Source organism: Platalea leucorodia (assembly GCF_965183815.1).
Source record: "Platalea leucorodia genome assembly, chromosome: 17".
Lineage (NCBI taxonomy): Eukaryota > Metazoa > Chordata > Aves > Pelecaniformes > Threskiornithidae > Platalea > Platalea leucorodia.
Genome location: NC_138839.1, coordinates 4,534,031 through 4,808,776, shown reverse-complemented (window position 1 = coordinate 4,808,776; position 274,746 = coordinate 4,534,031). Strand labels below are relative to the sequence as shown.

General features: G+C 41.0%; 1 protein-coding gene across 3 annotated transcripts; it reads left to right on the top strand.

The window, feature by feature from the left end:
- Positions 1-92,496: 92,496 nt before the first annotated feature.
- On the top strand, positions 92,497-273,933 carry RERE (arginine-glutamic acid dipeptide repeats). Of its 3 annotated transcripts, none has more exons than XM_082328890.1 (21): positions 92,497-92,877; positions 113,420-113,490; positions 145,909-146,014; positions 147,522-147,618; positions 151,208-151,312; positions 169,191-169,239; positions 172,954-173,078; positions 173,977-174,076; positions 189,812-189,910; positions 216,543-216,623; positions 254,634-254,796; positions 256,985-257,077; positions 257,854-258,053; positions 259,325-259,486; positions 260,965-261,078; positions 262,018-263,402; positions 263,827-264,049; positions 265,288-266,008; positions 269,238-269,384; positions 269,615-269,795; positions 270,868-273,933. In XM_082328890.1, exons 1-21 carry the CDS (start codon positions 92,553-92,555, stop codon positions 270,899-270,901), a joined length of 4,581 nt encoding a protein of 1,526 aa, XP_082185016.1. In that variant the 5' UTR covers positions 92,497-92,552; the 3' UTR covers positions 270,902-273,933. The 3 variants fall into 3 exon arrangements, with proteins under 3 accessions (XP_082185016.1, XP_082185015.1, XP_082185017.1); XM_082328889.1 differs by having other exon boundaries at positions 265,285-266,008; XM_082328891.1 differs by lacking the exons at positions 92,497-92,877; positions 113,420-113,490; positions 145,909-146,014; positions 147,522-147,618; positions 151,208-151,312 and adding an exon at positions 158,006-158,024 and having other exon boundaries at positions 265,285-266,008.
- Positions 273,934-274,746: the final 813 nt, after the last annotated feature.

Here is a 274,746-nt window from a genome sequence, read left to right as displayed (position 1 = left end):
CTGATCAATGATTTTTAACTAAAAGACTCATCTGTTGTTGGTGTTTCTGAAATACTTTGTCTTGGATAAAGCTGCAACACCAAGAACGCTCAACACCGCTGGCGTGAGAAAGGAGGAGTTTTTGGCATCTTCACTATAACTGAAAGAGGTTTTGGCTTCTTCACTGTAACTGGAACCACGGAGGGAGGAAAATGCTGGTTCTTGTACAATGCCGTGTTTCCTGATGCCAGTAGCCCCCCCCGTGCAAAAGGCTGGAGCTCCTCTCGAGGCAATGTGGCCCGCAGGCCTGTGAGCTCGCTCCCGTTCCAAGTAGGAGGAACGCTGAACTCCTGTCGCCCGGGCTGTGGGTTTGCTTGGGTCCAGCTCTGTTTTGCAGCATCCGAATGAGCTCGGACCAGCAGCCGCTGGGCGGACGGTGAATGCAGGCCCCAGCCACGGCCTGGGTTTCCCCGGCCCCGCAGCCCCTTCAGCAGACGGAGTCTGGAAGCGAGCGCAGGCGTGGCTGGCTACTGAAACAAACCTCCTTGCAAAGGCAGTAACCGGGGCAAGGAAAACATCCTGTTGTTGGGCAGTTGGCAACTGTTTCTCCTTATGGGATTTATCTCCTCTATCAAGCCCTTCTTAAGAAGAGCTTTGCTATAAATACCAAATTTACCAGCCCAAGCTCAGCACATGGTAAATGCCTCCTCTCTCACGTATTTGTCCTTTCATGAGGCCTTGCTCTAAGCTGGTTGCACTCCATGCAGATTTGAAACCTGGTGCACTTTTCACACATAGCTGATCTCTGAATTAGACCTGTTAAATGAATAAACCAGCTAATTACGCATAAATCCTATCAAGGGATTTTTTCTTCTCCTGTCAAAGAGGCAAGCTTGTAATCTACGCAAAATGGTTTAGAAAGCTTTTTAGCAGAACCATGTTGGGAAGCAATAGCATGGCTGTTTCTCACCTGGCACTTCAGAAAGTGAAGTCCAAATTCTCAACCTTACCTGGGCCTCTGTATTTCCAGCTGGTGATTTTCTTTTAATAAGCATCAGAAAGCAAAAAGAGCTGGGAAATCAGGTCACCGGTTGCCATAAATCAACACAACCCTAAACGGCAGGACAGCCGTGGTGGAATGGCTGACGTGAGTAGCGGCTGGCACCTGGGCTGTTGTACTTGTGTGCAGCTACGTACACCTGGGGGAAAGCGTAAGCTGGTGCTGTGAGCTGGACTCCTCTGTTCAGCTGAGTAGTTTGGTCCCAGCTCTGACAAAAGAGCCTTCTACTTCTGCTGGTTACCAGCACTGCAAATGAAGCCCAGGTATTAATTCATCATCGTTCGCACCTTGTCAGTGCAAGGTGGAGAAGTGGTACAGGTACAATTGCCAGATGTGTCATGTCTTAAAATCAGCAAAGTGCATGCAGAATGGCAGGGTTATAAGAACAGCGCTGGGGCTGTGAAGTCAGAAGCTGTGGAACCGTATGCTCCTTCTTACACCGGGAAATCAGTCCCACAATGTCAGATGCTGTGCTCGCCTGTCCCATCAAACCAGAGCTATGTAAAGCTTTCAAGTGAAATCTCAGAGTATTTGGGCCAGATCAGCAAGGTGCTGCCAGCTGCAGCGGATTCAGGCTCTACCTAATGAGGCTAGAGCACTGAAAGGAGTGACTTACAAAGGAAGAAAAGAGACCAGAATGGGTAAGTGCTGAAACGCGGGGCTGTGGTTTGTAGATAAGAATTTAAAGTGTGTCAGAGAAAAGTGAATGATTGGTAACTCTGCGTGTGTGTTTGGAGTGCGGGGAATGTGTGAATAGGGAACAAGATTTGATGGCTGGAAATCAAGACCTAAACCTGCAGTGCTGGAGAGGGGGAGAGACGTGTCTGCTCCTTAATCAGGGCTTGAATTCCGCTGCACAGCTCCTCACCTTTCTGTACGGTCCCCACGGAGCTCCTGCTCGAAAGGCTGTGCTTTATAACAGAGTGCAAATGTAGCACAGCCAGTGTCTTTATTACTGTAATAATTTGCAGGGATGGCACTCTTTGGAGCAGAAGGAGGCATCAGCTTAGCAAACACAAACTGGGAGGCTATTCTGAGAATAGCAGCAGCTTTAGAAGCGGATCTGAAGCAAGGAGCAGGCAGAAGAGAGGAGTGGTGAGCAGGGAGGAGAGGCAGGCGGCACTTTCGGGAGCTATTCAGGTAACAGGATATATAATGGAGTGATGCAAAGGACTGGAGTGGGAAAGATCTCCCATTACCCGTGGCTCCATCTCTAGGTTTGTAGAGGCAGCTTTTCTGCTTTGTAGCCCAGCCTGCTCTTGGTATTAATTTCCTAATATCTCGGCTTCTAGGTCTTGTACAGGCCCTGTCTCCAGGAGTTTGTTCTGGACAGAAGGGAATGTTGCTACCCCTCTATAATCAGTGAGAAACCAAATGATTCAACATCTGGCTGTCTCGCTCGACATTAGCCCCTGGTAGGGAGTAAGCACATCGTTCATAACTTTCACGCGCAGAAGCCGAAGCTGGCAGCGCAGGGCATGTTTTCTAGTCCTGGGGTTATTTGGAACCACCCATAGAGCCTGCTCGCTCATTTTCTACTATTGTGGGCATCAAAACCGGACCCTATCTTCCAGCAGCGCCAACGGTGTCAAACCCAGCCGTACTGTAACATTCCCAGCTCAGCCTGGTCCTGTCGGGAGCTCGCTGCCAGACCTCCCGCCTGGGGGGGCAGCGCTGTCCCTGGAGCAGAGACCTGCCTTCGCGCGCGGCCACAACGCGATGCTGGCTGGGGCGATGATCTGGATGGCTCAGTGTCCGTGTTTCATCCTGTTCACCTTTCTTCCCCGAGTTGTGTGTCATTCAAAAATGTTAGAAATGATATTTTTTTTTTCTTAGATCATTGATTTTTAAAAAGAAACAAAACTGCAATTGAACAGTGGATCGACCCTGTTCCTTGCAGGAACCGCTCAGCTTGGTGAAATCTTGAGACTTGCCAGGTAGGAGATTTTACTGCCTCTAACATGGGTAAGAACAATTTTACCCCTAATGCTTTTTTCCCCTCCCGCTTGCTTATCCCGAGCACAAAAAAGTCACCGCCTCGTTGTGTGCAGCCAGCCCGATCCTGCCGGCGGAGCCCGTGGCATGCGCTGCTGGGCCCTCTGATGCCCCCGGGAAGGGACCTCGGCAAGCCAGGCCGCCTTCCCTGTCTCTGGCGAGGCAGAAACGGTGGGAGTGAGCCGTCTTTCTTTGAAGGAAATTCATTGACTGCGGTGCTTCGTCAACACCCACTCGCTCCTTCGCAGACAGAAGGATTTGTGTAAGCAGCCTCGCACGCTGCTGGGGGCTCGGCAGCCGGCGGCGGAGGGGAAAAGCCCCACAGCAGCGCAAAGGACCCCTAAGAGCAGATGAAGGGAGCGCAGCTGCTGTGTTTTCCCCACTGGAAAGGGGATATTTGGCTTTGCTGCTGCTGTGTAGGCTGCAAGGAGACATGAGGGTGGATGCAGGGAGAGAGGATCTCTGCCGGGCAGCCAGCCAGCCCTGCCTGCCCTGCAGCAGCATCTCAGGCTACGGCCTCATGCTCCCTTTCCCAGCAGGACTGAAAGAACTGTGCCAGGCACCAGCTTAGTCCCACCACTCCCTTAGAAAGCTTTTATTACTGTTCTCTTTGTATTGCTGGGTGAAATGATTTCCTTGTAGATATGAGCTGTGGGTGGGCGTGAGAATAAAACGCAAGAACCCTGCTCCTCTCTGAGCCCATGGGAACATAGCCTCTCCCTGCGTCTGGCTCCTGGAGTCACCCCGACAGGGCTCAAGCTGTCGCGGTTTGGTTATTTCTAAAGTGAGAGAGACCCATTTGCGTTCCCTCGTTCGGTCCCCAAGAGGGACTGAAGTGCTAGCAGATCCGATGCACTCTACGTGCACTTTGTGCTGCGTGGACAGACACAGTCGCAGAGACTGGAAGTGCAGGGGGTGGAGGAGGGTAAGAGAAGGAATAAAGCCATACCAGCTGCAGGACTCAATTCTGCCAAGAAAGCTGAAGGTAAAAAAGGAAGGGGGGGGGACAAAAAAACAAACCAAAACAACCACACCAAAACAAAAAAAACCAACCACACAAGGAAGAGAACTGAGGCAGGGAGGAAGAAAAAGGGTTGAGTGAAGAACCTAGATGATACAAATAAGAGATATGCAAACAAAACAAACTATAAGGAAGAAAATAACCCCAAGGCCTGGATCACCTCCTTGTGCCACACTTGAAGTTTGCACGTGGTGAAATCTTGTGTCTATAACACAACGCACAGGCTTAGCTCTGTCTAGAAACACATACGTTGAATCATTCAGGGTAGCAGTTACAGGCTTAAGTTACAGGAGAGAAAAGAAATACAAAGTAGTTCTGCAAAGTAAAAACCTCGGACAAAGCCCAGGCAAAATGACAGCTTGCTGACGATGGGGGCTGCAGCGGAGGCATCCCCGGGCCGCCCGCTCGTGCCTGTAGCGCGGCTGAGCCTCCTGCTCCTTGCTGTGCTCGCAGCCCCGCTGAGTTCAGCTCTGGTTCAGCACCTCCCCTTGCTGATGCTGGCTGTCAGCAGCCAGCAATTTCACCAGCGTAGCAAGGTGTAGGAGGTTAACCCAGTCGTCCAAAGAGTAATTTGAGAATGAGGGAGTCCTGCGAGGGCAGGGAGTGTAGTGTTCCCTCTGAAAACGAGCTGGGAAAGCACCTGGATTGCTGCATTTCAGAAGAGGAATATGTGGTCTTCCTTGGTTTCTTTGCAAGGACCAGAGCTGTCCCAAGCAAGCACCGTCCTGTGCTGTTCAGAAAGGGTTTTTTCAGAAGCAGCGGCTCCTTCTCTGCCAGATGCTTCGCTTGAGACAGATCAAACTCCTGCTAGCAGTGAGGAGTGGCAAAGATGACTTCTGCCCACCTGGAACTGTTTACAAACTTGGCAAATTGATTGGAGCTCAAAATATTATTTGCATGATGGTGTGTTTTGTTTTAGCATTTTGAGAACAAACCACTTTCACTAACATAGTTTGTTTTGAAGGGATGTTTCTTTTGAAAACTCCTGAAGGAAGCTTTTAAAACAAGCTAACAAGGGAAGGGAAGGCCTCCTGCCAGGCCCAACGTTTTCTTTGCTGATGTTCCGCGTTGCTGAGCGTCTTGGTTTCAGGGTGACCTAACGCAGCTCGCGTGTGGACGGGGAAACAGCAACTGGGATTTTTGTGTGCGTTTAACTTGCAGCACATGAGTTGCCGGAGCCCCTCACCCCACAAACCCCACATACTTTTATTGTTGAGTCGCTGTTTAATAGCAAGCATGTTTTAATCGGAGAAGTCATCCAAAACCACCAGCTGACTCTTGCTTACAAAATGCTTGCAAACAGTGTCAGTCACGAAGGCGCCCGTGTCCTATAGCAGCTGCGTTACTCAAAGCAGAGGACGCAGAGAGAACTTCCTACATCAAGATGCCAATATGCCTCAGTTGGTTGCTGTGGGCTTTATCCATGTCTCATTTTAAATGCTTGTTCTCACCCCCTGGAATTTTGCAGAAGGGTCTTGAATAATATATATTGCATTAAACAGGCACTCAGTACTGAAAAACAAGAGGACTGATTCTGTTAATTCAACTACCTATGCAGGTGTTAAAACCAAAATGGAAGTGAAGATGTTTTCCAGGCGGAGTCCCAGCGGTGAAGGCCCGGGGGCTGAGCGCAGAGAGCAGAGCAGCTCAGCCCCGCTGCCGGCCGTGGGGCGAGCGTGGCCTTGGGGGAGGGCACGGGGAAGATGCCTCCGCTGCCGTTTGCGATCCGCTTCTGAAAGCGCTTCAGCAAAGCGCGCGGACCTCGGGTTTGGTGGCTTCTGATGACCTGATTCTCTCTTGCTTATTTAGAGTGACAGGATGAACGTCCATCGAGCTGAGCCAGTAAATGTCAGACTGCTGCTGATCAGAGCCTTCCAGTATCAGCCCAGGTGATCAGTGTTCACAGATTTCAAGGGCAGAAAGCACCACTACAACCTGACTGGATTAAATTGGTTTAACTTCACCGCTGTCCCAAACAAAGACAGCCCCCGAAGCCACGCAACTGCGCTGAATCTGAGGCTGCTTTCTCCCCCAACGCTGCTTACACCGAGAATGAAAGAGGGGTGGGATTTTGCAGGGGAGAACAGATGTTTGTGCTGTCCTTTTGCTTCCTTCTCACCGTGACCAGAGTCCTCGTAGTTTTTAGGAGTCTGAAGCGTTGCTATGTGGCTGTGCAGAACGGAGTCCTGCCTAGAAAAACGCCCTGCCGACGGCCCAGCCATGCCAGTGCTCCGGAGGCACCAGCTGGTGGTGAATATTAGCATAGGTTGGGCTTGGGGATTTTTGCATCAGAACCCTAATGCCAACCACGGCTCATTTGCGCTATTGTGAGTACATGCAAAATCAAAAAAATGCTGAAAAAAGCAGTGTACGCTGAAGCTCCGAAGCCAGTACTTTGGAGGTAGGTGACAAATCCCTGGAACAGTCCTGCTTGCTAATCGGAGTGGAGCTGCAGGGCTTCTGTGAAGGCAGGTTCCAGGACCTGCTCCTACCTCCACACTATTTTATTTTTGATTTGTCTCCTCATTGAAGCAGGTCTGCAAACAAAAGCTGGGGAAGAAAAGCTCACAGGCTGCTGCACTGCTCTCCCGTTGCAAAGCCGACTGATCCGTGTTACTGCACTACTTTAAGTCAGTCCTGACCCGTGGTTTTTATGCTCTGTAGTACTCAGGTTCTTCTCTCATCTCCTGCAATAACCAATGATTGAGAGATGCATATCGTGGCTTCTATGTAGGCTATAAAATCACTGACGGTGGGAATAGCTGAATCCAGAGCCTAAAAGTCCACTGTCCCATCAGAATCCAGAGAGCAGGTGTTTCGAGGCATATACAGCCTGAACCTGTCTCCAGTCTCTGAACAGGAGAGGTATATGTCTTTAGGAAGGCAGATCGATTTCTCTATTACTCAACAAAACCGAAACCCCCCTTGCCCAGCTGCTCGGGATGAAGACTGCTAAGAACAGGCCTCTCCAGCGGAGAGCCCTGAGCTCGCCGCAGCCCCGGACCTTTTCTGAGACCTCGGACGTGTTGCTGTCGCTCCCCCGTCTCACCGGTCCCGTGGGGCGGCCGACGCTTCAGTAAGGTGGGGAGAATTCATCAGTCGATTTTGTACAGCGCTTTGAAGATAACAAGTGCTGAGGGGAAAAAAGAGATGGTGCTTGAAATGGAGATTTTCCCATTTCTGTCACTATGTTTTCTCTCCTTTTAAAAAAGTACATTCAAATGTACCATCAAAGGGAGCAGTGGTGCAACACCAGGGAAAGAGCAGCTACAATGGGGAGGTGGGAGCCAGAAACCTCCTCCTGGAGGAGCAGATCTGCAGTGGGAAGGACAAAAATGCAAATCTGAAATCAACCCTTCTCTCTCTCCCTTGAACGCTTTGGCCATTTATAACAGTTTAAAGTGAAGTCACTCGCTGAGGACAAGAAGAGAAGCTTGTAAATCCATTTACTACTTTCTGCACTAAAGGAGAAGCAGTGAATTTATAGTGGAAATGCAGTAAGTGCACAGATGAGGTGTTCCACATCAGCAATAGAGGATGGCTCAAAAATATCAGAGCAAACCTTTGAACAAACAGACAGCACGCAGGCCGGGGGAGCCAGACGTATCGGCAGCTTTGTGGACTCATCTTCCCTCCGCTGCCCTGGCTCTGAGCTTTCATCAAAGGCGCTGAGGTGTCTGCGCCACATCTCCTTTCGAGTCCCCTTTGTGGTCCCGTTGTGCTGGCAGCTCAAGCCTGCTTGTCGCTCCCCCTGAAACCTTCCCTGCCGCCGCGGGGATGGACTGCTGCGCCGAAAAAACGGGGATCCTTCCCAGAGTGGTGGAGTTCGGCCTCCCCAGGAGCAGGCGAATCTGCTTACAGCTCAGCGGACTTAACAGCAGGCATTGCGAACATCCGAATTCCCTCCCATCACCCCTGTTCTGCACGTGGAAGCCACTTTCTGCCTGGTTTAGCAAGACTCCGTGCCTTACCAGACCGATGCTGTGATTCCAGAGCTCCCTTTCCGGCAAGGCCAGCGAGCCTCTACCAAAACCATCATGCCTTCGCTGTGTTGGAGGCAGCCAGCTTTCCAGTCTGTAATTTCAGATTCAGCTGGTTTTTACATACTATTATGAGCAATCCATTGATGTTGACCATAAGAAACATAGAAATGAGCCAACTCCGTGCGTGTGCCAGCATGTGCCAAACTTATCACTGACAGTGAAGCCCCTTTACAAAAGTCCAAGAGTTTAGATGAAATGGGAAGTACGCCCACCTCTGAGCTGTGTTAGGCCACCGCTGCGGCTTAGGCAAGGCAGCGCGTCCGTCTGCATCTGCAGGATATGGCCTTATGCAAACCTGGCGCTTTTCTCTGGGAAAGGAGCAGCTTGATACGCCGCTGGCTTCTCGGCGTGTGGCTATAGACGGAGATCTAAACACGGCATCCGTGTGTGTGGCTGTGCACGTACTCAGTTATTACTTGATGTCCAGTGGCTGCTACTTCTCAGACACAAGGCTGTGATACCTGAGAGTCCAAAGGCACCATAATGCACAACAAAAACACACACAAAACCCCCGGGGCTTAGGATCCTTCTTACAGCATTCTGCTTAAAAGAACTACTTTCAGTTCGTGATGTTATTACTATCCAAAAGCTGTTTTGCGTTGAAAGTAAGTTTGTTATATTTTCTTTACTTACCAGATTTTATCTGGTACGTACATCACAGAATGAATTACCTTGTAACTCTCCCCAGGTATAAACAGGAGACAGAAATAAGCATCAAGGGTGATGCAATTAATCCCGCTCATGAGGAAAGGCTGCCATTAGTCATTGCAGCTTCAGCACTGGTGACTTTCAAGGTGTACAAATCTCTCGTTAGAAACATTTCATGTTCTGCAGATGGCCATTTTGTCTTCTCGCTGCATGCACTGGAACATGCCCAAGTATACAAAAATGAGAGGAATGATTGTTAGGGCTGAAATTTTTTGTTCATTTTCAATGGGATTTTTTTTTTTCTTTGCATGGCGCACATCCTGGGCTTTGATGAATGAGTCTCACTAGACACTGTGGTAAGCCAACCTCTGCTAATATTCATTATGCAGAACCCACTAGGAAATGGTCTGAGTCAGGGAAATGGAAAACCTTTCAAAGATAAAAAGAATTTTTTTTTTTTTTTAATGAGGAAACTAATTTATAATACTTTACATTTCTGGGATGCTTTCGAATATTAAAACCAGAAATTTCAGGGTTGTATGTGCTATTCAAAACTTCATAGCAAAGATATAACGATTGAGCCATGTGCAAAGCTACAGACAAGACGCTTTTTTAGATCACAGAAAATGTATTCAAAGGTGGCTTAGGAGCCTGTCCTGGTTTCGGCGGGGACAGAGCCTGATGTTGAAGGACCTGCAAGAAGCCACCAAGGTGGAAGCCGGGTGTGAAGACGCTGTGTGCCACTGACGCCATCATCTCCGCAGTGGGCAAGTTTTCAGCCCCTGATACATAACCGGCCGCTTCGTCCAGTGGCCCTGCAGGACACCGAGCGCCTCTGCACCGTAGTCACCACGGGGCAGCTGGTTCCCAGTAACCTGTCACTTTGCCCTATCTTGTTGGTAACTCGTTTCTCCAGCTTCTGAAAACTTGCATCAGATTAACGAATAACGTGATTCTTTTTAACAGATTCTGTTGAGCCACTGTAATTTTGTGTGCACTTGAACGCGTGTGAATATGCTCAAATCGATTTAAATTTCATTTACGCTACTTTTGCTTTCATTGCAGCCCATAAAGCCAGTTTTAAATAGAGACAACTGTGTCTAGGAGATCACAACCATCCAGTGCCTTGTCCTTCATGCGGTGTGAGCCTTCCAAAAAGTTCTCTAGTAATATGTGTGAAAATGAGATTTTAAATTCCTGAGATCTCTACAGTAAACAAAACAAAGAAAAAACCCCGGAGCAAACAGTTTGCAGTTAAAGGGCTGCTATTCAGATATTGCAAAGGGAAAGAAAGAATATAATCCTTTCTTGTGAGTGGAGCTAGGTCATCTGTAAAAGCCTCTCAGAATATTATCTTCCAAGCTAATCGCTGTATTGACATTTGCCTGTTTCATTAGAGCTGAGTTTTTACTACGTTGCTGAGGTTAGAACCTGACTCATCTGTCACGGTCAAGGACTGGTTTGTAATTTCATGACGGTAGAATGATAAAAAAAAAAATCTCTCCCTTATTTTAACTAGTTGGGTTGAAATGGTGTTCACCGAATTCTCAGTATTGGTGGTTTTTTTACTTCATCATTCTTAGTTACATTTTTTCTCATAGATTTTTGTTTCATTCAGTTGCCAAAGTGACAATTATTAAAAAAGAGCCCTGTTAAAACCCATTTGTAAAGAGATAATTTTAAAAAGTTAAGTATACCACATACATACACTAATATATAGATGTCAGATATAACAGATGCAAGTGCTAACAAAGGGAGAAAGAAAGAAATATTATCTAAAACTACAAAGAAAAAACAACTCAAGCCAGAACTAAGTCAGTTCTCCATGTAATAAACCTCCATGGCTACTGACCGAACAGGTAAGTTCATGGTCTCTCTAATACACCGACAGTAAACTCTGCAGCGAAAGGGAAGCGTCAGAGAAGTTTTATGCACACGCGGGAAAGAGATCAGCATCTGAAAGGAGTCAAAAGTTGTCTGCAGAATCCTCCTTTACCCAGGGCAAGAATTCTTCTTGCATCACACTAATAAATCCAGAAATGCTTCGCATCGTTATTATGCAAATGTATTTATTCCCTTCCTGAGTGTTTCTAAGGTTTGCTGGATGCCCTGCAGATCTTCTCTACCCACGTGAGTGTTATCTGGATTTGGCAGCAAAGTTGTCGTGAACCATTTTAACTCTTCACTCATTGATGACCGATTTTGTCTGAAAGTGATTTTCCTTTTGCATCAGTGCCTGCTTTCTGTCCATTCATTAAGTGGTATTTTGCCACTGTTTGGTTTGTTTGCTTGTTTGGGTTTTTTTTGTAATGAAAAAGATTGAATGGCAACAAGACAAAGCACAGTATGATTTTCCCGTAGCATAAGAATAATACTACTAAGCATGTGAAGTTTCTGTTGTGTCTTTTGCCTCAGTGGATGCCGGGTGCCTGACCAGCAGAACAGAACTCTGTAGCTGAGGGGCCCCACAGGGAGCTGGCAGAACAACTTGGGACAGGAGGTCCGCGAGAGCGTGGAAGATGGAAAAGCAGCAGATGAGGCAGGAGCAACACCGCGTGTTTTCTGCTAACCTGAAAGGCAGATCGCAGCCTTCAGCAAAGCTCCTGGAGCACCTAAGAGCATGCTCTTGGCTACATGAGCTCTGTGATAGACACCTACGCGTGCAGCGGGGACCGGCAGCCCCGCCAGCGGGTTTGGGAATACTGACGGGACTCTGGTGTGACCCTGCCTGCGGTCAAGGCAGAGGCGTTTCCAGCTGACAGCAGAAGCCGTGTTTCAGATCCAGAATACTTAGATAGCAGAAATGTTGCTGCATCAGATCTTTAGACATATCCAGGGGTAAGGAACAGGATTTTGAGGATTAACATTTTGTGTGTAGATACCTTATGTGGCATGTTGGAATTTAAGTCTCTTTGTGGATTTGGCCAATTAGCCTTTCTCTGCATCAGCAATTTCATACCTCCCAGGAGTGCTGGGGGATAGACGCACGAAACAGTGCAAAGATGTCAGAAACTGCCTTGTTAGAGACCTGCTAGTATCTCATATAGACAATCTATAGGTACATAAAATATTTTACATGTAGAACATGCCCAGACATTTCACCATCAATCTCTCTCCGCTGGGATGTGAACCATGAAAATCTGCAGTCACCAGACAGAGGAGCAATGCTCGCTCTCTGCAGCATTTGGGTCTTCCTTCTGTTAACTAAACCTTGCACTGCTTTAGCTGGTGGAAGATTACGGGACAAGCTCTGTGGCTTTGTTCATTATTGTCCACAGGGAGGGCTGCATCTTTGCCAAAAAAAAAAAAAAAAAAAAAAAGGCAGTGGCCTCAAGTGCTGTTCCTGCAACAATCTTCTGGTTAGGAAGCAAATTTATAATTGGATCACTTGTGCGTGGTATGAGGATGTGGGTATGCCTGCTCTAACTGGCTGTGAATAATCACCTACTTCTGCAGTTCAACTTGTATAATTTCAGGGGGTACACAGGTGTCAGTTATACAACATAAGAGGAAATTCCCCCCAAACATGCTTATTTTTGTTTAACAACAAAATACGACATCAAAATGTTGTGAGTAAATACTTCTAATCCTTGTGTGGTGACGTGATCACCAGGAGGCTAGTGGAAGAAGAAAGAAGGAGAGAAAAAGAGAGTGAGAGAGGCTGCTGTGGAGAATTTTCTCATCACAGAGGTGGTGACTGGAGAAAGCTGAGGGCAAGCCCGCAGTTGTGACAATTCGTACAGCTTTTAATGCATACGTCCAGAGACCAAGGAACATGAAATTGTAATTAGCGGAAAAAATAGAAGAGAGGGAATCAGACTCCATCAAGGACAGCTTAAGCGTAGCCTCCAAAATGGCTGTGTCGGACATTTAACTGATGTGCATTTTTAGACGCTTATCTAAATTAGTTATTAGAACACAATCAACTCGGTGTCTCAGCCTCTGGTGGTAATGTCCCTGAAGTTAGGCTAGGGATAAATTTGTCCTGTATGTTCAGGGCAAAGAACTAAATTCCTCTGACGTACAGACCTCAAATCTCCTTGTGTGTGCCTTTCTCTTCAGTGAAAACAGTTCCCACTTCCCTCTGCTAAAGGCAATAATGTTAACAGCCTCCAACTTATCTCCTGTGATACTACTAGAATCAGCCGTGAAGACAGTTTACAGAGACAGCAAACAGTTGGGGTTACACAAGTGTAATTGAGGGCAAACTCTGTCCTGACATATCCTAGTGCTTTTTCAAAAAGAAGATATAATTCCACATGAAATTTCTCAGATCCCCAGGAAGAACGTGTGACTTTCTTTACAGCCATGTGATTTATTTTGCTGGCCCGTGTTCTCCAGATGAAAGGTGAGGTTAATGTTAAATAACAAGTTTGCTCTATTTTCGGCACTGGTACCTTCATGCTCTCTTTTCTAACTATGTGATAGCTCAGAGACGAAGCAGCTTAAAAATCTCCTAAGTGACCAAGTATTTTATTAATTGCTACTCAGTCATATGGACCTCTGCTGTTGTGACAACTTCCTCACTGCACAGAGCAATAAGAAACAGCATCAGCTTTTTATCTAGCAACGCACTTATGCATAATCTTAACTTTCTGCGCAAGACCAGTAACAGTGGCTTCACGTGACTAATATGGAGCGTGGACCTAAAAGGTCTGATGGACCGGAGCCACAGCCCAGCCAAAAGCTTCCGACAGAGCCATAAAATTTTGTACCTTGTCTCCCATTGAAGACACTTCAAACACATTTACTCGTAACGCTGGTAACTGTTTATTTATTCATGAGAACAAGACAACTCGGAAGAAACGCTTGCATGCCAAACGCACGTCGAACACGTACTACGCAGAGCGGCGGTGGAGGGGTACGGCGCCGGGTACCACCGAAGCGGGGCCACGCCAGGGCGGCTCCGCCTTGGCACCAGGCCTCGTCCAGCTCCCGGGCGGCCCGGTCCGGGCCACATGGCCCATGCTCGCCCGTCTGCTCGGGCCAGCGGGGCCAGGGCCGGGGCCAGGCCGCGGGGCTCCCGCTCCCCATTATCTTCCCTTGCCGAGCGTGCCACCGCAGCGGGGGATGAAGGCCACCTAAAAACACCCCCCCCCCCCCCCCGATGATTTTGAGGTTTAGTTGTTAAACCAACCCGCGGAACAATTAAGGGGTGTGCGCGTCTGCCTGTGGCTGTGATCTCGCCCCACGCACGCTGCTGCTGGCGGGCGGCGCTGTGCGGGCAGGCCCGGCCCCGCGGGCCCCCGCCCGGGCACGGGGCCACCGTCCCCGGGGTGCGCCCAGCCCCTCGGGGCGAGCGGGCGGGCGGGAGCCGGCCGCCTTTGTGCCAGCGGGCCCAGCGCCCCTCCGCCGGCGGCAGCCGCCCGGCCCGCGCCCCCCCGCCGCCTTCCCCCTATTCTTTTAAATCACTTCCATCCACTTTGCCGATTGGTTCCGGCCTCCTGCCGGGTCACGGGGTGCCCCTCCTCCTCCAATGGGGAGGCCGGATACTGGCATGCGGCTCCGGCCTGGCTGCGTTGCTGGGTGCCCGTTCGGTGCGTGCGTGCGTGAGGGAAGGCAGGCGGAGGCAGCGCTCGGCTGCCTGGACCCCAGCCCGCCGCCGCCGCCGCCCCTCCTCCTTCTCCTCTTCCTCCTCCTCCTCCTTCCCCCCACCCACCCACCCACCCCGCGGCCCCCCGCCCCGGCCCGGTCGCCGCCCCGCTCCTCGTCTCCCCGTTAAAATGCCCCTGGGCTGCCGCCGCTGAGGCACCGCGCGGGGACCCTGCCGCTCGCCGCCGCCGCCGCCCGGGCAAGAGGGGAGCTGCTCCCCGCCGCCGCCGCCCCCCGCTCCCGCCCAGCGGCCCCCGCCGCCGCCGCCGCTTTGTCCCGGCAGCGAGACGGAGCCGCCGTTGATGGTGTAGCCCAGCGCCGAGGTAGGTGGGCGCCGAGCGGGGTAACTTGCCGGGGTTTTGTTGTAGCCGCGAGTCGGGGGGGGGTGAGGCCCTTCCCTCCCTCCCTCCCTCCTCGCGTGTGCGGTGTGGGTCTATTTATTTGTTTGTCGGCGTTGGTGAGTGCGGGAGACAAGAAGGGGGAGCGCTGGGCGAGGGCTCTCCGGGCGGAGCGCCCGGGGCCGGGCGCGGGAAAGGCGCGGAGGGGGCTGCGGCCGCGGGCGGGCGGGCGGCTGAGGTAAAGTCGCTCGCCAGACTTCTCGTTGCTCCCGCCCGCCTTTGCCTGGGGAGGGTGCGCACACGGGGGTGCTGGGCTCGTTTCTCTGTGTCTGTCTGGTTTTGTTTGGGTTTTTTCCTTTTTTTTTTTTTTTTTTGGTAGAGAATGTCGTGTCTGTTTAATGCTCAGTAGAGGAAGGGTTCTCAGAGAAAGGTTTAACTTGTTAACCTTTTAAATAAACGTGAGATTGGGAAATGTGTAACTTAAATGGACACACAGGGGAACTCGACTCGGGTGTTTCAAAGATGCACTTATTTTCATGCGTGGTAGGTATGGAATTGTGAAATGAAGATTTTATGCAAATGAATTTAATCATAACATTTTCAGTAGCATAGGAAGGGGTGGGGTTTTTTTTTCATTTTTTTATCCACTTCTCTTCCTAAAGTGTGAAGAGAAGATGACCAGAATCAGAAAAGTAGTAGGAGGTAGACAACATTAGAGGCTTCATTGCTGAAACTGGCCGCTCAAGAAATTGCGGGGAAGAAAACAATATGATTAATTGTTGAAGTGTCTTTTCCCTTAGATTTATTTTTACACACTGGTTGCAGTTATTTTGATTTACTGGCTTCTTATGCTGAGTTTTTCCTCGAAGCAGTAATGTTCTTGGAGATTAGAAGCTCAGAGCGTTTTTATGCAGTCAGCAGGCCGCTGTCTGATGTCTGTTTACTCCTGAGTTACATTGACCAATCATTGAAATCAAAGATACTATTTTGCTTGTGCACCAATGTAACTGAAACGAGGAGCCTCAGCCACTAGTTCTTACTGTTACAATTTAGTAAAAATGCTTTCTCAGAACAAAGCTGAAGTGACATAATTCAAATAGTATGCCCATTCTTAAATATGGAATTTAACCAGATAAAAATGAATGCTGTGTCAAAGGAAGTAGTTGGTTGTAAAAGGCGTGTGTCAAATTTCTCATTAATGTGCGATGTATAATTTTTTTTTATAGTTCTAATATTACCGGGTAAACATTTTGGTTTTTTTGTACACTGCTCCCTTAGAATTGAGAAATCCATGGTGGTTACGAGGGGTGGAAGCATTTCTATAATAATAAAAGCACTTCTGGTAAATACATCTTATTTTGGTTTTACTCCTTGAGTTTGTACCATAAGCTATGAACAGGGGTTGAGTTCAGTGACCTGGTTTGGATGAATGGCGATTTTAGAGGTTTGTCGTGTTGGCGGATGAGGTCTGGAGGGAAGAGGAGGTAGATGCACACAATGCCCAGGCTTGGGAGCTCATTGTTCTTTGCCGTACGCTCCGCTGTGTTTGGGACCGTGTTCTCGCTCAAACGCAGTATCTTTGTCTTTTGAGAAGTGAAAGATAGAGAATGGGAAATATTTTCTCCCTCTTTCCTCCTTCCCCAGAATGGCCTTTTGGTAACTTTGCAAAAAAGCAAAATAGTAAATTAGAAGGTAAAGGGCGCCAAAACATTCTGTATGTTCTTTCCTCCTCCCCTCCCAGTGCTGGCTCTGCTTCTTTCTCTGTCTGTAAGTGAATATATAAAGAGAGAGGGAGCACATGAGGTGAGACTCGGAAGTACACTCTTTTGAACCCCTCTCAACTTTCTTTCATGTTCTACCTTCTCCCCCCAAATGAAAACCTCAGCTGGCATGAAATAAAAATTAATCCACTTCAGATTTGTGTATGAACTTTGAGATGTTTGGTCTGGAGGCACACGTGCAGGGAAAACTACTTCCAAGGGAGAATACTTCAGATAAATGCATTGGGATAACAAAAGTAAAAGGAAGTGTGCAGAGGTTAGAAGTTGAGTTCAGTGTATACATGGTTTCCTTCCTTGATGATTGTTTAATGTTTCTCTTTTTACAGCAGCACCTGTAAAAAAACCAAACAAATAAAAAACCCCCCAAAAAACCAAACCCCACAAAACCACCCCCATCCCCCCTCAAATCCTCCCACGAAACAAAACCACAGTGGTAGAATCATGGCATATCTCAAGTTGGAAGGGACCCGTAAGGCTTATCGAGTCCAATTCCCTGCTCCACACAGGACTACTACTATAGTGTGTGCTGAGGCTGTGAGAGCCACTGCTGCGTGAGGGCTGGAGCGGCTTCGTAGCTTGGGTTACTGAGGTAGGGTAAAATCTCAGTTAACTGGCTGATGATATTGAGGTATGCAGAGGGGGGTAAAAAAATAACATGTGGGTGTTGAGGAAAAGATGCCAGTATGCTAGATCCTTTGGAAAGCAGGCAGCAGTGACTGTCATAGTTTAATCGTTAGGCCTCTAAGTTTTGTTTTTGACTCTTTAGCTGACTTCAGTGTATAATTGGGATAAACGACTTCAGTTTCCTTACCTGAATAAAATGTGGTGATTGCCTCTGGATTGAGGACACTTTTTCTTGGTATTTTTCTACCACTTCCATAGCTTTGATGTGACTAGCGATAACTTTAACATTGTAGGCTGTTGTCTGCATGAATGCTATGATTTGAGTTCACAGAGAGGCACAGTGAAGTACTTATGCTGCTTCTCTGTGGCTTTGAGTCTTATGGCACGTGAATTTGTACTACAGAGTGACTGAGAGAAGGATAACTCTCCATCTGGACATAGCTCTTGATATCCCTATGCAAAATGGGAAGCATTTCTCAGGCAGAAAAGGTAAGAGGAGCTAGGAGAGACCTGCCTTAAACAGTAATTACGTAGCTGGATTAACAAATAGTGATTTATTTGCATCCAGGGGTTTGTTTTATCTTAGTGGGGGTTTTGTATGCATGCAGAAGTCCATCCTGTGGAGTTGTGGGTATAGATTCAGTGCTGCCACAGCAAAAGGCTAATAATCAACAACATTCATGAATGTGAAGAGATAATGCTGTGTGTAATTCTTAATGCTGATTACAGCTTAGGTGAGAAAAATGGCATTCTGATGTTGCAGTTTAATAATTGACTATTTTTAATAATACACTATTTGTAAATTTACTATCATAGCTACAAAATGCATCTCTCTGTTCTAGCCATACTGGGTAGCTGTTTTGCCCATAAAGAAGTTATTTCACTTTTGGGAGCGGCCCTAAAAAAGTGTGCTATGAGCATATAGAATTTTGCAAGTATGTGTTACTGGCTGTGTAATAGCACAGCAGAACCTGTGTTATCCTCTCAGCAGAGCTGTTCGTACATTAAGATTGCCTGAGGGTAGCTTTGATTTCATTACGTGCCATATTTAAGGACACCGTAAGCTTCAGTAACATGTTACGTTCTGTTGTTGGCATATGAATACAGTACTCAAATTGTAATTAATTTCTAGTTTAAAAAATAATCATAATTGGAAAACAATTAGTTATTATGTGATCCTGAAATAAGATGAGTGAGCAACTACATAAATTTAAATGGGATGGTTGGGGTTGGAGTTTACCATTAAAAAAACCCAGCCAACTCTCTAACTTTCTAATGTACAGGTTTTTGGTGGTTGTGTGGTGGTTTTTTTTTTTTTTTTTCCTAGGGTGGTATCCTGGTTAGACTAACTATTTTTAAGGTTCAGCTATTTTTCGCTCTGGTTTTGCTATGGAAATATATTGCAGTTGTTTCAGTTGCATGAAGTCTAAACAAATCATCCTGCTTGACTTAAAGGGATGCATAGTATCTGACTTTAGCTCAGAGCTTAAATTTAACTCAACTGGCTTAAAATATGGCATATTTTTAAAAACGGCCGATCTTGGAACCAAAACAGAACAAACCCGCTATTGATTGGAGACCTGTTTATTTAGTGTGCTTTTTTTAAAGCTGCTTGAAATGAAGCTTGTGCTCTACTGATGTTAAGTTTGTTTATTGCAATAGGGAAATTAGAAGGTATGCGAGATTGGCATAGGTGGCGTGGAAGGTATCAGAAGGAGGTGAGTGTGATTAGTTGCAGTTTGGATTTGGCGTTTCCAGCAAGTTGCTAGGAAGAAAACCTAGCCACTTCTTGGAGTGATAGGAGGTGTTAGGGAGCAGGATCTACAACGCAGTATTGTGCTCTTTATGTTGGTTTGCCAGCAGCATTTTACACAAGCTTTTATAATGTTGGTAGCTGTGCCCAACTGCTCTTTTCAGAGAGGCTGATGTATGAACAAAGGAGCAAACAAGATATGAATACAACGCTGGCTCCTTTTGATTTATAAGTCTACTGGGGCAAGGAATTGCTGTAAGTGACTGAAAAAAACCAAACAGATCGAAATATTAGCTGACTATTCTCGCCTCAGTAGGTGGTGTTTGTTTTGGGGTTTTTTGTTGTTTTTTTAATACAAATGTCTGCTTAGTTCACTGAGCATCCAGAATAGTACATTGACCTAGAGAAAAGTGAAACTAGCTTGGATACAAACATCAATTTTCCCTCTATGCCTAATGGGGATAATGATGGCCTTTTTTGTGAAATTCTTAGAAATGTGTGCGTGAAATGCACTGTATCAGAGCTGATGGTGTTTCTCTGAATTCTAGGCATAAAGGATTGCATTTGTATTTGGCATCTTAATTCTGTTAAAAGTCCATCTCTGAAAATGTAGATCAGCTTAGGTATTGCATAAATTGGATAGATTAAAAGTAGATTTTTATGATTGAGTTATCGAAAAACGGGTAATTCTTTGAACATGTAGGTTGTCTTTTGTTCTTCCTACAGAGCATGAGAGGCTAGTTCACTGTTTTAAGATTCAGGTAAGTGGAAGAAAATGAGTGCTCGTTAATTTTGAGGTCTCAGTTAATCTATGTATTTACTCTACTTGTCTATATTTAAAAAAATGTTATCATGGTATTATCAATCCCTGATACTGAGAGTCAATTTTGGCCTGTTTCAAATATGTAACAGGATTTCTGTTGTAGAATGATGGATGTTATGTGGTCTTCTCTAGCGCATGCAGTGAAGGTTGTCGTGTAAATTTATTTTCATGACCAGCAGTACTAATGAAGCTTATGTTCCAGTAGTTCTTCTGCGGAGACAAGAGCTTATAAGTCCTGAAGTTTGGCCCCTCCATCCCTGTTGCCAGTTGCCTCCTCTTTTTCCCCTGTCCTTCATAACACTTGAATGGGCAAGTGGCCTGGATGTGCCTACGGACTAGCTGGCTGCCAAGCAAAACTGAAAATACTGGTTTCTGTCTGGCCGTGCCTTAGTAGGGATGTAATTAATTAGAGAGTTTTTTCCTATCCATCTGCTGCCTTGCACAAAACTTTCAGGAATGTTGGTTATTGAGATGACTGAGATGACTGTCGTGGCAGGCTTGTTTGAAATTCATTACGCGCGAGAAGTTACTGGCATGAAATGAGAGGACAAGGGAGTTAGGGAGGGAGGGAGGGAAGTGAGGTGAATTAGGAAAGTTTATTTTCTATAAGAAGCCGGGTTAAAGAGAAAGGAAGTTCTGTCATCAAGTGCTAATAGATATTTCTGTCTGTGTGATGAGCGGTTTCTCCTTTATGTTTGTCTACGGCTCTTGGTGTGTATGTGTGTGTTTATACCAATTCTCCAGCAAATGAGTCCTTACTTAGAGTAAGCTGAATTCATTTTAGGGGACTAAAAAATTATAGATCTTATTTGATCTTGGATATCTTGCAAGTGGTATATATTAAATTCTTAGGCAGATGTTGTATATTAAACTCTTGATCCTACAGCCAGATTTCCGTACATGGAATCATGGTAGTCTGAATGTGTGTAGGGGAACGGATGGGGTAATCCGCTTGGGGGGGGATTGTTGATCATGCACATCATGACGCATGGAACATATATATATTTTTTTTTTTTTTGGGGGGGGGGGACACATTAATGAGTTAGTGAAGGATAAGTTGCTATGTAACTTACTGAATGTTAGATACACAGCAAGTGTTCGCTTTCAATGACAGCATATGGGAGAGATGCTGATTTTCTTTCCCTGAAGGACAGGTAAATTCAAGCAGCCTTGTTTACTTCTGTCCTTTAGGAAATGGCTCTGGGCGCTTAACACAGAGCAGCTGTAACTCATGGGACCTCATCTGTGCATTTATACCTTGAGTCAGCAGTCTGTGCAGAACTACTCATTCCATAACCACCCATGTATTAGATAAACTGACAAATCGTCTTGTTCTAGCTCATATCTTAAAAATTTTAACAAAAGATATTTGTAATGTTGGCAAGAGAAGCTCTAGTGAAGAGAGGTTTTAAGTTTCCTTTAAGTGAGAAACAGTTCAAAGCATGTATACACTGTGGGAGAGCTAGAATGTGTAGCGAATAGTAGACTTTGAGTTGCAGGTAAAGGCATTGAGTAAGACTTTTGATGCCAGAGATAGGTCTTTTCTATACGGCTACTGAAATCACTGTGGTCTAGAGGCAGCTGGTAAAGACTGTACTTCGTTTTAAACCTGAGCACTTAGGATAATTACATGGTTGCTTTGCTACGTAAAGCAGGATGATCTAGACTTGAGTGTGTTCGTGTGGTGGAATAGAGAATTAAAAACAGAATATGATGGTTTCTGTCAAAGCCTACTATTTTGGCAACCAGTTCAAAGAAAAATGGCAAGTTCAGTTAGTAATTAACTATGTATTATAGGATGCTAGGAGATCAGAAGCTTTGCGTTAAATATCAAAGTTATTAAATATGTGTTTAAGGATTATGAATCTTCTTAAACAAGTGTGCATATGACATTAGCCTGCTGATACCAACAGCCACAAGGGACTAGAATACACGGTGCTGATGCTAAAATGCCTCTTTATCTTGACTTAGGAGTCTTCATCCATTCATGCATGTTAACATGAAAAGTGTCATGAATATGAAAGAAGAAAGTGATGGTACATCATAGAATTCTAAGTGCTTTAAGGGTTGTATTTCTCCAAGAAATTATACCCAGTAAAAAATCATGGTGCCCAGGCAATCGGGACGTTCAGATTTGCTTTGAGTTAAGAAAGAGCACTTGGCATGTAGGAAGGTTCTTCATGGTGATAGGGTGGACACAGAGATCAAATGCTTTTTCCTACACCTGTAACTGAAGAGTGGCCCTGAGCTTGGAAGACTTTGAGTTGAAGGGAGCTGCTTTTCTCTTAAACTTCTGTCTTCTACTGTGTGTGTGGTTGGTTTGTTTGATTTTGTGGTTTGGTGTGGTTTGTTTTTTTTTTTTTTTAATAGTGGTGCTCATCTGTACTTTGGAATTTTTTTCTCTCCCACAAAACCAACTTAACCTGTCTCTTGGAATTCTACCTGTGTTCCTTTATAGTAGTTCTTCAACTTGTTTTCCCATCCCCTCTGTCTGCAATAGCTTTAATGCAGGTAGTTCACCACTTGTTCAGGTGCATCAGCTTCACTGTGATCATATTTCAGCATGATCTAGAACTGAATTATGAACTTGGAAGTATGAAAGAAACTTCCAAGTATGGAAGTAGAAGTGTGAACTTAAATTGGTGAAATTGCTTAAAATTTACCTGGTTAAGGCCCAGTATCTGACAAGATTCTGCAAAGAAAGTTTTTTGCCTTGCTCCTTGTTCTTAGTAAGTTTAAAAATGGAAAAGGCCACAGGTTCTTTAGGTGAACAAAACACACACAATTTAACAATAGTTGTGTGTTTTTCTGGTACCTGATACCTCTGTGCCAGGATGGTACATCTTGTGTAAAAAGGACTGCAATGTCTGTATTAGAGATCTTCTAATGAGGTCAGCGCAGGAGACTTAAACACTTAATCCTCATTTTTACAAACTGGGAGTGAGATGCAGGAAATCTAATTTATGTCTCCAAGGTCATTCATTTTCACGAAACTTAATAGACCTGCCTCTGACTGCTCCTTAAACCACTGAATTATGCTACTTGCCTTCTAACGTGAACCCTTAAGATGAGAAACCTTATCCGATGGTAGAAGGAACTTAAAGGTATCTATACATTTAAAGATTTCTGAGAGTCAAATGCCCAGCTAGTAAGAGCCATGAGGAAATAAACTGGCTTACCTTACGACTGGTTTGAGCTGTGTGTTTAATTTCTCATCTATTTGTAAGGCTTAAACTGTAGGTTTATTATTATTACACACAGTATATTTGGTGTTACTGGGAACAAAATGGAAACAGGCATGTTTTTAGTGAAGTAAACCCCGTTTTATTTTTTTTGAGAACTTGCTGTGATTTGCCCCTTGTATCTGTGCTTAATCAGGGATACCTCTTCCCCCTTCCTTGTTCACCATGTTTTCTGCGACTCGGTTTCCATGGTAAATTTTATATTCCTGCTGCTTAATTCAGCTGAACTCAGGGCAGAACCTATGGAAGGCTTTCAGGTGATGACAGTAGAAAAACTGTTTAAGGCTGCTCTTGTGTTGGCTGGCCAAAGCTGGAATAGGGTATTGTTTCAGAGGTTAAGCTTTAAATCAAAGGAGTTGGGTGAAAAGGGGCAAACGTGGATAACTCGATGAAGGTGAATGTTTGTGAAGAAACATGGATGGAGTACGGTAATGCAAATACTCCCAAGGCAGAGATGCAAATAAAACAGCGTAATGTCCGAATAAAGGGAAAATGGATTTAGGGCTTTTCTGTTTATAGGCAGTCTCTTGGCGTTGGGAGAGGTTGCAATACATGCTTCTGGATGAAAGTCTGAATAATATTTGGATTAGAAAAGGGCCAAGTTGGCTGTTACTATATGCTCTTGAAAGAAAACTTAGGGAGAATCCAAGTGTTCTTCTGACCTGCTGAAACAGTCCTGATTGCTGTTTGAAAGTCTTCGTCAAAGTTTTGAGATATTGTAGGAGTGCGGTAGGTGAAAAGATAGTGGTGCACGTAGTCTAGTAGTCTTAAGATTTTTTTTTTTTTTATTGTACTAATTTGTAGGGAGGTGATAGAATCATCAATGACATCTTGCTACATGTCAAATGTCCTTTAGCAGGTCAGTAGAAACATATGTGGCTTGTAACATTTATTTTTTTACTTCTGCTTATATTTTGTTCATAATTTTGCCAATTTCCCTACTGGAGACTTTGGGATTCTACCTGCTGTTATTCTTTTTTGGTGATTAATGTGAGCATTTGAGGATATGTTTCTTTTTTCCATGAGTCTCAGTCACTATCACAGCTTACCTTCCATGGCTGGCTTTGTTAAACACAGTTCTGTGAACAGTGTATCTGCTCATTCTTCTGGTTGGAAAAAATCATTTGATTCTTATTTCCTGCTTCTCTTCATGGTGAATAGACTTAGTCTTTTATTGTTGAATTTTATTGTCTAACTGCATGCTTCTCTTTCCATGTCTGTAATATATGAAAAATGAAACTGGCTCCACTTGTATTCTCATTGTATGTCACTTCTCTCCGTGCAGGCTTGCTTCAATTAATGAGAGCCCTGTTCTCTTCCCTACACTAATTATTCATCAAATAACTACTTCCATAGCTTTTGTCCCAAAGTACAAGTTTAGTAAGATGTGGAAAGTAATTACTTTTGTGTATGTTTAGTGAAGTCTTCTGAGTCCTGCTAAGTTATATTCACACTTTTGCTTGCTGGGACTTTTCTGAGGCCCTAATGCATGTTAGATATTCTTGAATAGAAACAAAGGCTGGGAGGGATTATTAATGAATGAGGCCTCTTGTTTATAACATCGTTTGAAATTAAACATGTTTCCTGTATTAAATCCCAAAGATATTTTAATTAGGTCATATATTTAGTTCCTGAAGATAATAAAGGGTCATACTACAAGTAGGCAACAAGAGAGATTGGAAAGATTGCATGTTGTTAATTCATAACAAGAAGTTAGATGTCGTTCGTATCACAATATTTGGATTGTGCTGCAGGCAGTTTAAAAAAAACAAAACAAACCCCCAAAACAACAAAACCCCACAACTTGTTGCATGACCTTGAGCTGAAGAACTCATTGCAATTGTGTTTTTCTGCTTATGAAATAGGTGTGATGATACTTTGTCATTGTTATCAGGAAGTTTTGTAGATGTTAAGCAATATGAAAATGGTAATTTTTGTTATCTGTTTACTTTGCTAATCTGAAAACATGTGTTAGCTTAGTTATACATTACATGTTTCCTCTTTGCAATCATCATGAAATAGCTAGTTAATGCTTTAAAAACAACACACAAAATCCTCCCAAACCTAGCAGCTTGGCCACCCCCTGACACAGAGAGAACTTGACTTGATCTCTCAGAATCATGAAAATCTGTGCTGTGGTAAACTTTTAGTTTTCTTTCTATGGTATGTTATTGTTTGGTATAGAGGACCAGCGAGCTATGAAATAATGCTGAAATATGTGGGGGGTTTAAAATTTTTTTAATGGCAGTTTGTGCTCAACAGTGGGTTACAGGAATGATAGGTAAACTCTCAGGAACCTGTTGTTCTACTGGTTAAGAAATGACTACATGTCAAAAATAGAATTTAAACATCTCTTTTCAGTTTATTGTGGTTACTTGCCCCCCCCTCAGTGAAGAATGAAGCTCTTTTCGTATTTTACCATGTTACTATTTTTTTTTTTCCTGGTGGAACATAACAGGGAGGTAAGGTGTGCTTTAAAAGTATGGATGTTTTGGTAGTGTTTTTTTTTCCTGTATTGATGTCTGGAGATTGATATATATATATAATTGATTATATATATATATATATCAATCAATATACACATACATATATATATACATATATCAATATACACATATATATATATCAATATACACATATATTAGGTAGTATATTTGCATCAAGGCACCAGTGAGCTCTGTTCTATGTGGCTATAGATCATCACTTTCTCACTGTATCTTTTAATTTAAGACGTGGTTGCTCTTCTTTCACTTCAAAGTCTAACTCTGATGGCAACTTTCTGTTGTATCTTTGCATTTGTTATTTTGTGTCTTGATGTATCATCGATATCTATTTGGTATTACTTGTTCATATCAAAGCAGTCAAGGGTCATCTGGTAACAGCAGCTGTATATCTAGCTCTTCAGTATTGCATGGAAATTATTCTTATTGTTTTTTAAATGCTTGTTCTGTTAGCTGCCAAATTTGAGTTATATTAAATTTTCTTTTTAAAGTTTTAGAATCAATTCTTAGCTTGCTATTTTCCATGGTTCTCAGAACTGTTTTATGCTACAATTCTTGTCCTGAAACAAGTTTGCCTTCAAAATAAGCTTTGTAGGAATTACTGTAACTTCTTAGTCCCTGTTTTACTTATTTGTGCTTTTAGCAGAAAATATATGCCTTTATGCTTTGTAATGGCAGGATGTCTCTAGCTATTACTAATGGAGAGCTCCTATACTTAGTCTCCCTCTTGTTACTAATTGACTATTTGCTCATTCAGAGAACAGTTCTGCATCAATACTGGAAATCCTTTCTGAGTGACATGCTCTCTACCTCCTTAAAGTGAATGAAATTAGGATTTTGCTTTCAGGTGTACAAAGGTGAAGACATAAATGTTGAATGAGCCTTCCAAGATGGAAAGAGGTGGTGTCACCCATCAGTAAGCTAAGGAAAGCCAGAAGACTATTTCCTATGTACATGTTTGCTTTTAATAAAAATATGTTCTTTAGAATCCAGTTCAGTAGGAATATAATTTGAACCTCATTTAAATGTGGTTCTTTAAAATCAGTCTGTGGTTCAGTGGGTGTGTGAAGAATAAAATTTGTGTTCTCTCTAGCTTGCTTCCCCCGCCCCTGCCCCCAGGTGAGAGGAAGGAAGGGCTCCAGAGAAGAAAATGAGGCAGAAGAGATTAATACTTGCAGTGCAGAAAATAGACAGATCCTTCTGTGATCTGAAGTTTCTGTTTGAAGTCCAACCAGGTCTATTCTCTCTGCAGCTGGATGTGTTTTTGAGCTGGTATAGCCTTTTGTCTCGTCTGTGATTAGGAGAAGAGGTGGTGGCTGTAGTGAACTGGTGTTAAAAGTAAAACCAAAATATTCTTTAGACTTTAAAATAAAACTTGACATTATACAAACAATTATTGGGGAGCATGTCTGGGGGGAAGAGGGTTTCTTCTCTTTCTTCTTTTCTGAAAGTACTTAGGCATGTGTAGGAGTATGCATGAGTTCATGAATGTGATTTAGTTTTTTCTCCTGCTAGTTTGTTTATTTTTTTTTGAGAAAATGAAGACAGTGTCCACTGTGTTCATTTTCCACATTATGACAATACAGAAAGATACTGGACTTAAAAGGTACCTTAAAAGTACTGCTTTACTCTAGCAGCAGAGCCCTTTGTTTCAGTGTTTAAGACAAATGCCTTAGTGATAAGAAGTATTTTAAATTTTGAAAGTACTGGATTTTTATGTGGGAAGAACCTATTTGGGTAGCATCACTTAAACATCCCTTTGAGATTGTTGCCTGCTTAGTTCCTTGATGTTAACAGTTCTCAGGTCATCGGTTCCTACTTGCAGAAATAGGACTTCAGGGGCCAGTCATCCATAGCACAGTCTGACTTCTGTAGCTGCGGAAAAATGTCTTATGTTTCAAAAGACTGCAGATGTTAAGTGTTTGTCAGAAAGAACTTGCAGAGCGTGGTACGTGGCTGATATGCTTGCTCTCGTGACTTGATTAGCTATGAATTTGGACTCTAGATAAATTGACTGTCAGGGTGGGCTGTAAATGTTGTCTCTATAGCACAGTACAATTTTTTTTTTTTTAAACCACTGGTATCAAAACAAACCTCTACTACTATGGGGATTGAACACTGCAGAAGCTTCAATTGGAAGTTTTCACATTAGTGAGAAACTGCTTAGAGATAAAGGGTGTGCAGAAGGTCCGACATTTGGGGGTAGCCCTGGGTAATAAAGTGCATCAAATCATTTAAGCGGAGGGAGCTGATATATGCTATTACAGTGCAACATCTAAAGGAGTTGGTTTCAAAATGTGAAAGAACGTGCTATGAGCAATAGCACCCCTCCCTGATCCCTTTAGGAGCTGGATATCCATCTGAATTACATTCGTCCGTTATGACTAGTTGAATATATTCCTGAAAAGACAAAGGTTTTGTATAGTCTTGCTTTTTTGATGATCCTGAGCTTGAGGAAACCCACATTTCTCTGTAGTGGTAACTCATTCAGTTGTGTCTAAAATTTGATGCTGTCTTGTAGGAGGCAAAAATGTTTGCTATGCATTTAGTTTTCAGTGAAGTGTCATAGCTGAAACATGTTTAAAGAAATCTGCATTAGATTACAAGGTTTAATTTTGCTTGCTTTTGCACTTTTTTTTTTTTCCCTCCAACATGGGATTTCTTGCTATTTTCTCAGTGTGAAAGGAGCCCACACAGTGCCTTTCATTATGGCATAGTCTAATCCAAAAGGAGATTATATGAAAAACTTACTGGTTTGGGGAATGTGCTTCTCAACAAGACGAATGTCACAGCTCACCTACACATCACTTCATTCTGTGTGTGTCAGGGCAGTTCAATATAGATATATTTACTTTTGTATGCTAAAGAGAATTCCTTTTGTGACTTTGAATAACTATAAAGCTCAGAATTACCCAGCTGAAGTCTTTGAGGTGAGAAATTGGATTCAGGTTTGGGATACAATTAGATGCCACTTCTGTGTTGGTGACAGGTTTGATTGTTAGCACCACACAAAATGGTAGAGTAACACTTTGGGCTTCATTATTCTTGGTCAGAGTAGCAAAGAGATGGCTGCGCGCATGGCCTGTTGAGCGTCCATTGTGTGGTCGGTGCTGGCCTGACCGGACTACTTATTGCTTGCCACAGGTATGAGGCAGTGGCTGTGGTGAAGGTAAGCAGGAAAAGCTTTCTGAAGGCTTTCAGGCAGTTTGAGATATTTCTGACTGGGTTTAGAAGAAGGTGAAAGAGCTGTGGAGACGATTACTAGGGGAGCTTGGGAGTGCAAAATGTATTTATGGAAATAAGCCAACACTTAAACAGAACTGTGAAGACCTGTCTTCTGATCAGCTTTTTAATGTGAAAAGAGCTCCCTGGTTTGAATTACAGGGCTCTGGTTAAATGATTACATGAGGTATGTTTAAAAACAGCAAATGTGTTTTATGTCCAGTCAAATAAGGTTCTTGGCATTCAGAACTCAAATGAAATCTATGTTGACTTGCATCTGACAGCCAAGTGGCTCAAATGCTATGTTTCTTGAGGGGAAAATTGCTTTTTTTTATTTTAGATTATTTGTTGTTACAGGCTACAATGGAATTAATCTTGTGCTGGATTTTCTTTAAAAGAGTAGGATCCATAACTCTGTAAGCATGCTTCCGTTCAGCTATTTAAAATAGTTTTTTAATGCTTATGCTAAGGCAAGTTATAATTTGTGAAAACTATTTTTTCAGTATGAAATGGTCTGTTGAATGCTTCTTTAGCTTATTTCTATGCACTTCAGTTTGCCAGATTAACAGAGCTATTAATAATAGCCACTCTTGCTTTTTCAGCATGAAAGAGTTGGTAAGCATGGAGCTATATGTAGTTTGTATTTTTAATTAAACTTGTACTGGGATTATCTTGTATTACCAGTTGCCTTCTAGAAGATTATGTTCATAAAAGGTTCATGAGTTGTTAAGTGGCAGAGATTAAAGTGATTGTTGGTGTGTTAGTAGAATTATTTGTTGCCTACGCAGCATTTGTTCATAGCTTTCATTTGCCAGTAATGGCAGACAAGTAAAATGCAAGCATCTGAATTTTAAAATCCACGCTAGCTGACAAAACCAAGCTGTATTTTGGAGTGATTGTTCCTTTCATTATTGTTTTTCAACGTGCTGTTCAGTTGTTTAGAAATATTGAGTGGAAGAATAGCTTTTTTCCCAGTGTTTCTCTACTGTTACTTTGTGATGACACTCTTAATGGCATGACCAGAAAAGTATTTTAATAAAAGAATGGAAAACCACTTAAAGCATGGAGGGCACAAATGAGCATAAAGAACTGATGAGCAGATTCTGGAGAAGATGGCTTCCATTATAGTGGACTTGTAAATCCTTGCTGTATTGGTCAGTTAGTCAGTATAGGAAAGGCATTGAAGGAATCCTGCACTTAGATAAATAATATGTTGAAATACAGTGTTTAGTATGATTGTAAGCATCTAGATCTGTTTAGAATTAACTGTGAAATACGTTGCAGCAGTAATGAAGAATACAGTGGGTGTCTCTCTGTTATCAAAATCCATTAGCAAGTTTTGCTCTGCTTGAATGCCTTTCATTGTTATGCTTTCTGATTCATCCTAGAGCAGTATAAGTAAATGGCATCCATTCTGTGCTGATATAAACAGTTCCTATATGCTTTACAAACAATGATGTTACAGTTTGAGTAAACATCTGTTTAGCTTTTAATAATGGATACCAGGCAGGTTGCAGAACTTTTACCTACAGTTGCATGTATTACTACAACAAGGAAAAACAAACATGAGAGATGTTATGGCAAACTTTTACATTGTCTGATTATGCACAGATATACTGCGGAAACGTGACGTGTTATTTTGAAAGGTAATCTGTGGGATGAATTTTTGTGTGTAGAGTAACTTGTTAATGGACATAGTAAAACCAGTTTCCAGTGCATTCTGTGGTGCTACAGAAATGTATTGCACTATTCTGCTCTGTATGTCTTCTAAAAAAAAAAAAAACAAAAACAAACAAACAAACAAAAAAAAAAACAAAAAAAAAACAACAAAAAAACCCATTTTCCCCTCCCATGTTTAACAAGAACTTCCCTTGTAGTTCTTTGAATTTGTGTGGGCTGGGGGAAAAGGAGATCTATCTGTACATGACTAGATTTGAGTCAGTGCATCATAGCAGAATTGCGCCAACATTGTGCAATATTAATGCTAAGCCCGCTGTTTCAAACTGATGATGACTGTGAAACTTGACATTACCACTAACTCTTCCACATGCTAATACACTTATCGCAAATTTGGAGATGTTAGAGATGATTAAGAATTCTAATCTTAATTGCTCTTTGGCTGCCGAATGTGTATTCTATTAACAATATGTCCAATTTATCTTCATCCAGCTTTTCTTCTGTCCTGTAATGATAGTTGCATTATGTTGTCAGTGTAAACATGTGCTCAGCTTACTGAATTTACAGAAAGACTTAGTGTGTGTGTTACCTGACTGTATTTAGAGGTCATGTATTGAGCAAGATGTGAGTTTAATTTGAAAACTTATAAAGCAGTGCCCATTCCTAGTGTTCTGCTCTGAACTGTGAAAACACAATTCCTGTCTGTAGCAACTGGCAAAACCATGTTTTCATTGCAGAACTTTGGCTGAATGCATCGCTATGTTTTGAAACATAACTTCTTGGGGTTTTTTATGTTCTTACAGATAGGTGATATAGGCACGATAGCTGGTCACCACGTGGTGGCAGTTTTCTCAGTAAAGGAATTTGTGTGGATAGACTGAACTTTCTTTGCTCAAACATGAAGAATGCAAGCATGCTTTCAGTTAGGCATATTAGTGCCATTGATCACTGTTTTCCAGATGTAGCGAGTTTGAGAAGGGGTATATAGCAGAAGGGACTATCAAGAAATTAGCATTAGCTCTGTCTTTGAATTAGTATTTCTTGCACGTCTAGCCTATAAAATGTGAAATGCAATTTTTTCAATTATAAAGGCTTAGCAAAGCTTAGAGATTATTTTCTGATATTCTAAACTATATACTATTTAATACATAATGCAAAAGGAAAATCTGGTTTCTTAATGTAAGAACATGAAGAACCAGCTGCAACATTATGCCACCCTGATGCAGCTTTGATGCTACATTTTTAGCAGTAGATTAAATATTGATACCTCTCTCCCCCCTCACCTTCCAGTACACTCTTAAAGCTTTTGCAGTTGTTTTTAATTTTTTATAGATGAACTGGTCAAGCTTCTGTAATTTTTTCTTCTAGATTTTTTTTGAAGTATTAATAGTTTGTTTGTAGTTTAGGGGAAAAAACTGTATGAGCACTTTTCTTCTACGCATAGGTGAATCTGTGAATGAAACTGCAGAACTTTGTAAGCTGAAGTTAAACAACTTCATGTCAATAAGGAGGAGCATGGTGTCCTTCGGCTGCAGCAAAATCATACCCAAGATCAAGTAAACAGTATATGAAATTAAACTAGTAAAATGGAAAATAAATGTGTAATTATATCACAAATGAAAGACAGATGTTAGGAACCCAGGGATTACGAGGGTTGGTATGAAAACCATGCAACAATCTGATCCTTGTTTGAACCATATGTTAGGTCTCGAGAGTGAGTTGTATACCATTGAAACTGTTCAGGATACTGGAAAAAAGTTCTTATACTTCTGAGGATTAGGAAAGTAGAGAGGTTAAGAGGAGACTTATAAGGCTATCAGAATATTCTGCTAGGACTGGAAACATTTGAAATCAGTAAGACAATGAGCTGCCTACTGCAGAAAATCATTTGGGTCTGATGGCAGGGTGTACAGGTAGTCTGTCCCGCGGTAGAAGCAAGGTAATGAAGAGTTCTTTTGTCTTCTGAGACTAAGCAGCTTCATGTAGCTCTTGGAATTAGCTTAGCCCTTCCCCAGTTATCTCTCACCTAGAAGCCAACTTGTGGTTTTGAAGTGGATTCACTAAATGCTCTTTCCTTACTATCAAAGAAGCTGAAATTTCACAATACTAAACTGAATCTCGTTTTAGTGAGCTAAAGGTGGCACAGTGCAGCATTATAACTAAAGCAGAGTTGGAGGATCACTGAAAATGCTTCTAGGTCCAACTGTAAGCTCTGTAAAATACGTAGTCTGCTAAATTCCGGTGTCTCTATTTAGTCCTTATTGTGGTAGAAATCAAATCAGTGGGAAGTGTTTCAGGACTGGTCCATACAGACCCAAATATTAGCAATTTTTTTTTTAATTTCTGTCAGTTGTAATGCCTTGCTTTTTATTTTTTATTAAAAAAAAATTTAAATTTTTTTTAGAAAATACTGTAGCGAACTGACTACTCAAGTTGTCAACCCTAGGCTGAACAAAGACATGCTAAGGTGACATGACTGAAAGTGCAGTGCTTTCTCTTCTGATACGTTGTTTGTCTCTCTTGTATGTATGTGTATGTGTGTTTTTGCAGCTTTATCTCTAAGTGGATACTCAAAGGTTCAAGATTTCTAAGATGCACAGAAAATCACTCATTCTGTGTGTGTTTTAGCTTATTGTAACTCGATGACAGCATTGAACTGAGTGCTATGAGAAATTGGTTCTGTTGTGACAATTTTTCCCCTTTGTACTTCTCCTTGTGGTGTTCTGCTCACCTCATATCTTGCAATGGGGAAAGCAGATATCGGAGAGAACTTAAAACTTAACTAAAGTTCGGGTTCGCTCAAGTTGCCTTTAAGCTTCATTGGATAGTTAGTCCTTTAAAGGCCAAATTAAGATCAAAAATGTTCTTTTTTTGTTTTGTAGTGGTTTATCTACCTGGCTAGACTGTACCAGTGAGGTGGGATGCAGATTTAAACATCTGTAGTGATACCCTGTGTTTTCCTATAAACCCATAGTTCCAAAAACTTGCTTGATTTTTGTAGAAACTAGTAATAGTTCTTGCTCTTCAGTGTCAAGCTCTGAAAAGCCCACTCAGCTGGGAGATCTCTTCTGAATTGTGGCTGTTGATCTTTCTGCTTAGTTTGTTTGCTCTTCTGCAAGCAGTTTGTACAAAACATACCTATCATGTAGCTTTCTTTAGGTATTAATTTGATGCAGGCTTCCCTGTCTGTCTCGCTGCAATTTCTCTGTCCTAGTTTTTTGTTAGTTTGTAATGTAGAAAGACGAGTAAATACTTCTGGGTGGGAATCCATCAAGAATAGAAACTGAGTGTCCAATGTAATGTTTCACATTAAGAAAAAATATATATAATCTCTTCTTGGTAAGGAAGAAAGCAAAGTACTTCAAATATTGGCAGAAATCAAAGGGGGAAGGATAGCAATTAATTTGGAAATTCAGCATCTGTGGTGAATGTGAGTCCATCAAGAAATGATAGAGCAATAAAATTTAAACCAGTGGTGGTGTTTGAAGTATTTGGGGAGATGTGGAATCCAAAAACATAAATCCTCTTGTTCTTAGAGAGTAATCACATTACTTCTTTTTTTTTTTTTTTTTTTTTAAATTCTGGGTGGAGAGAGAATTAACTGCTGAGTGCACTTTTTAATCTTGTTAGTAGTTTGGTTTTCTGCAGTAGCAGGTGTATCTGATTGCTTAGCTTGTCTTCATGTGTCTTGATAACTGGGCCAACTAGTTATGTTTGAGAGGTATGAAGGAGAGAGCATAACATTTGAATAATGGTGAGCTTGTTTCTAGAAGCTCGAGATCTCATCTGTTTGTTTTTTTTTTTTTTTTTTTCTGTTGAGCATAGCTTGTTTGTTTTTTAGAGCATTTTAGGGAAAAAAGGAGTGTGGGGCATCACACAGGTATCTGGAGGTGAAAGGAAGGACTTGGTTGTAATCTGGCCTAGAAACAACCTCCTCTAATAAGACTCAAAAGTCTATTAAAGGTGCTTGGTTTTGTTGCTCACAGAACTACTTTTTTTTTCTTTTGGATGTTGTGGCTTGCTTCCTGGGAAACAACATCCCTGAATGATTTGCAGGGACCAGACAGTCCCAATCTTTGGTGTATACTGGGGGTTGAGTAGAGGACACCTTTAGTTACATCCAGTTGTAATAAGTAGTACTGGCTTTCCTAAACAGCTGTTCTTAAGCTTCTGTAACCATGACATGAATTCATCAGCTGACTGCATGTTGTGGATGGAGTGAGAGAGAAGCCGAAGTATACTTTATTGGTACAAACCAGTGAGTTAATGGTTCAGTGGTAAATGCGACGGTGTTTTAACACGATTCAATGGCAAGGTACACTTGATTGTTTACTGCATAGAGGACGGGGTCAGGCAAAAATGGTCAGGGAGACTCTCCCATTGAGTCATGAGGTTCAGAGAGGACCCCCTTGCTTTCTAAACTCCTTCCTCAGGGAGGAGTCTAGGTGCGGCTGGATCCAATCCTAGTTCCAGACTTGGTCAACAGTCTACATCAATAGGATTATATATGTGCAATCAATCCTCGATATCACTTAACTAAGATTTCAAAGTTTAGCATGCTATTCGTCGCTTACTGAGGATCTGTTGCAGCAAGGAATCTCTCAGCCTCAAGGAGTGACCTTAAGAGGCGTTCCTACTCAAGGGGAGATCCTGGCGTGCAGCCTGCTGCTGTGCAGGAGAGCTCAAAGGGCTCTTGGGCTGCTCACTAATTATGGGGGTAAGATGATTGACTCATAGTCACATTTGCCTACTGACCACAGATCTTAGTTTCTTCGCTGTGATTAGGTGAGCGCATTGCACAATAGTCCTTGGCTATTGTGTTATCTGTCTCCTGAACCCACTTTGAGGCAGATGCAGTCATCATGACCAGATGCAGCCCTTACGACCGGTCACTGGTGATTATCGCTTGAGCAGGGTTACAGGAGATAAAGATCAGGGTCGGGGAGGATGAACGGGGGGACAGGGGACACACACGACATGGGATGGGGGCACAACACACCAACGGGGACACAACACACTGTCACACTGCATCACTGGAAGTGGAAATTGTGTTTGACTTAATTTGAAGGATGAGATCATTGACAATCAAGGGACAGAATGCAGTCGATATTCCCTAATTCTAATAAAACGTGGCAGCTTTACAGGGACAGCCAAGCATCATGCCTGCAGACTTTCACGTTTACAGAATTGCCAGTAATAATTCTTCTGACCTTGTTTTTTTCTAAAGAACCATAAGCATTTGTGTGATGCAGTGGGTGGTTTGTATGAGACTGGTAGTTCATCTCCAGCTGGCTCCTAGACTCTTGGATGTTCTTGCTGGGTAGTGTGAAACAGCATGTATGGTAGGGAAGAGTTTTGGTATTCCCCCCGGTTTGGATATGAATGCCTGCAGATTAAAGCCTACCCGTTGTTGCTTTTTTTGCATTAATTCTCCTGTGTATTAGTGTTTGTGCAGTGGACTTCCCTGCATCTTGACTGCTGAAAGCTGTCTGGTGGGGTGTGAGAAACCACTGCTACAAAGCTTCTGTAAGCAAACAGGAAAGGAAATAAATGTATAGCTCCATGACAGAATGCTCTGTTCTGAAGCAGCATGAAGAGAAAATAGTCCTATTCTGTGACAGCAGAATCAATAGGCCTCTGTTGAAATGAATGAGAATTTTTATCTCTTGAGGCTATTGTTGAGGGCAGACTGAGGCAAATGTTTAATGGGTTCATGCTTTTGAAATAATTCTATAACTGTAAGGGAGAGGAACATGCTTTTAAAAATTGAGTGAGCAATTATGAAAAGGAGGTTAGTTGCCACTTCTGTAAATGGTTCCTTTTGTCAGAGTTGAGTATTCAGTATTTGAACAAGCATCGGGGAGTCAGTCATGGCAATCACTGAATTTCTGTTTATGTATTTATTTTGTAACTTCAGACTTGGTGTGTGGTGATTTGCATGTCTGTAAAATGTGGATGTCTGTCCTGAAGAAAGCTTAACATATGTACAGAGGTAGCACTTCTGGTTTCAAAGGGAATACTTTTGCAAAATATAACTTCAGACAAATATGATTATGTACCAGCATCTTTTTCATTCTTGAATGTTGGCATTTAGATTGTCCCACAGGATGACTCTGAAAAGTATGCAGTTCTCAAAAGTGGTGATTGACACTGCAGACATAGTAACTAGACCTCTGCAATCTAGAGCCTGTTACTGACTGCAAAGGTGTTCATAAATATTTAGGAACAGTAATGGTAACATGGATTACTTGGTAAGAACACAGTGGTACATGGGAGTAGTGAGAAATGGGCTATTCTAAGTCTTTCAAATGCAGTACCTGTTTTTCCTGGTGCAAAACAGATGAGAGTAACAAATGATTAAAGAGTGTAATATTCACATGCATAAAGTGTTATCCTAAACTGTACTTGAATACTGGAAAACTGAGATACTTCTGGCAACTCATGAAGGTTTTTTTTTTTTGTACAAAAACTTGAAATGTGTGGATGCTCTGTTTTCGCTTTTGACAAAATAGTTCTGGATAATATGCTGTTTTGGCTAGGCACGCAGCTCACTTAAACTTTGGAGGGAAGAGTGAGAAATTCCAGCTTGAATTTCTTGTTTATAAAACACATGAGTGCTCATACTCTTGCTCTTGTCTCCTTCATATATGTCTATATATGCATATATATATGTAGCTATGGTATTTATTACGCAAACAAGGGAAAATGAGTACTCACTGGATTGCTAGGGATGTTCGTGCTTGAGCAATTTATTCTAACCTCCTAATTTTGTGTAAGATGGAAAGTGTTTACATAGGTCACTTGCCAAGTTTGATACTTTTTTGTTTTGTTTTTAAAATGCTTGGAGTACCAAAAGCCTTTGTTACATCCTCACTTCAATTACTGTAGTAGGAATCAGGAAAGAAAAATGCCTTTTTTTTTTTTTTAAATAGCTTGAGTTTCAGAAATACTAAGCTGAAGTGATTTTTTTTTTTCCCCTTTACCTTGTCAAATTAACATGATTGCATGTTTCACTTTTTATGCTAAAGAGTTTCTGATCTTCAAAGGCAACTTTCAAAAAGACATGCTGGTTCAGCCAAGGAGACTAATATTTTAGAAGGAATATTACCAGTAATAAAAAAGACAGAGTTATGATAGTTTGCATTAATTTTAATAACTTCTTGTACAGCTCTTGAGTCAAGATGTGCGAAATTAAAGGGAAAGACGGTTCTTGGTTCAACTGCAGTGTATTTATACCTGATGTATAGCATTATCTCAGACAGACGTAAAAAGGCTGCACGAAGCATTGTTGTGTGGCTTGCTATAGTAGTGCTGTAATAGAGGTTTGCGTTCATTTTCTAATCTCTTGTTTAGGAGTTGCATGACCCCGCATCTGTATTGCCCCTACTTGTGATCTCTGCCCTTCAAATGGGGCAAAATGCTATGAAAATTATCTTGAATTTCAGTAGCATTGGGTTTAGTAGAGGGTAAAAAAAGTAATGTGGTCTGTGGTGCTTAAATTCTTATCCTTTCCGTCAGAGGCTGGGAAAGAAGATAGCCCTTGTTTTTTCAGACTTTTTCATGGCTACATTAATATTAATTTGCCAGTTTTGGTATATCTGCTTCATGCTGTAAAGTAACATGGCTGATGTAAAACGTTTTCCATTTAATTTTCCTAGGTTGGACCAGCAGCTCAATATTAGTAATCCACTGTGCAAGTTGATTCCTTTTCAGTATGGGGGCTAGGAATATCAGCTCTGTTTCTTCTGGTAGTCCAGTGTAGTAATTGATCGTATTTTGCTTCTATTAAGATCAAGTGGAGATTGATATGAAAACTTGGGAGTCTTGATTCCTTCCTTCCCCTCCTGCCCCTTCAGATTAAGACAATAACAGGTAAACATGCTGGGCTCAGAGTACTTCTGGGACTCTAGTTTGTCTCAGAATAATTTAAGAGATAGTGAATGTAATGAACCTAATCAAATGCATGCAAATAGAACAGTGAATATTCATGCAAAAATAATAAAAAAATTAAACTTAACTGCATTGTTAGAAACAACATTATATGCCTGACTGGGAAATTTATCTAGTGATAGTGGTAAACAGTATTCTTGAATTAAACTTGAGTAAAAGCTTGGTTTTTGTTTCTGTCTTGGTAACTTAACTTAGAGGTTTTCCATAATACTGCAAATGGAAAGTAAGGAAAAGAGGTGACTACTTCAATAACTTCGGGGGGGGGGGGGGGGGGGAAGATGCAATGATTAGATTTTATTTTTTTTCCCCTGAAAAGCCTGTTACCTGGTGGCATGAGTGAGAGAAAAATTGTGAAATGGGATGAGAGAAAATAAGAAATAGGTCTGTCTTGTCAGAAAGTCCGAACTCTTATGGAGGAGATTAGATGATGCAATGCTAAGGTACCTTCCTCTGCCTTCCAGTGATACCAATGTCCTGGCTTGTAGCTGGTGTGTAAGCCAGAGAAAAAGAAACTACAAGTTGCCTTCTGTGCCCTCCCCCCGTATAAAAGATGCAAGTATTTCTTTTATGTGCTCTAAATATTGTTTAGGAATGAGAGCTCCTAATACATGCGCCTGCCTTTTCATGAAGTCTGTTAGCCACACAATGCATGTTTTCCAAAAAGATGTAAAATCAGAAACAAATGTAGGTCTTCCACTTGGTAAGTGTGGGGTATGAGTAGGATATCTAATGAGTTCCTGTGAAATGTCAAATTTCATTTATTATGATAACCATCAGCAATGCACCAGATGTTTTGACTGCATTTAGTTTTGTATTAAATTAAACATAGGCAGGGGTGCATGAAGTTCATCTTTAATGCTGCCAAAGCTGGTGCTGTTGACAACTACTTTTTGTGTTCTGTGGTTTGGGGTTTTTTTTTTGGTGTTGCTTGTAACTGTGTGTATGTGTTTGTAGGTGTCTTGCTTATAGTAAAGAATTGCTCTAAAATTAGTTGGCTTCATTCAGATAAGCTTATACTCTTAAGTTAATACTGCTTTGAACAATTTTTTTCTTCCATCCTGTCAATCAATTCTTACATTATTAGTTAGTAAGTAATTACATTCCCTATTTGCATTTTACTTACTGAAATGGAGGCAAGGTTATAAATGGTAATAATTATATGTAATACTTCTGTCGTAAGGTAAACAGAAAACTTAAAATGGGCTGTGTCTTGTACTTAATAATACCTTTGTCTAAAATGCAATCCCCAGTGATTTGTTAGTGTGTAATACAAAGCCTCTGTAAATGCTAACTAATGCATTTAGAATTTTTACTGCTAAGAGTTGATACACTTCTCTCCCCAACAGCCAGTGTACAGTAGGTACCTGCAATGTGGTTCTTAGCAACGTGTGGAAGCAGGAGGGTAATTAAGATGGCAAACCTTGGAGATCTAACGTCCCCTCCCTCTTTCCTTAGAAAATCAGCTACATCATTGAAATAAGACTTGAAAGCATGCTCTGAAGCCAGAACAAACACCCTGAAATTTTTATCATAATGTTGCTTTTAAAAGTCCTAAATGTCCTCTATTTAAAATGAAATTCTTTTGTATTAACCTGCTTTCATATGCTAGCTTTCACCAGACTGCAGAATTGCCTGATTTGACTTTCTAATGTAACTGTAATGAATCTTCTGGGAAATGGAGCGATTGAATGCATATACTGTGCAACTCCATTGTAAAATATTCTGTCAGATCTGCTATATTTCTGATTTTATTTTTTAGGGGAGGGGTGTCCCTGTCAGGTATTAAAGCCTAAACCAAATGTGTTCTCTAGGGAACTTCAGGAGCTCAGACACTACAGTGTGTAATATTGCCTTGATTAAATATATTTTCAGTGTCACATACATAAATACGCTGGGTGATGGTAGTACAGTTATATTAAATTCAAAGGCATGTATTTGGAGAGAAAAGAATAAAGATGAAAATTATTGGCAGATAGTCTTGTAATGGGCACAAACAGAACTGCTGTGTGTTATGCATGTGTAGGTAGCAGGGTGAAATATCTGGTAGCCAGATAAAGGCCGTACACGTCTGTATGTAATAGCGCATAAGGACACTTCTTCTATAGATATTGTTATAATGTAAGCATTATATTCTGTGCTTTAATGTAGCAGCTGGTGAGCTTTTGAAAAGGGATTTCTGTGGTACAAGTTTTTTGTAACTGGTATATCCACAGTGTTTGTAATTGCTATAATATAATGCTGTTTTATTTGTGTGAAGGAAATTGAACACTGGAGTTTAATAATTAAGAATTTATTAGTTAAAACCTCATGTTATAATTAGCCAGATGCTGCTATTTTGAAAGAGTTAGCTGCAATTAGTGTTTTTAAATAGAAGGGTCTTGCATTTAATGCTGTATAGGTTTGCCTTTGAAGATTTCAATCTTTAGAACCTATTGAAGTCCAATGTTGAAGGTAAATTTTCTTTTTATTCTAACGAAAAGCAGTAATTATACTGAAATTTTAGGCTAGGTAAGTGAATTCAAACAATTTGAGATTTCCCCGCCCCCCCCCCCCGAACATGACATTGAGGGTGGAATGTGGTGGTAGTTTTTGTTTGTTGTGTTGTGTTTTGTTTTTTTTTTCTTTTAAGTAAAAGATTGTTTCTCTAATGCAGTGTGTGTGTGTGTATGGACTTCTTTATTGTGGTGGGTTTTTCTGTTTGTTTGGGTTTTTCGAAGATGGTAAAAGGAAAACCGTGGCTGGATTGATTGTTCCATTTTAGGTATAGATAATCCAACCAAATAGGCAACCATCTAATAATACCCATGCAGGAGATCTATAGGTATCTGAGATTAAGAATGTATGGGACAGGATTTTTTAGAGAATGTGTTAGTTTTTTGTCATGGGCAAGTATTTTTTAAGAATACCAGCTTGAGTGGTGTGATGAAGCATCCGATCGGCCCTCCTGAGAGAGGATGATTATACTGGAGAAATATCAAACTATGAATCATTTACACTAACCTCTTGTGAAGCGCAGCTTGCATTTTTAATGAAGGATGATTGCATTTCATAAACAGACCTTTAAAAATTAAAATAATATTGATCCTCTTTCATTTAGCTCTATTAAAACAGTAAGCTATATATCTCCTTCTAATAGCTACAGGACGGATTCTTTTTAAAAAGATACCAAAGTGTGCACAAAACTCTAAATAGAGGGTATATCTTTGTGTTAAAGTGCCTTCTTATTCTGCAGCTGTACTCGCACAGTGTCTGACTTGTGAACAAAAAGACCATTTGAAAAATATTGCCTATACCATATGTGAAAGGGAGGGGGGAATCCAAGTATCTAATACTCAGCTGGGCACCTAACAGCCATTCCTTTCATACTTCTGTTTCGGGTTTGAAATGCCTATTATTTGCACTCTTTACTGTCTACTGCCAGGGAAGGCCATACTCAGATTCTCTTGTGTATTGTCTGTGTTGATACCTTTTAAGGTGGTATATGGAGTCTCGCTTTTTTTGGTTCCTCTATCTTTGGGCTTCCTATGTCTTCAAGATAGCTGTTGCAACAGGTAGAGAGGGCTGATGTGGTTCTTGAGCTGTGTTCAACTTCTGCATGCTGCAGCGTGCAACACTCTCTTGAAGCTGTCGCCTGTCCTCACTGTGGTGGTGGTGTTACCGTAGCTTCTGGGTAGCCCAATTCCCCAGTGGCAGGAGGAAGCAAGCAAGCAGGTACAGAGAGAAAGATGTTACCAGGCTATCCTTAAATTCTGTTGCTTGCTTAGCCTCATCCTGCAGTGGAGCTGTAGGATGCCTAGCATACCATTATAGTCTGCTGTGCGTGGAGTTTTCAGGCCCCTCAGCTTTCTGTGTTCTGTGCCTTTTGATTCATCAAGGTATACAGGTTAGCCAGCTTTTTAGTAAACTCTTCCTTGTAAATTAAGTTGAAAATAATGCTTGCATAATATTGGCAGTATTGTGAAACAATCTAAGTCAGAAGTTCAGGTTCTGTCTGTTTCTAGAGAGTAAGTGTCATTGGATCCTGGTGATGAGCAGGTTTAATATATTTGCAGTGTTTGTGAGATGGGAGCCTTTTGCATGATAAATAGTCTCTTGAATTTCCTTTAATTATGCACATGTGTGGGCCAAAGTTATTTTAAGGCCCCGGGTTGAGCTGTTATACTTCAAAACTGAAGAGTAAACAGAAGCAGCAGCCAGTATTGTGGTAGGTCTTCAGAGCAGTAGATCAGATTATTAGATTATTCTAAGCAATTTTCAACATTGAAACATAAGAAATAGAGATATTTTCCCCACTGTTATGATTATTGCATTATTATTATTTAAATATTACATTATGTATATTGCTGTTTCTCCATAGATTTCAAAGTACTTTACAAAACAGTGGAGTATCACTCCGTTGAGATCTGGTACTTGAAAAGGCCATACTTAAGAAAAAAATTCTATAGACCACTAGATTGTTGGTTGTTTCAAAGGTGACTTATGGAAATCACGTTTTCAGAGCAGCGGTGGGTGTAGTCACCAAATCTCCTTCACATCTGCGCATATATGTGTGGTGTCTTTGGGGAGGGGGTCACGATCCATCCTTTAACAGAGATGACAGGAAATGTTGGCAGTTGGAACTTAAGGCAGCAAAATAATTGAATTATCTAGAAGTGCCACCTTCCATCTTGGTGGCCGATACAACTTCTCCTGGGAGGTCAATTCTATTTAAAGAAGGGTTTCTTCAAGAGCATATTCACCCGACAAGGCTCCAGCTGATCTGTTCCTTCAGAACAGTTTTGTACAATGCCCTCGTCTTGGAAGTAGTGAGTTGAAAATTGCCATGAATAAAACTAGGTATAGTTTATATACCTGTGGGAAGACAAATCAGTATTTTATTTGGTATCTGATGTTGAGTCCCATGGCCAAAGGGCAGATTTAAACTTAAATCTGTTTATCTTTAAAATGCAGGTAGTATATTGTAAGTTGAAGACAGATAAGTACAAAGCAGGTTCTCAAGCCTTCGAGGATGTTATAATTTCTATATTTTTCCTGTAGATAACCTTTTTCTTTTGTCAGTGGAGTTTGGCAATTGAAATAAAGGCTGGTGTTGCACAGAAAAGATGTTCTGTGGACTTATCTCCATATCGCTCCCCTCTTTTTTCCTTCTCTGGTTTCCTTCCATATAAAATTTAATTCCTCAAATCCATTGTAGTAGATTGACTTGCATCTTTCTGTCTCTAAAACAAGTTATATACAAATCAGCCTTTTGTCAGGGTATTTGAAAAAAGCAGTCTACATGTGGAGTCAAAGGCTTTAAAACCTGTGTGTGTCACTGTTTCAGCATCGAGAATTTATTTTACATGTTCCTATGTGGCAAGCGTACGTGCCGTGTTTATCTAGAAATGAAATTTTTCTACCAGTTGTTGCCATTTTGCATTCTGTTTTTGTAATCATCTTTTATAAAATGGCTTTATTGTTCACTGATCAGGTGTATCCTGACATAAATAAAACATTGGCAGTAATTGGCTGTGACAGATTTTCAGCACTCCCTCCTCTCCAGCGTGCACAGCCTCTGACAGTTACAGAAGGCATCTATAGAACCCAGTCCTCGCACAGGAAAGTCCCTGGGGTAATTGGCTTTGACGGCTACTGGTTGCTGCAATAATACTGATCCATGAGCTTGTGTGAGCTGCATAATGCCTCAAGGATTTTGTACCCATCAATATGTCCTCAGCTTGAATCATTTTTTTTCATACTTTTTCTGTGGCAGTTTATTAAAAGAAACGCTTGCTACATTTGCTGTGTATTTGGTATCTACACAGCCTCAGCTGTCACGGTAGATGAAAACACTATCCTGCAATTCTGTGCAAAACACTACTGTGTGTCTGCAGCTGATGCAAAGATGTCTCCTGCAGTTGGTGGAAGACACGTGCAGTTCAGGTCTCTTACTTATGTAGGTACATTGACGTTTTAAAATTATCCATGATAATCTGTTGGCAAGAGCACAAATGCCTTTGCTTGCAAAACTTAGTAAGCTGTGAGACAAACCCGAAAATATGAAAAGGCAGAGATGCACATGGTGAGTGAGGACCAACAGTTTGTTAGTTTTAACCACAGCTGAAGGCATGCTGGCTTGTTTGCTACCTCAAGTAGCAACTCAGATTTCTTCTGCGGTGTCTGGTGGGAAAAAAAAATCTCATAGTTGGTGGTATTGATCACACTTGATCTTATTGGGACATTCTGAGAAATGTAAATCACAGCAAATCCACCTTGGTTGGATCCTAATCAACTGAAAGACCAAAGTTATTGGGTTCTCAACCAAAATTGGCACATAGAGTGGAAATGCATTAAAACTAGTTCTTAAAACAGGATTACTTTTTCTCAGCTAGAATTACTGCTTGATCATCACTTCAAGCAGGATTTTTGTGGATTTAGTGTTGGCCAGAGTAATTTACTATCTCAACAGTAATTGTGATTGTTTCGGGGAAGGAAGTTTGTATAAATATCCCTGTATAACTTTGTTATCTGCCAATTTTAAGGTGCTCTGTTTAGGGAATCTGTTCTAAAGGGTTCCAGGAGTAGTTCAGGAAACACCATACAGTAGACCAAGGCTACAATGGCTGAGGAGTACCTGCTCTTGAAATGGATACTACTGCTTGCTTAAAATAAAATCCTTTTAGCATAGATCAGACCAACCTGCACCTGTAGTGGAGTCTGGATGAGTAATGCGTCTTTACGAATGGCAGTGACTCAGGGAAAGGTCAGGGATTTCTGGTTGTTTCAGTGCCAGACTCTGCTAACTCACTAGAAATATTTTTTTAACTTAACTGTGATAATTCTAATGTGGTTTATGGGTTTGTAGTCATGCAGTACCAGGGTGTTGATGACTCTTCTGGGGAAATATCAGATAACTCGTAGTGGGATATTCTGCATCTTTATTTTTAGAAGCAAAACACTTCCCAGAGAAACAAACCCTCTGGTTTAGTTGTCATTATGGGGAGGTCTGGCAAAATTAAGTTCCTTGTTTCATGGACTCAGCTCTATCTTGATACTGAAAATAACAGTTATCTGTTTAATTGCATGCTACAGAGAGGAAGTTTATGATCAATGCCTGGCTGGCTGTTTGCTTTTGGGTTCCAGTTTTCTCTGACAAAAAAAAAAGTTTCCTACTTAGCTCATATATTATGAGTTTATTTTATAACTGTTTGTGTCTTGAATCTCTAGGCAAAATCCTGAAGCAAGATATTCCTCCTTGTGGAGTCTTTCTATTGGTGTTTTGAAAGAAAAGATACTGAAATATCTTTCCACTAGGTGAACACAAAGTGCAAATAAAATTTTAAAAATGGCATTTCCTTTGTTTTTTGGTAGATTATCTGCCCTGGAATCAGTAATCGTTTGGGAAGAAACCTTTCAGAGGCAGAAAGAACAGTTTAAGCAGCTCACTTCTCTGCCTTCAGAAGTACTTTTATACCAGAATGTTGCAGTGTAATATTTTTATCCTTTTTCTCTTCCAAGTTGTTCACACAGCAACCAGTCATATATGGATTCTGTCCCATTATGACAGATAGAACATTGTACATTGAAGATCATGTTCTGTTTTGTAGGTAAACCTTAATTTGAACGCATAATGATATTTGAAACCATTCAGCCTCTTTTGTAGTGTGGTATCGATATTCCCCCCACCCCAAGAACCAAAATCAGGGAATATCAGTTTTTCAAATATGCCCAGCAAAGTCTTAGGAATCAAAACTAGCAAAATGCAATTACAGGCTAATTGATTAATGTAATTACATGTATATTTGACTAAAACTGGATTCTGCAACATTAGCGATTTAATTACAAAATGCATTATGATTGTAAACGTAGCAAAAAATATTTTGCTGATAGATGTAGCTGCTATTTCACATCCTGTTTTCTACATAAACTAGTTTTACTAGCTAGTGTATGAGCAAGTGAAATATTCTAATATGCATCAGAATGAAGCTTGCTCTGGAAACTTAAGCACACTGCAAAATTGCTTACAAAACTTAAGAAAAGTAACTTTAATTCTTACGGCTTTAGACTCTTGCATGCAAATTACATTTTAAACATCTTGTCATGTGTCAGCTAGTGAGTTCTCTTTCGTGGATGTCATTTGGGAATGTTGAACCTATTTAGGAGGAAGCATTTTTGCTTACTATGTGTTGTCTTACTCTTTGTCCTTCCACTTCTGGTTTAGGTCTTGTTCTTTCACTACTGTAGTAGTATGAGTTTCAGTGCATGTTGGTTCAGCAGCTGACCCTGCCTAGGTAATTTTTTAAAAGCTATTTCTAAGCTAATCTTTATTGGCTTAACCAAAACTCTTGACTTGCAAATTAAATTTTAACAAGAGCGGCAACTGCATATTGGCATGACTGAAGACCTTTGTATATGAGAAGAAAAGGACCGCGTGCAGTGGATATAGAATAGTTACTAGGCTATACTAGTTCTATCTTATGGTATTTTGTGTGTGTGTGTTTTTCTTTTTTTTATTTGGGGAGTGGGTAGTGGACTTCAAAAGTGCAAATACTTCCCAGCACTTGCCTAAAGATACCTATTTGAGAAAGGGGTTGGTTTGGCTTCTAGATTTTGGGAAGAGTCTTGGATGCAGTTCCACGGACAAAGGCTGGCAGTGGTCAAGGTGTGCTGCTTTTGTCCTTTGGGCTGCTGAGGAGTCAGACTATAGGGTGACTTTCCTTCCCTCTTTCTTCTCCTCCCCTCCTCAAGTGGTGAAGAATTGCATCCCAGGAAAAGAGCTCTAGTGACATCAACTGAAGTGTGGATTTAGATTGCAATATTATTCTGTGTAGATGTGTATTCTTCATGAAGGGTGCTTCTTGTACTGTTAAACCCATTCATTTGGGAATAGATTAAGGTAACTGATACTGTTAGTTGCCTTTAAAAAAAAAAAATATCCCGTACTATTCCATCGTTACTCCAAACAATTTGTCCACATAGATAAGCCGAATGTTTAATCTGTTTCAGCTCCATTCCTTCCTCTGCTTCTCTAAATGAGAAAATTGTCATGCCACATTCTGCTAGTTGCAATGCCATCTAGGTGTGTTTCTAACTTTCAAAAGCTCTTCAAAGTTATTGAAGGTAATGGCTTGTCTCCTGTGTCTTTTTATATGTGAAGGCTGACAAGGCTGAGCCATATTTCCTGATGTCTAAGTTCTTTCGGATTTGTATGTCCTGTGTACTTTGCACTCTGTATGTAAGTACAGGGTTTTTTATTCCTGTTTTATTCTCGCATGTATATGTTTGGGGTTTTTTAGCTCTGAGTTGAAGGAAGGTAATGCATTCCTTCTAATGCTGGTACCAGCCACCCAGTGTTAATTCAACACTAATGAATTTTTCGCTAAAGGGAGTTTTCTCCACTAACTGTTTGTGTGTATTTGAAGAGAAGTGATATAATCAGAAATGGTTATGCTAAGAATGGCAGAAGTCCCTATCAGTGGTTTGAAAAGGCGTAGTGAAGACCTTGTTTGTGCTGTCCTCTAAATGAGGTATGACACAATAAAGATGGCTAACGTAAGGGTTTTTCTGGTAAAGCCTGCTTTTTGTGTAGTTTGCTGCTGTTGCACAAGCAATATCAATAATTGCTGGGCCTGTTCCATGTACTTTTGATGCAAGCAAGAAACACGCAGTGACAGGCGGTGGAAGCTAATCCGGGTGCTATCTGTACGGGGAGCATAAATGTGGAAGCTTGTTGCACTGGCCGTCTCTAGCATTAATATTAGTTAGACTAACTGTCAGTAAAGGTCACAGTCTTGCTGATCCAATGTGAAAGCTACACAATCTTGTTAGCAGATACTGTACCACACGAAAGAGGATTACAGAGCAATAATGTTCATAGAATATCTTTTTATTGCTCTCGAAGGCGATTGATTTATTTTCAGGTGTATGAATGACGAAATACAAAACTCGAGTTAACTTATTTTCTTAATAAAATGTACTTTTCATGTAATACTTCAGATGTGCTCTTCTAAATAACCTCGTAATGATCCACAAGCTTGCCCTGACTTAAGAAGATTAAAGAATTAATGCCAAATCACAGACATAACTGCAAATAGTATTTAGTCCGTTCGGCATGCAGGAGAGGTAGACAGTTGACAAACATTAAATGTATTTTTAAGATTCTTTTTTGTTCTTAAAGGAAGAATCACAACTGTTACAATAATTAATGTTAGTATGTAGTGAGTGTGTCTGAGGAAAAGATGGCATTGGCCAGTGACAGCGTCGTTCTGTTTTGTGAGGGTTTGGCTAAGGATGCAGGCAGATCTGCTCGGTAGCTGAAGGTGTCAGGTTAGTCCTACATCAGAGAGTTTCTTGTATGTCAGCAAAGTCTAGAAAGATAAGTTTTACAGTCAAAGTGTACGTGTGTAGCGGGTTAGTTTTGGTGTGAGGTAATGATAAAATGCCTAAGAAGATTGTCTGTGTTACATAATAGTAATGTAATGGAATTACGGTTGGATAACCACACTTCAGGGAGGGAGAAAATGCAGCCTTTAGCTATGGGAGGCATAAACGTTGCTGCTGAAAGCCATGGCATAATTTGTGAATATGTCTTTAAATTCAGTGTAGCTAGTTAAAAATAACACGTAATAAGTTTTAGTTTTCCTAGCTGTAAATGGCTTACCTTAATCTTTCTATTTTGGTCAAGTGAAAGGGAAATGAGGTTTGAGGAAATGCTCTTTAGCAAAGGACGGGAAAGCTACCAAGATTACTTATCTGTCAGCTGAATTGCAGGTAATATTTTATGTGCACAGCAGTTTGCTCATTTTCAGAATCGGAGCAGTAGTGGTTCTACAGAATGTGTTATGCTGAAACAGTGGCCAGACTATTGATCCTGTTTGAAAAAGGAATCTGTATTGAGAGATGTAGTAAAGATTTGTAGTTATCAAAGGCTCTAGATTTGTCTTTCAATAGATGCTATTTTTAACTACTGTTCTCAATTATTTGTTGATTTTGATGTTCAAAGGTAAATAAACATGTATGAAGGAATGAGCTTAAAACTCCAGTTTGCTTCTTGCACTGTTATAAAACTGCAAACTCTCTCTGTGTAGAAGTATAGAACTGTGAACAGGAGGTCTGGTCGATACGTTAGCTGTGTATGACACTTAATTTAGACCTTAAAAGCTGTGATTTTACAGCTTTTGTGGCTCAAAACCCAGTATCTTGCAAATGATATTTTTAATCCAGCAATGTTTTAGATAGTTTGGCACTTTTTTCTATCAGGATATTGCTAAAGATTACATTCAGAATGATTATACTTAAGGCTTGGGAACCTAATGTTAACCAGTGCACAGAAACTGCTCTTATTGTATGTCATGGTCACCCACACAGATGTATGTTTCTGTTCGTAAAAAGGCGTACAGGTAGTTGCTATTTTGATACATTGGTGAAAACCAAGAAGAAAAATCACATGTAGAGTTTTCAAGGAAGACACGGCTTAATCTTTAAGTTACCCTAAACGTGCTAGGATTTCTGAGTGATGTTTTTTTGCAGTCCAAGTAGCCTAGCCTGTTTTTTTTTTAGCCATGAAATAGCTGTTGTGGCTGTGAAGTTGAGTTTTTTGACTTGTTAGGCAATTGCAAGAGCAGCTGTTATTTTGAACATTTCTCTTGCAACAGGTATCTCTGTGGAAGATAATTTGCAATGGAAGCTGCTTATATCCTTTCTGTAGACTAGTGTTTCTGCCTGGTCATATTGCAAAAAACTCTTCTGACTTTTTTTTTCCCCAAATCTTTATTTTCCTGGCAATGACTTAGTGTGTTGGAGAGACAGTTTTCTTCTGCCTCTTTGGCTTTATGTTGAGCTTGTTTAAAAATAAAAACCACTTTGTTTTAACTCCTTATTTCTCCTATGATTTACTTTAAAGGAAATGGGTGTTTGAAGATAGCCCTGAATTCTTATGGCCCTTAGAGTTCTTGCAGTTACTGCCTGTGTCCAAAAGCAGGGTCCTCAAGAGATCTTTCTGAATCCCCTTAGATGAAGGATGAATATCCTCTTCAAGAAAGATTAGAAGGATAATCATAGATTTTCTGAAACAGAAGATAGGTCTCCAGTATGGGATATGCGAGTGAAGCTCAAGAGCATGACCTTGTATGTTTTCTTGCTTTTCTGTACTAAAATGTGGCCCTCAGACTGGAGAATGGAGGTGGGGTGGTGGTGGGAGTGAAGGAAACACCTTCCTCCTGCTTGGTTAGGAGCTTACATTGCCGTCACAGCTCATTAGAAATTGCTTGCATCGTATAACTTGTCACTATTCTCGGTTATCAGTTGCAAGTCTGCTTAATCTGGAGGATTAAAACAAAACCACATAACTAAATTTTTCAGTGTGTTTTTTTTCCCTCCCAAAGGCTCAGATTTGGATGAAATGAATCACTAATAATTGAATTGATTAATAGTTACTTATTAGATGCTCTCTGCGTAGCTCCTGTCTTGTGTCAGTGTTATCTTTTGCATGTACCTGCTTTAAGCAAAAAGTTTATAATCTCAATGAGCAAGAATTTAATGATGTCTTTCCACATGGCAGTAACATACCCTCATTTAAGGTTGAAATAGGTCTTTTTATAGTAGTTTGATAACTAAGTGGACTTTTAATTACTGGAAATCCTGTGCCTTAAAATCTTTCAGTTACAAATAATAATTTAAAACTCCAGTTCTTATGACTGTGAGGTAATCTTACAGACATGACTGCTGTTAAAACAGATCAAGGACGGCTCCTGCAATCCATACTCGGCCTGATATAAAAAAATCTGAAAAATAGCAGCTTCCTTATTCACTTCAGTAGGAAGCTGCACGTGAAGTCTTTGAGAACAAAAGACCTATACCGAAAGGTATACCTATTCAGCTTTCATGTCTGAAGAAAGAACCATTTTGACATGGACACATGCATTACTTGGTAAAATCGAAGGAGGTAATGCTGCTTAGGTCTTTTAAGAGTATGCAGGAGTCACCTGATATCCAGAGGAAAAAACATTTAGGAGTTTATGCAGAGACTGTTCATGCATACCATCTGTCAAAAGTGTTCATACATAAGGAAAAAGAGATCAAGATGCTCATCTCATGTTAGATGGTGTAGTCTTCTGTTATTCTTTAGTGCTTTTGGAGATCAAAATTAGTAACTTATGATCCCCTTTAAGGCTGATAAGGGTGGAAGGACCTGCATCTTTAAGGGATGAAAAGTAAGTCCCAAAACCAGTTGCATTGTCTAGGATTGGCTTATACCTAATGTAATTCCAAGAGTTAAACCACTTCAAATTGTTAAGTTATTGAAATTTGTGCAGAAAGGGGCATGTGTTAGGCTGTGTTCCTTTGTAAAACACTGATTTTAAAAAAAAAATAATTCTTTTGTGCCTGTCAGTAAAAAGGATGATGGGTCTCTCTGCCCAACAGGAACAATTTTTTTTTAGATAAGCTCTAGAAATGCAGATAATTAACAGGCATATGACATAAAAAGCTTGAGCTTTTTAGCTAAGCACGTTGGTATTTTTTCTCAGCTGACTACGTAACTTATTCTGAGCTGTGGATATGGGAGACATTTCTGTTCTGAAAAACTTTGGTGTTCCCACAAAACGGGGACAGGAAATAAAAAGAAGAGCGGTGCTAACTCCAACAGAAGAAAAATTAAGCTTTTCCTGCTTTGTGACAGGTTCTTGATGACAAAATAGCCTTGGCGACTACAATGCAGTTCTATTCTTAGCTTTGCCATTATTTCCCACCCTCTACTAAATTTTCATGGGTAGGAAAGTTTGTCAGAAGTGAAACTAGTTGCAAGTCTTCTGGTCTATGAAGGAAGGTATCTTTAGGAGATAAACTGGGAAGAATGTTGCAACATCGTGGTCTCACTGAAGCCAAGCAGTTCAGAATGGAAGTTTGTGAGAGGAATTTGAAAATGAGACTTTTCAGCCTGGGTGATTTTGGTGATTTTGAAGTTTGGTTACTACTAAAATGCTTTTTTACACTGTTGTCTTTTTTTTTTTTTTTTTTTTTTATACAGCCCTATTCAATAACTTCCTCTGGACATCGGTATTTCAGAGAAAAAAAAAAAGCACCTTTTTTTCTTTCAGGGAGGTGGGGGGGGAAGCTTATCCAAACCCTAGTAATACGTGGAGGAAAAGGTGCAAGTGCATGTGCGTACCAAATAAGAAGCTTTGCTGCATGGTGTCTCTTGTTGTTTAGCAATGTTTAAAAGACCAGGAACTTTTTTGACCACTTGTTACAGGAAAACTGTAAAATTTTACAGGTGTAGCATTGTTCCTGTGGACATTGTACTCTTAGAAAAGCTGCCCTGTGTGTAGTAAAGCAATGCCCCTTCATAAAGTAAACTCAGAGAAAGTTCAGTTGTGTACTGTCACACAATTATCAACAACCTGCTTAAATATGTTGATAGTTGTTCAAAACTATATACATATACACACACACAGAGTATGTAAATTTAGAAAAGAATACATTTCTCCCCTGATGAAAAAATACTATTGTGTTTACCAGTATATAATGGGTCTGTTATCAGCTTTTGTGTAAAATACCACCGGTTTTTATAAACCTGCAGATACTGCTGGTATGAATTTTTGAAATGAATGAGGACATTGGTGTTTGATGTCATTAATAAGGAGCTGACTCTAGAGGGTGCTCTAAATCAAGAGAGCGTTCTCCTTCCCGGTCTTGAATGTGCAAAGATGATGTTTTGCTGAGGAAAAGCAATAAAAGTTGCTATGCATTCCTTCTGTCTTTCTCACCGACCACATGGCCTCTCAGTATATTGGAAGCATGAACATTGGTTTGGCCTGGAGAGTTACTCTGGAAGATGCATTTTAATTATTTAGCTCTGGGGGTTTCCTTCATGAGGCTTCCAAAACACTGTGAGCTCTAACATCCTACCTGTCGTTTTCATGCTGACTTAAAGAATTTGGATGTTTGAAGTATCTTTTCAGGCCTTTATAGAGCACAAATAAAAGGATGAATGGTTCAAACTTGATGGCATGTTCTTCCTTTCTTGGACAAGAGGTAAATACTGCATTTTTGCCTCAATATATTCAAAGAGAAAGAAGCAGTGTCTTGACCTGCTGTGATTTTTTTTTTTTAATATTCCTTTCTAGTAGCTAATAATAACTGGTAGTAAAACACATAATAATGTACAAATTCCACACTGAGATTTCACGTAGGGATTTTTTTTCTGTTTATAACTGTCCCTGTAACACTTTTTTCTTACATTTACATACAGTCTTGCGATCCTTTCCTAAGCAACTAACCAACTGTCCTTGGGTGGGCATTTCCTAGCCAGAGATTGTAAAGCCTCAAGTGCAATGGTTCTTCATTGCTTAGTGTTGGACTGCAGTGTAGGGCAGTAGATTCCGTGTCAAATTCCTTTCGGTTTTGGCAGTTGCGGTAGGATGTATATCCATGGACCAGCTGTATGTGACCAAGGCAGAGCATTAGAAGTGCCAGCAGCATTTTAGGGAGAGTCTAGGTATTGCTGTTCTCAGTCATGGCTCTTGCTGTTAGAGTAACTTCCTAAATTAAAAGTTAAACTCCTTTTAACAAGTATTTTAAAACCTGAAAACACAGCATTGGCAATAATTGCATAGATCTAGGATGGACTTCCAGGTCACTTACTTCTGGTAGCTTTTCAATAGATTTTCCCCTGAGCATAAGAACTGTTTCCCTAATGACTAAAAAAAAAAATCTCCCAGTTGTTTAATGTCTTATCTCAAGCTGTAGCTCAAGTTCTTGGTTGGAGAATGTTTACATCTGCAAATGTAGTGTCTGTTCAGATTTCTCTTCTCTTTGCTGCTCTGTGGGAAGAATGATGTGTTTCTTTTACAGCTTAAAAGAAAGTTTTATCTTGACTGCTTGGAGTGCATGGCCATTCTGGTACATGCAAAATTAGGGAGTATGATTGTTTGGGCTCCCCTCTTTTGTACTGAATATGCTTTGCCTTCTTCCTCTGGAGAAGTGTAACAGTTTCCCCCTGAATATACAATCAGGTAATACAAAACTTGTAATTTTTACCTCTGACTTGAGTGGTTATGAGGATAGTAATTGTTTCAGCCTGATGGAGATTAAAACTTGTCTCCCATGTCAGTTATTAAATGTGGGAATAGCTGCAGGCTGTGGAATAAAATATTTGATTTACAGTGCAACTCAGTGAAAGGCTATAATGCAAGGACTGTATGGATTTGTTTGGTATAAAAGCTTCATTTAAGAGGAGAAGCAGCAGCAGCCTACTAGACCATTTCTGGTTGTGATTTCTATTTTAGCAGGCTGAAGCCCAATGTGGTGATTTGTGTGGCATAATGATGGTAATTCAGAGCTGGAAGATGAGTTGTCTGTAATTTTGAGCCTTTCTCAGTGTTACAGCTTCTTATCAGTGGAGTTAACAGGAGCTGAACTGTCTGTAATACATGGAGTTTTCCTCCTTTCTCAAGTTAAAGGTTAAAGTTGTTACAACCATGTCTGTTAGCTTTTGTTGGCATTGAAGAGTGCTTTGGACACTTGCACATTATTGCTGTGGACATATTTTTCTACTTAACGTGCTGAGCAGTTGTTTAATTGGAAAAGCTGTTACTTCTCTTGATCCTGACCGTAGTAAAAATCAATGTCTTCTCTGCAGTCTGAACTAATAGGAATCAAACTCATTGAAGGATGAAAATGGATTAATCAACAGAGAGCCATCTTAAAGGTTATTTACAAAAACCCAAGCCCACAAACAAACCAAACACCCCCACCCAAGCTCTGAAACTAATGAGCAAAACATGGTGCTTCCTACCTTAAGTTGGACTAATGGAGGGAAGGTGGTAGAAGTTTTAATCTGAAATGGCTATAGTGATATTCTTGGAAGCTATTTGATTTCAAAGTCTTTCCTTTTAAACACCGCCTTCCATATATATCTTCAGTCTTTGGATGAACTGACAAAAATGAGGTCTAATTATGGGTTTCTTTGTAGTGGAGGCCATGAAAAGCATGCTGTCTATTCATTCCAAGAACTGAATCAAACAGGATTGTCAGGCTTGTTCTTGACCCTCGTTTGTCCAGTGAGGTCCACTTAGTTAAAATATATCTGTTGCATATCTGGTTATTGGTATCCCAAAGTGTAGATTTCATTGAGAAAGAAGTAGCAAGGGGAATGACAACAGCATATTTAGTTTCCTCCTCCTTTGGAAAAATGTAGGTGGTGGTGGGGTTGGAATTGATGTCTTGTAACCCTTTAAATTGGGTAATGGAGTAAGCAATCATTGCGTACATGCCTGTAAAGGGAGGCTACGGAGTATACTTCATGTTGCTTTCTTGAAATTGCATTCACTGTTAATATTTAACCACTGTTAACTCCTTACAATTCCCTGCTTAATATATCTTACAGCGATGACTTGTGCTACACACCGGCATCCACATGGATGTTAGAGGTGTGCAGTGTGAGCTTTTTGTCTGCTCTTTAGGGGGAGGGCACTGGTTCTTCTTGCTATCTGTGTATGGTTACATGATTGTGACGTTAGGTGTGCTATTGTAGACACGTGATTGGAACAGTTTCATTCTGAAACTTGATGACTGGAGGTTATAAACAGGAAAGAAATGGATCACCTAGGGTGTGTTCTGTGACTGCTTAATGATGACTATGTTAGGGAAATTGAAACAAAGTGTAGCTTTTAAATCATGTTTTCACCTCTTGATATGCCACCCTCGCCATGTTCAGATCCTAAAAAGCAAAGGAACGGATTTTATTCCAGGAGGAAGTTGCCTGCCAAGCTTTGATACAAGTCTCATTAATGGATTATTAATAAACTTGTGATGTATACTTTTTTCTGATAAAACACTGGCATGAAAATTCAGCAGTTCCTGTCAGTCACCTCATCACAGCCTAGACATTGTGTTCAGAAGAGAATGAAATAATAGCTCATAGAGCAAACGGAGAACACCTTTGAGGTTCTGTGTATCACGGGTCAGAAGACCTGCCCGTGCGCCTCCTGGATTTTTGTGCACTTTGCACGCTGTTTTTGTTGTTCTTCAGTTCATGCCTTGCTTAGTGAATGGAATTGTTGGCTGCAGTGGGGACCAAACATATTAAAGAACTTCCTGTGATGTTGCTTAACTTTGTGCATTACACCTTTTTTTCTTAATGCTTTCGTTGGGCTGTCGTCAGTACTTAAGGGGAAAACTGAAGACTTAAAATTTGCAATTGGAAAGTCAAGTGTCTGCGTGGCCTTTGTGGCTTACTTGAATTTACAGGGTTTTCTTTTAGGAGTCTGACACTAGGTGGCATACTGCAGCTTGACCATGTCACCTGATTAAAAAATGGTCACTGATTACTTTTGAGGCCTTTTTGCTGAAAGAGGTTTATGTTTTTATGCAGTGGCTTTAAAGCTGTTTTTTTATGTTACATTGGAAACTTGCCTCACCTCATCTGAAACTCATGCATTCCTTTTGTCCAGAAATGTTTGCTTTTCATGTAAATTTAAGGTAGAACATGTAAATATTTTCTTAAATGGATGTTTGTTTTGTGAAATTGTCCCTTGTGCATGTGTTTCAGTTAGGTCTTGATTTGCAATCTGCAGGCAGTTGATTTCATCGAAGATGCGATGTCAGGAGCACAGTTCAGAATGGGAGGGAATGGTACTCTAATGTTTTAGTTTTCTGCAAGTACTTTGAAGAAATGATGTAGATAGCTCTCACGTATCCTTATTACTATATTGCCTTGAAATTATTTGGTTGCCCACTTCTGATAGGGAGTATATATTTTAAGTTTTTCTGTCTTAGTTTGTGTGGATGGCTGTGTTTTCTCTCCATATTGCAAGAAGAGACAACTAAATAGGAGACCTGGGATGCCTTTTCATTGAATTACTTTTCTGATAGGCCATTGAAGGAACAGTGTCAGGGAAAAACTGGCACGTTACCAGCCTTCCTAAAAATGCTAAATTAATTTGTGTGTTTCTGTAGTAGCTGCATTACATATGAAACCAAGGTGAACGTAGCTAAGACTAGTGTGTTTTTATCTGTCAGAATTACAGTCACGTGAATGGGATTTTTAAGCCCTTAGTGTGATTTTATGTTAAATGCTGATAGGGAACATGCATTGTTTTGACAAGTAGCACAGAACTGATTTATGTTAAAATATACAGCAGGATCCATTTTTTTTGAGAGAGTGTTTGATAAGTTAGTGTAAACCATGCTTAACTACTGCCACCTCTTCATCTACAGTGTGAGAAATATTGTGAAACTGATTTTGAAAGGCCTTTTTGACCGTTAATTGGTTGATACTAGCTATCAAAAATCTGCCGCTTCCTTTTAGTTCACTTAAAGCTTCTGTGTAGGTGGTTGAAGACTGCTGTGTGAAAGACATAAAACCCTGTCTGTTTGAAAAACAAATCAAACTAAGTTGAGCCCAGCAAACCGCATGCGTAATTTGTGTGATTTAAGGAAGGTCATGTTCACTCTCAGTAGTATAGTTTTGAATTTCTCTCTTTATCGAGTCTTCCAAAGTGTAAAGAGACCTTTTTTGGAAGGATAAAAAGTCTAGTTACTTAAGTATAGTAGGCTGTAGCATGGCCAAGACAAAAACATTCCTAACACTTGGTTGCAATTCTTACCCAAGCATATTGTTTTTAAGGCTCTTAAGAAATGGGTGCACGTGCATGTGGGAAAGTATCGATTTTTGACATAAACCACTACTTCCTATCAGATGAAAGCTGTCTTGTTTGCTTACTCTTTTGAATTTGTGGAAGGAAAGGGAGAAAAGGAATAAACTAAGAACCTTCACAGCGTTCCATGTTTTGGGGGATTCCGGAGGGGTGTGGTGGAGCAATGCCTGAATGACTTTCATACCCTAGGTATCTTCTCCCATAGTTTTGGGAAATCAAGGGTTTCTTCCCCATGTAACTGAACTGGAGTCATGTGGTTTCAGACTGTTAACATTTTTTGAAGATTATAGTAGAAACTTCCTGTTTTTAGAGCTTATCTCTGCGTCTGGAGGGAAAGATTATTATAGGTATGGTCACATCCTGTGGTTATTGTCACTTGAAAAAAAAAAAGTCTGTTGAATTTTCTGAAGCCTTTGAATGTGAAAGTGATTACTACACTAAAAAACTGTGAGCTATAGTCACATTTCCTATCTCCACTGTGATTTCAATAAAAGACTGTAAATCCATTGCAGATTTTACATATCTGTTAGTTCAATTTCTGCTATACTTGGTGTGTTGAGAAAATCTCTTGGTAAAGAATCTATCTTGTTCTGGAAGGAAGGTTGTAAAGGAAGCATTTGGCAGTCATTTCCTTTAGCTTGTGAGTATGAGCATGCTTTATATTATAATAGTTTAAACACACCACAAGCTGTTGATAGAGGTATCAAATTTTCCATTCCCAAAGTTACTTTTAGTTGAAACTGGAGGGAAGTAAAGGCAAACTTCCATTGTTTTACAATTGCTTTGATAGAGTTGAAAAAGATGCATTTACTTCTTCCCTCCTGTTCTTTAGCTTTGCCCTCCCCTCCTCCCTCACACATCTAACTATTGACAGTTTTGTTTTGTTTGCTTTTTTATATACTGCTGAGAACAAATGGTTTTTCGTGTTTTTTGGTTTTTTTTAAAATCCATTTATTAAATTTTCAAGTATGTAAAATTTTCCTTTTAAAAAATGACTTTTTTTTCTTGACAAATATTTGGATTTTTTCTCATTTTGTTTAAGATAATGCCTTCTAAAATAAATTGCATATGTCACTTTGTAGTTAAATTCAAGAAGCTGGTGAACAGGTTGATGTCTTGCCGTAAGTACCACAAAATCTGGCAGACACAACTGGATTTTGTTTTAGTATTCTTGGCTTACAATGTACCATTCTGTAACTTGGAGTTTCCCAGGGCAGGGATTTTCTACAAAAACATTTTTGAATGTAAGTATTGGTCCTTACAGAGAAAAGGAAACAAACCAGAGGAGAAATATTGAAAAAAATGATTTGTGATTAGCAGATATGAACTTTTTTGCTTAAATTTTGTCTTGCCTGGTTTGTTTTGATTTCCGGATATGAAAGCTGTAGCGGGGTTTCAAGTTACTTGTCTCACTACTTGTTCCCTAGTAGCTTGGTCACAATATCCCAACTGAGTTTATTACACTTCATACTTACATACTTACCTATGCACATAAAAAAAGCTTTTATTTTAAATGTCTTGCCAAGTTGCTGCATTCCTCAGCTTGTTCATCTTTTAGTGTTGTGTCATGTCCCCCTCCCCGAAAGCATACAGTCCTTCTGGCTGAATTTTGTCCTTTTTGAGGTGCAGCCCTTCTAGAGCATTGTCCTTGAGTTAAAATTTAACTGTAAATAGAAAATGCTGTCTTCCTTTCTCTGCCTCATGTTTGTTTTTTCTTGGGCTTTTTGTTAGGCGCACTGAAGTTTGGTTTCAAGGGCTTCTGTAGCTGGCAGAATTGAGTCGCCAGCATTCAGAGGGGGGAGAATAGGGAGCAGGGTATGGGCTGACACTAGTGTGAACATTCCCTTAATTGTATGGGGACTTGAGACCGAACTCCTAGTGGGCTGGGCCATGTCTGTTTGGTTTGGGGGTTTTTTGTTGGTGGTTTTGGTTTGGTTTTTTTGTCTTTTTCCCCCAACACTTACTAAGCTAGGCCTTCCTGTAAAATCCTGAGATTTCACATGCTAGCATGTGAATTGCCTTAGTCTTCACAGCTCCCTCGGGGAGCAACTTTTGTTTTTTCTTTCCTACTGTGACAGAAAAGCTGTGTGCATCCAAGATGCTGTATAAAAATAACCTACCAGATTTCTTCCAAAGACATGTATAATGGAATTATGCAGGACTTGTCCTTGAAGTCTCTATCCCCGTTCTTCAGCTGAGCGATGCACTGACTGTACCAACAGTTATTTTTCGACTGTGTCACAGGTTCTGGATAGGCTGAGAAGGAATCTGAGGCAATTTGTCGTTTTTTTACCTAATATCGAGCAATTGTATTAACAAGCAGTTAGTACTGTCAGTGCACAGGTCTTGGCACTTTTTTTTTCTTTGGAGGATTTTTGTGCTTTTGCATGGCTCTTGAGACTTGTGCCTCTCTTTTCAGGTGGCGTTTGGCCCAAAGGTGTTACCTTACAGGGGTGGCAAAGGAGTTGTTGGTGGCAGTTGGTGACAGTTACAGCAACGGCGGTGCCTGGAATTCTTGGGCCTAAGAGTGGTTAAAATGAGGTGGATGTTCCTCATACTTTTCTGTACTTGATAGGGTCCTCCTTTCCCAGAATACTGATGTGGTGTCAGATTTTTAATAGCCACTTGTAAGGACTTACAGCTTGACTGGAGGTTGTCTGAAACATAAACCTGAACACCACGTAAGTACAGAAAAAGGAGTCACAGTTCTTGAGCCATAAAATGCATGATAGTGTTAGTAGTTCAGTTTAGCAGGTTCTAGGTTTAGATGCTGTGTAACTAGAGGCTTGGGGGGGGGAAAACCCTCACCCCAAACAAAAACAAATAACCAAAGCAATAAAATCCACTCCACCAAAACCAAAGAAACAAAATCCAACCCAACAAAGCCAAACCTCTGAAGGTTCATGGTCTGTAAAGAGTACAGGTTCCATTTGAGGATTTGAGAGAGGCAAGGAAATGGTTGATCCAAATGGCAGCAGTTATATGCTAAATTAGAATAACTCTTCATGTGCTGCTTTTTAAGAACTGCTGCTGCTGTATATGTAAACGTGGTGGAGTGGAAGTGGACAAGACTGTGTTTAACTGTGTGCAGAGTTTACAGTCTCCTTAGGCAGGCTTGGATTACAGAATGAAATGGCCTTTTGATTATGCTGAAGCAATAATAATATTGCACTGAATTTCCTCTTAAGAGATCGTGTTTTAGTAGTGTGGAAAAGCACTGTCATATAATTGTGGAGCAAGCTGTAGCTGAATTAGTGCTGTGGCAAGAGGCTGCTTAAAACTCAGTGCATGTTTCCTGTTGTATATTCACTTGTGCTCACAGATCTACAAGTGTAGACAAGATTTTTCCTGGTTCAAGCTGGTCTGAAGAAATTTGTGCGTAGACAATACTGTCTTAAGAGCTGAGGATCATTTATTCTCAGCTGTGTTTATCCTAATAAAACAGTGCATTATTTGCAAAGGAAGAAAACATCACCTCTAACCTGACCAAAGGTTTTGTTTTTAGAATAGGTAGAGCCTAGACACTTTGAATTGAAAACAAACAAAACTGGGTAACAAATATCCAGTGCTCCTGTTCCGAGCAGTTAAGAGGTGACCTTTCATGCCAGTAGCCCAGCCTGCTTTTCCTCTCCTCTGCTAAGGAATCTCCAGTTGACCGTTTGCCTTGGGAATTCTCTAGCAAACTTTCAGCTTAAACTGCCTCTACTTCAGGCTTCTTGTTTTGCTGGAGGTATCATTGTTATTTTGGCTGGGAATAGATGCACTGGCAGTGAAAGGGAAACTTCTGGTGAGGACTGGAATTAAGTGACACACCAGAAAAACAGTGCTGTGACAATAATATTAAGCTGTTAGCTTGTTCTTCTTGAACCTACTCCCTTCCTTTTCCCCCCTACCCAATGCCAAATCCAAAGGGAGAGCTTGATTTACGTGGAACTCTGAAGACAGTGTTAAGTCCCCTTTTAAAAATAGGTTCAGCTTAGCAGGGGTTTAATGTGTTGCATGTGTTGCTTGCCTAAGCTGGGAAGTAGCGTTATATTAGCTTTTAGAAAACACTTGTCATGATCACATCTCCATGTGTTCTTAAAAGCGAGTTTAAGGCTTCTTTTTGTACAATTAGTGCAGGCCAGACAGTGTACTTGAACCTGCTTTTAAAAAAAGTTAACTGGGTGAGTTAAGTGCATGACTTTGGAGTGAGCTGCTTTTAAGTGTTTGTGGAACTTCTTTGTCTGGGATGTCTCTTAAAAAAATTTAATTTACCCATTTAATCTGTGTAATCTCATTAAGCCTGTTACGGTTAGTTTGTGTTTCAAGTGTATACATATCTGGTAGACCTGAAGTTGCTCCTTTTGGAACAGTTTTTCTAGTGGGTGAAATGTTTGTGTACTTGATGGCTAATTCTGTTGGAAGAAGTGGAGAATGCTACTGATCGATAGATCTTGTGGCTTGGAGGGAGTATGTCTGTATTTAATATTCTTCAAATTTGTATGTCTGTATTTAATATTCTTCAAATGTAGTAGGACTCTTGTGCGAAGTTATGAATTATTCGTGTTTGTTATGAGTAGTATGTCTAGAAAGCAGCACATTTTACAGCCCTTTGAAGATGCACTGTCTGTCACTTCCCAGTGCTCGATCTTTCATGAGCTGAAGTGCGTAGGTACAGTACACAAAGTGTTACAGTATTCACAGAAAGCGCTGAAAACCAAAAACTGCAAGTTAAGGGCTGCTTTCCAGTCCTTAGCTGTAAGGAGAGAAGGTGAACCTGGGTGTATGCGTACGTGCCTTTAAGCAATGCCAGGAATTACTGACAGCAACTCAAAGCCTTATTTTTTCAGATTTCCAGTTTCTGTTTATTGTCACGACCTTAATGTTTCTTCAAGTAGGTGTTCTATTTAATTATAATGTTTATAATAGTCAGGTATCAGCTCCCTTGGCTGCGTGCTTAGGCCTGTAGCATGCGGAGTGCTTCGCTTGTAACTGCATCCCTTGTCTCAGTTCATTATCTGTTAATGGTACTCAACATGACAGGGTGGTTTTGATAAATGGAGGCTGCCAGGAAAACTGGGCTGGATTTTGCATGCGGTGGAATTGAGCTTTATTTCATTGTGTAACACCAGATAACTAATGCACACTGGACCAAACACAACAACGTGTTGTGCCAGGTCTGTTAGCAATTGTTCCACAGCCGGCATTCGGTGAATCTCCGCTCAAGCCTGCTCTAGGTCTCATTCTCTACAGTATTTTTGCCTAACCCTTGTGGAGGTAGTTTTTGCTTGAGTAGTCTTGATGGGCTTTGTGTATGTATAACTTAAGTATTTTTTTGCCTTTTCAGGCATGCGTTCTTTTAGTGTTAGAAGAAATGTTGTTGTAAGTTTATAATGCTGTGACTAGCAAAGGTGTATTTCATGACTAAGAAAAGATTTTTGTCTTTTATAATCCATTTCCAAAAGACAAGATAAAAAGTCCCTATTGCAAAATGGAGCTTGAGGCTGTATTCTGCGCATGGTTTTTTATTTTAGTCTATGAAATGGGGGCAAATCTCCATATCTCATAGGAAAGCCAATTAGTGAAAGTTCAGTTGTTTCTGATGTCAACGATTGAATGCTGTAGCTGTTCTGTTCATTCAAGAATCTCCAATATGCTGTATAAAAACAGATGGGGCTTCAGACGATTTCACTGCCGTCTACCACATTGCTGAATTCTGAAGTTGGTTTGCCTTGGATTTGCAAGACGGTGTCTGAGATTCAAGAGTACTCTCCAGTTCTGTTGCTGTGTTCAAACTGCTGGATGCTGTACTCTGCACTGTTTGAACAACTTTCATCCTAATGGGATACAAAAAATTCTACAGATATACCTTTTTTTTTTTAATTTGAGTGCATTTTTCCAATATATACTGACTTTTAGGATTTGTGGTCCAAGCTGGCTGGGTCATCTGTCCTAAAGGGACAAAGTGTTTTTTAACAAATACCATCAAACAGGGTATTTTTCAAGTAAGTGGAACTTGGCCTGAATGAACTTACTGCTGGAAAGCTCTTTTGGAAGTCATTAGAAGTAAACACTCATTTAAATTACACACTGGAGCAGTAAGTTCCTTTCTAAGATTTGCCAGGTGTCAGGCCACATTTGACTAGAAAATTGAAGTGGGGATAAATGCAATGTGGTTGCTTTGTATTGACTTCAGGATTGAATTTCAGCTCTGGCAGGTTTGGAGCTATCACACGGCTACTTGGTTACAAAGCTTATTTTGAACCAGTTCTTTCGCAGATAGGCTCCAGTTCAGAAGCTGTTGTACAATGAATATTGCGGGAGCGAAGCTTGTGCTGCACACCGTCCTCAATTTGTATTGATCATAGCAATCTTGCAGTGTGGCAAGGGCATTAGAATTAATCAGCTGCTTCAGCTGTGTTAGTGGTTTTAGGTGGCTATTTCTAGAAAGCACAGAATAAATTTTGAAGTTGGACCTTTGTCTCCTGAAGGACTCCTGTGCTGTCGTACAAAACATGGTAGAAATACCTATGGGTAAATAGAGGGAAAATACACAACTACAAATGATTAACAGCATCTGGAAGGAATAAGCTGGCAGACAGTACTCGAGGGTGTTGCTCTAATTAACTGGGTCTGTGAACCTTGATGATTATTATTATGATTTTTTAATTTTTATTTTTAACCCGGCTTTGTAAAACCAGCTGTAAAACCAGAAGGTGTACCCCCTTACTTATAGGTAAAATACTGCTGCGTGGCTAGGAAATGGATTTGCTTGGCAGGGAAAAAGTGTACGTTGCCCTCGGGTAATGGGTTACATAGATGACTTGTTTTGCATGTTATTCTGCAAGGGAAACAGCAAAGCTTTGCTCTAAAATTAAGTTGGGACTAGCAGCTGAAAGGTCACGGTTGTGGTGGTGAACAGCACAAGACATTGTGAGATTCAGACAAGTTACAGGTTTGCATGAAGACACATGGCAAGAGATAAATATTCATTATTTTTTAAAATTGCCAATTAAGTACAATTAAAAGGAACATGTTTTGCTGAGCAGATGAATTTCTGTTTCTAAGGGGGGGAGGGAAGACGCCGCAGAAACGATTTTAAACAAAATGGCTCACTAATTGAATACACTGCAACAAAATCCTTGTGTAGAAGCGTCTTTTAATGTGACACCGGACAGGCATCTCTTTCTTATCCATCTTAGGAATGAATGCTGCGTGTGGATGTATTCCCTCCACCCCTCTATTTTATCTGCATTTTCCCCACCCCCTGTGTGTTTTGATCAGCGTTTGTAGAGGCGAGGAGGGCTGGTAGCATTAATATTCTTGGCTGCAGCTCTGGGATGTGAGCCGCCGATCACTCCCGGGGACGCTTTGCCTCCTTAGTATCTTGCTTGCAGATGCATTTTCTAGCTGACCACGCTATTAAAGAGCTGCCATCAATCACGGGGCTCCCGGGTTCCGGCTCGGCTGAGCGGGGAGGAGGCAGAGGCGGGCCGCCGCCGGGGGAAGGAGCGTGTGGCTCCGTCGGCCTGCCTGCGCCCCGCCGGGCGGACCGGGGAAGCCGGGCCGGTGCGTGAGAGCCGGGCGGGGCGCGGCGGGGCGCGGGGAGCGGCGGGGGCCGGGCGGCGGGCGGCTTCCGCGCCGGGTTTTCCCCCGCGCCGCCTCCCGCTGCCGGGCGGGGGCCGGGGCCGCGGCGTGTGGCGGGGCCCGGGGCCGCGCCGCTGAGGGGGGGGGGGGGGGGCGGCGGGCGGCGGACCCGGGCGACGCCGCTGTCTCCGCCGCCTGCTCCGCGCCCCGGCCCAGCTGCTCGGCGGCGAGGCGGAGGGGCCTCCTTTTGTTCGCCAACTGCGCCTTCGCGTCGCCCCCGTTTCCTCTGCCCTCCCCTGCGCCCTCCTCGTCTTGGCGCCGCGGCCGCCCCCCCCTCCCCGCTCCGGAGGAGAAACAGGGGTTTGCTGGGGTCAGGCTGAAGGAGCCGCTGGGATCGCAGGCGAGTTGTGTTCGCCCGGCACCTCCGAGAGCTGCGGCGCCTAAGCCCGAGGCTGGCGGGTGAGTGCACCCCTCGGTGCCGGGGGGCAGGCCCTTCGCCTTGGAGCTGGCGGAGGCCCCGGAGCGGCAGGGTCGCAGAGGGGGGACCTCTCTGTAAAATGACAGATGGGGGTCGGTGGAGCGGGTCTCCAGGCCAGATTGATCGGGTAACTTCGGTGCCTGTGCATACACGTTGTATTTCCAAGGGGAAAATTGTTCAGGTTGCTTTTAAAGTTGACTGTTACTTAGCCAGGGACAACACAGAAAACACCTGGATGGAGAAATAGCTTCACTTAATTCTCTTTTCCCCTTTTGGCTACTCCAGTTTTTTTCGGAAAAAGTTGGATCGACTTGGTCGGTGAGGCAATAGTTTTTATTGGCCTAAGAAATTCAGAATGCTTTAAGACTGCAGGGTTTTCCTTCCATAACAAATGCTTTACCTCTGTGTTCTAAATATAAACAGTTAAGGTAAACGGAGTGCTGTGTTTAATTCTGGGGTTTTTTTTTAAGCAAATGAGATAAGGATTGCATTTCCCTTATCCTGAAAGAAAGTACTTTTTCACTGCACTTGATAGAATGGAATGCCTTTGAAGTACTAATTGGTACGGTGTGTGGTGCAACTTTTTTTAGCGATGTTTAATCGTGTTTTAAGATAGCGACAGGAGACCTGCTTGGCCACTTTGTTTCCTGAGGAAGAAACCAGCTCTGCTTTGTTTTGCAATTGGTTTTAAGCTCCTCCTGAGTACATGTGGCTTTGCGCTGCATGGGGCATTGTGTGGCTGGATGGCCTCCTTACAGCCATATGGGGCTGCTTTAATTGTATGGGAATGAAAATGGCAGTTGAGAGGCGACTTAATTTGTGTGGGTGTCTTTGGTTTTTTTTTTTTTTTTTTAAACTTAACATGAATGTTAGGCATGAAGTAGAGGAAAGTTGAGAATAGAAATTTAGTGAAGTGTAGTTTCAGATGCTCCACCAATATGTTTCTTCTGGGAACTCAGTTTAAAGTAAACTGGATTTAAAACCCTGCAGACGACGACTATTCCAATGTAAAGCCGTTAATCTTGCAGGCAATTAGTTCCAGACGTGCAACCAACTCTGCATTTTTGTCAGCTTTTGTTCTTACAGGCAATCACATTTTTGAATATTTATGCCTTGTGCATATCACAAGACAGGCGTTTTAGATGCTTAACAGCAAGCTGAGGAGTGTGTAGGAGCAGCATTTTAAACCTTTTATTTGTTTTTCCAGCCCTGTAGTTTAGTAGTGTTTAAACTATTTTATAAAGATCTCTGGGACCCGTGAAAGGTGGTTTTGAGTCCAGAGCACTGGAGTGAGTGCTTATTGTGCTCTGGCAGGCCGGGTGCTTGGCAGGCACTTCTTGAAATGTGATTTGATCTGGCTGCAGGATGGGATTGACCAGGATTACACCATTCCCCCCCCCCCCCCCCCCCCCGTGGCTGTTTGAAAGTGATGCATCAGCGAGTGCTGCTCAATGGCGTATTTTAAGACATAAACGGCATGTATTCACTTTAAACATCTTTCCAGAGAGAGGCAGTTAAGAATTTGTCTTGTTTTGCGGTTAAGATTTATGAATTGAGGCGAGGGCTGACGTAATCTATCCTACCACTTCCTTTGTGTGTGTTTTATAGTTGATAGTGCTTTGTTTTACTTAAAATAGCTGGGACTGTTTCTTAAATATTTTCTCTCTCCTTTATGCTGTGGCCTTCAGTATAAGCAGGCAACTTGCTGAAGTTGAGTGTGATTATGCCTCTTTGAGGAAATGGTTCCTTCCTTTTGTCACTAAGGTTCAGTGAATTGCTTGTATGCTAAGGAGATGAGACTTTAATTTTAATTAACATAATGATATATACAGCTGTTCTGTCAGAATGCATCGGCTGTCTGCAATTTTACTACAGGTTGTAGAGAATCTCTTGGTGTGTTTCTCAACCCCTCTTTTGCTTACTTCATTTATGTAACGGTGACAGGATAGGGCTTTTGTCTCCTGATGTGAGTGGTTAATAGCTCATCTGTGAGAGCTTTGTTTTGATTTTTGTGTGTGGGAAAGAAAATAAGCTATTTATTATTAACTAATCCTAAACCTCCTTGGTGTTTTGGGCTGAGGGGGTTTATGCTACTTATTGTTTTGCTTAAGAGTAGCCAGAAGGAACCCCGAACTTCCTAGTTTTGCAGGGTCAGTGCTGCTTTTTTTTTTTCCGCCCCTCCTGGTGTGCTGCGAATGAGTTCCTGCTATAGAGATTGACCTGTGTGTAGGTAAAGCACTTAAAGGGTGACTGTGCTTTTTATCTGGGGAAAAAAAACAAACCACTTTTAAAGTGTAGAAACAATGCCATTTTTTTGGCACCTGTGATAATCTTCATACTGCTGAAATTTTGATTTAATGGACCAAACTTCAGCAGGTGAAAAATACTCAGATCTCCACAAACTCAGTTACTTCAGAATCAACTGCAAGTACAGCTTGATATCTAGCTCATAGTCCAAAAATCCCATACTGAGGACCTAAATTAACTACTTGGTAGCATTTGATAGGGTTGAGGTTTATAGGCAGAAAAAGCCATCCTTCCAATAATTATCTGCTTCATCTTGGTGATGGGGTGCTGTAGATCTTCAGGAAGATTGCCTCTTGCAGAGAGGCATTGTATTCTTTAATGAACGTACAGTTTTATAGAGCCAGCTCCGAATGTTGGGTCAGTGTGCATATGTTAATCTTCCCTTGTTCTGGGTCTTTTTCAAGTGATATAGAGAGGTTGTGCAGATACTGTGTATGCTGAACTAGGAGTAAAAGCAGTTTGTAAACCACTGAAAACCAGTATTTCTGTAATTTGTTGATATATACTGCTAACATATCTTACCTGAGATCCAGTTACCAGTAAAAAACAATGATGAAGGCAGAGTGTAGGAATAGATACCATGTGTCGAGACTATCATGAAATGCTGTTTTGGCCAAGTGATTTTTGAAATTAAGGATATTTCTTTGCAGCATGAGCCTAGGCTCTGGCAGATGAATGGATTAGAAGGTGATGACGGGAGCTGTTACGGTCCCCAGCTGTTGGCCTTATCCTTCTGGTGGCTGTTGTTACCCTTGTCCCCAAAGCAAGGGGTGTCTAAACCACGAGTGAAACTTGGTTTTGAACTGCCACTGTTCTCAGCCAGACATGTTTAGTTAAACAAATTCTAATTCTACTTGAGCTGAATGCACCAGGCAGAAAACAAAAGCAATTCAGGAGCTATGTTGCAAGTGTGCCTGAGAGTTCTTCCTTAGGGGTGTGATAGTTGTTGGGGACTTGGCTTACTTGGCTCCGTAGCCAAGAGATTCAGAAAATTGGATAGAACTAGCAGTGTTTTCTAGGCGTTAGGAAGCAGAAATTGCATATAGCCTGTGGTGTTTGATGCAAATGCTCAGCACTTTTGTGTCTATAAAGGCTACAGCGCAGCTTTGACTGCTTTAGTAAAGTGGTTGCTTACAGATGAGATTGGGTCAGTTGGCAAGCCTGCATGTTAGTTTAATTTTTGTGAGCTGCGATGTCTTTGCCAAGATGTCTACTTCTTGCTTTAAAATATTTCTTTTGTTTTGAACCTTGTGTATTTAAAGTGTAAGACTCGGATCAGTAAATGACACTGAGTAGCTCTATCTTGCATTTTAAGGGTAAATAAGAGAAATGGTATCTTAATCACTGTAGTCCTAGAACAGAAAGCTACCTGACACTCTGATGTGAATCTCTAATATTGATAGTCAGTTGCCTGAATCTTTAAACAAAGTTTTTCATCTTTGTTTGCAGAATGCTGAACACTGCTTGAGAAATAGATCTGCCCACGGGGCAGCAAAAGTGGCTTTGGTTTGTGAGGGGAGGCTCTTCCAGTTTTCTCATCTAGTGCATCACTGAGCTGCGTGTAGTATGGAGATAAGCATTAAATGTAACGAAGATTCCCCACCGAGATGGGCAGGCCTTATCTTGGAGTAACTTACTAGTCAATAACATGTAGATTAATGTGCAAATATTTTCTAATATGTATAAAACAAGATGCTTTCAAAGGGGCGTTGTAGGGAAGAAGGGCTGTGTCAGGGAAACTGGAATCTTAGCTGGCAAGTTCAAACTGTCATGTCAACTGGACCTCGCTCAGCTTTGCGCTTTGTTTAACTGTGTCTCATGTTGGTGTTTTCTCACAGAACAAATTTCTGTTACTAAAGAAAGCAAAAGCCTATAATGTTATAGTCTGAATTAAATAATAAAGGATAGGACCTGTGAAAAACTTCCTGTAGTCTAGCTTTCTGTTTATGAAAAATATCGTGAACCATCTTTAAATGGATCAGAGGGAAATCTGTTTTTTATACTTCAGCTTTCTTAACAGAGGTGAAATTCTTTCCAGAAGAATGGGCAAAAATAATATTTATTCCAAAGTTTGCCTGGGGTAGTGGTTTGAGTTCTGACCTTTGGATACAAAGTGAGAACAGATAGTGTTGAAAAATGTAAATGATTAAAACAAGCTGGCCTTCTTTAGGAAACTTTTTTGTCAAGTTTTGCCAAGAAAAGGTCTTGGTGATTGCATAAACACTACTGCAATAAATAGTATTTGATTGTGATGCGTTAGATTTTCTTATAACCACATGGTTTTTTTTACATAATAGTGGGCTTGAAATTCAGGCTTTTTCTAATGTTAGCAAAGGCACACAAGAAATGGTGGCTGTAAATTTAGCATTAACAACATAGCTGTACACCTCTTGTGAAGCAATGGCAAATTTTGGAAGTGAACTTGCTTTGGTTAGGTTTCTCTGAAAATGGATAAAACTTTCATTTTCATATAAGATGACAATACAGTGTGAAATAACAAATCTGGAATCTATTAGTATAGGCTCCTAAAATTAATACTTGCAGATTTTCCAGTCTTTGTTTTCTTCTTAATGCCCTGACTGTGAAAAGCAGTATGATAGGTAAACCTTTTATTAAAACCAACCAGTCTTGGTATAGATACATCGCTGCTTCTGTAACACCAATTTTGTGCATGTAATAAATTTTGTCTTAGATGCTGATTTGAACCTTCTTGAAACTAGCAATAAAAAAAATGCTTTGGATTTGACAGTGTTTTCTTTTGCGAATTTGCTTGTTTGTAGAGATCAAAATGACTTGTTTTTGAAATAAAGCTGAATTTTTGTTAATAGGCAATAAGTGTTTCAGCAGCATCTGGAGTCTGATAAGCTTTTATTCTGTTTAGATATTTAAATTAAAAGCATTTAGTAGTTTGAACATTATTGTCCGATTTTGTGTGTTAATCTTGTCTTAGAAGATCAGGGCCTCTGTTTTGATCATTGTTGTTGGGAACTGGAGAAAGTGCAGAGAGTTTAGCCATTACATTGGATGTTTTAATCCACAGTTCTGTAATCTCTGTTCTTGTTCATCTAGCTAGTAAAATGATGGCAGTAAAAAGTTCTAAAACTTAAAAAAGGTGTCCCTTTAGGTTCTTTCTTTACTGGGGAGGTTTCAGCCTGTTAATCAGTCTACCAAATCAACACATTTACCTAGAACAGGACCAATACGTTCCTTCCTCTGACTGTGGGAAGCTCCCAGCCTTTCTGTTCTTGCCAGCGGGTCCCCCCTCTGTAGTGCTTGGAAACCTGTAGAAACCCAGCCGAGAGTAGTAGGTGTTTTAACCCAAGCACAAGCTTGGACCTGGGAACTTAGTTATTTGTATTTACATCATGTTGCGAAGTTTCTTGGATTTAGTCAGTGACTGATGACTGAAAGTGGCCTCAGCAGGTAGTTAAATTACAAGACAATGTGAAAATGGCTCAGCCATAATATAAGAGTCAATACAATTCAAGCACTTAAGGTTGGGGATTTTTTTAAAGTTTGACATAGTAACAGATCCCTGTACATTTTACTCTTCCAAGCAGTCAAAACACACTGTATTTGCTCCCATTTCCTATTGAAATCTAACAAAGGAGCCAAAAATCAAATTTCCCTTTCCTGATAATAAAGCTATTCCTTTGAGATTAGAGCTGGGAGTGTTTTTTTTTTTTTTTTTTTTTTAAATATAGCAGCTCCTGCTTATTAATTGAATGCTCTTAGGTAATCTTGTATGCTGGTTTGTATGTGAGTATGCGAGGAAGAACACATCTAACCTTCGTGTTTAATATTAGACTATTGTAATTGGCTTAAAGTTGGAGACCTAGCCTGTGCTTGTAGTTAAGACTGGTATAAAAGAGTTAAGAGCAGCCCAAGGTTATTAGATCATTTGGAAACAGATTACCCTTTCACAGTGTAATAAAGTAATTATGAATAGTGTATGAAAATTGGTTGCAGTCTGTTTCAACATTATGACTGCCTGTCTTTAAAAGAGATTGCATTGTCCTCTTTTGTGTTGATCTTATAATTTGCATATTCAAAGCATGTTAGATATTTGCCACTTCCAGCTGTAAATGCTAAGTAGCATTTAAAAAAACAAATTATGCCATCTGTTTGTATAGGTTTTCTGTGAGGTTTTTCAGTTCTTGATAATATTTCACCTTGGGTCTGTTGTCTTTAGAACAGTACATGCCACTGTTGCTAAGGGAATTTGAAGTATGTTCTGGTCTAAACTGAAAGAATTCTTTCATGAATGGACGGAGTAGTTGCAACTGAGCAGGGCTGTTGCAACTTCAACTGTTGGTAGGGTATTTCCACGCAGCCCTGACATAAGAAAAGGTGGTGTTTGGAAAGAAACAGCCATGATGCTCTATTTCTAACTCGAGTAGCACGTGATCAAATGCTCCAGTACATGGGGAGTATCAATGTGAATTTTTAAGATTTAAAAAAAAAAAAAAAAAAAAAAAAAAAAATTAAAAATAAGTTTTAGCCTGACTTGACTTTGAGCATATATGAGATCTGTGGCCTTGAGTGATACAATTTGTGACTGAAATATTGTTAATGTGAAAACCTTGGGATTGTTTTACCTGTGCTTTCCTTAGAAGTCCCCTCCCTACTGGAAGGGATGGCTTAGCTGCTTGTGAGGCAGCTGCTGATTTACTGGAATGTGGCAGCATGCCCTGATAGCAGGTACCACTTTGGGGTTTCTTGCAGCAGGGTGATACTGAGGACGGACAGGTGCCAGTGGTAACCTCCTGTATCCCATCGCTTTTGTCTGCTGGTTCTTGAGAGTCAGAGTCAGGATTTGAGGGACTAATTGTCCGAAGTTTGCCCTAGAAAGATGTGCAAACTCCATGTAGTTGGTAAAAGCAATTCTTGTGGCTTTTTAGAGCATGGAGTCAGTAACGTAAATTGGAAGGGAGCTAAAGATGTACATGCTGAACTTCAGAATTTGACTTTTTTTTAACAAATGCTGCTGAATAAAGTTATATTTTGGCATAAAGTTTTTTGTTGAATCCATGCTTTTGGCTGAGCGCTTTTCTTCTGAGGACATAGTGTGGAATCTGAGATGCCAAAGGTAAATGTAACTGTCTTGTTCTGTTACATTCATGTGGGAGTTCAGCAGTGGTTTAGGACTTCAGGAGCACTACAAAATTTCTGACAGCAAAACCTTTGCTCAGTACACATCTCTCGGCTCATTTCGAATATAGAATTGTTGTTGGAGATAAATTATAAGCATTGTATGTCAGGTTAATAAAATCCTGAGGTCATTCTCTGCTCTGAAACCCGTGCTATGATGTGTAGTGTAAACTTGATGTGGGTCTCAGGAGAGGGCTCGAAGAGGCGGCCAGCCTCGGCTGTTTGGTTCCTTGAGCTCAGCTGGGGGTTGCTGGCTGCCGTGTTCATCTTGGCCCTGCGGTGGTGGCATGAGCATCTCGGCTGGATTTCAGTGCAAAGCCCTCTGGCATGGCAGAAGTGGAAGCTTAGCATAACACAGGTATGACAGCATCTCTGCACATCCAAATCTGCATGAGCTTTATTAAAATAGCATGAACAGACTCTCCGGCACTAGTACAATGCCATGACTTTAAGCTAAACTGGTATGTTACGTTTCTACCATAGGCTTTTTCATGGTTGAAAAATCAAGTCCCTACCAGACTGCCTCAGAATAATACTTCAGTTATTCTGCTGCAAGCTAAAGAGTTGAGGTGGGTTGACCCTGACTGGACACCAGGTGCCCACCAAAGCTGCTCTACCACTCCCCTCCTCAGCTGGACAGGGGAGAGAAAATATAACAAAAGGCTCGTGGGTTGAGATAAGGACAGGGAGAGGTCACTTGCCAATTACTGTCACGGGCAAACCAGACTTGACTTCAGGAAATGAGTTTAATTTATTACCAATCCAATCAGAGTAGGATAATGAGAAATAAAACTAAATCTTAAAAACACCTTCCCCCCCACCCCTCCCTTCTTCCCAGGCTCAACTTCACTCCTGATTTCTCTCCTTCCTCCCTGCTGGTGATGCAGGGGGATGGGGAATGGGGGTTGCAGTCACTTTATCACAGATTGTCTCTGTCTCTGCAGCTCCTTCCTCCTCAGGGGGAGGGCTCCTCACACTCTTCCCCTGCTCCAGCGTGGGGTCCCTCCCATGGGAGACAGTCCTCCACGAACTGCTCCAACGTGAGTCCTTCCCACGGGCTGCAGATCTTCACAAACTGCTCCAGTGTGGGTCCCTTCCACGGGGTGCAATCCTTCAGGAACAGACTGCTCCAGCGTGGGTCCCCTGTGGGGTCCCAATTCCTGCCAGCAAACCTGCTCCAGCATGGGCTCCTCTCCACAGGGACACAGGTCCTGCCGGGAGCCTGCTCCAGCGCAGGCTTCCCACAGGGTCACAGCCTCCTTCGGGCATCCCCCTGCTCCGGCGTGGGGTCCTCCGCAGGCTGCAGGTGGATCTCTGCTCCGCCATGGACCTCCATGGGCTGCAGGGCACAGCCTGCCTCACCATGGCCTTCAGCAGGGGCTGCAGGGGAATCTCTGCTCCGGTGCCTGGAGCACCTCCTGCCCTCCTTCTGCACTGACCTGGGCGTCTGCAGGGCTGTTCCTCTCACATATTCTCGCTCCTCTCTTCGGCTGCAATTGCTGGTGTTGTGCAGGGCTTTTTTCCCCCCTTCTTAGGTATGTTATCCCAGAGGCACTACCACCATCACTGATGGGCTTGGCCTTGACCAGTGGCAGGTCCATCTTGGAGCCGGCTGGCAGTGGCTCTGTCGGACATGGGGGAAGCTTCTGGCAGCTTCTCACAGAAGCCACCCCTGTAGCCCCCCTGCTACCAAAACCTTGCCTTGCAAAACCAATACAAGAGTGCACCACACAGAAGGTTACCTTTTCTGTGTTCCTACATCTTTATTAAGCTTCCTAAAACAGCTGGCGCAGCTGAAATACCCATTGAAAATATTAAACTAAGCATGAGTTTCTGCAGTGTGTTTTTTGCATTGCTGTTCTGGATATCTCAGAGTTCAAGGAAACTCCAACCAGACCAGATAGGCTTCATAAACACTGGTGGTGGTTTCTTCCAAAATTGACTTTTTAATTCAGTGTGAACATTTGAAATGCACCAGTAGCTTAAGCTTGTTTTGAGTTTGCTTCCATGGAAGTTCTAAAGTATCTTAACTATTCTTCTTAAGCAGATAAACAAGTGATTGAGTCCTATAGATAAGTATGTGGATAGGTGATGAATAGTAGAAACTTCCCCTGTGATTATCTTTAGGACATGCTTGACGTTTTTCCTGCCTCTTACAGCCTAAATTGTGCATGTGACTTCAATTTATTTTTGTTTTGAAGCATAGGTCTTAAGTGAGGAAAACAGTGGTTGTGTGGGGTTTTTTGGGGGGGATTGGCTTTTTTTTTTTGTCTGGAATTAAATAGGGATTTTTTTTCTCAGAACTCTTGCTGTGGTTTTTTGCTTTGTTTGCAGGGGGGAAGTTAGGTGTTTTTGGCTTTTTTTTTTTTTTTTTTCCCCCTCGCTCTCCAAAAAGGTTATTACTTAGTGGGAGTTTTTTTAAACTCTGTGCAGTGTGAGTGAAGTTATTATACCTATCTAGGAAGTAATGGACAAAGAAATAATACGCCCAGCACTAGTGAAAAACTATGAAAAGGTTTTCACTTTGCTCTTGGGCTGAGAGCTTGATAAATGTCCTTCTATAGGAGTTTATCTTACTCTCTCTTGGCCCTATCAGTGCCATTTGATGCTAGACATAAAAGTTTATTTCACATTCTGAATAAAAAATAGTTACATAATTGTTTTGAAATGTCACTTATACCAAAGTTCATTCTGATTCACAGGCCAGATCGTAATTCAGCATATGTTAAGAACTAGTCAGCAAGTAATAAATCTCACCGTGGCTGTATATGTTATCTCATGGGAGAGGCTACAGGACTTTAGGAGAAAACAGGCTAATCCCTGAAATGCTGGATAGATTTAATTAGGTCCCAGTTGCTTGGGTAACTGGCACTTGGTGAATTTTCTTCTGTAGTATTTTGGAAGTAGCTCTTAAGTCAGCTCCTGATTAGATTAGTGTTTCAGGAAAAAACTTTGTGACATGACATCCTTCTAAACTCCTTGTTTAGTTGTCGAATGCTCATGTGCAGTAAATGATGGAAACTTCATAGACAAGAATCTTCAAAAGTATGCTTTTACAAGTAAAACTTTATTGCATCGTATTTATAATAAATAGTGTAATTTAGTTTGCTGTCTTTGGTTGCAAAAGGATCACCTCAGGTTTTTATTTGAAAAAACGAGCAAAATATGGTAATCCTAGCTTATGTTACTGTGGGAATAAAGAAAGTCTTAAAAACATGCCTTGGTTACAGATTGATTAAACACTGCTGTGCCCAGTTCATGGTGCTCTGCTTAGCCTAGTGTCTTGTCCACTATAGACTGCAAACAGTTTTAGTAATCTTTCAGCGTTGTTTCAGAGCTGTTACTGGTGTCTAACCTTAAAACTTTACCTTGAAAATAGAGATAGGAATTTCATGCTGCTTCATTTAGGAAAAATAACCTCCATTTTGCAGGTGTTTTTGGTATGATACGTGGCTTGTGTGGTCTTAATTTGCATGTCATGGGATGTTAACATGTAATTATGAAAGCTAAGGGTATTTTCCTTTCTTAATTCATGTGCTCATTCTCCTCTTGAAATGTTTCAGGTCTGTTATTTTTGTGAGAACGTGTCATTCGGTACACAAAGGATGAGTAGTCCTGGGTTTAAGGAGGGCAAGGCACAAGGCCACAAAATCAAACGTTTGCCACGGTATCTCTGCCATCTCCCGATTGCTGTTGGTGCCAGATGATGAGATGTGGTGGTATTGTCATGGGAATGAGGCCACCACATTTCATGTGGCGCTTAATAATTGTTTGGTTATTCTATGCTTAATGGCTTATGGTCTAATTTTGCAACATCATTCTCGGCAGCTTACAAGATCAGACCTAAATATGTGAATACAACTGTATTGCCTCATTCCATCACATGAGATTCCATTACTTTAGTCATACAATAGTTAAGAGTATCTACTGAGAGTACTGGAAGTAGAAATTATATTAATGTCTGAAGCGTAACGAAAGTCAGAAGTTATTTCATGCAGTGTTAAAATACTTCCTCTTGGTTTAGATTAGAAGCAGACTAATCACTTGGAGCATTTCTTAATGTTTTCTTCCGTTTCTCATGAAAGACTCAGCCAGTTATGAAGTCCCTTTCAAATGGGTTCATTAGCAGTGGCCAGCAGATTACTGATGCAGTCGTTCCTGTAGCAGGGAGAGACTGCTGTTGGAAACATAATTTATAGTGTTGAAAACCCTAATGTGCGAGACCTGCGAACTGGCCCTTTTTTCAAAAACAGTGCTTGAAATCTAATGAGGAATTCAATTGGTTGCTGCCCAGGAGCAGTAACGTGGCTACAAAGAAAGTGAATTTTTCTGTTATCTTCGATACTGCGTACATTTATTTATTTATTTATTTTAAAAAAGAAAGCTCTGTGATTTCCAGAAGAGTGAACCAGACTTAAAGGAAAAAACTTGCGGAAACTTGTACAGTGAGAAGTCTCATTGGATGCCATTGAGCAAATGAGAAATCTGATATTCATGTGTAGTATGGAAAGTGGCAAGAGCAGCGCGTAGGTGCGTTCCCTGGGCTGTTTAACCTGGTCTAAATACAGTCTCTGTTTGCCTACAGGAACTTGCTAAGGACTTTCCAGTGGTGCAGATGGCGGTAGCTGTAGCAGCTGAGCAGGAGTGCTGTGGTTTGCTGGGGTGTATCATGCTTTGATGACTGTAACTGGTTCAGTTGTACTAGGAGAGTTGTGGTACAAGTTACTTGCTGCTGCTGGAGCAAATGTTGCTGCTTTCCTAACTTACAAAGAGTAATCTAAAAATGACTACAGACAGTGGTTTTTTTGTTTGTTAATCTGTTCTACTTCATTATCCTGTGTGTTAAAATAACCTATATCTTCTAATTTTCCTTGCTATTTGTCAAGAAAAACAAATCTGTGGGATTTGTGTGATTTCTCTCTTGTGTTTAAAAACTTCTGACAATCAAGAGATGGAATATTTCCTAATTACCTGTTCGCTGCCACTTGTTATCTTACACATTCAGTCTTAGCTGATGATGGTATGGGAGTAAGCTGGCCTTTTTTGATTGAAATGAAATGAAGCATTACAATTGCACAATATTACATGTTGAACAAGGGAGTCATGACTTAATATTTTGTGGTGATTTAAGTTCTTACTATTTGAGGAGGCAAGAAGATAAAGTCAGGGACTTTGGGTAGTAACAAATTTTGCTGTGATATACCTGTATGCATAAGCAGTGTAGATTTTATTTCTTTTTTTTTTTTTTTTTTTTCTTAGAGTGATAGAGATGAAACTGAGGGGAGGAGGTGGGTGCATGCAGTATTTCTTGCTGAGTCCTATGCGTGTAGTCTGGAGACAGGTTGTTGCAGGTCTCCCAGGGTCTCAGTGTGCCCTTGGGCAAGTTGGATGTATTCACGGATGTCTAAAAGACACCTAGCTCTATTTTTGGGATGAAAATATGTTGGAAGTTAAATGCCAATATTGACCGCTTTGGTTTTCTATCACTTAAGGTCATACAAGAGATCATATGATCTCTTGAAATATAGACCCTCTTTGTGAATACCTTTTAGCACGTGTTTTGAAATCTTTAGCAACAATATGGAAGGATAATGAGCTGTTGCATAGGTTTACTGCAGACAAACTTATATTGAAACAGCACACCTCTGTCTCACGACTTTCAGTGCTTGTGCTTATTCTTTCTTGCACACAGTATTGTGTGTTTGCTTGTTGAATAATATTCCTGCTGCCTCTAGCAGAACTTGCTCGTGTAGCTGAAGTGTGAAGATCAAAGGTCATACTTCCACTAGTAACGTTTTACTACTTTAAATACTACGTATTTGTTACTGTTTTCTGTAAATGCAATAAAGGAAGCGAGATGTAATGTAATACATTTCAGTTGTTAAGTATTATGAAATTATGAAGAATATGCTGACCGTTTGCTGTAGACAGTCTATAATATGAGACAGAGATCAAGCCCGCGTTTCACACATGAATAAGCAGACTTAATCTCATGATTACAACAGTGCTTCTGTCCTGGGAAGCGAGGCTTTGTAGGAAAGAAAATTCTGACGTCTGCTCTGTCATTAACCAAAATAAGCTGCCCCTCGGAGAAAATGAGACCAATGTCTGAAATCAAAGACAGTTTCTCTAGACAGAAATATCATCTGTCTTGATGCTTATGTAAAAAGGTTTTTAAAATGGTGGACAACAAAAAATATGTCCTGTTAGTATCTATTGCTCATTCTGATAATATTGTACCATTTTTTCCCTCTTTGTCATAGGACTGAAAGAGAGCAGAGTTTCTTTGTGTCCACTGTTGTGGAATTTTATGGAGCACTTAAGTGGCATAGCTTTAGTTAGTCTTGTAGGTGGTCTCTGCAACTCTCAGGATGCTGCTTTCTTTAGAGAGAAATGGCTTTAATTATAGCTGCGTTTCAGTGGAAATGTCTGGTCAGTCACCTGATGATAGGAGCCCACCCTGCAGTTATTCTTCCATTTTAAGTAGTTCAAATACACAGGCAGTTGTGTGGAGTTAAATAAAACAGTTAATGTGGCTGAAGATCAGAGTTTTTGCCTTTGCTGCTCAAAGGGGTTTTTCAAAAATAACCTGATCTAGTTTTCATTTGGGTGATTTAAATGAAGATATTTTGGAGTCTTTCTAGAAGATGAAAGGATTGCGAGAGGGCAGCTGGGTGTTCGGCCACTTAAAAACGAAACATCCTCTGGAGAAAAGCATAGCTATATACATCGACCTATAGGGAATGGCAGTTTGGTAGGTATTTGTAGACCTGTTGCAGAGATGGAGGTACCAAAATAAAATTTAGAATGGAAATTGAAATTAGTTGAAAGTGGATACAGTTCTGGATGTAGTTACGTTTGCAGTTGCCTGCAAAGCAGCAATGGTCTCATTCTAATAAACACAGACAAATGAATGTTTTCAGTGTTATGGAAAACTCATTTCTGTCTTAAAATAAGTGACTTCACAGGGCGGCATAGGTGTGTGATGTACCGGTAGCTTTCATAGTCATGCATTCCTTAAAACTCAAGCTATAGTAAAATGGGCGTATGATTCTGTTTCATGGAAATACTCTTTAATGTTACTGTTAGCTTGGTTGCCGTTGTGTACCAGGAATTTCTCTTATGCTTTGATTTCTTTGTTGGTGTTTCCCTGGTCTGAATTTACAGCATTTGGGAATGTTTATATTTTACTGATTTTTAGTAAACATACTACAGACTCTTTGCCACAGACCTGCCTGTCAAGAAATCCATATACATGCTTTCAGGGTTTACCCTTTTTGCTTCTGAAAGTCTGTCATCTTTTTCTGAAACCTCTCTCAGCAGGTGATTTTTTTTTTTTACAATAGTTTATGATTTATCAGGAGAAAGTGTAATTTATTTGTTGCTGTATGGATGGTCCCATGGCTAGGCTTTCGTGTGGTGATGGTGGAATGGTTGCCACTGCCTTTGTTCTACATTCTGCATCCTAATCTCACTTTTTGTCTCTTACCTGTATTTTTTGGCTGAATAGTTATCCTGCACATCCAGTTCTGGCTTGATATGGTTGCTGGAAGGAAAGCAAAGTAATTGTGGCTGATAAAAGTATAATCTGTTCAAAATAATCTGCTGTGTATCATAACAAGCTCTTGTTTAACTTTTTTCCTGTTTTAAATGTTGTTAAGCAACCTTATAATGCAGATGTTTTCTTGGCTCCAAATGACATTAAATTCCCTCGATAATAGTTCTTGTTACAATAGCAGCTCTTTACAGGTCTCTCGGGCCTTTTCTCCCCTAACAGCCCTTTAAAGTGAGGGAGCTATGTTGTGTTACATGAACGTTTTAAAAAGTCCTATTTTTTTTATAGTGTTATGGGATGACTACTTTACTCAGATGTGTATTGTAGTAATCATTTACATTAGCCTGAATGATGTTGGGGAAAAGGATGTGAATACATGGCTTCGTATTTACTGTCTGTGGATCGTTGTTTGTTCCCATATGTTATGGCTATAGAGGCCATTAAAGCACCTTTTTAAATGACTAGAGGAGTTCTACCCATCATGGTTTAATAGCGTGGATCAATACAGTGGGCTGGGATCTGAATTTTTGTACTATAGTCATGTTCTGTATCTTGGTTGCTCTCTGGTTTTGAAGAGGCCACCTGGCCACTCAGCCCTTAAGCCGCTTGGCATGTGAGGGGTGAAAGGGGCATGGGATTGGGGAGGGGCTGTCTTCGGTGTTTGATGTATCACAGCATGGTCAACGAGGGCTGAACTCTTCAGGTGGTGACCAAACGACCAGCCTCATATCAAAATGAGTGTGCAGACAGCTCCGGTGTCCCTGCTGTTTTTTAGATTCCTTACCAAACAGTAATAGAGAGAACAGAAAGTCTAGCCAATTTATCTGTTAAGATTGGGAAATCTTATTGGGAGTACAGAAACTTTCTAAGACTGCGTTGATTTTATGTTGCTGCTCTTGAATTAATGTGGGGAGAAATTGTGACTTATTTGGAACTGCATTACTTCTATGGAAGCCTATGTGTAAAACTGTCTAAAAGCAGGTGTTCTCAGAAAGCTTTTCTCAGATCACTGTTGTGAATGTGGTACATAAATTGCCCGACTATTTTCGAAGGAGGTAGGAGCTGATACGTTCACTCCAGACATTATCCCTGGTCTTTCAGTCTGCTCTGTGGTCAAAGCTGACTGTCCTGTAAAATTTTGTTCTTAGTACTTAGTGAGTGTGTGACCTTTTGCAGGCAGATAGTTGTTCTACCTGTCCTATGCCAATTAGAATACCACAAACAAAGTGAAATGTCGCTTTCCTCTCTTGGGTCCTTACCACTCCAGTCTTTACAAATCCTCACAATTGCCAGGTAAACCTGGCTGCTTTCTGAGGAAGGATTTAAAGATACTTGAAACATTCTTGAGTAAAATGAAATGAAACATGTTCCTCCTCTGAAAATGTAACTCTGAAGACATGCAGAATAGCCTGTCATTTTTTGTTGATAAATGCCAAAGTGATTTTTTTTTTTTTTTCCCCTTATGAAATCTTGCTCTGCTTCTGGGAGGAATCTCCTTCACTCTCCTCTTTTCTCTTGTTCCTTTAAGTTTTGTAGCATCAACATTGTGTTGAAGAGAGGGACTTATGATCTTATCTAAGCTGTCATCCTGCATAGCTCATCTGTCAAACAGACCCTCGACCTGGATTTCAGAATGATGCCATAATATCCCAAGTCAGAGCGTATCAGTGTGAAGGTGGAATGTGCAGTGGGAGAGTGCTGATATGCAGCATTACACAGACTGTGATTTAAAAACTGACAGCTGTGAGCATAGTTGGTGTAAGGCATGGCTCAGAAATATGAGATCTCTTGTTTTTCTTTTCTCAGGTCAAGTTGGGTAAATAGCAGGGGGAAAAAAAAGGTCTTGTCATGAGAAACACCTTGAATTGTCTGCCTTTATTCAAGTGATGATTAATTCTCAGCTGCAAGAGGTGCTGATGAAGTCAGTGCCTGTTTGTTTCTTTCTCTACACACTAGCTTGAACCATTTGGGAATGATTAGCAGAGAGCAGTTCAAAGTGAACAAACATGCTTTTAATTTTCTGCATTTAGAGGGCTTACAAGAGCCATGGACTGTAAATATGTAACACATAATGACCATCACTGCCCAAAGTGTTCCAGTGCTATATTTGTGTTATAAACTCAAAATGCCAGTGAAGGAGATAAGGAAGACAACTGATAAGAGCCATATCATTCATTGGAGAGAGGCTTGTAAGAGCTTTTTAAAAGGCCTTCAGCAGACTGGCTTCCAGGAAGGTCGCAGACTAGTCCCAGGAGCGTTCGAGAACAGGCAGTGGACGCCTTCAACGCGCACTCGGCTGTAAAGCTGGTGAGGCACCAACTAGATTGCATGGTCCTCAGAGGAGAGTCATAAGGTGCATGAGAACAGAGGAAGAAAATGAACTGTTTTACTGACCAGTGCATAAATGTTGTAGGAAGAACATTTGTGTGTATGTATATATGTGAGAACTTTGGAAGCCAGTTATCCTCTAAAGCTTGTAGAAAACTTAATGAATGAATACTAAAGTAATAAAAGGCTCATGATATTTACCTTACTTCATTCAGAGATCTCAAAGCTTTACAAATGCTCAAATGCTTTTAAGACATCTTAAGATTCTGCAACAGGTACTGCTGCATGGAGTTGTTAGATTCAGCTATCAATATTTTTCCTTGTCTTGAGAGTATCAGTCAGGAAGAGTTCTACCTTAAGGCTGTGCAAGTTGGTTGTATCTTCTTATTTGGCATTAGAATGTGACTTCAGTTGACGTGGCTGCGTTCACATTGATAACCAGGTCTTTCTTAAGAACTTCTGAAACCGCTTGCAGATTGGTTTTTTCAAACTATTAACTGACACCCCCCCCCAATCCCAAAAAAGCACAACAAAAGCAAACAAAAGTCACTGTGCAGCATGTCAGAAGCGTTTCAATTGAAGCAACCTTTTCTCACCTCCATCCCTGCCAAGCTTTCACTCTTGTTTTTCAGGTGTAGGAGTAGCAATATTAAACCAGTATAACACTGAACACAGCACAACAGGTAGTGCAACAGTAGTAAAGACTGCATGAATCTCAGGTTTTTTGGCAGCCGTCCACTGTTGTAGAATAGTCTAGTGGGATGTGACATAAGTCTTTGGGTTCTGTTGAAATACAAAGTCTAAAGGAACAGAAGGCCCAGTACTATCTATGAATTTCTGGTATTGACAGGCTTGCAATTCGATGTGTGCTGCCAGATAAGATAGTTCTCTGCTGCTGCCTTCAGGAGCTGGGTTTATTTTCTTTTCCCTACTACTGGCAGGGAGAGACCTGTGTTTAGGCTCTGTATGTGGCAGTTGATTGGAAAATACTGTAGGTAAACTCAGCAGGATCTGGATTATGAAAGTTGGGGTAAGTATCTTTAGTAAAAATCTCACTCCAAACTGTGTGAAATACTGTCCAAGTGTAATGGTATAAAGCTCTTGCTGTATTTTTTTTTTTCCCCCCCTATGCTGGCTTCTCATTGAATTTGACTTCAGTTTGCAGCCTGTGGATGTGTGTTGTCATGAGGCTCCAGCAGCTCTGGCTCTCGGTGTGAGGTGATGAATGGCTCGTGGGGGCGGGGAGTATTCTGATATCCTGCATGGACTCTTAAAATACTTCATCACTCTGAATGTCTGCAACTTGCATCTTCAATGGCAAATGGAAGACAGGGAAAGAATGTGGGAGAAAGTTGGTAACAGATGTTCTTAGTCTTTTCTGAAACTTAAAGGTTAAACTTCTGTGTGCCTCCCCAGGGAGGTCGAGCCCATGCAGTTAATGAGCTTTATCATAGAAGGTGGGATCTTTTGAAGTGTAAGCTGTGTAGAAGCTACTCCTTTGTGTGTTTGAAGCAGGCATGTGTGTATTTGAACTCACAGTGCTAGTGCTGCATTTTGATACTTGCGGTTTAGCACTTGGTTCTGTCTGTTGCAGCTGAGATTTCCTTTTCCTAATGTTGTCTTATTAGGATTATTTTTCGCAAATGACTTTGCAGGTTTTCTTAAAGCAGTTCTTCAAACCTTATGAGTGTATGGGGGAATCTTAATGGGCTGTTTTCTTTTTCTTCCCCCCCCCCCCTTTTTTTTAAATTTAATTCCTTGCACTAAAACCAAGTTAAAATTCTTCCTTGACATCAACATTAGAAAAACTCCGTGGAAGTAACTCTAGCAGTTGCAGCACATACTTCCTTTAACCTGGCATTTGCTGAAAACAGTGCCTTTTTACCTTGTGATATGAGACTAAAAGCTTGCAGAAGAATGGTCCTGTTGTGTTTATTAAGACTGGTAACACATGACCAAACAAATCTTGTTAAAAGATTTACCTGTCTGGCTTAAATAAGAAAAAGGAGCTCTTCTCCATATTTTTAGTTACCCTGCACACTTAGATGCTTTCCTGTTTCATAGCATTTCTGTTGGACTTGCTTTCACATTATCTTTAAAACCTGACTCTTTAGGTACTTAAACCTCTTAAATAGTAGTAATGTGCAAAGAGGTGGCATGTATGCCTTTTGCTCTGATGATGTTTTCCAGGTGTATAGATGAAATAACTGTGGAGCTGTGTGTAATGGGTAACTGCAGTTTGGCCATCTTAATAACTCACAGTGCCCAGATCTGACTATAACTCATTTCTCGTGGGAGAAATAGTATCCTGCTTTCCAGACTTGGATGGGAAGATGTGAAGATTTTTTTTTTTTTGTCTGAATAAATGACAAAACTTCAATTTGAACTAGATTTAAAATGCTGGGGAAGAAACTCAACCAGATGAATGTGGGGTAATAGTCAGTTGAAAATAATGATTGTGAACTTCCACACTTCAGTTTTTTAAAAGAAGTTTAAAGGTTCGATCATGCCTGCTTGAGTTCTCATAAGATACTTTGGCGATGATTTTTTTTTACATCGCATTTGAAAATGCATGGGCAGATCTGATCATATTCATTATGGTGTCTTTGGGAGTGGAACTGAGAAGGGTTTAGTGAGAGAGTCAAATCTAACACCTGGCTGCTTTGGGGTTTGACTAGAGAAGGATTAGGAATAAGAGGCGTGTATATCCCGTGTCCTGAACGGTGGCCGGGACCTTCGTGTGTCACTCTCTGGGGTGATGCTGCTCTCGAGTTGCCTGTCCAATAGGTGGAAGATACCGAAGGCGGTTTCAGGAATGCAGGGACTGTAACTGCAGTGCTCCCCTTCCCAACTGCGTTAGCACTGAAGTGTTGCTCTTGAACTTCTACGGGCAGAAGAGCCATCCTCGAGACTTGTCTGAAGTTGTTACAAATTCAACTGTTCTGAGGAACTGTTGTGCAATGTTAAACACCTTTTCTGTACAAAAATAGTGTTTGCAAGCACTTAATGTGCTTGGGGTATCGTACTAAGTAGCAGAATGCTGTAGGGGCAATGTTCTGACTTGGCGAAGCACTTGCTTTCAGCCTTCTCTTTACTTGGGACACTTATTGCCAACTTGCATTCATCATGTCTGGCCCAGACTCCTAAATTGAGGTTCCTGTCTCCTACCAGAATCCTAGTTTCCTCTGGTTCTTCATCTCTGGACACCTGAACATTTTAACAGGAACAAGAGCAGTTCAATATGACTTGAAATCATAGGTATCTGCATTTTCTGCTAGAAAGCAGAGAACAGAAGACTTCAGCGAGTAGCTCTGCAAACACATTTTTGGCTTATCTTTGACTTCTAAACAGTTTAAGATAACAAGGACCTTTTAATGTGTGCTGGCATACTGGGTGGAGAGAAATAAAGTTATCCCATACTGGATGTAATAAACTTACTTGGATAAATGGACATATCCTGAGGCTGTAGTTAAAAAATAACAACAACAAAAAAAATCGTAGTGTGATTGCAGGGAAGCTAACACTTTTCCTCAGGTTTTTCAACTTGCATTGAACAAATAATGGACGGGGGCTATTCCTCCTCTCCTTTGTATACCAGTCTCAGCCATTAAGTGAATGTTCCCCTTTTAGCTGAAATGACTTCTTTCTGAGATTAATCTCTGAAACATTCCCTATGGAAGAAGCGGTAAACCAGTATCAAAGGCAGTTAATGCTCTTCAACCTGTGGTGCTGTAACCTGAAATTCTTTTCTGTAGTATGATGACAGAAGCAGCTGCTTTGGTGGTTGTTTGGTATAGTGAGAATGAGGAGCTGCCAGGGAGTAAAATTACTGGAAACCCAAGCTACAGAGCTTGCCAAAAACCACTTAAGATTTTCAGTGTATTTGCTTCTACTGTCCTAATCCAGATTTAAACATCTGTGTGATTACTGTATTTGGCAGTATACACTATGTATTATCCCAGTTTACTTTAGAGAGCAAAAAAGAAGGCTCGCAATATCTTTTTAATTTTTGTGATGGTGTTAGTTTTATGGGTTCCATATTCATGCATAATTACATATAGAATGATAAAAGTGCTTAACCCACTACAGCATCTGTAACTGATGAATAATGTTGAGTCAGCGGATGTGTTTTCACAGTATTTACATTTTGGTCAAGAGTGATTAGGCAACATTATAGCTTTGGAATATGGAGTTGGTAGTATTCTCCAGTTCCAGTGTGGTTGGTGGGTGAAGTAAGAATGTGTGAGATGAAATGCAAATGCTTGAGTTTGGATGATGCAGTATCACAGTCCTGCTCTTACGATTGAAGAGATCCTTCCAAACGTTGGGTGTATGCTTCTATTTATAAATTGCTATTTGCTTTTGGTTTCTGGTGTTAGTAAATAAAAAGTGGGGAGGTAGCAAGGGGAAATGTTGTATTTCACTGTAGAGGCAAAATATATCTTGGACTCTTTAAAACATATTTGGATCATTGCTTAAATAATAAAGATTATTTATCAAATACTTCCCTGTGGTAATAATGGCTTAATCTTAATTAGGTGGTTGCTGATAAAACAATTTTTCTTTGCTCTTCTGGTAGTCCTGTATTGCTGCTACGCAGTCGAGGTCATGTAACAGTAGCTTGCCGCTGGTGGTTTTTTTTTTTTTTTTTTCCTAGTTGTGGTGCAACTACCCTTAAGGTTATGTGACTGCTTTATTCTTAGAGACAAAAGTGGTCATTGTTTCATGATGATGTTGGTTTAATCCTGCAATATTTTTGAGGTGGAATATTTTTTTTTTTGTAAAATAGTCTTGGAAATGTGGTATATTTGTGTAAGAAAGTTGAATAGTGCTTGTGATGAGTTTCATCACTTGCCTTTTAATGCTAGTCGAACTAGATAGAGACTGGTTAGATGAAGAGGCTTTCTGTACTGTTCATAAATACATTGGCTATGAAAATTACTTTTCTATGAGTTTTTCTGAAACAGGAGCTAGGAGGAGGGTGGCAATTTTGCTATATTTGTAGCTGGAAATTTCATAGATGAACAGACTGAGGAAATTGTGGTATATGCAAATTCTTGCACAGCCCTACAGTAAACTAAATCATTATGAACATAGTGTTTATTTATTCAGTGTTACTCCTCTATGCAGAACTTTGCTGTGCAAAAAAAAAAGAAAGAAACCCCCCCATAATAATTGGACTGGTAATAAAAACCTTTGAAGTACTTTGTTTGAATTTAATCTGAGACACACAACAAGGACTTAAATCTGCAGCTATGTGGAGAGTTGTGTTAAGTCCTGCAGTGTTTGTTCTTGTTCGTGAACGGTGCGAACCAGAATTCATCAGGGCTTCCTCTGCAGCGTGTGACCCCTGACGTTCGGAGGCTTCTCAGCTTGCACTTCGTGGCAGGTTGTGAAGAGGGATTTTCTCTCTGCTGGCAAGTTGGTTTTGCCAATGCCCATAAAAAGTGTTGGGGAAGACAGAAAAATAGAGTAAGGGGAAGCGCATTTGGTATGCTACTTCTGTAAAGTGATTTCCCCACCAGCCGTACGGAGGTCACTGCGTATTTGATGTGGTGTTGACCCTTAAACAGACTCCACTAGTGTAAAATGGTTCACTTGACATTTACTTTCATCCTGAAGTTTGGCAAGGAGCAGCTTGCACTGAAATTGTGGCTGCTTTTTCAGAATTATTTGCACAACTCTGGTTCCTTGAGACTTAGAGAGTACGAGGAAGAGCTCAGAATGCAGATAGAGTTTCAGGATGCAGATAAAATTAATACGGATGAATTATCTGTCAGTTACTAATCAACTTTGTTTTTCCTTCAGACAGGAACTTTAAATTCCTTTTTCCTTTATGTTTAGAGATATGAGCTGGTTGGCACCTTCTTAAGTTTTCCTCTTCAGGCTTCGAGGAAAAAATGCTGTAGCTGGCCAGGTTTCAAGCCTGCTTTTTCTGTGGTTTGCCACCCATCCCCAGTAATGAACTATTGTGGTGGCTGATGGATTATTTTTTTTTTTTTTTTATAACTTGGAATTTTTTTTTTTTAAAAACAAGGACATTTTGCACTTTGCATTCAAAGGTAGGTGCTTGTGCTGCAGTTGGCTGTGTCAGAAGAGGGGTGTGATCTTCCATAGTGTTGAAAAGTTGGTGATACTGAGATCTTCCACTTGGAAGATACACTTCCACCCTTGAGGGAGGAAATAAAAGCCGATGCAGCTTCTTTATGGACACTTGACTTAAGTCTCTTGATAAAAGTTGTGATAATTCTATCATAAAAATTCTGCTGTATCATCTGTATCATCAGGAGAGAGAGCTGAAGAGAATACATAGGCTGCGTACAGATGGGACTGTCCTAAGAGTTGTTTCCTGAAAGTAGCGTCTGCTTGCCTTTGTAAGCTAGACAGTGGCTATTGTCAAAGAAGTGATGGGGGAACATAAAAATTCATTTGGTTATAGCTGCAGTGTATTTAGTCGCTACCTATGCATATGCTAAGTGTTGTTAGCATGATTGGAAAATGAAATGGATAGAAAGTGTTTTTCCATCGTGGTTTTGTGCAACTCAGACCTTGCATAACCTTAAGAACCAGTGGTACCTATGCTGGTAGTGAACCTAAGTGGTAAATGTAAGATGTATATTTGCACGTGAGCAGAGTTCCATATTGTGTTGTACCTTAGTGATACTGGGCTGTGCAAGTGCTTCTTAGATGCTGCTGAAACATTCTTGACTTCACTGAAAACAAGACAAAAGGACTTGCTCCTTGGCTTTTTTCCTTTTAAGTTCTCCAAAATTAACTGGTAAACAACATTCAAGTTTTAATAAACAGGAGAGTGTAGTGATATCCTGCAAGTAAGACGAGAAGCAATGGAAAAAGCTCTGAGAAGAACAACTTTTTTGTTTAGGCTTCAGTTTCTTATGTTTTTGTACCTAACTCAAAAAATTGAGTCTTTGAGAAGTGGGGCTAAGTATATAAGAATAATCAAAAGTGGCTGGATTTTATCCATCCTTAGAGGTCATTGAATAAAACTTTAGGTGTATCCTATATCCTTTTGTTTCTAATCACTAAAACACACAAAGATGTCTTATACGTAGGTTGAGATGCCACTACTTGTAATTTTTAGATTGCCCTGGGAAAGTAATCAGTTTTCATTTGAAATGAACAGATTATTTACTCTCTAAAGTGAATTTTGTATCAACAACAATAGAAAAAACCCTGAAGCTTGCTACTGGGGAATTTCCTAGCCTCTTGAAATTTAAGACATTTCTTATTGAGTCCCTGTAGGCCATTGCTATCACTGTTGTCTGCAACTTCTCTGGCAATTGACAGGTTCATTGTAGTCTCCTCTACCGGAGTTTCGTTGGATTCCCCTCGTCTGTTATCAGAATGATGGCAGCTGCTATAAGGAGGAAAGAAAATAGAAATTTCCTACCTGGATGATTGGTTCATTCAGGAAATGCTGGCGAGTTTCAAGTTGCAGCCTGAATTGTATCAGCAAAAGCAATTTGTCTCTCTTTGGCTATTTCCATAGCTGGAAGTAGTAGTCAACAGGGACAAGAATATTATAGTCTTAGATTCATGTAAGAGTGAAGAAATTTCAAATACACAGGATCACTGACTTCTTAAAAATCAAAATAATCTTTTTCCTCCTCTAATGTAGTTTCAGATGCTTAATGCATGAACTTCCAGTCTTCTTAGGTCCCCGACTTTCATGCTGTAGTATTCTACACAGTGGACTAATTTCAAGTTGCACCAAATAGTAGCTTCCTCAAAACTTATGAATTGGATGTGGGTAAATTCAGCTTTATCCTGAATTGGTGAACTAGGGGGGAAAAGGTAACTTACCTTTGTATGTTGGATTCACCCTTCTTGAAATATCCTTCTTTCATGAATATTTACAGGAAAAAATGTTATGTTATGATTCTTCAGTAGTAGCTGTAACTGTCCAGACTGCTGCTATTGAGCAATATTAAAAGGCACTTGCAAGTACTTTGATCAGTGCAAATTCACTAGAGCCTTTCCAGAAAAGGTACCAGAAATACTAATGTATGTGCTGCTGGCTGTCACTCAAACACGTATCATGCAACCTGTCAGTCCAGATCACTTTGATTTGACCAATAGAAAGGACATTTTAAGGAAACTCTCGATTTTGAGTCAAAAGAATAAAGGATATAAATGCGTAGGGCCGGTATTCTTTACCTTTCATTTGACTGAGGTACAGTAATAGTGTCTGATGGGGAATTAATCCAGACCCCAGCTGCAGGGTACTGGAGGGGAGTTAGCAAGTGGCTGTGCGGTGCTTAGCTGCCCTGCAGTTGATGTTAACTGTACTGATTAAATGATCAGGGAAGTAAAAACATAGGATTATCTCTTCCCTTCCTATTCCCTAGCAGGTAACTGAGTGTGTGAAGGTGATGAGTTATAAAATCCATCTCCATGTGCTCTGTTACTGGTAAAGCAAGCATGAAAGGTTGTTTTTTTGATATATGGAAAAGCAGATTTTGTTAGTGCACTTCTAACTACTATGGTTTGCTTTGGTTTCAATTAATTCATTCCTGTAATCTGGGGATTACAGGTTAGCTCTATTTTTGGAAAAGCAGGGTACGGGAAAGACTTCCCGACAGATTGCCCTGAGGTGGCAGATGGCATTCTTTACTCCGTACCAGCTTTGTAGGGCATCCGTTGCTAGTGGTGCTGAGATGTAAAACAACACAGCCATTTGCTAAACTTTTTCATTTGCTTCAAGGAAAAAAAGTTGTAGATTCTTCCTTTCTTGCACTTGTCCCTTCCTAAATGTTTTTTTCACTTTCAGGTTTCCTGTTCAGCTTCAGGTATAAAAATGATGTGTTCTCAGTGAGCAGTTCCCGTGCAAGCAGTTATTATACTTCTGTAGTGAACAAAAGAATTTTTTATGGCGTTGAGATCTTTTTGAGGATGGAGATAGCTTCAAACATTTTACAGACACTTCATAAGTTATCATTTCTATGAATGCTTCAAAAGACTGCCTTGTATTTTACGGTTTTGTGTTTTCTGTGCTGAATTGCTTTAGGATGTGGGGTTTTCCTTGTGTTTAATTTTTATTTACAGAAATTGAAAAAATTTGAATATTAACATGGACTTTTCCCCTCTTTCTCCCCTTCCTCTCCCTTCAAGAACCTTTTTAAAACGCTGGGGTTGTTGGAGTGGTTGAATTTTTCCTGGATTTGAGTGAGAAATTCAGAAGACTGAAGCCCAGGCTCACTGTCTACCTTTCACGGAGGCCCAGCCGTGAGAGGACAGAAGAAGGCACGTGGCGAATCATGACAGCGGACAAAGAAAAAGACAAAGACAAAGAGAAGGACAGGGATAGAGACCGGGATAAGGAGCGAGACAAGAGAGACAAGGTGAGGGAGAGTGAGAACTCGCGTCCTCGACGGAGCTGTACGTTGGAAGGAGGCGCCAAGAATTATGCGGAAAGTGACCATAGTGAAGATGAGGACAATGACAACAACAGTGCCACCACAGAGGAGTCCACAAAGAAAAGCAAAAAGAAACCACCCAAGAAGAAGTCCCGATATGAGAGAACAGACAACGGTGAAATAACGTCCTTTATCACAGAGGATGATGTTGTGTACAGGCCTGGAGGTAAGAAATTCTTATGTTACATTTCCTTTGAAAGTAACTGAGCACCAGAGCTACCTCTTAGTTGGCTGCAGCAGACAGCACAATGTGCTGTCTGTTAATTTAAATTATGATTGTCCTTGGGGCAGGTTGCCATATTTCCATTGGAGACAAATATGGATATGCATGCAAAAACTTTTGACTATATCTTGTAATATCTGATTTGTTGGAATGAGCTTAGCTCCCCTTTGAAAAAGAGCCACGCTTTTTTCTTTCTACTGCATTAATTATCTGTGTATCATATGGAATCTGTCCCGGGGAATTTCAAACTGAATTGGATGAAGCACAGAGCACTTTGCTCCAACTTTGAAACGAGACCTGATCTGAGCTAGAGATTTGACTAGGTGGCATATAGAGATATCTTCCAACCTTTCTGACAAGGTTTTTTCTGTGAATCTATGATTTCTTTGTAGGGTTTCTCTCCTGTCTTCTGTTTGTAAAATAATTCAGGTGACTTAAGATCTCGCAGCTATTATGCCATTGATTCACCCCCTCGTTAAGAGCTGGCTAATGCCTGTGCACAGCAGCTTAGCTGTTGGTCAAAAGAGACAGTGCCAGTATCAGCAAGTATCTGGGATGTTTTGGGGACAGAGGCAGAAGCCCGCAGCGTGCTCTGGAGGTCTTGGATGTGCCTCTGAATTGCTGCCAAGTTCACATAAGGTTTTTAGGGTCTCATGTAAGGTTTCAAGATCTAACCTGTGGTTGCTGCCAGCTAACTTTTTCCTCAAAATGAAATTGTACTTGAAATTTAGATTATTCAGCTAGCTGTATTCCTTGTTTTTGAGTAAAAACGTCTGTGTTCATCTACACAGCGTTTTTCAAGTGTTGATTGCAGTTGTTTGTTCCACCACAAGAAATAGTTATGTTTGGCTGTACTGTTCAAAGCACTGGCTTAGGGGCTCTGGTAGTTTTATATTACTTTTCTGTAAAATGATCAGTATGCTGTGGTAGCACTGCTGGAGCAGAATAGAGATGGATTCAAGCTAAAAACCATGGAAACTAATGAGGTAAAATCTTGTCCGATTTTTCCATGAGGTGCTGTATATCTCAACTACTAAAACCTCATTGTATGAGTACAGATGTAAATGTTTGAAATGCTCTATCCAGTTGTAGTTGCTGTAAATGCTCTAAAATGCTAGTTGTATGTGTGGGCATTATCAGCTGCAGATACAGATGGGCTGAAATTCTGCTGCTTTTGGAGGTGTTGCATCCCATAGTTTTTATTCCACGTGAAAGTTGTAGTCTGTTTTCACGTAAATCTACCAGTGTTTGTCAGAGTAGCTTATCTGTTGAAATGCTTCAAATACCATTTCAAACCATTCAAAAGGTACGTTTTTTCTCTTGGTCAGGGCTTGTAGCTGAGTAATTTGTTGCTTGAGCAGTAGCAATAGGGAGGCTGCAAAAGCGTCAGCTTCGGTGGCAATCTTATTTTCATTGTCAGGGGATGAAAAATAATTTAGAATCTGTTAAGAGCAGCTGTTGTGTGGGCCCAGGAGTACAATGCGATACACTGGCTTTATTGCAAAAAGGCTTTGCTTAAAATTAAGATGGAAAATCAGTTTGTGATCTCAATTTTATCGTGTTGTAGGATGGAGAAGTATTAGCACTCTTTATCCAGTAGGTGCAGTGCTTGGAGTACCTCTGATGTAGCAGCACTTGGATAGAGGGATATTTGTAGAACAGCAGGAATCAGTACTGTAGTTACACAGTTTGCACCTTTGCCAGATAATTGATAAAGGAGGGGAGAGAGCCTGTAAGTGCTGGTTGTGTGGGGAGCGCTTAGATTGTTTATGCTGTATTTTTCACAAGAGTATCCATTCAGAAGAGGAATCTTCTTTATGTACAGACTGGGAAGAGCTTCAGTTACGGCTTGTACCTTCTCACTTCCCAGCAATTACGCACTGGGGGAGATTGTGTTTATGGACTGAAAGGCAAGGTAAAGCCTTGGTCACAGCACCGGCACGGAGATGTGTCAGAGAGCCTGCACGCAGCAGATACCCTGTAAACGCTGGCCAAGCACCGCTCAGGCCTTACGGGACTTCAGGGAGCACATATTGTTGATAGTGTGGGAGAAAAAACCTTCTTTAACAAGCCGAATACTTCATCAAATGTATTTTGGTGATGGTGGCTGCAGAACCAGTGATAAGGGAGCTGGCTGCCTGGGGAGCAATTACTCCTTGTACGAGTGGTGTTTGGCAGGGTTTGGAAGAGGCTGTGTGATCTGGTAAAGGATTTGAAAGCTACTCGGCCCAGTCTCGCCTAAGACTAGTGCTGGCCTCAGGCAGCTTGCTTCATTTTCTGTTTGCCCATCTTTTTGTACTGTTTGAAGAAAAGTGTGTGTGTGGGGGAAGTGGTTGTATCTGGTCTGGAGGAGGTTATCTAGCGAAAGAACAAGGAAAGCCATAGAACTTGTGATAATTGAGGTATTTTATATCTGTTTTGTAATTTAACAATCTGCTTATTAAATTTCACATTTGTTAGTATAATTAGCATAAGAGATGTACACTAGCATTGCAGCTTTTCTGTTGAGTTGCTCTTTGTGCCTTTTTAAACATGCATCTGTCTCTTGTCTTAAACTGCAGAGAGCAATGAGAACACACATTACTGGCTAGCTCGTTGTTGGAGGCACGTGAGCCTAGCTGGAACCTTAATTGACTATACAGATTGTTAGATTTTATTGAAAACATGATTTCTTAGCAGGACCGAGATCTTGAATACACATTCCAGTCTGTAATGTATTCTAAAGCAATTTTAGCATCTATTACAGAAAGAAATTTTAGCTTCTGTCTTATGGCTAGGTTACATATAGGGAGATGTATTTGTAGCTAAGGGTACAAATTACATAAAATTTAAGAGGGATTAAGAGAGTTTAATGAGACTTGCACAGCAAGGATTAGAAAGATGAAAATGAAAGGTGTGTGCAGAATGGATAGCTGTCTTCAGCTTACATCTTTTAGGCTTTAAGGAAAGGAAATCCTTTCCATTCGTTTGATTCTTTCTCTTGAATACTCTTATCTGATATGGATCAATGTTAAAGGTCTGCAGTTTCTTCCTATGAAGTCCTTGGTTAAAATCTCTTATGTTTACCCCATTGCTGTGTAGTACTTAATCCAACACTTAATGTTACTTTTTCTGTGCTGAGCTCAGCAGCTATATTTGAGTAATAGCAAATAAACTGTAAATAAATAGATAATCAAGATCATTGGAATCTTTTCAAATGAAAGGTTACACTATATTGTTACTATTACTGTTCTTATTAATTTGCATAAATATAATGAATGTATGCATAGCTTTAAACCATGTATTAAAATTTATTGAGTAGACCTTAGACAGCACTATGCAATTAATCTTCTCTATTTTGTTGGAAATCACACAGGCCTGTCCTAAAAGCTCGTTGGCCCACTTCCCCATCTGTCCTCTGTTTCCACAGCCTCCCTCCCATTTCCTTCCAAATCTAATCGGTGGGGTTTTGTTTTCTTCTTTTTCTTGCAGTTCTTACCTTGCTTTTGTCAAAATGACTGTTATGGTTACAAATTAATTTTTATTGTACAATGTGTATTTGGATTTGCTTATAGGCTTCCTTAGCATGAGGTAATGATAGTATAAGATAGTTGCTTCAAGACTCAGATTCTTTTCTTTCTCCTCTTAGATTCAGTTAGATTATTTAATGCTGAATTTCGTTCCATTTCTAGTGCAGATTGATTCCCTTCTATCCTACTGGCTTTTGCCAAAATACAGCATGGTTTGAAAGGGTTGATTTCCCATACAGTTTATATGCACATGCAATATGGTTAACACATGGCTCCTAATTGGGTGTAGTCTAAAATTGGTGGTCTTGTTTTGCAGTATGTTTTTTGCAGTTCTACTTTTTTGATTGTCAGACTGTAAGCAAATTTGAATACTTTGATACTCTGCTGTGCAAACCCGACTTTATAACTACATCTGTTGTTTGGGTTAGACAATTGGTCTCTGTGTACGATTTTCTGTATAGAAGAACATACCGAAGTGCTGTCAGTCAAATGGCTGTCAATGTATTGTACTGGACTTCATGGCTAAGGTGCTTCTGGAACAGCTGTCCAGGCTTTTTCCAAGTGCCATGCTACTCCAGCCGCTGCTGAGTAACATAGGGGCTTTTGTATAGGCCCTGCTTTTGATGCTTGGTTAAGAGAATGACTTGCCCAGCTGGAAGAGGGAGCTGTGTGATGGAAGACAAATAGCGCTGTTGGTAACTTTAAATTTCTGGCCAATGTAATGAAAGATGAAAAAGGTAGTGATGATACTTTTCCAGAGGACCTATTTTCCCCTCCCCGTTCTGGAGGGCAAAAACACGCTTAAAGTCTCACAAGGACCTAACGTTTGGAGGTATTTTTCTTGCGTATCTTCAGCTTGTCCTTGAACATGGAGATTTTCTTTTTGATATCCCAATAAATTGCTCTTATGAATTAAATGGGTTAAGATTCCAGAAAAAGTACATAGCAGAAATATCTGCATCAAAGTAGTAGCTGATTATGTGGATACGTTTATTGCCCTGTCCTTTTTGTTCTCTGAACTCTTGCATACCTTTCTTGCTGGAGGAAGCTTTATCATCCCTGTCCCCTTTCACCCTCAGTCTGTTCAACACGTCAGGAAGGGGTATTACTGTATTAAAGCCACAGAACTTAATACTGAGGATATTGTTGCTACTGAGCAGACTGCTGTAATGTCATCATGATGGCACCTTGAATGCTGGAGTGGAAAAACTTTGCTGGATGAAAGTCTAAGTTGATTTGGAGCCTCAGGAAAACAGATGACTTGATATGTCACCTGGAGATGAGGACAATATTGTTTGCTCTGCCTACGTGGAAACATTTAAAAGGATCTGCAGGAATTAAAAGGATTTATGAGGATCTGTTTCTACAGTGACATCAGTAGCTATATAAACAGCACATCAGCAAGAGGAATCAACATGAGGTAACGCAAGGTGAAATGCTTCTGCAGGGAGAGTAGTGCGTTATAGGACTTTATTGTTTCCTAGCAAATTGCTTTGGAATAGCTTACATGAGGGCCTCTTTGTTCTAGGTGTTTTAAGATATGTGTGAAGCTGGAAGAAGAGGTGCAGAGTGTTAGATATGGAAAGTGTGGTTTGATATGGTGCAGGGAAAGAGGCGGAATTAGCTTTATGTGGATCCTAAACATCTGGCCTAGTATATGAAAAAGTAGGAACATGTCTCTGCCACTTTGAGACATTCTACGCAATCGCTGTTTGGGATGGCTATTGGACTTTTTGGTTTCGGTTTTTTGTTTGTTTTTTTGTTTTAAGTTTTCGTTGCCTTTTTTTGAAGTTATAGGAAATCACTGTCACTAGGATGAAAGTGAGAGTGTGCTACTGGAAAATATAACTTGAGTTGAGTACTAACTTTTCTGGATTTATAGGTTGATGTCACTTTAAAGTTCTGCTAGATTTCTATCCCTGAGTGCTGTTTAGGAGGCACCATAACCCCGTAAGCTATTATCTGGACAGGCATCAGAGAAGGAGAGAGAGACTGAATTTGCAGGTCGGATGCACTGTTGTGAAATACTGCTGCTCAGTTGTCACCAAATGTATCAAAGTGAGATCTTACATACTTTTCACTTCGATACATACTGTGATTATAGAGTATGTGGCCATTTTTCAAAGGGAGCACTTCATAGGCTATGAAATAGTTTGCAGTCTTCAGTGGCTCAGATTTGAAGCCTGCAGGTGTTGGGTTATTGCACTGTCAGAATGAGAAAATAACAAAAGATGGTGGGTGATCTTCTGTGTGACTCTGCAGGCCAGCCATCAAAGTGTCCTGTGGAGTGTGGCCAATGGAGTTCCAGTCACAGTGGAACCAGAATTATATTTACCTAAGATTGAGTTGGACTGAGATTTCTTCTAGCTGTCTTAAAATCCACTGTCAATTTGGTTAGCAAGCAAGTATTAGGACTTCTAAATCTCTAAGCTTTAGCTTTTGCTGGCATAATTAATTGTTAAATGTTCCCTTTAACTGTGCTGAGATGTTTCATGTTGTTGTAACTGAGGAAGTTGCTGAAATGGTTGTTTTAATCGAGAAACCTCCATCAGCTTTATAAACATATATATAAACAAAAACCAAACCAAAGTGCTTCCTCCCTCTATTTACTTGATTAATAAGTAGCATACTGGTATTTGGGTTGAATGTTGGTGAAATGGAAACCCAGGAATTTGGCTCATGCTCTGACAGTGATTAGCTTGTGTTTGACATTGACCCACGTGTTTGTCATTCTTCTAGATGCAGCCTTCTATTTATTCTGCCAGCTTTACCAGCTGAGAAAGGTGGCCATGCCAGAATTAAATGTAAAAATACATATAATATGAACATGAATTTTCTTCTATAGACCTTGAAGCTCTGGGAAGTGTTTTTTAGGCTGCTAAAAAGTTGGGGGGAGGTGTTTTAATTATTTTCTGGGAAGTTTTAAAATTTGAATTTTATGCTTGGGCAGAAGGAAGAAATGCAACAAAATTATTTTTTCAACTGTACATTTTAATTTTAGGAGGTCTTTGGCCGGACTCGTTTCTGTCCATGTTGTGTGGATTGACCAAGTTTGTCATGAAGATGTATATTTTTGCATGTGTGGTCTTATCTTCCCTCAAAAGCTTCATAGTTGAAATGAGCACGTATTCTAACATGATGTACTCTCTATTTCCCTTTTCACTTGAAAGTCTGTTACCATCGTGATACTAGATCATGGAAATAATCAGATATTCAGTGACAGACTCTCAGCTGCTGTAAATAACCTCAGGAGCTGTGCCTGCTTAATGTGTTTATAAGAGTTCCCTTATTTTTCATGGTTACACCAGTGTGTTTTCAACCTTTCCGCATATGTGAATAGCGGTGAGGAAAACTCGTAACAATCTGTTTTTAGAAGAAGATATTATCTTTAAGACTTTTGTTTCAACGGAAACAAATGCATTCTTTACCCATTCCTCCTTTGGTAATTAAAAGAAGGGGAAAAAAATTGAGAAAAGGCCTGGATTAGTAGGTGAGTCTTAAAACATGTCAAGAGGGTTAACAAAACGCATAAAAGCATTTTAAAATGCATAAAATCATCACAGAAGGATTTTCTTTGAAGTCGGTTGAATTCTGTAGAGAACTGTTTCCACATGCAGCTGGAACTTGTGCTGTTATTGTTCTGTGCTATTGGATATAACAGCGGTTGTAATCAGTTTATAATCTCAGCATTTGAGATTTTAGGAAAAGTGTGGTTTATTTAAAGGTCAGGTGAGTAGGTGAAGAATATTAAGTGTAGAAAATAATTAAGACTGCGTGACAGTGTACATTGCCTACTTAACTGCATATGACTAACTTTCTGTATATGTGCTGTTAGTATAAGCAGTAAACATAAGCCAAACGGGAAGAAAAAGACATGCATTTACTGAGTTCATATTTACTCTTAAATGCGGCAGGCATTGCTCTGTGTATGGCCAGCTGCTGGTGCTTGACAGATGGAGTCTTAAGTGCAGATCAAGGCTGATCTAGCAAATGGCTTCCTCTGGCTTTGTTTGGCTTTTGGGTATAAACGGTGACAGCACCGTGAAGGAGGTGAGCGTACCAAGGGGGGGCTGGCTGGGCCTGGGGCCGGTGCTCAGCCACCCTTGGTCCAACAGGTAGTTTTTCATATTGTCTTTGTTATTGCATTAAATTGTGGCAGTGTTTTGATAACAGATGAATTGTGCAAGTGGAGAATTTTAGATAAGATTTCCTCTATGAGGTTATTGTTAATACTTTATCTGTGAGTCATCCTCTGTGTTCCATCGCAACAAAACATGGGTCACTAACAAAAGGAGCTGTGCTACCATTGACTGCTATAATGAGGTATTACTAAAAGTAACATGGGTTACGTGAACTCTATAAACATATGCCATGTACTAAATGAACTTCATAACATGTTCCCTGAGAAGCTTGTAATGCCAAATAAAAATACCTTGTAAAGCTGTGGTGTTTTGGAGCTGTTACAGGATGAATGTGAAACTTCATGTGAACACCTTATTGGCATAATTTTTTGCGTGTGTCGCTACAACAGCTATAGCTGAAAATTTGTGGTTTAACTACCATAGGTAACTCTGGAACGCAGATATGAGCAGTTTTGCAGACTGCATTAGGGAATTATTTTTGCAGAAGATGGATGTAGAAAGATTGTAACCAAAGCAAAGAAGTAATACTTTATGGGGAATGCAGCATGCCATTATGGAATTAGGCAAATGGAAATTTTGAAATAAAAACACAGTGAGTGGGAAGCAACTGTGGAAAAATTGGACTAAGGGGAAAGAATTCCTTGAAATAGTGGTTTTCAAGGAGTACAAGTGGAGTTTGTGGTCGCAGTAATTGTTCATGGCCTGTTCTCAATTTATTTCAACTAAAATAGTTTGAACTTGCTAGTGTATGAACTTACCAGCCCTTTTTCTTACTGTGACTCTGTGGAAGTTGCTGTGTCTTTCCTCGACCATTAGATAAAGGAGTGTTTGGTCAATTATAATGCCAAGACCTGTGTAAGCAGTAAACTAAACTCTTGTTTTAGCTTCTGTACTGGGAATGATGCTACAGTTTCCCATGTAGCACACCAGTTTACTTTATGCCAGAGGATTGCTTTAACTTTTATCTGGCGATTTTTCTGATGAATGGGTGGGGAGTGAGGGGAGTGAGGGAAACTTAATCTGTCAGAATTTTGATCCTGGGACAAACCTTTGCTGCTTCATTTTGGAATACCAGTTTCGTGAAAATATCTTGTAGAAGTATTGATGGGGGGATGGAGGGAGAAAGTTCATCGGTGAGGGAGATATTTCTCTACAGGTTGACACTCTGTGCTGTGTGTAAGCAGGCTAAGTGAAGAGAGTATGTTAAAGTGAGACTGCCTTTTCTTTAATTGTTTCCAAGTGGCATAGAAAATGGGAGAGGGTGAATACAACTTGAGAATTGATGAAAATAAATTCTCCTTTAAAAGTTACCTCCATTTTTTTGTTACTACTTGATGGGCCACACTGGTAAGGTATTTGTTTGTAACTGGATATCTTCAGGCTAATCGTTGAATTTTTTTTTCTGTAGTATCATAAATCTTGGGCAACCTGTTTTGTTTTCCTTTTGTCCTAAAGAGATAGTTTTGTATAAAGAGTATCTGGTAGCAGAGCATGTGTTGCTCTAAAGAAGCCTCTCAAGACAATTGAGCTGCAAATGGAAATATTTTTGTTTTGTTTCAGCATTGGCAGGAAGGATGGATCTATCTAGTCGCCTTTTTTGTTCAAAGCCCAAAATGCATTATGGATGCCTTTACCAAAAGCAATAAAGATATTTAAAGCAAAAAAGGATCAGAAACCCTGCTGTAAAAGGAGTGGCTAGATGTACATGAAAACTGATATAGGTTTAAGACTTTTTCATTTGTATTGTTTGTTTAGGGAAGAAATATACCTAAATGTAGACATATACTTATTTTTCTTTGGCCTGAAAATGTATGCTTGTATCTTTACTGTGGGGATTGTACTCCTCTTTTCTTAATAGCGAGGAAAGCATTTTTTCTCTTCCTGAAGTGGGCACTTCTTATGGAAGCGTGATCATTATGCTTTAAAATGAAGAAAAAAAGGTAACGTACCAGTGTTGAAACAAAGTAAATACACTTCTGTAAGATCAGCTTTACAGCTGCTGCACTAATTTGTTGTAGTGTATCCATATTTTGATGAGGTAGTGTGTTGCACTTTAATTATCAAAAGGGAGCTGAGGGAGAGATGTTGAGCAACCATTTGGTGTTTGTCACGGGCTTGGGAATAGAAGAGTTTTCTCTTCCAAGTCCTCTTGGTGTGCTTGTTTTGCCTGCTGGAGCATGGAGTTCTAATTATGCATGGTCCAACAGAAGAACTTCTTAAACTCAAAGCCGTGTAAAGATGCCAGTTTTCACATTAAGTCCAGCTTTGTGGGCCAGCTGTGCACTGTTGATTTCTTTTACTGTCACCATTGACTCATTACCAAAACTTGGGAAACACAAGTGAATGGAAAGTGCGTGAGAAGAAAGATTCTCTATCTTGAGCGATGCAGAATCTTGATCCCTTAATCTCTTCGGGGTTTTGTGTGTATTGGCCAATTGTGTGCTCTATTCGAAGACATCGTGGAGATTGTTCAGTTGATTTCATGTAGACTGTGACAGCCACTTCTGTTGGTTTCTTAAGACTTATTATTAATGCTTGCATTTAAGGTATCGGAGAAATTATCCATAGCCATTGTTCAAGTGTGTTGTAATTTGCACATTAAGGATCTTTTAATAGGAAAAAAGTTAAGGATATCTAAAAAAGTGAGGTCATGTAGTGGTGTGGTACATTTGTGATGCTGCTCGTCTTTTGTGTCTTCCACAGTACTTTAGAAAGGAGTGTCCATGAAGAGCTACTGAAATGCATCCAGCTCAGGTTTGAGAGACAGGTGGCTACGTAGGCATTTGTAAAGTATCGGTGAGAAGCTGTTGGAGCAAATGTTGCACCTCTAGCAAAAGCTGCCTGTGACCTTAAAAGATCAGAAAAGACTGTTTTAAATGGCAGGCGTGCAGTAAAGCTTATCTGTTGCTAAAGGAGGAGTTCTTAGACTAACTGGTTATTTAATTTTTTTAGTGGTCTGCACTCTTATTCCCACCCCTCCTCCCGTTTCAGGTATTTAATTGAAAAAGAGAAACAATTCTAAGACAGGAGGATACCCTAGCATGAGTTAGTGGCTGAGCATCTACAATGTCTCTGCTTTGTGTGGCATTGTTTGGTAACACTGCTTTCTGTAAGAAAACGTTTGGTTTGTATCAAAATTGTTAGCAAAGTATGTCTGAATGCATCTTGGAAGAAGAACTGTATAGTGTTGTGGACATGCATGAAAAGTGCAGAAAAATAATTGGTGTGGGAAATCATGTAGCTGGGTGCCTGAACTGCAGAACAGTTGCTTTTATAAAATTGGGAACTGCAGACTACAATTAGCTGTCATTAATTTTGTTGAATAGAAATATGTTCCATTTATTGTACAATCAGGAGCCAGGCTTGAATGAGTTTAAATAGATGAAATCTAAATTATACTGACAGTCCATTAAACAGCAGCAAAACCCCTTAAAGAAAATGGATTCGCTATGATACCAGTTTATAATAAAATCATTTGCCAAATAAGAACTATAGTCCAGGCACCGGGAATACTCCTGTGAGTTTCAAATGAAAACAGTAAATTGGTTGAACCATTTATTGCGGAACAGGGCTCTAGCACATTGTTTTCTGACAAGGAGCCAGCAGTGTTGCTTGAAATCTGCTCAGCAGGCAGTGACACTAAAAGATCAGACTAGCAATTTGTTTGTTGTCAGCCATATGGGGGGAAGAGAGGCAACTGTATAGCTCCCTACCTGTCACTGGTAATATTTTTCTAGTTAAAACCATGTGTTTGTCATTCCCAGTGCATTCCTCCTTGTGTTTCTGTTTGTTACTAAACCATCATGCTAAATGTATTGCTGTCGTTAGAGGTCTGTTTCCATTATTGACCTTTGTTTTCAAGGGTTTGGTAATTTTCCTTTATTTAGAATACAGGCAAATTCAGATGTCAACATTTAGAACTCATTGAATGTTGCAAATATTTTTCTGATCCTTTGAAAGGTACCACTTGGTTATTAATGATCTGTAACTGCTAATGTCGTACTCCTAATCGTATTTAACTGTTCTGGGTGGTGAAGGATTGGGGCGTTTAAGTACCTGAGACAGTGCAATGAAGAGCCCGGCTGCTTGGGGTTCCCCCTAGTTTTGGCTGGGGCAGAGGTATTTCTGGAGAATGGTTCAAATTGCCTGATCATGCTTCGTCACTGGCTGGCAGGGGGCACTAGGACAACTAAGCCTTTTAATTTAGACACCAGAATGGAGGAATGTAAATATCCTTTAATTCTGGGATGTAAATATCCTTTAATTATTTGCCTATCCCACAACTTGTGTTCAGGATACATACGTACATACATACATATATAAAATATACACACACACACACACACATAAAGAGTGTGTGTTTCCCTCCCTCTCAAGTCCTTATATATATGACTCTGTAAAGTCTATAAATAAAATTCTCTGTCTTCCAAAGAATAGGAGTGTATCTTGATAAACAGTTGCATTTCTTTTTTCGTTGTTGTTTGTTTGTTTTGTGTCCTCCCCCCCCCCCCCCCCTTTTTTTTTTTATTTACATCCAGGATGGTTCTGATGAAACAAACCTGTTTTGCAGGGCTTGCCTGGACACTTTCTTTTACAGTTTCTCAGATCCATCATCTGCATTTCTGCTGTGGTGCGACTGAATCTGTAGGCTTACTGAGGGTGTTGGGATAAGTGCTGTCTCTCTAAGTTAGAAGTGGTGGATGTGAACCAGGAGTGTACACGTGTGCTGCGGGGGTAAGTGTCCCTGAAGCATGGTTTATAGCACACTGAATGGTTGAATATAGGGCATGTGTTACTGCTGATGACATGAGCCTGATGGTTCATCTGGTTGGTTGTGACAACGTAGGAGTTGCTGTATGAACTATTCAAGCTTGGTGTCCGACGAGCTCCCCTAAGTTGTACCTAAATTGTTAAGAAGAGTGGTTTTACACATCTGGCATATCGTTTTTCAGAACCTCTAACTCTAACACAGAGTATCTGAAGGAAAGCAAAATGAGGGAAAGAATGTGTCATCTAGTAAGATACTGGGATTGCAAAACTGGGAAATGGGTGTATATTGGAACTCTGGTTGCTTGCAGCTACACTGTGAAGTCTGAGCTTGTGACTGGTGAAATAGATGGCGGAGGGGTTGTAGACAATTCCCTGACAATGGCTTTCAAGGAATATCTTTCCTGTGGAAGTGTGGTGCTGTGCAGAGGGCCTAAGGCTTTGTTTCTTGGATGATGCAAGTGTTGACTCATTAGGTAAAACATAAAAGGATTCTAACTGTGAAGATGGTTACTACATAAACTGCAGCATTTAAGCTGGTAAAGGTTCATGTGTTTAGAAAAGTGAGGAGGCTTTTTTTTTTTAAAAAAGATCTTTAAGTCCATGTATTGAAGCTCTAATTTTAAAAGCAGCTTTTAGTGTGGGAATATTAATGTAACCCTTCAGAACTAGGGCACATCTGGTGAATATCACAAGCCCAAAGGCATAATGACTCTGTACCATGTGTTGTAGAAATACTTCATCTCCAGTGGGACATTTTACACGAAATAGGAAAGTAAGCAAATGCATTCATGGTTGGAGAGAGGCAGTGAATCCCACTAGCTGTGTAGGGAACTTAAGATTTCTTTGCTCTATTTTGCCATTGTAGTGGCAAAGGTTATGGAAAGCCCTCCCCCCCCCCCCCCGCTGGAGGGTTGTCTGGTTTGTCACCACTAAACTCTGTGGTGTAACAGATTCCATGGTTAACTTGCCTGAGGTGGGCCTTGGAAGTTGACACGTGGATGTTATCTTGCTGTGGAGAAAGCCAGAGTGTGAGTTTACAGCACTCCCCTTTCCTATGTGGTTACTTGCTTCATGCTTGCTCTTATTTACTAATAAATGCAGGACGACATGAGGGTGACTATCCTTCTGTAAAAGAAATCAACTTTTGCTTTGGTGAGTGTGTAAGGATGTTCAGAGCAACAATTTTTGCTTGCTGTATTTGGTCCTATAGCTTACTTTACAGTAATTACCTTGTTGGTTTGCTGATTTTTCACTGAGTCAATGTGGATCATCAGGCATCCCCTTTCATTTTCTGCTAGTGGTATGAGTCTGTCTATAAAGGGGGTCATGAGCCTTGCCTAACAAAACACATCCTTAAGTTCTGTTTTCAAGGGATCTTTGCAGATGACAGAGCAGCCAACACAGAATGTAGTTGTTGATGCAACTCTAATAAGGACTGGGAAGGGAAGGAGACTTGAAGGGTTTAGAGGCGGACAGAACACAGGCTAAGAAAAATTCTTTAAGGTTATCACTGCCTTGCAAGTTAAAGGGAATAGGGAGAAAGTAAGAGAAATAATAATGGAGATGCAGCATGCACAGTGGGGTTAACGTGTGTACGTCTAAGCCAAGGCCTCTTGCGAGACTGGATTTTAGTCGGCTGGCGTTTGGGGAAAGATTATCATAGAACAGTGAAGAGCAAGCACTGGATGTGGAGCCAGTGTAGTGGTGTTCGTGAGTATTCATTGGCCTTCTGAATTGTATTTTGTTTTGCAGGGAACTTACCTTGTCAGGGTTTCTGTGCAAACGTGTGTTGCCCTCAAGCTGCCAAATGCCAGTAGCTGCAACCAGGTCCACTGTCTGACATAGCACGCTCCGAGGGGACAAACCAGTGACTTACCTTGGATGAGCAGGCATAAAGTGGAATGGCCTAATTACAATTATGGGCCACTCAGTCCATAATTCCATGTAGTGAGATGAGTAACATTTTCAATATTGGGTAGTATCTATTTGAAAATCAGGGGACTAGGAATCGTATATCACCATAAAGTGACTTCAGTGGACATGACACTGAGCCATTCAATTGATGACATGTTTAAATTGGGAAATTTGTAGTCAGTTTGATTTTTGTTGGGCTTTTTGAGTGGAAAGGATTGAATGTGAAGGTCAGTACAAATGAATATTAATATTGCAGGAGCAAATAGATGTGTGAGACATACCTGTATTGTGAATTCCTTTCTAGAATAATAGCTGTTGAGATAACTGACCAGAATTTCTTTCAGGTGTCTGAAGGGAGAGTGCACATGGGTTCATTGTATTTTTAGGCTGACAAACAGCCTCAGGCTTCAGACTTCCATTCAGCATGAAGAGAGTACATGTCACTCAATTTATATCAACCTGCTGATCAGTAAAAGAATTCAGAAGCAAGTAAACTTGTCTGAGGAGCATCTTTATTTTGTGATTTTAAGTATTTTAGCTGTTTCTTTATGACAAGTGAGGCATCTTTTGTAGTTGTCACAGAGTGGCAATAGATGCTTCGGTGCAAAGCAGCCTAAGCAATAGTGATGAGAATTGACTGAAGTTGTCTAAGTCTATGCAGAAGTTCTCTGCAGCCATATAGAGCTAAAAATGGTCCAGAGGTATGTGATCAGTGGGGAAAAAGGGTGCAACAGCACATTCCAGTGTGCTATGGATAAGGAGGGGCTATTCTGTATTTTTGATGGGCATAAGTCTTATCTACGCAGGTTTGTTGCATTAGGAAAATGATACGCAGTTTTTCTTTGTTGCTTGGGTCCACATCGAAGCTGTTCTTCAAAATAATGTGTTTGTATTTTGGATTTCTGGTAAATGAAAGTAATTGCTCTTTATGATGAGTTTTGAGTGGCTAATGTGAATGCATCCATAAAAGTTCTCCTTTTGGCATTTTTCCAGTTTCTAGCCTTCATGGCATTGCTTTGCCACCTGGATTAACTTGTTTTCTTATCTTTATGGCCTCTATTGCTTTGGAGACATCTTAACTGGATGTCATCTTTGTTTTAAATCTTGGCAGGCAGCCAGCAGTGTCTTACTTAAATGCAATATACTGGTGAGTCAACATGTTTGCTTTATCCATAGTCGATGCCAGATTCTTGCTTTTGTGTCAGCCATTTCAGAGGGATGCTTAGCTGTTTATTCTGTGTGCTGTCTGATAACACTCTGAAAATGAGGCTTGCAAAACTGAGACGTTAAAAAAAAAAAAATAATCTTGGAAGTTGTGGTGTTTTCTGTATCTGAAATGTTGTAGCTTTTTATACACATTCCCCAGTGAATCCTGAAAAACTTCCTGCAAATGTGTGGTGGAACATCGTGTAAATGGCTGATTCACCTGGGATACTGAGCAGGTGGTTTGAGTGAGTAAAGGGCTGTCTAAATGGAATGATTAGCCGAGGAAGTCTGGGGTAACAAAATGGTGCAGGAATACTTTGATATGGTTAAATTGCTATAGCTTCTGAGTAAACTGGGTTGAATCGTACTGTATCAATGCAAGGAGGATGCATTTGGTGCAAGGTAATTTTCAGATGCTTACCTCCAAAGGCAGACTGACTTAATAGCTTCTGTGGGATTGTCAGGATTTTGGATGACAAGTGCTATATAAGTGTGAGAAGTCAAATAGATCACTGTTGTTCTGGTGTTGATGGTGGATTACATATATGATATTTCAAGTTTTTAAAATGTACATATGCATGCTGTTGCAACAGCTGCTCCTATCCTAGCTAGGAAATACACAGTTTGAAATTGGTCGTTTGGAAAAGGCAAGTTGTACGTGAAATAAATGGACATATTTCTTGATTCTACAGAGCTGCTGGAGGTTGTTATACAAAACTGTTTATTGTTATTTTCTTACTAAAAAAAGAAAAAACACCCAAGATTTTAGTGCATTTTACATCCAGGAAACTTCTTTCTCTTGAGACTCCTGGTGTAAGACATTTGGTTTGTCACGTTATAGACTGAAAATATGTAGCAGAAAACTTCACACTGATGCTACTTACATAGATAGCTATGTAGCCTTGCTGTTTAGCATAGTTTCCTGTGATGCCATCATCATTAAGACAAATGACTATATTTAGTAAATACTTAGTTAGCACTAGCATTTTTGAAAGATTGTACTCCTGACCATGTCTCCTCCTCTACTCTAATGCTGGAATGGAATTAAGGATTCGTAATAAATCCAATATATGAGTTAACTCTTTCTCACCATTTCCTTCTACTTTGCTTTAAAATTTGGAATTCTTTGCTCTAAACCTTTATTCAATGCTTATAGCACAAAAATGTCTCTAAACACCTGCCTTTCTATTGTTGTTTCACTCTTTAGTTGATTCCATTATCCTTCCTCTTTGTTATTATCTCTCCATTTAGTTGAGGTTAAGTTTACATCAGGTGGACATCTGGTAAAGAGATGCCAGCTGTACTGAAGTGGAATTCTTCCTTTTGTTGGTATTTTTGTGCTAAAAAGAGCTGTGCAGAAGTTCTCCAAAGAGGCCAGGACTGAGATGGAGCTGTAACTGACAGCAAGCGTAGGAAGGTCAGTAGCGGTGCTTCTCATGTGAAAAAGGCTTTTGGAACTTGTGGCCTGAGACGTCGAGAATTCATTGCAGTGCTATTTTTCTGGATGCTTTTGTAAAGAATGATGAAAACTTAATACGGTAACAGAAATTCTGAAAGATTTCAGTTAGATTTGTGTCCGTTAAACAGTGTTAGCTTCTAGTTAATAGAAAAAAAACCAGGAGAACTGCTTGGTTTGGAACTTGCACGCTAAGTTCTGATTCACGACACTCAAGCTGTGAGTTATTGCGTTTGTGGGTCTTCTAGAGGGAACGTGGACACAACTCTGCTGTAGTTCTTTCTCTACACTTGGAGAGGAGCTTCACTGATGCTGATAAAATTATGATTTCAGATCAATCCAGATTCTTATCCTGTGTCTTTGACTCTTACTATAAAAAAAGCAGTGGATTTGCAGCTTAAAGAAATGTATTTTGTAGGGCTCATTTGACTTTATCAAATGCTGTTGCGAAGTGATTAACAGTGCAACTTCCGATGGGTGGAGAATGGTGTGGTAAAGCAGCCCGTTTTACAAATAGTGTTGCAGGTAGAAAGTTGACACTCGGATTTCCAGGCTTTGCTTCAGATGGTTCCTATGGCTATGTGATAAACCAGCAGCGAGTGACTCCTTGCTGGTTACAGGGTGCAAGCATTGAGAGGGTGCAGATGCTCGCTATCAAAGCCTGCGTTCCAGGCCGCCCTCTGTGCACCGTTGCTGTCACTTAGCCCTCACTTCATACTTTTCTGCATGGGGCTGTGCGAAGCTCCTGAGCAGGCGATCCGTTCTGTGAACTTGTCCTCTGTGGCTTTAGTTTTTGAATTCAAGGAATTGCCTAATCTATTCACAACTAAGTAGTATTTGTGCTAATGGAATCTACTCTGAAGACGAGATCTAAGTAACCTTTTCCCAGTTCTGCTTTAAAAGCCCCTGATACTTGAGTTCTCAGAGCAAGGTTTTGGTGACAGTTGAAGTGATTGCTTTTAGCTGTTTGCTAGCCTTCATATTCTTTGGGGATGTAGACCACAGTGAGCTGTGGCTGTCATTTGAAGAGTTTCTTTAGAAGACTTTCTTTTGCAGAAGTCAAGGTGACCTGCCTGACTTTGAAACTTAGGTGCTCTGACCTCGACCTGATTTGTAACCGCCTAAAGACCAGCATCTTTTCCAGTCTAGATTGAAATCATGGGTCAGTATAACTGAGAATTTTTGAATTCCTTCCATTGAATGTGGAATTCTAGCTATACTGATCAGCAGGCTTAATTTGATACTAGTATGTAGAGATTATTTTATAGCCTACTGGGCAAAAGAGGTACTGCTCTGCTGTTATGGTTTTGCAGTTAAAAAAAAGTGTCAATTTGATGGGTAGTGCCTATAGTGAGGATGTTGGAGGTGAACGGTTTTGCATCTGAAACGCAGTGTACTAGCTTTCAGGTGTAATTTTTCTGGGACTAGTTGTTTTTTAGAAAGCTTGACTATACTGCCTTGACATACTACTGACATGGGACAAAATAAAGGTCTGCTTGCAAATTTGTAGAGATGATCTGAAAACAGAATTCAGGAAGATGAGGAAAAATACAGAAAAGGAAGACAGAAAAAATAATTTCACTCTTTAATTTTAAATGACTGTTAGAAAAGCTAGAACTATTTCCAACTTTTTTCCTCTCTTCCTCTCACCACTGAGATGGAGAGGAATGTCTTCTGGTATAAACAGAACATGAATTCTGTGGCTATGAAATGTCCCAGTGTAGGAAGGGTTTTTATGGTATGAAGTATTGGACTGTAACTCAAAAGTTCATTTCCTTGCTTCATCCAAAAAAAAAAAAAAAAAACCAAACCAAAAAAAACACCCCAAAACCACCAACCCAACCCCAAAACCACAACTCTGAAATCTCAGCCTGTTGCCTGACTACTTCAGGCGACAATTTCTTGCCTGTAAAATGAAGATACTGGTGTTTTACTGGAATACTAGTATAATCTAGTGTTGCTGGATATGACTGTGCTTGTAGCCAAAGGCAGCAAGTCCGGACCTGCATGATTGCAACAAGCAGTGCAGAATTTGGGGAAAGGCGCTAAGTGCATTTAAAGCTTGGTTTGCCAGCAAAGTTGCTTTGATCCTGGCAAAACATCAGTTATCTGAAATTAATGAAGATGGGTACTGTACACCTCTGTCTCTCATTAGAACAGGGTATTATACGGCTGCCACATTAAAAATCAGATACATAACCATGTAATTCTGGTGTATACCATTGTAGAAGATTTGAAAAGCCTGGCCTTTTTCCAGCGTGGCTGATGTAGCTACTAAGACTCTTCCTGCACTTTTGGTAGTCCTAAGGTAGTCCTGCTAAATAGCTGCTAAGTTTCTGTCTTACAAGTTGATCTTTGAGGTACCTCTCAGTAGTGGTAGAATTCCCGAGTACAGTTTGGGTTTCAGATGGTTAATGAAGGGTTTCTTTTTTCTTTTGGGAGAAGACATTTTATTGTGATGAACAATGCCAATGCACCCTTAGGAATGCTCTTTGTGGAGCATAAGAACTAGAGAATGTTTGTCTTGAACAACTTTTAGATTTTACAAGACATGAAGCAGGGTATTAGCTGTGTTTTGAAACATATCTTACAAAACTCTAAGACTTTGGAATTTTTCTGTAGAAATATAAAAAGGTTCATGGAGAATCATTCATAGAATAGCTGGTGTTCTTTGTGTCTTCTGTCTTTTGAAGAGCAGTTACCTATCTGAATATAAAAGGAGAACACAATGACTGTCCTTTGAATATTTGTTTGGCTTTGGGTGTAGCATCTTTGCCTTCTAGCAAGCTGTGTGTGAATTTTCTGATTTCTAAGGTCATTATCATTAATCAAGTGCTTCTATCCCATCCTTGCTGTAATTTTATTCTGAGGCACTGCTTTTGTTGTGGTTATTGCCAAGCCTGTTTTTAATACAACAGACCTTATTTTACAGCAACCTTGTAGAGTCCAGTTGTCAAAAGCAAACAAAAATAATTACTTAGTTTCTGTCATGTCAAATGTAATTTGAGAAAGCCCAGTCCTTCCCTGAGGTAAATCTAATTTAGTTTGCTGCATTTCATCTATGATTGGTTGCCTTGGTTTTCTTCACAATTAGAAGAGAAAATATGTTAGTGCGAGGTTCTTAATAGCAAGCTGACCACAAAAGATCTGATTAGTTTCCTGTCTTATTTTGATCGGGTTCATAGGTTGTGACCTGGTCATTTTTATTAACTAAATTCAGAATGGTCTTATATGACTTCCTTTTGTTTTTCTGGCAAAATGTCTATTCAAATCAAAGTTAATTTTTATGCAGTTAATTCCCTTATTTATCATCATAAAGCATCTAGTTTCTATTTTTAGATCATACTTGGAATAAATTACATGTTATGCAAATGAAACGGTGGCTCTTTCTAAGCTTAAGCTGGTTTTGAATTTATCCTGTTTTTATGTTCTTTCTTGGAGGTACAGAAGTTAATTTCCATTATTTTAAAATCTTGTCTTTTTTAAAGATTGCGTATATATTGAAAGTCGCCGGCCGAATACCCCGTATTTCATCTGCAGCATTCAAGACTTCAAACTGGTAAGGAAAATTTTCACATCTCCTTTTCCCTGCCCCATTCTCCAGTGAGATGGCAATATTTCTTAGTCTGTATCTCTTCCTGTAGCTCCTTCCGAGTAAATCTTTAGCTTCTGAAATAGTAGCTGTTTTGCTATTAAGGCAGTGATCTAGCCTGGGTGTAGATTTAGTTAACTGGGCTGTAGAGTTCAAATTGTGGTCTGTGTCATTTTAAGGTTTTGTGACCCACAGAAGTATTAACTTTGAGTTGAGTGTTTCTGGGAAGTTGTGGCTCAGTAAGTTAAGTTTTTCCTGGGAAGTTAAATTTGGCTGTGCCTTTACCTCTGGCTGTGTATAGCACCGCTGTGTAAATGGAAGCACGTGGACTGACTTGTGGTAGCTTGTTTGTCTCGGCTGATGGGTGGACTGACAGTTGAGGATGCAAAGAGAGACTGGACCAATATGACAAGTGTGATTTGGAAAAATATAACATTTAAGAATGCTTTAGCACTTTATTCTTTAAAAATGGAAAGTTGGGGACCTGTGCAAGAGGAAAGTAGCTGGAGTTGTGGTTTTTCCCCTTTTTATCTGAATTTGTACGCTTAAAAGGTGAAACGTGTTCCTTCCCAGTATGCTGTGGCTGCACAGAAAACCACTTGCTGCTTAAGCAGTGCAGATCAGGAGGGCGCTGCCTGTTTGACATAGAGGGCACCTGTGCTTGTTCTGGCCTTTGCAGTGCTTTGGGTCGTGTATGCAGGATATTTGGAAAGGTGACTGTTACTGCTGATCATCTTGCTGTTGTTGGTTTATGGAAGTTCTGAATATGTGATAAACTGGCCTTCTTATCAATGCATAGTCTACAGATGTAGATCACCTGCTGTCTGCTGCTATCAGAATGTATCTTCCTTTTCCAAGCTTTCTTAAGTCTTCCATTTTACTCCTTACAAGTATATTTTGTGAGACCGCAGTGGAGGGGAACGCATAGACTTCCTTCAGTATTGTTGTCCATGGTAGCGCTTGGCACTTGTGAGCGGTGCTCTCTTCTCTCCCTCCTCCCCACCCCCTCCTTTTTTTTTTTAAAGGAGTTGTTGGATTTGTAGTTAACAGGTTCTAGCAATGGGTTAAGCTGGTTGTACTACTCTGCACATTAGCAGGTGCTTTTGTGGCTGACTGGAATGACAATGTGATAGTTGCCATTCTGGGCAATAAGTTCCTGCTGAGTCGCATTAATTGCTCAGGGTATCAGCAACAAAAGCTGAAGCTTCTGTTGTCAGCATTGGTCTTGTACAACACATTAAAGCTGTTTGCAAAACTATGTGGGAAATGTATTGCATTATGTTTTAGTACCTTTAAATTTTTTTTGGAGTGGTTTCTCTTTTCTCATGTTTTCAGCATGCAAAGGATATATGGCACCAGGGTTGCTGGCAATTTTTGCATATTTTTTCACATGGAAATAGTATCATTGTTTTATGTTTACTTTTGCCTGCTCTGAGTTCTTTAATTTCTCTGTTAGATTTTTTTTTTACTGACATCATGCATAAAAGGAACTTGTAAAAATGACAAAACAAAAAAAAAAAACCCTTGATGCTGATGATGCTAGCAAAAATGGATCTTCAGTGTGTTTGTCACTGTTGATTTTACTGCTGGGGGAAAGGAAAGATGTACAGTGGAAAGGACACTTGATTTCTCCTCTAGTGTGAGATACCAACAGGAAAACAGTCTTGTTTTGCCTTCAGCTAAATGTGTCAAGTGAAGCAGGGAAGTTAAAATCAACAGCTTTGAAATGTCGCCTACTAATTATAAGTACATTATCACGTTGGTTGTCATAAACTAGAAGTTTTTGGCTGGGTGTATGAGTCTTACCCTGTCCTTCCTGTTGTTCCAGGTGCACTGCAGGCATAGGAGTTGATGGTGGTGTGTTTTTACTGCTAAAAACAAGGAATGTAAGCTCGCATTTAAAAAAACGGGGGGAGAAAGGGGTTAAAAATGACAAAGCAAATGCTGTCTGATACACACATATGGTATCTTGCAGGGTAAAAGGTACTAAGGGTCATTCTGGGGATGAGGCTAGAGTACCATTCGGCTTCATTCTTGAAGTAAACTGCAGTCTAATTTGCTTTTTCCAGTAAGATCTTAAATCATAATTAGATATGATTTTTGTGTTTATTGTAGAACTAGAAACTGGTTCTATGAAGTCTGGCAGTTTCTTCTAGTTTAGTGTTCAGGCTTCCTTCATTTGACAGATGGCAGGAAGGAAAGAAGGCAGAAGCAAATACTGAAGTAGTGGTGTATTCCCTATAAAGGGGCTTACTCCCGTTCATGTTATTCGAGCTGTATTAGAAACAGAAACTTCGTGGTTAGAACTGTTTTGCCTGCTTCACTTTCACAAATACCAGTGTGGAAAATGGGGTGAGATTACTTATAACTTGATGAAATCATACTACTCCAGAAGCAGATGTTATAAATCATTTCAGAGCAGCGTTGTAGTCTACTGTCTAGATCTTGTGACTTAGAGAAACCAGTAGTTGTTTTCCTATGCATGCTCTTTGCAGTTCCAGCAATTACGGCAGGTAAAATGGTATATTTTGTTGCATTACCTTGTACTTCCATCACGAGTTTCTCTTGACATGAAGATGAATCAGTTCTGCTAAAAATTATACTAAAGGAACAGCTCTTTTGCTTTCCTGAAGAACAATTGCACTTTACCAATGGCCATAAAATCCTCGTGATGAAGCTTTACTTACTGCTAATTCCTTTGTCATCTGTCTCTGTTGCCATCCTGCGTTGCGCTGCTCCGCACAAAGCAGAGCTGTGATGCTGTGGAGACTGGTCGTTCCCTTCGTGGGTTGTATTAGTTCTCGTGTTAGGATAAGCTGAGGGTGGGAGGAAGAGCAACAGATTTGGTTGCCAAGCACTGAGGGCAACTGGAGGAGCACGGCTAGCTTTCCAGCTCCATCTCCTGAGTCAGAAAATCAAATAGTGCATTAAGGCTGGCCCTGTGGGAAGAAGTTAAATGATTTGATCAGTCCAGTCACGGGTAACATTTATCTTCTTTTGTCTTTAGTCTTTCTGGGATTCATGTAAATAACTTTTACATATTTTACTTTTTGAGAAGTAAAATGTGATTAACTGTGATGTGTTGTCTTAGGGAAACTGTCAACAAGAAGTGGCACTTTTAAGTAATTATCGTGTCCTTTCTGGTGTGCCATTACTTCAGTACTTCTGTAACACAGGTTTCACTGTAAGATTAATACCGTCTTTCAAAATCGCTTCCAATAATGAGTTGATAGTCTGATAAGTTCTTGGGGAGAGAGCTGAATAACACCAGCACCGAAGGTATGATAGGAGTACTGCTTTGCTACACAAACTTCTTGGCGTGCTTTTAAGAGATGCACTGCCTATTCCTGCAGCTGAGAAACTGCTTTGAAAAAGCATCGATTTGAAACCCGTGGGAGCCTCCTAGGGCACTGCTAGGGAGTAGAGGTGCTGCCAGAAGGGACTTCGCCTGTTGCTTTATTGCTTGTCCTTTGCTACTCTAGTGCTAGCCATGAGATGGAAAACCATCTGTAGTTCAGACTTGCGATTTAGCCTCTACTTGGTATAATGCGCTTCAGACTTTGACAAGGAAAATGCAATTCCTGGTCAAACTTCATTGTTTTTGTGATGCCTAATTCTCTGCGATACTTAGAGGGAACCGTGTTAATGTAATGATAGCCCTCCCTGGCCTCTGTGTCTGGTGTCCATAGTTCTGGACCTCCCACCTAGGGGTTTTTGTGTTGTGGTTTGATGTGCTTTGTGGTGTTATTTTTTAAAAACAAACAAAACGTGTTTCCGTACACAGGGACATCCAGTAAGGTTTGGAGATGGTGAAACAAGCTATCTGTTAGTCTTAAATACGAAAACTTATCAACTTTCCTTTCTCCCGTAACTGTCTGTGAATACAAGTGGTAACTTCCATTTGTTGGGGAGCTGACAGGTTTCACTTTTTCTCACTAATGATATATGTGTAGAATATTCTTAGTAAGAAAGCAATCAGGAATAATTTTTCCTTCTTTAAAAGCTATTTATGGCTTAAAAGCCACAAAAGCTGCCTGCCTGTAAACTTGAGTTTGTACAAATAGCAGGAGGGGTTTTTTTTATTGGTGCTGGTATGGTAAATACGAATGGAAGGTGTGTTAGTAGCTTGTGGCAGCTTAAGTTCCCTGATGTTTTGCTACAATGTTGTGTTCTCCTTTTAGAATTACTGCATAGCTGAGGCTCATTTTAATGGTGAATTTCTAAGAAACTAGTCAAATTAACTTTGTTGTTCAGAATGATGCGTGATATGAAAGGTACCACACGGGAAAAAATTACTGTGTGTCTTTAAGGAAGTTTTCGTGTGTGTCTGTTTTTTGTGGAAGATGCCACAGCAAGTACAAATACACTTGCTTTTACTTTGCCTTGCCACAAAATGACAATGGATGTAAAAAACACCTTCCAAATAGATACAGTTCCTTTCTGGTGTAGTAGTATTTTTAGTCTAAGGAAATTCAGTGCTTGTTTAGGACCCAAGCAAAGGGTTGGGATTAAGGAGTGAGGCAACAGTGAGTATTTTTAAGGCGCAGTGTCTTGGATCCCTTCTGCTATTTTCATCTGTCTGAACTTTGCTTAAAAAAAAAGGCAGATGGATGGTATGCAGAAGCTGGGAGAGAGTGAAAAGTCACTTATACATTTCAGCTGCTGGCTGCATGCTGAGATCTGAGTGCTGGGTTCAAAAACCAGCTGCCTCTCGTAGGAACCCTTTAGGTTCAAAAGTTGGGAGCATTTCAGGGTGGATGAGGGAAGGGGAAGCAGGGAAAACATGCAGGTCTCTTTCTTTCTCTCTGTTTTTCAACAAATCAGAAGTGCAGTGTTGGTCCAGTTTATCTGTTGAATCGGATGCTTCCTTATACCACTAAAAATGTTCTGGTTTTTTAATAGGTCATATTTTTCAGCTTTTGCCTTCTAATCTGTTTTGTCTTCGCATAATCAAGAATTTTGCTGCAATTTATATAGTGCCCACTAAATGGGATTTGCTAAACTGATAGTAAATTTTAGTTATGGCATTAATTCTGACAAACATTCTCTTTATGTCCATTGCTTGTGACAAACTCTCTAGAATTGATTACCAGCATCTATCAGATACTTTGATAGAGAGGCACAGTGATCTTTTTGCTGGCAATTGGTTATCCTTTGACAAACCATCTCAGCTGTGTTGGTAAGGTATTCTGTAGGAAGTCCATCAATCTTCTGGCAGTCAGCAGAATTTAGCATAAAGGTAATTTTGTTGATGGTTCTTTATAGGCAAAAAACCTGCTGCCAAACCCACTGTAGCCTGATCTGAACCAGACCTAGTTGGCAAAGCTGCCTCTGTGCAGAGATCTATGAAATTCCACAGAGATGCACAGATCTAATACAGTGCAGTAACAGAGCTGCTGGATAAAAAAAATACAGATTTCCAAATAGTGTCATTATGTTAACTTTTTCTTACTATACCAGATGTCTTCACTAATAGACTTTTTTTTTAAATTTAACTTTTATTAAGATAGCAGTGATTGTGAGGTAATTTAAGTTTCTCCCTGGAAATATTCAGGTATCCATTTAGTACAGGTGTTGTCCACTGATGACAACAGAACTCTCAAGTGTGAAGAAAGTGTGCATTTTCATTTAGAAACCCGAGTTTAACATTATAATTTTTTTTTTTTACTAGAAGCTTGATTTCTGCAACAGTAGATAGTAACCTGGTTAGCTAACCCATTTTTATTGAAGGGGAACAGCAGGAATTGGTGGAGAAGAATTGAAAGATAGGAATGGAAAGTGTTTCCCGTGAATCTTGTCTTTGTTAGAAAAGGATATTTTTTTTTCCAGCTGCCTACAGAGCCAAGTTGCCTAAATAAAAATTACATGGCACTAAAGCAGACATGTTCTTCAAAGCAAAAAATGTGTGGTGCTTGAAGTGAACATTAGTTTTCTTTGTAAAAGGAGCGCTGTGCTGTACTGCAGATGTAGCGTGGGTTTGCCGCACCTGGGTTTCTCCCCACGAGAAGAAAAGATGCCCTTTTGTCCAAGCTGGATCGCTACGGGTACCCGTTCTTGTCCAGTGCCTCTGGTGGTCTCTCAAGGCAGCAGTTCTGTTGTGAAGTGATATATCGAAAATGTAAAAAACCACAGAATAATGTTTCAGTAGCTCTCATGCTATTTTGTTCATTACTTGTGATGGTTTGGTTTTTGTAGGGAATTTTGCAGATCGTTGAGGAGCAAGTTCTTTGGAAATCTGCTGTTTTATTTTTGCCCTCAAATACTGAAATATTTACTATAGTTGTGAATGTTGACTGTTAAAAGTACAGCTTCTTTTTTTTCTCCTTAGAGAAAATGATGGGGTGGTGGGTCATGCGAAAGGGTGTAATATGCCATAAATGCTTTTTCCTTCGCCTTGCTTCACCAGTTTTGAATTATTGAACTTAATACATTTTAAAACTGAAATTGCCTTAGCCTGTCAGAAGAGTAGGAGATAGTTGTCTGTACTTAAAAAAAAACAAAACCAAGTTACTAGATCCATCCACACCCACCCGCCCCCTTGGGTTATTTTGTGCTGTTTGTGACCCAGAACTTTTTTTAGACCTCTCTTCAGTGCTAATTCATTTTGCTCTGGATTAATACTATCCTCTTTCAGGATTCAAGATCAGATTATCCTTAAGGACTTTGATTAGGAATAAACTGTGGTGAAGCAATGCTTCACTCTCTGCTTGGTTTATTGCCTTACAGGTGTTTACTGGTTCTAAGTTCCTTCTCTTTCATTGGTGGTACTAAATATTGGCTCTCGGTTACTCTGTAGTGGGTGCTTTCCCTCCCTCCAAGCAGGAGCACACCAGGGCGGCTCAGCAAGTGGTTGGGTTTAAGTGATCGTCTGTAAATCTGGATTATGCAAGGTTATGATTAGCTTCAGAGCAACTTTTCTAACCTTGTTTTGTTCCTTGGGAAACACTTCTTTACCCATTTGTTTTAAGCCTGTGTTATTCATCTTACAATGTCAGTTACTTTAAAAATATTATTTTTTTTAACAAGAAACAGCAAAATATAATTGGAAAGCTGGAACATGTGAATAAAGCTTGTAAGAGGGCATAGTGATGTGGCTTTAATACTTCATTGACATAACTTGACTGTTGAACAACTATAGGAAGGAGAAAAAAGGTGTTTTGTAGCGTGGTAAAACTGGGATCCATTAGCATTTAATTCAGGGCTCGTTTACTGTTGATCTTTTGTTTTAGAACAGTCTTACAGCTTGGGGTTTAAATTACATGGGCAAGTCAATAAAATGGAAGCAGTTAATGCTTAGGTTCGTGCTTTTAAGATATCTTTCCCACATAAGTTTTTCTGATTAAGTTTTTCTTTCTGTGAGAAAATGTTAAGGTTGTTTACATCAAGAGATGCCTCCTGTCCATCAGTCTGCTGCTTGTAACTTAATTCTGCAGTAGTACCACTGCATTTCTGACAATGCAGTTGTTTCAACAGCAGCATGCTGCTGTCATAAATACAAATTTTCTAGTCATCACGAGGTTATGGAAGCATACTTTTTGTTCACTTTAATTTGGCGTGAGTCAAAAAAATCTTAAAAATCTACAGACTTCACAAAGCATTTCTTAAATATTCTCTGGTGCTACAAATACATTGATCAAAGCGTACGCAGCAGAATAATGATGACAGAGTCATGTTTTAGTTGGCAATGAAGAGGAAGTGCGGAGGGGTGAACTGTCTGCAGACCTGAAGTTTTGAACTTTAGTAGCTCTGAAATAAGTAGCTGGGAATCAAATGTTGCTTCATTCCCCCAAATACTAATTTTCCAGAATTGATACTATCTTCACTCATTTCATGTAGTCCTTCAGAAATAAGCCTGACTTCAGTTACTTATCCTGTTATTGCGGTCTCTGAATTGAAGTCTAAGCTCTGCTAAGAATAAATCAAACCTGGCCAAAATCACTTTGATCTCCTTGTTCTGAGTTTCTGGCAGAAGAATGGTATCTGGAATTTCTTGAGGAAATAGCTAAGGATCTGTGCAGCCACTCATGTTGCTCCTTCACACACCAGTACTTTTTGCTGCTTCATTCCACCCAGCCCCCTATGCCCGCCCCCCCCGCCCCCCCCCAAACAAGTTATTTTTTTCTTTTTTAATTGAAGAAGGCTATGTTTTGAAAATGGAAATTGTCACTGAATTTCTTTTTGGATTGGGCCACTTGAAGAAACAGATTTCGATTCTCATTGGACTGTGAATATAACTTCATATCAATATTTTTTTATTTTAAATAGTAGTATTTCATGGTTTTCTATTATAGTTCAAACCTTGACAGATTCTTTGCATTACAATCAGTGTATTATAAACAGTGAAATTTCTCTTTATCTCTTTGTTAATGGTTAACAAGTCCTAAAATTCAGTCCTTTCTCTTTATCTTAATTAAAATGTTGATTGTGATTACTTCCAGATGATGAAAATACATGATTAAAACTTAGATGACTGACTAGTATGAGAAAATCCAATTAATATGCAGAAATTCAGTTAATACGCAGGCACACTGGTCATTGAGAGGGCTTTTGATGCCCTTCTGCATAGGACCCCACCGAACTGGAAGGAAGCTGCTTTCAGTCCCGCAGGCTGGGGAGTGAGGAGGCATACACAGCGCTAGCTAAGAGCTTATAGCTGGTGTGGAGTATCTAGGCAGACTGCAGGGCTGATACGTGTAGGTAAGACTAGCTTGAATAATTTGCTGTGTGTGTTCAGTGGGCCTACCAGAGGGGCATGATGAGGTGTGTTAGAAATTCTCAAGGATGTAATTTATTTGGTATGGAAACCTATGCTGTTATAAAGCCAAGGATCACCCCGCTGCCTGTTCTTCCAAAGTGGTGTTCTTCCGAAGCGGCTTTCTGCTGAACTCCTAGTGTTGTGGACGGGCGCTATCTGTTAACTGGCCAGGCCCTGGCCTTTGTGGGGATGTGTTCATGATGATGTGAATTTACCCGCGGCACTGGGTTAGGTAACCATTTTATAACACAGATGCGCACGCACGCGCTCCCAGTTACATAAACTAAACCGGCTTTAGGGAGAGCTCTGTGCTACGATGTGAGTGAGAAATCCAACAGGAGTATTCTTTTAAGTCCAACAGAACTTAAGCAAACACGTCTGTCTCTGTGCAGAGGAGCACAGACACTTTGTACTAAGCTCTTAATCTGTCTAGTGGTGCAAACTGCTTCCTCGGGAGACAGCGGCAGCTGCTTCAGTGGGTTGTGGGCAAAAAGAGGCTGCAGTGTTGGTTACAAGGTTGTTTTAGCCCAATAAAGCTTTTTTCCTCACCTTAAATAACCAGCTGTTGGCCTAAATATGTGATGCAACAGTAGTAATTGCATTTGAAATATGAATATGTTAATTATGTAATGCATCTAAACCCATGCGTATCCAGTTTTGATTCCTTGTCTCAATTTAAATATCAAAAGTAGTAAAGAGCCGTGGCTATTGGAAATATGTTTATCTGTATGCAGATATCAGTAGTAAAATAAGATTACTGAACACTAGTGTTTTGGGAGAACGAAGCAAAGCACAGTGGAGAACTTACCTTAGTTTTAACTTCCATCGCAAGTAAGAGCATACTGATTTGAAAATGTAGCTAGTCACAGAACGTTAGACTTAGGATTGTATAAATTCTGATTAATATACTGAAACCAAGGCAATTCCAGCTTAACTTTTAAGTTGAAAGGGGAAAAAAGACACACCCAAAATGAAAGAGAAAGTGGAACTATCATCCAAGAAGTTTATATGCTTTTTCTCTGTGATAACAAGTAGAGGCGAAGTGAGAAGTTAAGTAAACAAGAACAGCAACAACAAAACCAAAGGGCGATAACTGACAGCCAAAAGAAACACATAGCTCCTGGTGGTAACAGGATAGCTCTGACCGTGATACAAGCTAATTTATACAAATACAATACATCTTGTAAATCTGCCCTCTAATCCTGGCATTTAAACCTTGCTTGGTATGAATTTCCAGTGCTTGATAAATAAGTCCAAATTTCCTTTTTAAGGTTTTCCTTTTTTCCAGAGAGAGACAGAACCCAACCAGCAAATGGATTTCAGCAGCATGTTTCTAATTTGTCATATTTTGACTTAATTTGATGTCACATTTAAAATGCTAATGGGCAACACTTTGAATCTGAGCATCAGAGAGAAACTTTAACACAGAAAAATGGTGAATTTGCCATACAAAAGAAAACATTATTAATTGTGATGCAGTTGCCCTTTGTGCCTGTATGTTTACTTGATTGAAGCATCTTGACTGTGGTGCTTTCTCCTTGAAGCCTGATTTGAATGGAGTATACAGCTGGATTGCCCCAGGGCCTTGTAACAATTTATAGTCTGGATGGAAAGGCAGAAGTGCATAAAAAGACAGTTGTGAAATGCTGCTAGTGCCCTGTAATAGAAAATCTGTGTATGACGACCTTGTCTGTATGGGCCTGTGGGATCATTTTACTGTGATCCAAAGGATTATAAAATGGAAAGTGTTGCATCTCACCTGGAATAAAGAGGAAAAATTAAAAGAAATGTGCTTTTCTAAATTATGCAGTATATGCTTCCTCTCCTTTGCAGTCTTCTTGCATATGGCCTTGCATTTTAGCAAACATGTTAAAATTACATCTGCTATTCTCTGTGCTCTTACAGGAGCTAGTGTTTTTGAATGTAAATGTCTGGGTGAGGTTTCTGTAGCCACAAGCATTTATGTATTTAAAAGCCTCATTCTGTTTGCAGATGAATTGATGTTCTGTTTCTGAACTGCAGCTGAATTAATTTGTGGCTAATTTTTCCTGGCCAGTTATGAGGCAGCATGACCTTTCCTTTTTGGTGTGGAAAAAATGCTGATTAATATAGATTCTTGCTTCTCCAGATTTATCTCCCCTTCTACAGCCAAGAAAAAGCTGAAAGATTTTCTTTCTGCTCAAAACCTTTGCTAGAGCTGCTCTCCCACGATTGCTCAATCCTGCCTTCAGCACAGCTAAGTTGCTGTTAAGGTACGGAGCAGGCTCGCTAATAAGAGATAGACGAATGAGACATTTGAAGGAGTGCTGAATTATTTAAAATAAAAAATTTAGTCTGCAAATGAGATTGGCTTTTATGTCTAATGTGAAGCAGATTGAAATGCTGCTGTGATTACGGTGGGGCATGTGTGGGGTGGGAGATTAGTGTGAAAATGTGGGTGTGGGGGGCTTTGAACGAGGTAGCAGGGAATGATGAAGAATCAGAGGTGACAGTTTAAGGATTGCATGGCAGGAGCTGCACAGTGATTAAATTCACTGATGCTGTCATTGGGCCGTAAGGCTGAAGATAACATTCTCTCCCTGTGCTGAAAACAAGAATCAGTACAAACTCCTTGACAGGGGCTAAATTATTAAATAGAGCCTTTCTTACAATGTTTCATTATCTGGGATTTACCTCAGCTGGTGATTTGTCAGCAGTGCAGGGAGATTTGCTGGGCATTTTGTATTAAAATCATTCCAGATGCACATGAATCCATTTTGATAATTCCTTTCTTTTTTTACAGTGCTTTTCCACAGATGATTTTTTTTGTTTGCTTTTGCCCAGATGACACTTTGAATTTTCACACCGATATTAAGCTGTGGCACGCAGCGGGGTTAGGTCTTGTCACGTACATGTAACAAAAAAATTCTTTTTGTAGTAACAGACTGTTCTTCAGGTGCCGAGTTGATTTGCTTGCTTTTGGTGTGTTAAATTAGCAAGGTATTTGAAATGTCTTTCAGATGAGAGTTCAGAATTGAGGAAAGAGGAATGAGGCTGCTCTGTGGATTTATGGGTATTGGAGTTTCACTGAACTTAGTTGAAAAATATAGCAACATTCTTTTTATTTTGTTGTATGTCTTCTGAAGACAGGAGCAGAAACCATCCATTCTGAAGTAGCTAAGCCAGCATATCTTGCATTCCCAAAGTGCACAGGGCTGCGTGAAGGCATTTTATTTAGACCTGGCTGATGCTGGCAGAGATCTGCAATTTCAGCAGTGGCATTATTTTGTCAAGTAAAGAGCATTTAGTGTTTTTGTGGGGGTTTTTTGGTTTTGTTTTTCTGAGTAGCTTTGATAGTGTCATGCACCAATGCAACTAAATTAATTTATGCAAAGCTACAATGTATACGATGTGTACAATTGCATCACTGTCTTTTGGAAAGGGAGAGAACATACAAATTTTGGGGGTTTAAAACAGATGGTAGCATTGTTAAGAATAAGGATTAAACAGCTGGAAATTAAGACTATATATATATGTCTTTTAGGGCTCAACTCCAGCTCTTCCTCCCTTCCCTTCCATATGGCCTAGAGCTTTACAATTGAAATCCAGACCTTACAACTTATGGGCTACATCTGAAGGGGGGGGGGGGGGGGGGACACGACACACGACGGGGACACGACAAAACACGACAGAATAATCCACAGGGTTTTTTTTTTTTTATGCAATTACCCTGTTTGTTTTTGCACCACTGGGTATTCAGAAAGCCAGCAATTGGAATTTTCATTGCTGGCTTCTTGCCACATGAAAAACGAAAGCCTGTCTGGAGGCTGTTGAGGATTCACCCCAACAAAGGCCCTGCGAGCTCTTGCTCCGGCTCCTGCGAGCCGCTGCTGGAGCCCTTCCTCTAACGGCAGAGCTGTGCGATCGTCCTGCGCTGCTGCCGGTGGCGAGATGCTTGTCTGCGTGTGCACCACGCTACACGTGCACTCCAAAAGAGAGAACATGGCGGACGGTGCCTTAATGTGAGCTGATGATGCTTCTCAGCTTGTTTTACATCAGAAAATTGCTCCCATTCATCGTGAGGCTGTTTTGTTTTGGAGCCAACTTCTGTATAAAACAGAAAAGGGAATTCTAAGAATTGCAGGGCGACAAAAATAGGACTGAATGTGAAATCCCATGCTCATTTTGCAAAATTGCTATTGTGTTATTTTTTCGAATTTTATAAAAAGGAAAGCAGGAAGCACAATAGATACAAATGCCATTAACAACACCCCCACCCCTCCCACCCCCACCCCCTTCTGACTGTGAGCCAAGGATGAAAACAGATATTGAGCAAACAGGGAAGACAAGAATATACCACTCGTGGTTGTGGAGTGTAATCGGGATTGCTTTTCCCATACTGTGTTATCAAGAGGGACATGTGTGGCTGATAATTTTTACATGAGAACATGTTGAATAGCAGTGGCTTGATTGTAGATACAGGAGCCATAGAATTTATTAATATCCCTCTGTATATTAGACTTGCCCATATTTTTAGGTAGTGTAGTCTTCAGTACCTTTTGCCCTTTTTTTTTTAAGTTTTCTACTGTCTCATTTCCTCCTACTTACCCAAAGCAAACCAGCTGCACCTGGTGTTGAGATAATTGGCTGCTAAATAAATCAGTAGTTGTCAACTTGAAAATACAGAGAAAAAAGATTGTTATTTCTAGCTTTTAGGGGGAAAAAAAGTATTGAATGGTACATTAGCTGCTTTACATGTAGCAAGAGCAAATGGAGTTAGAATAAATTTAGCCATGTCCTCTAGTGTTGAATAGTGAGGGCATCTGTCATGTTTAATAATGCTTCTGACCTTTAGGATTATTGAAGTTGAAATTTTCTCTCTGGTCATTTGGGGGTACTTGAGCAGTGTCAGATTTCTTGTGTCTGTGCTAAGTCTCCAAAGATACATTGTTATGCTTCATAAGCTGGTGAAGATAATTCATTAAAGAAATTTGTTTTCCAGCTTTCAAAATGATTTTCCTTAAGGAATGTGAAATGTCGCTGTGGTCACCGAATTTTAGTGTGTGTCCTATCCCTCGCTGTTTGCCTGCTTGCCTTTTGCTGGGAAAGGGCAACCTCACTGATGTGCTTCATATTGCTCTTCAAGGTAGGGATAAAGCTCTTGTGAAAATAAAATGCTCAGTGTAGCATGTGGAGGTGTAGGACATAATAAACATCCCACCACCAGCTACCCAAAATGAAACCTGTGCTAGCCATGACTTCAGCGGGGCGTTGTGTTTCAGCGTTGTGTTATCAAAGCTGGGAAACTGTTATAATGGCTGTGCTGTAGGTATGGTTAACGGCGGCTTACGTGCACAAGCATCTTGCTAAGCTTAAGTCCTATCTGGATGCTTAAAAATAAAACAAGGGCAGAAAAGAATAATATGTAAAATAGATGTGTTTGATTTTCCAGCTACATTGGAGAAGGCGCAGTTGAGTTGTAGTGGAGTTCAGTTATGGAAACCACCGCTGAGACTGCCTAGCTGGAGTTTTTGTCCTAAGTGCTCTAGAATAAGAGCGCGTGGTCGAAGGTGGGAGGTGGCAAGTGTCTGCAGTGTTGGCAGTCTTGGTAGAGAAATCTCTTCACCTGAATCTGTGTAGAGATGTGAGTGTAACCAGAAATCTCTGTTCCTCCTTCCCTGCCACATTTTGAGTTGGTTGGACTCTTTTCTTCCCATTTCCCTAGTTTGCTTAAGATTTCAGGACTTGGGGACACTTAAGGTTATTGGTACACATGTGTGTTCATTTTCAGTTATGGGTAGCTTCCCTTGCAAGTATTTATTGCCTTTCTGTTGTGCTGCTGCTCAAGCAGGTAGCAATTGTCTTTATCCCTAAAGATCAGCCGTTGTTCCTCTTTACTATGGAAGCACTTGATAATGTGATAGATGTTGGGCCACTGGTGCGTCTTCTGAAATGTCAGTTTTCTTGATTATCACTGCCGATGCGTCGTTTCCATGCACTACCCTGAGTCTTGCTGTGTGAGTGTTGTGTAGAGCAAGCGTGTTCTTGAACGCAAGTGACTATTTCATCTGTCCTTGGTAAATTTGAGGTTGGTACACCATGCTGTGTCAAAAGGTGTTGATTTTGTGTAGACTAAAAAATACTAGGAAAGATGTCTGTTCTAGCAGTCTGCTGGTGAGAGGTACAAAAATGCTGGCACGCAGAAGGGAAAATAGTATAGATGCGCTTTGAATACCTGGGATGCGCTCTCTGTTTGAGTGGCAGGAAAGGCAATGCATCTCCCCTTTTTATACGGCAGAGAGACTGATTGAGCCTCTTAGGGAAATGCTCCAAGTCAGCTCCACCTTGTGACTGTCTAATAGAGTTTCAGATCTTTTGCAAATTCTTTTTTCGTCTATACAGAAGGCAGGCGTGAGGTCCGTGTGCTACCTAGAGCCTGTTTAGAGAGCATAAATAGGGCTTAGGGGCTGGCTAGCTGCCTGTCTGCATGAGCCCGAGATCCACGGTTTGTGTAAATGAGATAACCAGCTCTTTTCCCGACTTGGGACTTGGAGCAAGTAAAAAGTAGGGATGTGATGGATGTGCATTTTTGACTCTGTAGTCACTGAACACTAATCCATGGAGAATTTGAACTTTTAATTTGATTAAAGTGATTGATTTTAAATCAGCTTGAGTTCGTTTTGGGCCATTAGAGGGTATTTAAAAGGAAAATAACTCTTTAATTAAATTAATAGTGCATAAGTATCCTGCTCTGCTTTCCAAGCAGAACTTCGATGTGTTTTTTAATCTTATTCCTTTCAGTGTCTTGTTTCTTGGCACATTTTAAGGTTAAAAGCAATGCAAAATTGTTGAAACAAACGAACTTGTGCTAAGCAAATCTTAAACTTTATTTGAACTTTTTTCCTTTTGGAAGATACGCAAGCTGTGTTGTTCTGTAAAGCAATTCTTGTTCCATCCACCTGTAGGTACTGTTAATGTATCTCATGTAAGGAATGCTGTATAAAACAACAAACTGTATTTCCCTTTTATTTGTAAAACATCCTTTTTAAGATAGCAAAATACGAGTTGTAATTACAGCATAAAATATAAAGCAGAAGTCCATCTAAATGTAAGGTTCCTTCTCAAAAATAAAGTTCTGACACTATAAAAGCTCTAAGAGTGAGGCTATGAAAATAAGTATTTTTCAGCCGTTCCCATTTTCATAACAAATTGTGATGTTGAGGGAGGTCTTACTCTGCGCTCTTGCAGGCTGGCGAGTGGAGTAATGGACCGGGCCTCGTGGTGTGGATCGTATTCCTTAGTGATTTGCTGTGGATTTCTTGATGAGTCTTGACAAATCCTTGACTTTTTTAATCAAATGATGGGGATGCCTTCACAGCAATCTATAGAGTGCTCTCTAAAAGGTGGTCATCTGCAGCTAAGCATAATATTATAAAATTTGGTTGAAACATGAGCTGTATGAAATGATCTAGTGACTTGAGCAACATGTGATAAAGAATCACAAGAGGCAATACCTCTTTTTCCCATTTCCTAATGATGAAGGGAAGATGCAGAATCTCCTCCTATGACTAACCTGTTTGACAGCTTACCGTTTGCTGAACCAAAATTCCATGCATGGTTTGCATTTTATGAACGGTAAAAGGAATTGTCTTTTCACTGTGTGGTGTGTCGGGTACTTGCTTCATTACTTAAGAGATGGTGTGTTTTAAGCATCCTGGGTTAAAGAAGTTTAATTATAGGTAGCAAAATTGGAAGGGTGGTTCTTATCTTTCCAGATACATTCTGTTCTCAAATCAATCTTTTTACTAATTTGCTCTTTATGTATAAAACTGGAACAGCACAATTGTAGATATATATCTCTCTCTTCTGGCTATTAGTATGCTTTCTATGATTTTCTATGATTTTCTTAACCCGTTTTGCAGTTGTCTGGATAAGTGAATCTTTATGGCTCTGGTTGGTATTGGTTTGTTTTATCCCCCCCCGCCCCCCCGTCAGTAAACATCTTAGAAACATCTTAGAAATACCAGAAGAGTGGAGGGAGTTGAAAGAGGCACCCTAAATTGAGCCTAATGTCATGGAGCTCTTTGGAAGTTCTTGGAGTTTTAACGCAAAATATGACAGTTGTAGTTTTGCTGTAGAACTCTGGGTAATGTCTCAATTTTAGGATGCATATAGGATGTTTGCTGGGACAAGTGTTGGAATCAGCCTATACAACCAATGCAGCAGACTCTAGCCTGGGACATTGTAAATAAGATTTGACGAGCTGTAAAGAAGGTTGTTCTATTTACAAATTCCTTTCCTCGTACACCAGACACATCACTAGGGTTGTCGAACTTTTGGGTCTTGCTCGTCCAGATTTCATAGCGAAGCATTTGTGTGAAGCTCTATGTTTTAGAGTTGAGATTTCCGTAAAGTGGATTCCTTACTAGTCACAGTCAGTGTGAGGATTGTGGCGGGTGAAATAATCAATTTAGTTCCTTACAACACGGAATTTTAAAGGTGCTGTTGCTGGCCATGTCTCATACTGATGACTGGGGCGAGGAAAAAGATTCATCCCTTCTGCTGTGGTTTGCAGTTGGAGAATCCCAGTGGATGTCTGATTCAGAGGGGCTTTTTTCAAACAGCCTAACATCACCAAAGTGCTTGCACTTGCTCTTTTATGCTCCGTATCCTGATTTTGCTGGGAAAGCTAACTAGTGCTTTACAGTGAATGAACATCCTAGGAAGTCTGTATCCCACGTTTATGACTCAATGCAATATGCATCTTCATGAACTGCGTTAAGTATCTAAGAAATGCTAGAGTGGCTGCAGTATAAAATACATGCAACTTCATCTACACAACAGTGCTTTCATATATGGAAAAGATTCTTGATTAGAGTTAAGGCCACTTGACAGCTTTACTAATTGGTTTACAAGTAGCTGTGCAGTAGAAGCAGCAATAAATGTGGCATCTGTATGGCGGTTGTATATAGAAAATGGAAATGGGAAGGAATGGTTAAGATGAGGTTTACGCATAACCTTGCGGAAAGGAAAGGAGGTAGAACATTAATGCTAGGAATATTAGAGAAAGGAGTTGCAGCTGTTTACACCCTACTGGCTACAAACGTGTCTGGATTATTCGATGTATGGAAAGAATCAAGTAATTAAGATAAAAGAATATACATGATTCACTACTGTGAAATAGAAAGACATAATTTATGCTCTGTATCTACTGTAGTTATGATTAGTGACCTAAGGCTGTTGAACTTCCTCTTTATGGATTGCGAAAATGCTGTGACAGTTTTCAAGGGAATTGCTCTCTTTGAGTTTAAAGAGATGAAAATGGGCCTGCTAACAAGGACCAGCTTCAGTATGTGCTTTCATATTCTTCATGTTTAAAAAAAAAGAAAAAAGAAAGGCAATTGGGTGCTTTGATATGTCTGAACATTAAGACCTAGAAAGGAGGCTGGAGCCAGGTGGAGGTCGGTCTCTTCTCCCAAGTCACAAGCGATAGGACCAGAGGAAACGGCCTCAAGTTGCACCAGGGCAGGTTTAGGTTGGATTTTAGGAAAAAATTCTTCACGGAAAGGGCTGTCAGTCCTGGCACAGGCTGCCCAGGGCAGGGGCTGAGTCCCCATCCCTGGAGGTATTTAAAAGCTGGGGAGATGTGGTGCTCAGGGATATGGTTTAGTGGTGGCCTTGGCAGTGCTGGGTTAACAGTTGGACTTGATGATCTTAAAGGTCTTTTCCAACCTAAATGAGTTTATGATTCTATGAATATATAATATCACACAATGCATGCAATGTGTGCCAAGAAATCTGCATTCCCTTGGATGCTTTTCAGAATGTCTGTTGCTGAAAGGATTGAGAAATATGTTTTCTAAAAAGGAAGCTATTATTTGGTGTTAGTTTTCGGGTTCTGATGTGTTGCAGTGTTTCACTTATTTGTATTACAAAATCATTCATAAACCTAGGAATTCTTGCTCCCTGTGCTGTGCTCATGATCCAAGATGATGATGATCACCAGTATGGACTGTGATTGAGTGCTTCCCTGCATTAGCTGAGGCAAATTTGTGAGGAAACACCTGAAAATTGTGTACAGATTTCAGATGCTGTTTCTATGTGCTTTTCAGAGCCCTCAGAACATTCTTTCAATATAAGCTGTTTGAGTTTTGAAGTAGTTCGGGCCTTTAAGCTAAAAACTTCACACTCTGAAGTGCAAAATTCCATGAACTGTGGCAAAATATCATCATAAATCTTTCATCTGGAAACTGCAGCTGTCATGATGCTCTCTGCAGTCTTCCAGTGTACCCTGCTACTTGGTGTAATTCTGTGCACTGCGTAAGCTTCACTTCTCATTAGGAAGGGCATGTCCTTTGAACGTGCTCCGTTCCCCACATGTTGACTTTTCTTGATGCCAAAGAGGGCTAATACAGTAGCTTTGGTTGGTGTTTAATACTTGCCTTTTGATGCTGAATGTGGAGAGGAGATTAAACCAAGGGTGCTATCTGTCAGTAAAGATATTGGGCCAGGAAAATAAGCAGCTGGGAGAGTATCTGGAGCATGTCTGCATTTGAAATACACTAACTGCATAGTAAATATTTAAATTTGAGCTAATATTGTGTTGTATTAAAGATTCATTTATTACTGTACTCATTGGAAAGCAGTTGTAGGACAAATGCTGTAGTTTACATTAGTTTGTGTTGGAAAATGGATTTGTCAGTGTCGCTTGTGCCAGTGCATGAATATTTTATTTCACTTTTCTAAGGTGATAAATACTCGGGTAGCTCCACACCTTTCAGGGTCAGGTTCCCAGTGCGCTAGGACCCTTTTCCTTTCTTCCCCGACCCCTCCCTCCAGTTCCGAGTAATATCCGAGGTCCCTTCCAGCCTGGCAGCGTTCTCACAGCTTTCAAAGCGTTAGAGCACATGGTCTGTGCCCTGTGCCGCTCTGTGCGGTCAAATCCGTGAGCTTGTGACCAGCAGAAGTCAGAGATGGTATGGCCAGAACTGAGGACAGTTGCACAAGCTTCTCAGGTATGTGCTTCAATGTTGATTTAAGTAGGCTTCTCCCTCTAACGTATGCATCAAAGAGGGAGAGCGCCGAGTTTGCTTACATAATCTCTTAACACTTTGTTTCCCCAAGTGAGACTCCTGGTAAGCAGTTTGAAGTACTAAGCTCATGGTGATTTTAAAAACAATTTTTAAAGTCATGCTGAGAGGATTGTATTTGGTAAAAGGAAGCTAATCTAAATAATGAGCTATCTCAGAAACAGTCAAATAAGGTTTTACGCAAATTTCCTTAATAAGCTTTAGTAACACTTGGTTAGGGTGTTTTGGTTTGCTTTATGAAAATTTTTTCTTTTTTGTAAGGTACTCTGCCAGTTCCTGCAATTATAGGTAATGGTTGCACACAAAATTCTTAATCAGGTGTCCTGTTGTTTTCAATAAGTCTGTAAAAAAAAAAAAATTGGCTATGTATAAATCCTTGTGCCCAAAACAATGGGAAGGTGTAAACTTTCAGTAAAAATACATGATGATTTCTGAGTCAAGAGCATTTGAATCTGGCAAAGATGGGTTCCATCCAATCTAGTAATAGAATAAATTAATGTGAATTCTACAGGAGGACCGAATGGTTTATGGAACTACTAGCTGGTCTCAAAGCATTCTACTTCTGGATCTCTGACTGAAATAACACCCTGACTTTTTCAAATGGAAGCTATTAGTAGCTTCATTTGTTAAAGCTGTGGTGCTGTGATGATTATATTGCCCAAGACAAATGATTAGCCTTAGAACTGTATATTAGCTTGGCTGTCTGTGTTCAGTTTAATCTTAATTCAAATGAGAGTGCAGATGGTGTCCCTCAGTGTACTATATGTTTAAAAACTATATATCTTTGTTTCAGAACGCCTTTTCTTGTGGTTCGTCTTAGTTGTCTGCATGTTCATGCACGACTTTCAGCATCTGAGAAGAGTTTTTTTTTAATTTGTACCCCTCCCAACTTTTCCTTTGAGCATTTTTCTTTTATAGCAGGTAAATGCATCCGTTTTATTCTCCAGTGTAGTTATTTCTGATTTTAGCATTTTCAATATCAGGCTATTTCCAGATGAATGGAGGCCATCTTTCCAATCTACAGGTTTAGATTAGATTGCAGCCTGTGGACCTGGTTTGGGGTATATTTATTTAGTACTGATTTACATATAAATACAAAGAAAGAATATAAAGTCTAGTGTTGCTAATTCTAGCTATTGATATTGCAGCAGACAGCAACAATCTGTATTAGAAATTCCTTGCATAGTAAGATAGAGTCATATCTGCTACAACTTTGCATTTTTTTAAGACTGCTGTTTTGTTTTCTTGATCAGCTGCTCTGGCTTGTTTGACATTAATTACTGAGTATTGTTTTTATTAAGGCTATGTCATGACCCTGTTTATCAGCCAGTGCCTGGACACCCTAATATATGAAGCACATGTGTAGAAAAGTAATTTTTTTTCTGGTTTGAAATGTTAGCTTTTTCTGTAATGCAGCATGTTAGGAGCAGTTTCTTAGAGGATGTAAACATTTAAGTAACTGACCATTTCATAAGCAAATGGTTACATTCTCTGAGAAGCTGCACAAGGAAACATTTACTTTCCAGGCATTTATTTTCCAAATACACTTTGTTTCCTCATAGGAACAGCATTTGATTATGTGGTGAAATAGCCAAGTCACAGGATCTGGCTGGTCAGTCTTCTGTTTTTTTTCTTTTTATAAATTTAAACCCCAGCTTGCTAGCAGAGCAGGCCAGTTTGCAGAGGTGCTTTAATTTTTCCCGTCATAAAATTCCCCTGGCTATTAGGCGATATTTTAACAGCCATATGACTGTTCAAACTCTGCTGGGTTTGCAGAGCAAACTGTCTCCTGATTGTTTTATCCTTTCAGCTCTTGGTATCTCTTTGTTAAAAGGTAAACCCCTTAGTGAAATGTTAAAGAAGATGTGGCCTCTTGATATTTAAAAGGTGAGAAATCTATTTAAACTGTATATGATGGCTTCAAATAGTCCCACTGCTGTGTGCTGCTTGTTTTAATAGAAGTGATAAATACTGCGGCTGGTGGTGCTCAGCAATTAGATTTGAGCTATATACTATAAATGACATTTAATGGCAAATGTCAGGCATAGTCTGAATGATATCTTCATTTCAGTGTTGCATTTCTTTAGGATAATGCTTAAAAAACCTTAATGGAATTTAATTACCGGAGCATATATTCAATGATTAGTTAAATGCATTTGTAATACCATTAGTTGTTAGGTAACTGTTTGCTTATTATGCTTGACACAGAGTGTATTTGATGTACAATGTGTATCGTATGCGGTGCAGCAATAGAAATGCTAATAAGCCCGCGTGTTAAGGAGGGTCGCTATCAATACTGTGTCAGCAGCTTGCTGCCAAATTTACTTCTGTGAGAAAGGCATAAGCTGTAATCAAAGTGGAGTTTGTAGAAGCAGCAAACATGAACAGAGATGCTGTGATTAAAAAATAGTGCTTATTGCTTTCTCTAGTAGTGATTTTAATTACAGCCTATTAATGAATTCTCACCCCTGTTCATGTCTTTCGTATAGGGCTTTTGTGATACTTGTAGAAATAATAGCTGAGATGTGGCATCTCCACTGCTTCATCTGTGGTTTTTGTACAATGGAGCTGAGCGTACCACATCTATGCGCGTATAGAAATGCAGTAGTTTTGTGTGTTGTGAAGAGTCTTCAGCCCGAGCACAGTGCAAGGTTAGGTGGGTATTGCGTGGAGATGTGCCTTGCTAAACAAACCCGGGAGGCCTGGATGGACCCAACCGACCGCGCGCAGCTGCGCTCTGCTGGCCTTGCGGGCCTTTGTGGAGGCAGCGCAAAGGTGATCTGCACAGGTTTCATCAGCTACGTACGCACTTAACTGATGTGGATCCACTGGTGTAGACAGCTGCTTATTTTCCCCAAGAAGGGAGCAGCCAGCTGGGGAAAGCTTTTTGTGCCAGAGAAGCTTTCGTGGGGGGGGACATGGGTGGACAAACTGTCTTCTAGCCCTGACAGCTATAATTAAACAGGCTTGTTCGTGGGTAGTTGTACACTCTAATAGTGTGGTTACTTTATGCTTTTGCTCAGCATAACTGACACCATGAACCACAGATGGGATTCAAAGAACATAAAAGGGAAACGGAGCAGAAAGATACCACAAAGGGATTAAATGAGGTAGTAAGCAATGACCCATAACCTTCATGAAAGATCTTTTGATAGTTTTATTTTAAGCCAGCCAGGTTTTAAGCATAACTGCTTTTTTTACAAGATGAAATTATCTTTTGTCATTTAGAATGGCACTGAAATTTTAAGGGTATTGTTGTACTTAAGTGTATTTCACTGATAGGAAAACAGGTGACTTGCTAGATCTCGGTACAATAAGCAGCTTTGTTTCTAGTAAAGCTGAAAAGTTTATGGAATAAATACTATGGTTTGTTTTAAATACAGAAATCTCTTATGGTCATTACCTGAAATGAGTAATGTTCTTTTTCTCCTTGAAAACTTGGATGAGGCTGTGTTCCAATTCTGTTTTCTGGATTGTTCAAAAGTTAAAACCCTATGAATGAATATATATTTAATATCTGATACTTGATGTATTGTGGGCTGTAAGGGTGCTGTTTCTGGTCCTCAATTTCTGTGTCACTGCCAGCTAAAAGTAGGGAAGCTGGGATTAATTTTAAGTGTTGTAGGTAAGGAGGAAATTGCCTTGGGAATTTGGGTCGAAAACACAAATAACCTGGGCAAAGACTGCATAGAGTAGTGTCTTGGTCCTAATTGACCTCTTTTGTAATCTTCTTACAAACAGATGATGATGTTGGTTGATGATTGATCACATTTTCTGGGGCATGAATATGTGTGGAATTCCAAAGGAAAGAAAAAAGACGGACACTTTTTTGATATTGAAAGAGGAGTCCACAGAGCCTGGGTACAAAAGGCTGGTTAGAAGTTGAATGTATTGAAAACTGTTTTACTTTGACAGATGGCCGATGCCGTCATGGCTTCAATTTCAAGTAACCATGTAGTCTCGTTTTGATCAATTCTAGTTTGCCCTTGTTTTTGTAGAATTACACATACTCTCTTTTGCGCGTATAGAAGTATGTCATTCTGTAACTAACTCGGGCCAGTAATTTATACAGTAGGTTATTTTTACATACTTCTCTTTGTTCTTCTGTCTCAGCAGAAAACAGGAGGCTTCATGAAAAATTTTAATGGCGCTATGCCTTTAAGAAACACTGTCAAAGAATAAGGTTTTAAATAGTTACCTATTCTTTAACAAAATTGGTAAAGCCTAAGCACTCCATTTCAGTCGCCGTTTCACAGTTGCTCTTTAGAATCTTTTTCAAGACTCAAGAAAGACAGGCTTAATTTTTATTTGGCTCATGGCAAGTGTCTTATTAAAGCTATTGTTCCATGTGGGCTTAGGAAAGGAATGACTATTTGCCTAATGGTATTTTCATTGTTCCTTGTGTTTCCTTTTTCTTTAATATGATGCCTAATTCACAGATTGATATCCCGTTGTTGGCATTCAGCATAATCAATGTCAGCGCTTCTGTGTCAAGGGGAATTGCTGACGTGCACGCCTTGGCAGTTCATTTGGAAGCAAATAATTAAGAGGACGTGGATTTGAAAACGGTGAGAAAATAGAGGCAGAAGAAGCGAATAGAGGTGTCTGAAAGAGTCTGTTGTCCGAGTCTGATTCCAGCTGCAAGTTACTAGCTCTTTGAGGATGAAGCTGTTATCAATATGTTGGAGAGGATTATCGTATCTCTAAAGTGCAATTTTAGGAGTGCAGAGCTCTCTTCCTTATTGATGCTGCTTCTATGGAGTGGTATTTGGCTAACTAGTGAGGTGCTAATGTGTAACACCTCCACCTAAAGACCCGAATGGAGCTGTAACTAAATGTAACTCTAAATCTGCAAGCACTTCCTGCCTGGTGGGTGAGTAGCTGAGATTCTGCAAAAGAGAAAGAACTAATCCAGCATAGTGGTTTCACTGGGAAGGTCTGCTGATGAAGCTGGGTCTACGTACTGGTTACATCTTTGTTTCAATTATAGCATATCAGCTCTTGGGTGACTGGGGCTGATTTTTGGCTTAATTATTTCAGGATGTTTTGGACATCTGGAAAGCAGAAATTGAGGGGAAGGGAAGATTTATGAGTGACACTAAATAAAATTAAGAGCTGGTAGGTAACATTTATTCCATATCAGTTGATTTTTGTAAAAGTGTGGAGGGGAAGACAGAGCTATGAGGAGCAGACAGGGAAGAGAGAAAAATGCATTCAGATAGCTGGATTTGTTGAGCTTTGTCTTACAAGCGCATCTAATTGAAGCGCAGTGAAATTCAGTGCTGACCTGGACCCTTATGAGGCAGACTTTACTGTTGAATTCATGAAGGTTCATGCAGTCTTTTAGTGCTATTTGGTGCAGCTTCTGATGGATCTTTCCCTGGTTCTCAGTTACCAGAATTATTCTTTGTCTGTCATAAATGCTATAGAGTTCTTGCCTTGTGACTATAATAACTATCGCACCAGAACATCTAGTGTTCATAAAATGGCAGTGTAGCAAGTTTTGATCGTACAGTTCTTCTGGTGATCTGAAGACTCTATTTTTTAAGACAGTCTAGCAACTATAATGCCAAACCACCCACACTAGGAGACAACATATGGCAGCTACCATGAATTAACATGCGGATAAGTAGCATATCACCTAGTGTTTTTAAAAAGGCTTGAGCCTTGATAGCTGGATTCTAAAGTTTTGGCTATCTGGCCATCTCCCCACAACGCACAAAAACACAACCTTGCAGATAATGAGTTTTAAGACTAATTTTGGCCACGTTTTGCATTGTTTAAAGGTGTAGGCAAACAGATTGTTGTTTTATACTTGCATATGTGTATATCAGTATGTACGTAGGCCGCGATTTACAGGCATGTTAATGGGGCTTGCATGCTTTCCCTTCTCCGTATGTAGGAAGCAACTCTGTCTACAAATAACCTGTCTATACTGTATAATGTTTGGCATTGTTTGCAAACAGTTTTGCTTCAAACTTTGTAGAAACTGTAGTTGAGATCTAGAACAAATAATATTCCCAACAAAGCAGAGTGGCTCTGAGTAAAAGGACTGTGTTTCTTGTGTCGTCTTCAGGTCCGGTGTGTCCCTGACGGTGCGCGAGTGTTCATGCGCTTATGCATCTGAACGTGCAAGTTTGAAATTCAGGGGAAGGCGAGTGCGGTGCTTGTCTTACGTTTCCGAGTTATTTGTACGCAAGACTGAATTAATTTCCAGTGCACTGAGGTGACTTCATGAATTCCAAAAGGAGTTTCATTTGTTAAACTTGTGAATAAAAGGGACACAAGAGAAATTCTTGCTGTAAACAATTGCAAAATGTCAAGAGCAAGACATTGTGAAAAAATCCTATATTGTTTTGTCAATAAATTATACTTTCTCCTACATAGATCACAGAAATGGGACTTTACCCTGGAAATAGCAATATTTGATACCCCAGGCAGCTTATTCCCAGCTCAGCTCACACTTCAGTGAATACGCTGATCGATTATCCGCGGCTTAACCAAGCCTTCTCATTTCCTGCCTTCCATTACTGCGCTCAATCAAGCCGCCGGTTCTTTGTGGCCTGCCTTGTGTGCTGAGATAAGCCATCAAGGCGTGTTTCTATTAGAAAAGCTCTTGTAGATGGAATAGTCATTAGATAACACTAACAGGTTTAAAGGTTGCAGTCTTTGTGTTGGTTCGGGTTAAGAGGACAGGGACGGAAAGGGCTGCCGCCTTGGGTTGTTGTGTTTGAGGGGCAGAGAGAATTAAACTGCACATTGCCATATTTAGTGCTCTGAGTTAACATCTTTATTTCTTGCTGAATACCGATAGCTCTCACTTTCAACAATGCTTCTGTGTTTGCAAGAAGTAATTATGTGTTAATATGCATGCATCTGAATTAAATAATCAAGCTGCAAAAATAACATTCATTTGTAGTAATAACCTCTGTATTTCCAAACTGGGTTTTCTTGGCTTACAAACAACTGATCAGGTTTCTTAGTTAATTAGAAAACAGCCTACAAAAAGATATCCTGAGAACTTGAAATTACATGTGCTATTGCAGAGTGGGAAGAAAAATGATCCTTGCTGTATCTCTTCACCCCCTGATTTCCAGATAGTTTCATTTGTGTCCCCCCTCTGCTCCCCCCCTGGGATCTGTGTGGTCTTTATTTTTCTTTTTCCCTCCTTTGAATATTGGTAAATGTCAGAACTAAAGAAGTGTAATAATACTTCTACAGAAGGAGTAGAAATATGGGTGGTAATTCAGCATGGCAGGGAAGGGCCAGGGAGAGGTGGGGCACGGCAAGAGGAGCAAGTTAAAGCTACCTCTTGTATTGCAGTCAGGCTGATACTGTGTCGTGGAGCATAATTAGAACTGTTTGTGTGAAATGAAATAATCATCTTTGGGCCACAGACAATACCCCAAAGGAGTAGGTTAATTTGCAGTGTTAAAAAATAAATATAATGTCCACTTGAAAAGTGGCTTTGTGAGGCCAGAGCTTCTGTGCTGCAGTGCACAAGATGTTTATTTTGAACAGTGGAGTGACTGTTAAAATATTTTAACATGTTGTTAAAATAATACGAAGAATTTGGTAGCTTAGAATTAATCACGTGAGTCTTTTTTTCTGATAGAAAAATTTCATTGTTGAAAACATAGTTTGAAAGGAAAGATGTTATTTTCCTTGTATCTATTTTGCTGTTTGTTTCTTTGAAATAGCTACTCTTCACTGGCTCCAGCATGCCCATCTGTCATCTCCAGCATTTGGTATATTGTTTCCAAAGCTAGTTGTGATTTAATGTGGTATCTAAATAGGGCAAGTAATGAAGGATACTGCTTAAATCCCTCCGAGAGAATCTGCAGGACATCTGTGATCATTTGCACTATTTGGTTAGTCATAGCCCTGGGAAGAGAATGTGGAATCTCTTAAGAGACGAACTGTAATGTACAATAACTCTGTTTTCAAGTGTGTTCTAAAAGAAAACCGGCACCTTGGAATTGTCACAAATGCTGTGGAAATCCGTACATTCATGCTTTTAAAGAGAACCTGCAAGTTTGTTTGTTTTTTTTCCTTTAGAGGGAGAGGCTCATTTTTTCAATAGAAGTTGACCAGATGCTTGTGCACTGGGATGCTTTAATCCATTTACAGATTTTATCTAATTCTTGTTGAATGTCCAAAACTGATTCACGTTGTTTAAAAAGGAACAAATGCCAAAACAGCAGCAACAACAAAACCCCCTAATGAGTACTTGAGCACTGCAGCAATAGACAATATTTTCATTTAGGGGGAGAATGGAGTTTTGTAGCACAGGGAATGTTTTTGAGCTGACAAGAAAGATGCTTTAAAGCACTTGCCATTGCTGTGATTTCTGCAAGTCTGAATTTGGCATGTGACTATCTGCAGCTTTTCATATGTAAAGGTGTAAAAAAAAAAAAGTAACACTTTATGAACTAGGGGACACTTCTTTTGTGTGCACATGGTTCAAAAATAAATAGTCTACCACAGAAGTTGGCGCCTTGACACCTCTGAATATAGTCTGCTCTGTAAATGACATACATATTTAGAAAGTTGGCTGACAAAATAGCATGTTTAGGAATTTCTGTGCAACGAAGGATGTAAATGTGAAAACCAAGGTTCTGACAGACGTTTTGTATTTTTGGGGAGATTGAAACTTCAGGTTAAAACTCACAAAAGCATGGATGTTGGAGAGTAGACACAGAAAATACTTTTCAAGATGAATCTTCTAAATTAATTGGACAAAAAGCAGCAATGATGGTAAAAAGAGGTATTTAGGAAGGTCACACCCACCCCCCCAAACAAACCCACAGCCCAAACGCGCCTGCTATCAGCAGAGCACAACTAGCAGCTTTATTAGTGTATCAGCATATTTTTAGTGGCATCATTGTCCAGAGACTTTTCTGTAAAAAGTGACTTGCACATCTCAGCTGTAATGATGATATTTTTGTTGCTGCGTTCCTTATGTATGGAGGCGTTGAGTCATGCCATATACGTGCATTCTGTGATTCAGCTGATGAAGAGCCATCAGCATCGTGCAGCATGTGCTGCTTTCCTTTTTGAAAGATATATGAGTCTGCTAATTTTTAAAGATATGTACATTGGCCATGTTCATCTTTTCCCATCACTTATAATTCATTTAAAATGCCTATTTCATAACATTTAGTTTTTAGAAGTTAAAAGCGTGGAAGGTTGGTGTACGCCACGGCTTCAAATCTGTGCTTATACACACCATTTGGATTGATGTTTCTATTGTTTTTATCATCTGGTTTGGTTCTAATTGTAACTTCACCTTTTTTTTCTCTATAGTTTTTAAAGATACATTATTTTTGTTTCTGAAGTGTAATGAAAGAAAACCCACTTTTCTGTGTTATGAAAACCCCTATAATTCCGTTTTCTTTGCAATCTCCCCCTCTGACAGTGCCTCACAACTGCATGCTCAAGCTAAAGAAGTCAATACCATTCCTGGTGGCAGGTTGCAGTGTAGGGCAATTCATCATTTCCCTGAAAACTCCTTAGATTCAGCCAGCCTCCTGAAATTCAATCTCCTTCCCCGTGTTCTTCCTGATTGTGAATCTGATTTCAGGGGAGGGAATGTTGTTGTTCTCTTTCACCGAGCAGAGTGACTGCTAACCTCTGGAATAAAGCACAGCGAAGGGAACAACTGAGGCATTCTGTGAGTCCGAGAACAAAGTTTCAAAATGGGAAATGAGTACCTTCCCATCAAATTAAAATGCTTGAACTAGCAAAAAGCTCCCGACTGTATGTAGGTGTTATGCTTTCCTAAAGTATGGGGTTTTTGAGTGAGAAGGTGATAAAATACTGCGAAACATAGTAAATACTTTGCCTGCCTTCATGTGTGAATATTCCTAATACGCTCTTGTGTAATCCCCTGCTATTCCATGTTTTTTGCCGCATGTTGGGGAACCTGGGAGTTTGCAGTGAAGCTTACAGGAGAGAGCGAGCAATAAGCAAAAACTTGTCTTTGTATTGACTGAGTGACAAACTGGGAGGGTGGTTTGGGAGGAGGGGAGAGAATGAGGTGGGCCCTTACGGCAGCGAGTGGAAAAACCTCGCTTCCAACCAGTAATTTCTTCTGTCCAAGTGTATCAGAATGCTTTGGAAGTGTTGACCTTAGCCTCATCCCCGTGCTGCTAAAAGCCCTGTGCTGTTCTATGATACAATAAGAAACTGAGACAGGGAAGTTAAGTGGTTGCATCGCCATCTCCTTTACAGTCTTGGGCAAATTCAGACTAAAGCTGCGACCTCTCAGCTCCCAGCTCTGTGATGCCAAGGCAATGAAAACATTTGATAGTTTTGATCCTTCCCTTTTTGTTGTAATATAATCTCGGTGTACACACACACAAAGGACATTTTCACACAAAATTGTTACAGTTCCCGAGTTCTTTCTGCAAAACTCAACTCATAGTAGAACCGCTGTAAGGTTACGTATGAGGTTGTAGCCATTCATTCATCATTTGCTCTCCTTGTCCTCTCCGTGACTAGCTCTTTTTACCGAGGTATAGCAACTTGTTTCCTTTTCTCAGATCTCTCCATCGGCTGCTGGTTGTTGTTCAGACCTTTGATTCGGTTTGTGGCCAAGCATTTGGAAGCGCCATCCCTGGCAGAGCGCAGTGTAGGTTTCTAGTCCGTCTCCTCCCCTCTGATGTAATTTGCTGTTCAAAAACACCCCCACCAACAAAATTCAATACTGTATTTCATAGTCTTCCTTCATGGTTGCATGTATATGTGTACTTATGCCTCCTTTACCGTGCTCCTTGGAGTGTTGTATTATTTGAAAGACACCCAACTTCAGTGGCATAAACCGAGAAAATTGAAGCGTTAGCTTTTGATGCTTGTTGTAAACCCTCCGTACCCATAAGTGAGTAGTTTTCGTGCCACAAAGTGCTGCTCTCTGAGTGTGCTCTCAGGGCGTCGTGGAGCACAGAAGGGGTGGTTGCTCCTCTCAGCTAAGAAGTGCAAAGAGAATTTGCAGAGGAATGCTGGGTTGACGTTTCCCATCATTGTTGCATGCAGTTCTTGCTAGGACTAATGGACTTTATGAACACTTACTTGTATTTTTTTGTCTTCAGAATTCAGAGAGACTATTCATAGAAACTGTGGTGCATAGGACTTTATTTAAGGAGAACGGTAAAGTCTGCAGCCACGTTTTTTGCACAGCAGGCAGCAGAAATCAGTGCTGCATCTCAGACTTTGTCCTTTTGCTTTTTTTCATGCATTAGATAAGCTTGTTGTCTTTGAATTCAAATGTGTTGTTATTTTAAAAAAAAAAAAAAAAAAAAGGTAGGTTCGGGTTTCCCCTGCACCGCCCAAGTACGCTTAGTGTGTTGCCGAGTGGCTTTCGAGGCAGTCGGCACACAGCACACGTGGGAGTGGTGGGTTCCTTAACAAACTTTTTTCTGGGAAAATGCTGCCACTAGCAGGTTTTTTGCGGTATTACACGTGTTTTTAATCAAAGGCTTCAAGTGCATTTAAGGGGAAGATTGTGATGTTGTTTATTAAGCAGAAAGGGTGGAAATTGCTGTAACTACTAGGCTGATGTGAACAGGAGAGACGATAAGAAGTTTCTGGTCCAGTAACCTGTGATTTAACTTTCAAATGTAAATGTTTTAAGAACAGTCTTAGAAGGGGCTAGAGAACTGTAGTCCAGAAAAAACAAACGGTGCTTGCCATTGCCTCATTCCAAAAGAATGTGACTTTCCCTTTAGGCCTTCCTCTGTTTCTTCAAGTGTTTTGGAGCAGTAGAAAGAATTGGCTACCAAGGGTTTCAAAGAGAAACCGAAGCAGAGAGTCTGTAATAACTTGATCTCAAAATTCTCTTTTTATGTGTTGTTTATGCTTCTGTTTTCTTTTAAGAAGGAACAAACTGGTAGCTGGATTCTCAAATGGAAAAGGAGCACTTGAAGAAGATAGGTTTTTTGCTAAATGTAAATTTTGCTGTTGCTTTTGTGAGGTGCTGAGCAGTCAGAGCCTGTAATTATTGGGATTGCAGTGCAGCATCCTATTTCTTTGTGTAAAGGGCTGTAATAAAGAACGTCTACGATTATGGCTGAACCCATCTGTCCTTGGGAAAAAAAAAAGTCTGGTATCTCTTGGTTACAACTGTTAAGAATGGTTGCATTGAATTATGTTACTACTGGTATTCTTTTGTCTGTGTTTGGCCATAAATACTTCTTGTTTGTAGAAATTAGCAGACTAAGATCATGCTGCATGAGGCCAACAATCCCAATCCTTTTCTGATCCCTGCCTCTTCTTTTCTTGTGTTAGTGTTTTGTGAGTGAATAGATTAGTATTTGCGGGTCAGATACAGAGAGAGGCGCACCCGCATGATGATGCAGTAGTCTTGTCGCCTTTGTCTAGTTTGAAAGTCAGTCTGTCATTAGCACAGTGCCCTTGTTTCATTGTCATAGAAATATGTTTTCCTCCCTTTCGGGTCTTACCTCAGGTTTTCTTCAGTGTGAAAACAAATCTTATACTTTAGAAGATTGTGTCAGATGTGGTCTGATTTCCTTTTTAGTAATGCCTTTAGACCTTCTTTTTCAGAGTAAACGGGACCACCTCCTTATGAATGTCAAATGGTACTATCGCCAGTCTGAAGTCCCAGATTCAGTCTATCAGCATTTGGTTCAGGACAGACACAATGAGAATGGTAAGTTAGGCTCTGTAGAGTAAGGCCTTATTTACTTGTACTCTGAATTTTAACAGTCCAGAAAGCAAGAACACTTTTGCATAGGGGTATGAAGCAAGGACTGTTGATGAAAACAATATATTAGAAGATGGATGATAGTGTTTCTTACCTGCCTTGTTTGTTCTAACTAGTGTACGTCCTGTAACCATAGCTATAATCAGCTGCATTTCAGGTATGGTTTAAATACTGTGCTGTATTATACTAATGCCTTGAGAGAGTAGAAAAGGAAAATAACATTGGATCCTTTGTAGGCCTTCTGGACAGTGTACTAATACCTAACTGGCTGAAGACCAAGTTGTCTGAAGAAATTGTGAATCTCTTCTATTTTTTGTGATTCTGCCATAGTGTCGTGAGAACTACGTTTTTTTTACATTCATGCTACCTTGCACGTATGAATACTCACTGTGATTAATATTGCAGTAAGTGATGTAACTGAAACACTCGTAGCGGAGTTTCCCCCTTTTCTCTCTGCAAAAACAAGTGTGATCTTGGGTTTAATAGAAGCAGAAGAAACTTTAGTTCATATTCCAGTGTCATTTATCTCTTGCCTCTAGGGGAGACATAACATTTGCTTCTATTCTTACCAGGTAATTTCCTTGAGGCAACTGTTAAAATTCTGAAGATACTCCAAGGTGAATTGTGATGATAAAAGTTGATGCTTGAAATACGGAACACAGCAACTTTTTGGTGCATGACAGTACAAAGTTGAGCATACGTTCTCCTTTTTGCAGGCATTAAGGACATTTTGCGTGTGCTTTTAGCAAAAGCTGCACGAATCTAACTTCTCTCTTACTAATTTATTTGAAACTTCTAACAATGGGGTTCTAAGCACAGTGTCAAAGTGAGCATTTTTGATAACATGGCTGCTTTTTTATGTCACACTCTTGTGCATGTGGAGAAGTATTTTTGTGTGTTCTTCAAAGGCATTATAAAGAAGTCATGGAAAAAATTGTCTTCCAGTTTTTCGTTAACACTGAGAATTTTCTGTATTTGAACATGATTATCAGTATTTATCTCAAAGCCAGAGCACTAAGCAGTTAGTACCGTCAAAATTTTATTGAAGATTTGAGATTAAATATACAAAACAACCAAAGCTTTAACCTGTAAAGCTGAAGTCGGTGATAAATTAGTTTGCTTAGTTCCTTTCACCTGGGAGTGACCACTTCTAGTGGTCGGTGGATGAAATGTGTCATCCAGTACCCCTAAAGGCTCTTCACCTTCCGCAGTTCTTGAGATAGGATAAGGGAGAATTCCTGTGTAAAAATGGGTATCGCGTTATTTCCATACCTTACAGGCCATGTAGACAATCTGAATGTTTGTCATCTTAACACTGAGGAGTGTGTATCTAAGAAATGTCCTCAAACTTTGACCTGTAAAAAATACCTGCAAAATTGCAATGGTAGATGCTTTCAGACTACAGCTAATGTGTTGGTGGTTTTTTTGTTTGTGTTTTTTTGCTTTCTGGCAGACTCTGGACGAGAGCTTGTTATTACAGACCCAGTTATCAAGAATCGAGAGCTCTTCATTTCAGATTACGTTGACACTTACCACGCTGCTGCCCTCAGGTAAGCTACAGAGGATGTGGTGAGGTGGATGAGAAAAACCTTGTTGACAGAGGTGCTTTTTCTGGTTTTGTGTGGGGATCATTAGCATACTGCTCAGCTTGCTCCTCATCTCCTACAGTAATTAACTTGTGTTATCTGTTCTCATTCAAAAAGAAGCTGTAATTCTACAATCTCGTTTTAATCTCAGTTAATCAATGTTGCTCAGAAGATATTGTTTCCCATCGTTGCCAATTTAGGTTATTGCTAGTTCCTGCAGAAATACTACCCTTTCCTCCTCCGTGTTTGATTTCACTATTAACAATAGTGTCTCCTGGTAAGTGACTGTTAGTACGGTGCCCTGATTAAATTGCGTTAAGGCTTTTGCTCTGAGGCACTTGTCGTCGTTGCAGCTCAGCTAAGAGCTCCATTAAAAATACAGACAGGAGGTAATGGGCCCCTGCATTGTTCTCTGCACCGGCTGCCCTTCCCTGGAGCTTGCTGCTCTCTTTACTCTTTTAAGTTTTTAACTTAAGTGGCTAACCTTTGACTAGGCTGAGGGGATAGACCATTACTTAAAAATGTTTTCAAATAGAAACAGCGAGGCATTATTTTTCAGCAGATTTTCAACATGCCAAACATGCATGGATATTGTCAAAATGCAAATTGAATAATCTCCCTGATAATAATGCTCAGATGGTGTTTCGCTAGAACCATCTGGAGACATTTTTTGTTCAGAGTCACTTTGCTGAAGCCACTTACTTCAAGACAAAGTAGCTGCAGCTTCTGTTAGAAGGATCAGAAGTCTCTGATTTATGTATTAGACTTTTTTATAAACTTGGAAAATTCCAGTGGTGTACTATAATCTCATGAAATTCCACAGTGCCTTTTCTGACTTAGAGAAGGTCGCCTTCCAATTTTAAATTGGCGTGCTTAGAAACAAGCTAGCAGGAGGCTGGCTGTCTTGATGGAACCAATCTTGGAAATCTGTCTGCTTAAACAGAAAAACTGAACTATGTGTATGGATTTTTCCCTGGGAGTATTTTAACTTCTCTTCTACATACTTGCTGGTTTCTTCTTTAAAGAAGAGATAAAAATGGAATATATGTGTACACCAAGCAAACTTGAAAAATAACTTTCTCTTCTCCCCTTCCAAAAAGAGTGGAGGCTGCTGAAAGACCGAACTGATCACTTTTTCAACCTGTCTTGTGTTTTAGCTGCCGTCTTTTTGTTTGGAAGTGCATACCATCGGCACCGTTCAGATCACTCTCTTGTTTTCCTTTGTTGGCATATGGTTTCACTGTTGTTTTGTTGTGTTCTGGATTGTTCATACGTTTGATAATTCTTACAGGCTTGTAGATGGTATCTAAAGATGCTGATAATTGAGAGAATATACTTTTGCAGGATAAAGATTATATTTTTGCTGATTCTTTTCTAGCAAATTGCGATTAATACACGTCAGTAACTTTCAGTGTACAAGGCAAATGTAAGGGTAATTGCACAGGATGTTCTTACATTTGAGTAGGCAGAATTGTGATGCATGAAAGGAGGGTTAACATGAAATTCTAATTTATTATAATATGAGATTATTTCTCTGCCTTCTGCAAGCAAATAGCTCTGGTCACACGATGAACTGATGACAAACTGGGAAATAAAACCAGTGATTGTAACTACCAATGTTCTGCTCTAACCAGTGGAAAAATTTAACTAGAGGATACTTGTAGATCCCTGTGGAAGCGTGTAATAAAAGCTACATCCTTTTACCTGTATGGTAAATCTTTGTGGTAATATGTAGTACTAATTGTCTGAAATGCTGTGAACAAGGTGTACTGCTTTCATGAATATAGATAATACAGGCTTATCTGGAAAACGCTTATTAACTGTCAGATGAATTATTGAAAGGAAACTAAGTATTTTTCCCCAAAATACTTTTAAAATGTGAATTTAATGTGAAATGTCAAAACAAATACCCATTCTCATTTTTTTCTTTCTAAATGACTAAGCTAGGAAACTAGCTTCAGCAACCAAGGATAAAATAAATATTAGCGAACAAGTTTGTCTTTCAGCATTTCTGTGTGATGTCTCAATTACAGACCTTGTTAATGTTCCCTTACAACCTGGCGTGACCCGTGCAACATCCAGCGTTGCTTTGTCCTTTGCCAGAAAGGGAATTGACTGAGAATTAGGCAATCACAAGGACAATTATGCAGCCTCAGCTCACAGGATAGCTATTGATTTTGTCTTACAGCAGTCTTTTATTCAACTTTTTTTTTCTTTTCTGTAACTTTTATTCATCCTTCATCCTTCTGGTGTGTTTTTTCCTCACCTGTAGTAGCTGATGTTGTGTATCGGAGAGCTAATGTTACAAGGCAAAGTTCTTAGCGGCTGTTGATTGCTAAGCCTTTTTGAAGTGCTTCACCGTGAAAAGATTAGGAAGGGAAGCAAGCTTAGCATTACAACTTTCTAGCGCAGTTTTCCAAGTATGCAGTGCTTTTAGGCTCTGCTGAGGAGACTAGGCAAACAGGTCCAGGATTATTAGAGGCAGAATAATTATTCATCTTGGTGTGCTGGTGGCAACAGCGCTTTTCTTTCAATTTTAACCAAGACTGGCAAACCTTTTTACAATGTTAAATAAGCCCCATAGCAGCTTATTTATAGTAGTAAATACTATTCGGTAAATACAAGTGAAAAGAGATGCTATCTGTATCAATACCAGAAAGCTTGACACACTGAAAAAGAGCAAAATTTTGTGCTTTGTTTATTCCATTGAATCAGGTTTAGATAAAAAGCACTAGCTGTGGCTGTCTGGCCTGCTTGTCTCTGCCCGCTTCTGATCTGATTTCCTTGGCGGCAGTGAACTGCGATGCATTGAACGACAAAACAAGAGCAGCTGTTGAACATTAACAGGCCAACAAACCCTTGAGGAAACGAGATGCAAATTCTTACAGCTAGTCTTGATGCTCATCCTTAAGGATAATGACTTCATCAACAAACTATATTAAAAAAAATTATTAACAATCTGCTGTAGAACAAGCTAATAAATCCTCTCTTCCCCCCCCCATTTTACTCTCTTATGTATGAAAGTAGAAGGTAGAAACTTTTGTATGTTTGGAATTTGCATTGTTAGGATTGCAGTCTTGCTAAAAACAGCATACCTTTGCTTTTTATTTGGAAGGGTTATTAAAGGGAAGTTTTGTTTAGCTTTCTAAATAAAAAGCTGACTTCCCAAATAATGAGTAGCAGAATTTTTGAAGCTTCCTTAAAGATGTAAGTGTAAGAACTTTGAAAATAAGACATTTTCAGGATTGTGTTTCTAGGGTAGATATTGTTAGTCGGATTAAATTTGGGCTCCTCAGGATTGTGTGCTGGCTGAATGAGAACTAATGAATGTTGGTAGAACACCATCTGAGACGACGTAACTGAGTTTTCTCCCTTTCCACCGTGGGAAGAATCTGCATGGTTATTTGTTACAACAGGCTTATATTTACGAAGTTTTAGACATTTATGAGAATGACAGGATGTCTGTAGGTTATATGCAGATTGCAGTGGCACTTAATTAAAATAGCTGTTGTTCAAGATAGAATTCTAATACTATTTTCCCTCTTTCTTTCAGAGGGAAGTGTAATATCTCCCATTTCTCTGACATATTTGCTGCTAGAGAGTTTAAAGCCCGAGTGGATTCATTTTTCTACATACTGGGCTATAATCCAGAGACAAGGTAAGTGAAATGACTTTTAAAGGCAAGCTTTACCACAAGCCTGTAGCAACAGGACAACTACTCCAGGGAAGAAAAGTTAAAATCAAGTGTGATGCTGATAGGAAGGGGGGGTGACAGAGAATGGGAGGGAGAAGCTACCTCTTCCTGCTGAGTGTATGTATAGGAGAAAAATGAACAGTAGATAACAAAATTCTGCAGTGAGTCATCATACCTGGTTGCATCCCTGGGTAGATAACATGCTATGTCAAAACAGGTTTTTAGAACCATGAAATTTTTTTAAAGGTTGCAGACCTTAGCAGGAAGTCTTAGCTGTCGCATTGGCTAAATGCACACCTCTGAAAATGCTTTAAAAAATACATTCACATCTTCTAGTGAGCAATGTTGACATTTACATGCTTTTAAGAAATCAAATTGAAAGTTTTTAAGTGTGGGAATTCATGCTTTCATCTGTAAATACCCGTATAGGGTCCTATATCAACAGTTCCTAGTTTATGCTTTGCTGGCCTGGAGTAAATTAGAAGTACAGAAAGAAGGTTTGTTGTTTGTTGTTTTTTTTTTTTTTTCCCTTCTTTTTCTTTATTTTAATACATATTTGGAGAAGGGATGTTCAGCATGCTCTTTCATTTCACAGTTCTTTCAGTCTGCCTGGGAGTTGCCCAACCAATCTTTATCAGCTCTGTTTGGAAAGCAAAGCTGATAGTAGACTGTACCTTCATCATTTTCCAGGTCCAAACCCTAACTCTTATTTTTTCATTTATGTAGTTTTGTAAACACAGAGAATGCCTTACAAATACCAGCCCTGAAGAGTTTGTTGTCTAGGGGTGTATTTCTACGAGCACTTGAGTAAAAGATTAATAATGCGCAACAGGGTGCAGCAAGGCCGGTGCCGACTGAAAGTTGTATTGTTTCTTTCAATGCAGAAAACAACTAGCTTGTGGACCTTGATTTCTAGAGATATTGTTGAGAAAAGTATTATTTTAAGTGGGGATTAGATAGGCAAATAAATAATAAATATTTGAATTGTTACATTGTAGATTTACTGTTTTTAATGCAGATATGAATCTTCATGCTTCAGGGCATAGCCAACCACTAACTGCTTGCAGTTAGGAAGAAACTCCCTGTGTGGGCATATTATTGTGTAATTGCCTATTTATGAGGCTTCTGTGCCTTACTGTGAAGTGTCTTAAGCTGTCCCTGTGTCTGAGAGAGGGCATGGGACATGGGAAACTCCTTAGGCGATTCAGTTCGCATTCATAGCAGGTGGTGTCAGCGGCAGTCCCTCGGAGGCAATCTCGCTGGTGTATGGTGCTGAGCTCTGGGAAAGGGGTGTGACATCCTATAATATTTTAAAATACAATACGTTAAAATGCTTTTGTAATGTCATTTGTGTATTTTTTTTGAGCAGTCCGACAAGGTGAGGCATTTTTGAAGTTCGTCACGATACACCTCTCTGATATTCAGCACCGTGCTTGACCCCTGTATTTAACTGTGTCGCTTCTCTTCAATGCGTTTTAATTTTGAGGGTGTGAATGCTAAATGAACTGTTTGTATTAGTGCTCAAGTTCTGTGTTTAATGGATTATTTCTCTTATGAAATGCCACTTCTGTGAGTTGTCAGTTCAGTTTTAAACCCACTTTCTGTATAGAAGTAGCTGTTAATTCTTCCAGCTATTAGAAAATGACTGAGCCTGAAAAGATCAATGAAATGACAAAGCATAGCACTTAGTGATCAGCTAATTACTCAGACTAGCCAGCTCTCACAATGTAGGTTTTTCTTCCTTTGGTTGTGGCCAGTTTTTTTTTTTGTTTTGTTTTGTTTTTAATTCTAGCTCTTCAAGTCTGTATTTTGTCTTGGAATGGGGCGAGGTTTAGAAAAAGGACCTGAGTTTAGGTTGCTTGATTATTTTCGACCTGTGTGTTTGCTACTGCTTTACAATGCATGCTTCTTCGAATACCTAATTCTAGATTTATTTTGCTTTTGGAAGTAAAAGTGTTGTAACACATGTTCCAGGATGACCTGTTGGTGGTCTGTCTATGAAAACAAAACTTTGGCTTGAACTTGATCTGCTTGATCTCTAATGTAGTGTTTTGTTTCACACGGAAAGGATGGAAAATGTTCATGGAAGTAATAGTACGTTGTAGACAAGGTTGTGAATACTGCAATATGACCCCCTCGACTGACTTGTAGAAACGTGTGATAGGACACATGCTTAGAGCAAACAAGCTTGAGCTGTGTATCTACAAAGATATGTTTCTGTTTGATTTTATGTTCAGCATAAGATGCTCATACTTTTCCAGGACTCTCAAATGCAGCTCAGTGTGTTGGGAATCGGACTGTTTTCTATGTTTTCATGTGTTCTATTTGCAAAACAACCTGCAAAAATCCCAGACCCCCCCAAAAAACATCCAAAACACTGGTGTGGTGGATGTGTAATAAGAAGCTTTTTGTTTCTGGAGCACACGGTGCTAAAGTAAATTATGCTTTGTCCTTTCTTTTCTATTTGAAAGCTTGCTGGCTATAGGTTTAGCTTGGGAAATATCAACCATGATCCTGTTGTTGATCATTCTGTGGTCTGGAAGCGGTAAACCTGTGTGGTTTGGGATAACTTTTTTCTTTACAGTGTGTAACAAGCTGGGGGTTTTTTTGTTTGTTTTTTGTTTGTTTTTTTGTTTTCCTACAGAGTTTGGTAAAAGATTACACACTGTGTTTCAGTAATTCTCACGTCAGTGAGAAAAATCTGATTGTGGAATAACAACCTAAACTAATCTTAAAGCTAGAGGCTGGGTGTTATCACCTTGAATAGAGTGTTAATCAAGCTAGTAAGCAGACCTGCAGACCAGCCAGTTCCTGGCTCTCAAGAGTGCGGAATACATCCACTAAACTTGTTTAGTCAGCTGAGAAAGAAAATTCATTTTATGAAAGTACTTCAAAATAATTAATTTCATATCTCTTCGGAGAAGTGAGCGCTCTGACACTGACTAATTCCACTAACATGGAATCCTGCTCAAACTATTGGGCTCCCCAAATGGCTGGATGAGACCAATGCTTTATCAAAGAAGTGTTAGGTGAATTGTATATGCCCTGAAATTAGTTTAGAAGCATTTCAAAGTGTGTGGAATAGCAGTCAGGAAGCATTAATGGACAAAGAAAAACAGACCTGATGCCCCACTTCAGAAAATCAGTAACTGCACCAGCTTAAGCTGTTGATTTTGGTATTTGAGTCAGATAGCAGCTCTGCCTGCTAAAAAGAAATACGTAGCAAGGCTTGGGAGTGCTGTTGGACATGCCGCTTGACCTCAGACAGCTGTTTTTCACCAGCTCACATCTTATCGCTCATTTACTACAACTCTAGTTCTTACCCTATCTGTAGTATAGTGCCAGATGTAGCTGATTCTGGCAAGAACTTCTTCCAGTCCTTCCTTTCGTACTCCGGCATCTTGTATGGACTTAGAGAAACAACTTTGAACTATCTTACTCAAGGATGCAGGCATGCCAAATGCCACTATTGGTATTGGCCTGTTTCTGTAGCGTACTGGCATGTACTAATCAGCTCTTTGATCTCAAGGAGTAAATAAATACATTATGAAGTTTTGTCTCACACTGACATCTGTATGTAGATGACATCTATACATAGAATTAAATGCTACTGATTTTTTACTTGGAGCTAGAAATAATCAGATATTATTCTACAAGCAGTTTTCGTGGCCGTGGATCAAAATTACTCTTCCACAACACTGTTTTGCATTGTAGAACAAAATAATACCAAACATTCAAGGCATGGGTGAATTTTCTGAATAGATGTTTTGGGAAGACCAGGATCTTGTCTGTGTCTTTATTGCACAACATTTGTTTCCTTTATTTTTCATCTTTTTCTTCTGAAGTGTTCTTGTTTGGTGATGTTATGAGCTAAATGAGTATTGGTGTGTCTTGGAGAGGAGTGTTCCCAAGAGTAAAATTGAAGGTGACTTGCTCTTTCTTTTTCTTGTCCTTTGTGGCTTCCTGTTTTCTTTTGAAAGTCTGAATCAAGAGCCTCTTTTTTCTTTTTTTTTCTCTCCTTTCAATGGAAAGCATAGTGGGTGGAGTACAAGTTTCAGTTCTAGAAACAGATAAGAATAGTGTATATTCTTACAAAGTCAAGAAGCCAATGTGGAGTTGTGTGTAAGATTTTCAAAGCTTCCTCTTAATATTGCCTTTCTTTAGAAAAAATTGTAGTTGAATGATAAATTGATATCTACAACCAAAATGTGAACAGAGGCTAGAGAATTGCAGAGCTCTGTTTTGCTACTTCAATCCTTTTGTCTGGTTAATTAGTAGCAGTCAGACTATTTTGATTCTATGCATATTATAATGCCCAGGGCAGTGATAGAGGGTGACATGATCGTAAAGGTTTTTAGATGTATCCATCCTTATGTCTCAAATCAGAGCGTTAAAATGAGTTCTTATTATGCTTACACTTAGTAGAACACTGACAGTTTGTGGCATACTTTAAGACAATTCCTACAGTGTATTGAGAGTCCAATTTTTTTTTAAATAGGTTTAGCAATTTTAAATACAATCAGAAATCCTCCTGATGGGGGAAATTGGGGACTGTTTGTGTGGTATGCCCATGTGATGTGAAACAGATGGCTTCTGTATGTCTTACTAAATTACAGGAAAGTTGGTTTGTATCACTCTTGTCTAATATTTCCGGGAAAGAATCATGGAAGATGCTGAGCACCCTCACTGCATGTCAGTAGGTATTGTCATGCGTTGAAGTGCCTTGCACTTGATTCCTTCTAAACAGACAAACCTCCCTCCCCAAACCTGTATTTAGGTACATGGATGTATAACTTCCCTGGGTTGTTCTTTCTGGCTGACATCACGCTTCTTAACATCATTTGGAATACCTTATTTCTATGTGTCCCTATCTCAATTTATCTCTGAACTGGAGGGTAACATAGAAGCTGAGAACTTTTTCTCAAGTTCATGTTGTGAACTTGAGGGGGGAAAAAACCCAACCCAGAACAATAACAAAAAATCCAGAAATACATTTCAGCTGTAGTTGAAATGAAGACTCAACACCTTTGGCCTTGTAAGTGTTCTTACTTAAAAGCGGTCAGCTGGTAAAGACAGTGCAACATATTTGGGGTAGTTATCTTTTTCTAGGCTGTAGTCTGGGAAAACTTGGTCAGACAGTCCTGTTCTGAATGTGTTGCCTTCTGTGATATTTTATAACGGAAGCGAGCTGATAGAATGTTATGGTGGATTTGTCTTTTTTTAAGCACTTTATAAAACTTCATTGTGTTTCTGGAAGTTTGAAATGCATAGCCTAGTGTAGCTTAGTATTTTAAAAAACATAGGAACTTTTATCATGGTTGGTTGTGTTTTTAATTTTTTTTTTTACAAGTGTGAACCAAGCCCCTCTATCCTGTGTCTTAGGGACTGACTCCTTCAGATTATGAATGAGCTTTGGTAGCATCAGATAGTTTCAGCAGAGCCATGGTGGCTGAAATGCTCAGGTTGCTGAACATTTGAATTATTGCAGGTTCATTGAAGGAGCCAGACTATGTTGGTGAAGTTTCCCAAGAAGGGGGTGGGAGGTAACATAATATGGGAAACAGGAAAGGTGTATCCCCCTATCTTATAGTAAATCTTTTTCACTGGATCATTGTAAAAGAGAGAAAATTGGGGATTGTTCTGTGGCCTGTTGTGTTTTGCTTAGTCTGTTTCTGTCTTTTAAAATGTAAAATTTGTGAAACTTTTTATCCTTCTTCAGCCTCGCAGTAAATTCAGGCACCTCAGGTGCTCTAAAATGGAGGCAGGTATACTCGTTAAAGCATTGTATGCTGTGGGGGCAAGGGATGTTACCTTCATATAAATGGGTAGCTAAGAATTTTTTTGAGAAGTGCATTAATGAACAGGAATGCCAAAAATTAAGGATGATGAAGGAAGCTCAAACAGTGAGTCAAGTCTGGCTCCTCTTGGGTTCACTTGTGTTCGCACGAGCTTGTAAATGGCAGGGGCATTGCTGAGAATTCGTATTCTTTAAATGTTCTCATATATTGAATTATTGACAGGTAGAATAAAAGTATTTAGTGAATCAGCTCGCTGCTTCATTTCCTAACAAATAAATTGTATATTAAAATGTGAAGATTCTGTCATTTGCATCTGTGAAAACCTCTGAGGCTTTCAATCCATGCAATTTTTTTAAAAGCTAATCACAAACTAGGAGAAAAAGCTTTTAGAAGCCTTTTTTAAATCGATACGCGTTTCACTTGGAGAAGAAGTAAAAAGTGCTGGCAGACAGCTCTCCAGACTTGGAATGGCTCCGCTCTCGAGCGTTGGCTGTATCAGATCCCCTAGCTAAGGCCCCACTTCCCTGCACACTAGCTTGGTATGCAGAAGCTGCGGAGTCTGTTCAGTGTGCTTTATTTACGGAAACAGCAGGGTTGAGATTGATTGCGTTGTAAGACAGTGTGTGGATGAGGGAGGGTCACAGCACATGCTCAGTCCTGTCAGTCCGAGGGCGAAGTTTCTGCGTTCTGCGTGCAGGCTTAGGTCATAGCACAAGCTCAGTGAAAGCTCTCTGAGGTCTCTCAGACTGCATGTGCCTCCATTTTGAGTTGGTAGAGTGGAAAAGGCAGAGTTTTAGCTGTTAAGTAGAGGGTTCAGGAATACATCTAAACCCACAAGAGCCTGTCATAGTCATGGATGATCCATTCAGCCCCTGCAGGTAGGCTACATCACTCTGGCCTCCCCTAAACAATGATGATTTTTGCTGTTATTTGTGACTTCTGAAATGTTTATGAAATCATTTCATTACTATTGCATGTTCCTCAGAACCTTGTAATCACATCAGCATTGCTGTGCAGCTGCTTGTACGGTGCATGAGGGCACTGAGCAGGGAATCTGCTGCCTAAGGGGTGCATGTAGCAAAACGCTGAAGCTGTGTGGGCTTTTTTTTTTTTTTTCCTCCCCTCGTGGTGCAGTTTTAATTTCAGTTGTGCTGTCTGCATGCCAACCTTATGGCAGGTCTGTAGGGAGCTGCAGAGGCGCTCTGCAGGATGCAGCGTTACCGAAGTGGCTATTAGGAAATGTTTGGGCCTGCAACAGACTGTTTAGATAATGTTATGGGGAGGGTCGTAGATCAGCAGCCATTGGTTGCTCTGAGGATGGGTGGTTCTCGTTTTGATTGAGGGGCAGTGATCCAGCTGATACTTCCTCAAGTATTAAGAGAAAAAAAAAGTAGCCAGCATGGTTGTGCTTGCTTGTCAGTCACATGAAAATAACACTTATGCACCTAAACTGCAGCAATATTGGCTTATGCATTGAGAAGCTTGTCACGTGACAGCTGTGTAAGCAATACCCGCACCGGTTTTGTCGGGCTAGCAAAACACACTTAAATTTTTAGACTGATCTGAATGAAATAGAGGACTCGGGCTCTACAGTTTTGTGTAATGATAGTATGGTTGTAACCGGCTTTGCAGTGCTTGTGGGACAGCCATCAGTGACTTATCACTGCTAAATATAAATGGGTTTGAGAGGACTTGGGTGGGTCGAATGGGAGTAAACTCGATTCTGCAGCGTGTTCTCATTCACAGTGGTGTCTGAACTTGTGCAAAAGTGGGTGCTGTTCTGCTGTGGCCCCCTGCCTAGCCCACTGGCTTGCAGAACTGACCTCGGCACCACGGGGTCTGTTGCTGAGGGGAAATATTTCTATCAGGGTAACTTGTTGGTGAGTTACTGGGGTGTATTGAGTTTGAAGGTGACAGGGTGGTTTGTGCTGCTCGTAGTGACATCTCTGGAACTTTATAGGAGAAGGTTGACTTTTAGCCTTGCACACGTAGTCGTTCACCTATGCAGTGTGCATTACTGGGGCACCTTCCTTCTCTTGTCAGAAGCTGAGGAATGAATGATGAGTAAGACTGCATAATTTTGCCCATGTTAGTGCCATGTCTGTATCTGTATGCTGTCTGAAGTGTCATTCACTTTTCCATTTCCTTTTATACCTGTAGAGCATAAAAACGAAGAACACCTAATCCGCGTGGGTCAGTGGTCGTTTTTGCCATTGGCTGAAGCAAAGTCATGCTAATGATGATAGAGCCCAATTCCCTTGAACCTCAGTCTGGCTGAATCACCTCACAGTTGAAAGGGTTGTCTCCCTAGGCCTAGGCTTTAGAAACATTCTTGTTCCTAATAAAGGAGCTACTTGAATATGTACAGGAATATAACACTGCTCTGCAGGAATACAGGGATGTGACACCTTGTGTCCTTAACATTTGTTTTAAATATTGACTTATAAGCAGACGAGAATGCATTAAGGGATGGGGAGGGTAAAAAGCAGTCTGCTTTGTGCTATTTTCCAGTGATAATTTGTGCATGCATTTAAAAAAGATTTGAAAGAAGTGCTACTTCTGTACTTAAAATGAAAATTTGGTTGTGCTTATTTTTAAAAACTATAAGGTTTTAAAAACTATAGCACAGGTGGGAAAAAAAATGAAAATGCCTCTGGGTTGTAACAAAACAAAATCTGATTGTCAAACAAAAGTATTACAATTGGCAAAACAAATACTGCTGGGATAATATGCCAAATAAGGCATTCTTCACTGCAACACCTGCACATGAGAACTTGTGGATGTAATGTTGGTTGTATTGGCTCCCAGGACTCACCCTTGAAGGATGCCTCTAGTGTCTGTGCTATGCTTGTGTAGAATCAGATGGTTCCTGCTCCTAGCAAATGTATAGATGTTTTTATTCCCTGTGGCAGTACTCACAGCAGACCTTCAGTGTTTTTCAGATCTCAGTTTTTCCTTTCCACATGCTTCAACGCAAATGCCTTTCCCCTGTATTGCCAGTTGTGGGGTTGGTCAGACAGTTTATAATGAAAGCAGTTCCTTAGGTTTGTGCATAGGTGTACAAGGCTGTTACGCTTTGCTTTAAAATAAGCAACAACACAAATAGAAAACCAACCTCCCCCTTCCCGCTTAAAACAAAACAACCAAAAACCCACCCACCCTCCCTCCAAAAAACCAAAAACCTGAACCAAGAAGAGCCATGGTGTACTAGGAGAAGTAAGGCTGGCTGTAAGCTATCTGTGGTACTGGCAAGGTACTTAGTGTGCTGAAAAGACCCTCTCTCCTTGGTCAGCCTGTGGAGTGTTCTCATGCAGCTCCTGCTAATGGTGAAGTTTTAAGCTGGCTGGATGCCCAGAAGATCCTCTCCAGTCCGGAGACTGGGTGGTCGGGTGAGTTACAGTTCCACTCCAAGCAACTGCTTGAAGTTACAAATACAATATGGGAAGTGCTTGTATTTTGTCCTGTGGATGAAGAAATAGTGGCCAAGTACTTGATAGTCTTACTTCCCCTTGTTCTGGCTTCATTTTAGCTTTTTTCAAGACTTAAATCAGCAGGATTACCTCTTCCCCCTTCCTTCCAATTCTTTAGGCTGTAATTTTGTTTTAATTAGAGCTTTGTGTTTCCAGGTGTATGGTGGAGCTAGGGGTATCTTCAAGCTTGTTTTATGCTTCACATTCTTCATGCTTATCACCTTTAATGTCCTGTTTCTTCTGTGTATCTGCTGTTCAAGGAAGCTGGAGATTTGTGTTGTCAAGCAAGCTAAAAGACTGAGTGGTAGATCATTGCATCTAACTTCGATGAAGCTTTATGGAAAAAATGAACTGCTAGGGTGCTGCCCGGTTCCACTGTCCTGCATATAAACTGTGGTTGCGATAAAGACAGGATGCTGATGTAGTATGTCGTCTGTTTTAATAGCAAATGTTTGCTCTGGGAAGTGCAAAGGTACTGTCTGGCCATTTTAGAAACTATACAGGATAAACACTTAAAGCAACATAATTTCATGTTGATTTAATTTCCATATTTACTTATCAGTGTAGATGTTGCTTGTAAATAAGTAACATTCTGGTTCTATTAAAATCACATGTAGACCAGATAAAACACTTCGTATTGTGCAAAGGCTTCCACTAATTCATGTTTTTTTGAAGTTGTGACCAAGATACTGGTGCCTTCCTTATTTGAAGGTAAACAAATATTGGAAAACAAATATTAGAGGTGATCAATGACATCTACAAGCAAAATAATACTGACACAGGTAATTCCTGTGTGGAGGGAATGCTTGTTTCCTTGCAGTAACTTGTGTCTCAGAACGACTGTTTTATCATCACCTTTTGAGTATGGGACAATACTTTTAAGGACCGTATAGTCTTTTTTTTTCTCTCATATAGAAACCTGATGAAAAATAACGTTATCTTGAAAAAGCTTTCTCTGTCTGACTCAAAATTCTGCAAGTACTTCCTTCTCCAAAAGCAGCGTGAATGCAGCACACACAGTCCTCCGCTTCCTTAAAGCTCTGACTGTGCAATCAGTCAGCAGGTTTGAGCTTGTACTGAAGATACAAATGTTAGTACATGTTTATTCATTCCTGCTTTAGATTGAGCAATCCCTAAAAACGTTCCCATATAAGTTCATTTGCCTGAAATACAGGTTTGATTTTTTTTCTACTCGAACACAAAATTGCTTGTGCATTATTTTTTATTAGAACACACTGTTACAACAGGTTTTAAACAAAACTTAAACTTACTAGAGGCTGACCATTAGCAAGAGTATATTCTGAGCATTAAGATACCTTGTCTAGAAAAGGGATTTTACAATCTTGCTTAAAAAAAGGTAGAAGGCACAAGTGCAAGCTGGACACATGAAATTGGGTACCTTGAAGTAGAAATTGTTATGTAGAAAATAATTGTTGGAAAAAGCTAACAAGCCGTTGTTTAATCTGTAAATGGATATAGGTTCCTATATAATGAAAACAAAACAATGCGACTAACTCATAGTCTTTAAGCAAGAATTGCTGTTTGTTTTGAGGGGGGAAGAGCCAATTCTGTTGTTCTTAGGCACCTAACTCACAGGTTTGTGGTAGTTGTGGGGTTTTTTTGGTTAAAGGTCGAATGGCCTGAACCTGATTGTCCCTTTTGCATTTTGAACTGTGCCATGTAAGAACATAACACGCATAAGAATGGTCTTCCTGGGTGAAACTGAGGATCCATTTGGCTCAGTATCCTGTCTCCCAACAGTGACCATAAGCAGATGCTTGGAGAAAGTAAGAATAGAGCTGCGATGTATGACAGAGGCTTATTGTGTTTGTGGGCAGTCTATTTTGCATTACTGTGGTGAAATCTTACGACCTCTTTAGTGCTGCAGAGGGGCAAATGTATGGAAAGCTCTTTTTTTTTTTTTTTTAATAGTTAAGTCTTTGCAGACAGAGCCTGCGTAGCATTGGGTGAGGGAAAATGCCAAGGGAAGTTCTGAATGTTGTTTTATGGATGCACAGAATAAAACGAAACAACGTCCGACCAAATGGATCTCTTGAATGTAGTGCCAGTCCCTGTCAGGCCCTGATAAACTATTTTTTAACCAGCTGAAGTTGGAGGGGAGGAATTTTGTTCTCTCCATTTTTGTCGCTCTAGAGATGGAATAAAATGAGCCTTGCCAGATGTTTTTAGAACTGCCTCCGAAGAGCACTTTTTTTCATCTTGGGTATTGGACCATTTGCATAAAAGGATTTTTTTAAAAACCTTTTCTTGAGACTTTCTCTTTCCTGATTACTTCAGATTTATATTAATGTTACAGAACTCAGAAATATCTAGGAATTGCTTTACTGTATCACACTTTCAATTTATGTAACTGATTATCTTGCCAATAATAGTGCCTGTTTGGCTACATCAATGTTAGTGTATGATTGCAATTTATAATCTATTCTGCCTATAATATATCTATCTAATCTGGTTTTGGTTTTATTTAGTAAGCCATTGATTTTCTTACTAGGCTTCGTAAATAAACCCAAATCTCAAAAGATTCATTGTTCAGTGCTGTAGCTTGTTATTGCTTATTAAAAACAAAAACCCAACCCCTGCATATCCTAGCTTTAAGCAGCATCTTTCCTCTTTTACTCTTTTGCCATATAAAAATAATGACCTCTTCCAACTGTTTTTGCACACTTCCTTAGCTAACAATCTGTCCTCACACTGCGATGGCTGAACGCGTGGTAGTCACTGTTCTGGTGCCCCTTCTGGTCTCAGCTTCAGAGCACCCTGTCCCCTCCTACAGCCTGTATTCAGGATGGTGAGAGCGACAGTGCTTCTAGTTTAATCCTTGAAACTTCTTTTGCCCTGTGAAGTTTGCCTTAGCGATATGCGTATGTTGCAGCAGGCAGTGGTTTTTAGCAAGTTGGTTTTGAAAGCCCTTTTTGGAGAGCTCCAGAGAGAGTCGAAGGACTGTTTGAGAGGTAGTTTGTGGCTGAGCAATTTGGCTGGTTTACAAACCTTTTTCTATTGAAGCATCCCGCTAGTTTAATTACAGATCACCTCAATATACAAAATCAGGAATGATTATGCTAAGAGTGGTTAAATGGGTAGCACAGAATGCTGTCCTATACGTGACGTTTGGATTGTGGTGTTTTGGTTTGGTGTTTTGGTTTTGTTTTTGTTTGTTTGTTGGTGGTTTTTTTTTATTTAATTAATGGTAGCATTAAAGTTATTTTCATGTTTTCTGAGCTGTTGCTGGCTAGTAGCAGGTGTTTCGGAAAGCCAGTGGAAGTGTAGTACGTGGTGCAGAGCACTGAGTGCGTGGTGACCACAGCAGAACGAATTCAGCCATGTCTGTTGCTGGGTGAAATGAGGAACAACGTAGCTGGTTCAATGTGATGCTGCCGTAGTATCACCTCTCTCAGCCCTGTCTCAGGCACGTAAGTCAGTATAAAAAATGTGCGATGACTGCCTAGCATGTTTCTTGCTGAACTTTGGTGGTAAAAAGGAAACCATGAAAGAAACAGAATCACAGTTTCCACCTTGTACACGTGATCCCTGACCTTGAAGGTCCACCTTATGTATGCAGTGCGTGTAGTTTCTTTCAGAAGCCTGGCTGCCTAGCAAAGATCTTCACTAAATGTGCTGGGTAAAGAACAGACTTGGATTCCCGTCAAGGATAGGACAAAGATAGGACAGCGCAGAGAAGTGCTACGCAGAAATCTGCAAATGCCTTTTGCCTTTGCCTCCAAACTCTGGAGAGTTTTGCTGCGAGTTTCCAGCCTTGAATCCTGTATGGCTCTGGCAATACCGTACCAGCAGCTGGTATCGCAAGTCCCGAACCCGAGGTATCCTCAGAGCTGCTCTAGTGTACTTCATCGCAGCTCAAACTCGGTCTCGTGGCAGTTCCTTTGTTGCCACGTTTCAGTCCTTAATGGCGTGGCAATGCTGCGTTATTTTCATGGGCAAAGCTACCGGTTGTGCCAGCTTTTGCATAAATGGCGTGAGTCTGGTGTACAGTATAGACAAGGAGGTAGATGATAAACAGAGAGGATTAAACGTGTTTCTGTATTGGAAATCGTGCAGGAACTGTTGTCAGCCTTCCTTCTTCTCTTTCCTTCTTTCTAAAGCTGATAAACTAACGCTCTGCACCACCCTGTGCCATCTCCTATTCCTTTCTCATCCTCACGTCTGAACTGTTTTCTCTCAGTGGTGCTGCTTTGGCCTTGAACCTCCAACCTCCCCTGTTGCTGTAGAATTGAAAGGACAAAGCTTTATTGAACTGAACATCCTCTCTCTTCTCCCCAGACTGTTGGGAGCAAGCCTCGCGGATTGGAGTGGGCTTGTTTTGCCCTGCTCTGTTACAGACGCTTCTTGCCTTTTTGATATTCAGTCGCAGGCTTCCATCTCCTTTCTGACCAGCCCCTGTTTACTTTGCAGAATACAACGTTGCCATGGCAACAGGTTACTTTTCAAAGGGAACATCTTGTCATTATATTTAATCCACTGCAGCTGAAGAGGACTGAAATATTAAGTTGTTGTTGCTATGGATACTGCTTTGTTACATCGGTTTCTTTTGTGTCGGATTTCATATACAGTGTTGGGTCCTTTTTTTTTTTCTTTCCCGTAGAATAAACACAGAGTGCCGTTCCATTATTAATGTAATTGCTCTCCACCAATATAATTTAGCTTAAAAATCTACGGTGCATTTTAGTTTCCATAGCAAGAATTTTCTTTCCATTTGCAAACCCATTCCTGGGGACGTGGAAACAGTAAAAATTATTTAACAGATTGCGTGCCCTTGCGGAGCCATCAGCTTTGTGCCCTTTTAGAAAAAAGTGTGATGGAGTGCAGTCTGAAAGAGCCTCCTGCACAGCCACGTAACTCGGTCCAGCCCTCACCTCTTGGGGCAGGGGGAGGGAGCACCTTTAGGGGGTGAATGTAATCAGGGAATGGTAAATGAGTGCTGAAAAGGCACACAGAAATATTTCTCTCGACACTTCATTTTCACGTGAGGAATCACGGTTGGATAGCCCCCTTGAGTTTCCCCAGCTAACTCCACGTGAATAGTTAGGAGCAGAAGTCCCATCCAATACTTTGCTTTTATCTCCAGGATCCAATAATCAGTCCTGATTCTTAAATGCTTTATTGATGATATTCAGTGTGATGCATCTGAAGAAATTGGGAGTTGGGGGATATTTGGAGTGCTGTGTTTTTTCTATTTAAACAGAAAATAGCTTAAAACCTACTTGTGCAGCCTTTGGCTGATGTGAAGTATCGTAGCTGCCAGAAACTGCATAGACACGTTTTAGGTTTGACTTGCACTGAGTAGTAGAGATGTGCATGGCTTTAAAATGAATTCTGGGAATAAAGGAAGAGCATTGGCATTTTCTGTTGTCGGTTCCCCCTTCATTCCTCACAGGGAGAAATTCTGACACCTTGTACCTGGAAAAAAGTACCCTAGTATTTAATTTATAACTTTGTTGTAAATATAAAATTGATTTTCTAGTTCAGTCATTTCTTTGCCTAACCTGAAAACAAGAGAACAGTGTCAGATCATGTCTTGCAAAAATATGCATTGGAGAAAAACACTTTGACATGTTCTCCTTCTTTTCAGGAGACTTTTGGCACATATTTTGGAGTGGATCTGCTTACCAGGAAGGTAGCATTGCGTAGGCATCACGACATAAGATTGCGTATTACAAACCCTGTGTTTATTCCTGTCTGACAGGCTCTCCTGTCGTGTTGTCTCGGATAAGGGCCGTTCAGATCCACTGCTGTAGCTTGCCCACTTGCGCACCAATGAATAACATTTCAGAATGGTCAGTAAGGTGAAGTTTAACTTAATACACATATGCAACATACTTTGAAATTTTGAGGTGAAAATGTGCATAAAGATATGCAAATGATCATGTTAAAAAAAAAAAACCTTCAGTAACCTTTTTGACTTCAAATGGCATTTAATGGTTTGGGCTATCCGTTGTTTTGCTCGTCGCTGGCAGTTTACAGCTGTGATCTTAGAGTTCCCTTTAAACTTTACAGATTTTCTCAGTTATTGCCCATGATCACGGTGAACATAGCAGGGTGAATAAGAAATCCTGCAGGGCGGCAGCTTACTTGTAAAATGATGTCATTATGCCTGTAACAGCAAATTGCAAGATGAATTCAAGTTTGCTGTTTCTGGAATAAAGATGGTGATCTGTTGGGTTTATGTGTGTGCTCTTCCTTGCTGGTGTTGAGACTCACTTAAATGTCTTGCAGTTATTGAAGTGTGAAATTCAAAAGTTTGTCTTATAACACCTCTGAATTTTGTCCTCCTTTTCATGAAATATGCAGGATATAAATAAAAGATGTCTGTTTAAATAAGAACAATTTATAAGAAAAGAAGAATGTTGATCTCAAGGATATTGAATTTCCTTGGATTTAGTTGTGTTCTTTAATGCTGTTTTACAGGAATCATGGAGGGTCATTTAAGTTTTCAGACTTGTCGTGGTTTAACCGCAGCTGGCAACTAAGCTCCACTCAGCTGCTCGCTCACTCCCCCCACCCCAGTGGGATGGGGGAGAGAGAGAATTGGAAGGGTGAAAGTCAGAAAACTTGTGGGTTGAGATAAGAACAGTTTAATAATTGAAATAAAATGAAATAGAATAGTAGTAATACTGCTACTACTACTACTACTACAATAATAATATACAAAGCAAGGTATACACTATACAATTGCTCACCACCCGCCGACTGATGCCCAGCACATCCTTGAGCAGTGATTGCTGCCCCCCGGCCAACTCCCCCACTTTCTGTACTGAGCTTGACGCCATACGGTATGGAATAGCCCTTGGGCCAGTCTGGATCATAGCCCTTGGGCCAGTCTGGGTCAGCTGTCCTGGCTGTGCCCCCTCCCAGCTTCTTGTGCACCGGGCAGCGCATGGGAAGCTGAAAAGTCCTTGACTGATGTAAGCACTGCTTAGCAACAACTAAAACATCGGTGTGTCATCAACATTATTCTCATACTAAATCCACAACACAGCATTATGCCGGCTACTAAGAAGAAAAATCAACTCTATCCCAGCTGAAACCAGGACAAGACTGTAGCTGCGTTCCGTGTCCCAAATACCAGTGTTCAGTCTATAAAGTGCCTTTATAGACTGTAGTGATCTGGCTCTTGAAAAGAGCTGGACATGTGGATTACAGCAGAGGTCCCATGGATTCCACTGTAGTCCTTGAGAAAGCAGTATTTCCAGTAAATAGTTTTGTTCGTGTGTCTTCTTGGTCCTTATATTGTAATATGTTTAATAAAGAAAAAGGGTCAAAGGGCACTCTTCAATGATAAAGTTTTATTTGCTCTGTTAGTCTGTTCAAAATTTCGGAAGAAAAAGAAATTCTGTCGTGTCAGATGCATTATTCTGGTTTATATTGGCATACCTTTAACTTCTGTTGTTGCCAGGGTAATTCTACTGCAACATGAAAAAATAGTTTTTCTTCTACCGTATAATGTGGTGTTTCAGTAACTCCAACCAATGGTGTGAGCAGCACAGAGCCCTTCAGAGTATGATCCTCACTACGTGGAGGACAGTTCATTTGGAACTTGAAGTTTTTTATATAAATATATTTTAAAAATAGTGGAAAAATATGAGGGCCAAGTGTATTATGTAGAAGTGAAGCCCTTTTTGAATTAATTGAATTAAATTCGCTTCTGCAAATGTTACAAGGCGTGGTTTTATTGCTTTTTAGATCTTTCATGCTTGTGTGTCATGCCATCTGATGTGATTTTTAGCAAATGAATTAACAGCAGCAATAATAATTTTAACTTCTTAAAATGAGAGCTTGATAATTTTGCATGCGAGATCCAAAGTAACTTGAATGGTTTTCCATGAACTCTGCCTGGAAAAAGAGGAATTACTTTTGCCAATTCTGGTAACGTAAGGCGCTCTGTTCTTCAAAGATTAATACCCCAAATATTTTTATTTAAGACATTTTCTCTTTCAAAATGAAAATGACCACAAAGGTGTCCATGAGGAACGTGATATTTCCTGTGTATTATCTGTAGCGTAGTGCTTAGCATGTTGTCTGCATTATTTTAGGTTTGATGTTGAAATAAGTAGATAATGGAACGCAGAACTAGTAAAAGTGGGATGCTTGTTGGAAGAGGATTCTTTGCATTGCAGGCTTTTGAGTTGGCTGCCTAAAGCATAGAGCGGTTCAGAGCTCTAGAGGCTTTTAAAGGATCTTGATTAGAAGTCAGTGCTGCTGCTGTATTGCATGAAACCTAAACATCAAAAAGCAGGGAGATGTGTGTCCTGTTGTCAGCTACCCAATGCTTTCTTGCTGCTGTGAGGACAGATCACACTGATCCTCTTCTTGACTTCAACTGCTTGACTAAAAGTTCCAGACTTGCCCTGTTGGTTTTTGCCATTTGCAGGGGCCTGTAATACACCTGAGTGTATCCTTTCTTGTTTCCTTAATAACGTATTATTTTTGCTTGTCTTCCATTCTCATTGGAAATGCAATGACAAAAAATACAGAACTGATCCTAAATTTCATTAATTGTAATTCTTTCTCATTACTGTTTTTTCCTTTATATATTAGGAGGCTAAACAGTACCCAAGGTGAAATCAGGGTTGGACCCAGCCATCAGGTAAGGGATTTTGTTTGTATTCTAATACCCAAGGGGTGTGCTTTTGCCACTTGATCTGTTCAGAGGACACTTGTTTAAAGCTGTGCGCATTCAAATACAATGCGTTTTTTAGATTCATCATGAGTTCTTTAGAATTCCTTAGCTCAGTTAATGAGATTTTTCTGTGTCAAATGTTGATATGTTAATGATTTTTACTAGCAGAAGTGCTATTGGGTTAGTTCTAGAATAAGATTGAAGGAATATGAGTAACTACTGGAAATGAAGGAAAAATCTCAGCTATTACTGGGCACATTCTGGAGTTAGAAATGAATGCATTCTCAGCTGGCTTTCACCAAGCAATGTTTTTAATAAACTATAAAAAATTAATTTGGTGGCGTTTTCTAGTTATATTGAAAGTAGATATTTTAATTTGCATAGCAAAATTGTAAAGTTGATAGTATGTTGCCTATCACAGTCCTTTTTGTGAATCTATGTATTTAAACAAAATGGAGTTCTATTAGAAGTGATTAAAAAAGACAGTTTTCGAAGAACAACATTACAAAATTAGAGGGGTGGGGGAACTTCAACTCTGAGAAAGGTTTGTTTCCCCTACAGCAACTGTGTTGAGATACACATATATATTTATATATGTATTCATCTTTTAACGCAGGATATAGTGCTTTTAAGCATGTCTGTTAACGTAGCTGTTATTAATGCAGAATTTATTGTAAACCTGCTCTCCCTTTTATGTTTGCCTGTGAGCGCGCCCTGTCTGGTGCCATGTCTGTGGCTTTGGATTTCCTCAGGGACTTGTGTTTGCACTTGAGGGCTGCACATGTTCTCCTCTTATTTTTGTATGTTAAATGAGTTTGGCCAACTGTGGTACTTCAGCATAAAGTCAGGGGGCCATTGTGTATTTAATAAATCAACAGTTGTCTTAAAAATGAAATTAGTATTTATAATTGGAGCGATTTGGGCGGCTGTTAGGGACAGACCTCGTTCTAAATAACCTTCTTCTGTCTCGCCCTGTGCCAACATCACCAACACACTCCCCCCGCCATCCAAGAGGTTACCTGGTCCTCACCCTTTTACCTGCATGACTTTCATACAAAGTTTAAATTCTTTTTAACTAGGAGGCACGGTAATTCTGGACAATTATTGAAATCTCTCTTTTGTCCATAGTCTACAGAAGTCATGTTATAATTATAGGATCTTACTTGTATTTCCCATTAAGTTTTTTATGCAGGCTTTCTTTCGCTTTCTGATGCTGTAGAGAGGATAACTTTTGGTTTTAAAGATAGGGAGTATCGTTGTATTGTTTGGTTGACTGTGAGAAGCAACAAGAACTGTACGTTCTTAGGACCAGTGCCTTAAGTGATTTGGATTGTTAAAATAGAAATTGAGAAAGCATGCTGAATGTGTTCAAACACTGAGAAGCAGAATAAGGTTAAGACTCTAGATGTTAGTTTGTTTGTGGTATGTTAGTTCTAATTTGAGGGAAATCCTTCATAAGCATTGACAATAATCTGTTCTTAAAGAGCATTAACATACAACTTACTCTGGTTTCTAAGGCCACATGTGTCACTAGTAACCGAGTGCTCTCCTTTACCTGTGGAATTGACTTTGTACTGCCCAAGTGCTGGATTTTTGCATTCCAGTGATGAATATTCATTCAGATTCTTTTTTTTAAAATCTCTTTTAATAACTAGCAAACATTTATGGAACCTATGTAACAATCTTAAGGATGTTCTGCATTTAGAGGAAAAAAGTCCTTGGCAATTAAACCTGCAGTATTCTTTTCCCTAGTCATAATAAGAGTACTGTAAATGATACCTTCAAAACAACTTTCATCTCAAATTGTCATCTAATATTTTGGCAGGTATTAGTCACCTGCGCTGTAAGGTATAATTACCAGATGCACTTATGGATGGAAGAAAAAGTAGAAAGAAGGTCCACTGATTTAGAATACTGTTAATTTTTGCTTGCTTAATATTTTAAACTTCCATTGTTCTTTCACTCATTTGCTGAGCATCTTTGTTTCTGATAAACGTCATTGCTAGGAGGATATATTCTCATCCTGTTAATTAGTATAAGGTATAATCTTAAGATATATGAATGGCTGATTGTAGGCTGCAGTAGGAAGTCGGATTAAAGATGGTATTTGCCGTGTTCCATTCTGTAGGCTGATTCATTCTGTGGAAAGTGTAAAAATAGTCTCCTCTACATGCTGGGCTTTGTTAACTCAGGGAACGGATACACTTTCCTCCACCCACCTTACTGCGAATAAGGTCTATGTAGCAGGATCCAGAAACCTGAGATCCCAGTAGTGTTTTCTGATGAATATCTGTTGCCTTCGTTTTCCTTAAACTGTGTGTGTTAGAGATGCTAGAGGGCTGTTGGAGGTTATTTTTTGATACTTAGTGCACAAATACCCCAAACTACGGCTTGTATCATAATAGCAGGCAGGGACACAAGTGAAGATCAATGTTCTGTAGAATTGCAGTTGTTCTCAAAATTCACATGCATAGGAGGAGGCGAGTGGGTCTCTGCTAAGTGTTCTCCTATGAAAACTTTTGGCTAACAAGTTAATGACCAGAGGTGTTCCAGAGGAAGTTGCTCCTAGGGAGTAACTCTTGTGTTTAAGCATATTCCTAAGGTACGTAAGGATGAACATTAATTTGTGAAAGCACCCTGGTTGTTAGGATGCATAGCTCTCATAGAAATCTCATCTTGGTACAAAGCTTGCTTGTCCTTTTCCAGAAGAGAAGTTCAATGACATATCCATTTTCCCAGGCAAGAAGTAAAATAAAGTACAGATTAAAGAGCAGAACATGAAAGACATCTGAACCTGTGACTTGTAATTACTGGTTATGTATAAATGTAGCCTCTCAAATATGTTTAGCGTTGTAAGTATAGGAGGTAATTACAGGGCTTAAAAGCTGTTTCTGAAGAGCCTCTCAGCTATCTCATCCCATAGCAGTAGATGACTAAAGATGCTAATTGGGGCTCTGGATACAGTGTAATACTTATTTAGTGGCAGAGTTCATTTCGCTGAGCTATCTCACTTTCAGGAAATTTCCTTGTTTCTCTTCAGAGTTTTAATGATTTACTGAGGACTTAATTTTAAACTTAGCGTCAGATGTGTAGGGCTTTTTACCGATTTTAAAATGGTACACATATGATAGCCGCATTCTTGCCTTTTTCATATTAGTATGATATAAGAGTATGTTTTAGCCTGGCAGGCAGGAGTTGTAACAGCATCTTTTTGACAAATGAAAACTGTCTCTTTGAGGGTAAATTGTCCAACAGTGTTTGACTTCTGTATAACGGAGGGCTACATATGCAGTGCAAAATAATTTACTTTCAAGCTGTGTTATTTCTGCAGACGTGCTCGCACTTGGTCTGTGTACAGAAGGGCTCCACTGGTGGTGGACTTGAGAGGTGGGGTTAACTCTGCATAATTGCCAGAAAATAAACTGCCCTTCTAAAAGAAGGAATGCTGGATAAAGTGAAGAGATTGGGGCTTGATGACCCAGTTTCCTCATAAACTTCCGAAACTTGGATCAAATAGCTTCACCACCTGTTGTCTGAGTATCTTCTATCTATGAGATCACATTATTCCAGAGAATTTACAAACTTTGTTATTAATAACACTTGTGCATCCTCCTAACGTTGTTGTTAACTGTAATGTCTGTATGAACTCTTCTTTTTTTTTTTTTTTTTTTTTTTTCCTAGGCTAAGCTTCCCGATCTGCAGCCATTTCCTTCCCCAGATGGTGACACAGTGACACAGCACGAAGAACTTGTGTGGATGCCAGGAGTCAACGACTGTGACTTACTTATGTACCTTAGGGCAGCAAGGTAACTTCAGCCAAAATAGTATCGGTGTCTTTAGAATGCTGTAGTGGAAACGTGGACTGCCACGTACGTGCAGTTGGCTACGGCCGCTCCTTTCTATTCTGTTTTGGTGTAGCGTGGATGTCGACCAGATAAGCTGACATGTTTAGTTCGAGACAAGAATGCTCTGATTTGATGTTGGGCCAACACAAAATCTTTCCATTGGCTGTGGCTTTTGGATTTAAAGCGCAAAGCCAGCAGTATGTGCTAGCGGGATAGAAAGAGCTTTGGATGTGTACCATGTAGCCAGGGAAGTAACTGCTACGAGTGGAATAGCCATGATAGTATAGGATTCCTTCAGAGACTGAATGTTTTTTCGATGAGCTCCAGTTTGCATCTCAGTTGCATACATCTCAGTTTCATACAGATCTCTGGTATGCCTGGTAGATGAATCAGATGCACTGGTGGGCCTCATAATAATTCAGAGTATGAGTAAATTACTCGTAGTTTGCAAGAATTCAGAGATGTGGGCAATCTGCAATTTAAGTCAGTTTTCTAACATACTGAAACTCAGATTACAACAAAACATTTGCTGTGTCTGGTGAGACTCTGTTCTCATGTATGGAGGTTGTATCTTCCATAATCCCGATCAGGCTTTGCTACTTCTGCAGTGCAGATTTTTAATTGGTGAAATGCACTTAGATTGGATTTTAATTTTGAATTATTGCATATGCTGAAGTGACTCAGGTTTGCATAACAAATAGCAGTGTTTGTGATGCCTCGTTTTACTTGTTTCCACGGTATCGCAAGGCCCTGAATTTTGTGATTTAAGGTCTAAATATACTATTTGTGTATTGCCTGATGTGTGCATCAAACAGCAGCTGAAGAATTTAAACTTTTTTTTCCCCCTCGAACTGTAAAGGAGCATGGCAGCTTTTGCAGGCATGTGTGATGGAGGATCCACAGAAGATGGTTGTGTTGCAGCCTCCCGTGATGACACTACGCTTAACGCACTCAATACAGTAAGTATACAGCACTACTGTATGGAAGAACAGGCCTTCCATTTATTTCTGGACTACTTAAAGCATGTAGTGCATAAAATATTTAGCAGATACAAAATAGATTTTGGGATCACAATATGAGTATGGTAGTAGCCTAGGATACCATAACCTCCTTTCAAATACCAACTACTTTTTGAAAATCTAACCTAAGAACTTCAGAGAGAAAATTTTGGGTGGTGCCTTTAAGATGACAGCTAGCGAATGTTCTGTCTGGGAGGCTGCTCGGGTCAGGTACACCAGCTGGAATTGTTACTCAGCTGACACCTGACCTGGCTGTTGGTCCTTTCATTAGTCCAGCTGGCTTCCAGCTGTAGGAAAACAATAGTTATTTCCTAGAAGGAAAATTCATAATGCCATCAGATGTACAGTGTCATGTATGTGGGAATGACTGTCTGGAATTTGTCCCACTTATGCTCCAGTCTTCATTATCATTTATATTTGGATGGATGGATGTCCAATTATCTCTTGAGCAAACATAATGGGCGTAAATAAAGCATTACTGAGTCGTTACATGATGTGAGTGTATGTTGAGATGCTCACACATTTTCAGTTGCAGCCACAACAATTGACTGTTTTGGGGAGGGTGGGGGGCACTAACATCAGTAAATCATGATATGTGAAATGGTATTTTAAGGTCATGCTGAAGAAACTTGTCTCTTATTCCGTATTTTTTGATAACATAGTGAAATCAGTAGTTGTTTGTTTCCCCTGAGCCCTATCCACAGCTTTTGCAGAACTGTGGTGGTAATGACTCTAAGCTGACCTTTGTTTCCTTCCTGAAATATAATAAAAGGAATTATCTGTAACTGGTCATATGTTACCCTGAAGAAACACATAGACAGATCTGCTGACTCTACCAACAAACAATTTTCATTCTTCCTCTTTTTATGTCTCCTTTTATCCATAAAACATATCTTGGAGGTATGAACAGTTGAGTTCTGTCCTGTCATTTTCGTGGTTATTGGCTACATTCTAATCACATGCCCTTGTGAAAGCTGTGGAAAGGACAGGATATACCCTTCGCTGAACGAGTTTCTGGCTAAATCTGTAAAATGTTTTAGGGGCAATCACAACAGAAACGTACAGCCCCCATGTACGGCTGGTAGGACTGGAAGCTGGGAGCAACTTCAGTTGAGCATGATTTTTGTGAAACTGCCAAGGGAGGATGCAGTGTGTAGCTTCAGATTTCATTTTTAAATATCTCTTTTCTTAAATGTAGTTTTAAGCATATTCTGCCTCGCTGTCCAGCACTGTAACTATCTACAGCAACTCGTACATTCCTTTGTTCACAATGCTTGAGGCTCAAGTAATTCATTTTCCTTCAGTAAAAATGAAACTAGTGATACCAAGAAAAAGAAAGTAGTATGTTGTACTCCTGCAAACTGGCTAAGGTTAAATACCACCTAATGACCACAATATTATGTCTGCCTCTGCTTGCTATGCTTTAATTATTTACAGTTGCATAGTCTTTAACCGTTTATTTATAAAATTCTTAAAAGCTTGTAGATGGTTATGATACACATCAGGAATGGAGTGGTAATCACTGCACCAGGGAACAGATAATCTGTTTGTTTAGAGGAAGTACCCTAAGCATGTTGTTATTTGGTTGTTTTATTAAAGTGAGTGGAACTGACTTTATCAAATTAATCACATTAAAAATGCTTAACTGATTCTTTACTGTCAGTAAGGCATCTCATTACATGAAGCTTTTAAATACTTCAGAATGTTAAAAAGAAGCTCAATCTGTGTAAGTTGTAGAACTGGTTTGTAACTGGTCAAGTCTAGGCATCCATAACTTGATATCTACACTAAAGTTAAAATGTGTGTATTTTTAACATGAAAAATGTTACCTATGTCACATTAGCTTACCAAAACCACTGGCATTGGGGTTTTGTTTTATTTCAGCTTCTATTTGATTACACGTATCTCACAGAGTGCATCAATTTTTGTCTTGTTTCCTGCAACAGACAGGAGTAAAATAGGATTAAGATCTAAAATGTGGCCCTGTAATGCTTATTAAATAAACAGCAACAGAACTTTCATTCTTCCTCTGCAAAATTGTTTAAATGTAGCCTATACATTCGCATGTATAGCCAGCTGAAATCCACGATCAAATTCTGTATTGAAATTAAATGCTTCCTCGTTGTTCTCACTCTTACATCTGCAAAGTCACGTGTTATTTCCCAGTGCTTCGCAGTGCCCTTCAGAACTGAGGTGAATGTGTAATTCTTAGTCCTTTGGTTCCTTTCCTAAAGATAGCCGGTGTGTTAAAGACTTCTGTACTGTTTGATAAGAATTGCGGTTAAGTCTGTATTGCGCACACATTTCAGTTTCTTACCTGTTTTCCGTTTTATTCCCTTCCTTTCTCTTGGGATGGATGCCATCTGGTTCTGGTGGCTTACCTCTCTAGAGTTTTCCAAGTTGCTCCCTGGCACCCTTCTTAGAGACTCAGATCTCTGTTAAGGCCAATGATCATCAAAGAGCTTTTGGAATTGGAATTTCTTTTCCCTTGTCATCCATAATAAGAGACTAATGGAGAAAATTCATTTAACTTCACTGCTTCTCTATCTACTTTAATTACCCCCTTTAATCACTTGGGAGTCTAAGGAGCCTGTAGTTGCACTTGTAGACTTCTTGCTTCTGAGATTTAGATTCGTCCCAAAATATTTTGTTTCTGTTCTTGTGATTCTTTTCTCTTTGTATTTCTAGTGCACATCTATTTTAGAAAATCACTGCTGATTCCTTTTCTGAATGGGAGAGGGTATCACACTTCTGAAATAAAAGCACTATACAAACTCTTAATTTAGCCTCTTAAGAATCTTGTCTGTGTGTAATATTTTTGACTGCTGTTGTCATGACTTCCCCTTCCCCCCAATATGACATCTTAACGTATAGCAGTAGGACTTACCCTGGGGTGTTCTTGTAAGCATCTCAGTAGCTTTGCTGAGGTTGGTCTTTTGTAGGTATTGTGGTGCAAGTCCTCTGGTCCTCTCTAGGCTGGTTTTCAACCCTGTATTGAGACAGCGTAGTTCCCATTAGAGAGTCTGCCTGAACAGGGGCTGTTGTACCTTCAAGAAAACGCAATCTGCAAGGTGTGACCTTAATGACTCTTGAAAGGTCCTTAGGCTTCTGTGATGTTTGATTTATTCATGCTTCAAAAATCCATTCTGTGTACTAATACTGTTCATCGCAATTTTTAAACCAGTGAAAATACTTTCCTTGTTCACTTCGAATTTTTCTAGAAAAGTGTTTTCTTATGAATGATAGTTCTGTCAGGTGGGATATTTCAATAAACTTTGGCTTATTTCTGAGAGCCTACTTTTTTGACTAACTTAAACCAGGTCAGATAGGTAGTTTGTTGTCCTGACAAAATGGTGCCCTTTCTATCTTTCTGTTCGCCATCTACTTAAAACATATCAGGTTTATCTGATAAATAATTTGTGAGAATCTTACCCTCCACTAAGTTGTGGTTTTGTTTAGAAATTATCATATGCAACCCAGAAGATTTAATGTAAAAAAAAAAAAATGATATGGCATGATTTCTTGTTATGGAAATCCAATAAACTTCAGAGCAGCACTTCATATAAATCAGTCTTGACAAGCTCCTTTGCTAGTGTTTTATTTATGTAATAACAGATGCTGTAGCCCCCAGAATGATTTATTGTTAATTATACCAGATAGAAATGAAGATCATGAAAGGCACAATGCAACATATATATCAGCTCGTTGAAATAATGATTCACTTAACGTTCCAGGTAAATTTTGACTCCTGTTCCTTTGTTTGGCTATTGGGATTTGATGCCACATTTGTCATTGTAACCCTTAGGAAGGAAATAAAGTTTTCATTTGGAGTTTGTTGCCCTCCTGACAAGTGCTGGCTGTCATGCTGAGAGAGATGGAGGAGGACATGGTAGTTCCTGGAAGTCTTTCACCATGATATTTTTAGATACAGAGGGGCTTTTTTTGTTACACTACCATAGAGCAGGTAGCTGAATTTGGCTGGCTTTCTAAAACTAGCTGGTTTTTGTGCTTTGTTTAAATATTCATGAACAAAGGCCGTTTGATGCATTAGACCTTAAAATATTAGTCATGTGAAATGAAAACATGCATATTCAATACATTTTTATTTTTCCAGTTTCATAATTAAACCATAATGTGTGAAGCCATTTTTATTGGTGAAATCATAGGTGGTGGAAACATTCTTTTATAGCTACCCAGTTCCTCCTATCTTGTGAGCTGGAGAACCACATTGCTTCGACACAGAACCCTTCCTAATAAGTGAAAAGGGAAATGGAAATGCTAATTTGAGTTACTCCCAAACCTTGTTTTGGGTCACTGTGGACAATATTATTGCATTCTGAGAGCCAGCATGGTTGATGTGAAAGTTCTATAATTAATACTCGATAGTAATGCACTTTGCCTTTTTAGTGCTTTTGGGCTTTGAGTGCAGATAGGCATCACGTTTTAATCATCATCATCAAAAAGTCCCTCAAAACACTGTATTTACAAGATACCTGTGGAGATCCTTAGTAAGAAAATCATGCAGGAGAGCCAGGGCTTAATCAGCCAGTTGTGGGTTTGGTTGGGTTGGGTTTTTTTTGCCTGTTCCGAGCTAATTGAAATTTGGAAATCAATCGAAAACCTTAGAATTCATTCCCTTTCCAAGTCAGGCTAGTTTAATTAACTACCTTATTTTGCTTAGCATTCTTTACTTGCAAGTGCATCGCCCACTCTAATGACATGTTCAGTGTGGGAAAGCATCTGGCACACCGTTTTGTTCTCTTGTGTAGAAGAAGAAAAAAAAAGTCTTGTTGAAGTATTTTTTTAAAAATGGCCAGTTGTGGTGCCAATATGTTTTACTTGTGGATAAATTTCTTCTGTAACACATGCAATTGGTAGGTACCTGGGCCATCTGTAATACTTAGTGGAGCACGGGGAGGAGTTCCAGTTTTCAGATGAAAATAAAGACAACCCTGCACTTAAGTTCTGTGGCAGGATCAAATTCAAGCATGTTCAGACAAGCAGGTGAGGCTGTATTTTATTGGTTTCTTTCTGTGTCCTTGTTCTGCGTTCCTGTAGAGACTCCAATTCTGGCATTATGTTTTGCAAAGCTCCTCTTAGACATAGGAAATTCAGTACTTGAGTGTTCCTTCGTTGTGGGACTGAGAACCTCTCAGAGGTGTGATCCTGGTGCTTGTTGCAGAGGACATCCTTCTTGTCCGCATCATACTTTTAAGTTAACATATAGTGCCAAAACATTTAAGCAGATTATTGGACTGTGGCTTGCAATGTCAGGCAAGTCAGGTTAAGCTTTTCCCGTGCAGTTCATATTGCCCTACGAAAAAAAGTAATAGAAAGTAGTTCAAATGTCCTTAAAAGCAGAAATGACATTGAGTTTTGCCTTTGTTAACTCTCAAATCAGGAAGCATTAAAGTTCAGATTAACAAAGAATACCAGAAAACTTAGAGACATCATCTTAAGGGCTGAGTTTTAAAATTGTACTTCAGCCCTGGGAAGGCTCATTTCAACGGCATATGGATCACTGGAGTAATTTTTGTCTTGCTCCTTAGGAATCTAAAGGAGTGTTTGCCTTCAAGTGTAATAGGATGAGCCCTTCTCTCAGTATCCGGAGCCATGTAAATCACTTCTGCAACTTGAATTCAGAAGTGATAACTGTACTGTGAGTCTATAATTTCCTCCAGGTTAATTTACACAAATACATTGGTAGTAGTTCCTTTTTGTTGCATTTGGTAGAAATGCTGTAAACTCTTAAATGAGAGAGAGCTTATAGGCAAGTCAGTCAAAGGTCAGTCATTTTGAAACCTGGTTTTGTACATGTGAAAAAGGAACACGCAAACTTAGCAAGCAGTAAGTCTCCAGCTCCATCGTGTGTGTGTGTGTTTGTTTTTTGAGATGGAAAACAAGTATTTACATGTACTTGTATCACAGGGGTAGTTCTTTAGACATGATACACAGACAGACCTTATGGAAGCTTGTTGCATAGCTTGCTACATACACACAATAGCCAAAGTTTTACTAGTATGTCTCCATATGAATGACTGTTCTGGTTCTCACAGGTGTTTTCTTCAGTGTTTTTCTTCCTTTTCTTATCCCACCCTGACAACTTTCCCTACTGTGAGAATTGTATAGGAGGATTTTGGCACGATTGTTGTAGACTTATTAAGGATCTGCAGAGGTATCTTGTAAATAGAGAGAAGTGTTTTGTGGCTTTTTGACAGTATTCTGGTTATGAAAACTTTAATGTGACCTCCAAAGTGGTGCTTTTGTGGGTTTGTTCATTTTTCAAAACAAAGCACGTACCACTTGTGGGATGCTCTAAAGTAACATCATTTCACACATGCGGTGTGTAGGACAGCTATCGCATAGTTGAATCGGCACAACCGAGGAGGTAGGAACATCTCAAATCATTCTTCCAGCGGAACGATTTGTGGTGGCTTGCCCTTAATTAAAACTTCAGGATGTCCTTTTCGAAGTTAACAGGCAAGAAGACCTTTTCATTTGAAAACCCCACATCTGTTAGGCTGGTGATAATTGCAGCTGTATTGGATCCCTGAGCACTTTGAATGTGCTTTCATTCATAGTAAAAGAAATGGAGCTAAGGGAAACAATCTGAGTGAGCTGGTACCGCCTACCGTGTGCCTTGGTATCACGTTCATTTTGGGCAGAAGCCTGTGTCTGTGTCTGCACCGATCTGGTTGTGGCACACAAGCAAAAACTCGGCATTCACCTCTGTTGCTCACAGTTGTTCACTTTCTCTAAAGGAATGAGAGCTCTGATGTATCGTTAAAAGAAAACGTGAGAGTTACTGGTGTCCCTGGGTACTGTATTAGGAAGCATTGCAGCAGCCGATCGAGGCTGAGCTGTACGTAAGGAGGAGGAGGAGGAGGAGGAGAAGCAAGGGGTTCTTCCCCTGTTGTCATCCCGCTTTGCACCATAGGGGTAATGTTAGAACTTCACTGAAATCATGGCTTTGTCTTTAGCAGAAGAGTAGGCAAAAACTTTCAAGGATATTAGGAAGTTGTCATATCTAGAATTTAGGTATGCGAAGGCTGAAAGACTTGATTTTGAAATGTCTTAATGTGATGAGGGCCTGTTCCAAGAATTGGAGCTGTCAAGCCCTGCGGATCAGAACTATCAAAAGAAACGTTTAATACTACAACAGTGATTTTGGAGAGCAGAAATGGCTGACAAATAGGTTTGGAAAAAAATACGCTCAGAAAGTTCATCCTGCTCTGCGGTAGAAAGCTCTGGTGCCCTCGATCTGACAATCCATGGAAGGGTCCTAACATGGTGAATATTGAGCATAAACATAGTTGCTGGCAAATACTGTGGAGTAAGAGTTGGGGCAAATCTTGGTGTAGTTTCTTCCCCTCCGTCCCTCCCATTTCTTGGCCTCTGTCCTGCACAGCTCTGATTTAGTATCGGATCTGTTTTAAGACACTTTTTGTGCTCCATACTAATACAAAGCCAGAAACTTATGACTTGTTTTATCCTTCGCTGCTTTTGACCTATGCCTACTGTTCAGAGTTTCTACAGTTCTTTTCTCAGAGAATCCAGGTTAAGAAGGAGTTAAATTACTTTTCTTCTCAGTTTTTAAAAAAGTTCCATAATAATAATTCGTCCTCAGCCTTCTGCCTGACCTGTTGTTCTGATTCAAGAGTAAGTGTGAGCATCAGATACATAAAACAGCAGACCCTGGAAAAGAAGTTGGAAATGACAGTGTGCAAACTCAGTGTATAAGAGTGAACCTCAGAGATTTTGGTCAGTTTGATGCACGTGCTATTTTTGCTGGGGAAATCAAAGAGCCAGCAACTCTATTTACCCTCATATGGTAAGAAAATACCACCACTTAAGCTTGCTACATGGAAGAAAGACAAAACAATCATACGCTGATATTATATAAATCTCTCCTTACTAATAGCATTGTTCTGACTTCTCATAACACACTATTACATGGGAACATGTCATTATGAGTGACAAACATGACAGTGTAATATCAGTTTAAGGAAATTCAGTTCTAAGAAAGATGTCACCCAGACAAATTACTCCCTGTTTTAACTTGCCCTTAGACCAGATTTTCTTGTTCATTAACTACAGACAAGGTTGAAAGCATAAAAAATTATTTAAATATATGTTAGCATTTCTTATTATTACTAGTTTTCCTTTTGAATGAGTCTTAATTAACAGCTACTCTCATGGTTCAAATGAGGTAGCATAGCACTTCAGGGGCCATCACTCTCTGCCTGGGCATGTTGGAAAATGAAGCCACTTCTAGTGCATTAGACAATTTTGCCACTTTGAATTTTCATTCATCCTTATCCTTGTTCTTAGGGGAAAAACTTCAGCACTTTATTTGTCAGACGAGTCAGGAAATCTTTCTAGAGAAACTGTTGAAATGGGCAGATAAAAAGGGCCAAAAATTACTGCTATGGTTACTTTAAAAAAATTGGTTTGGAATATGTAATTTTTTAAGTGTGTTTTTTGTTTTTTGTTTTTTGTTTTTTTAAATGCTGTTGCAAGTTTTGCAGGTATTTAGCATGTTCTTGCCCTGGATGCTCGTGGGGCACTAGCCATGCCTGGTGCGTTGGCCCACAGAACCAGCTGGCACAGTTGGCTCCCTCTACTGTTCTGTATTTTGAGCTGTTTGGCAGAGCCCTGGCAGTACCAGTGTGTGAAAAGTGGATGTAAGGCAAGCATCTGGCTTTTTAATCTGCATCGTTAGCATCTAGATCACTTTGTAGCAATTAGAGTTATTTAGTAGCTTAAAATAGATTAGAACTGGGGGGAAGAGGTGGAAGTTGGTTCCCCTCTCCGCCCCCCCCCCCCCCCCCCCGAGCAATGGGGACTGACTTCTGTATTTTCAAGCTCTCAGATACTGGAAATCAGATATTTAAAAAACCAGAACCAGTAGAGTAGTAATTTTCTCTTGAAATAGCTTACTGATTTCTGTCACCTTCTTTCTTTTGTTGGTTTCAAATTCTGTTGCAGGCCAAGCTGTGTCAACTGGTTACAAATCAAAACTTCCCAGTTAGCTGTGACAGCATGTTGGCGAAGCAAGATTGTTGGGCAGAGTCTTTTTGTTGGATAGTTTAGGTTCTTGATAGGTTCAAGGTTCTGTTGTCCTTGGGCACCAGAGGGAGCTCAGCAAAGTAGTTTTGTTGTCTGAGAGCAGTATATTTTTTCGCTGATCCAGATTGTTTAGTGTGTTGCAGCAGGTGGGGAGGAGGTAAAATTTCAAAGCGGGGGGGGAAGAAATTCCTGGAATTAAAGGGCCTTTGGGGCTAGTGTCTTGTTGGGTATCAGACATGGTTGATAAAAATCAAATCTTGCCATTTTGGAGGATGAGCATTTTAAAGAATGCTGCAAATTTGAAAATAGATTTTGCTGTTTCACCTAATGAGATATATTTGCTATGGAGCATATTCCATTTGATAATAGGGCAAGATGTTCGTAGCTATAAAGAGTATCTGCATCAAACTGAAATTTGTCAGCTCTACTGAAAGAAGTGGCCTGAACTACATTTTGTATTAAATTAGGTGCTTGGATTAGAGTAATTACACCAAAAGACCTAGCTACTCAAGCCACATGGCAGTAATTCTCGTTCTGCTTTTCATTTTCCTTGTTGTCTTTTTCCTTCTCTCTCCTCCTCTTTATTTTCTACCCTCTTAAACATGCTGCAGTTTTACAAAGAGCTACTGGGTATCTTCACCATTGTCCCCTTCAGTGAGAGGAGCAAATCCCTCATTAATAATTACAATGTTCTTAAGCCTGCATAGATTACAATAACTCGTGCTTAAATAGGGATGTTGTATAATTACCGACAGCTCAGTACCAGGCAAATACCATCTTCTTTTACAATTCCACTGCAGTATCTTGCTTGGCAGCAGTGAAAGATTTCTTTTGACTCATCTGTATTACTTGAGTCTTAAAATGCTCTTGCAATATTCATAGTATTTATCTCATGTTTGGCGGGTCAGGCTTTATACCTGTGCCCTGACAAGTGATGTGATTCATCCGTGACCACTGGTCATTCAGTGGCAGAGCCAGCACTCGAACGTGGAGAACTCCTAAATTCCAGTGCTGTCCTGGAAATGCTGGCCATGGCTGTATCCCCACAAAAGTGTGTTCTGGCTGAACAATCCCCTCTGCTTTTATTGGCTTTTCTGGGTAGATTTCAAAGTAGTTCAGTACTACTTTCTCACTGTATAGTAACAATTTTTGCTTAGAGAAAAAGGCTCTGGAATCTAACAGTGTTCTTAATGGACTGCAATTATTTAATATTGTAGCATAAATGCAGCCTAACTCAGATGGGCTTTTCAACGGAGATCATAATGACTGTAATTGCAAAAGGATGCCTTGCTGAAGTAGAAGCTGCCAGATGCAATGCCATTCCGATCTAAAAAGGTCACAGTAAAAGGGACATTTAAATTAAGTTATAAATTACAATTGAAGAACAATATTTTGATGAGCAAGACCAGAGATGTCAGAGCTGCAAGATGTAATTCATGGGTTCATTACAGAACAGAGGTGCCTGACAGCTGAGCCATGCCAAAAGGAGAATTTATTTGCAACATCACGCAGACAGAAAATGGCAGCTCTGCTGAGAAGCTGTAGGAGAAACTTGAAACCTTGGGGTAATGTGCAGACTTTATGGTAATAAGGCTTGCCTGTGATCTAGCATTGTTTAATGACTGTTGTAATATAAATGAGGTTTTTGGACACGTGCACATTCAGAATTTTCCTTTAATCTAAAATCCTGTCCAGTGATGCAGACGTTGCTGCGTTTTCTGTTTTAAAGCATAAGTACATTTGTGTCGATTCCTTTTGTTGCAGTTGTATACGTACATAATGTCACGGTGGTTCAAAATTTAGGTGGCAGAGTTAATGCTAAAAATGGTGATTCTCTTGATGACAGGATAGTAATCTAGTGTTTATAGCAATACCTTGAAAAGTTCAACCAGAAGTTAAAGAAACCGTAGGCAGTCATCATTAGCTATTATTTATATGTTTGAGTTGCTTGCCAATAAAGTGCTTATATATATTAAATGACCGAAAGTAATAAGCAGAGAATGAGTCAGATTGAAACACGCAAATTTAACTCTGGCACTTATAAAAAAAATATTTTTCCTTTTTGATGCATTATTCTACTCCTGGCACTTACAAAAGCTCCCCCCCCCCCCCCCCCCTTGCTAGAAGTAACATTTTTCAGGAGACTCTAAACCTGTATCGGGTCTCTTGCTTTCACATCTGTGTCTTCTCTGTTATAAGACTCTTCTTCTTTCATGTCTGTGCTTATGGGTTTTGTGATTGTTATTAACGTAATTACTTGGTCAAAAGTTAATGCTCATTTTCTGCTGTTGATTTGGGACAGTTCTGATGGCCTGTAAACTCTTCTATTTTTCAGTAACTAGAGTAAGTCGCCTGTCAGACCAGTCCGTTCTTTCTGGGCTCGTCTGATTTTTTGCAGATTGAACTGCTTGGGCAATAGGGCCGCCAGGGAAAAACACGTGTTGTCCTTGAGGCAAAATAAAGATGCCCTCCAAGCTACAAAGAGGCTTTGGCATTACTGCATGCTTTGGGAGGGAGCAAAGAGGGAAAAGAAACAGAAGCACTATTCTCTTCAACGCTGTCAAATTTCCTAAGTGAAAAATCTTTTGGGTAGTGGCACGCACAGAAAAAAGCATTTGCAAGGTGAGCTAGCAAAACAAACAGTCCTTTTTTCTTTAAGGTTGATTTGTTTCCAGTGCTGGAGTGCAAACGCGGAAAAAATTAGTGTGTACCCAGTAGAAAAGGCAACATCTTATTTTCATGCCTTTAAGTAGGTATTGCATACCACGGGATTCTTAAAAAAACAAGTTGTTTGAGGTCAGTAGTGTTGTTTGAGCATTGGCATGGAGCACTGGCTTAGCTTTCTGCTCTTATCGTTTGATTTGTGGCTTATGTGAGATGGACAGAGATCGGTGTTCCGCTTGCATGGAGGTGCAGTCACGGGAGCTGACACTGATGTAGTCAACAGAGGCAGATTTACAAGCCATCCTTCTGTTGTACGTTAGGAAATTTCACCTGGGGAGACAGGTTTGAAAGCAATGGTTTCTACTAAGTGATCTCGGGTAATGCATCTCCCTGCCTTACAGCAGTCTGAGGTGCCGTCGATGGCTCCGATGGGTTCGTGCATCTCGGAGTGGCAGCTTGCAGAGATCAGATAGCTGAAGAGGGCAGGTGGGGAGGAAATTATTTTCTGGAAACCGAAGCATTGTTGTCTGTGGTTACTCTGCAAAGGTACATATAATTATTGCACAGAGTATCTGTAACTTACCTGTAGGTGCCATATAGAAAGCTGAGAATGAATAGAAAACCACCCTGGCTTAGCTTGCTTTCTTGTTCTCATTATATTAGTCAAGCGCTTGTTTTACTGCAGTAACACCCTGTATCCTGTTGTTATTTTAGTTGTTGGTAAGGAAAAAAAAATGTTCAGGCTGCCAGTTAAGGGAATGTCATTGTTGGTTCTAAAAACACACTGCAGGTAATGACCAGAGGTCTTTGCCCAGTAGTGACCTTTTATTTTTAGAAGTACTTTACTTACTTTAACAGTCCCTCAACTATAAATAAACTTTGAATGCCCTGATAACTTGGTGGAGGTGGAAGTGTACCTTCATCAGTTCAAGATCTGTTCCTATTGATAATAGAAGATTTGAGCCAATTTGTGCGACGTGTAACCCATAATGTACTAATTTCTTCTTTAACACAGCTGATAACATGCTCATCCCCATCCGTACGAGGTATGCAGTATTTCTAGAGGGCTGTGCACTTCTGCTTTTGTAGCTAACCTGCATTTTTGGACCTCGGACCACCTGTTTGAGGTGTTCAGTAACAATTGTTGATCAAATTGTTTTCTGGAAACTCGGCTCTTCAGGTGTTACAAAGGAGGCTCAGAATCATTTGGAACTGAAATTTCATCAGCAAATGGAATAAATTAGCTGTTGTTTTTAATACCTTGGGGTTCATGTGCAAGGACTTTTGTCTTTACTGAAGGAAACAAAGTAATTTCAAGTGTGCTTTGCAAATGAGTTGGCTTTATAGACTGTAACAACCCCTTCTGTGGCATTCATGACCAGAAAACTGCCATGCTAATAAAGTAGGTGGGAATGTGGCATGGCATGATTTATGGTATCCAAATCCACCATTTCATAAAGTGCCCCAGTATGATAGACCACAGTGCCTTCTGTGAAATGGGCACTTTCTGTTCTCTGAAATTGCCAGTCCATTTACGGTATCGTTTTTATTGAAGAAGTGAACCCTGTTTTATAAAAAAGCAGTGTGCTTACAGATGCACAAGCTATTTAAAACCTGAGTTGACAAAAGCCAGGTAGTGAGAGTGAAGACTTTGTACCAGGTCTTATGGATGTGCTGCTTTTCCTAGCTGCACGAGCCCTGCAGAGCGCAGAGCTTTGCTTTCCATTTCCCAGCTTTCGGCAAGCTCTGCTGCAGCTCTTGAGGACTTGATGTATGTTCTGCCCTGTCATTCCCAGAAGTACCATGGCTCTGGAGCCATGCTGGCTTTCTTACAGTGGGCTTGTCCCATCTGAAACCTGGATTCAGCAGTGTTGCAGCTTTAAAGAAGCATATTTTCTATATACATGTTTACAATACACACACGCATGCATGCATGTCTGTATTTTGCTGTAAATGTCATTGCAGCAGTCTAAGTTGTCATTTGACTTTCTTCCTTCTGTAAGTTGTGTGGTGGCTTTCAAAAGTCAGTGCACAAACCTTTCATAGAGAGATTCATTTACCGGGAGAACTGTACAAAGCTGGCTTTTGGTGGAAGCTGATTTTTATTATAGTCTCACTAAAAAAAACTTCCTGTAGGGCCAGTGATTTGTTTTTTCCTTTCTCTTCTATCTTGATTCAGATGTCTGCCTTTATTTCGTAGTAGAAATCACTTAGACCTACTTAACTGAATTAAATTTGAGTAATTTACTTACAGCTTTTAAAAGTCTCTGAATCATGCTACTGGATGCAGTATGAATGCAGGGCATTCTTGTACACCAAAGAGCTTACAGTCTGAGTTACGACAAGACCAGACAAAAGAAGCAATATAAGGAAAAACCAGTAGTGTTAGGAGGTGGCCCTAGGGCAGAAGGGGTCTGACCGTTGTCAAATATACATAATCAATACTTACAAGTTGTTTGAGAGATGTAAATAGCTAAAGTGAGCAGCGGTAAGAAAGTAATCTTGCTGTTTTTATTTGAAGCAGAATGCTGTTCTAAAATTTGACCCTTTTGACATAAGAAAAATGAGGAATTTTTTCCTCTTGTAATCAGGTTTTGTTATAACTTTATATTAACAGTGACAAAGTAGTTAATATCTTGTCACTGTTCAGTAATTGTATCTTGATGCCTGGTCAGTTAATCAGTCTTGGGAAAAGTTCAAGAATTATGGTACTTGTTGAAATGTTTTCTGAGGCTGGTTAAGCCCAGGTCTAGCAGCACAGATGCTTCTAGAGAGTGGGATACAGGTGGCTCGGGATAAATTCTGGGTGGGAAGGAAAAGCAGGAGATAATCAATGTACAGAATCATGTTTTGGTTGTCCCTCCTGTGAAGAAACTTTGGAGGGTCTGTAAAATTCTGTGATGTTAATCGTTGGCTTTGAAGCTTTGGTTTGCGTAGCACGTTGTTTAGAAAAACTGCCTCTTGTCTGCGTAGGGAAGTTTGCATGCAAATAGTTCTCCCTTTTGGGTGTAGAAAGATAATTCAGTTTATGTCATCCCAGCAATATTTCTTTTTCTTTGAGATTATTTTCAGAAGACATAGAGCAGGCTCCTGACTAGTCCTTCAATTCTTAAAATCCCAGTGTACTTTGAAGATAGGACAGGCTATAAATCTACAGTGTGCTAAATGTTTTCTATCAAGAGTTAAGAGCCAGAAATTCTCATGGGTTCATTGTTGAATGTTTTTTTCAGTGTAGCTGTTTTTCTACCTCACCCTGATTTAAATGTCTACTGTCTACTTCAGACAGCTTTTGATCATATAGATACCAAATTTATGGTAGAAAATGAGGTACACTGTAGGCTGTGACCAGCTGAAACAGTAATGTCAACTTAGACATCCCTGCTTGCTTTTATGTACTCCTGTAGCTAACTGTAGAGGTTTTGGTTCTCTTTCATCCTTGTTTTCTAACAGCACGGTGATCTTTGCAGTGCAATAAAAATAAAGAGAATTTTCTGGACGGGTAAATGTGACATCCCGTGGCTTGCAATCCCTCCCGTATGTTAGCTTTTCCAGTGGTTTTACTAATCTGAACAAAATATCCTGCATAAAATACAACTCCTTTTGCAAAATATTTTGTTGGAGCTTTTTCAAATTTTCCTTGGAGTTTCTAATGTAAAAAAAATATTTTTTAAAGTTGACCAAAAAATCTTCAGTGCTTTATGGGCTCAGACGTTATCTGGGAAAAGTTTAGGAAGGAAGGGGAAAATATACTTGTTTTAATGCTATTTCTTCTACTAATAAAACCCCAATTACCCTTCAGGTTGTTTAAATTTCACTTCATATATCAACAGTAAAAATAATTAGGCATAGAACATCTCATGTGGCCCCCTTTAGTGGTTTTTCTCCAATATCAGATCACTGCTAATTCCATTAAATGATCTATTTGTCTTCTTTATTTTTTAGCTACATGAAAGTAACTATGATGCTGGAAAAGCCCTGCAGCGGTTGGTGAAGAAACCTGTGCCAAAACTGATTGAGAAGTGTTGGACTGAAGATGAAGTGGTAGGGAAATGAATTATTCCCTTGAGCCTTATAGTTCATGTTGCTTCTCTTGCTTTTTTTCTTTCTTTTTCTTTTTTTTTTCTTCTAAAGAGGTTATCTTTATGGGAAAGAAGGGGCAACTAATTTGCTGCACAGGATAAATTTTTGCACAGTTCTGAGTTAGTGGGCCCTCGTTTGATACACCGAACTTTATTAGACTGGGGAAAATACCTTTCTAATAGTTGAATAAGAGAGGAGGATGAGCAAGTGACTGTTTTTGAGAGGCTGCTATAGGGTAAATGAACAGCTGCAGAACTTCTGGACTCTAAATTTCACTTTCATTTTCACTCCCAGAAAGGCTGACCACATCCAGTAAGTGGAGTAGGACAAGCTGTAAAAGGCATACAAAGTATTGTCCCTGTTTTTTCTCCTGCTAGTATTGGAGGAGGCTTCCAGTGTCAGCTCAAGTTGGCTAATGGGAGGTTGGATATCAGTGTTTCTCCTAAACAGAGTTTGAGATTAAGTCCCTTCTTCCCCTCCTACGGAATGTTAGAAAGTGTTTACTGGCATAGTTCTTGATGGATGAATCTTTGACAAAGAGCAGACCAAAAATAGATTATCTGAAAGCTGGGATTTAGCCATGCCATCCACATTTACTTTAAAATATGTAGAAATTGTCAGGCTCCAAAACTGTACTGAAAACAGTGCATCCGTCTTATATGTAGCTCCCAAAGTAATGTATGGACTGATGAATTTGGGGCATGCAGTAAATATGCAGTGCAATACTGTGTCCTCACAGTTGCGGACCTGGAATCGCTGAGGGATTTGGGCTCATACAGTTTAACATGCTGGTACACTGCAAGTCTCAGCGTCTTACACAACTTAGCAGGCACATTCTTCACGTGGCTGCTGTTTCAGCATGTGCTGGTAGCTAATCTTTCTAGGTTTGGGGTTGTAGTGCAGGCAGGGAAGGAACGTGTAAACATGTCATTTTCCTTCAGACAGAGGTTGAGGTTTTTGGTGTATATGGCTTTGGATTGAAAAGTTACTTTTGTTCTTAGCCTACTAAAAGAAACTTCTCTGCAGTCTGATTAGTGGAAAAAAATAATTTTGACCTGAGAAAGACACCTCTTCATAAAAGCTGTAGTTGAGAGAGAGGGTGTGCTGCTGGGAAAGCACTTCACACTCAAATGGACCATGGGTGGTGTGGTGTTTTTATTTCTGCGTGTTTTTCCAGAATTTGGGGGAGATGATATCTGTGTGAGAATTAGTGAAGCAAAGGTGCTTCTTGTGGTTCATTCTGGAGCTTAATTGCTGCAACTGTGAGGTTTCTGCTGGCTTAATTTTTATACATATGATACAATGCAACTGTGCTTATTAAACAGTTTTCTGTAGGGTTGTAAACTGAAATAAATCATGTGAAATTGGGAGTAAATTATAGATTCTTAATTTGCTGACACCTTGTAAGCAAGCAGATTCTTAAATATTGCATTTAATACAAGATGCATTTTCTGGCAGCATTTGGAGTCCAAATGCTGCTGCATTACAACCCCTTGTTTGTCAGAACTTGCAGCTTAAGCTAGCACACAAGTACTTGACTGTAAAAAAAAAAAAAAAAAAAAAAAAACTCGTGCATTTTCGGTACCTAGGAGAAATGCTGAACAAGTTCACTTGGATTACATCCTAAAAACATTTTGCATTTTCATGCCGATGTTAATTATGCTTAACAGAATAGATTTATGTGAAATGTAACATGTAAGAAGACGGTACCTCTTTAGCAAGCTGACTAGGCATGTCTGGTTTTGTGAGGAAGGAAAAATGTTATATTTCCTAGCTCAGTAATTAGGCTGCAGCGTGCGCTAAAATAGAAAATCAGATGATTGGAAGTTAGTTATAAAATATTTATCAGAGAAGAACTTCAGACTTGCTTATGGTTTTTTACCTTTCACTGTTGGAAAAGCTGCTTCTCTCTGATGTACCGTATTGGAATAAATGGGGATAGAAATTCAACTTTTCATGTATACTTACCAGGTATATAAATGAAAAAAATCTGATTCAGTGCAAGACAGCATTGCTCATTTAAAAGTGACAAGAGAAAAGTTTTTTGTGGTTTTTTTTTTTTTTTCCTTTGAATGAATGATTTTTTTAAGCTAGTTAGTTAATTGGTAAAGTATTTGAAGAAGTAAATAAAATTTGTGGTCTTGTTAAGCTACTAATAAAGTTGCAATGGTGCTGTAAAATGGAACTGATTAATAATGGGTGAAACTTTTGTGGTCTCTTGGCATTTTTTAATTATTCAGGCAATGGCTGGAGAGACTTTTTTTTTAAGCTCTAGTTTCTCTGGAAGCCTTTCAGGGAGTTATTCCAATGAATTATGTGTGCTTGCTCTCTCCTTATGTAAACCTTTTTGCAAGAGCTAGATTACGGGTAGGCCAGGCCATATCAACCTGTATTAACGTAAGCTTGTTCTGAAATCCAACAAAGAACCTTTGTGGTGAGGAGACTGCCTGAAGTCGTAGAGCGAAAGAGGATCACGTGCGAACACCGGCAGCAAAGCGAAGGAGAGGATGCGTAAAAAGCCTAGAACACAGCTTCCTGATAAGTTTTACAGTTATCTTGTCCTAAAAGGAGTTTTGTTTAGGGAACCGACTGTCAGAACAAATACTTCAAGTGCTCTGCCCTGTGTTTAGTAAGTTTGTATTCATATTGTTTTAACCTCTTTTTTTCTCTGCCTGTGTTCTTCCCCACATCCATGGTTAAGTTGTACAGTGCCAACACTTCTCTTTCTGCGTAGATTTTTTTCAGTCTCCTTGTTTTTTTCCATCAGCTGCACTGTGCTGTGAATGCCGTAGCTGCTGCAGCTTTTTTGATGAGCAATCCATGTTAAATGATAGAGAATAGAGCCTTACAGATAAGAAAAAGCAAAGTTTATTGAAAAGTGAAACATTACTCCAAAAGTGCAAACTCTGTGAGTACAGAATAATGATCATTGACTCTATAAATCATTGTCAGTCTCAGCTCATTTTATCATATTTGTTCTTGTTCTGTTCCATCCAAGTTTCCAGAAACATTTGGCAGCCCTCCAGCCTCAGCAGAGCCAAAGATCAAACTGTGCTCTTATTTATAGACAGCTAAGCTCCACCTGCACAACTTCATAGCATGTTTGTCCCTGGCAGTTTGGAGAAAACTGCAGATTAAAGCAGCTGTACTGCACTTCTGAGCGTTTCTGAGACTTGCAAGGGAAGTTTCCTTATTGTTGGCTCTGTGCAACTGAGGAAAGCTCTTTCTGCACGATACGTAGGGGGCTAGAGCTGCATAGGAACTCCACAACAAAGTATTTTTCAGAAAACACTGATGTGTCAAACCCAAAGTCTGGCCAAAAGAATTACATTTTGGTGAGAACCTTATTGTGTGCTTCCCTCCCCCATCTCGCGATGGCAAGTGATGAGCAGGAGGAAGCCTCTAGTACTGTGGCTGGCTGATAATCCAAGACACGCTTCGGAGGGAAGTGGCAGACCCAGGCCCAAACCACGTCCCTGTTTGTGCTGGACTTTGACTTAATCTCTTCTTGTGGCCCAGCAAATACCTGCTTACTTATTTTTTACAACTTGGATAAATAAGCAGATACCACGCCAGGTACAAAGCTTTGGTTAGTTAACCTCCTTAACTGAGAAGCGTTCTGTGGCATGTGACCAATTGAAATGATGTAGATCATGGCTTTTCTTGTCTCAGTTTTTCCATTCCTGCCTTTCTAATCCTTTAATCATGTTCTGCCCCCCGCCATGCCTCCGGACCCCAAAAACGTCACACTCCCCCTTTTTCTATTCTTAATTTTCTGCCAGATTTTCAAGATGAGCATCAGAAGAGTCCTGTTGCAGGGGAGCTGTAAGGTGGTTGTGGCTGGGCAGGGAGCAGAGGGGAAGGAGCATTGTGGCAATGTCAAGTCATTGGGCAGGGGGCAAAAGCAGCTGAAGTAGAAGTGCGGTCACGTTGATGCAGGGAAAGAACTGACAGGACAAAACTAATTCTTAAGACGTTACACTTCCCGAAGTCAAAAGTCCTCCGTAAGTTGGTTGGTCTATTACTTGCACAAGTATCTTGACCGAGTCCATTTCCACTGTGCTGGATGATGAATGTAGTTGATTTTGTTGTGCACATGATAGCAACGCTGTGTCCAGCACAGGTCTCTGTAGTATTCAGTAGTATTTGTGATATAACACTGTGTGAATAACTCAAATTTATTGAAGATTTATTTATTTATAAAGCTTTTAACTTTTTCTGTGGACTGTCTGTTGCCCAAAGGTAAAGCCTTTCTTGTTAATTAAAACAGCTTTGTTGCCTGTGACCAAACTGTCAAGTACGAGCTGCTTTGCGGTGATCAGAACTGATTAAAATAAAGGATGGAAGTTATGTTATTTTTACTACTGATGATGTGGTTACAGAGGTTTAGATCAAATTAAACAGAGGATAAAATTTGCCAGTGATTGAATTAAATGGAAGGCTCTGTAAATATGAAGATGGAGGTTTGTTGTCTCCCTTATGTTTTTAAACCTATGGCTATTTTTAAACCTGTTTTATTCCAGTATGTAAATTCAGAGGCATACTGTGAAAACCAGTCTTCCACACTACCTAATAGAAGCGGCTGAAGAAGCTTCTTTACGGATGCATCTACACGCAGCTCGAGCGGCAGCTGCTTCCTGTTTGTACAGGCTTGCGCTACACCTGACAACATCCATTTCCAGCAAAGATTTGGTGGGGGGGTTAGGTTCTCTTGTGATGCTCACAAATTTACTTCTGTATACAAATTTGTTGAGCAATTGTCATATATAATGGCATATTTAAGCACTTTCTAAGCACGCATCCTATGGACCAATGTCCAGCAGCATCACCTGGTGGAATCTTGTTCGTGTTAGGCTGCGGTTTCAAATAGAAAGCAGCGTGCAGTTCAGAGCGGATGCATTATTCAGGAAGAGGCCATGGAGCAAGGCCTCTGCTTTGATACAGCTGGTGGCAGTGCCCTCTTACAAGTTTCCTACCGCCAAATGCCACGTCTGACACGTGCCGTGATGCGTGCTGCCAGGGCCAGGTCAGCGTAGCTGGGAAAGGGGGGCGGCGTAGCCATTGGTATGTGTTCCGTGGGCTGACTTTTGCCAATACGAGGTTAGAGTAACCACTTTTCTCCTTTCATTTTCTTCAGCCATCTTTCCTAGTCTCCCTAACCCCTGGTGGCACCCAGTCTCTATAACACTGTTTTTGTCATTCTGTGTGTAACAGTAGGTTGTAGCAGAGGCAAGATGTAGTTAGTATTTGTCTTGCTTTCCATGCACTGAGAAGCCAAAGATGCTTCACTCAAACTCAGCAAGGGATTGTCAGAGTGAAAGAGAAGTGAGCTCTACTCTGCGTCTCACGATCACATCTACAAATGTCTCTCTTCATCTATGACAGACTACAGGCATTTTTGATGCAAGCAATCAGAAATCCCTAATAAGAATGGGATGGTGCTGGTCAATTCTTCTCCAGTTGGGAATATTTCAAAATTGACATTGAAAGTGTGTTTTGAAACATGCAGACTTAGTTTGTTGTCCATGGGGAATAAGTACAACAAACCTGAAACTGAGTGCCTATATTTAAACCCTGGTGCTTGCCCTGATGATATGCTGGTTTACTTTCCACAGATTCCGAATTTGGAACTATGATCGTTAGCTTCTTTCAGTTTAGGTTAAATTGAACACCTGTATTTTCTGGCATGGTTTCTGTGGAAATATTTCACAAGAAAAATTGTCCTTACAGAATTTCCACCCGTCTTGGGACAAAATCTTCTCTGCAAAATGGCTTTTATACTTTCAGTGATGTTCAGTACAGTTCTGACCCTACACTTGCTCCAGGTCCAAAAATGAGCTTATTGTGCACACTTCCACTTCAGGTAAATAACCTATCAAATGGCTATCCTTTACAAAGGATACAATGTTCATCTTCATTAAATGAAATGGTTTTCAATTCTGGTGTGCCTCATGTATTGGAAATGGTGAAGGAAATAGGCTGGTTCTGACTGTTCTTCACGTAACAGTCCCGCCGATTTGATCTTTACGTTTCTGTCTCTTTATTCAGAGTGTGCTTTTTTCTGTCTTTCTATCAGAAGCACTAACAAAATCAATACGGCTTACAGAAGAGAGAAATACAAATCAGAACTAAAAGAACCTCTAGTTTATTAGGTTTTTAATTAAACATGATGAACACATTTTAAATAACACAAAGGCCTCAGGCTGAGCTGCATCTAATCGAAACAGATTAAGTCACCCGTCCACACTTGGGTAGTTATTAATTCTGTTTACTTATGCATGCTAGCTAAAGGCAGAGTTCACTGCTGCTGTGTTGCAGTTTATTGCACAGGGGTGCTTTGGCTGCATGGAACCGTGCTCCTCGTTAGCCCGCCGACGCCGCTGCTGAGGAGCACTGGTGAGGCACCTTTGAAATCCAGGGCTGTGTCTTCCAAAGTTAGAGAGAATCTGGGTGAAACAGTAGTTTTGCATTATTCCTTGGGCGCTTCCTCCCTTTTCTTCTACACTTGGTCCCATCTTTTCAGAGACGTTAAATTCTCGAAAAGAAATTGCTCAGTGTTCCTTAGGAAGAAGGTTTTTTTTTTTCCCCACTTGTGCAGCTCCATGCAGAAGTGTCGATGACACACCGTGACGTCCTTGATAACTAGCTTTTATCATGAAATATGCTGCCCTTTAAATATTTTACATTGCTTTTGATATAGAGCAGTTGAGGTAAACAACCTCGATTCAAACAACCTCTTAAATTTATGTGCAGGGATACTTAATCCTTGCTGGCGATAAACCTTAATTGGCCATGTACATGGATTTACAAGTTCATAAATTTCAGAACATCCACACCTGGCTTCAGCTTAAAGCTCATTTGTCATAAAATACAAGTGGAGATCCTTCTGCCAAAAATGACAAGATACAGCAAACTAATTTCCTAACATGTTTGCAAGTATTTGTAATCCAGTGTAGCTGGTCAAGAAATGACTTATGCAGAACACACATACTCATTTGCTTGGCTTCTTTGCCTAGAATCATCTTCAAATGTCTCGTATCTGCCCTTTTTGGAGTATCTGCTCGTGAAAACATTGTTTTCAATGCTCACTCCTTTGAAGCCAGGCTTTTCAGATATGCTGGAAGACAGAGCTGCTTACTGGGGCAAAAATACTATGAATTTTATTTACTGTTTATATGGCAGCTATAGAAAATGTAATTCATAGCAAAATTGAAACGGAGCCTCTGGAATAGTCGAGGGGGGGGAATCATCACGGGATATTTGAAAAGGAGGCTGGCATTGCAGGGCCACATTTGAGTAATTGAGTGGGCTTAGAAGGTTAAGATACCAGTTACTGCTTAATTTTAGGTTTTTTTTATCCACGGAAAGTAAACATTACGGCTTCATAGTAGAGTGACAGTTTCTACTAAATTAACATTTTCTGGACTCTAGAAATCAAGCCATCTAATGCCATTTGCAAGTGTGTTAATCGGGAACAGTTGAAAATTAACTGAGCATTGAGATTAAAAAAACCCCACCAAACACAAATAGCCGTGGTCTAGTAGGATCTTTATTTTAAGAAGAATAAATAAGATTTTAGTTTAAGAAAGAGTGGGAATGTACAGTCTTGTCTGTAGCTTATTCTAAGAACTTAGAGTGTAAAAGAACCATCAGTCCTCACAGCAAAAAGTAACCAATGAAGGATGAAATTATTCTGCTTGGGGAAAAAAGTTATTATTTAAAGTTGCATAAAATTACATTACTTAGCAGTTGACAGGTTTACAAAATTATAAGGAGCAATACAGCTAGAAAATATAAGGTGTAATATGGCTAGAAAAGATGAATTTAGACAAAAGACAACAATCTTTTTGGTTGTGATTAACTTGAATCATTCTTTGATCCAAGTCCTTGTTTAAAGGGATCAATATTGCACATACAGCACCGAGTTTATTGTCAAGTCCTTTCGGAAATAAGACAGTGAATTAAAAATCAATTATATGTGCAGAAAAGTTTGTGTAGGGCAATCAATTTTGTCCTTTTAGTTTGCAGAAAGATTCCATTGTTTAACCAGCTGTGAAAAGGAATGAATTTTAAAAGCCTCCAGCAAATGAGATAGCCCAAATGGGGCGGGGAGGTAGATTAAAAAAAAAAAAATTATTTCGGCATTTCATGTTCAGCAAAGACTGCCTTCAGGGATAAATCTATAAATCCTGTCAGTGACCTTGGCTTCAAAATGGGTGATTTCACTGCTTTCGCTAATCTTGATCTTTCCACAGCTGCCAGATAAGTTAGTCTTTTTTTAACAATATCATTTTTTTATTTGCTTTGTTTAACCGCCATATGTTTCTTGATTCATCGTCTTTCTGCCTTCATGTGGAATATTTTTATCTATTAAGCACTTACCATATTGCTGATCCAAAAAAATAATACAACAAATATTTACACTGGCCGGTTGCCACAGCTTAGAAGGCTATTTCTGTGTGGGGACGGGAAGCTAAACTCTAAACTAAAAGTTTAACTCCAGTATAAACTAAATAATTTGTAGGTGCTTTCAGAAGCTGGTGTTTTGTTTTCTAGAAAAAGGTTTGTAATAGAGAGACAGAAGCACATACACATAGTTCACTGTTGCCAAGGGGAAAGAATCTGCTGCTTGAAAGATTAATAAATACGACAGCAGTTGATTGTTGAAACCATGTTTTTCATCTCATTTTCAAGGGCATCTTAAAAATGGAGATCACTTACACTTCCTAGCATTCTCAATCATCTTTCTGTGTTCATTTAAAAATGAGAACAAGGCACTGGGGGACTTGAGAGATTGCATTCGTTCTCCCATAGGGCAAAGCGGTTATTTTATAAATGAAGAGGGCCAAAAAAGCTATCCTTCGTAGTTTCTTAGCAACAGAGCTGGAGTCAGTTTTAATGTTCGTGTATATCTTACAAGTTCTATGTATAGAAGCATGAGCTGTGCAGCTCAGCAGTATTGCAACTGAAACAAAGACTCTTCACCCGAGCCTTGTGCAGGGGAAGAAAATAAACCAAGCGTGCTAATAAGCTGCATGGACTTGTCCCTCTTTCTCCTCCTCACCAGCAGCCGATGTTCTGGCCAGTGACACAGTACGGTCTTCAGGGCTCTGACCTTTTATTCAGATTTTGTCTGCTAAGAGATCCGGAATCTGGTTTAAATATAACATCACCCTATGTCCTGTTCTGCAAAAGGAAACTGAGTCATGACATTACAACAGTAAGAGCATCTGGAGAGTGCAGGGATCATCAAAATTCTGGGAGTTCCTAGGGTTAATGCTTTTGCCAAGTGTTCATCTCTCCTGAGCATGGTAAAACTTTTCTTGCCCTGTATCTGTCTTTGGGAGGGAGGGTGGCTCTTGATTTAATTTTGAAAGATACTGTGTATTGAAGCTGTCTTGCTTAAATTCCACTGACCTATTTATTCTCCATTTCTTTGTACATAATTTCCAAAATCTGAAATTTAATTTTTTTTAAAGATAATCCATATTTGTTAATAGTATGATTGCCTCTTAAAAGACTAATAGTGTCAATAAGATACGTTGCACAGTTTGCTTCCCATTCTGAATGGAAATGTAATAAATGGCCCTGGATAGATCGCTGGCTCATGCTCCTTGGTGTACACTATCCCAACACCCCAGGATCTAGGATGTATGACTTTGTTTATGCTTTTGACAGCCGTGTTATAATTTAAATATAAGGAATGTTGGTTAGCTGTCTGTTTTCAGAAGTTGTTTGGTTGGTTTTGTTTTAAATGCTATAAATAGCATGATTTAAATTTAGGTTCACCTTTTCTAATGGTTAAGGAGGGGCGACTGGTTTATTGGCTTGTATTGGTAGCAACATCCAGAGTTCTTGATTTGATTTCAAATTATTTCAATAGTCCTGTCATTTCAGTAGTTTGGTTGAGTTTATCTGTCTTGCAGGTGTTAAGAAATTTAAATTAGTCTACGGGATCCTTATGTCCTTAATACCTAACAGTGCAATTATAGTAATAAATAACCGTGAAGTGCTTTGATATTTTTCCATGTTAAGTGTATGATAGAAATCTCCAGCATCTTTCCAAGTAATTTTGGCTTAGTCTAAGTTGATATAGGTAAAAGTGTTCCGTTTTGGAATACTTATGTACGTTGGAATTACGCTTTATTAAATACATAGAGTCCAGGAATGGATCACTTGATATGGCAAATCACTATTTTGTTTTGAAAGAGGGTTTTGCTGTCTAAACCATGGGAAATGGCAATTTGCTGTTCCTAACAAGATTGCTTTAAAACCACAAAAAACACCTAAACAGAGTAAATAAGGGGAATCCTAAGGCTGTAGAGGGTGTAGGTGAGGGAGGCTCAAGGACGAGCAGAGCTGGAAGCAGGTGAGTGTTTTGGTAGCACCAGGATGGAGCTCGGTCCATGCTTCCGTGCCTGGCGGGGCCCACAAACCAAGTTCTCCGTGCCGGGGCTGCGGCAGCAGTCGATGAACAAATGTTTGTGGCCAGAGCAGCGTTTGCTGGCCTAAGTGATGCCCTGTGGAGAGAGAGGGCGAGAGAGAAGCCACATTGCTTTCTTGGCCAAGCTGGAAATACGGAAGCGAACAAATCTCTCTTCCAGTGTCAAAGGGTAACTAATTTAAAATAACTATCTAGCTTCCTAGTTCTCTTTCTAGCATCTCCAGGCAAGGAAAGCTAAAGGGGGGATTGGAGGAGGGAGAGGAAAAGCAACTAGGTTTGCCACCTGGCTTGTGGAGGGCGAGACTACCAAAACATACTATCTCGGAAAGCTTTAGTATAATTAAGGTTATATTTGAAAGGCAGCACTCTTGCTTGAAGCTCTGATTTTAATGTTGGAGAAGGCTCTTTTTTAACAGGTATTTTGGTTTTTCTAATAATGATGAAAAAAAATTTTTTCCAAACTTTCCAAATGTCATTAGATTCCCTGTGGTTCTGCCTGACAGCTCATCTGAGAATTATTTAGTATGGCCCAGCGGCCATTGCAGCAGAAAAGGACAAAATGCTTCTTCAAATTGTATAGTGACATAATTCTTCTTTAAGAAATTTTGATTACTGTCACAATATGGATGCTCTGCGTGCTTTAGTGCTCAGGACTTATCTTTCTTGCGCAAGCGTAAGCAGTATGAATGCCAAAATACACCTCATTTGCAAGTTCTGTTTGCATGATAAATTTTATTTTTCTAATCTTCCCTATCAACAGCACCAATTTTATTTAATCTTTCAGATGACATAAAAATGCATTTTAATGAAGCAAATGATATAGCTTTGTCTCCTTTTGTGTATAAGCGGGGCGGCCATATTCAATTAGGCTGAAAAATGATCATTTGTTCTATTACAGGCTGTAACAGAGTGAGTGAAAAAACTGTGATCCATCGCCAGTTGCTCAGCTTTACGTTACTTAAATCACTTGCCATTCTGTCAGTGGCTCTGAATCCTCTCTGGGAGCCATTATTTAATTTAAGTTTGTGGAGGTGTCGCTTGTTTGATAATAGGCTGCTTCTGTAGTAGACGCACAGTGACTAAATATTAATCATTTTCTGCATCCATCCAAGATTCCTAATTAGTTACAAGGGTAACAGTGCCAGTAAAGCTAATGATTATACTGCCATAAAAAGAATTTGACAGCAAATAAGGACTCGATCCAGAGAGATGCGCAGTACCTGCTAGTACGGAGGAAGTCTGCTAGAGCCGAGAAGGCCTAATTTCCAGGTCTGGCCCCGTGTCGCTTACGTAGCAAATGGGAGGGGTTTCGTATGATTTGGAAGGAAACTTAGATTCGAGTGTGGAAATGCCGCCTGAGAAAAATACAGTTTTTCATTTCATAGCAGCTGAGTAACTTCGCTTTTAACCTTTTTAAAAGTTTACGTAGTCGATACAGATGAACCCCAACACAGCGGTCCCTGGACAGCTTGTAAACACGCTGTGCTTCTGCAAAGGTTCTCTTAAACCAGCATGTGGTTAGGTTTTCTCTTCCTTCCTCCTTGTTTAAGTGTTGTGTAAAAGATGTGTTGTGTTGATCAGCGCTCATGAGGGTGCATTTAAAAACTACTGCTTTGTGCTCCTCGTCCAACGCTGCTTTTGCACTTTCATGTCCCTGTGGTTTTGAATATATTGTGGTAAAGACTCAAAAGTGCACGTAGCTTCTGGGTTTGTGGTTTTGCTTCAGCTTTTACTGGCCTCTTGATATCTCACTTGTTCCCCTATCCACTTGTGCATGATCCACCATGTTTTTCCTTATTCTTTTGTTCCTTTACTTCCTTTCCTCCTCCTCCCCCCCCAGTATCTGCTCAGATTTATATAGCTTTTAGGCTACATGGGGAGATTGATCAGACAGGGCCTTATGCATTTAGAAGAGCTAATAAATAAGCATCACAGCATATTACCCTCCACTGCATTGGAATAACTTCAAACACTCAAATCAAACATTCCATTTGTTACAAATTGGGGAAGGCAAAAGAGGGCACCTCTGTTTTATGAGGGTGCATATTTCATTTATCTGTTACAGAAGATGTTGTCCAGTTCTACGTGTCTGGGGAGGTAATTCCATAGTCTCGGCACCACTTCCCCCTTGCCTCCCTCCCCCCCAAATATCTGCCTTTCAAGTTTCCCTTGCCAGTGTTCGCCTTTGTTATGGATGCATTTCGGGTCCTTCGTTTTCCAATCTTTTTTCTTTCCTCTCTTATTTGTGTGTCCCTTTTTCATATTTGGCACCCCCCCACCCCCCAGTAAACGTTTTTATTCAGAGCCCCTTACACAAAAAAGGGAACTTGGGAATCGTCTGATTCTTTTTAAAACTACTTTTATACGTTACTGCCAAGATTACCTTATGAGCCAGCGTCTTCCTCGGTAACTGGATGGCCGCGTTGCAGAAGTGTGTCCTTCACTTTACTGACATCTTACGTGCCTCTGACAAAAACACGGCGGATAATGGAAGGAGGAGGGTTGTGGTGTGGGTTCGAGACAGGAGCTTGCAAGGAACTGAAGCCTTGTACAGTGGGACTTACTGGTTAAAAATAATAAAAGTAATATAATTATTAATAATTGTAATTAGAAAGCTTAGCTGACCATTTATCTACTTTGTGATAAGCGGTCTTCTTGCTGATTTTAGTGCTCGGGTGCCACTTGCACCCATACTGGCAGCTGGCAGTAGCTAAAGAATTAGACTCTTACTATTAGGGCAGCATTGGTGCTGCCTATTACATTCTGAGTCTTTTAAACATTAAGGCTGTGAAGACAATCTTTAATTAGCAATCAGTCAAAATCCTGGAAAAGGTTAGGCCTTTTTCCTTCCGTATTCAGGGAGAAGGCTACGCTACGTGATTTCAGCATGGAGTCTTGTAAGTTGGAGGTAAATGCTGCTGCTCTTCCTAGGAGCTGCTACGTAGCTGGGTCAGACTGGGCTACACGATTGAAATCAAGAATTCATGATGTTACTTGAATGCCAAATTTGGGTGTTCAGTTCTTATAAAAGTGTCAAAGGATGTGTGTCTGTAACTTTGGAAATTAGTCTCCTCTTTAAGCTGTTACCCACCTTCTGAACAGTGCAAATTATCACAAGTAATGTTCTAATATCTTCGGCCTTAGCCTTCAGAGCTTACGAGTAACATTTGCAGACACCAAGTATGCTGCCGCTGTCGCCCCAGCCCACATCGAAAGAGGGAGTTTAGGGGCTTGCTCACACGCTGCAATCTGCGCTCTGTCAGTGGAGACAGTATTACATACCTAGGTTCCCCTGTGATTTCTCATCTCTAACTTTTTTGACTGGCAGAACTTTCTTTTATTGTAAAATCCTCAGTGGAAGAAAGAAAACACAGGTTAAAAATCTTAAATTATGAGGCTTTGGAGACTGCACTTTCTAAGGGGCTGTATAGAATTTGCAAGCCTTATGAATATGCTCATTTTGGTCTTAAGTGCTCAAGGTTTTCTGATACCATATCATCTTAAGTGAAAATGGGAATTACTAAATTTTCATTTCTCTGTAACTAAAAGAGCATGAAATTCTTGAAACACATCAGGACACCCTATTTTTGTGGTAAACAACTTGGCAGGGTGAAGAACTCCTGTCACAGGAGGAAGTTTGCTTTCGACTTGGTGTAGGAAAGGTCTCTCACTGAGGACATGCCTCTTAGCCTGGAATTTGACTTTGTCGTCACTAGTTGTCGTGGTTTAACCACCAGCACACTAGTATTTCTTGTATCCAGATTTATGCTCTCTAGCTCTTCACTACGCAGCAGTCAGTGGGAGACTTATCTGGAGAGGAATTCGGGAGGTTTGCAGAGGTTGCCTCATGTCATTTAGTAAGGGTCACAAACTGGAATTTGTATCGTAGTGCTTGAACTCAAACCTGGGCATTGCTACTGTGAACAGCCCTGCTGTTTAATTATTTACTCGGCGAAGTCACCTACAGAAATATTGGCCTCTCTATATGTATAATTTCCTTGGGGATTCTTGCCACCATTTTGTCTCATTATTCTTGGATTTGTTCATTGCTTTAAAGTATGGGAGCTCTTGAAGTGGTTTTATTTGTTTCCTTCTGTCATTTGCATAAAGTCACTGTTTGAAGGCAGAAATAGTCTCCAGAATAATTGACAATAATGGCTGAAATCCCCACGGAACAATATTTCTGCAATAGGGACCTTCCACTCGACATACTATGTTGGAATCTTGAAAGGATCATCCAGTGTATTTCAAGTAGTCTGAGTGCAGCTTTTTTTATGCTTAGTGTTACAAATTGACTGAAAGGACAAAAAGATGCCACAGTGAAAGAGAACAACTTCAGGCTTGCGTAATAGTGTTAAACTTGAGTAAATGGACATGTATTTTCAGAACTCTGTATGATCTGTGTAACAAAAAAAATTTTCTGGGGAAAAAGATGGAGAAAATGGAAATGTTTTGTTGTTTAAGAGCTCAAGCGGAAGCTTATTTTGTGTTAACCCTCACGTTAGTTATTAGCCTTGTGTCTGATCTCGCGTGATCTACAGCTCAGGGGTTGGGGGCTGGCCTATCTCTCTCTTCACCCGCCCATGTTATTGCCTAGAATGGGCATTTTAGTATTGATGATTTAACGGAGATCCGCTTTGTGTTAGCGGGCAGAGTGGTGTTCCCTACGGTATTGTAAGTTGAGTAAAAATCCTGTTGTTAAGAAAAACAGAGAATGAAATTCAGAGGGAGGCTAATATATGATATTTTCCTCTTGGCTCGTTTCTGCCCAGTAAAGGTGAGGAAACACGAGGAACATCTTCCACCCCGTGGATGATGATATACATTCCGATGTTGGCGTTATTTGAGGAAATATTCATAACTTTAAGCATGCACTGGCACTGCAGCTTTTGGTACAGGTATTTGAGATTCAGCCTGTGTGAGGAAGAGAAAGGTTAATATTCCAAACTGATGCATAAGAACCATTCCTTTGGAGGAGAGGTGGTGTAGTAGGGCATTGTTTATATTCCACAAGTGCTGCTTTTCTATTTGCGTTCCTATTACATATGTTGCTTATAGGTATTTTTATCTCTGCTTTTGGATTCTATACTTCGACTGGTTTCATCCTGTTCAAAAAAACCCAACAACAACAATTGGAACTATGAATTATTTTTTTTTAAATTGTATTTTTACCAAGTCTGGGTGAGCATGAGTTTGAGAAATGAAAAGCAAATAACTTTTCTTTTTTAGCTTGAAGCTTGCAGGTTAAGTGCTGAATTGCTACTACTTACCTATATTAAAGGGAGATACTTTCAGATATCACATGGGAAGGGAAGCATGTCCTTGAAAAGGAACATGTTGTCCAACTTTTTCTTTTTACTTGCTCTTTAGTTTCGATGTATACGAAGGCTTTTCGTATATTAGCATTTTAACAGCAGTTTAAAATAACAATCAGAAATGAATCTCTTTGTGTACAGAAAAAGGCAATCTCAAATATAATCAAAAGCTTTCTGTTGTCTCTTGGCAGCAGCATATTGTTTTGCTTCTCTGGGTCACAAATGTGCCAGACCTTTGTTCTTTAACTCTTAAAATGCATCTTTAAAAAAATCATTCATGTAAAAACACACTCAAATCATCTTAGCTTTGTTTGCAGCACTGAGAAACTGTTGATTACAGGAGACGACAACCTACAGATAACGTTACGTAAATACAAAGCTCTTTGTCAATGAAGGCAGCCTCCAGTTTGGCGGTTTTTAAGGTTTGTGCCCACAGGAGGGGATAGCCTCAGCCTCACTGTGTGAAACCCGGTTTATGGACATGTGCAACATGATTGTTTTCTGAAGATCACGAAAGAGCAAATGTCTCGGGGAGGCTTTGTGAGCAGCTGGGGCGTTGCGCGGAGCTGGAGCTGCCTGTCGTGCCTGCATAGGTGGACCCTGTCCTCTGTCAGCAGCAGGTCTGTCGTGGGCATTTAAATATAAACGTGGGCAAGTTGGCCAGCCGAGTTTCTTGCTGGTGGGAATGATTAAGTTTAGTAGCATAAGGAAACGCTTGTCTGTGTGTTGTGTAACTGCATTTCTGCAGTGCTGTGCAGAGGAGAGGTACGTGGGGTCCTGAGGGACTGTGCATTTCCAGCCTTCTGGAGGTTCAGGACTTGTTGCTCTCCGGAAGATCTTCCCGCAGCTCGACCCTCTGTTCAATGCCACCGGGGGCTGAGTTCTCCAGACCTGGTCTGGAAAAATGAATGCCTCCTCTTCCCACCCTTACTTTATTAGAGGAAGGTAAATTGCAAACTGAGCGATCTTCAAACAAGAGTGCTCATCTCTCCCTGCCTGGTCATCTTGCTGTTGAAACGTGGGACCATGCAACCACAGCAGTGTTAGGGTGGATAATAATGCTTGTAATAATCCACAAATTGTTTTTCTGAAGAGTCAAGGTTGTTTATCAAATACCCCTTCTAGAGCTCAGGAAAAGTAAAGTCAGGTTTTCTTTTTTCCTCCTGCTGCTGCTTTAATATCCAGCCTTTTTTTGATCTGTGCATCGGCTTCTGATGTGCCACTGCAGGCTGTTCTTAGATCAGGTTTCTTGGCGTGCTGTTGACTTTATCTCGTTTACCGGATCACATTTCTGTTGCCATACGCTGTGTGATCGCAGCCTCCCCGCAGCTTTTTAACAATTAGTAATTGAGCAGGAAGTGTGTGTTCATTACAATAGCCTTTTGATTTTGATTTTACAATCAGGCAGTGTTTCGCGCAGAGCAGAGGCGGGGGAGGCACTTCTCCCAAACACGTTTTTGACAGAGCCAAGTCTGTTGTTGCAGCCACTTGGCTATTTGTCAGCGGTTCTCAGCCATCCCTCCTGCGCAGGTTGCTTGGCAACCCGGGCCAGAGCCATCGCACCGCGGCCCGTGCCTTTCCAAGAGCAGGTTGGTAGATGATTTATCGGCGGGGCTGCGAGCGTGGTGAACCCAAGAGGCAGGACTGGACCTTTTAACAGGAATCGACGTGAAACGTGAAGGCGAGAGAGCGAGCGGCTGGCTTGGGAGCATCATCTGGGGGTGTGCAGTGAAAGCCCCCAGCCCCAATAATCAGAGGGCACAGTCAGAGCAAAAAAAAAAAAAAAAAAAAAAAGGCTCCTCATTTAGACATAATTGATTTTTTTTTTTTTCTATTTTGTTTTCTTTCTCATCTAGGCTCTCACGCAGAAACAGGTACGATGCAGAAAGTGCATCAACGCTTTGCGTACTGCTTTGGGTGAAGCTGCAACCTCTCTCTTTATAAAAATAGCTCTGTTAAAATACCGATGGTAAAATAAAGCTGAGGTTAGCACATAAGGTTAGCAGCACCCTGACAGCTCAAAGCCTGGGGTGAAGGAATAGTTGAATTCTCCCCCAGCTTTGGAAATGTCTGAGAGCTGTTGTGTCACCTTCGATATCGCGTTGCCTTTCAGACAGACTTTTGCATTGATCCCTGCCATTAAACAGAGAAGGGAAGGAAGAGTTTTATAAACTGGCATTTAGGCAGTAGTTCATGCTGTGGTCAAACGTAGAACTCTTAACACACACCACCCCCAAAACATCAGCTCCAATAAACTAAACTGAAGGAAATTTGGATAACCTTTAGGTAAGCGCCCCAGTTCAGTTTCTTCTGCTAGCTTGTAAGTCCTTTTTCCAGAATAATTGTGATGAGGGATTGGCAAGATGCAGAAAGCATGTTGACAAGAGTGTTTTTGCATACTTTTAAGAAGGTGAAGAGGAGAGAAAGGATGATGAATCCACTTTGACCTCTTGAATGGCAGTATAAATACTTTATTGAAAATTCTAAATAAATGTGTTTGTAACTAGTAATCCTGCTCTGCATGCAATCTCATTTAGCCAACTGTGTATGCAAATGTGCTATTAATGTGTTTGCATCCAGTATAAATATACAAATCTAATCTGTTTATATATGTAATTTACACACAGCTGTGCTCATGCTCACTTAATACCAATATTTTCAGCAAGCGAGAGGTATCATGGGAGATCTATTGTTCCAAACAAAAGCCAACAGTGCAGCGCCATGGAAGGGGGATCATTATCATTTCAGGATCTTTTGGCATTCCCTTGAGGGAGTCTGCTTAATGACTTTCCGTCTGCGTATATGGCTGTGGCTACACGGAACACGGACTCTGGTGGATGTTGCGTGCCTCTCTGCATCTGTGTGATGCTTTGGTGTTGAATCCCTTACAGTTTGAGGTAGGGTTTAATTTTTCAGTATAGTTTTTCAGGAAGACAAAGCGATCCGATTGGGAAGGAAAGCTAATTGTTTGGCACCTTTAAGCCTTTCAGCTGATATATTTCTTGTCCGTTTGTTTACAGAGGATACTTGATCTTACAGGCATATGGCCTAAGGAGTATGAGATTTTTATCACGTGTAGATGACCAGCAATGCAGTCTGAACAGGTGCTTTGAATATCCAATGAGAACATGAATGCCTTTTAATATAGATTGGTATCTAATGAATACCATCAAAATATTTTTGTTTTCCTATAATATCTTTGAGTAAGAGGACTTTGTGAAAGAGAATTTTATTTTCAAAGTACCGCAAAGGTTAGAGGACAACTTTGTCTTGACACAATAGAATTATTTCATTAAAATAAAGTGACAAGAAAAATAAACAGACCAGTATCTAGTAAAAGAAAACTGAATTTGGCTTTAGTATGTATTTAGAACTAAGGTCACAATCTGCTGAATGAAGAAGCAAATTGAGTAAGTATATTTTGGAGGTAAGGGATGTTTTCAACCAAAAATAAGTTTCTATACACGCACCCACATACATACATATGATTATTCCCTTCCAGTCTTGCTCTACAAAATGATCACCTGCATGTGTGCCTTCTCTCTTGGACTGGAAGTCTAGAAACACTTTTGTGGCACAATTTAAGAAACATTGACCTGTTTACAGTCATGAAAGGGGACTGTTAAAAAAACAAAACAAACAAAACCAAAACCCAAACTAATTTGTCTCAAAATCGGTTATTTAAAAATTTGTAGTTTGTAATTGAACAGCAAGAAGCGGCATTGCAGGGGTTGCCTGGCATTTATTGCTGTTCATGCTTCGCTGCCAGAGCTAGCTGGTGCAGCGTGCGGTGCGCCACGGACAGCGAAGGATCTTCACTTGCTGTTACTCCACAACTTTCTGCAAGCCAAACAGATCATGAAAGAGCTTGTGTGTATAGTGTCAGTGGTCATCAAAGCCCAGCCATTCCCCTACAACAGAGGCCTCTTGCACCAGAGATTTGCAGTAAGTGGTTGCAGACATCTTCAAGCAGTTGCCAGATGGTGTGAACAATTTCTCATACCTCTGTGCGGTTGTGTCAGAGAAGAGAGTAAGGTCCTTCAAATCATGACGCGTGCTTCAGTGCAGCCTCTTCAGGAGGAGACTCTAAATTGCAAGCTGGTGACAGCCTTACCTCCTGCAGGAGCAGACAAAGTGCTGCGGTTAGAGATGGGACGGAGCAGTAAACTCAACCTAAGCACATCTGAGATGATGTAGGCTCAAGGCAGGTAACGCTGAGGGAACAGTGGGAACATGATATTTCTGCAAAGGTCTACTAGTTCTGCTCACATGCTTGAGATCTGCACACATCTCTGATACAATGCCAAGGTCTGTGGAACAACACGCAGAGACGTTTAGGGAAGGTTTATGGTGTCTTGCTATTAAACAAGTTTGCCAGCTAGGTCATTTTTGCAAGCTTGCTGTTAACTGATGTAACCCACAGCAGTACCGGTATCTAATGCTAAGGGTAAAATTGCTTGCTACTTCAAAATTAAATTCAAAAAACATTAAGCAGGGTTACAGTAGTGACAGGAACCAATAAAATAAAGTTCAGATGAGGGTGAAGGATATCCTGTTCTCCCAGCAGCTGGGCATGTTAAAGGAACATAGCAGAGGCCTGAACGTAGATTTTTCTTGATAGTTCCTCTTTCCCAGTGGACTGATTTTTTATTTTACAAAGGTTTCAGGTGAGCTTCATTGAGTCATCATGCTTGTTCCTCATTCTACATGCTGCTGTCTAACCGAGAATATTCTGTTACCTTGGGACCAGTCCTTGTCATGGCAAGTTGCTCTGAGGATGTGCATTCCCCTAGGCCAAGAAATTTCTGTGGAACGTCTCTCCCTTCTGCCCTAGAAAAGGGTCTTTTCCTCTCTTTTCTTTTGTAGCTTTCTCTCCTCTGTAGCTGGCAATTTGTGCATCTTAAAATTGTATTGTGGGAGTCTTTGGCCATCCTGTTCTCTCTCTGACAGGACAGAACATCTGTCTGTCTCTCCACCTGCTTCTCCATCACGCAGCCTTCCTGGGCTCAGTGCCAGCGAGTGTTTTCCCCCCAGCTCTCCCCAAGCTGCCGGTCCCCAGGCTGGGCTGTTTGAGAAGGCAGGACCGAGAGCAAGCCTGCCAGCTAGGGCTGGAAGCGGCTGGGGCACGGCAAGGGCATTTCCATCCGACTGGAGCTTCCCACCCCCGCGAGACCTTCCCTTCCCTGGCCGCGGTCCTAGCTGGTGCAGTGCCTTAGGGCAGTTGGACTTTTTCTGGGTAAGAGCGTTCAGGGAACAAAGCAGCTTGTGGAAAGAGTTAACCAGGCATGCTGCGGGTCTGCAGTGGTTTGGTGGGTTCTGAGAAGAGCTTGGATATGTGACAGCTGCGTTTTCTTTAACTTCGTGTACCTCTTTTTGCCTTTGATGGAATTACTTACCGAGCAGTACTTAGTCCTGTCTGTTATTGAGCATATAGAATTCCTTTGAGGGAAAGATACAATAACTACTAGCATCGTTTTCTGCTACAGCCAGGTATAGTTTGGTGAAAAAAAAATGGTGAATAACACAAGTTACGTTTTTCTAAGAGATACCTGATATCTTCAGGTTAAACTGTGTCTCTTCTTAAGGAAACTATCAGGATGATTCTGTTTCTAGAGGACAGTATACATCACTTAATGTTATCAGCAATTGCCTTTATTTGCACTGTACACACATAAGCAAAACATAATGTTAAAACTCAGCCAAGCTTTTAATAAAATGTACTCTGTGCACTGAAATTCAGCTGGTGTGCATATACAATGTCTGCATGCTAAAAAATTGTTTGGGGCAATGTATAAATGTGCTGCACATTTAACAGAAGTTTTGCAGATATAACCAGATCTCATTTTCTTTTCAGAACAACTGCCGTAATTTTTCATCTTGTGAAATTTAGAAATAAAGATGCTTTTATGCATTTACTGTTTATTTGCTGTTAACTATTAAAACCCTGTAGATTTTCCTACCGTATTTACTATAGAACTTAAAAAGGCATATTAAATACGGAAGATGGTGAAAACTTCAATTGGCATCTGCCTAGAAAACCTTGGGCCTTTCAAAACATGCACTGTACCTACTGCTTTCATGATAGCCAAATCTTCTATTTTTATATGCTTATAATTAAGGAAAAGGTTGAGAGAAGAACTTGCTGTTCTTGGACATGGTCTAAAGAGGAGATTTTTTTAGAAAGACTGAGGGGGAATAAAAGTCCTTATTTCCTGGATTAAGAAGGAACAGAAAAGGTTCTGTGTTTGTAAATATACTGCATTACAACATGCTCTTCACTAACTAACCAGGTGGAAGTCATGGGAAGGGAATGAAATAGCACATGGATTTTCTTAGAGAAAATATATTTGATCTAAACCTGATTGAAGCATCACCTCAGAAGACACATACTAGTAGCAGTTACGAATTTACAGTTTTATCAGAGTCGTCCTGCCTTTCTGAAGCCCATGAGGTTTCAGTTGGAAATTCTTAAGCTGATTAAACAGGCTATTTTGTACTAGATGTTATTCTTGCATGCTTTTAGAAACAGCTTTGTTTTAGATTTCTGCAGTAAAGAAGAAAACTGAACTGGGAACCTCAGTTCCCTGTTAAAACCTGGGGTGCTGAATTTCAGCATGCAGCAGCAAATTTTTCCTGCCAAGCTGTAATCTCTTGATAATAGAAACCCTGACGCATAACCTTAACTACAGCTTTGCAATGGCGTTATCATCACATTGATAAACACGCCATCTGAGCTCTGTTAGTCAGAACATAATGGCTTTGTGTATCTTGTCATGATATTTGTTTCTTGGGATAAAATATGGGACCTGCAAGTAACACACATGCAAACATTAACATGCTTGTTCCTGGTTCTTCCTTGGTTATTTATGGCTCCCTGTTTACGCATCGTAGCAGGATGCTGCAGAATCCAACACATTTCATTGGGGAAGCTCAAATTATAAAACGGTATTAGGAGACCTTGTGTTGTGGCTGGTCAATAGCCATGGTAACCACTCGGGGGGATGTAACTGCGTCGTCTGTCAGCACTGACTGACCGAGCGAGCCACGGGGTTTCCGAAGGCCACTTCACAGCAATAATGATCCGTAGCATTTTTTTAATTGTGTTACAGTTGGTCTTCAGTGAGCAGTGCAAACAGCAATGCTGACAGAATTCTGTCAGAAGTAATGTTTTAAAGTTAAACGTAAGTGGTAAAATTGAAATGATTATCTGAAGTTTTAGAAGTACAGAACTTGGGTTTTTAAGCCATCGTGCTCGAGAGCCACTTCTGCCCTTTATCAAAACTTCTCTCGTGCATCCCTAGGCTTAAGCCTCCTTGTTCACCAGCCCTGTATTGTGAGACTATTTTAATTCAGCAGCTGTCATTTTCAGATGCCTTCTGTGAGCAGTGCAACATCTCCTGCACCATTAAAATGCAGACCTGAAATTTGTTGCATGTCATTTGTGCAGAGGAGAGAAAATTTAAACTGTGTTATGCAGTCTGTTTTATGAGACGCTGGGGAGCAACAGGTCACTTGTGATTTGGTGTGCAACTATTTAGTTCTTTTATATTTAAAAACATTTAGAGGTCTCTATTGTGCTTGACTTGGAGAAAAGAAGCAGCTGATCTTGCTGCAGGCTAAGGGAGAACTGAACATGATGCCTGAATTAATGGAAGACTAGAATAGGGAGGAGAATCTAAAAAAGAAAATGTTTTAAAAAAACCTCGATCATTTTGTTAAGCTTTAGAATTTCTGTCTAAGTTTCTGAAACTAATTTTTGTGTGCTTTGTTGTTCTTTGTGTATTAAGAAGTGGCTCTCTTGCCTTTCAATAGAGGCACGCAACTATTTTATAGTTGGATATCTTGCACTGCCTCAATGGCCTAGTGATAATGCTGTATGACGCAGATAAAGGTGACAGCGTAATTGGCCAAAATTTCAGAATGCCAGAAGGATTGACTTCATTCGTATTTGGAAATTGGGAGCAGCATTTCGAGCTCCCTCTAATTCTGTTATTCAGATAGGCTGTATGCTAGGCTTACGTTCCCAGTAGGGATTTTTGGTATCTCATGAGTTCAAAGGAAAACAGTTTGTCATAGGCTTTTTTAATACAGAGTTGAATCACAACACAAAACAAAGGTAAAACAGTTTGCTTAAAAGGAATCTTAAAAAATAAATGAAATGGTCCCCTGAGAATTCAGATGCACCTTAGTAAGTTTTTTGGAAAATGAGGAATAGGGAATCGGGGCTTTTCATTTTATGCAGTGGACCAGATTGCTCTCTCGTATTTCCCTGTGCTTTTTCATCCATGGTTGGAGTGTTCCAGCTCTGGTTTCTTTTTATTCCCCTACAGCTTTTTATGTCGCCTTTTCCTATATATGCTCTGTTAACTGATGCTGCAAAAGCACCGCACCTCTGATACAGTCCGCGAGGCAGCGATGTCAAAGCCAGGAACTGAGCTGCATCGTTTAGAATCTGAGTTCCCTTTGGATTGCCTGTTTTTAAATGTTTCTTGATTTAGTTGATTTTCATTCTTTGTGATAAGCTGCAGACGGGAATTATATTGCTCTTTGGGATGTTGGGAGTGGTATGAGGGCAGGGTTGTTTGCCTTGCTGCTGCTGCCATCTTCTCTTGCCCAGAAGCATAAGAGAGAAGAGGGATGCATATGGTGCCAGGGGAGGGACTGTCCCCCCCTCAGCGTAATGAAAATTCCTTGTCATTCCCGTGGTAAAAAGTGAGAAGGATGCGTGTGCCCTAGTGACCAGTTACCCATCGTAGGCAGTCTTGGTATCTTGCTCTGTAGATATTTGTGTGACTTCCACCTGTGAATGGGGGGCTGGTACCTTGCTATTAGTAAAATTTTCCTTGTTCAGGAGCCCAAGCACCCCTGTCACTGAGCTCTTAAACTCCTGAGTGCTCTGCTCGCTGGTTTAAAAGGAGCGGGTGGGTATGAGCAAATCGTACACTGGAAGGGACTGTGATCTCAAAGCGTGTGCAACTGGTGGTTAATGCTTGTCTCCGTGCCCCCGGGCATGTTCTTGGCGAACCCTAGCAGTCTTGCTGGTTTTGAGGGTCAGGGTTAGGTAAGGATAGATCCCTGTGGGAGCTGATCTGCAAAGTAATATGCATGAGGTTCCAAAGAGACTGCTCACTCACATTCAGCGTTGTGGTGGGAGCTTACAAGGTGTACAGAGCACTATTTCAGTAGTGAATTACCCTTTCTGGGCATTCCTTATCCACTTCGCTATGTGGAAGCCCCTAATCACCTGCCCACCTCCTTCAAGGAGATGTTTGCAAGAAGCTGTGGTCCAAAACGCATTAAGCCAACTTGAGGTATGTTTCTTTTTAGGGCATTACTAATTCTCATCTCCCCCAGAATGTTAGGGCCCATATGCTCAACATCCCTCATCTTTTTTGAAGGCAGAATTTGGTATTTGCTAGCGTTTATACCTGTACGGTTATTATAGAAAAAGTCCTCAGGACTGGCCCTTCCAAAAAGAGGCACTCTGTGTTCGGTCCTGATCTCCTGCTACTGATTCATGGTGGTGTGATGCTGGGATAGAGGCGAGACTGGTCCTGGAGCTGCAGGCTGCGATGGCAGCAGGCTGCAATAGATTTACTGAATAACAGATATAGATAGATGAAATATTTACCGGTGCTGGCCCTGGAAAGAGAGGAGGAGGGGAGCGAGCGATGCTTACAGCTGGAGGCTGAAGAGTTATCTTGAGGGGGTTGCAGAGGGGAATCATGAGTGCGAGGGGCAGCTGAGGGGGGACCGGAGAGCGAGGAGGGGCAGCCGAGGGGTGCGGCAGACGAGAGCCGGCAACTGGCAGGGGCGAAGGACGCCAGGCGGCCGCGGAGCCCGCGGGGAGCGGCGGGCGTTAATCCGGCGGCCGCTTTGGCGGGGCTTTCCCGGGGGCGAGGGGGCCCGGGGCGGGGGGGGGCCGCCGATCCAGGCCGCCTTTTGCGGCGCGCCCCGCGGGTGCCGCGCCGCCCAGCCCCGCCGCGATCACATGCTGGGCGGCCGCGGCCGCCGCCTCCCTCCCTCCCGCCCGGCCCGGCCCTCCGCGCCGCTCGCCTGGCCGCGCCTCGGCTCCTCCGCTCGTCGCGCCGCGGCTCCGCTCGCCTCCCCGCCCGCGCCGCAGCCCCGGCCGCCCGCCATCGCCGCGGGGCCGCCCCGCCGCGCTCCCCACCTGCGCCCGCCCCCCGCCGCCGCCGCAGCCCTGTCCCGCCGGGCGCGGCCCCGGCCCCCGCGGGCGGCTGCGGGGCGAGAGGAGGAAGCGCCTCGGCGCGGCGAGCGACCGCCGACCGCTGCGAGCCGCCGAGGGGCAGCGGCGGCCCCGCTCTCGCCTGGCGCGGGGCCGGCCCGGGGGCCGCCGCGCTCCGCCGATCGCCGGGCCGGGGGCGGCCGGGGGCTGGCGCCTGCGAGCCCTCGTTAACCCCTGCGGCGCCTCCTCCGGAGAGTCACTTTCCTCCCCTGGAAACCAGCGTTGCGTGTTTTCCCCTCGCCTGCTGCTGCTTAGTTGAAAAATAGACTTGAGAAGAGACGTGCGGCAGAACACTTCGGTCGTTTCGGGAAAGAACTGACTGTGGTACTGACTTTTTTTTTTTTTTTTTTTAAAAGCTTCAAATGTTGGAAGTTTGACATGGAAGGGAATGTGGTTTGAATTTTTCGGTATCTTTTCAAAACCTTTTTTCCCCTGTCTGTTTTCAGTTGCTGTGTGGGTATACGTTTTCTTCCATCGACAGTGCTTAAGCTAAGAACATTGTTTGGCTGTTGTGCTGATTAACAAGATTTTTTTTTTTTTTTTTTTCTCCTTCTGCTGACATACTATTTTTGTTATCTTTTATCGCAGAAACGTTTTATTAAGGGGTTGAGGCAGTACGGCAAGAACTTCTTCAGGATCCGAAAGGAGTTGCTTCCAAATAAGGAGACTGTAAGTACATTTGGACTTTATGTAATTTGCTTTTTCTCTTGCTGCTTCAGTGTTTGATCTTACGAAACTATTTCCTTTTCACCCTGAACTGAATTCTCTGCAAATAAATGGAAGAGAAATGCACAGCCAGAAAAGGTAGCTGTAATTTTTAGTGCGGTTTTTAGGTCTTGCTGTATGAGAGATGTTACATAAAATAGTCGTCGCTGCTGGACGGAGTCACTAAGGTTGGATGAAGTGTATTTATGGAGACCAAATCTAATTTTAAATTCTGACATTATGATGGGATAATACATTTATGTCACCCAGTTGGGCTCAAATGGCAGCGGGTAATTAAAGAAAGCCTAAAACAAAACAAAATCTAATTGAATCTGGAAGACTGAGGTATGTGCCTGCTCCTAGACCTGCAGAATTTGGTTGTTGTATTTAACTCTTCACCTCCCTGAAGCATGTGGACAGCAAGCGTGTAACTTCAGTTTCAGAATTGATGGGTGGCTTAGTACTCTACTGAACTTGGTAAAGCTTGCATAGCTGTCGTTCTGCTGGAAATCCCGGCAAGTGCTTAGGAGGAGGATGGACAGGGAGGAGTGGTTGACTTCTTCAAAGGAAAGAGGGTTTGGGAAGCCTTGGGAATCTAGTTACTTTTCCATTAGTCCTAATTGCCAAGCTTCTCGAGAAGCTTCGGTTTCTGTTCTGCAGGTGTTGTTTAGCTGCGGGGAGGGTGGTTCTGGAAAGCAGTTTTCATATTTGTTCTGAATTTAGAAGGGAGATAACTCGGTGAAAATTGAGTTAGACTGTTTTCTAGCGATGTGTTAGTGATTGGAAAACATTTATTTAAAGCATAACTGGTTGTTTAGACTTTTCTCTGTGTGGAATTTGGATGTTCGGTGGGGAAGAACGTTACTGTAAAAACACTTTAAAACCTATCGCTTACTGTAGGACGTTCCCATTCTCTTCTGAGATGTTCTTGTGAGGCGATGCTGCGATACCACGATCTTTCATTGGTAAATAGTTAGTGACACTGCATAAGTCAAATAGAAAGGGGAGGATGAAATGGTTCCTGGAGTGCCTCAGTTGGTGTATGTGCTCACTGGTTCTCCCATTGAGAATGATGGGAAAACTTAATTACCGGTCAGGTGTAGGTAGACTTTGCTTTAGTATCCTGTTGGATTTTGAGGCATGAAGGCCCAGCGTTGGAAAGATGACAGCTTAGAAGGAATGTCGAAATGGTCCGCTTCTTAGCAACATCTAACAAATCCAGCACATAGCTTAAGCAGTCCTTTCCTCTTTTCTTTAGAATATCTCCTAGCAAAGTATTGAGAACAAATTGGCGTTTACTTTAGAAATTAATTCTGCTGGTGGTGAAGTTTCTGAGAGGCGAAAGTACTCTTCTAAAGTTTGAATTGCAGCAATTATGAAATACACTTTTAAATACAAAATGTCTCTTTTTCTGAGAGAGAAAAACAGTTTGCAGGAGAAAGGAAAAGAAGAACTACAGAACCGAGAGCTGGGGGCAGGTGTCTGACCCTGTTTGTACCACTTGACTTCTACACTTGAACTTGGGTGTCAGGCCTAAGGCTTTTCGTAAAAGTTTTGCAAGTCTGCAAGTGCTGGGAAACTTTATATAAGCTATCATTTTTCAAGTTTTACAGTTTTGTTTCATTAGGTCTAAATTTTTAGTATAGAGAAGAGTAAATATTAAGTTTGAGCAACTGGGAAGCAGTGTGTTGATGGTTTTGAGCAGGCTTTTTTAGCCCCTAGTGGTAACTGATCTACAAATAACCTTTGACCTACAACGGATTGTTTAATCTCTGTTTCCTATTTTTGCCACAGGTCTCGCTTCTGCTTTCTTTTCATTCCCAGTCTTATTCAGACAAAATTTACAGCAGTTTTGCTGTAGTAGGACACGCAGAATAAAGGCTGCAGTAAATAATATTTGACTCTCCAGTTTTGCTTTTTCTCCTTAAAGTGGAATAATGAATAATGTAAATTACAAGGCTGCGGAATTAGTCTGTCTGTATTTTTTTCATCAGCAGAATAATTTCAGATACTTTGCCTGCCGTTTTTCTATTGCAGTGTGAAGTAACCCTCTAGCAATTCCAGAAATGCTAGAAAAAAGGCCTTCCTTTCCTGTTTAGCCACCATATTAACATGAGGTGAAACGCTAAAAATTATTATATGGATGCAGCAGCACTACAGCAACTCCCAAGTTCTGCAAAAGCTACTTGAAAATGAGTCAGGGGCATTCTTGAAGTGACTTGTCCTAAATGGAAACCAGGCTATGGGTGAAAACATCCTGCACGTTTCTAATTTATGAGAGTTTACCTTACCAGTCACTGAAGCCTGTGGGGAGGGGAGCCAGGGTTTTTGCCTCTCTGCAAAACCCACTTAAAGTTAAATCTCCTTATTATCATGCTGCTTGTATAATGCGTGCCTTTTCTAGACACATATTTGTGCTACTTTCACTGGGGGAGAACTCCTCCTAGTATCGCCTTAAGCCCTGCGGTTCGAAGGTTGCAGTAGTGGAAGATAAGTAATACAACAGAAATACAAAATCATTGTAGAGAGTAGGCCTTTTTTATATTAAATCAAGCTGATGCTACTGTACAGGAAGCCAGAATATAGAGGTGAACATGACGTTGTATTTCTCTTACAGCATTGGAAGGTGTAAAGTGGCCATGGTGAGGGATGAGAATTACGCCGTGCTGTACTAAGTTTTCACAAGCATGTTAGTGGATCTCCTATTCGAGTTGTCCCTTTGCTATTTTTTTTTTCTCTCCACAGTTAACGTACCATATCTTCTAAGAAAACCCTGTATTTGTCGATGTGTGTGTTAACTAGTTTAACGTAGTTTTTCAACAATTTTTCATTGTTTCTTCTAAATGAATAACCAGCAAGAAAAGAAATCTTTGTGGAGGAAAATATATACTGCATATCAAAACTGTGTGTTTGTTTAGGTCTCCACTCTTCTAATTTATTTCAAATTTTCAGTTTATTTCAAAGTTTATGTCCGAGAGGGGTTCCCCGTGGGCAGGAGTGTCAGTAGTTGTAGCATTCTCTTCAAGCTTTTATAAGCAAGAGGCAGAGCAACTAAAATCAGCTCTTAGTTGAGCTGGCCCTCTGCTAAAATGGGAATGCTGAAACAGCTCAGGGAAAGCCAGCAGTTTTAAGGCCGGATCAGTCAGTGTTAACCTTGTGATACTCTGGAGAAAAAGTACCTCCATGCAGATGAGCTTAAATAAAACTTTGGAAAACTTCCTTGCGTTTCCATTGAACTCTATCTTAAATGGCTTTCTCTTAGTCAGTTATGGCTGTAGTTGGATGGCACGGTGAAGTACCCTGCTCTCGTTTGGTTCATGCTTAGCAGCACTTTCGATTCTTCTACATGATAAGCAGAGAAATAAATTTTGGGGGCACTTATGTGACATGAACGGTTTTCATTAATAACTTCCATTTGAATTTGTATGTTGTGAGAATGCAAGGTACGCAGCTGGCAACAAGTTTTCTTAAGTATCTGATTTGGCTTTAAATGTGTTTCCCCCCTGCCCCCCCGTTTTGAGTTAATTTGCTAAAACTTTGTGATAATATGGGATTTTCAGAGTATTTAAAATTCTCCTGCTCTGAATTCTTTAGGTGATTACCTTGAGCTACTTGAATTGGAGAGTTTTAGAAGCACTAGCATTGTGATAGGCCTGAGATAAATGTACTTAAATGCCTACAAGGTCAGGGATTGACTTACTGTGTTCTTGTAAATAGCTTAACTCTGTGTTAGCGACATGCAAAAGGTAAGTAGAAACATGGAACGAAGGCGAGCGGGAGCGGAGCAATAATTCCCAGTCGGAGGCGGAGGAGGCGGCGGCCAAGTCGTGGTGCCAGCTTGCTCAGGTTTAGAGCTGGGTCCTGTTGCGCTCAGCCTACCCTTGCGCTGGTCGCTCAAACGCTTCTGTAAGCTTTGGCTAGGGTGCAGTTTCAGTTTGCCTGAACTATTTAAGGCCACGGTCCCAGAAGAAAGATTTGCTTTCCTCTGGCTGGAATTCCTGCAGCCTGCTTTATGTCAGCTGTGTTGTCTGACCTGCAGAACTCAAGCATCTTACGCAGGTTTGTTAGCCGCTAGAAATGGAGGGGAATCTACGTGATTGTCCCTTTGGCAGCCTTACATAGGTGTAAGAATAATATCATATTATATCGTTAGCTAGCCATGGCATAGGCTGCAATTGAACTGAGGCTTTGGAAACACTGTCTTTCCTGGGAATAGGCCCAAGTACTTTTGACCTCTTTTACCTGTTCTTAAAACTGGGGATGACACCTATCTGAATGTCCTGAGGTTCTCCAATGACTTGCACTGCGTTCTTCAGGGCAGGTTTATGGTACAGTGACTGTGACCGTGGTCTAATTGCTTGTCTTTTTTCTGGCAGGCTGAAGCTCCTTAGTGAGTCCTGTAGAGCTGCTTGCTTAGTGAGAAGCCGAAAAAGAGGACAGTGAATCTTTGTGGAGGCATGCAGACTTTGGTCTGATTTTGTTTTGAATTTCCCTGTTGAGCACATAGGTATCTTTGGCGTGTGTGATTTTTGGTTTGGCTGCTTAGCAAGAGACATCAGAGTGCGACCGAAAGGTCTTGCCTCTGGGTGGATGCTTCTGTATTCAGCTTTAAAACACAGTGTAAATAGAAGTCATGAATATCAGTTGTTTTCCTTAGATCAGAATACCTATTTATGCGTGTAAGAACTATATATGCATTACTTTCTTCTTTACGAAAAATATTCTCTCTTCTGATAGTAGAATCCTTCTCTCCAGATTAAATGCTGTTGGGATTTATCTTGGAGACTAAATAAACTGTGCTCTGTTAATGTTAGGAGACAAAACGAGTGCAGCGTGAGATTTCAGCATAAACTTCTGTTTAATTTTAGATTGGGGTTTAGATAAACAATTTTATTCTTGCCTCATTAACGCTTAATCTTGTGTTACATAATGTACAATATTGGCTTCCTGAGTAGCTCTTAAATATAGTGCAAATGTGTAGCAGCTGAAAGGTCACTGCAGTTACCATGTGTGCAGCCTGGCAAGGTGTTTGTCCTCTCCGAGGACAGACTGTATACTATTCGCGTCAACAAACAGCCTCAGTAATATTTGTGCAAAATTCTCGTGAGCATATGAAAGGTAAAAGATTCTCCCTCGACGTTAGTGTTCAAATAGCAGTTTTCCTTTGATCAGAAGAGGGGGATAATTAGGTGAATGTATTTTGGTCTGTTCGTATAAAGTGATTAGTTAGCCCTACATTGGCTTTTTAATGTTTGCATTTAGTGGCATAACTTATTTGTACCAATACTGAGTTTGTGTCTGTGGCACGGGCTTTATCACTGTGCTCCTTTCCCGAAGGAAATACATTTTATTTGATGGTATATTCCCCTAATGATAGGATATTAATACATTGCATAGGCAAGGCATATTATTTTCTGACTTGTCTTTGCTGCAGGAGTGTTCAGAAAGGGACAAGCTATGTAAGCCTTTTCTGTTTGAAAGCTGAACCTTTTTTCCTTAATAACTTGTTCTAGCCTAGATGCAGTCAGAGCTGAAATTTTCCATTAGAGTTTGAAGTGACTGCCAACATAAACAGCCACTGCTTCTTTTCATTTCATCTCTGCTCGCTGCTGCTAGTGCTTCCATCGCATGGATATTACAGTTGGAGGGTTTTGTTCTTGTTAAAACAGGGACTATAGGCTTCACATTTTAAAAATGATAGCCTAAGACTTTTTTTTTTTCTTTAGTCATAGCAGATATCCTACTGGGCTTCAGTCCATTTTGAAAAATGGGCAGAGGCATCAGTTAGTTGCTGTTCCTGTGTAAGTGAAACCATTGATTCATTTGCATAGCAAACTCTTCTGTAGGGAGCATGTTGCCTTTTTTTTTTTTTTCCTTTTTTCTTTTTTGAGTGTGGCCATCTTAGCTGATAGAGGGAGAATACTAAATTAATACGTTTGGCTTTAAGGTAAAGCACTGTAGTGAGGAGGCATACAGTAATTCAGTTCACGCTTCTCACCAGGAGCAGAATAAGTAAGCCAAAGAATTTAATGAAATGCTGAGCTCATAGGAGCTGAGCTCAGATGGAGATATTCCTAAATCTAAGCGACACTGAGCTGAAAGCTGTTTACAAAGACCAGATCATCTGTAAGGGATGTTCAGTATATGTGTTCGCTGTGATTTGGCTTGTTTTTAAAAGTTTAACTGTTAAACCTATTGCAAATGTCATCATTTTGTTGGGTAATAAAACAGAAGGTTTGGAAAGGTCTTTAAAGAGACATAAGGGTTTAACTCTAGTATACGCCATGTCGTTGTCTTCTCTAAAACTGATTTCAGGTCTTACAGGTGAGTAGAGCTGCCCACTGTATGCTTTATTGGACAAGCTTGGGCCACAGTTCCAGCTTCACGGTTTATATACCATGCGTGTTCCTTTTGTTTCAGTTTCTTGAGTTTCTTCTTTCGACTTACGCAATATATACCTTCAGGATATGTTGTCTCTTAAATCCTTGCTCTGTGAACTGCCTCTTTACATTGACTGTTCACTTTCAGGGCCCAGTGCCACTAGTGTGTGGTCATCTGATTAATGACGATGGCTGCATCTTCCAGAGACCAAGATACCCTTTCGCATACCTGTGTGTCTCGATTTCAGCTGAAGCAAGTAAAACCAAAGCAAGAAAGTACCTAATGTGCTTTGTTTTTATTTGGTTTAAATCTCTTAAGCTTTCTCTTAAGAGAATAAGGTAATTTATTTTCAGTTGTATTATTTTACTTTTCTATTCTAAAGGTAATTTACAATGTCATCAGCTCAAAAGCTGGGCTGCTTATTTGAGTTTCTTACTAAAAACCTTTGGAGGTGAAGAGCATAAAACCAGAAAGTGTATTCACTGTGCCAACTGGACTCCAGAATGGCGTTTAGCATGGGTAATAAATCAGCTCTGCACTCTGGTGGGGTTTTTTTTATTATTTTACATTACAAGATTGAAACTCATTGTTTATTTTTCTCTGAAGGTTTAGAGGTAGGTAGGGGTAAAATATTCTTGCAAGCGAAAGAGGGCCATTAGGCAATTGCATTGAGTTCTGTCAGAGAGCCAAAAAGGACAATTTCTGCTTTGTAGTGAAAGGTATGTAGTTGAAGATCTAAGCCAAGGTTATTTGGGAAATTGATACAATATTGTCTGAGTCTTCCTCAACAACTGAGAGAACGCAATGCTTCTGTGACTCCTCGTAGTTCTCTTACGCTGCATTTCCCTTACCGTCTGTTTATAGTTCACCACCATAAGGGATTTTGTTTTGTGTATTTTCTTATTGTGAATTCTCTTTTTTTGCATCTCTGCTGAAGGGTATGTGTGGCTCTGGTTAAAACGTTTTTGCTCATCAACAGCTGTATACTTTTTATTCTGTATTTTTCTTTCCCTATGAGAAAAGATATTGGCTCTTGTTCTTTTGTACCAGTTGTCAGTTTGTATCAAATACTCAGACATCAACCCTAAGGTCCTATTAATCTCAGGTACATAAAATAGGTATCGATTTGAGACTTTGTGCAGTTTATTTTCATGGTTGACTGTCGTCTCCTGGCAAGATTCTTTTCCACAGATGCCATGCACCAAACCCTTCATGTTGTTTGTTTCCCATCCAGTTAGCGACTGAAGATCTGCTTTAAAACTTGAAGGTGGCTTTCAGAAAGGCAAAAATAAAAAAGTTATATGAGCAACAGTGATGTTTGTGGGACGTCCTGTCCTAGAACAGTGCTAATGTTATAAAATTGGGGTAACTCCTTGAAGAAATTAATCTGCGTAATCCTGCCTTGTGTCTGATTTTTGAAATGGCTTAATAGAGAAACATCCTCCACGTAATCCGCTCCGTGGTACTAACTCACAGACCCACAACTGGTACCTGAGGATCTCAGGATCTCAGGATCTTTAATCCTATACCTAATGTACAGCACTGTTGGGTACGGAATTGAAGTTTTCACAAGTTAAGAGCTGGGTCAGAAGCAAACCTAGCGACTTGCTCAGGGAAACCGAAAACTTCTGTGGCAAAGCAGGAAGATCAGCCTTGATGTCCTTTGTAATAGTTGCATTGATGTAAAAATGGTGTGGCACTAATCTCATCCTGCAAGTACTTGATTTAATCTGTGAAAAATAGACATGAATCAATGGCTTTGTTTTAGGGCAAATTAGAGATTTCTGTTACACGTGAACATGACATTCTAAGACAGACGGTATTGTCTGTCTGGGGGGGGACGGGATGGGACCAAAGGGGACGACACAGTGCAAGTCTCTTTGGAAGAGCCACGTATCAGTGGTGAATACATGCTTCAGGTGGTGTCTACCTGGTGCTGGTTAGTCCCTCTTTCTTATCTATGCGATGGGAATGCTAAATTTTAAAAAATCCTGTACGGAGCAGACAAAGGAATCCTTTTCAAAAAGGGTTTTTAGAAAGGAAAGATGAGGAGACAAGTGGTTTGGTTGGCAAGTGGCGAGTTTTATGGCAATCTGAGATACTGAAAAACAAACTGCAGTGAAATTCAAGCAGATTTTGCCGCTAATTCAACTTCTGTGTTTAAACTTGGTGTTTATGGCCTATATGTAATTGGTTTTTTGATTTTGTGTGTGTGTCTTTGGATCAAGCTTTATCCTTAGTTATCCGCTGGAAGCCAGCACAGACTGCTCACAGACAGTTTTTGCCAGACTGGTGGCTTGCTTACATTTGAGAAGCAAGCATTCTGTCTTGCTACTTGATTTTTCTTCTCCTCAGCACCCACACTGCTGTCTTATCCTAGTCAGGGATAATGAAGATTAATTACAAATGTACCATTAAGGGGAAAAAAAAAATGGAGCTGGGGCAGCTAGATTGTAGCTAACATAGCTGAGGGTGTTATCTAGGTGTTGTCCCAAGTGGTGCCATTTCATGTGTGTATTTACAGTGTGTGAGAGATTACAATTCAAAAGGTATTGCAGCAGTTTTCTTTGAATTTTCAAGTTCAAGAAGAAAATAAATATGAACAGCTTTGACCTGTCATGTTACAGGAGAGTCAGGGTGATCTGGAGTGCTTAGTAGTGCAAAGCAGTTTTGGTTCCTTAACACAGACATTCATAAGATTGTTGTCCAGGTTGTGTGGGGTTCAATAGAGCAAGGCATTTAGGGGCAAAAGATGGTGTACCAGGAAAAAAAAAAAAATCGTCTGTTGGCAGAGAGTAAGCTATACTTTTAATGCGTCTTGCCTGCCACACTGAGCATGAAATTAACTTTCTTCTTCTACAACAGATCATTGGCCTTAATCGTTGCTTCCTGCCCCAGATGGCACCGTAAGAACGGTGTCTACAGTGTTCTTTTGGCATAGAGTCAGCCCCCAAATACATTATTCAGTCTTAAATATCCTGTAATATGCTGCTATAACTGTACTGTGAGAACAAGACAATAACAACTTCAGTAGACAGATGCACTCATTTTGTCATTTTTGTTTCAAGCCAGCTGTAAAAAAGAAGCAGTGCTTGATTACTATTTTTTGTTGTTGTTGTTTGTTTGTTCTTGCCAAGGAAAACTCCCAGGAATGACACAGATTGCGGAATAAACTGAGAATGGGGACTTAAGGATAGTGGATTTTGTTTAGAAGGGCTGTGCCATAGGGGAAACTAAGGCAGTTTGTGGCTGTAACGGGCTCTGTAAGCCTCGTACTTGAAGAAACATTTAATATCACAAGCTGGAATCTGCTAAGTTTGCTTTTGTTTTGTTTTCCCTTTCTATTTTGTATCTGAAAGAAAAATGCTTAGGAGTATGATAGAATTCAAGTTCTCAGGACATAAAAATGCTAATGATTCCTTATAGGTGATGGTGGTGTTCTTTTGGGTAAACATCTACTGCTTTTATCACGGCAGCAGGTAAGGGAAGAGGCCGGCTTTGCAAGGTGTTCGGTTGGTAGGAGGAAGGCTGCAAACCCGAACCGTAGCCCTGTATACGTGTGTACGGTGGTGGATTTATAGTGGGGGATTCCTTTCCCTGCCAAGACGTAGAATGTATTTTCAGGCACCTTAATGTCTTCTGGTATGTGGAAGACAAAGGTCATGAAGCTGTGAGCCATGTGAAATGCTTAGGCTTTGGGTTTCCCATTCCCGCTTGTGGGTAATAAGTATCTTGCAAGGCTGGGGTCCTCCATTTGTGCTGTTTGTGCATTTTGCTTGGAGTAAAAGGGGCTCCCGCTGCCGGCTGTGCCTCCGACATTGTCCCAGGTGGAACTCCCTTCTTGTGCTGCAGCGTCACGCGTTCTGCAGCAAAGAAATCCGACACACTGCTTCACTTCTTGCTTTTAGTCTAGTTAAGGTGCAGGTAGTGTCGCATCAAACATTGAGTAATCAAAGCAGGTTCCACAGAAAACCTTTTGCTTTTTTACATCTCTTATTTTTTGAAAATCTTGGAATGTTGATGGGTGTGTTTCCTTCTGATTTAGATCTTTCAAGATTAAATTATACAATTCCCCTTTTCCTTGTAAACGTGAACTTAGAAACTTTCTCTTTTGGGGAGATGTAAATGGAAGAGGTGCTTTCCTAAGTAATCGCTGTATTTAAGAACTTGGAGTCTTAAGAAATACAGTGCTATGAGATTAATGACAGAATCAAAAATGCTGACAGTACTGATGGTTGGGAAATCCTTATTGGCTCCGGTCATCTGGTATATAGATAATTGGCAGGGAATATTGTGTCTTTTTATGCTACCAAACTCCTGTACAGCAGTAAGAAATCTGACATTGAAAAGGTGCTGATAAGTACTTTTATTGCCATGGTGAAATAGGTTGTTCTTGTTGGGTGGACAGTTGAGTTGATTCCTCTTCTTTCCCTCCCCCAAACGTATTCTCTGTGCTCCCTTTTCCCTTCCTCCCAACGCCCCTGACACAAACGGAATTATTTTGTACAATGCCGCTAGAGCCTAACCTTTAAAGAAAGGGAGAGTACATGCCAGGTTATAAAACAGCTCTTTCCTCATGCAATTTGAGAAGTCCTCCCTGTTGTTTAATTCTGAGCCTGCTTTGTGCCTAGTGCCGCTTGTTGTGTAAAGCGCTAGGACATCCCACAGGAACTCTTGATTTATTTTGCTAACTCTGCCCTTCTCTGTGGTTCAGAAACCTCTAATGATCTGTGAAGCTCCAAGATTTCTGAGTTGAACAGTAGTAGTTTTAAGAACCTTCTCTACTACATGAAAGTCTTAACACTTTCCACATGCTGGGTTTTTGGCCTCATGAAAAGCTGACCTCCTACAAATATAGTTTGTAAAGCTTAGGCGTCCTGGGCCAAGGCTTGTTAATGCTATTGTGAAATGGGGGAGGGAGAAAAAAATGTAATGAAAACTCTGGGCTCTTGGCCAGCAAGGGAGATGTGATACAGCGAACGTGTTGCTGTTGCCCTTTGTTACTGTTCAAGTTTGATTAGCTTTGTTTCCGGTAAGCTTAATTACGGCGTTTGGGTTTTTTTTTGTTTGTTTGTTTTATGGCTAAGGAGGGGATCTTTGCCAAAGCTCAGGTCTTTCATTACCTGAATTGCAGTGGGAGGGAGCTGGAGAAATAAATCATACCACCTCCCCAACAAACCAACCAACCGAAACACCCCAACCGCCCCCCGCCCAAAAGAGACCCCATTAAACTATAAAAACAACCCTTTTCTCTCTCCTTTCTCTGTTCCTGCAGCCCTACCACTGCTACTTTCCATCCATTACTTGCCCTTTCCTGAAGTTTCTTTTAGGCCTGTGGGGTTAAGAGTGAATTTAGACAAATTTACCTTTTCTATTTAGCAACACAAGAAAGGGAGAGAGGGATTTTGCCGTTCTAAACGCTTATTTGCGAAAGCCCAGACCACACATGTGTTGCCTGCCCGTGTAGGAGAGGGTGTGTCGTGTAAGCGCCACGACCTCAGCCGCGAGCGGGTGCTTGCTGGTTTGCGTAGTGGGTTTTTGCCTGGGCAGTGTTCCTCGCCAGAGCCTGCCTGCGATGTCGCACAGGCTACGCTTTCTGCATAGGTTTCCTCTCGTTGCGTTAGAGTAATACAGTTGCAATGTATAACGGCTTAGAAGCTGGAAGACCATGATTTACAGAAATAGGTGGGTTTTGGTTTGGACTCTGGTTTTGTTCTGCAGAATTTCACACCTTGCAGATTCAGATGTCATTAAAAATATGTGCCGTAAACCTTGCACACGCTGGATGCTTAAAGAGCATGTAGAGAAAGGCATTTATCCTAATGCGCACTGTTAAATCAGATCCAGCGTGCAGAACAACTCTGTGGGTTGTATAACTGGACTTTCACCTTGTTGTGAAGAAGTGACATGGACAAAGGCCTTCCACCTTCAGTGCTGTGTTAAACTTGTATTGATTTAACAATTCCAGCTCATGTTCTTATTCTGTGCCATTTGATGTGATCCTTTTTGTTGGTTTTGCCTGGCTTTAGAAGAACATTGTTTTGTTGTGAGCCTGAGAGCTTCTAAAAAGAATTTGTCTGCTCACTGTGGGCATAAAGCTCTCCTCCCTATCTTTCCCTTATTTATATTCTTTTAAGGGGAGTAATGTTTTTGTTTCAGAGAAAACTGTGTTTCTTAAACTTGTAAGCCTTTCGAAAACGATTCAAATGATTTTCAGCTGAAGGATGAAAAGGAGGAAGCTGAAGTCTTGTTAGATTTGAACAGCCAGAGAGTTTTAACCCATATAAGTCCAAGATATATTTGGAAATAATGCATACACTTTTAAAACATTTTATTTAATAGGTGCGTATCTACTGTAGAGAGGCAAATGGAGGTTGTAAGCTGCTGTTTGTGGTTGTTACGTATGACCCCACTTGCCCCACTCCTCTGAATATAAAAATATGGAGCATGGAGCATATTAATAGTGCTGCTGAAGACGAAGCAGTGGGATTGCTAAGTGTTTGAGTGAAAACTGCCCTACCATTTTCCCGCCCCGTCCAGTCACTCTTTTATAGTCCTTATCCCGTGTTTACACACTCTTGAGTCATGACTCTAAAAAACCATGCTGGCATTTAGAAATTGCGACCGTGGAAGTTTTCATTGCTTCAGCAATTAAGTAGTACGTAACAAATTTATGTGAGTCACCACAGAATAGCTAGTTGTATATATTCATGTCTGTGCCAAACCAGTGTTAAGTTTTGGGGTTTTTTTTTGAATTACTGAAGTTTCGCTTTGACCTTTTCAAGTGGACTTATGTAGAAAAGATATGGGAAGTCTTTAAAACCGAGTTTCACATTATGTTTGGCTGCTTTAGTTGTCATCTCGGAGCTGAAAATGTGGATGGAATCCTGCAGGCTGTAGATAAACAGTTCTGGTGCACTGTTCAGTCTTGGTTTGTCGTTCCATAAAGGCCATGTCAAAATGAGGAAAGAAACCCCAAAACAACAAAAAATGCCAGACTAACGGGGACTTCTTGTCTTAGGAGTAAGAAGTTCTTTGGGCTACTGATTTTTCGGATATTCTTGCTTCAGTCTCTCTCCAGGAATCTATCATCTCTCCTTCAGTGCTGAAAAGAGTCCATTGTGTAACCTACTTGCTAAATACTCTGTTAATCAGCTTCCAGGTTTTGCAGCTTCATTGTAGTTGTAATACTCTATTGGCAAAAGGAAGGAGAAGAAGAAGAGGTAGTTTCTTTAGTTGGGTTAATGTCTGTAGTTGAAGTCTTTGCAGGTTGAGCGGTGCAGGGGAAGAACCCAGCTAGTGGAAACCTGGCGGACAGACATCAATAGATATGGTTTGCTCCGACGCTGCTATTAGACCTGTCCGATCCGGAATGGCTGGTACCTGGTGGAGGGATGGGGCTGGGGGGGAGCTGGTCTGTTGGATACCAGGCGGTTTCCTAAGATCGTCCATCTGCTTTTATTCCTCTGCTCCCCCACTTCCCAAGGTCACCTTCATCTGCAGTATATAGTGGGGATTTCCATTTTATTTCATTAGAAGTGTTTTTGAAGGGCAGCAGGAAAGTAAGTTAGATGCTGCCAATGCTTTGTTGCCTCTGTATTATTTTGCCTTTTCTCCGTAATAATTAATGTTGACGTGCTTGCTTGAAGGCTGCTGGGTTCCTGGCAGCTCTGCTTTCTTACTCCCCAGGGGATCTGTTAGCCCTGGGATATATGCCCTCTGAGACGCAGGCGCTGAAAAAATAAGTTGCAGGTACCTGCATCTTTTCTGAACAGAAACAATGTGCGCCCGTTGATTAAATCCTTTAATAGGTTATAAAGCCCTTTTGTAGGAGGCTTCCTCTGTTAGCTTTGAAGCATTTCTGAGGGATTCTGTGAAACGGTGCCTTCCGAACGCCGTGAGCTGTGCACATCGCGGCGCTCGGAGGTTGCGGGCTGTGCCCCTGTCTGGGCCCTGCCGCGGGACTGGGGTCAGGCTGCCGCAGGTTTTTGAAGCCTAGTGAGTAACCGAACCACAGTAAAGAATGGCTGCTGAACCCCAGAAAGAGCTTTGTTCGTGTATTTGACAATTAGAATGGTTTCAATTATGAGACCACTTTGCAGTAGCATGTGTTTGGTGGCTTAGGGAAACAGGAGCGACAGAAAACCCGTCTTGCTGCTTTGTCTCTCGAGGCTTTTCTGAAGGGAGGAAGAAGTGCGTGCTGTTGAGGTTAGCAACAGCTTTCTGCTGAGTGAGTTAAGAAGGCCTGCATGGTTTTAAATATAAAAAAACCAACCAAATACTAAAAAATATTTTAAAAACCTTAAAATATTTTAAAATATTAAAATATAAATATATAAAGGTATATAAAATGTGATATAAAAATATGAAAAATAACCACAGTAAATACACACAACCACTATAAGAACTTACTATTTGAATCCTGAGTTATGTGTGATATTCACTTACATTCTTTTTTCCACTTTTAATACACTCTTGAAAATTTGAATTTTCACGGGTGCTGTGGGAATTTATGCGTTACTGGGTGTTACTCTGTCTGCTGTGACTGACTGTAAGGAAATCAGTTGTATTAGTTGTGGGATTGTTAGGTTTTGTTGTTGAGTTTTTTGTTTGCAATTGCCGAAGCACTGAATATAGAACAGGTACTCTTCTAACACAGATACAAAAAAGGACACAGGTAAACGGCTGTATCTTGTAATGCTTTCACCTTGTCCCATATATTTAATCTGTTTAAAAATTTAAATGTGCTTAGAAATCTGTATAGCTGTACAGTAAATAACTGTTCTTTTTCTGAAGTTAGTACCTCTATCTAAGGCCAAAAGGAAATTGGTATTTTCCTGCACTGGTGGATGTAGTACTTTGGTGCATTAAACAAATATTTTTCCCTCACAGTAAATTAAAATATGCAGCCATCCATAACTACAGTAGCTGGAGAATATCCTAAGTCAGGAAGCAACCTGGTTTGTTATCCCTTCCGCAGCTCAAGTCTTGGTAGCTGGATTGTTCCTCTTGGGGCAGAACCACAGGACAATTTAATAGGAAAGTAGTGAGTTTAATGGTTAGACTATATAGCTTTTCCATGCCATGCAAGTGTGCTCTGCTGACCTGTTACCTTCTTTACTACAATTCATGGTTAATTATTTTTTCCGGTTGACTGTCTTTTGAACTCTTCCTGTATGGAAAAATTATCATAGGTTTGGAAACCAACACAATGATTTTTAACTTTTAATCTTATCTGGACTTGTTAAACTTTTATGTGAATTTATTCCAAGGAGGGCAGCATGTGCAGCAGGCAAAATGACTAACGGACTTGTTACTGATCAACATAATCCCGAAAAAACACATTAACAGTTTCCTCCCTCCCTGTTACCCAGTTGTTCAAAGCTAACTCAGTGTTACCGAGAGCCTCACTCTTTTCTCGCTGGAGGAACGCTGGCTGCCACGAAGGACAGTTACAGCCAGTGGAGGTCAAGTATCTGATAATATAGTTGCCTGCCCCTTGAAAACGGAATTAATGTTAACAAGCAAATGTCCTAGGATACAATGCAATCATCTAGTTAATGACTTGGGATGGGGGGAGGCACATGTTTCGAGTCACTCTTGGTTTTTGGTTTTAAGGTGATAGCACCAGTGAGTGTTCATTGTGCAATGGAAAGCAATAATATGCATAGGTATCTATTGTAGCATTAAAACCCCAATTAATGTGGTTTTTATGTGATGTAGTCTCACTCTCAGCTTGTCGATGTAGGAAAATGGGCTACCACGTTTGTACAGAAACAGTGTAATTTTAATGGAAAAAGTTAACCCATTTCCAGGGTAACGTGACTGTACTTCGATATGTTCCGTTGTGGTGTTGGTATGCCCCTGTCATTCTTTGGGTCGCTTTCCTTGGGAGACAGAAGCTATGAAAGGTGCTTGGAAGGAACAAGAATGATATGAGAACGTAGCCTTTTAAGAAAACAAACCAAAAACCAAACCAAAAAACCAAACCAAACCACAACAGTCAAAACACACACAAAAACCCCATCATTCCGAATTCATTGCTGAAATCTAATAAAACTGCAGGCTTGCGTTGGGGCAGAGTTTTCAGACACAAAGGGCCTAACAGCCTTGTGGCAGCAGGACTCTTCCCGAAGGTTGGTTTTCAAACGTGCAGTTAACGTCAGCCTTTCGGAGATTATACACTAATGCACTATGGGCAGCCTAGTTCCTTTTATCTTGAAAGGGGCTGCTTTTAATGTTGAAAGTATGGAGCCAATTATTTCAGGGTTACATGGCAGTTGTTGTTTTTTTATTTTTTTTTCCTCTGGCATGTTCCATGAGAGATTTGTGCCATGTTTCTCCCATCCTTTTCTTTTAAGCAATTCTACCTTGTTTCAGATACTTACTTGTGGTGTTGCTATTGAAGATAAAAATGGCTTTAAGAAAAAATATTGCCTGGTGAAATAAGCAGTACTCTAAAAGCTTGGCATTCTATTAAAAAAAAAAAGCCTTTTATGGTAATGGGGGGGAAAGGATTGATTAATGATGTGCATGGACAGATATGGTCGGACTGTGGCAACATCCTGCAAACTTCCTTTGAATGTAAAGCACAATGGTAATGTGTTCAACCAGTAGTGCCAGCCACAGGAGAAATGCTTAGTATAAAGATATGTTCTCTTTTTGTGAAATTGTTCTGTATTTGACAAACAAGTGCGATCTACCAAGCTATCTCGGCTTGACATGGAAAAATTACTTTGGCTTTTTTTTTTCTTTTCACAGGTTGATGTTGCTTTTTATTTTACATTGTGTGTGTTTCAGAATTTATCAAACCTTGTATAATGTGTACTTTCATACCTTGCCAATTGGAAATTGTTGTACGCGTCCTTGTGAAATAGAAATCCTCAAGAACAACTGTTAAAATGTTACATTATATTCATAACAGCAGCATTATTCTGTGTCCCTTGCGTTAGAAAGCTGCTTTGTGAATGGTTGAAACTTGAAGAGCAAACATCCCTCCAGGGTTTATCATTTTCCAGAGAAGATGGCTGCGTTGATAGCAACACTTTCCCCATAGCCTTGCAGCAGATGCCCTGGTGCTGGCTTAACGAATGTTGACCATAATTCCTTACTGCCTCCTCATCCCTTTGCAGTGGGCTTCTTAGCTGGTGCGTTTTAGAAATATTTTGGTTTGGGTGGTAATTAAAGCTAGTAAAAGGGAGGAGGACTGGAACGGGGGTACTGGGCAGAGATCGAGTTAGCTGGGGGGGACTGTGTGTGCGCAGTTGCGGTACCGGTTTTGCGTTGATAGGGAAGATCGATAGTTTCAGGGTTTGTAGAGTTTCTGCAGAGGAAAGGATGGCCAAGAAGAGGGAGAGGTAAGGAAACGGGGAGGAGCAGTAGTTCTTAACGTGGCCTACTTCTGATGTTTAACTTAATAAGGAGCTTTGGACAGTCAATTAACAGGATTAATGGGTTATTTGTATGTTTGAATGTGGATATTTGTATGCTTTCTTTTGTAAAGATAGGCTTTTCTGAAGAGTTTGGAATTTGCAACGGATGCTTCTTTGCTTCTGCTCCCTCATCTCCTGCTTTTTTTTTTTTTAATGCTTTAGTATTTCTCTAGCTTCAACTTTAGATCACAGTTCACCCATTTCACAGAAGTTTGAAGTTTTGCAGTGTTGCTCTCCTCTTCATCACTCTGAAGAGCGGCCAATTCAGGAGGCTGAAGCAGCTCCGAGTGCTTAGGGTTTACACAACGTCCAGATGAGTTGCTCCTTGGTTTTCTCTCATAGCATTGTGTGTGTCCTGTATACAGAAGGGTAGGAGTGGATTTAGGCTCCTTGACTCCTTCAAATATTCTGATCCCCCAAGATGTATATTTGCTTTTTGGGAATGCTGCCAGCTCTTCTGTCACTAATGCTTCAGACTGGATTTGAACCAGGGAGTTGGAAGCGAGGAATTGCATGCCTTACCTATTCACAGTCCCTGTCCTGCTTTGGAGACGTGAATGTGTAGTGGTTGCCTGCTGCTTACAGCTTGGTGTTCTCAGACACTGAGCTGTTGATGATATTTTTACATGGTATAAAATAAGCGATGTAAAAATTCTTACATGCCTGAGCTGAATATCAGGTGTTTGTTGGGCCTCTTGTGTGTGGTTGTGTATGAAAGATTCATGAAACATTTTAAAGAGGCGGTAGTACTCTTGTGAAAAATACTGCTATCGAAAAATCCAGTAAGCGATTCCATTTTTTTAGTGCATCATTTTCTGTATTTTCCCTCTTGTTTTTATCGCTAGTACCATTTGCATGAAAACATCTGCATCTGTCTTAATTTCCTGCTTTTGTTTTATTCCCACCTGAAGACACCCCTTCTTGTCCTGCTAGCTTGGTAGCAGCTAATTACAGCAGTGCATAGACCTGGGGAATCCTGGTTGTCCTCGCGTACATACAGGAAGGGGCTGAATCCCAGACTGCAATTTCACAGGTGAGGCCTAAGCAGTGGAAACATACAAATAAATTGAGATATTATTCAGTTACCTTGCAAACAGTACCTGCAAGGATGGACCAGAAATAAAGGATACATCTTAGCGCTGTTACTGTGATTAGTTTAATGAGTGGAAAATGAGAGCTAGAATTACTTACAAAATGCTACACGAGACACTCAAAGCATACCCTGTGCTTATAATGTACACGGCTAGATCCAGCGTAGTAAAGTGGTTTTTAACTGAGAAAAGAGTGTTTGTGGTCTGTCTTTCGTGTGTCAGAGGCTTGCTTTTCCAGAGCTATGTAATGTCTCAGATCCCTGTTACTGCAAGATGCCTGCCTTAGTTGTGTCAGCTGGTTGGGTAATTGAACGTATTTGTAATCAGAAAGGAACTTGCATCTTGAGTCCGTGGCTTTTTGTTTCTTTGAATTTTCCTAAGCCTGCAAGATACGGGGTTTGTGCTTGGTGGAACAGGATGCTGCCGACTCCAAAACTGGACAAGCAGATAGGGAAGAGTTAAGCAGAAGAGAAAGGCTGTTGTGAGGTAATAACGTTGCTGTTGAATAACTGGAGGTGATGAATTGTTTGAAGCAGCAGATGCCTTTAAGAGCTGAGATGGCTGTCACTGCTGTGTGTTGCTCCTAATTGATGGAGAACTGCACATAAAGCTGAGAGCATTCTTAGGTTATTGAATATTTCATATGGAAAACACAGGGATTCTGCATTTAGAGAGGCTGCAAAGATGCCAACCACAAAGAACCTTTTTCTAACACATAGCCTTAGAAAGTACTTCTCTTTCATGCCTTTTGGACCAAACTGAATCAAATGCGTCGTGCCTCTGACTGGACTAAGTCACCACTCTTACGAGGCATGTAAGTAACCTCATGAAGTTCAGCGAGGCCAAGTGCAAGGTCCTGCACCTGGGTCGGAGCAGTGCTCAGCAGCAGTGCAGACTGGGTGACGAGTTGATCGAGAGCAGCCCTGCAGAGAAGGACTTGGGGATACTGGTGGATGAAAACTTGGATATGATCTGGAAATGTGCGCTTATAGACGAGAAAGCCAGTCGTATCCTGGGCTGCATAAAGTGTGGCCAGCAGGTCGAGAGAGGTGATTCTCCTCCTCTACTGTGAGACCCTGCCTGGAGTACCGTATCCAGCTCTGGAGTCCACACTACAAGGCAGGCACGGACCTGTTGGAGCAGGTCCAGAGGAGGGCCGTGAAGATGGTCAGTGGGCTGGAGCACCTCACCGATGAGGACAGGCTGAGAGAGTTGGGGTTGTTCAGCCTGGAGAAGAGAGGGCTGCGGGGAGGCCTTATTGCGGCCTTTCAGCAAATAAAGATGGAGGAAGGCTTTTTACCAGGGCCTGCGGTGACAGGACAAGGGGCAACAGTTTTAAATTGAAAGAGGGTAGATTTAGTTTGGCTATAGGAAGAAATTTTTTTGTTTTTGTGATGAGACACTGGAAGAGGCTGCCCAGAGAAGTTGTGGATGCCCCACCACTGGAAGCGTTCAGAGTCAGGTTGAATGGGGCTTTGAGCAACCTGATCTAGTGAAAGATGTCCCTGCCAGTGGCAAGGGGGTTGGACTAGATGATCTTTGAAGGCCCCTTCCAACCCAAACCATTCTGTGATTCTGTGTCTCTCCCAAACTTAGTTTTGCTTATCCCTTAGCTGACACTTCTTCATTTCACTGAAACAGGTAGGAAGGAGGTATAACCTGTAATGGGACTTCCCAGCGCTGTTGCAGACTCTGTTTAGTGAGTCTTCAAGCACTGAATCTTACTATGATTGAGCTTTGGTTTTTATTATTTCTTCCAGTGTAGAAGCTTGGTGATAGCCCTCATCAGTGAAGTCTGTTCTTATCCTCCCCCTGAAAGCAGCTGCCTGCTGGAGCAGGAGAATGCGAATTCCTTGTGTCTTGGCTCAGCATAGCCCAGGCTCCCTGTGATCTTCATGTCTTTCTGGTCTCTTCAGCTACTGCTTACAGACAGAAGCAGCGTGTTAAAGGGACATTTCATTTCAAAGTTGGGAAATAAAATGCTTTGGACATGGTAGTCTAAAGAATGGGGAGGTCTAAAGTAGCATATGTGAAATCTTTTTTTCTTGGTGCTTTTTTTTTGGCTGAAATTGTTTTCTGTCTTCGCAAGTCAGGGTTACTCTAAATTAAACCAGGGTTTATGTGAGTAAGATCATCACTTTATCCCAGATGCTTTCACTCCTTTTGGACACCAGAGCACTCGGACCAGAAAATTTGCCTGCATCAAGCAGAGGTGTGTTTCTCTTTCCCTGAAAAATTCTACCTGTCGACATTGCCCAGAAAATAACTTTTGTAATACCAGACCAATGAGATTTTCTTTGACATGTTGCTATGATCTTGTATTTTTGAGGAGTTGACAGGAGCAGCATATTACAACATGGTACTTAAATAGGCAGGATACCATCTCTTTATCTTCATTCACTCATCACCTAGACCCTGCCAGGAGGAATTGCAGGGGTCTTTGTGTCTCGTGTGCTCAGCCACTGCCCTTCTGGGAATTTCTACCCTTTCAGATTCTAGAGGGATTGGAGAAAGGAAGAAAAAGTCTGACAGGAGGCCCAAAAAACAAAGCAGAAGGATGATTTGACAGACCATGAAGTTAGTCTTGTAAAGAGAAAACAGACTTCATCTTGTTCTTTTGTGGGCCTTCTCTTCTGGCTTGACTAGTCTCTCTCCAGGTTCTGTGAAATGGGATATCTCAGCCTATTCTGTAAAGATGCTGTGGAAATAAAACCACTTAAGATTTAGAGAGATCACTCCAAAGCTTGGTTGTAGGAGAGGCTTTGTAAGGACTGGGGCGGACAAGGAAAGGAAAAAGAGAGGCGCTGGAGGATTCCCAGAATGATTTGTCATTTGATGTGCACACGGCCTTTCTATAAGCTGGCCTTTTTACTACAAGTTCGATGTGATGGGGCAGTATACAGAGAAACCCTTTACAGAAGTTACAAGTATTCAACGTCTATAGGAAACATTAACTTGTGCACTACATGTGGTTGTTTGCTGAACTTGGCCCTGAGCCCAAGCACTGTGTTAAACACTGCTCTTGTTTTGCAAATGGAAATCTTCCACAGTTAGAAGGAAAAATGAGAATGTGTCCCCACCAAATAGACTTTTGGCATTCCGGTTTTCAAACTTAACACGCGGCAGCGAAATCAACACGCTGAACATCCATCTCAAGCTTTTCGGCACTGAGCTGTGTCATTGGGTCTCTGCATCTCTCTGAAGAATTTATTTGTAGTGTAATATTTTGCTGTAGTAAACCAAATCCAAAATGTAATGCAACTTAATAATAGCTGCTGTTGCTATGTCTAGAGCCACAGGTTGGTTGGGGAGGGGGGGGAAATCTGTTCTTAGATTCTTTCAGGGGAGTGAATTCTTAAGCTGACTCAGCATGTACTCACGTCTAGTTAATGGAGTTTTCCATGCGGTAAATCACTAGTTTTTCCTTCACTCTGATTTACACTCACGTAATACTAATAAAAATGGAAGTATTGCTGCATGTAGAGTTAAGGCTGGAAGTCCTAGCTGACAATGTAACCTCACTCTAAAGTATGTGCTTAAGGGTAAAACCAGGTTAAGTTTATGGTTGCAGTTCTGCTTGCTACTACCGCCTTGATCCCCCCCCCCCCCCCCAGTGGTATGCTTAAATTCTGTCTGTAATATCTTTTCAGATTCATGATGGAAATGCTGACTTACATCTTCAAGTAGAGCCTCCTGTGTGGTGCCACTGTGGTTAAAACATAGGTACATGGAGGGCTGATTTGCAAGTGGCATTGCGTTACGAGCCTGCAGTCACCGTTAGGAAGCAACTGAAGAAGGTAGAGGATTCCAGAAAAACAAAGTTTAAGGAAAAAAATGCAACAGGGAATTTTGGTGCCTAATAGGGATGGAAGTGTCTTGTTGACAGTGTGAGGTGCTTCCATGAGTAGCTTTGCTGTCGTGGTTTAACCCCAGCCAGCAACTAAGCACCACGCAGCCGCTCGCTCACTCCCCACCAGTGGGATGGGGGGAGAATCAGAAGGGTAAAAGGGAGAAAACTCGTGGGTTGAGATAAGAACAGTTTAATAATTGAAGTAAAATAAATTAGAACAGTTAAATAGGCAAAGCAAAAACAAAACAAGGAATTCATTCACTACTTCCCATCGGCAGGCAGGTGTTCAGCCATCTCCAGGAAAGCAGGGCTCCATCACGCGTAACGGTTGCTTGGGAAGACAAACGCCATCATACCCAATGTCCCCCCCTTCCTTCTTCTTCCCCCAGCTTATATACTGAGCATGACGTCGTATGGTATGGAATAGCCCTTGGGCCAGTCTGGGTCAGCCCCCCTGGCTGTGCCCCCTCCCAGCTTCTTGTGCCCCCGGCGGAGCAGGGGAAGCTGAAGAGTCCTTGACCAGTGTGAGCGCCACTTAGCACCTATTTAGAGACAGCTTAGCACTACTTAGCAAGAACCAAAGCATCAGTGTATCCTCGACATTGTTCTCATCCTAAACCCAAAACACAGCCCCATACCGGCTACCAAGACGAAAATTAACTCTATCCCAGCTGAAACCAGGACATTTGCAAACAGTGCAGTGTCTAGGTTGCCCTCTGGTAAACGTATAAAGATTCATATTCCAACAATTTCAGAATCTTTGTGGCTACAGCTTATCAGTTAATAATGGAGTATCATTTTAAGAGGCACACAAGTATAAATGTAATACTAGTCTTCACTTTCTCTCAAAGGAGGCCAACAAGTATTGATATAACCTCTTTTTTTCTTGTTGTTTTGAAGTTCACAATTGTAAGTGGTTCTCTTTTGCTTTCTGACACCTTGGTTGCTGTGTTGAATACAAGCCGCTAATTAAAATGATCACTCACACTGCCTAGTGGTAGGCATCAGCATGCTGTGACTGTTAGACACGGTCGCAGGGAATAAATGGTGTAATACTCTGTGCGTTTGGAATACCTGATCAGTCGGTCTCTGTGTTTCCAGGGCATATTGGCATAGTCGAACTGTAATGGTAAAGAATTTCTGAGGTCTTATTGGTGCGACTGGAATGAGACTGTGCAGCGTTCATAAACTGGTGACGAGAAGCAGGTCTGCGCGCTGGAGGGCTGGGCGGGTGAGCGGCCAGCTAGGCTGTGTGGTGTGGCGGGAGCTGTCAAGCACTGGTCAGAGGAATTGGTTGTATAGTTTTGCATATCTAATAAAGCAGTACAATGAAGCAGTCTTGTCTTCATCTTCAGAAGATTGCTGGCTGGTGAAGATGTCATTTTTTATTCCTCCTTACCAGAAACTTCTCCATCTTTGCTTAAGTCGTAGAAGAGCTCAGGAAGGCAGGTAGAGACAACACAAGCCTAATACCTGTGAAGAGGGAAGTAAACCTGACTTCGTTTACATGAGGGAATCGAGCTTTTCTTGGGTAGCGAAGTGAAATGTAGAGAGAAGTGTTTCAGGGAAGCAGAAAGGCAGCTCTAGAATAAGCTTGTCAGCCTGTTGTAAGGGGAATGTAAGTGGCAGGCCGGCTGCGTCCTAGCTCAGCGCCCTTGCTCGACAGGTTTCCTGGGGTCTGCGCTGCTTTTTCCTCCGGCATAAGAATGCAGGGCCAGAACAGGCCTGGGGGATTGCTGAATCTAAAGTTCTGTTGTCACAGGCAACCATCTCTCAAATCCCTTTCATGAGCGGATCAAACTTCATATTAAAGCTCGTAAGGTCCACAGCCATTTGTTCGTTGCCAATACTGCCCTTTTGCTTTAATGGCTCTCCTGTCTCCCTGGTGGATAACTGCATGCGGAGCTACAATTCTGTGTAATAGGTATTGTGCAGAGCCAGATAGATGAAGATGCCTTTTCTAATGCTGCAGCTGCTTTATGTCATCCAGCGGGTGAGAATCTGAAATTTGCCCAACTTGTGAGGAATAGCTAGTAGAAGGTTAGCTTGCCTAGCGGGGTGAATCAGAGCTCTTGGGTTTTACTCCTGTCTCTGAGATCTCTGGTCCTGGGTGGCAGTTGGTTTTTGGGTTGATGGAAAAATACTATTGCCTTAACTTTCTTGTTCCATCGTACTTCTTTTCTCTCCTGTTCACATGGTTCTTCTGTCGGAGGTTAGCATCCCTGTAGTGGACATGACAGAAAGGTAAAAATGAGCCCACTGTTTCATTGCAATTGACGGTGTAAACCGAAGTCAATGACATTTTAAGTTAGCACACTTGGTAAAATTAGCTGCGGCAGCCGTATCCCCTGTCCTGACACCCCTGCTGTGGATGTGGGCCGGGTACGGGGAGGACAGGATTAATGGCACCAGCCTGATTTCATCTCTGAACTCGCTCTGGTATGATTTGCAGGGCCTCAGGAGTCAGAGCCCTAAGTCATGCCCCAAATTACTGGCGCCTTTTTTTCTTATCCCTAATTGTGAAGTGGGGATCAAATTCGCTTTCCAAAGGAGTAGCTAGGATTAATGCTTGCTGGAGACACCAGGGCGGAACAGAACTGCAAAGAATTAGCAATTTTTTTCACTTTTGAGCTCACTGTATAGGTATTATAGTAAGCTGCAATGAACTGGTGTTTGTAATACTGCTTTACAACTCTTACCATTGCCTTTTAGTTAAATTTTGCTTGCTAAGGATTTTTTCCTGACAGGAAGAATTTGGGACTGGAGAGGAGCAACAATAACTGAGGGATAAGCAGCTTACGTGGCAGTTCTTTTGTGGTTTGGGGGGGTGGGAGGGTGGCTTGATGTCCTGATTCCATATTCCTCTTTTCATATATTGCTCTGATAAACAGGAAAACGCTTAAGTACCCCTCAGCCCTCCACACTTAATCTAGAAAATCTACTGGTTTAGAGAAATGTTCTTGGAGAGCAGCAAAAGGAAAACAGCTGTTCAGGGATCAGATCTGAGAGAAACGAAGTCTGTTTAAAATCAAGGCTTAATGGCAGGGATGTCTGTCTGAGGGGTTCTGTGTGCAAGTTTGGCGCTTTGTCCATAATTCAGACAGAACCTGTCCTCCTTAGACCTCTGTGTGTGTAGTGGGTGAATAAAGTTTTCAGTGATAAGCCTGGTGGTTTGTATGAGTTTATTTGATATTTTCCAGGTGTAAAACGGATGGTTTTCTTCCACCATCTGGCTTGTTCAGGTGTTGGACATCCTGTGATAGAGATTTTTTATTAAGAGGTCAAATTCTAGCTGTCTTCAGCATGGAATCAGGGGTTTTGATAGCTTTCGCCGTGAAATAACCAGTTGGGAGGACTTTGAGGAGAGCTGCAACAAAGAAGGGATGGAAAATATTTCTGTCTCCAGGTGGTTGCATCTTCACTTTCCTCATTAGCACTGAGGATTATTTTACGAGGTTTCCCTCCTGTGTAGCTTTCAGTATTTTCTGAATGCTGTTGTTTTTAACATGACTATAAATAAACTATTAAAACTCAACAGCTCCCCTGTAGGTCATGAGCTGCAAAGGGAGGAAGCTGTGTGTCAGGGAAGGTAATGCATACATTTGACAAGCCGGGCTTTGTGTGATTCATCACAGATGTGTTTGGAAAACCGAAAACATCTGTTGCACCGCAGTGTGGACCGCAGGTCAGCGTGCAGACACATCAGTGGCCTGAAACGGCGCTGCAAACGGTGGCAAAGTCACGTTGCTGGTGATTGTCTCACAACTAAGTGGCCCTTCAATTCTTATTTCTGTATTTAAATACAAGCAGTTACAGGATGTGACATTTGAGAAAAAAAATAGCTAATTCCTTACTTACCTTTCAGCTCTTCTTGCCCTATAAAAACAGGAAAATCTGATCAAACTCAGAATTTCCATTTGCTCATTTATTTGAGTGTTTTTGTTTTCCTGTTGTTGTGGTATGTTATCTTCTCGGTGACCACTACCTGCCCAGGGAAGAAATGGGGCTAGAACTGCAGAGCACAGTGCAAGTAATCTGTGCTCTTCATCTAGAGGCAAAACCCCACTCTCCAAAGCAATAAGGGGGGGAGGGGGGGGAACCTATCTGACATCAGGGGAATGAACTCCTGCTGAGAATGACGTCAGTGTCCAATAATAGAATATGGCAAGAATCAGGTTTGTTGTAAACCCAGAAATACAATATATTCTAACTTAACGCGGGGAAGGCACGAGACAGTTTCATACAAGGAAACAAGCAGAAGCACCAGCTATAATTAGCAGGAAGACAGTCCTCGGTGGGCCATAAAATGTTGTAGGATTTACACATTTGACTACTACAGAGAAGCTGCAGTGACTCAGGGATTGGAACTTTTTTCCAGACCATCCAAGGTGCCCCAGAAGCGTTGAATAATGTAGTCTGTTCGGCCTGAAACACTTGCCCACGCGTGAACTAATTGATGACTTCTAAAGTGGAGCTTGAAAGATAGCTAGAAACTTCTCTGTTAAGTGTTAGAGGCTCCAGTGTCTCCTCAGGTGGGTTGAGCCAGGAACTTGCATTGCAAGATGTAAGCACTCAACCGTTTGAAATAATCTTTTCAGATCAGTAAAATGTCATCCATCTTATCACTGGGTAAATTTCCAGCTGAACAGAAGGGGAATTTGCTGAGCTATGTAATGGGTTGTCTGTTTTAGCTAATGAGGAGTGTGAACGTGTGGCGGTTATTTTATTGCCCCTCCCCAGTATTCTGGTGAGAGAAAACCTTTCTAATTCTGATGAGCTCAAAGTCAGTATTTTCTATCATCCCTTCAGTTATGTGTTAGTGTCACTCCAGTGAGCCCGAGGCATCCAGTGGAGTGTTGCAGTAATGCAGAGTATTGATTTGAAGTGACAATTAACTGGAAGTGGGTTCTTTTAAATACCGACTTGCATTATTGCTGTGAAGTAGCCACCTAACACAACAAATGAAGCTAACGATTATAACACGGGAAATGTTTTGGTAAGTATAGTTCGATTCTATTTGTAAAATTGTCATAATGCAGTAATAAAAATATTTTTAAAGTAGTAAAACTTCTTAAATAATCGCAAGCCTAATTTCAGTTGGGCAGAATTAGAAAACAAATTAGCATATGTATTCCTTACTGAAATGCAGGATTAAGTTCCCTATTGAATAGTAGAATTGAATTTTTAATACTTTGTTTAAACAAAAATTATGAAAGTAGAAAATGCTGCTGTCCTTGTGTTTGGAATGTCACTTTCTGCACACGCATGCACATACACAAATCGGTCTTTAATTTAAATTAATTAAAGTTGGCACGCAAACCACAACAGAAAGTCGTCTAGTTGGGGATGAAATTACCAAAATCTGTCAATATTTTTTGATTGCTTTGAATAGCTGATTGTACTTGATATAATTCTCAGCCCCTATATGAAATCCATAAAAGAGAGGAACTGCTGTGGTTGAAGGAACCCTTTTCATTTTCTGGCAGCCATTACATGCTGCCAGTACAAAAACGTTTTTTTCTTAACAGTCCTTTCTCAAGCTCAAAAATGGATTTCCCCCCAGCCACTGTCATTCAATTATCACCTCAGGAAAGGCATAGATATAACTGATGATCCCTTTAAAACATCCTGCGGTATTCCACTCCTCCCATCCTTCACTTTTCTTCTCGCTCCAGTCATTAAACGTAACATTGCCAATGTATATTTTATAGGGTGACCCTGACGGCTGTCGCTTTGAGGATGTGCAGAGATAATAAGATTGTGCATGTGAAGAAGGGCAGATAAATAGAAAAATGTTTACGGGATGGAGCGTGGTAGTTTTAACTGCTTTATGGCTTGTTTCTCTCTCATATATACACCCACGTGAACCACCACTGATGCCTTTGCTTTCAGTAGTGAAAATTGTAGGCATTGAGAAAGATCATTGCGATGTAGCCAGTAGCAGTGAAATGGTTTTTTTTTTTTTTTTGTCCCACAGCTGAACTCTAGCAATATGCAAGCAAGAAACTTAATTATTGAGCTGGTACAAAAAGAAAGTGCAGTTACAGGGATAATGTATCGGTGCTTGGCACCTTCATTGAGAAAATTCTGTTCCTTGGACTGTGCTGCTGAGTTCTCGATGTCAGCGGCATTGATGGAAAAGTGTACGTGAAGGGGGAAAGACATGATCCAGTGCAGACTACGGTGAGCTCTGCTCTGAAAGCTTTTCTGAATACCTTGGATTTAATTTATCTGGGTATTTATCGCACTGTCCTTTTTGTCCCGGTGTGTGAGCTCCAATATTGAGAACTTCTAGTTAACAAGAGACTGGCAGTGAAAGATGTTGCACGAAACAGCTGTGAACCCCAGGACTTTGATGTGGGTTGTAAAATGGCATGAAAGAATTGCTGGCTCAAGAAAATAGGAACTTCTTCCATCTTTGCAAAAGCATTTCATCTCTGTTCTTCAGAACTACTTTGTGCTTAATTCACCTGGCCCACGTGCATTTTGTTAGGGGTAGTGCTTTGGGCGTCAAGATGGAAGGGAAAAGGGAAAAAGGCTGAATATTTGCATTTGCTAGGAAGAACAAATGGATGTTGAACAGTGGGTTGGAAGGGACCCGCAGTGTATGCCAGCCTGAGCCTCTATAGGAAGAGAGATGCCCTGGCTCCACGGGGGCTGAATTACCTTCTCCAAGCTCTGTCTGTGAAGCAGTTTGTAGTCTGTGCCAGGTGAAAACATCACATCAGCGCTGAAGAGCTGGGCTCGGCTGGAACGGGAGGCCCCTCCGTGCTGCCGATGGGGCAGCTGTGCCTGAGCACAGGCTCTAGAGGCGTGCGGGAAGACCAGAGGCAGAGGGTGAGCTCAGGAGAGGAGGGAGACAGAAGTTAAATGATGGGAGTTAAAAGTGGTGGAGCAAATCAGGATTTCTATCCTCAGAAATTTTGATAATATAAGTTGCAAAGGGGAGCTGAGTAGAAAATAAATACTTGACAAATGTGTATAAGGCAAGCAGGTTCTTAACTCTTTCGCTATTTTGATAAGCTCTTACCTGATGAAGCGCCAGAGATCCCTGCGGGGCGTACCTGGTGACACCGGCAGTGGTTACGCAGTCCTGGAGAACTATAACTGACACTATTAAAGATAGGCTCTAATAATTAATAATGGATGCAGCCAACAGTCTGTGAGTTCCTGTGGGGATTAGGAACTCTGTTGATTAACAAAGAGGAGTCTCTGGAGGAAGAAGCCTTAATTACAAAAGCTTTCTTTTCATTCTGGCATGACGTACAGCTGGAGAGAGGGTCAGCAGCTTTTAACTGTGGCTGAGGCTTAAAACAGTGCGCTAGCGTGCTATGCATTTGCTTTTGCAGAACTGTTAAAGCTGGTGCTTAAATCCCTAAAAATGAAGGCAAAACAAGAATTGTTCACATAGATCAGATAGCGAGGGTAAGTTCCATAATATGCTAATTATCTTATTTCCTATCAGTATAGGCAACCTTAATTACAAACACTGGAAAAGGTTAGCAAATGAACTACATGAAAATTGTGAGTTAGATGTGGCAGAGAGACATGTTGTTGGTGTTTTTTTCAGGCTATGGACAGTAACATTTAGATTTGTCTGTGGTTTGCTAAAACCATACAATTTAAGTGGTAGGGATGAAACAAGAATATCCAATTGACAGAAAGAGCCGCTTGTATTGAGGGCAAAAGGAAAGCTGAACTGTTGAGGAACAGTCAGCCAGTACCGGGCTTAATGGGGATGGATAAGCCTGTCCAGTAGGCCTGGGTTTGAGTTATGAAGGACTTTTAGAGCCTGACTGTCACTGGTGGAGCTGTTCACATAGTTTGAGGTTAATCAGTACGGTTGTACTTCTCACACAGGATTGATCTTGGCCAATTTATAAATCTTCTGTCTCTTTGTTTCTATACGCTGTAAAACTTACAAAGGATGTGCTGAGACTTCATTTGTAAATACTTCATTGACTTTGTCATCAAATGGAAGTTGCTATACAATGGGTGAGCGTTACTGTGTTGCTGCAGATAAATGTTTGTTTCAAATGAGAGATTATTTACATCCCAGCTTGTGTATTTCTTTCCTCCCCCCCCCCCGCTTTGCAGTCCCTGCGCACTGACTCCTTCCTGCTGGCGACCCCGTTACTCTCTGTCTCTCTTGCCACTTGCAGTTCCCATGCATAATTTTGCTCTCAGAGTTGGGTTTAGTTTGTACTCACCCATTATGTTGATTTTTTTTTTTAATTATTTGTGAAGGAGGGCAAATATATTCTCCTGGGAGAATTACAAAAGTGATCTGTGTGTTTAGGTAACATGAAAAATGAAATTATTTTAGTCTCTTCACGGCTTGAGGCACTTTGGAGTGAAATCTTCAGGTTCCAAACTTGCTTCAGCACTATCGGGAGTGACACAGTTCTCTAATGACCTGGTGTATCACAGGCCTGTGTCAGCTATCTAAACGAAAGCATGATTTGTAGGCGACAGAAGCTCGCTCTTCCCCTGGTCTGTAGAGGACTAAGCAGGGTAGCAGTGCTCATTTAGCAGAAACAATTGGAAAGCATAAAGCTGTATCTGATTGCAGGTTTTTTCCACAACAAAATGAAATCCAGAAAATACAGATGGAGCCTCGGCTGGGTTCCCAGGAAACTCGGTGACTGTTCCTGAACTGGGGGTAAATTGACAGCATGAAAAACCAAGGAGTTAGCCTGGATTTCTTACATACCTGTATCTCCTCTTTTGGTTCCCACTTGGCCGGCCCGTTTTGCCAGGAGTTGCAAATAAAAAATGAAACCAGCTAGCTTGCCTTGCTGTTTGCAGAACAAGGAAACAGAGCATTAGGACAGCCGGTCTTCTCCTAAAACTGTAGGTAAGAGTTCTGTGCAGAGACCAGGGAGAGAAGGCTGTATTGCCATCCAAAAGATAATAAATGGCTAGAGGAGCTGCTAAATAAAGTGCCTATACTTTTAAAATATGCTAGAGAACTGAGAGACCTGCAGAATATTCCTTAGAGAGCATCGCACAATTTTTAATGTGTTTTTTGTAGTGTTAATAAAAGTATCTCTTGGTTTTTAAAAGCCTCTCTGAAAATTTCAGTAACGTTTTAGATGATGCAGTCTTCTGTGCACCCAAGGTGGACGTTAATCAGTGCTACTGAACAAGCTGCTGAGACTTATTGCTTAATTAGAGCATATGCAAACCTATTTGTCATAGTTGGCAGAGGCATGTAGACGAAGCTTAAAATTGTAAAAATGCCTAGGTTCAACTCTTCCGAGCTGCACACAGCTGTTCTTTCTCTTCCCTGCTGCATTTTTTCAATACTTCAACTTGTTCAGACCAAGACAAGAGTTCTAGATTTTCCCTGTCTGGATTAGGCTCATAACAAGAAATAGCCATGCCGTGCTCTCCGCTCACCGCCCCGTTTCTGCCTTGATGCGGCAGGCTGTGCTGTGCAGGAGGCCCGAGGATTTGTTGCGTGGTTGTGCTAGCCTGTTTGCATACATTTGTATGAGCAGCTTCTGGGTACGGAGACGTGCGTGATGGAAGGGACTGATACCTCCAGTTTTGTCTCCCAGCCTAACAGCGTGTGGCAATATTCTGGGTTGTTCTGTAGAGTTTCTGCAAGCAACCTGGAGGTGCCGGCCAGCGATGCACTGGTCTGGACGGAAGGTGTGTGCTATAGAGCTCCCAAAGCTGTGCACGTGTAGGCCTCTTTCTTGACGCGCCCCTTGGCGTGCAGGCGGTTGAGCAGGTGGCGTAACCAAGACTGTTAAAGCCAGGGGATTCGGTGAAGGAGGGAGGTGCTGGAGACGGTGTTTTTACCACAGGACTTTAGTAATAGGGAGCATTAGCTAAATTGAGTTGACTTAATAAAATCTTGATGCGTTCCAGAAAGATTGTGAATTCATTAAGGCCACAGCTGGACAATCTGTTCCCCTCTGGTCTGCCATGACTGGTTTATAGCCATTGAAGAGAGTTGTCATTTACCTTTTCTGTTTAATTACTGTAAAGCGATTCCCTTCCCCCACGATTCCCCACCTCTCACCCCCGGCAGAGCTAGGCTCTGGGGAAATTAAACAGCAATTATTATGTTTGCTCACTCTGTTATACCATAACAGATACTTGAAGGTAAGTTGATGTGTTTGTGTGATTGGCTTCCGCAGGAGCAGCGGCTGCTGCAGCAGGGCTGTCAAAACCTCTCAAATCCAGAAATGCATACACAGTGTTAATCCTTTGTTTACCTAAGGCAAGACTAAACACAAACATGGGGCACAGCTTGTATTGTGTATTTTACATTTGAAAACTACTGATAAGAAGTGAGAAAGCAGGGCATGCAGCTCTTGCTGGCGCTCACTTAGTTTGTTAAGGGTATGGAGGAGTTAGTAAGGCCTGCCCTGGTGTTTTGGGATGTGGCTGGGAGAGCTTGATGGAGCTGCAAAAAAATACGGGTGAGAGCAGGGGGTGAAAATGGTGGGAGAGGGAAGAGAAAGGTGCCACGTGCCGAGGCAGCAGTCTCCGAATAAATGGTGGTGCAAGCAGGAGCGCTGGGTTAGGGAGGGGGGGGGCTGCGGGGCGCTCGGAGGCTGTTGTCAGCTCGGCCTCCAGAGCTGGATTGCAGAGAAAGTCTCGCTGCTGCGTACTCCTGCGGGAGTGGGTCTGAACCGTTTCTTTCCCTTTAAAAATAATCTCTAGAACAGAGTTAAAAGGAGGCGAAGCGTGACTTTTTTTCTATGTACCTACAACATGGGGTGAAACGGCCTTGGCAGGAGAAGGCAAGAGATGTGAGGAGTTGTGAGCTCCAGATGTATTTCAAAATTGATGAAAGCCAAACAATGGTTTTTAGTGAAGAACATATCCCCTTTGTCTTGTGAAACTTCGGTAATGGGAAAGTAGATGTTCTCGAGGAAAGGCAGCATTAAAAGCCTGAACAATGCTTCTCATTTTGCTTTATATGTGTTTGATAAATTGCTTGGGACAGTTGGTGAGATGTTAACATAGAAAAATGGGGTTGTATTTGCAGAAGAGAGAGGTGGTGTTGTATCAAGTGGAGGTGGGGCTGGTACTGTGAACAACTAAGCAGATCGGGAGAGAAATGTATCTTCTCCCCACACTGATGGAAAAAGCTGTTCCTTGATGGAGTTGATCTGGGAGGGCACTAATAGCATCTTTCTTGGATGTGGCACAGTACAGGAATTAGAGCCGCTCATTTGAGGGATGCTGTTGGAGTAGACTTGTGGGTCTTTTTATTGGGACTTCTAACATATTGGCTTTATTGGTAAGGGATGCAAACGCACAGTTCTGTCACCAGCATCAGTATCTGGGGGTCTGAGAGCCAAGGTGGATTTCGGGGACAGGAGGCAGCCCATTAACAGTTCTGGTGAAAGAAGCAGCCACTTGGACATGGAGACCGTTCCTGCTGGACAGTTGCCTCAAAATACCGGCTATCTTACCACCAAACATCTGGAATGTTACAGCTGCTCTGATTCAGTAGACTGGGAGCTTTGCTGAAGAATGGTTTTGCGTGTGCTGTGAGGGACTGCTTCATTGAACACTTACGTTTCTCATTTGCGTGTGCATCATGGGTCGTCCGTGTATGTGCAGCCACATCAAATTTTGCTACTTCGAAGTGGTGCTAAGCTGGGCCATGCATCGCTTAAGTTTACCATTTCATTGCGAGGCTTTGCAGTGGTTGTTAATGCCTGTTTTATCGGCGGTCCCAGAGCTTGATTAAACAGGAGCATGTTACTGGGTGCAGGGAAGAGAAGAGGGTGGCAGAAGCAGCTGGATGGTGCTTATTGCAAAAGGAGACAGTCTCCTCCTGACTTCGGATGGTCTGTGCACTTCAGGCCACTAAACTGGATTAGAGAGTGACGAACAAGGTCACTATTTCAAGCAGCAGGTTCAGCCCTCCCTGAACTTGGTTTGCAAGCCTTGGGTTTCTCTTCCACCATCAGCCAGAGACCTCACCAGAGGTGAGGTGGTCTCACCCCTTCCTTAATTTATCTCTGAAGTTTGGAAATGAGGAGGATGTCACTCTTAGGTTGAATGAGTATCATGATGCAATGAAGGATGGTTCAGTCTGCTTTATCTTGTGTGATTTTAGGGCGTCTGTTGCTAGCAATACCCAGTTCTTGGCACAAAAAGCTTCGAAGGAGACATACAATATATTTGCAGGTTGTTAGGTTAGGGCTGTTCCCCTGGGTGTAGACCTGCTACCCAGAAAATGAGATTCACAGCAGCTGCTCTCAGCCCTCTGCCAGTGAAGCAGCACCAGGCCGCCTCAGTTCATCGTGCTGCTGGCAATTACAGGACAGAGATGTAGGCTGTGTTGACTGCGAGACCTTGTGGCGAGGTGAGGTGAGATCGCCAGGAACAAAATGATCATTACAGACTATTCACGTCAGCTGCGTTTATGCTTTCTGTTTGCTTGCAAGCAAAAACAGCAGCTAATTTGCAAGGCTGCCTTTTGTAAAAGGGCCTTTTGATCAATGCTTGCCTGTGTTAATGTTTCAGTAGGCTATTGATCTCTGCAACAGCTTTTGTTCCCTGAATTTATGTGCGATGGGTTTCGGCAGCGCACACTATGCATGTTTGATTAAAGTTCATTTGACTTCACTTGCAGTGAAGCTGGAAGCTGTTTTTACTGCCTGTTTGTAGAACCAAAGCTTTCCTGACTTATTCCTTTGTGCTCAAGCTTCTGCCACCTGTGCAGTCACCAGTGTATGCTGTTTCTAATCCTTCCAGGCTCACTCCACTCCAGCATTTAATCCCTTAGGTAGACAATATAATATTAGATAGCCAGGCAGCTAATAAGATCTGGCATGGAATTTTTTCAGTGTAGTACATGTCTAACCTGTGTGTACGTATATAACATCAACATTCGCTGCGTATGCTTCCTCTCTGACTTTAATTCTCCGTCTTTGTCAGAAAGTTGAGTCATTTACTGAGTCACGTAGCTGTGCAGTCTGACGATGAATTTGAAGTACAGAGTATTCTCTAGGCCTTTAATATATCCAGATTTCATAGGTGGAGTAAAACTAGTTGTTGAATAAACTTCTGTTTCATTTTTACCTGCATGCAGTTGTGACTACAGTGTTGGGAGGGTCTCGGGAAGAAAAGCATTATGATCATGAAGTTAGTATTTTTTTAATAAATATACACCATTTCTTTTTTAAAAAGTTTGGTTTATGATGTAGTGCATGTATAAGTTGTTAAACTTCCCTTGGGGCCTGATGGGTTTGCGATGTGAAAACAGAGCTCCAATAGGTTCCCGTTTCCTAGTTTTATGCTGGGAGACAAACAGATCGGTTTGCACTCTGCTGTTGCCATATGTCAGAGGACACATTAATTCACTGACATAAAGACATGGGATTTACTGACTTGCTGCTTAGTGCTGACACCTCGGATTTGATATAAATGAATTTATAGGTAAAATATGGCTGGTTTCATTTGCAAGAGACTTTCTACCCCTGAAAAGCATTGCATAAGCTTTTCTGCAGAGCTCGGTCTGCCTCCTGGCACAGGTCGTCTCCTCGGTTTGACAAACAGTTGTGCTGGGTGGACTTTGAGCCCACTTAATGGACTCAAAGTAAAATGGTATTTCTAAAGCAAACACACGTACAGTTGGACATGCAGTAGCAGAGCAGGGTGCTGGGTGTCAGAACGCTGTGTTCTTCCCAGATCTGACACAGCTCCAATGCTCGTTGCCAGCCTGCGTCCATTTGAGCTTTAACTCTTCAGGAAAGAGTTAGGTATTTTTTTTTTTTTTTTTTTTTTTTAGTAGGGCTTTTGTCCTTCAGAATCAACTGTTGTAGGTAACGATTAATTTTGCCCACTTAATCCTTCCTTCTGCTGACCAAGTACCACTGAATACAGTTTGGTGTGAATATTGCTCAGGTCTGTGGCGGAGATCAGCAGCATCAATCCCAGTCTAGAGCAGTGCAGATTAAAAATGCATCTATTCTGCCCGTCACCAGAAATCAAAGTTGTGGTTGTGTTCTTTTTCTGGTGTTTCTATTTTTAAATTAGGCATTGGTAAAATTCCTAAGTGTCTTAAATGTCAGCAGTTAATGTCTAGAACAACATCCTCCTTTTGTCTTTCAAGTGTTTCAGTGGTACAGATGTTAGTTACGGCTGTAATTGCTTGTTTGAGGCCCTTGGGAGGGTTTGGATTAAGGGTGTGTCTTTATTAGAGTTAACTTGAGTGATCTGCCCTGAGTATAGGCTGCAGGATTTCCCCACAGAGGCTGAGGTTATGTTATTTGATCACATAAAATGCAGTTCAAAGAAACCCTTTTTGTGGGCAATTCAGGTATGTTTGTTCTGATGTTGATTTTTCAAGGGGCTGGTTAGAACTTCTCCGTTTTTCCCTTGCAACTTGAAAGAAACAACACCTTTTACCTTAGAGGCAGACAAGTCGCCAGGAAATGATGAGGTTTCAAAGTAAGAGAAAAGAGATTAAAACCACATGCTGTTCTTTAGTTCAGCATTACATCCGCTAGTTTGAATGGCAGCTGCTCCAGTTTTTGAATGTAAGCCAGATTCATTATGCTGTGAAATTATCACTCATTTCTCTAGGTGTGCTCTTTTAACTGCTTAATTAATTTAGATGTGGGCATATATATTGAAATTAAAACACGATTTACTGTAGTAGGGTTGAGTTATGGTTACAGACTTCTCACTGAACACATTTTTATTCCAACTTTCAGCTGCTTAAACAGGAATATTTAAAAATATCTGTATGCAGAATGTAGGTTGACAAAATGGTAGTGTCTGTTTGACTTGATCCTTATTCCTTCTGTAAACACCAGAGAATTCCTAGCAGTTATCAGTCGCTTGTTCTGATGGCTCCCTGGGAAGCAGTGCCTCTCCGGGTGCCTCCCGAGCTGTGCAGAGGTGGCACCAGGGTGCTGGCAGCAAGGCGAGGGCACCCTCTTCCGAAATGCGTCCAGGTGGAAGCTGGGTACTCACCACCCAACCTCTTTTCTAGTGGAGGAGGAGAGGAGCGAGAAGGCATTTGTTTACTTCTGTTCCTCCCCTGCAAAAGCAAACAAAAAATATTGAGGATTTTTTTTTTTTCTGTCTTATCTAAAGCATTCTTTTGTCTGGCTGAAATACATCATGAAGCTTCCTACAAAAATACACGTGCACGCATACAAAGAGCAAAAGGGAGGAGAAAAGCTGACAAGTCAGATTTGCATGCCCCTCTAACATACTCCTTCTGTATTTGCAGGGAGAACTAATCACCTTCTATTACTATTGGAAGAAAACCCCTGAAGCAGCAAGTTCTCGAGCCCACCGTAGGCATCGAAGACAGGCTGTGTTTCGGAGAATTAAAACTCGAACTGCTTCCACTCCAGTCAACACTCCCTCCAGGCCCCCCTCCAGTGAATTCTGTAAGTGGAAGCTAAAAGCAATGCATTTATCTTTGTTTAGATTCAGGGAGCAACAGTAATGTAATGGTGCTGTACCTTCAAGTGAATGAAGCAAGGAAATGGAGTTCAGGCAGTTGCCCTCTCCTGTTCCTATACCATTATGCTGGAATGTGGTAGGCGTCTTTGATCACCAAGTGCTTTGTGCAGTTTCAAACATAAAAGCATCCTGTAAGGATGGAAACATTGCCCTGGTACTGAATTTCCCTACTCTTTTCTTGGTTTTGTGTTGTATTTTCTCCAGGCTTATTGCAGTAATGGAAATTAGAAAATGCAAAAAGAAGGAAGGCCGCCTTCCCTTTGGAAGGAAGTCCCTTTCATCCTTACTTGGTGACCCATAGCTTCTGCTTGATCTCAGACTGTGTGCTGCAGCCAGCACCGTTGTATCTTAATGCATCTGGGAAGAACTTTGGCCTTGACTGAAGCAGAAGTGTCTAAACAAAGAATAATTGCCCAAACCAGTGGAATGCGCTGCGTTGCGAAGGGTTATGATTACTAATGTCCATATGGATATATCAACTTTTATCCTTATGTAAAAGGCTTATGTTACCCTGTGAGTTTTAAATCTTTCTATGGACTGAACCCAGCACGTTTCACATGCCTTCTAAAGAAAAGGGACTACGTGGAAGGCAGAAATTGGCAGAATGTTACTAATATCGGGGAGGTAGAGGATGTGATGAGCAGGCACGACAGAGAGTTCTGGAGAGGGTGTTAGGTAGTAAGCAAGGGCTATTAGCTTCTCCTTGCTGAAAGGGATAGGATTTAGTGCTGATTTCTGCGTGCACAAGAAGTGAGGGTCTTGACTCTACAGCTCGCTCCAAGATACTCAGCACTTCAGAGTGCACGTGGCTGGAAGGACCCATCCATATGGATCCGACTGCAGGGTGAGAATAAACATCAATTCAGTAAAAGAAAGCAAGTTCTAGCAAGTTCTGTTGTCAATTTTGCAGTCAGGGTTTAAACACCTGCAAGAATTAATGTAGAAATTACGGTAGTGCCCTGTGTTAATCTGAAGGGTAATGAGGTGATGACAAATGGTAACGGCAAGTACTGTAGAATCCCTCCCTCTCTATAACCTGCACGTATTACAAAATATCCTCTTGGAACCGTTAGAAAAACAGTATTCTTGCATCAAGGACTTCTTTTCTAATTAAAGACGTGAACAAAAGAAGCCACAGGGCTTTCTGCTTTCGACAAATTATGGACGTGTTATGTTGTGAATTTATAGTGGTGGTGCTAGAAAAATGCAGTACTCAATAAGAAAGGATTTACTTCTGAGTTGTTTTAGAAGATCAGATACTGGTTTTGTGATGTCTGCAGATTTTCAGTGGCTTAGATGGTACTTTTTAGCTCACAGCCTTGTCATCGGCTAATTTGCCACTTGCCACAAAGGAAAGTGACCCTTTCCATATTCTCCACTTCTTCGAGACATGACATTCTTGAAATTTGTTTGCCACAGGTTAAAACTCTTACGGAGGCTTGCAGTAAGAATTGGAAAGCTGGTGGTATCCTTGTCGTACTTCTCATCCGAAAGAATCACGACGTTTTTCGAACAGCTGCATTATATGCAAGCATCGTTTCTTCTACCCACAAAGCATATCTAGCTCTTGGGTTAAATATAGCCGCTGTCTAACAGCATAGCAGCAGTCCCCATCTGGTTTAGAAGATGAAATCTAGAAACAAAATAAAAACCAGAAGAGCCACCACGGTATCTGTCCATGGAATCTAGTAAAGTAGGATTTAGGTGTTGCGTATTTGATTTTAAATTTGATCAGGTTCTAGACATACAAACCTCCTTTCTCTTGAAAATTGTGCTTTTGGAACGCAGCCTCTCTAACTAAGCACGAACAGTATTTGAATGACAACTTAATTGGAAAAGTACTGTGTACTGAATGAAAAGTTCTGTGAATTGTATCATTTGCTGCCTTCCTGGAATCCTCCTTTAATCTGTAGACTGATCAGGTCTGGCCTTGCTTAGTTTGCAAAATCAGAAATAATGGCCATCCAAAGCAAGGTGATTGTAGGAAGTCACAAAATTTATGCAAGAACCATTATTATTAATGGTTATTTTAGCGAGTAGGAGGAAATAGAAAATCCTGCTGAGTTTTTCTTTTCCATTTTCCTCTTCTTCCCTTGTTCTTTACTTACTCAGTGGACTTGAGCTCGGCCAGCGAAGATGACTTTGACAGCGAGGACAGTGAACAGGAACTGAAGGGCTACGCCTGTCGTCACTGCTTCACAACCAGTACGCACCTGATTCATTGCTGTATTTCTCTCCCTTCTGCTACTGCCTACTTAATGCAGGTTCAGTCAAGCAAGAGCAGTTCGTGTGCATGTACAGCTGTTCAAAAAAATGTGGGGTTGAATCAGCTAAAGTATGCAGCATTCCTAGCAGAGTTAATCATGCTTTGCCATTGCACGTTATTATTGCGGTGACAAAGGAGAATCCTGAAAGGTAGACATTTATTCAGGAAAAAATCTACATGATCCAGAATCTATATAATCCATTTGTGATACAGCAAATCAATATTGGACTGTGACTGCCGCACACAAAACTTCTTTACGCTGCACCAAATCTCTTCTGCCGCAGCCTCGTTCCTGCAGGTATTCCTGAAGGTTGTCTGATATGTGGGCATAGGCATGGCATGGAAGTGTGAGCCCCAAAATGGGGAAGGGAAGGGAATGAGAAGTTCATAGCTCACTTCGCTTTAAGAAACCACAGCTTTGGAGAACAATAGCTGCCTGTTAGCTCCCAGGTAGAGCAGATAAGGCTCCTTTCTTTGTTTCAAAGCTGTAGTTGCTTAAGTAAACAAATAGTTTGTAAGTGGAATATTGAAGATGTGCACTGGAACACAGACTAAGCCTGGAACAGGACAAAGTTTTGCAGAAATTTCTCCAACTTCGTTGCCCATAGAAAAGCAGCTACTTTTCTAGTTGTGTGCTTTTTTAATAATGCAATGTGTTTGTGCTGAGTATCTGGTACGTTGCCTGTTTCTAAGCTGTTGCTTTTCCTGCCCCAAGCCTCCAAGGACTGGCACCACGGCGGTCGAGAAAACATTTTATTGTGCACCGATTGTCGCATTCACTTCAAAAAATACGGAGAACTGCCACCCATTGAGAAGCCTGTAGACCCTCCGCCCTTTATGTTTAAGCCTGTCAAAGAGGAAGATGATGGACTTAGTGGAAAGCATAGCATGAGGACAAGGCGGAGTCGAGGCTCGGTAGGCTTAACACTTTTGCATTGCAGCTTCTTCTGTAAAGACGAGGTGTTGTCTGGAAAAAGGTAGTCAAACTTCTAAAATGATGCTTTCTCCATCTTGCTTGCTTGCCATGGTATGTGCCTGCTGCTGCATTTGTGTATGCAAGTGTGAGATTTGCTGACGTTGAGGCTTTCTTTGGAAAAAGGAGCTGCAATGTCTCTTCTGCAAGTTGTAGTCAAACTTGTTATTTTCACGTTTTTAATGACTGGCAGTGGACTGTCATCATGAGGGGCCCTTGACCAGTGTGTCATTACAGATTTTGTGCTAGTATGTATCCTTCTTCCAGCTGGAGCCTGTCAGAGGTAGGCCCTTGGGCTTATTTTAAAGGACGAGTTTGAAAAAATTAAATGCTGTTCCTGTGGTCTCCTCACATTACTGGAGTTAAAAATCTCTTCCCTGCAGAAAACTGTATTTTGCGCCTATGGTCGCTGTGCCCTGTCGCAGAGTTTTTACTTGGGGTGAAATGCTGGGAGCCTTACTGTGCGCAAGTCACTCGTGAGGACTCTGACAGCAGCTCTGGTTAATTTGATGTTTGCTTTGGGTTTTGGCTGATAGAAAGCAGCAGATAAATTTCTTGCCCTCCCCTCTCCATCTTTCTGATCATGATGATGTGACCATTGCTTCTAAATACCTTGTGAGGCTATGCTGTCAAGTAAGGTGGCTTTGTTGTTTTTGTGGTAGCCAATCATCCAAAAAACTGCCAAACTGGAAGGGAGACAGCATTAATTATTGAAATACACTCTGCTGTGATTCCTTATGGCATAGCAGGAGCACATTGAAACTGTGGCTTTAGAAACTGGTCTTGACCTCTTGAATGCCAACAGATAGACTTCTTTTTTTTAATGGAGCACGAGGGTCCCCTGCTACCTCATTCACTGCGTGCGTACGCACACCTACAAACGTACGCACGTGCATTTTATGAGGAAAATTTAGCTTGCAAACAGCAGCAGCTTTGGAACATCTTTCTAATGTTGTCATTTCTAGCAGACACTACTAAATAAAGCAATCAGCACTTAGTGTTTCTGAGTAGACAAATTAAGGATTTGCCTCCTTTTAAGTCCGAATGAGCTTTCAAGGAGAAATTGTTACAATGTCAAATGCTCTTGGTTTGTCATTTCTCAAGCTCTTAGCAGGAGTGGTCCATCCGTGCCCCTGATGTAAGACAGAAAAAAAAGTAAAGAGGTTGGACAAATGTTGATTTTGATACACTTTTACTTCTGTTAAACAAACAGATGTCTACACTACGTAGTGGTCGTAAAAAGCAGCCAGCCAGCCCTGATGGTAGAGCCTCACCTATTAACGAAGACATCCGTTCTAGTGGCCGCAACTCTCCTAGCGCTGCCAGCACCTCCAGCAATGACAGCAAAGCAGATTCAGTGAAGAAGTCTACCAAGGTAAAATTTTCCCATTCTTCTTTTGTGTTAGGACTGGACACCTGAGGCCTTTTCAGTCAGCTACAGGAGATGCAGATTCTAGGAAGCCAGGCAATCTCTCAGTGACCTAGAAATTCCTACTTGTGTGGATAAGCAAAAAATTTAATGGTGCATCTGACTGATGCTTTGTTCCTATACATAAGGATGTGTAGTGATAAAAAGCATTAAAGTATCCCCACATAACCTTACTGCTCTCATGATAAATTAATCCTTCAATTTCAGATGCAAATGCAAGCATTAGGTTCATGGAAGTAATACAGATCAGAAATGCTGTATTTGAGACAAGTAGACAGTTTGGGGGATTTTTTTTTTTTCCAAGCAGTGCTTAATCTTTGTTTACAAAGGAATATGAATATGTAGTAATTGAGGCTACTTCTGTTACTGTTTTTCTGTCGGTATATTTGCTTGATTTTTCAGAGCAAGCTGACAGTTTAGTCTGTTTAAATGAATAAGTGCCTTTCCAAGACAGTACTGAAGAAACAAAGCCAGATGAAGCGGGAAGGCTTGCCATTAAGCAGTGTAAATTGAAAAGTAGCAAGTTAAAAATAAATATTTATTTTAAAAAACAAGTCAAAACTGAAGTATGGAGCAAGTTTTCACATGCTAAAACTGAGAACTTAGCAAAATTTGAAGTTAGGTTAGGTAATTATGTGATGTATAAAGCTGTCCCAGGCCATGAAAGAAGGTAGTAATCTTGTAATAACTACTCACTGTTAGCCCTATATTTGAGGGGGTATAAAAATATCCCTCTCAAAATATCTGGAGTAAAGCAAGGCTTTCATGTAGTAGAAAGAGGCACACTTATCTTGTGCCTGTCTACTGCAAAAGTTCTCGCTCCATCCTCTGTTAACAACTGGTGTTGGTCTCCATTAGAAGAGTGTACTGGGCCAGCTGATCTAGTGTGAGTTCCTCAAGGACTTGATTCTGCACAGCTGAAGGTGGAAAGACAACTGCTTTGTTTAAAATATCCCTTCACTTTCAAAGCTCGAGACCACATCTGCACGATGAGGAATTCTTTACTTCACGGTCCTTTTTCTTCCTAGCTTGCGTCAGAAATGTATGCTGGGTTTGTGTGCAAACTGCCCCTTGGGTTTCTGTCTGCAGGAGCAAAATTGCAGTCTGTCTTGGGTTCTGTCTTAAATTTGACCTCCAGAAGGAGTGGCTAGAGCATTATGTAGATGCAGGTCTTCTGGGAGCTGCTCCTGGCAGACAGGGAATACAGCAGCAGCTCCAGAACAGATTCCCCTGCAACCTGTAACTGGACAGAGCAACAGATGCCTATTGGTTTGTTGTGAAATACTCAACTTCTGATCAATCCTCCTGCTCCATAGGAACCCTTCTCGTTTATTTGTATTAAATATGGTAGCACTGGCATACACTCAATTTACTTTTGCATTTGTATCACTGGTAACTGTTGTGTTCTGCTTCATTTGTGGCAGAAGATAAAAGAAGAGGTATCTTCTCCTCTCAAGAACTCCAAGAGGCAGCGGGAAAAGGCAGCTTCTGACACAGAGGAACCTGACAGGTCCAATGCCAAAAAATCCAAAACTCAAGTGAGTCCCCCACTCAAGTGAGGAATATTTTCTCTTAGGAGAATGGTTTGAGAGTGGGAGGGGGTGCAAACCTGGTAATAAACCAAAAACATGAAATCAATTTAAGCCATAGTGAATTTGTAACAATCTGTGGCTGGAAAGCAAACCATATTATAATGTGTTCCTTCTGTTGAAAAAGAGTGGAATGATAGAGGGTAAGTCCAGAAGTCTTTTTTTTGTTTTAGTATCAATATCAACCACATAGGAGTATACTTTGATTATTTTCCACCTCCTCCCCCCAAATTTTTTTAATTGAAATTTGTTTTTTCCTCTTCTGTGGCAAGTTAGAAGACCACCACTGGAGTTCTCTTAATGTAATGGTATCAAAGCTCAATTGAAAGACCTTTAGGATGTCTTTTCAGCTCCGTGTACCTGACCAGGCTCACTCTGTGCACAGGATTTGGGAACTCTGGCGCTTGAGCTTTCCATATTACAGAATCACAGAATGGTTGAGGTTGGAAGGGACCTGGAGGTCATCTAGTCCACCCCCTCTGCTCAAGCAGAGCTGCCTAGAGGCAACCGCCCAGGGCCGTGTCCAGATGGATTTTGAATATCTCCAAAGATGGAGAGTCCACAGCCTCCCTGGGCAACCTGTTCCATTGCTTGGTCACCCTCATAGTGAAAAAGTGTTTCATTATGTTCAGGCAGAACCTCCTGTATTTCAGTTTGTGCCTATTGCCGCTGGACACTACTGTAGAGAGCCTGGCTCCGTTGTCTTTGCACCCTCCCTTTGGATATTTACCTTGCCTGTGCTGTTCTAAGTCCTGTGAGGTTCAAATGGTGGTACTTGCACTTGTGTTTGCACAGCATGTGTAGTGGGTTGCATCCTATGGCACGCTGGTAATGTTCTTCGTGCAGTTTTCTCATGCAGGGTGTTTATTCTTCCCCCTCTCCCTGCAGGAGATCAGCAGGCCAAACTCTCCCTCAGAGGGTGAGGGCGAAGGCGAGAGCTCTGACAGCCGCAGTGTCAATGACGAAGGGAGCAGTGATCCCAAGGACATTGACCAGGATAACCGGAGCACGTCACCCAGCATCCCTAGCCCTCAAGACAATGAGAGTGACTCGGATTCATCTGCTCAACAGCAAGTGCTGCAGGCACAGCCCCAGGTGCTTCAGGCACAGAGCGGTTCTGGCCAGGCTCCTCCTCCTACGCCGCCTATATCAGCCCAGTTACCAGCATCGCTGCCAGCAGCATCAAGCACGACTTCAGCCCCGCCGCAGGTCTCGCCATCGGCATCCCAGCCCCCCAGCCAGCCCCAGGCGCCCGCGCCACCACCTCCTCACTCTCACATACAGCAGGCTCCTGCTTTGCACCCACAGAGGCTCCCGTCCCCCCACCCACCTCTGCAGCCTCTGAGCGTGTCGCAGAGCCAGCCGACCCCTGCCTCTTCCCAGCCTCACTCGCAGCCTCCGCTCCACAGTCAGGCCCAGCCCGCCCCTCACAGCCTGCAGGCCCAGCCCCTCCTGCCTCATCCTGTACCTTCCCAGCCATTTTCCCTCCCCACTCAGTCGTCTCAGTCTCAGGTTCCCCTTCAGACACAAGCACCATCTCATTCTCACTCCGCTCTCCAGGTTCAGGTAACGCAGCCTGTCCTGCCGACTGCAACCTCCCTGCAGCAGGCTCAGCCTCCACGGGAGCAGCCCTTGCCCCCTGCACCCATGGCCATGCCTCATATCAAACCTCCCCCTACTACCCCAATCCCTCAGCTCCCCACTGCTCCGTCCCACAAGCACCCTCCTCATCTCTCTGGCCCTTCTCCATTCTCAATGAACTCCAACTTGCCTCCACCACCTGCTTTAAAACCTCTGAGCTCCCTCTCAACTCATCATCCTCCATCTGCACACCCTCCTCCTTTGCAGCTGATGCCTCAAAGCCAACCGCTGCAGTCTTCGCAAGCCCAGCCTCCTGTACTGACGCAGAGTCAGAGCCTTCCCCCACCCGCTAATCACCCCCCGTCTGGACTCCATCAGGTATCCTCCCAGCCCCCCTTTTCTCAGCATCCATTTGTCCCAGGAGGCCCGCCTTCCATCACCCCTCCTTCTTGCCCCTCCACATCCACGCCACCCACTGTGCCTGGCATCCCGCTTCAGACTTCCATCTCCACATCAGCAGCTTCTAGTGGAAACGTGCCAGTGGTGACAGCCTGCACGCTACCACCTATTCAAATCAAAGAAGAAGTCCCAGATGAAGCTGAGGAACCAGAAAGCCCTCCCCCTCCACCCAGAAGTCCATCACCAGAACCTACTGTGGTGGATACACCAAGTCATGCTAGTCAGTCAGCCAGGTACGGAGGTTGTCATCAGTGCGTCCTTCATGTGCTCTGTGTTTTTCTGTGTAGCAGGACACTCCCAAAAGCTGAGAAATGAACTCCTGTGGGAGCTGAGCGTATTTTACATGTGCATCTTGTCAGCCTCTCTTTCTAGCACAATTTTGCTCTGTTTTTCTGGAAGGGTGCTATTTCAGCCAGCGTATTCAGACAGGGCGTTACAGTTTGTAATTGTGAGAGGGGTTTTATACTCCGCTTGTCTGTGGAGTCATACAGTACAATTAATTTTCTCACGGCTTTCAGGGAAGCTGGTAGCGCTATTGTACAAGCATAGGGTGATAGTTTGGTTGGTTTTTTTTTTTTTTTTTGACGTACAGCTCTTAAATCCCAGACTCTTCCACCTTTCCCAGGGCTAAGCTTTTTCTCTTTTGTTTCTTTTCAGGTTCTATAAGCACCTGGACCGTGGATACAATTCATGCTCAAGAGCAGACTTATACTTTATGCCTCTGGCAGGATCGAAACTGGCCAAGAAGAGAGAAGAGGCCATTGAAAAGGCCAAAAGAGAAGCGGAGCAGAAAGCCAGAGAAGAGAGGGAAAGAGAAAAAGAAAAAGAGAAGGAAAGAGAGAGGGAGCGGGAACGTGAAAGAGAAGCAGAAAGAGCTGCGGTAGGTTTATTTGTAGCTAAGAGCTGTTTAAGGGAGTTGGCATGGTAGGATCTGACCTGGATGGTGACTACGGAATGCAAATCCCCAGAAGCGCTTTAATGCATGTGCAATCAGGTATTTGTGAATATGGGAGCCTTGTGTATTAAGTGAAAGCCAACCAGCTGTGAGCACCTCCTGCCCTGCCTGTGACTTTCTTCTCTTTTAAGGAAATGGAGAATTTCTACTCCTGGTCTGTTTCTGATGTGTGGGAAGCCAGTGCAGCTGGGGATAACTAGGCCAAGTATTTACATTTACGTGCAGTAGGAAAGCACTCTGTGCAGGTATAGCGAATGCCTTTGTGTACCTTGTACTACTGTGCAGGCACAAGAGTGCTGTCTGCTGGAAAAAGGGGATCTGAAGGCTTTTTAAATTTGAAGTAAATTTAATTAACATTTTTATGGGGAGACCCAAACTCCAGTCTTGGTGTGAAGAGCCAGTACAACTAATCCATTTTTCTGTGGCCTGTCGGAAAGGAATGGTTACTTCTGGGCCCACAGAATTGGTAGGTTGGTAATACATTATTGGTGCTGAAAAGGAAGGTGCTAAAGTCTTCCTATTCCATGGTGCATTTCAGGATTATAGAAGTCGGGATATAGCATCTGTCCGTTAAGGGATGTGTCGCGTATGGGGACTTTGCTTTACTTTGGGGTTAGGTATCCTTGGCCAAATGCATAGGTAAACTGTGCGTGTTGCCCTCCCCAGAAGTGCTGTGCTGCCCTTGTACAGGAGGGAAGAGCAGGATGCAAAGTCCTGATGTGAAAGGAGTGGAATTTGTTGTGTTGTACATCGTGGAGATGAGTGTCCTTGGGTTTAGTAAGTTTTAGGATACAAATGAGCGTGGAGAGGAGAGGAAGAACACACTGCAACCAAGACTGGTAGCATGTAGTGCCACGTAGCAGCCAACTGTTGCCCATAGCTGTGACATGTACCAACTAGTTGCTGTTCTACTAACTGTAAAGCAGTTAGTGTACCTTGGAGGCTGCCACTACGAAGTAGTTATCTTCTGGCTTACAGGATAGACAGAATCCAGTTCTTCCCCAAACCACATGGGAGCACACAACTACAGGAGTCGTGAAGCTCAGCAGGCTGAACTTACCTCTTCTTAGAGCCCGAAGCACGAGAAGGGAAGTGCGTGCCTGCTGTGTTTTTAAGCCAAGTGTGCTGAACTAAAATTCTCTTTCCCCCGTTCTGTGCAGCAGAAGGTATCCAGCTCCTCCCATGAAGGCCGTCTTGGAGAGTCTCAGCTCAGCGGGCCAGCACATATGAGACCTTCATTTGAACCTCCACCAACGACCATTGCTGCTGTACCACCTTACATTGGTCCAGATACACCTGCTTTACGAACACTAAGTGAATACGCCCGTCCTCATGTCATGTCGCCAACAAACCGTAATCATCCCTTCTTTGTGCCCCTAAACCCCACTGATCCACTTCTGGCCTACCATATGCCTGGCCTCTACAATGTGGATCCCACCATTCGGGAACGAGAGCTGCGAGAGCGGGAAATCCGGGAGCGAGAAATCCGGGAAAGGGAGTTGAGAGAGAGGATGAAACCTGGCTTTGAGGTGAAGCCCCCAGAGCTAGATGCACTGCACCCGGCTACTAACCCCATGGAGCATTTTGCCAGGCATGGTGCACTGACTATTCCCCCAACAGCAGGACCTCACCCATTTGCTTCCTTCCATCCGGGTTTGAACCCGCTTGAAAGAGAGAGACTTGCGCTGGCAGGCCCGCAGTTACGGCCTGAAATGAGCTACCCTGACAGACTGGCAGCAGAGAGAATACACGCTGAGCGGATGGCATCGCTGACGAACGACCCATTGGCACGGCTCCAGATGTTCAACGTCACGCCTCACCATCACCAACATTCACACATACACTCGCATTTACACCTACATCAGCAGGATCCCTTACATCAAGGTGAGCCCAGGGAAGCGGGCTAGCAGCTTCCTAGGGAGCCTCTCTCCTGAGCTGCTAGCAGCAGTCTACCCAAACCAGGCAGGCTGTGACTCTCCAGTTCAAGGAGCAAAATCCCTGTTTTCTTGTATATTATGTGACTTCTGTACTGTATGAGGCTGTGATAACTGAAATGCAAACGATTATTTTTTGGGAGGGTGGACCAATAACAGTGATAAAGTAAATGATGGTAACGGTACAGTGATCCTCGTTGAGACTGCACGCTGTCACTGTAAGAGGTTTGCTGTTTTGTTGTGTTTCTTAATTTTTTTTTTTTTAAGTACTGGAGTCCTAGAGCACCACCTTACAGTGGTGTCTGGTGTACAGGTGGAGACTCCATCGGGTGAAGGGAATTCACTAGGAGAGATATCATGGAACTGCTAACACTGCTAATGCTAATGGCTGTTATGAGTTATAGCTGGAAAGGAGCTGAAGCTGGTGTTTCCATATAGGAGCTGAGAAAAAAAGTTAGGAGAGAAAGACTTCATCTCTTTAGCCATTTGACATGCCAACCATCTGGCTTTAGTTGAGCTGAAATTCTCTGTCACAATTCTCATATGAACCATCTAAATTTATGGGTTGGCATCTTTCTAGCTACAGTATATTCTTATGTGTGGGAAATTTTTTTCCCCAAAGTAGTTAATAGTCTCAAAAATGAATTGATGCCTTGCTCGTTTCTGAAGCAAACTACGTGGTTACTCCTCTAGAAGTCTGGAGTCTGTAACCTGGAGTCTGGAAGATGAGGCACTAAGCAGAATTTTTCTGATTTCCTGGTGGCAGACTGGAGAGCACACAGCAAGCAAGGCACCAGGTGCAGGAGCTGCTAAGTAAGGGGAAAAAAAAAAAAAGTCCAAGTAGTGGAGTGCAGCTTCTGGTGCAGCTGGCTACAAATGTAGTGTTTGCGCAAGCAGATATAGCATACTTTGCCTTGGAGCAGTATGTATTAAACATAGCTGGGATGTCTGCTTTTTGGAGTTTGGAAGGAATTGAGTGCTGTTGCAGAAGCCAAGTTGTTTGGCAAGGAAATCAGCAGGGTCTTGTGAGGTTGTTAAGGGGCGGGGGTTGCAGGTAGGAGATGATAGCGCTGAATATCGGCATTCTTAAAGCCGTCAGCTGCGGACTTCGGTTCAGACTGACTGCACAAATTACAAACCGGCTCAATTTGAGGCAGGTTTGCATACCCCATTGATAGCAGAAGAAATTTATCATAGATCGTGTCTATGCAAGGATTCTGTCGTCAGGTAAGTCACCACCTCTGCGCAGGTAGGTCTAGATACTCCCCAGTTACTTGTTCTGGACAAAAACATGGCTAGTGCATTCTCATTCTCAGTCTAGCGAGAGACTGGTGCAGACAAAGCCAAGTCAATTCCGTGTCAAGTCTCTCCTACCTGTATTTGAAAAGTAATTTGGCTTTAATCTTGGATGCCAGGTTAAAATGCAGTTAGGGGCTCTTGAGTGTCTCCAAGTAGTTCTTGCTCCGGAGTAGCTCCATAGGTGGGCAAGGCCCTAAAGTGCATAAGCTGTATGTCTCCTGAGCGGGGATGAAGAGAGGGTAAAATGACCGTGCATTTGTGCTCTGGACCAGATAACAGCTGAGGGAGAACTGTGTTAGCCGTGGTGTATTCCTTTCGCTTGCGATTCCTCTGCAATCTGCTAACAGCTTAACCTGCTGAGATTCGGATGAGCTGACGAGTAAATATTTTTCAGGTTTCGCTGGTGTGTTTTTTCATCATATTGGTAAGGTGACATCAGAGAGGTTGTCTACAGGTGTCCCTCTCCACACAAGGATGGTGACAATGTCAGCTTTTGCAAACAGAGGGTTTTGCCAGCTTTTGGCCCATCAAGTAGTATTGGTAAAGTCAGAAGGATGCTTAAATGCTTCTGTACTAAATGTCACTAGTGATCCTTCAATTTTATGTGTGTAAAGGGGAAATAGGAGAGAGCTTGGGGGAAAATTTTTCTGAATATTGGCCATCTTTGTTGCAAAGAGATCAGAGTTCTCTTCAGAAAGAGAGGCCCAGTGTCAGAGACCAATAGCTAAAGAAAAACACAGCGTTTCCCTGTCACGGTGCTGCAATAAAGCATTCCACCGTTCTCTCTGAAGGTTTTAGTTTTTCTCAGTGTAGTTACTGGAGCTGAGCATGTTCCTTCTTCAGGTTACTTGTGGGAGCAGATCTGTAATTCAGGTCACCTGCACTGATAGGTGGAAATGGGATCGCTTATTTCCAAGGAATTTCCAGAAAAATCAACTGAAGCAATTGAGTTTGTAGCGATATGTTTGAGGTACCTTGTACAAGCCAAGAACAGGAGATTCCTAGGAGAGCAGAGAGTAGTAAAGTTTGGCCCAGAGATCCATGGATTAAAAGGTGGCCTCACATAGCAGCACTACAGAGCTGAAAATAAAGCTGATGTGGATTTGCCCAACTGCTTATGGTTTTGGCTGGGTTTTTATCATTTTGTGTCTTTTCTGTTTGTTGGGATAATAGTGGCCTGTTCCCCAGGCTGCCCATTGTGCAGGCATACCAACAAGCAGTGGTAGGTAGAGGTGGGAACAAGTGGCTGGGAGGTAAAGACTGAAGAGCAGATTGCTTTTTTCAGAGTCTACTTAGGGTGTTTGACTAGGTGTTTGCGCTCTGAACACATGGTAAAAAAATGTAGTTACGATAAGCAGTTAAAAAAGAAATATCTGTACAGGGGAGAGATCTTGCAAGGCTAAGTAAAGGTAAGAGCAGACCTGTGCAGCAGGATTTCTTTTTTTAAGTCTCCAGTTATTGAACAGATTTCACAGCAACATCTCAATTTGCCTATGTTAGGCTGAGCAGCTCTGATTAGCAAGCAATGCTGCAGTGTTTATGGGGGGAGTGTGGAAGGAACATCGGAAAATGGAAGCTTAGGTGGTTTATTTACTTGATTTTTTTACATTTTTTTTCCCTACTGCTTGGTGGATTTCTTTTTCTTGTAGAAATTGACAGCCCTGGGTTGTTGCTTTACCAATTAAGACTGTTTGGTAAGCAGATGTCACTTGAAGATAGAAAAGTGGGTTTCAAATTGGTTGGAGCTAAGCTTCTGGTAATTACATGCCAGTTAGGCCAAATGCTGTTCCAGCTCAAGTCTAACAGGGCTTTTGATCTCCCAACAGTGAGCGATGCTTCCCAAAGCAGTTGATTGCTTGTTTTCTTTCCTTCTTTTGAAGGTTCAGCAGGACCTGTTCACCCGCTGGTGGATCCTTTAGCAGCTGGACCCCACTTGGCACGTTTTCCCTACCCGCCTGGGACCATCCCCAACCCATTGCTAGGGCAGCCACCTCACGAGCATGAAATGCTCCGACATCCAGTCTTCGGTGAGAGCATTTTGTGGTCTTTGCAAAGGTTGGCTCTTGATCTGAACTGTCATCTTTTCTTCTGGGTCTTCGCATTTCTTGGGAGGGGAGTTGGTGGAGTTGAGCTGTGACTTAGGTTACAGCCAAAGGTTGGTTGGTTGGTTTAAAAAAACAAAAAAAAAGCTTCATGGGACAACTCTCTGCAGACCTCATAGCAAACAAGTGTCTAAAAATGGGCAACTTTCTTGTAGGTACTCCTTATCCACGAGATCTGCCTGGTGCCATTCCACCTCCTATGTCAGCAGCCCACCAACTGCAGGCCATGCATGCCCAGTCAGCAGAGCTGCAAAGACTGGCAATGGAGCAGCAGTGGTTGCATGGGCATCCTCACATGCATGGTGGTCATCTACCAAGTCAGGAAGATTATTACAGGTGAGAGATGCAGTGAAGGCTTTCGGAGACTCGGGGGTGCTACAGCTGCCTTCATCTTTCTCCACATTCCATCTTTTTTCTTCTGAATTACTGCCTTTCTTACTGTGTGCTGAGTTACTGTCCTGATGCAGCTATGGAAGATGGTGGAGCCGTACTAAGACCTAATTTGGGCACAGGTGATAGGGCAAATTGGAAGCTAGGTCCAAATTATTGGCACAGGATGTAGACTAGTTGAGACTTAAATTGCAGAATTAGCTCTGATTGGGGTTTTTAGTGTGATACTACGATTGCCGCTTCCACATCTCTCTCTTCCTTGAGAACAGTGGAGGAGGGTGGGTAAAAGCTTTATGAATGAGAAGAGGGGAGGAATCCAATAAATCTTAAGAAATGACTAAGGGCAATAGGAAGTTGAAATGGGTGAATAACACGGATTCTGCATTACCAGCTGAGAAGGCCTAGACGAATCACGCGAGTTCTTTCTCCCCAGAACGCTATATGGTGTTGGCAATAGAGTGGTTCTCTCCTTGGCCTACCTTATGCGACACCACCGTATTTCCTGTTTGGCCATGACCACTGGCAATATGTCAGCTAAGAAGAAAAAGCCACCAGCACCTAGCAGGGGTCATTCCGCATGTCTGTGGGTAGCAGAGAGATATAGGAAGCAGCAGATTAAACACCTGCCTTGCGCTGCTTTACTTTGATGTTTCAGTCCTTGCTTCTGCTATCCAAAATTGCCTGCTGGCCTCGTGCCATGGGGGCAGCCGGTCTGCCTGAAGCTGACTGTCGTATCTGCAAGTGCAGATAAAGCTAAAGCATGATGAGCTGGCACTAGTGATCTTGCTCACATGTAAGGAGCGCTTCGGTAGCAAAAGGTCATCGCTTCCTCCCACAACAGACAGGGTTATCACTGCTGTTACAATGGCTTTCATTTTTGTGCTGAAAGCTCACAAGTCCTGTTGCAGCCTGTGTTCCCTTCAGGGCAGCCGGGTGAGGTTAGCAGGAAGGCAGGCTCTCTCTGAAGTGTCGTGACACCTCCTTCGTTTTGTTAAAATGAGTTTTCTTTCTCTTTCAGTCGACTGAAGAAAGAAGGCGACAAACAGTTGTAATAAATTATTTATTTGTAATGCTGGCTATGGAAACCCCAGTCCTTGGGAAGGAGTGGAACATTTTTACATACAATAAGAGCTACAAAAGGAAAAGAATATCTTATAAAGATTTCTTTATATATTTAAAACAGAAACAACCACCCAACAAGTAGAGACTTATCAGCATAGTGTTCATTTGTAGAGAAGATTTCTCAAGACTGGTGTGGGTCTCCCTGCATGACAACGTATTCAGAAGCCTATTGAAAATACAGGACTGTGTGGAATATTCAGAGAACTTCCTGCAATCTTGGGTTTTTTTTCTTACTAGTTTGTTTTGAGTAGGTGCTAGAATCAGGTTCACAACACAAGTCACTGTGCGTGAAGAGACACTCAATGCATCTATAGCTATTTTAAAAAAAACAAGGATTGCAAGTAGGTGACATAACAAGCTCTGAATCCAAGTGCTATAATAATAAAAATCTACTTTTATTTTAATACATTGTAGGAAATCTTCATAATTTTAAAGAGAGCTCAGTTCTGCAGCATGGCTTTTTAAGTCTGTAAATAACTTTTTTGGGTAGAGGGGAGAAACAAAACAAAACAAAACTCCAGAAACGTTTATCTTGATTTTCAGTAACATCACAAATTGTGAATTCCTACCTGGTATTGACAGAATACAGAGTTGATTTTTTAATAAAATATATATATATAATTATCCCTTTAATTAAAGGGAATGATGAGTATCAATAATTTCAAATGGGTAAAAGCTTGAAATTTGGTTTGATATCAACAATAAGCATTAAAGGGAGTTGCAGGGATAATGTTGCAAATGACTGTTTCTGTTCTTGGTTTTTTGGTTTGTTTGGGTTTGTTGGGTTTTTTTGTTAGTGTTACATCTCTCTGTTCTGCAGATGATTTCTGTTGAGTTGGGTTTCTCAGCAGTACAGGTGTCCCTTGGAACTAGCTTACCCTTTTGATGCCTGCTTCAAGGGTTAATTTTCAGTGTGGCCATAATACACTTCTTTCCTATTACCTTTTGAAACTTAATCTAATTACGTTGGTTTTAGACTTTAGGCAAAGGTTCAAAGAAATCTGTTCTAAAATCTCTTTTTAAAAATGTTCCGTGGCTCAAACTAGCACGGCCAGAATTTTGTATGCACGAGCATATTTTTGGAGGACATGCCGTTTCTGGCCTCTTATGTTTGATATGTTCTTAAGAAAAGTGGATAGGCAACTCAGTGTTCTTAAAGTTGTTTTGCAAAGACCAGTCTGTATTTCTCTTTGACTGTTTTAGTTTTCTTTTTGTAAGCAAAAACCTTTTAATTGCCACCAGTGTTCTGTATCTCAGGAACTTACTGCTTTGCGATTACCCAGATATACGGACGGTAACATTTACTGACTCCCAACACAACAGGTCCATGCAGAATAACTCCTGTTGGCTAGTTCCCATGTGGATGGTAAAAGGAGAGGAATACACAGAAGGCCAGTGAGCATTATTTTGGAGACAGCTCTGCTTACTCTCTAGGCAGAATGAGGGTTTTTTCCACTCTTTTGCCATGGGTTTTCTTTGCCAGAGCAGAGGGTGATGCAACCAATGGACATCTGAATCTGCTGGCCATTTTTTTCTGCTGGTGCATAACTTCCCCCCATTCTCTTAACTCATGAGTGCTCTCTCTCTGCTGTTGTAAACTGTTCAGTGCGATGGTTGTGTCATAGGACTGTGCTGAGCCATGTTTGATAAACTTGTAGTTAATCATACATTCTGATGGAAGGCATGGCATTCGCAGTGCTTTACCCACCTCATGGGTCTCCAGACAGCGTCAGTGTTAGTGCCCAAAGATGACTGTCACACATCTAGTAACATCAATTTACCAATTAAAAATATGCATCGGGGTATTCTAGGTCCGCTTAAGGCACGAGTGTATAGGAGAGAGAGGAGGACTATTTCAGCTGATGTTGATCTTTTTTTCTGTCCTCCATTCCAGATTTCTCAGTGCTAAAGAACTGCAGTAGCATTTAATCAGTTCCATCTGCTATATTTGAACTCTCTATGAAGGTATTAGGAGGAACAGCTAGTGTTTCTGAGAGTTGGAAACCATGAGGTCAATCTAGAATCGAGGATGGTAAAGTCGTCTTCAGTCAGTGCCTTCAGTTGCTGTCTGCAGTGATCAGGTGAAATGGTTTTCTTCTGAGTAACGTTTTGTACTTTTGCTAACAGCGGAGTACCTAGGAAGATCGGTCTGCTCAGCAGAGAGAGTGCCTCAGTTTACTTTAAAGGTCTAATTAGGCACGTTTCGGTTAAACCTCCCCTCCTTGTTTTTACCATGTGGAATTTGGGAGTTTGGGGGAGTTCAGCCACCTCAGCCATTTCTTTGGATCCTTCTCTTTTGCTGTTATTTTTAGCTATAGCTCTTCTTAAGGGAAAAAAAAAAAAAGCTAATTGCCTCCCATGGTCCTCTCTGTATTTTTCTTCCAGCTGAAGTTTGCAGTCTGTTCAGAAGTTACTCATTGATCTCTTCTTTTTTTCTTTTTTCTTTTTTTTTTTTTCTTTTTTTCAGGAAAGCATTCTGATAAGTTGTGGGAGTTTTTTTGTTCACATAATTCAGCAAATAAGCACTGAAATTCTTCCATTTTAGACCAGTGATTAACTACAACTTTACATGCAGTGGTTTTTGAAGCCATCTTGGTGTTCGATGCCCTGTTAAAACAACCCAGACCTTTTGATTTTCTTTAAGAAATCTCTCTTATTTTTCCTCTGTTTTGAAAGTTTATTTTTTAATTTTGCTTTAGTGTTTTTGAAACGTCTCTCTTGTTCTATGTCGTCATGGTTGAGCTTGTTTCACTGCACCGTTAAAGCAGAGTGTACATTCTGACTGCTACATTTATATATATCTTGAAGCTTAATGTATATATGAGTAGTTTGCCATGGGATAACACAGTGTAAACAGAGTAGAAACCCAGAAATCGTGACTTCTGTGTTCTCTCCATTTGAGTATTTTGTAATTTTTTTGAAATATTTGTGGACATAAATAAAACCAAGCTACACTACAGCAGCCAGGTTTTGCCTGCAAGCGAAATGTGTCTGTTGATTGTTGTTAGTGGGAAAAGGGTTATTTTCACCGGGGATAAGGTGGGATGCCGGCATGGCCATCTTGTCTGTTTCAAAGCTGTCTTGTCTTTCTTGCTTGTTTTTCTTTCTTTCTTTGAGGTCATTTCGTTTTTAATATACAGCACACAAAACACCAACATCATGTCCAGTTCCAGAGTATATTTTGCTTCCCTGAGGCACGTTTATGCTCTAGGGCCATACTGCATAGCTTTGGCATGTTTTTCCATAAATTAAGCGGTCAAATTGATAAGAGTGAACATGTAAGGATGTTTTGGCTGTCATGACTTAAGGGGCTTTCTGTGTACAATGGTAATATGTTGTAGCCACTGATCTGTCTGAGCACAAACAAGTAGTTAAAATGAAGTGTGTGGATAAGCTCTCATTGCATCAGCCAAAGAAGCGCAGAAAGACGAGAACAACTAAACCAGAGAGGATGATGCCTCTAGTTTCAACAGAGTAGGAAAGACTGCATGCCGGCATCTTCTTTTAAATTAGCCTGTGAACCAAAGGTGTTCAGAAGACGTGCAAGGGAAAATGAGGCCTGATGACTCATGAAGTGTGAGCTTGGAATTAGATATATAGTGCACTATATATACCCCAGTAGCTGAGTTTTTCTTGCATCTTATTTTCTAAGAGCTGTTACTTTGTGCCAGTAGAGTCGTCTCGCACACAACTGATAAAAAGCTGGCAAGAGATGCATTCCAAAGGGGTGATAATTGCGGAGAGAAAGATGCACAATAACTCATTGTCTATTCAT

Excerpts from the sequence above, each read along its gene's own strand:
- RERE (XM_082328889.1), top strand. The coding sequence starts at position 92,553 with ATGACAGCGGACAAAGAAAAAGACAAAGACAAAGAGAAGGACAGGGAT. Across the intron at positions 146,015-147,521 it reads GGACAGACACAATGAGAATG|ACTCTGGACGAGAGCTTGTT; the intron begins GTAAGTTAGGCT and ends GCTTTCTGGCAG. Across the intron at positions 174,077-189,811 it reads CGCTTAACGCACTCAATACA|CTACATGAAAGTAACTATGA; the intron begins GTAAGTATACAG and ends TTTATTTTTTAG.